This window comes from Anguilla rostrata, chromosome 11, assembly GCF_018555375.3.
Source record: "Anguilla rostrata isolate EN2019 chromosome 11, ASM1855537v3, whole genome shotgun sequence".
Taxonomy (NCBI): Eukaryota; Metazoa; Chordata; class Actinopteri; order Anguilliformes; family Anguillidae; genus Anguilla; species Anguilla rostrata.
In genome coordinates this window covers 27,406,626-27,683,997 of record NC_057943.1, presented here as the reverse complement: position 1 = coordinate 27,683,997, position 277,372 = coordinate 27,406,626, and the positions used below count along the sequence as shown (strand labels likewise).

At 43.3% G+C, this 277,372-nt stretch overlaps 15 protein-coding genes and 1 long non-coding RNA gene across 31 annotated transcripts; 6 read left to right on the top strand and 10 right to left on the bottom strand.

Moving 5' to 3' along the window:
* Positions 1-2,818: 2,818 nt before the first annotated feature.
* On the top strand, positions 2,819-22,732 carry LOC135234494 (transmembrane protein 198-like). 3 transcript variants are annotated; one of them, XM_064299166.1, is made up of 5 exons: positions 2,819-2,914; positions 17,834-18,065; positions 19,926-20,501; positions 20,695-20,843; positions 21,237-22,732. In XM_064299166.1, the coding sequence occupies exons 1-5, from the start codon at positions 2,828-2,830 to the stop codon at positions 21,384-21,386; spliced, it is 1,194 nt and encodes a 397-aa protein (XP_064155236.1). In that variant the 5' UTR covers positions 2,819-2,827; the 3' UTR covers positions 21,387-22,732. The 3 variants fall into 3 exon arrangements, with proteins under 3 accessions (XP_064155236.1, XP_064155239.1, XP_064155237.1); XM_064299169.1 differs by lacking the exon at positions 2,819-2,914 and adding an exon at positions 3,445-4,013; XM_064299167.1 differs by lacking the exon at positions 2,819-2,914 and adding an exon at positions 3,448-4,121.
* Positions 22,733-23,176: 444 nt separating this feature from the next.
* Positions 23,177-32,340, bottom strand: LOC135234491 (matrix metalloproteinase-19-like). Of its 2 annotated transcripts, none has more exons than XM_064299163.1 (10): positions 32,135-32,340; positions 31,770-31,927; positions 30,280-30,368; positions 29,479-29,609; positions 28,771-28,983; positions 27,271-27,516; positions 26,421-26,534; positions 24,925-25,089; positions 24,405-24,529; positions 23,177-23,962 (listed from the first exon to the last, which is right to left on the bottom strand). In XM_064299163.1, the coding sequence occupies exons 2-10, from the start codon at positions 31,857-31,859 to the stop codon at positions 23,729-23,731; spliced, it is 1,407 nt and encodes a 468-aa protein (XP_064155233.1). In that variant the 5' UTR covers positions 31,860-31,927; positions 32,135-32,340; the 3' UTR covers positions 23,177-23,728. The 2 variants fall into 2 exon arrangements, with proteins under 2 accessions (XP_064155233.1, XP_064155234.1); XM_064299164.1 differs by lacking the exon at positions 32,135-32,340 and adding an exon at positions 32,050-32,130.
* Positions 32,341-39,209: 6,869 nt separating this feature from the next.
* On the bottom strand, positions 39,210-41,891 carry pym1 (PYM homolog 1, exon junction complex associated factor). The gene is made up of 3 exons (XM_064299162.1): positions 41,658-41,891; positions 40,424-40,517; positions 39,210-39,789 (listed from the first exon to the last, which is right to left on the bottom strand). The coding sequence occupies exons 1-3, from the start codon at positions 41,686-41,688 to the stop codon at positions 39,264-39,266; spliced, it is 651 nt and encodes a 216-aa protein (XP_064155232.1). The 5' UTR covers positions 41,689-41,891; the 3' UTR covers positions 39,210-39,263.
* Positions 41,892-51,805: 9,914 nt separating this feature from the next.
* spats2 (spermatogenesis associated serine rich 2) lies at positions 51,806-80,908 on the top strand. 2 transcript variants are annotated; one of them, XM_064299154.1, is made up of 14 exons: positions 51,833-51,929; positions 60,828-60,914; positions 61,692-62,304; positions 66,701-66,780; positions 67,993-68,101; positions 69,385-69,434; positions 69,868-70,120; positions 70,528-70,719; positions 72,204-72,339; positions 73,519-73,577; positions 75,496-75,605; positions 76,500-76,602; positions 77,218-77,408; positions 77,719-80,908. In XM_064299154.1, exons 3-14 carry the CDS (start codon positions 62,280-62,282, stop codon positions 78,001-78,003), a joined length of 1,593 nt encoding a protein of 530 aa, XP_064155224.1. In that variant the 5' UTR covers positions 51,833-51,929; positions 60,828-60,914; positions 61,692-62,279; the 3' UTR covers positions 78,004-80,908. The 2 variants fall into 2 exon arrangements, with proteins under 2 accessions (XP_064155223.1, XP_064155224.1); XM_064299153.1 differs by lacking the exon at positions 60,828-60,914 and having other exon boundaries at positions 51,806-51,929.
* Positions 80,909-81,750: 842 nt separating this feature from the next.
* On the bottom strand, positions 81,751-91,576 carry mcrs1 (microspherule protein 1). 4 transcript variants are annotated; one of them, XM_064299155.1, is made up of 15 exons: positions 91,417-91,576; positions 90,819-90,901; positions 90,388-90,553; positions 89,515-89,653; positions 88,742-88,906; positions 87,954-88,063; positions 87,340-87,448; positions 86,759-86,897; positions 86,557-86,632; positions 86,425-86,453; positions 85,151-85,243; positions 84,781-84,863; positions 84,387-84,474; positions 83,325-83,452; positions 81,751-82,887 (listed from the first exon to the last, which is right to left on the bottom strand). In XM_064299155.1, exons 2-15 carry the CDS (start codon positions 90,826-90,828, stop codon positions 82,801-82,803), a joined length of 1,422 nt encoding a protein of 473 aa, XP_064155225.1. In that variant the 5' UTR covers positions 90,829-90,901; positions 91,417-91,576; the 3' UTR covers positions 81,751-82,800. The 4 variants fall into 4 exon arrangements, with proteins under 4 accessions (XP_064155225.1, XP_064155228.1, XP_064155227.1 ...); XM_064299158.1 differs by having other exon boundaries at positions 90,819-90,852; positions 91,417-91,540; XM_064299157.1 differs by lacking the exon at positions 91,417-91,576 and adding an exon at positions 91,203-91,344.
* Positions 91,577-92,187: 611 nt separating this feature from the next.
* Positions 92,188-109,747, bottom strand: pan2 (poly(A) specific ribonuclease subunit PAN2). Of its 2 annotated transcripts, none has more exons than XM_064299160.1 (24): positions 109,460-109,747; positions 109,090-109,259; positions 108,369-108,489; positions 107,338-107,415; positions 106,142-106,412; positions 105,184-105,529; positions 104,352-104,448; positions 103,928-104,047; positions 102,379-102,498; positions 101,422-101,550; positions 100,924-101,123; positions 100,444-100,637; positions 99,939-100,045; positions 99,103-99,201; positions 98,429-98,511; positions 97,367-97,508; positions 96,951-97,088; positions 96,125-96,184; positions 95,356-95,446; positions 94,999-95,156; positions 94,328-94,651; positions 93,996-94,089; positions 93,584-93,787; positions 92,188-92,964 (listed from the first exon to the last, which is right to left on the bottom strand). In XM_064299160.1, exons 1-24 carry the CDS (start codon positions 109,745-109,747, stop codon positions 92,930-92,932), a joined length of 3,669 nt encoding a protein of 1,222 aa, XP_064155230.1. In that variant the 3' UTR covers positions 92,188-92,929. The 2 variants fall into 2 exon arrangements, with proteins under 2 accessions (XP_064155230.1, XP_064155231.1); XM_064299161.1 differs by having other exon boundaries at positions 93,596-93,787.
* A 10,700-nt stretch (positions 109,748-120,447) lies between these two features.
* Positions 120,448-127,123, top strand: ormdl2 (ORMDL sphingolipid biosynthesis regulator 2). 2 transcript variants are annotated; one of them, XM_064299150.1, is made up of 4 exons: positions 120,448-120,563; positions 123,203-123,377; positions 123,588-123,739; positions 125,877-127,123. In XM_064299150.1, the coding sequence occupies exons 1-4, from the start codon at positions 120,463-120,465 to the stop codon at positions 126,010-126,012; spliced, it is 564 nt and encodes a 187-aa protein (XP_064155220.1). In that variant the 5' UTR covers positions 120,448-120,462; the 3' UTR covers positions 126,013-127,123. The 2 variants fall into 2 exon arrangements, with proteins under 2 accessions (XP_064155220.1, XP_064155222.1); XM_064299152.1 differs by lacking the exon at positions 120,448-120,563 and adding an exon at positions 120,570-120,759.
* An 8,228-nt stretch (positions 127,124-135,351) lies between these two features.
* Positions 135,352-147,845, bottom strand: nemp1 (nuclear envelope integral membrane protein 1). Its single transcript, XM_064300271.1, has 10 exons — positions 147,654-147,845; positions 146,476-146,594; positions 144,192-144,411; positions 143,491-143,563; positions 140,490-140,583; positions 139,497-139,611; positions 138,922-139,147; positions 137,938-138,033; positions 137,876-137,893; positions 135,352-137,730 (listed from the first exon to the last, which is right to left on the bottom strand). Exons 1-10 carry the CDS (start codon positions 147,781-147,783, stop codon positions 137,535-137,537), a joined length of 1,287 nt encoding a protein of 428 aa, XP_064156341.1. The 5' UTR covers positions 147,784-147,845; the 3' UTR covers positions 135,352-137,534.
* Positions 147,846-151,630: 3,785 nt separating this feature from the next.
* LOC135234485 (NGFI-A-binding protein 2-like) lies at positions 151,631-168,533 on the top strand. 2 transcript variants are annotated; one of them, XM_064299149.1, is made up of 8 exons: positions 151,631-152,286; positions 157,453-158,337; positions 159,271-159,404; positions 161,141-161,192; positions 162,126-162,264; positions 163,329-163,505; positions 164,711-164,754; positions 166,570-168,533. In XM_064299149.1, the coding sequence occupies exons 2-7, from the start codon at positions 157,459-157,461 to the stop codon at positions 164,737-164,739; spliced, it is 1,410 nt and encodes a 469-aa protein (XP_064155219.1). In that variant the 5' UTR covers positions 151,631-152,286; positions 157,453-157,458; the 3' UTR covers positions 164,740-164,754; positions 166,570-168,533. The 2 variants fall into 2 exon arrangements, with proteins under 2 accessions (XP_064155219.1, XP_064155218.1); XM_064299148.1 differs by lacking the exon at positions 164,711-164,754 and having other exon boundaries at positions 151,635-152,286.
* A 2,519-nt stretch (positions 168,534-171,052) lies between these two features.
* Positions 171,053-171,437, bottom strand: LOC135234484 (uncharacterized). The gene is made up of 2 exons (XR_010324116.1): positions 171,249-171,437; positions 171,053-171,174 (listed from the first exon to the last, which is right to left on the bottom strand). It is a non-coding gene; the product is annotated as an uncharacterized LOC135234484 (long non-coding RNA).
* A 2-nt stretch (positions 171,438-171,439) lies between these two features.
* Positions 171,440-188,957, top strand: cd63 (CD63 molecule). The gene is made up of 8 exons (XM_064299147.1): positions 171,440-171,729; positions 175,559-175,644; positions 185,334-185,522; positions 186,280-186,354; positions 186,697-186,795; positions 187,013-187,156; positions 188,096-188,179; positions 188,435-188,957. Exons 2-8 carry the CDS (start codon positions 175,579-175,581, stop codon positions 188,498-188,500), a joined length of 723 nt encoding a protein of 240 aa, XP_064155217.1. The 5' UTR covers positions 171,440-171,729; positions 175,559-175,578; the 3' UTR covers positions 188,501-188,957.
* Positions 188,958-190,506: 1,549 nt separating this feature from the next.
* Positions 190,507-199,985, bottom strand: letmd1 (LETM1 domain containing 1). Its single transcript, XM_064299146.1, has 9 exons — positions 199,768-199,985; positions 198,687-198,841; positions 198,372-198,487; positions 197,862-197,944; positions 196,227-196,413; positions 195,508-195,609; positions 194,651-194,803; positions 193,466-193,562; positions 190,507-192,716 (listed from the first exon to the last, which is right to left on the bottom strand). The coding sequence occupies exons 1-9, from the start codon at positions 199,884-199,886 to the stop codon at positions 192,643-192,645; spliced, it is 1,086 nt and encodes a 361-aa protein (XP_064155216.1). The 5' UTR covers positions 199,887-199,985; the 3' UTR covers positions 190,507-192,642.
* Positions 199,986-201,825: 1,840 nt separating this feature from the next.
* zgc:56699 (uncharacterized protein LOC405758 homolog) lies at positions 201,826-244,142 on the top strand. 2 transcript variants are annotated; one of them, XM_064299145.1, is made up of 8 exons: positions 201,826-201,983; positions 202,391-202,532; positions 204,217-204,323; positions 205,501-205,627; positions 206,696-206,779; positions 207,087-207,153; positions 207,908-207,978; positions 243,569-244,142. In XM_064299145.1, coding segments are annotated over exons 2-8 (540 nt in total). In that variant the 5' UTR covers positions 201,826-201,983; positions 202,391-202,450; the 3' UTR covers positions 243,571-244,142. The 2 variants fall into 2 exon arrangements, with proteins under 2 accessions (XP_064155215.1, XP_064155214.1); XM_064299144.1 differs by lacking the exon at positions 243,569-244,142 and adding an exon at positions 209,338-209,663.
* rprm3 (reprimo, TP53 dependent G2 arrest mediator homolog 3) lies at positions 221,544-222,901 on the bottom strand. The gene has a single exon (XM_064299137.1). It carries the CDS (start codon positions 222,339-222,341, stop codon positions 222,000-222,002), a length of 342 nt encoding a protein of 113 aa, XP_064155207.1. The 5' UTR covers positions 222,342-222,901; the 3' UTR covers positions 221,544-221,999.
* Positions 239,304-249,093, bottom strand: nr4a1 (nuclear receptor subfamily 4, group A, member 1). Of its 5 annotated transcripts, none has more exons than XM_064299141.1 (8): positions 248,934-249,086; positions 246,377-246,806; positions 245,314-246,101; positions 245,021-245,150; positions 244,658-244,821; positions 243,625-243,827; positions 242,118-242,296; positions 239,304-241,371 (listed from the first exon to the last, which is right to left on the bottom strand). In XM_064299141.1, the coding sequence occupies exons 3-8, from the start codon at positions 246,097-246,099 to the stop codon at positions 241,115-241,117; spliced, it is 1,719 nt and encodes a 572-aa protein (XP_064155211.1). In that variant the 5' UTR covers positions 246,100-246,101; positions 246,377-246,806; positions 248,934-249,086; the 3' UTR covers positions 239,304-241,114. The 5 variants fall into 5 exon arrangements, with proteins under 5 accessions (XP_064155211.1, XP_064155212.1, XP_064155213.1 ...); XM_064299142.1 differs by having other exon boundaries at positions 246,377-246,777; XM_064299143.1 differs by having other exon boundaries at positions 246,377-246,742.
* Positions 249,094-261,584: 12,491 nt separating this feature from the next.
* On the bottom strand, positions 261,585-265,571 carry LOC135234477 (transcription factor Sp5-like). The gene is made up of 2 exons (XM_064299136.1): positions 264,758-265,571; positions 261,585-264,030 (listed from the first exon to the last, which is right to left on the bottom strand). Exons 1-2 carry the CDS (start codon positions 264,809-264,811, stop codon positions 262,999-263,001), a joined length of 1,086 nt encoding a protein of 361 aa, XP_064155206.1. The 5' UTR covers positions 264,812-265,571; the 3' UTR covers positions 261,585-262,998.
* Positions 265,572-277,372: the final 11,801 nt, after the last annotated feature.

Genomic DNA, 277,372 nt, shown 5'->3' with positions numbered 1-277,372 from the left:
ATAGTTTTTTAATATTTCAAGTAACTTAAAGAGATTCTTTTGCATATGAACAATCGGCTTATTTTAAAAAGACCCTATAAACTAATGTCCTATGTGGGAGATTATTGGTTAAAAAAGTAACAAAATACTAATAATAAACACTTGACATGGGTGTATTATCTTTTGCTATGAATTCATTTCTTTTATGCTTGGGGTGTATTGCATTTCCTTGACAAGTGCAAGCATGTTCTCCAATATAAATATATGTAGAGGGTCTGACATAATGCGCTTATGTCACCTAATTATTGAACTGGACCTACACCAAATGAAGACACTGACAATTTATGATTTTGTGTTTAGTCACTGTATACTGTCTAATGTATCTACTTAGGTTTAACCGCCAACTGCCAAACTTTTGAAATACAAGTTGACTCTTAGGAAGTGATACAAAAAAATGTGAAACCTTGAAATCCCGCCCTCAGGAAGCCAGTCACTCCTCTGGGCCCTCCTCTCAAGTTTGTTTGACAGGAACACAGACACAAGAAACTATATGCTCAAAGCGAATTGAATAAAACTAAAAGAAATGCACTGAAAAGGAACTACAATCCTCAGATGTGTTCCCTTACAAATATCCCATCTATCACCACCAGTGGGAGGCCAAGTCCATCTTTTTCGCTGCGTAGTGGATTTCAAATAACACCTTTATTCCCAAGGGCATTACTTCATCACTGCATTACACAGGGACCAAATTACAAGCAACAGTGGGTAAATGAACATAAGATATAGTTAGCTTTTAGAAAAACATGTTGACCTAGTGAAGAAGTGACTAAAATGTGGGGTAGATGGAGGTCCCAGTTTTAATCATGAATACTGTGATATTTCATTTCTGGTTCTGGTTGAGGGTTTGTTTGTTGAAAACCTTAGTGATGGAAGTTTAATTAAAGCAGCTGGCCCAGCTCTCTCCACACCTCTGCCCAGCTGTAGCACGTAGGGGAGTCCCTGTTCCCCACATCTGGACTGCGTTAACCACTTCCTGCCTGTGGCATCCAATCAACTTTCTTTCTCCTTCCCTCTCTCTTTAATGGGTTTGTGTATGTGTCAGAGAGAGAGGGGGAGGGAGGGAGGAAGGGTTTTTTTTTTGGGGGGGGGGGGGTGCTTTAGCGACAAGTTCCCTAATCATGCCAACACTGAAGTATTTTGATCTTGAATTTGAGAGAGACCGAGAGAGTAGGACAGCAAGAAAGTGAGAGAGCAAGAATGAAAGAGAGACCATATTGCATGCATTCTGTAAAACCTCTGGCTATACTGTTCCAGTTGTCTTGCCAATAAAGATTTAAGCTCCTGGGGTCTTTTAAACACAAACAGCAGTGGGAGCCACAGGTTCCTGCGAGCACGCACTGGGGTGGCCACTTCGGTTGCCGAAGATGAGACACGCTGCAGTACAGAACATAAATATTAATGTTTATGTTATGCTTTGTTATCTGCAGCTCCCCTCTGTGAGGCTCAAGGAAAGAGAACAATGTACAGAGCCAGTGTACTGAAGGAACAGCATTACAGTCAAAATGAAACAGCAGGCTCAGCTGAAATGGCTATCCCACAGGGACATAAAAGAGGAGAGATTCTCAGCAGGAACTCTTCACTGCTGGCAGGATCTGACAAACACTGGATTTTATCAGTTAAATACAGAAGTTGTGTTAGTCCCTAGTTTGTCTGAATATTATATCTGGATCTTCTTTGAAGGCAGTAGAAAAGCACGCTACATATCTTGTTTTTGTGGCGCATACTGTTGTAAGGCACAGTTTGTAGGGATGGGATGAAATGAATGTGTGAAACAGTTCCTTAATAGCTGCCCTGGATACTGGCTCCACTGGTTGGGATTCCTGGAGTGGGTGATGCCTGCATATCAGCCATACTCCAGGGTACTAAGTGGGCTAAAGAAAGACCCTGAGACGGGGTCAAGATCGGCTCCATTCCATATGGTGAGACTGTAAGCACCTTAAATGATGATATGCAGTATAAGTACGGGCTGGTGGAGAATTAGACTTTGTGATGTTGGTTCCTTTCTGAATGCTTACACTGCAGAAACCGCAGGTGTCTCACATTCGAATAAGCCAAGATCTGTGCTGGTGAGGAGTCTGAAATCCCAAAGATTGCACTGATTTTCCTTTTGTTGCCCCATGCTTTTAAAGACTGTGGTTATCTCTCTGTGCCATTAGCCTTGGAGTCCGTCCAGATTGCCAATATCCTTTCCTATGCCCTCTCTTAACCCATCGTTTCTGCTGTTTCCTTGTTATGCCTGCTGCATTGTTTGTGTTCAAATCTCCCAATTAGAAAGCCGCTCTGTGAACATGTACAAAGCAACTGGAGAACACATTTCCACAGTTCTTTCACAGTCCTCTCTCTCTCTCTCTCTCTCTCTCACACACACACACACACGCACACACTTTCTCTCTTTCTCTCACACACCCACACACAACCCCCCCCCCCCATACCATTTCAAACTCATATCAGACTAGGAGTTGTCACTTGTTTGCTGTGTGTTGCTGTTGGCCCAATGCTGTTGCTGAGAGCTGGTTAAGTTGATCAAAAATAGGAGCTTTGTGGCATAAACTGTCCTTTTTCTTACACAGGAAAAAAGAGCAGTATCAGTTCTCTTGGTTGTCAGCTTGCTATTATGCCATTTTCACTGATTGCACCCTCCTGCGGCTATAAAAATTATGTGGCATGAATAATGTATGATGGAAACAAAAACTCTTATGTTAGTTTATTCCCCTCAGCCAAATGTAAATTCATTGAACTCCACCATACGCACACACAAAGAAATAACGGCTGGGGCAGGAGGAACGCCATGACCAAATGTACACGTCAGGCATTGAGTTGCCAAATTTGTAATCCCCCTTTTGTGGGGAGCCCTTCTACTCGGGTTGTGATGCAGGTGGGTAAATCAAATGTTGCGATTTAAATTTTTTCTTTCGACTATTGTTAACTTTATCTTGCGGTATAAAGTTAATAATTAAATGTGAATTTCAAATGACAACCGAATACTGTGTTTTGTAAGTCACCCCGCGCAGGAACAGCTCATAAATGGCAGTAAAGTAAAAGTAAAGTTCTTGATCACTCCCTGAACCCGAACATTGCAATATCAGTAGCTTGGTCAGACTGAAATGTTTATAATTTTACTTTTTATAACTTGATTTAACATTTTGGCATCCTGAAATGGTAATGGAAAATTATTACCATGGAAATTCATTGACTGATTGATATCGCAAGTAGCTAGGCTACCAAGGACCTTCCAGTCCAGTGTGAAAGAGGAGGACAGAAAAACATTTCACTGTTCATGTGTAGTTTATTGTAATGCTTCTTAAGACTTTTGTGAATGGGGGCCTAGAAAATGTATAGGTTTACTAGCTTGTCAGGTTGTAGATCTGACATTAAATGGTAAAGCGCCAGAATCTGGCAACCCTATACAGGCATCTTCTGCGTGCGTTTGCTCCAAAATCCCTCTTCGTCCGAGCCGGCACAGATGGTCTCCTATCCGTCTATGATGTCAAACAGTTTCAGCTGTTGCAGAAGAAATAGCCCCGGATAAAAAAAAGTTTCGAATGTGAATACGAGAAGGCAGTGGGATAAGGAACCTCCCAGACTCCGGTCCGAACAAGGCATCATGTAGGGGAGGGGGAAAAGAGACAGATTAAACCGCAAACATTTTGATTGTTCGTGAACTTTTTTACTTCTCTGACACACAAGCTACACACATGTAAAAACGACAATAACACATTTGTATTATTTTATTTTTGCTAATCTACCAACTAGCCTATAGTGCGTTCAGATCATAAAATGAGAGCTGATTGACGATAGGCTACGTTATAGTAAAATACTGGCAGCACTTCTCCGAGCATTTGCGCAAAATGACCTGTGTTTTCAGAAGTGGACTGTTTTAAGATGGGCCAATGGACCAGTTTCTGAAGATAATCACCAGGCACGGCGGCCAAGCATCTCTAAAAATAAAATAATAATAAAAAGTAGCATAATTGGTACGTAGCCCACTTTGCGACTTGCTAAAAGGAACAACTTCATAAGTTTTATAAAGGTTTTATAATTCATCGCTGGAGACCAGCTACGTTGCCACCTAGTCAAGCCTGGTAAGTGTGTCTGACCTTGTGATAGTTGCTACAACGTAATACACGTCTTGTGTTGTAGGTGGAAATATTTCTTCCTCGCAGTAAAGCATTTGTTGCTGCAGGAATGCTATACTTTAAGTGACTGGTGAGTGAGATTGAAGCGCTTCAAGAGATAGTTTACAGTAGGTGAGCTGCAAAACTGCAGGTGAAGCGGATCGTATTTTTGTTTTTGTTTGTTTTGTTTTTAAAGAAATTAAACATTGGTGGATGCGTGATGTTAAATTGTTTGTTCTGCTACTGCATATTATCATTCATCACTTGCCTGACGTTAATTTGTTGTTTTTAATTCAGCGCATTCCAGCACTGTGGTTGCATTGCGTTTTTACAGTGTGCGCGGCTCAGTTGCTAGGCTGTGGTAATTTTCATAAACTAACCATTTTAATTTCTGTGCTTATATTAGTCTAACAAAGTCAGCCAAACTTTCATGAGCTGGCGTATTTCAGATTGTGGCCAAATATTTGCTTTACTGTACAAACTTCATATTCGTTCACATCCGTGTGCTGTTAAAATGAAATGCTGCAGGTCTTCATAACACAAACATTGTAAAGCAATTATTGTTGCATCCCTTGTTATTTTAGAGTTTTCAGAAATTATTTTGTCGAATTAGCCATTTGGAGTTATTTAGTTAGCTATGGTTAACTGTTTCACTTTGATCAGTATAGTTTTGTTCACTGGTACCACGTGAGAAATTTAGAGATATGATGGCATGACAAACATTTCCTCGTTTCTGAAGGTTACCAAACGCCTGTCTATTAGTTTTAGCTGTCCCAAGGAAAAAACAACCAGTCCTTACGTATAAGATGTACAGACTGCCAACCTAGTTGTCCTTCGTCGATATTTGACACAGAAAGACACTCGAGATGCTTCTCGGTGTCAGCACAGATGCATGTAATTGCAGTGTGAAACTTGGACGTATTTATTTTGATGTACTCAACATAGAAAGAACCAGAGATAGGAAATGGCTGTGTGGTTGCTTGCTTACATTATCTTGCTGCAAAGGTCACAATTTGCGGTAGTGGTACAAAATTAAGCTGGTTATTTGGAATATCCACAACATTAAGAATAGTCCACACATTAAACGTAGCCTATTACTTGTGCATAAACATGTTTAAACACTTATTTGTGCATGCATGCAGTGTGACACGAGGTCCCGTGCTTGTGGCATGCACAGTTGGCTAGGCATTGATTGATCAATTAAAATTTCATTTAATACAGAGCAGAGAGGAAAACTGAATTGTCAAAGAGCACATTGCATGGAAACAATGTGACTTGCGTTATGTCTGATGGTAAAAGGGCACTGATATGAAGTTCTAAAAAGGGAAATATTTCAGTTGAACCATGCAATCCTACCATATCAGCACAGTTCTGCTGGGCTGAAGCACTAGAAGGGAATGCATCTGTCCTTATTAACATGCATTTCACAGTTCTTTGGAATAAACAGCTGAATTCATGGATAAGTTCCGCTCTGAGGCAAAATTACTTTTCAGATCATATTGAGACTTTTTCTGTGATGTTTCCGGTCGTCATGACACCACAATTATGTTTGGCTGCAGTGTTTTGAAGTCTTGAAGTGTCTTGAAAACCAATGGAACTGAAACACATGCACGCACATGCACACGCAGACACACACAAAAACACAAGCAGACACACGCAGCCACATACATCTGAATGACTAGCTCTGAATGACTAGATTGTAATTTAACCTTTGATAGCATGGGAAAACAGGGACATCTCCCTCGCACCAGTCTCCCTTTGTATCTACAAATACCTATGAACGGTGTGTCCCGTGGCAAGTGGTCTGGGCCTTTACACTGTTACACTGCATTTGCACAGCAATCTTTATTTTTGCCTAAGAGGTGGGGTAAAACAAACCTGCAGGCAGTTATCCTGGCATGTTATGTCGTTAGCAGTCTCAAAAGATGCTCCAGAATCGGGGGGGGTGCTGGGAGATGTGTGGGCTGGTTTACGGCTCAGCTGCAACCAGCCAACCCTCAAGGCACGTCTGTTCACTGTACAGTTTTTTTGCTCTCCTAGTGTTATGACTGCGGTGTCAGTTTGAAAATCACAGTTGGGTTCTCTCTCATTTTTAACCCCCTCCGTACACCCACGGTAATGGCTACCATACCGCGCCTGACGGACGCCTTTAATCTTTTCCCCCGCATGGTGCCTTCTTCCCCGGGGGTTGTTGAAATGGCGCGGGCTGCTCGAGCCGTAGGAGAAGACCCCTTTCAGTGGGAGCGCCCTCTGCTCGGAGGGGTAATGATAGTCTTCTGCTCCTCTGCCAAAGAGTCACAGCACATCTCTGGTTACCTCCCGGCCAGCCAGCACCAGGTGGCTCCGCCTCTGCCTCCCTGGTGAAGTCTTGTCCTGTTCCTTTCCCATTATGAAGTGCGCTGTTCCTCTCCTGAGGTGAAAATTGAAAGCAGACTTGTTATGAGGCTTGTTGACAGAATTGACGTTTTTCCAAGTTACTTTGGACGCAGATTTCTGGGAAAAATAATCTTGATAATAGGCTGCTTCGGCAAAATGTTGTCAGATGTTAAAACTGCACCAAGAGCACCAGAAAAGTCTGATGAAGTTTTCCCACATTAAATTTTCTCGAAGGGTGTTCAGATTTGTGCACCTTGGTGGGTTAAGGTCTTGAAGTTCGCCGTACGGTGATAAGGTCTAGGAGAGTCCAAGAAGCTCACATAAACGCCGCTCAGCATTGGGGGCGACACAGCACAATGCATCCTTGGACTCCTTTTACTTTTATTCCTAATTCTGTGGATGCAATAGATGGATTCCTTTTTTAATGTAATAGAATTGCTGGAAAAGCAAGACTGACGTGAGTATCAACGTCCAGTTAAGATATTGCCAACAATATTAGCCAGCTGCCTGTGACATGATCAACTGAACCACGATCACAGGTTGAAGCTCTCCAGCTATTAGCAACACCTAACTTGCTGCATCAAATGTATTTTGTATAATACATCAAGGAAAATAATAACCCAAGAAAATGTTTTGTTGGCATTACCAGGCATTTTAAAATCAGCCATACATACATTTGTGTAATACAGGTCAAATAAAGCAAATTGCCTTAAGAACAGAAAACATGCTAGCTATGGAAAATAACATACTAAATTTTTTCCAGTCTTCTTCACTACTTCTAGCTGCTATTGCTTTTGTTCACCAAGCATTTGTTTACTTAAAAATTCATTGTCGGATGGCAAACCCAACTAAGACGCTGCAGAGATGCAATCAAACAATAATGACACACACGCACTTCCGCAATAGGAAACACTGTGGCTTTGTTGTGGCAACAGACCCAAATCAAAACAAGGTGAAGATCGGAAGCACTTTATTTGAAGCCCTTTGTAGTTAATAAGCATTGCATGATAAGAACTTAGTAATTTTTCACTTTGAGGACAAGACTACAGCCTTATGTATGTTTTCCCATTAAATACATTTTTCTAAATAAATATCTTCAAAAGACATTTCCTTGTACCTATTCCACTGAATTGATATTTACATTGCTTTTCATCCATCTTAATAGAAAAATTAGGTTTGAGAGGCTTCCTTGGGCTAGGATTAAAGTTTAGAATTGAGGTTAGGATTAAGAATTTTTGAATCCATTCTTAAAAATGTTTTTAAATGAATGAACATTTACACCTTTTAGAGCCTCTGATTCTTTTTTCTCCATTATGTCCAGCTAAGCACATTCTTCTGGGTTTATCTTCAAACACCTATTGAACTTTTACTAGTAAAGTTAAAATTCTACTCCAGTTAGACACACGTTACATGACAGTTATGAACTACTAGCACAGTTTCAGAGTCTAGCCCTAGGTGGCCGTTCTGTACTTTTGGAAAATGTGATGCATTTTAAAATGGCTTTTATGCAGGCTAAAGGCACAAAACAGATTCTTTTTTCCCCTTTCAGTTCATGAAGACCTAGGCTTGAACTTCCAAGAGTTGTTGGGCCCTAACCCTAATCCTCGACTATGATGTGCTCTCTCTCCCCAGAACCCCTTGCGATCCAGATTATATTATTAGTTGCACCCCAGGTCAGCCACGCTTCAGCCTTGTTCAGATTCCTGCTAAAGTAGCTGTACAGTGACTGGGATTAACGGTCACGCCTGACCAAATCCCCTCTTTTTGGGTTAAATCTCTGTGCTCGCGGGGGGCCCAGGTCCGACAAACACCCTGCCCTCATGCTCGCCAAGAAAATAAATGACCCAGAAATGAAAACAAGTGGGGCATTCTTTCATTGAAAAAAACCCCAAAGATTGTAAATATGGGTCTATTACTGTCCATTGCTTGTTTTCTTGCTGAAGCTATGCTTGTCCAAAGATCTCCACAGGGTCTAGACATTGATTACCAGACAATCCTCCACCTACCGTTGTAAATATTTTAATATTGTTAAATACACATATCCCTTTGAGGGGTATTTAGCATTGGGACACTTAGCATTGGGGTGACACCAGTGCGTCAGAAAGTTAAACAAACGGGAGGACTTTTCCCACACAGCTGTACTGTCATGAGCTTCACTAGTATGCAAGAGAACACTCACGTTTGTGTTGTTTCTCCTCACGTTCGTGTGACAGCGTACCCAATCAAGCAGAGGATTTGCTCTTAAATTCTGTCACTGTAGAGAAATTGTTAGCTTCTTTTCTCACCAACGTGCTTGTTATTATATCAATTATTATAGTTTTTTTATTTAGCCCTCGTGATCTAATAATTTATAGAATCTTTATCATTAAATAAAACATAGTGTATAAATATCTTACTGTAGAGTGTTAAATAGGAAATATAATGTAATCTGTAAAGCACTCTGACATTTTTTTTCTGTATGAAATAAAACTGATTTATATGATTCAGCTGCAAGATAAGCAAAGTCAGTCATGCTACTCAACAGAAACATAGGCTGAACCCTGTAGACCAGATGTTGTAAGTTTGAAACTGAGGTGTCATTACCCTACAGTAACTGAGAGTCCACTGCAGGCTGTTCTGGCTTTGTTCCACAGGGGTATGGTGGGAAGTCAGCCAAGTCTCTGCAGTTATGGCTGCATTTGCACCTCCTAGCTGGCTGAAAGTCTTGGCACTAGCTCTTCTGTACTGGCCTACAGGGTTGAAAGGGTTGAAACTGGGCTGTGTCCGAATTTGTGCAACTTAACTACTGCATCCTCAAAATATGTACTACGAAGCATGTCTTCTAAGCATTCTGCATGCCGTTTAGTGTGAATTTTTAGTACGCGATGGGCAGTATGTGAAAAATATCCTCCACACTGTTTTCCAACCCTTACACCATAAGATGTTTCACCCTTGAGGCCATGATCACATCTCATTGTTGAAGGAAAACGTCATATTTATGGGAGCAAAATGGTCATTTACTTCCTGAAAAGTTTCCTCCAGAATATACTCAGTGAAACCCCAGAAATGAGTATATCATCCTGGGAATTTTTAAGTATACTGCTTTTTGAGAAAATTTCACCTGACCTACTTTTTTATCGAGTGTACTCAGCAACTATACTCAATAGTAGGCTAGTGCGCTGATTCAGACACGGCCCCCAGTCTCTGGCCCTCTTACGTTTGAGGAGCGCCACACTTGAGCTTGAGCGTCTCCTGCAGGGCTTCAGGTGACATAACGGCAATGCCACCAGTTCCAAACTCGGGGGGGGGGGGGGGGATTACACGAGGAGACTGGGAAGAAAACTCCAAATTCCAGGTGTTGTAGGGTCACTTCTTCACTTTTGAATATTGAATTAGTGTAATTCTAAACTATCTTGCCATTTTTACTTGAATTCCTGTGATGGTACACAGAAAGTAGTGTGACCAATGTGGCATCGCATGTATTTATATTGGTGTATTGGGGGAACACAGTCTGGAAACAGCTGCTGGATTCGGGGCGAGGTCAGGGTGTCTCACCAGCTGGCGCAGCCGGGACCGGCCCCACGGCGAGCTCCTTTGGGCCTGACTCTAATCCCGCGTAACAGGACTCCTCTGCGCCCAGCGGACGCTGGTCTTCAGCCTCGCTTAATGCAGCCATAATTCAGTTTGCTGGGTGATGCGGGTGCTGCCGCCAAAATCCCTCCAGCACAAGGCTGCAGAGTTTCCTCCATTTCACGGGATGAGAACATGGCCCACAGGTAGACTGTGGGACCCCTCAAACCCAAACCCAGCACAGGCCCAAGGGTGATCACGCATGCAAGGCATGAGGGGGGAGGTTTTGTTAACCTTGAGCTTCCACCTCATTGATCCCTCTAGAATTCTCCGCTTGCACACCCTCACACACACACCCTCTTGTCTCAGCTCAACCAACCGAGATTGGACCCGCCTCCCCGCGGGCTGAAATCGGTGTGCAGTATGCTTTGATATCGTTGATGAAGTACCGACTCGATGCCCTACAAAGTTAATCAGCCGAAAAGTATGTTTCGCTGAGGCGGAGCTCTTCTGGAGCGTGCCCCAATTGTTGCAGTGGGAAGGGGCAAACTGTGGAGGTTTACTGTGATTGGTGGTTTTCTGCATTTAAAGACCCCACTTATACAGAGAAATGGGGAACTGCCTGTTTTCACATAGTAACTCGGATCTACATTTATGGAACTAATGGAACAATCAATACCAGTAGAAATAGTTAACCATTGCCATTTTTTTGCGAAAGCGTATTTTTTTACTTAACATCCTAAAAGGTTTTTGAATAACCAACAATTCTTTTGACTGGATAAATGCTTTTGTTGATATTATCATGCCATCAGCTGCACCTGCTGAAACAATTGTGGCTGGTGTTAAAAAGAGTTGGGTGTTCCAAATAGGTACAAAAATGGAAAACGTAAACCAAAATACCAATGTTTATGGACTAGTTTCAGTTCTGGCTGTTATAATGGTGTGAGCCAGTACTTGGAAGAGGGGCTGGGGCCAGCTGGGGACTTTCAGAGATACTCAGATTTGATTTCTGAGTTATTTTAACAGTTATTTGTTATTTTACCTCAGAAAAGAAAAGAATTGTTGCATGTTTGCTTAAAAAGTGCAGTCGGTCACATATCAAAGCACACACATGTCTAGGAATGTGTTGTCTCCTGTTGTTTATTAGTACAGCTGTGGCACAGGAATCCTCCACCAGGCACTGCTGTTCCACAGCAGTGAGAAAAGCAGTTATGAGGTGGAATCGCCTAAAGTCTGTTTCAACATGAGGCAAATTAACTTCTCTGCATGCTTCACCTCATAAGTGTTTCACCTAGTATCACTTCCAGATCTGCTCCCAGAACATACACGTCCATACTCCTAGGCATTGTTTAATTCTGCCTCATGCTGTCTCGAATTAAGCTCTTCTTTTAGGAAATGCGCCTGGCGGTAATTCTTGCTTTTCTTTTTTTAATTATCTGGCTGCGACGGATCCTTTTACAGCATGCATTATTAAAAATCAAGGGCCAGGCTGCACTTAAAGCAGTGAAAGTACATTTGGGCCTTTCGGGTTCTCTCTCTCTCTGTCTCTGATATCCCCTTCAAACTAATAGCTTTGTGTTGCGAAAAGGTATTTGCCCCCTTCCTGTCTAATATTTTATATTTTGGCTTAAGGTCTGAAACTGTGCAGTGCAACAAATATGCAATAACAGAGGAAATCAGGAAGGGGCAAATGCTTTTTCACTGCCCTGTATAACTTTATATAACTCATATACTTTGATGAAAGATTACTGCAAGAAACGGTGCATGGAGGTCATTTACATTTATTCGAAACTCATAACTCAAAACTTTATTCGTAACTTGTCATCGGTGTTGTGTGTTGGCATAATGTTTTGTTTTGGTTTTTTTTGCTCACAGCACCATTGCCATTCACACCGTCTCGTTTCTGTTGCACTCCGGATTGGTTCATTGTAAACTATGAACTCCTGCAATCTTAATTCAGTCAGAGTGTCCTACAGTTCTCCTACTTCAAAATTCACAGACAAAATGTCTGAATGAGGTTCCTATCTGCAAGGCCCAGAGCACAATCAAGACTCTTCACAGCCATCTGTGCTGTGTCCAAGTCCCCCTGTTTCTGCCAGCATGGAGGGTTTTTGAGAGTGGGTGGTAAGACGGGGCCTGCTGTAGGGGATTTCCCCCTGTATGAAGTCTAGCAAGCTGCAAAACATTATGGGACTGAGGGGGGCTTGGCGAGCGGGTTTGCAGATGTGCAGAGGAACATCCGTCATAGCAGCCACGTGTAGTATTTGCCCAAAATCAGTCGGAAAGAGTCGCTTTTTCCATTCTGTAATCATGCATCTGGGACAAATGAGCCGGTATCTTCTTGCCTTTGATTGGTTGTTTCAAATACATTTCTACTGGTTGGGGTAACTGTTGGGGGAGAGGGTTAGTCTGTTAGGAGACTGCAGTTTTGCTTAATAGGCTATTTTTGAGAGCAGAGAGGCAACAAAGGGGCAGCCATGATTTAGATATTTCAGAGTAGTAATACTAGTAGTAGTAATAATAAAAAACTACATTATTTCCCTGCAGAGTCTTTTCTAATATGTATTTTTGTGTCCAAGGAGCTGGTATATGTAGTTTTTATAATTGTAATAATGATGACTCTTGGGGAGTTGGGGTGGCATATGAGATGGGGAACAGAGAGGTGAAGGGACTTGGTATGAGTGAGAGGGAAATGGTGAAGCTTTGTCTCATACACCATAGACTTGCTGTGTGACACCCTGACCTGGAGTTACCTCTGTTCCCCACAGTTGAGAGCAAGAGAAACCACTCAAGCCCTGAAAGCCAATATTAATGATGCCCCTGTCATTACAGTTCCATTATATTTCAACCACGGTTTTCATATTGCTCTGTTGTAACCATGGACCTGTTTTCCATGGTTACAAATTATTTTGAAAATGTTTTTTTATTAAAAACCAAAGCAATAATTAGCACTCTGGAATGCACTCTCTTTGGAGCCATGGATACAGAATTCCTCATCATTCTAAATGTACTGTGTTCTCTAAAGACGAAATGGAGAGCAATGTCCTTTTTCTAAGATTTTACTGCTGTCTCCTTTTACCCCTTTGAGCTTTTTCTTAAGAAGCCAAGTCTATGTGATATCAGGTTAATGGGTAATGCAGTGGTATTGTAGCCTTTCTCTTAGATACTGATATGGGACTGTACCACAGCATGGCCAATTTCTGTGCTGTATGTTTTCTTCATTATGAATCTTTGCTGACTGAGCAAGAAAGCCCATTGATTCAACCTCCATATCAAACTCCAGCCCTCCCCCACCATTTCCTGTTCTACTTCCCATGCTGGGGAAGGGCAATGACCTGGAACTGATCTCAGCTTCCTGTTGTGAGCCTGTGCTTCCTGTAGAGTTGTGGGCCAGGGGGTTTGAGGTGAAACGTTAAAGGTCATGGTTTCCAGGTGGAGGTGTTTGGTGTAGGGTGATGTTTCATCCCAAGACAGGATTCACAGTTTGTGTAAATATCACAAAGTGTTTGTGTTAGTGTCACCTTTAATTGATCACTGCAATAATAGAAAAGCTTCCACGTGAAGAATAGAAATGCTGGTCTTGATAGAACATCAATCGAACAAACAAACTGCTGACCTAATATATTTGTACTCCTGTCTCAATACGATTGGAAGAGTCAAGTGTAAACATTTAAGTTACAAAGGACCTTCATCACCCTTAGTCATTGTCTGCTCAAACACAAACACCCATTTTAATTTCCTGCCCTTGCTTAAGTTTTCATGTACCGTGAATGGGTCATCATACTTCCTTGTGAATCAAGATGAGCCCAGGAGTGGCTCAGATCATAGGACACAGTCAGCTTGGGAGTTGCTCATAAGAGACAACACCACAGCGAAACAGTGCAGTCAGCCTGGGAGGGGCTCACAAGAGGCCACAGCACGGTGAAAGCCCACAGTGAGCCTGGAAGTGGTGGAGAAGCAGGGGCTATAGCAGGACAGACAGGCTTCACGCCAGCACAGCCATTGAGAAGGGGGGGGGGTGGCATCCACTTACACACACCCTGGGGTGTCACTGATCCCCTGCAGCAGGAGGGCAGAAAAGCTTAAGACCTCAGCTGTCTCCAGGAATCCCTCTCTCCCTGCCGCCACACCCCGCGTTCATTAGGCACACCCTCACAAGGCACCCAAGAATCCGGGGCGCACGCAGGCCCGGACCGTCAGCTGGGCTCTGCACATTCCACAGGGTGGAGAGAAGTTTCCGGAAACACATGGTCTGTAAAGAAGCTACATGCCTGAGCTTGTGGGTCTATTGTACACTGTGTACAATGGGGTGAGGGTGATTGGACATGTTAATACGTCGTGTTAAAAGTTCCCCACGATGTGGGGGGTGCTGGGATAGAACAGCCTAGAAAGTGCTGAGTAAATCAGGCCAGGGGAGACACAGTGACACGGAATGAGAAAGACCGTCACAAGCACTGGGACGCTTTTTCTGTTTTCCATTCACAGCGACCACTCTGGTCTCAAAGACAAACCCCCCCCCCCCCCTGCTCTCCCATTACTTCTTTCAAGCCAGGGTGGGGGGCGGGGGTTTGAGGTGAGGGAGTTCGTAGCGCAAACAGCTGCCAGCACCTCTTTTTTGTGCAGGATGGGCGCAGATTAACCAGCATGCACTGCAACTCGCCTCAATAGGGGGTCACGGCCTGTCTGCGGAGCCTTTGTGCGGCCGCATAAAGCCTCCATTCTCCAGGGTCCTCAGACACAGCCGGCCGTGTACACCGAGGGGCGGCGGTGGCGTGGGCGGGGAGGTTGGGACTGTGCGGACCCAGGCCCACGGAATGCCAGAGAGCAGGCGCGTCGGGCCAGTGGGGCGCGCAGGGGGAAGCCCTTCATTACCCGCGGCATCGGGGCTATCTGGCTCCAGGGCCGAAAACAGCCAGGCTTTAATGGACCAGCCTGCCTGCGATGGACCAACCTCCCCGATGAGGAACTGACATCCCCAGTGTTCCACTCTCCGCCGCCGCCCCCCCCACCTCCTGCACAGTACAGACTGTTGATTCACTCAGCCGTGCAGTCCCTCGGTCTCCTAATCGCTGAATGATTCTGAAATGGAACTTTCCCTCCTTGCATTTCTTCACTGTGTTCCCAGAACCTTTGCTCAGTGAGGAAGCCCATTAGTGGAGCCCACATCCCTCAGACACTTAAACGCTACACTACTGTGTGTGGGTGCGTCAAACTCTGAATACCCTGTTTGGAAATTTGCAGATAATGCATTGTGTACTGATATTTTTACTTCAGGAAGTTGACTGATTATATTAAGAAGATGAGATGAGTGGGAAACATGAGCAATAAATGGAAAATGAAAAGGTTGTTTGTTTAGATAGTCAATCAAACTCCAGTCCAGGAGGGCTGCAGTGCCAGGCTTAACTCCAGTCCTGGAGGTCCGCAGTGCCAGGCTTAATTCTAGTCCAGGAGGGCTGTGGTGTTTTAGCATTTAAGTGCTGATTTTAAGTCAGTGGCATGTTAAAGGGGCTGCACATCTGGTTTTCATGGCTTAAATTGGCTCTCCGGGACTGGAGTCAAACCTGCAGATGTTGCAGCTGTCCAAGACATGAGTTAAACCTGTTTACACTGGGGTCCTCCAGGACTTCAGTTAAACCTGCAGACACTGGGGTCCTCCTGGACTTCAGTGAAACCTGCAGACCCTGGGGTCCTCCAGGGCTGGAGTTCAACCTGCAGACATTAAAGTATTTTTGGAGAAAAGGCTAGCAAGCATCTAAAGTAATTCAGCAGTATCTTGCCTGTCTTATTTTTCAGTTGGTTTAGGCTTGATCACAATGTAAGAACTGCCTGATTTAATAAAGGCAGGTGTGGATGTTGTGTTCAGAGTATTTCTAGATATGGTGGGTGGCTTTCTTTCCTGACGGAGAACCTCACACAGCTGAAGGCACACCAAAGACACACACAGCAGGGCGAAGCAACACACACAAACTTGTTTCACCTGTTTGATGTTTGGATCACACAAGCGCCATGTCTTGTTCTCAGTGTCGTAAAGCGAATGAGACGGGGGGCCCGCAGGCCTTGGTCTGGCACAGGAAGGAGGGATGGGGGAGGGAACATGAGCAAACGAGTGAGTCAAGCGCAGCTTTCTCTGGGCTCTCGTTCTTTCCAGCTCAGGTCATGGTTAGGACTCCTAGTTCTGTTCTCATTCTGTGGGAAGAAAAGGAGTGAATGAGGCAGCAGGAGGAGGGGCCTGGTTCTGAAGTTTTCTTGTTTTCTTCTTTGCCGAGTCGGATCACGGTCTTGGGCGCGTTCCATTGACAAGTTTGTTCCAGAAACTGAGGAACTATGGAAATTGACACTTCATTCTCTGGCTTTTAATTGGCTCTGAAATATAACCCCTTTCTCTCAATTTTTCTCTCCTATGCCCTCTCTTATCCCGTCATTTCTGTTGTTTTCTTGTTATGCCGGCTGCCTTGTTTGTGTTCAAATTTCCCAATTAGAAAGCAGCTGTGTGAATGTGTACAGAGCAACCAGAGAACACACCGTGCTCTCTCTCTCTTCTCCTCCCCTCCAGTGGGTGTTTGGGAATTTCATATTAACATCATGATGTCATAATTGTAGCGTATTTGGTCATTGGATTGAGCTTCATTCTGACATTTATTGGGAATATGTAGGAATGTGATTTTTAAACTGCAGTTTTTTATTGTTAAAGCTGCATGCAGATAATTTATGTTTAGCCTTTGATTTAAATGGTTTCATATTGGAGTTGCTCCATATCCTGTCAATCATACATTCATTTCAATGAGCCAATAAATCAGACTTTTAACTGGTTAAAATGGATGGGGGGGGGGGAATTTAATCAGAAATGAGAGCATTCATGGTCCCCTTAGGAGTGGAATGAGAGCCTAATATGAGCGATAACACGGGTTTTATTCCCCTGACGTCAATCAGTCTTTATATGTATGTAGCGTCCTTAACAAACATATCACAATGGAAATTCTGCAGAGACTCCCCAGCCCCTTAAAAGATGATCGGGCCTAGCTCCTGGTGTATTATGGGATGCAGAAAAAAATAGCTCAGTAAATACAAACATACTGGTGAAAACAGTCCAGGGCTATTAGAGGTGACAGGGCAACTCTTTGCTTGGTTTGCAGGAATGAGGCTCATGAAGGCTATGAATAAGCAGTCTGTTCAAGTTCCTGACGGGATTCCTCCATACAGTACAAAGCCCTTGAGACCCTTGTGGCTTAAGAAGGCTCTGGAAAGACAGTTCTCTGTAGCCTTATGGCCGAGGCCAGAGTTTGATTTATCCCTTCAAGAAAGAGAGGCGCGATTGAGTGAAAGAGAGAGAGAGAGAGAGAGAGAGACCTTTTTCACAATGAGCTTATTCCTCCCGCATGGTTGCCAGTTTTTTATGGTTTCAATCTGTTCAGCAAAGCTGATTACACATACAGCCAATAACCCCCCACCACACATGCACACACACACAAACAGGTGCTACAACCAGCTGTCAGATTTCACACTCTTTTTCAAAAGACATTGGGAGCCACATGCAGACTCACATGAACCTGATGGGGTTCTTGTGGGTTCTTGGTTTGGTTTTATGGCTCAGAACACTAAAAATCACTCAATGAATTGTGAGTCTTTAAGTATTGTTTCTCTAAGTATTGTTTATAGGGAGTGATAGCCCCTATTAGCTCCTTGCGGTAAAGTATTTGGAAGTAGTGTATGTGTCCGGCAGAAGTGTAATACGGTGATTTTTTTCGTGGTTGCAGATTGAGTACCAGGCGTGTTGCGATGGCGGTGACCTCCCAGTAACCCCGCTTTCTGCGCGACCCGCCGTCTCTCCCAAAATGAGTGACCCCTCTCAGCCGCCTCTGGAGGGGACGCCCCCTGGCGTGGCCGAGGTGGACACGTGCCGACTGGCGATGGACAGGAAGTACGACGTCGTCCCCGCGCTCATCTGCTCCACCTGCTGCTTGTTCGGAATCGTCTATTGCTTCTTTGGTAAGCCTGGACCGCGGAGACCCGCACACGCACACGGATGTGCACTCGTACCTGGGCACTCAGACATGCGTGCGCATGTGCCTGCGCGTCTGTGCGTGTGTATGTGCACATATGGGCGCATATGCATGTATTTGTGCATGTGCACGGTAGTAAGCATATATGTGGTTGTGTCTGTTTGTGTGTGTGTGTGTGTGTGTGCAAGTGTAGGCTGTCCATACCCACATAAACACACACACACACACAGAAAAAATCTGACGCAGAAAAATGATTTTTTTCCTGGGTGTTTCCCTCAGTACAAACATCCCTAGTGCAGAAGTGGGCTCACAAAACTGCAGTTCTTGGTCAATCCACTAGAGGCTCCCTTACAAGGACGGCTATTAGGCTTATTCAGTTTGAAACTCGGGAGGCCTGCCCAGATAAATTAAGCAGATTAGCCATTTCCCCCCCACCTGGTAGAGACAGATGGAACCACATTCCCTTCTGCTGTGCTGTGCAACGATGCGCCGCCTGGATTACCTGGTTTTACAGGTTCAGATCCCATTAACCCCGCAGCTGTGAATGTTTCCGTGGGAACGAGGAAGAGATGGGTGGATTACCGTAATTTACCAGCATAATCTGAGTGCAGGGTCACTGTGTGTAGTCAGACAGAAAGCCTCTAAGGTTTCTAAAGCAAGGCCCTGTTGGGTCACACTGTGGGAGTGCTCTCTCCGACCTCCAAATAAATGTAGCATCTGCTGCCCCTCTGTGGATATAATTGGGTACTGCATTGTTTGTATACTGCCCAGATGTGGTTTAAAGTCTTCCATTGTCTCCCTTCACCGCTTATTTATATTGAAAGAAACTAATTTGTCCCATTTAATTAAATTCACTATTTTTTTTGTTGGCATGTCATACTATTCATCTATATCAGACATGATTAAAATTCTTAAGCAAATGTTTTGCCGACCTTGAACAAGCATCTATGGTCATACATTCTAAAATATAATGAAATATACATATGAATATATGGATAGACACATATATTTTGCATGAATATATGGTGAATTCATTTTTAGCAGAGTGGTTAGTGCAGTGTTCTCTATGCATTTTTGAAATTATTATTTTTGACAAGATATTTGATCAATATATTTTTCATATTTTTTACAATATATGAAGAACAGTAATCTCTTATATATATTTCTATGTATTTTACACTATAATGCTGCAATATATTATAGACGTTCCATATATTGGAAAATATATTCTCGTGTGAGTGAGTTCTGTTGTGCCCAAAAAGTCATTGAGAACAGGAATGCCAATGTACTTTTTCTGGCACAGACAAGAAAAACAAAAGGATTATCATAATGCCTCATATTCATTCTAACAAAACAACCCAGGATTAATTAAAAATTTTAGGCAGGTTGGAAAAGCTGCTTAGAAAAAATGCATCACTTTGACTTATTTCCCTTTAAAAATGATTTGCCCTCTTCCTGATTTTCTCTATTATTGTATATTTGTCACTCTGAATGGTTTCAAATCTTCATTCAGACTATAATATTAGACAAACCTGTGTAAGTACAAAACACATTCATCTGTGCTTAAGCAGATGCACAAGTCTTTCATTTACATTCATATACTGTACATATACAGTATATATTTCATATTAAATAAGAGTACCGTTCTACCACACTGTCATCGGGGTAATTAGTATAATTTAGCATCTCTACTGTATAAAGCAGGGTGCCACATGTATCGTGCTTTGGGTGTTTGTGCTGTTGCCTGCAGGTGGTGAACATGTTTTATTGAAAATGTTTAATTCTTCCTCCTCTCATCTCCTTTATTTTCTGCCCCTCCCTCTCTCCCTCCCTCCCTCTCTCTCAGGGTACCGCTGCTTCAAGGCGGTGATGTTCCTGTCGGGGCTGATGTTCGGCTCGGTGGTCATCTTCCTGCTCTGCTACAAGGAGCGCATCCTGGATGTGCCGCTGAGCGTGGAGGCCAGCGCGGGCATCGGGGTGGGCATCGGGGCGCTGTGCGGCCTGGTCACCATGCTGGTGCGCAGTGTGGGCCTCTTCCTGACCGGCCTGCAGCTGGGCCTGCTGCTCGCCATCGCCGCCCTGCTGGCCGCCAGCCCGTACTACAGCCCGGGCACGGTGTGGGTGCCGCTGGGCACGCTGCTGGGCGCGGGCACCGTGTGCGCCGTCCTGGCGCTGCACTGGCAGCGCCTCTTCACCGTGCTCTCCACCGCCGCCTTCGGGGCGGCCGTCCTGACGGCGTGTGCCGACTACTTTGTGGAGACGCTGGCGCTGGGGGCGCACCTGTACGACCGGCTGCGGATGACACCCACGGCGCCGCTCTGCTGGTACGGCTGGGTCATCGCGGGTGTCTGGCCGGTGCTCGGCCTGATGGGCGTCTTCATACAGTGGAAGCTGACGGGGGAGGGGTACTCCCACACAGAGGGTGAGTCGCCTGCATCTCTTTGGATGGACTGTGCTTTTGTCACAATATGCCTTCCGAACTGCGGCATTTCAAATGTCAAAGTGCAGAATGGACCATGATCGTAGTTCATCATGAATTAAAATGTCTGTGTTTCTGTGTTTCTGTGTGTGTGTGTGTGTGTGTGTATGTGTCTGTGTGTGTGTGTGTGTCTCAGTCATTGTGAGCCGGCGGCAGAAGCGGGTGCAGCTGATGAGGATCCGCCAGAGGGACGCTAAGAAGCGGCAGCAAGCCGGCGGCCAGGAGGGAGTGTACCGCCGCAAGCCGACGCCCATCAAGCGCTACGCGGGAGACGTGCTGGCGCCGGTCGGTCTGCCCGCCTCTCTGAGCCTCCGCACTGCCGCTGCTCTTAAAAACTCTGAGACATTGTGCATCCTGCTGAGTCAAAATGGTGGATCGCATGCTCTGAAAGAAAAACCACCATTTTAAATCAGCAATAAGATGCTTTTTATTATTCTCACATACTGTAATAAAATAAACGTAATTTATTGCTAATTGTAGCATCAGCTTTTCTTTTTGGTGAGTTTACCATGGAGATGTGTGTGTTGCTGAATCACTCCTACCTTCATTAAAGGGAGAGTGAACTCTCTGACCACATTGTCTCCCCCCTCCCTTTGCCTCTGCTCATCCCTCCTTTCTCTTTTCTGATCTTTCCTTTCCCCTCCTCCTCCCCTCCCACCTCCCCTCTCCGCCCCGCAGAGTTACCTGCAAAGTCTGAGAGATCGGCAGATGGGCACAGGCACCTCTCTGAGCAGCCTGGGCACCGCCAACCACACCCTGATCGACTTTGACTTTGAGACGGGCTCCACCGTGCCTCTCACGGCCACCACCCCCGTCATCAGGGTCTGAAAGGGGAATTTCGGTGCACTCACCAAACCCCCCCGCCGCCCAAAACTTCCGGAAACTCCTCTCATTTCATCCCTAGCTACGCTTAAGAACACAGGAATACACAATGACTAGAACAAGTCATTCAGCCCACCTTAACGGCTCATCATTATCACCTACAGGCTACAAGGTAGCCAACCAAGCCTGGACTTGCAGACACCTGCAGGGTCTTTGACCCGAATACGTTCCTCACACCGAGCCATCCTATAGCCCCCCAGCCAATCGGGACAGACCCACAGCGTGTGATCACCCCCCCTCACCCTGGGGCAACGGGAAGACGCTGAGCTCATTCCAAGGGGCCGAAGGGCTGGTGCGTTTCGAAGGAGGGGGGAGAATTCCAAAAATGCGGTGCTCTAGGAAGAGACACGGACATACGCACAAATGCCGCTTCCTGTTTGAGTCTGATGTTTAAGGCGTGTAAAGTTAAACATCCTGCACCTACACTAAGAGGGCAGAGGTGTAAATGCTTCCTGTGTGTGATCTGCTCTGCACGTGGGTAGTGAGGACCCAGAAAATCATTTTTGAATCTGCCCTTCATCTCAGCCCTGATCCACTCCCTAGATCCCTGATCTGTGGAATGCGTGCCCTGTTTCCCGTCAATCAAAGCGGTTTACGGACGCAAAGCAGCATAAAAAACCCACTTCCTTCTCTGCAGGCGAACGCGAGAATTTGGTGCTTTTGGTGGAATCGAGAGACCTGTGATTGGCTCCTGTGCAGTTCAGATGAGCCAGTATTCAAGACGGTACAATGAAGTAGGAGTACAATGAATATGCAAAGACCTGACCACATCGCACTTACAGGGACTTTGAACCGTTAGGAAGATCCGTAATCATCTGAATACTGATGCTATACTTTAGCACTGTGGTCAGGTTTGCATCTGTTTTGTAGGATCTAGTGCCTTTTTACATGTAGTGCTAGGGCTCCATGAAAAAGATAAACGCTCAATGGCTAACAATGGTCAGTGTTAACTGACAGCTCAATCTGATTACACATTAGATGAAAGTTTTTGTTGTTCTTGAGATGTGGGTACGAATGTGTGTTAGGGAGGGGGGTTATCTACATAAAGACTAATTTAATGTGTTTAAAAAATCTCACTGTTTCTGGATCACAAAGACTAATATACAGTAAAGAAAGAAGACAAAGACAAAGACTAATACCCAGCAGAGTATTATTTTGCCTGTGAAATGAGTTAAGGTACAATTGTTCAGTGTTTTTATTGTTTTCTTTTATATACTGAAACTGGTATGACTGAACATAAATGGCACTCTGATAATGTGTATAGATAAACTATTAAAAGACAAAAATTCAAATCTTTTGCGTCCTTCTCTGGAGAAACACGGCAACCTTTACTTGTCCACAGAAAACGAAGACAAACACACTGGCAAAAAAATAGAACCTCCCAGGCGGTGGTGTGAGTTTAGATCCTGTTCTCTTATTGGTCGGTGCCATCAGCAGCCTGTCCTCACCCCAGAGATCCCTCTGCTTGCAGATTCTTCAGACATCTGGAATGCAGGTGATGTCGAGTTTCCACATTAGCGACAGCTCTCTGGGGTTTCGTTACATGAATCAATACTGGAGTAGATACAAAACCCAGAAGCCACACTCGCTGCCCCAGCCGAATGTTTTAACAGCTGATTCTTTCAGTCATTTTCAGATAGCAGTCCTCAAGAAACTCGTCCCAGGAATCTGGTTGTGTTGACCTTATTTTTTATTTATTTTGTCCTTAGTAGAAGCTATTAATTGCCAGGGTCAAAGTTGATTAAAAACATTTTATTGGTGTTTTCTATTGTCACAGGATGCAAATTTAAGGAATTTTACAGAATGACTGTGATTCTGAATGTACATTTCATTTGTTTGTATTGTTATTGCTTGAAAGTAATAGTGATATTACCAGTTATGTATATACAAGGAAACTGTATGAATTAATTTTATCAGAATACACATGCACAGCCCTGCACATTCATTCATAATGTTGATGCTGGTATGTTTCCTTTGGGTGCTAAACCCAGGACTGCAGTAATATCTGGGAGTAGGTAGGGGGCAGTGTTTCAGCATCTGTGGATCTTTGATCCTGAGGATACAGGCAGCCACAACTCTACCTTGAGAATAACTGCACATTTTAATTGTAAGTTCTCTAACATTTATGTCTTGGGGTGTACCATGGTGTCAAAAGCACAATGGTGTTCCAGATGTGTGCAATCCTGCACTTCCTGTCCTCAGTCCAACTGGCGCCTTCATATGAAGTATATGCGTGGAATGTGCCCTGAAGCTGGAAGGCCCTCCAGACGTCGCCCTCTAGTGGTGCTCTAGTCACAGTGCAACCACTGCTCTGTCATACTCAGTGGGTACCCAGACTCCACTTTCAGCTCTTTGTTCATGCGCCAGTACTTGTCTCCCTTGAAGAAGTAGATGTTGCTGTTGGTCCAGGTGAGGGCTGCATCCAGGGAGGCGGGCACTCCAGAGAAGAGCTCGCTGGTGGGTTTAGGGCGCGTGTCGAAAGTGGCAGACGAGAGCTCGTCCCACTGCCAGTAACTAGAGCCCTGAAGGGTTGGAGGAAGAGGGAAAGAAAGAGAGATTGGGATAGATGGACAATTTAGTAAGTTACTACTGTAATGTTCTGTTATACATCACTGCTGTTTGTTGTAGGGCAACAGTCCCACTGGTCATGGTGTCTGTTGGTTTTTGGTGTACTTCTGCTCTTATGTTGTGTGCTTATTGTATGTCATTGATTGGCTAAAGTGTACACACCTTGTTCCAAAGGCTTAAATTATCAGCTGATTAAAAGGAATACAATGATGCTGTGGCCATCCAGGACTGGATTTAAACCTGCAGATTCTTTTGTCCTCCAGGGCTAGAGATAAACCTGCAGACATTGTGGTCCTTGAGGACTGGAGTTAAACCTAAAGGAATTATAGATCTCCAGGACTGGAGTATTTGAGATCACTGTTGTAGGTTCACATGAGGTGAAATGCACCCCCCTACCTTAAAGAAGAGCAGTTTTTTTTTGGGCTCAAAGTAGAGAGCTGCATCAACGTTGGGGGGAATTAGGATTGGTTTAGGGTAGCCGGGGTCCAGACGGTAACCTGTATGCCTCCACAATTTGTCCCCTAAAAGAAGAGACGACCATGAGAAGAAAGCACAGAGCGAGGCTACCAACAAAGATGATGCAGATAACAGTGATCTCCACAGCTACAGTTTACAGTTCAACCCCTATCTGATTATTTGTGGGGAAACTTCAGATTCTTTCAATCTTCCTGAAACTTCCTGAAATAATATTTCATGGCTATTATCATATAAGGCGGTTTTCGACACACAAGCTGTTTGTGTGTTAAAGAGAGGACTTTTTCACCAGAAAGCATTTATTGCAGTTCTTGGCACCTCAATGTTCATGTGAGGGAGGGGGTGCTGAGACAGATTGAGGATCACCCTTTATGTCATAACACACACCATTCCGTGTTCATATGACCACCCAAAACTGATCCCAGGACAGTCTTGTGACTACCTTTTACAAAGTAGGTCTTGCCAGTTCTTGGGGAGTACACAGCGGCGTCGAGATTCCCTGTTAGGTCCTTCCACAGCAGACTGATCCTGATTGGTTTTGTGTAGCCCTTGTCAGACACCGTCCACACGTACTGGTCGCTGAAGGCATATGTCTTCCTGGAAGGACCTGTGACAGGAGAGGGGGGTACATGGGAACAGCCAAACTATAGCAGTATAGTAACTGAACTATAGCAGTATAGTAACTGAACTATAGCAATATAGTAACTAAACTATAGCAGTATAGTAACTAAGCCGTAGCACAGCTGAAAGCGGTGTGATCACTGACCACATTGTCAATGAGCATAGAGCTGGCTCTTTCTATCACACAGTGCAAGGAGGAAGGACATTTTCCTTCCTTCCCCCTCAGCTGTTGTGTGGTGAGTGTTCTGGCACAACATGGCTGCCGTGTATTACTCAGGTGGCTGCTACATATTGGTGGTGGTCAAGGTGAGTTTCCTACCTTCACCCCAAAAGTATAAAATTCTGAGATGAAAGGCATTATATAAATTGTATCCATGTATATTATTTAACCAATAAAATGCAAGCAGTCAATCACTAGAAAGGTGGACTTACACTGTCTATTAGCAATCTGCAAAACATAATTCTTCCTAATGTTGTAACAGCTTATTGTCTGCATGATTCATAAAGGAGAATGTTTCTGGATATGTGCATGGAGTTCACAATACAGTAGTAAATGCGCAAATCTTGTGGGGAATATACAATATCTTAGAGTGTATGTTTAGAATGTGTGCAATACTTTGTGGGAATGTGCAATGTCTTAGAATTTGTATATGGAATATTATTGTGGGGAATATTTTGGAGCGATCTGTGTTTTTTGTCAGTTTTTAAATGCTACAGCAAACAAGTCTAGAATGTCCGAGACAAATTTCCCCTGGAGACATTAAAGGCTTATCCAATGTAATCTAATCAAGAAGTATGAGGGCTATCTTTTAAATAGGGTTCCTTCCTTAGAAAAACCTCCACAGAAAAACTATTGTGCCCAGTATTTCTATTATGCTTAATCACACATTTAAAGTGATAGTTCACTTTCTGGATTAAAAAACATATTTTAGTTTCAGTGTTTTCGATTGGCCCAGACAGTTTTTGCGAGCGATGAAGGATATTTTACATATTTGCATAAGTTTCTGACAACCTCCCAGGACCATCCAGCAGCCACACAACCCAAAAAACCTGCCCTCGTAGGTTTGAAACCCATGCATCTCATAAAGCCCAGTAATTAAGTAATTGGCTGCAGCCGATGTGATTACAATGAACCACAGCTGCAGTCATACCTGTAAGTAGGGCCGGTGCTGCCCTCTGGTGGCCACACCCCAATTCCCTTCCTGGCATCTCAATAATATAGCCTCTGGGGGTATTTTTCAATGGATAGATAGAATTGTAATTAATTTCCTGAAATGAAATGGAATTGAATGCAGCCCTAGTGGGTGAAGACCTTACCAAGCATGACGGCATCCAGCGTGGCACTGCAGGGGTCAATCTTTTTGTCCCCTTTCCCGGGCGAGGGGGCTGCGACTGGGGGGACTAGGTTTGGTGCACTGGCCTTTGGCTTGCCTAAGAGGGAAGATGAGCAGAGCAGAGTACAGATGAGAGTTAGTTTCCCTACATCCCAGAATGGGTGAAGTTATTATGCATTATGAGTGAATCACAGATTTCTAACGATCAAAGTGTTTTGATACAGACCGCAATGTTTTTTGATTTTGATCGGTTCAAACAAGTGGTTGACAACGCTCAGTAGCTCCACTTACTATGGGTTTTGTAAAATGACTAAATACACAGAACTGAGTCTGATTCATCCAACCGAGCTCTCCTTTCTGTGTTCTGGTTAGAATTACATCAGCGAAAGCTAAAGTTTCCTATGATCAATCTCCCGTGGTTTCTCGTACCAAGTATATGCTGATGTTACTCCGCCTTTGCTCTTGTTCACAACTTAGGTCTCACTATGCTTCTCAGCTTGCCTGAAGGACTTCTTGAGACAGTCCTTGGATTATCCTGCTCCTGCCATTTAGCAGCAGTGGGTCAGGCATGCGGATTCTTTGTATATAACATCTGAAGAATCCTCACCAACTACCCAATCCAGCTCCTAGTCCAGGCCCCGATACTTTCACATCCAGACTACTGTAGTTTCCTCCTGGCTGGTCTCCCTGCTTGTCTAAAAAACCTCTTGCCGCTCATCTGTAATGCACCTGCTTGAGTTGTCTACAACCTTCTCAAGCATGCTCACTGTCACACCCCTCCTCTGACATCTCCAACTTATTTTAGCATACTGTCAAGCTCTCTCAGTCCTCACCGTACAGAGCTTGTATCCCTCGCAGGTCGTCGGGATGCAGGCGGAAGTCGGCACGGTATCCGTGGTAGACCGGCCCCATGACAGCGCTGCTGTACTGAGAGTGGCCCAGCCCCAGGGCGTGGCCGATCTCGTGCGCCGCAACGATGCGCAGGTTTGTCCCGTAGTGCGTTCCTTCAGTCCAGTACTCAGCCCCATCAAAATGCACCAAGCCTGACTCTGGGGCATCTGCATGGGCCAGAATGTGACCTGTATTTAAAAAATACAAGTAAAAAAACATTTATTGTACAGTTTGTGGCTCTGTGGTGCTCAAAGCTGGGTCAGATTTGCATTTGAAATAAAGAGAGAAACATCAGACTTCCAAACCTCAGTCTGGCTTATTTACCATTTTATTCAATTTTACAATGATTAGATGCCTTAGGTTTTACTCCGCTAGTCTCATCCTCCTTTGGAGGAGTAGTCTGGGTAAGGAAATGATTCATTAAGTTATAAAATACTTTACGGCACAATGGCTGGAGAACTGGGCTTGCAAATCTCAACTCAATTCCAGGTTGAGCAAGATATTTAACCTGAATTGCTTCAGTAAAATTTTCAGTGTTATAAGTGAATTTCATGTAAAATAATATAAGCTGCTTAAGTCACTCTGGATAAGAGCATCTGTTCAGAAAAAGCCAGTGTGAATGAATTTAGATGCAAAGTACTATGTGAGGTAATTGTGTAATAATTTACTATAATTAATCAATTAAGTGCTGAATTAAAACAAAACCCAGCATTCCAGGACCAGAATTGAGCACCATTACTTAACTCTTTAAATGTCAGTAAAATTTAAAATCATCCTTAGAGATCCGTGAAAATCTTCAATTAATCATGCTACTGACATAAATGCACAAATGCAAGGGCTGCTTGGTGGCTTCTCCTGTTAAGGTACCATGCTAGTGCATGGATGGGCCCCACAGTCTGGGATCTTATCCTGACCATGCCAATATCGACTATTGCTGGTAGCTCCTTTACTTAGGGTTATGGCAGCTAAAATGTCTGTCGTCCTCCTCCTCTGTTTGATCAGGCACCGTGGTCTGCTTGCTAAAGCTGACACATCAAGCATCTTCCTGCCAGCCATGTCTGTGTAAGCTTGGCTTGGGGGCTGTGGTGTGAAAAGAAGGAGCTAGTGATGTCATGTGCTTCAGAGGAGAGTGTGTGTTTATCTACAATCTTATACATTGATAATGCAGAAATTGCAGCATGAGCATGGCCGTATACAGGCATTCTAAATTGGGGAGAAAAAAGCAAAAAAAAAGCATTCAAATCATTTAAATGGAAAAATATAATTACATTAAAAAAATTTCTGAATATTGGTGAAAATAGATGTTCAAAATTGTCAGTCGTCTGCAGGAATTTTACTGGTGCATTAAAGGTTTGAAAAGTATTTCAAGTAGTGATTTTATCAAGCTTCATTGGCCTTTATCCAGTCATGCAGCCAGCAAGTTTACAGAGTTCTTCTCTCACCTCGCCCATCAAATGGGATGGGGCAAGACCCATCTCTCTTATGGAAAGAGATCTTGATGTCTGCCCGCCCTCCAGAAACTTCCCGGAAGGTCAGAGGGGACACGTCACTCCAGTACTTGAAGGCTGAACGAATGGCCAAGCGGGTTTTGGCCTGACCCATGTCAGGGCTGTAGTTATAGATGCGGTAGGACAGGTTCTTTGTGCGCCAGTAGCCTGTAGAAATGTTAATAATAGCAAAATAATAAATATTTATGCAGAGAACTTGAAAAATCTCCTACTGATATCAAGAGCACGTTTTTAGACAGTTGACAGGGTGATGAGCAGCTTGTCAGGTTAGTCGGAGTAGAGATCCTTGGGGCGGTCAAGTCCGGGCTTGATGCAGTGCTGGATACTCTCTAGATTGCTGGTGAATGGCAAGCCTAGATGAGCTGAATGGGCTGTTCTCATTGTTATGTACTCTTATGTTCTAATGAATATGAAGATGCATCCATAAAGCAGCTACAATCAGAGTAAGCTGTCTATGGATAGATTATCAATTGCATTGACTATGCTTCGAAGACTAGCAATAATTAATATTTGCATGATATTTGTTAATACAACCAAGTATTTGTATCTTGTAAAATCACCAAGAGCAAAAATTGAATTTTACTGGCAAAATTGTTGCATGAAAAAATTTTGAAACCACATAAGACACATGCACTAACTCACCCATCACTCGATATTTGAGGGCTTTTTGGTTGAACGGGTCCTCTACGCCACAACGAGGCTGTCTCATCATTGCCAAGGTGGCCTCGTCAACCTTTCCGGTCACAAGCAGGTCAGTCACCTTCTGGAAGACCCTGTTGAGAGGAAGAGGATGGCGTCTCAGATTGTCCTGACAAGGTTGCTATGGTGGTCCTATAGGCCTCCCTCATATTCACACACTGTTGGCTTGGATCATAGACCAGCAGACCAGAGGGTAGATGTGAAAAATCAAAAAAAATCTATCTATGGAACATATACAGTATGTGTCTTGTGTAAAAAGACTAGACGGGGAGACTCTACAAAAAAAACAATTAACTTTGAGGTACTAAATCAGATTTCAGACAAAAAGTGTCATTTAAATGTAAATGTGTTTTTCCATGCTGTTCCACTGGTAACTGGTTTCAGTCTAAACCTAGTACTTATGCTTTTCTGTCCTATCAGGTTTTTATTTTATTTATTTATATCTTAATTTTTGAGGAGGGGCCCTAAAGGCTGTTGTAGCCCCAGGGCCCACATAGTCTTAATCCAACCCTGGGTGTATCTTGTGATGGTAGAGTGAGCTTTTCTGAACTCCATAATGGGTGGATCTACAATGAACTATCAATCACTTGTTTGAACAAATGTTCATGCTTTGCTCTCCATTGCAAAACACAAGGACAGGTTCAACCATGTGGCAGTTCTGCCTATTTCCAGCTCCCTGAAAACTCTCTCTCTCCTATCACTACTCTGTTCAGAGGCCGTGCGTTGAGAGAGCTCCTCTGTTACCTGAGAGCACCGGCAATCTCCTCCTCCCGATACCCTTTCGCTCGCTGATCCAGTGACGGCTGCAGGTAGCCAAACTGCTCCAGGTAATTCTTTTGAGGTCAACGTGCAACAGAGGGGACAAAGAATTTGCAAGTAGGTGAGGTCACATCGACATACACATTCTATTAAAATAGTTTTTTTAATCTTCCCACTATCAGTTGCTGTAGAATAAAAAAATAAAAATAAATGTTCAGAGGACGTAATTGCTTAATTGGTTTTCAAAATACAACAGGATATTCTTCTCGGTTCTCCCCACGAGCATCACGGGAAGTCCAAAATGGAGAAGCATATGATGCTAAAGGCAGAGAGTAATTTATGTGTTATCGAGCCAGCAGAGATAAACAGAATTGTTTTTGTGGTTAACACTGCCAGGCCAGATATGCAGGGAATGCCACTGGTTACTGCCCAGACTTACCCACACAAAACAGTGAGACCTCTTCTGACTGTAAAAAAACAAGCATGAGACAGTCCCAAAGAATACATTGACTTTCATTTATTTATTTATTTTTACTTTTGCTTGTGTTTCCACCTTTATTTAATCTCTCTCATGTTCAGGAGCACCACCATGGTAAACAGGAGCAATTGCTAATATCTCATCAATCAATGAAATGGGACATTTAAAACAAATTTATAATTTGGCCAAGTAACAAGCTTTGTGAATGGCTATTTCAATCATATTTAACATTCATAATAATCCTTTCACTGCCTGTCAACATACTAGTCTGAGGTAAACAACAGTCCCCTGGTGGTGACTGTGGCTTTAAGTATCATTAGTGCTAATGACACTAAATCACTTTCTCTACTAATGGGAAACTCCCTCGGGAAAACTCCAATGCAATTCACTTAAGCACTTCCAAGGAACGATAGGAGATGAAGTACAAACATTACAGGTTTATAAAAGGACAATTTTTACAAAACCTGTAATACAAAAACAAAAGTATTTATTGTCACACCACAACCACCTTTCAAGAGAATCCTACTTCTCTTTCTCCCTTCTTATAAGGTAAGTGACAACTCATCTCATTCCTCTATCCCTCTCAACCCCTGATATTGTTTTTACGCTTCACCCTTTACCTCTCCTATGTTTTCGTTCCATACAAAATTCACTCTCATTCAAATGAATTATCATTCCCTCTCCCATTTGTGGACCCCTACATTATCCAGGAAATGTCCAGTGATTTTAAATTCATAAGTGAGATTTGTTTGTAGATCTGTGCACGTGATCTTATCACAATCTTTCCATATAAAAATATTATATAAAAAAAATTATTTAGAGAACATTATTTACCTGAAGGAAATAAGTTCTATAAATCTACAGCTTTCTGCATTTGTTTCTACTGTTGAACAAGAGCTTGTAGAAGGCTACTGACTTAGTCATGAAACCAATAAGCGCTGTGCTAGAAGTAAAATAACCCAATAACTTGTTTCGGCTGCTTGATCTTGATTCTTACCGTGGCTTTAATGACTCTGTGCCTGTCAATCACAGCAGACAGGGAGCACACCACAGCCGACAGCAGCATTCCGACTGACAGGTAGCCCATGTTCAACGTGCTCCGGGGTCTACAGACAGAGAACCTTCCTTCTTCCCCTTCCGATTCCTTCTGTTTTCCTGGGGGAATAAACGCATCTACGTAACTTTCCCGGCAAAGGAGGCCAAGACAATTGCATATACAGTAAGCTTTCACAAATAAACCAAAATTGCTGTGTGCTTTCGAAATAGATATTCCTCACATATCAATATTAGCTGTTTTTGGATATTTTTGCTTGCTATAGTTATAGTCTTCTTGTCTCAATAACTTTGTTCTCTTTTACTCACTCTCTCCCTCTTTGGTTGAGAGTTATATATACCATCACCACCACCACCCCTCCTCCCCAAAGATGATCCATCCCAAGGGAATGTGAACTACAGCAGATTCACAGTGGAAGACAGCCCCCAGTCATTCAGTCAATCAGTTTGTCCCACCCCCTTCCTGTCTCTCCCTTTCTCCTAGTCATTAGAACACAACATTTGCATCAGCAAAAAAAAAATAACGAACAAGTCAGATTCACGCAGTATATGGTGAAACCAATTAATTTCAGGACGATGTCAAATCTTCCCTACTAATGCCATTACAAGTCAATTTATATGCGGTGCAGAATCAGATGTCTTAGTGCTGGGCTGAAACAAAAATCTGCTTTATATGTATGCTTTTTATACAGCAGTGATACTCAATCCTGGTCCTGGAGAGCCACAGAGTCTGCAGGGTTTTTTTTTTCTTAAGATCAGTGACCGATTCAGACCCAAGAAACCAGGTGACCATAATTAACTGTGTAATCAATTGTTTTTACTGATCAGCTGCTGCGCTACTCAAGTTCTGCCTAACAAGGAAAGCCAGCAGACCCTGCAGCTCTCCAGGACCAAGAGTGAGGACCTCTGGCTCAAAGACATGCTTTTTGTAGCATTTAAACATCAATCCATGTTCCTTCCTGACTCTCCCCATACTAGATGAACATATTTTTTTTATAAATATCTCAATTAGAAACTCAGTTGTACAATTAGTCACTTGACTATGCCGTTGGAGTGCCTATGGGGACTCTTGGAGGATAACTATTGAAATATAAATTTAAATTCCTGCAGGTCACATGGTGGAGACAAACTGGTGCCCCTACTCATGAAATCTCATTAAAAATACTTTTTTGAAGTAATTCCCAGTGTGTTGTTGTTGTTGTTGTTTCCAGTAAAGATTTTTAATCTCCCAACTTGGAGGATGGTGTCTGCTGTCCTCACTTTAATGATTTATGATCTCTTGCTGTTCCGCAGAAATACACATATTTCACAAGCAATTATCCAGCCACATATGCACCCTGAAATAAATTCCAATGCTTGAATCCTTTGCAAACAGAACACAACCACAAATGTGTTATGTGGCTACAATTCCACAAGTATGCAATTAATTTGAAGAATGTTGTTCGTGTTCTTATGTCCTTAAGCACAAAAGCAGGACAGTGTCTTACCTTCCAACTCCAATAATTAGAACTAAACCAACAATACTTGGCCCAATAAGTATGTTCACTTATGTACTTCAAGTTTCTCTGCATAAAGACCTGTTTATAGTCCAGCAACACTCTGTCACTGGACTATAAACTGGCCACAAGCGTGTCTGGTAAATTCATATAAAGTAATGCAATGTATTTTAACTGGGAGAGCAGGACTAGGTTTTAATGTATTTAAATATTAAATTATTTAAATGATTTCAGAGCCACTCTATTATTAGCTTAAATGTCCTTCTCCGCACTGATATGTTTGTACGGCTATCTGATACTGGTTAAATATGCTGTCATAGTGGCAATGAGATGATTGGTAGCCCAGCAGGTCTAAAGAGGCCTGGCAAAGCTAGTGTCAAACAATATCGGTTCTGTATGATTTACCAGTATATATTACTCTGACAGAGAGAACAGGTTTCCTGATCAAGAAAGCAGAAGCAAATACCGAATGTATGTGCAGATAATACACATCACAATATGAGACATCATTTATCTCAGATGATTTCAGTTCTGTAAACACCATGAACATCATTACAGAAGAGAGAGGTTACCCATCGCACACCAAATGTTAGTCCCCAGTCCCCAACAGCGCATATTTGTGGCCATTCCATGCCCTTTCCGGAGAAACACAAGTTTTGAAATAGGGACAGCGAGACAGTGGGTGTGGACGAGGAAGTCTGACAAGGAGAGTGAGGCTTCATAAGGGCAAAATACCCTACCACTCATTTGGGGGGATGGGGGGCGTCAGACAATGTCTAAAAAAGCCTGACATTTCCGCTGCAGGCAAACAGACAGGATGCCCAGGGTTTCTAAATCTGCCATCCCCGTCTGAGAGCACAGTCATTACAACCGCTCTACATGGGAGGCTTGGGTTGTAATCAAATTAAAACTGTGATCCGCCCACTAACCATTCACTTTACATTTTACTGCACCAATCACAGTTTTTTTAAACAAGAAGAAATGTTAAAATGAGTTGTAACATAATCTTGAATGTATAATTCAGTTGATTTAACATCCTCAATGTCAGGCTATGGAAGAAAAGGATGTTTCTCTAATTAATTATGTGGTTAATATTGGTGAATCTGCAGATGCACATACATGGCTTGGCTCTAATGGTCGGCATAGACGCTTCTAGAACCTGAACATGGCCCAGTAGGCAACCAATCTCATGCCAATTCTTCATTAGCACAGTGACACACATCAGAACACCATTTCTGTTGTGCAGGATGCATTTCCACTGCAATTTCCAGTTCAACACTCATGCTGACACCATAACCCAAGGTGCTTTTGATGAGAAAACGTTGGTCAGGTAAGGCGATGTGGTAAAAATCACACAATAAGCAGAGGCAGGAGCTGAGGCAGACCAGCTCCATTTCGGTTGAGTGCAGGCAGGTTAGTGTGAGATTGACTCACTACAGTCAGGTGCAGAATTATTTGCACACTGGATAAAAATGAGGGGAACGGGTTGTATAAATAAATATCACAGATAATGAGCTATTTTATGCTCAAAAAATGCAAATACTATAGACTTTTATTGTAAATCTATTGTAAATATATTGGCATCCCCACAGAGTTCTCATTTCAAATCAAAGTGAAATCTGCAATAAAAGTATATTTAAGTTAATCTCGTGCTTATGGAACTGTAATTGTGGCCTTCCATCACTTCTGGTTTCACTGAGGTATAATGAATTAACGCATATAAAATCCCTTTGTCAAAGGAAAGTCAAAGAACTGTCAAACCAAACGAGGTAATTTACCTACATACTACAGGTAATGAAAATAAAGTACATGGACAGTGAAACATACCACTAAGCACTGTTAGGGTAATAATTAAACAAACAGTTCCAAACATCTAGAACAATTTCAGATTGTGAGGAAGAGGCAGAGAGATGTGTACATTGACCCCATGTGCAGTGAGGACGATGGTGAGAATTCAACATAATTCAATTAAGGCAGAGTTGAGCCGCATGTAGAGGTCATCAAGTCTCAGAATAAACTATATGCCATCTCCATACTAACAGGCTCTTTGGAAGGGCTACACAAGGAAAACCCTTACTGAGAGTAACCATAAAATTCAAGCACCTGTGCTTTGTTCGAACCTCATTGACCAGAACTAAGTGCAATATGGTCAGGTGAGGCCAAAAGTGAACTTTTTGGCAAAGTACAGCTTTGTCAGATTTGGCGTCAAGATGGATGCATACAAGGAAAGGCAGCTCATACTTCCTGTGAAGTATAGTGGTGGATCACTGGTGCTCTTGGCCTTTTTTGTTGCCATTGTTCCAGGGACTCTTATTAAGATCAACACTGGCATTATGAATGTCATATAATTTGTGCAATAATTTATGTATTTTAGTTGATTAGACTGAAAATATAGCAGAATATTTTCTGCTTGGGGGGAAATCACCATACGTCTCAGTAGTGGTTGTATTTATGCTTTCTTTGGTCTTTTTTGTATATACTTATCAGGGGTGCCAATAATTCCCTGACTTTATATGGAGTAGCACAGTGGAGAGTCACCAGACCACCTGAGTTTTGGCTGGCCCCTGCATCTGGACCGCCCCATTCCCATGATTTACAACCACCTGTAACGTAAATCTGTCGCAAACCACTGTCAGCAGATTTGGCCCAGTAGGCGGCTGAGACAACCAGCCAGCGCTTGTGGCTTTGGCGGACACTCAAATGGAATGTCAACCGGGAGCGACAGGAAAACTGAATTAGCGCTGCTTCAGCTCTGCCAAATAGGTTACAGTCGATTCAGTTTATGCTTACCCAACAAAGCTTCGACCAGACCTTACGCCTACACTGGCATGCATGAATGCACGCAGACACACACGGTTCCATCTGATTAAGACATTTATTTCCAAAGCTTGTCTTTCGGATTAAAGGATTTAAATCCTAAAATTTGACTTGACATTGATGTAGAATGGTTAGTTCAAAGCAGTGTGCTAATCCGCTTAAACAGAAAATTAATGCACAATGCACTTGTAAATTACCCTTCATATATCAATCACAGCGCGTCAAGGATTTTCAAACTTTTGTGATGAACATACGTTTTATTATTATTATTATTATTATTATTATTATTGCTAATAAAATACAATACCATTCGGTTCTCTACATATAGCCTAGGCCTAGCCGCCTAGATCTTCATTGTTATTTTAAGCATCCGCTTTTATCCCCTATTTGCAGTCGAGAAAAGACTGCTGAAATACTCTTTGAAAGGTGTGAGCTGACAATGCTGACACCAGTTGCAACATTTTTTCCAGGTGACTGCGCGCGCTGCGCATCTGTTGCGGTCTGTCTGGTCTTGGTAGGAGCAATGTGGGGCAGGTTTGCTGAAGCCGGCGGTCTTCACTTCCATAGTCGCGTTTTGGTTACTATACATCATTCTCACATCGGCCAGCGAATGTGCCCACGATCGCATTAATATTTGGACGTGCTCGGCGGATTTTTTCTTTTTTTGCATTGTCTTTAATATTCAGATGCGGTTGTTGCGCTGAAAATAGACGGCCAACTGCACTCTCAACCGATCATTGGCCTCAACCTGCTTTCATTTTTTTTTCTTTGATGTACAAATGTGCCATCCATTTGAATATCAATCACGTTAGGGACATTAGGCTAAATTCAATGTTGAAAAGCCGTTTTAATCATACTCAACACAAAGAGATGCATCAACGTTGACTACCGCATTCGCGGTATCTGCAGATCTTGCTATGAATATTTTTGTGTGGAGGAGGAACATGAAATGTACAGGCTGCATCCACAATTGTAATAGGTCGATAAAATGTTCATAATTCTGTGATGCAAATAAAAACAACTGCATGACTCGCCTAAATATCCTAATTGGTATTGGGCACTGGAATTGCTTTGTTAATCAAGGAAAATGAATGAAAACAGGTCAAGACCAATGATTAGTTTAAACGGAGGTTTTCCGCACCTATTGATTTCAGCTAAACAACCGCCACAGGTAACAATCCTGAATGTCGCGTTAACTCGCGTTTAGCGGTCGGTAGTGAATCACAGGAAATAGAAAAATGATCAGCTAACAGATAGGTTCTATTGAAACTTGATTCCTATTTTGAACAATGTTGCCCGGGTTATAAGTCTATGCAGTGACACTGCTTCAGCTCTCAACTAGCGCTCTACTGGTCTTTTTATCCATCACAACTGATACCCAATTGCGGTTGTAAGCCTGTGCATTCCAAACATTCTCCATAATTTCTGGATTGCGCAAACTAACAAGTAAATTTTTCCAGTCAAGACTCCTTTTCATTCAACAGCCCACCAGTCTTGGTGTGCAGCCACTGCGCTGGTGAACTCCACTTAATACACAGCTTGTGCATATAGACCACATCTACGAACGAAAATATCTACGCATAGTAATTGATAACAAGGAGAATACTGAAACAAAGAGCTTCAAAAATCATAGATATTCATTACAAAACTGCACCAACGTTTATTGACAGATTCGACCCACCACCCCCCAACCCCAACTCCCAGCTTGACATGTCATTCACTGTACTGTCCAGAATAGAACACGTCTGAAGACTTCAAACACCATGAACTCCAATACTGTGGCTTGCTGACGATTAAGAGAACCAAGGTACCCACCTAGTTTTAAGTGATCTCAAACTTAAGTGCCACAAACAACGGGACACAATGTGATTTGCTGTGGTGTAAGACATCGTTTCTTCCGTGATTAGACTTGAACCACTGCGATTTCTTACGTAGAACCGAAAGTGAAGGGAACGTTTTTAACCGAAACCATCTTTCAAAACATTCTGCCAGCTACACCCTTTCAAAACCTATCATAGATTGCCGAGAAAATATTTATCACACACTGATTCAATGTTTTTTTTCCCCATTGATTAAAAAATGGTAAATATTGCTTCTGAATGCTAGAGCAGATGCAGTACAACTGACAGCGAGGAAAATATTTCTACATTGCTGTTCATCAAGAAGAGAAAGCGACACTTACCTCTAGGTAGTAAAAAAAAACAATGGGTCTTGACCATATGGACAATTTCCCCCAGTAAACATTACATGGTTTGCTCCAACAAAATCTCAAACCTTAGGCCTAAGTGCCAAGAATTTCCATCATTCTGATCAGTCAATCGCCTCACTGAATTTTAAAATGGCTGCAGTGGATAACTGAACCTTGTGTAAAGTTTGTAACAAAGTTATTGTAGTTTTCTACCCAGTCCTCAATGCATTCATGGGACTGTAGGGCTTCCACACAGCAAAGTCCAATAATCATCACTTTAGAAACAGTTAAGTCTGTACAAGCACGAGTCATAAGAAAAAGCCTCACATCAAATATTGTCAATTATACAGCATATTTGATAACACCAGCTTTATCACAGTTATTTTGGGTAAAAAAAAAAAAAAAACCACACAACTCACAACAGCAAATGAGTCTTAAGGAGGGAGAGGGTTGAGCAGCTATGGAGCAACAGCTGGTTTGGAGCCTGTAGGGTATTCTAACACTGGAGTTTGGAGGTTGTTCATATCTCTTAACCCTTGGTAATTGTCACATCTTCAATGAGAAGAGCCCGGTCTGGTTTTTGTTATGAGAAAATGTGGCAGTCACAAATGCGCTAAGTGTGTACAGTGTTACAGAGACGCCGCGGCGGGTGCTCGCTGCGGTGTGATCCGCCGAGCCGTCGCTGGCTGCTGGATGGAACACCTAAAGCTGCACAAACGTGTGGGCGAGTCTTCCTGACGTGGCCGTCCAGGTGAGTTCGTTTTTCTGTTTACACAGATGGGATGTTTATATTCTTGACAGTGCTTTTATAACTCCCCGCCCCTACCACCCGACCCCACCCAACCCAACCAAACCCGACCCAAGCCCCACCAACCCACCCCAACCCACCCCAGGGCTGCCAGCCGATCGCCTTCCCTTTCGTGGGCCGGCTGGCATTTTAGGAACCCTGCTCCAGTTCCTGCAGCTCTTCCTGCAGGGCCTTGCCCCGCCCAAGTTTCTCCAGCTGCTCCTTGGTGGGCTGCTTGATCTCCCCCGAGTCCAGTTTCTGCTGCAGCTCCTCCACCTGCCGCAGCTTCTTCCTGAGGTTTTTGATCTTCTTGGACCGGTCGGCCGTTGTGTCGGCGGGGGTGTCGGCCTGGGGCGGGGCCCCTTCCCGCCGCTCCTCCTCCTCTCCTCCAAGCTCCGCCTTCTCCACGGCGGCGGCCAGCGCCTCCACGCCCCCGTCTTCAGCGGCTCCGCCCCTGTCCTGCCCCTGCCCCTGCTGCTGCCGGCGCTTCTCCTTGCGTTTCATGTTGCGCTTTGCCGTCTTGGAGAGCCCCGCCGTTTCGCTCTCTCTCTCCCCGCCACCGCCCGCCACCACCAACGCCCCCTGCTGCTGGCGAGCCTGTGCGGCCTCTTCAGGATTCATGCCTGGTGGCAGGTCTGGCTTGCTCTTGAAGAATTTGACATACTTGTTCTCGTAGCTGCAAACACAAAGATACATAGATACAGAGAGATAAATGTGTTGTGTCTTAAAGCCCATTAAAAGCCAGAGAATGTAGTGCGGAGTTCCATAGTTCTTAGTTCTAGTTAATGGAACTTGCCCAAAAACATGATACGACACTGCAAAGAAGAAATACTTCAGACCCAGGCCCGCTCCTCCTGCTCTGTCATTCACTCTTTTTCTTCCCACAAAATGAGAACAGAACTAATAGTTCTAACCATGACCATAGCTGGAAAGAACGAGAGCCCAGAGAAAGCTGCACTGATTCGCTCATTTGCTTACAATCCTTCCCCCATCCCTCCTTCCTGTTGTAACATTGATGTTACAAGAATATATATGACAAAACCAGGTCACCCAGTCCGCCAAGACTTACTACCGCAAACGAGAGCATCCAGCACTGCATCAAGCCCGAACTTCAACACCCTGAGGATCACTGCCTCTGGTACATGACCTGATTTCATCACTGCTTTTTGCAGTACGTTTCCTCCACCGTCCTGAAGCTAAATGTTCCACTTTACACATGTACTGCGCAGACACCTGGCACACAAACTGCAGGGTGGGTGAACAGAATAAACACTAATAAAAATGAACTGAAAAAATGAACGAATACTCACACTGGCACCTCCTCCTGGGGCACGTAGCCATCCTTGACTCGCCGTGGCTTCCGCCAGGTTCCATCTGGACGCTGTGTAGCAGCGATGTACTTTCCTGGCAGGAGAAGAGGAAGGGACGGTCGTAACTACTTAATGAAAATAAAGGTTTCAGGTGACATTCCATTATTTAAGAGTGATGTTATTTTTTTGCAACCTGTTCCAGTGTCCATGTACTATTTATTGATACTGTTTTAAAAATTCTAAAACGTAAGTGTAATTAAATATGAATAGAATTTCATTCCATTACGTCCATTTTTACATTATTTCAACCACTCGACCCCTGAAAAGGCGAAGCATACACAACAAAAACACGCTCACACACATCCACTAATATAACCTGCAGAAAAAAACAACACAGAACAGAATCGTCTTGTAAAATTAACATGCACAAGCACGCACAGAAGCGAACAAGTTGACAATTATTCCCTTGCACCAGCTATCTATTGGAGCTAACTTAGCTAAATACAATACCTTGTGACGCATGTTCTCATTATACAATCTGAAGTAAATAACAATGATCCAGTTCAAATAAGTTCCGATAAATAATATTAATCACATTCTACTAGCGTTAAATTTAGTCGCGCATAACGCTAAGGAACAATCAGGCTAATCGTAGCTTCCTGTCACAGTAACTTAGCTAGCTATCGGCAGTTACTGCCCAGCGAGACAGCTCTGCAGGTTGCATGGTCATTTATAAAATGTGCTATAAGTATACATGTGAAGCGAACAGATTTGCGCAAGAAAATGCATTTTCAAAAATGTTTCATGATAACATTGGCTAACGTTAGCTGGTTAGCTTCATCGACCGATGTAGCAAGCTGGAATATAGCTAGCTCAGTCTACACAATATCATTAGTTAGCTAGCTAAATATCCCTGCTAATGAACTACGCTGATTTGCAGATAAGACACCGACAGTCTGGTAGCCCAGGTGTCGCTTTCAAGGACAATTAGCTAGCGAGCGGCTATTTTTCAGAATTCGCTTGCAATCTGGTACAAAAGCAAGCTCGCAAATCGTTTTGGCCATTCAGAACTGTAGCTAAGAAGCTTGCTTGCTACTGTTACATCGATAACTCCTGCAGTTTGTCCCCGTTAACAGCATTATTTCAATACAATTATATTTGAAGACTGTGTTCTATTAAACGCACAGAAATGTTGCACTTGATACGGACCTAGTTAAGCGTTTCTCAGCCTTACCAGATTCATCCGTTACATAGGGGGTCGCCATCTTGAAAAGTGATGCACTTCCGTCTAATGGGCGGAAGCGGCGCTGTTGAGACCACAGAAGTTATGAGGCTGAGACATATCAGAGTGGATTGCCTGTGCTTTTGCGGGTTGCGAAAAGGATGAGCCCGCTTGAGCGGAGGAAAACTCTAAGCGGATAGTAGCACCGCGGGCGCGATCTGACATGGTCAGCGACACAATAATTGTGTGCCTGTGCAAAGCATCATCGGACACTCGACAAAAACCTGGTGGAGTCGTCACACCCTTCAGTTTACTTCTGAATGCAATGGCCCATCCCCACCCCAAACTGAATTCATGGGTAGCCTACTCCACAGTGTGTTCTCTTCATCTATTGGACTTGTTTTTTTTTTCTTACCTATGTGGGCAGGTTCTGAAGGACGATTGGGTGGGAGACACTGCTCCTAGTTTCCCCAAACAAAAATATATAATACACTGTTACTTTGCTAACTGTCAGAGTTGAATAGTGTTATGTACTAGCACTATATGAATTAATTGTCATATTGTACAGAATCTGATGGCTTTAAATAAATGTTCTCATAAGGGATTGTTTGCCTATTTTATCAAATACTTATTCTTTTTTTTCCCCAAAACTACAAACATTTCCCAAGGCCTTACTACCGAAAGAATAGTGAGACAGGGAGCATGCTTTAGTTTCTGTTATTTTATTTAAGACACCAAAAGCACAATACTAAAAAATTAAACCAGTGAGGGTTCATGTTCCTATTTTTAAAAAATCAAAAGTGCTGTGTGATAGCTAGGGGCTGGGTATTTTCAGACGTCTCTTGATACAATGGGGCTACATTTTCTAATATAAAGGGTCACAATATCATTCATATTTCAGTATACATGGGGACCTGAATTTTTATAAATGTTTTAAAACCAAATCAGGTATCAATCCGGAAAACATCATTGAGTACAATAGTTGTTTATTATGAACAGTTCAAATAACTGAAAGGAACCATATAATCCCAGCCTAGAACAAAAAAGACACGTTTTGTGGCATATGCAAAACATTGCATATATTGTCCAGAGCCGCTTTTACCTTCACAACTCTCAAAATGACTATGGCAGAAAGTGGGGCGGACATGTTTTACTGGCAGAATGATTTGTAATTCCTGGCTATGGATTATTACTCTTCTTCCTTTGAGACTGAGAAATCCCCACAGCAAAACATGTAATAAATGGGCTGAAATCCAATCCTATGTAACTGAAGCCCTGCCGTCAAAGGAATGAGGAGGCTGAAAGAGTGAAACAGTAAAGATGTTACTCAAGAAGAACAAAGACACCCCACACTGAGCCCTGTTGGCATACAGGGTTACACTGCAACTGTATGGAACTTCCACTTCAGAGCTCCCCATGGGGAGGAGACTGCACTCTGAGTTGACTCTAGTGTCTAGTGGCCAAACACAAAGGCCTTCTCTGCCAAAGATTGTCTTCTGAAGGACCAGCAGGCTTGTAGCTGTAACAAAATGTTACATATAAAACTTAACCTGAGCTGCACCCAGGCCATCAGGTTTGGATCTCAACCTGAAGGGCATCTGCTGAAAGTTCACAGATGTCTCACTCCTATATCATAGAAATGTGGAGGAACAGGCACACCTGCAGGTACCTCCTGAGCCAGTAAAGAACAACCGAACAACATGGAAAACACCAGAGGGCATGACAGACAAAGGTGGAGATGGCTTTACTTGAAAGAATAATTAGGGCAGAGGCAACTTTATGCCACCAGTGTGGTTGAACTCCAGCAGAGGGTTATGCAATATTTCCTTGTCTGTTTTTTTTTTTGAGGGAGCAGTGTAAAGAAAAAGGACACATAGAAAGACAAATAATACTTTTTGCCACTATTGCACTTTATTACATTATTAAAGCAAAGCTTATGTGTTCTACTAGAGTTCAGATTTTCTTTTTTAGTTTTCCTGGTTGATTGACCTTAGTCAATCAACCTGAGCCTAGTAGTGTTGTAATGATAGTCTGTCAGTGTGTGGATCCCTGATTGGTGTGTACATGTCAGCTAAACTAAAGTAAAAATAAAGTTACTGTGCTTTAAGGCCATGAACAATTTCCAGTTTTAATAGTTCTATATATAGAAGCATGTCAGGTGAGGTACTTTGCTCAAGGATACAATGGCAGTGTCCCACCTGGTAATCAAACTTACAACACTGAGAGTTACAAGCCCAGTCATTATGCTAAATCATTATGCTAAACTGCCACCATGGCAAGTTTATAAACAGCATAATACTTACCAGGTTTGACACTGTTGCTCAAATAAATCAAGTGAATGCACTTATGTTCTCCCACACTGTAGGTTCCTCTGGAGAATAATGTAATAGAATGTAATAACAAAGTCGTCGACTTTGTGGACCCTGCCTTTGTATGTGACCCTCGCCCTCTGATTGGCCACTTTCAGGTCATGTGGGCTTGTTTGCCTTGGCTGCCTGCTCCACCTGGTGAGAGACATACCAATGGGACAGAAATATGGAGTTTGAGGCAGGTAATGAGACCACCTGGGACACAGACTGACAGAGCGGCGCTATGTTCTCATTAATATGTATACAGCAGAGTGTGATGCGTGACTTTACAGTTGTAAGGATAAAGGAGAAAAGCAGAGAAAGAGAAGTATGTGACAGTCTATAACATCTTTTTGGACGTTCATCATGTAGATGCATATGTACATGCGTGCGTGTGTGTGTGTAGTGCATATGCTTGTGTGTGTTTATGTAAGTTTGTTGCAATATCGGAATGTTCATGCATACCCAATTACCCTTCAGTAAAACATTAAACATCAAAGTATAACGCAGCAAATGTCATTTAGAAAGTCCAAAGTTTATAGATGAATATCAGGACAACCAAATGCCTTGAGCCATACAAGGAACAACTGACAATTTTTGAAGTTCTTGAACCCAGTCCAAAAAAAAACATGTCTGCAGATTTGTGCTTTGAAGTGCCAGAATACACTAGATATATCAGCCTCTGCACAATTATGGTATATAACATGCACCTCTGTGCTGTTGTAGGTCAACCTGTCTCTCCATAGTAATGGTCTATGACACACATCAGTCTACGCCCCCCTGTGCCCCATGCATTTTTGCTCCAGTGGGCACAATGTTACTGCCTGGGAAAAGGGTAGTAGGGAAGAAACTACGCCCTGAAGGAGCTCTGACCTGACAGGCAATTCATTGTGCAGCCATCCATCCATCCATTATCTACACCCAACTATTCTGGGTAGGGTTGCAAGGGGGTGCTGGAGCCTATCCTAGCATGCATTGAGCGAGAGGCCATTCACTCACCATTCACTCACACACTCATACCTAGGGGCAGTTTAGACTTTACAATTAGCCTACCTGCATGTCTTTGGACGGCCGGAGGAAACCCATGCAGACATAGGGAGAACATGCAAACTCCACACAGAAGGGCCCAGGCCGGATTCAAATCCAGGACCTTCTTGCTGTGAGGCGACATTGCTATTCATAGCAGACAGTAGAGGAAGCCAGGCTGCCAGATGCAAAGGTTTCCCCTTCTCCCATTCACAGAGACAACCTTGCATATAAATGGAGGGGTCAATGTGTGAGTCCAGGTTAGAGGGTAGATCCCTAGGGAGTCAAAAAGCCCTTGGTGAAAAACAGTCACCGGCCTCATTCCATTCGCTCACTGTAGCCAGCGTGCGGAACTCAACAGCATGGTCTGCCACATTGTGAGTGTGCTGCAGGAGAGAGATTAGCCTTTTGGCTGCCTCCCATCCTCTACCGGGGTGATTAAAGACTGTTCATCTTCTGAGTGAACTACCTAATGTCTGAACGTACTGGAGTTCCCAAAGTACCGTAGCCTAGAAGCAAAATAAAAGATCAAACAACCAAGGGGTAAAAAGATCTAAGAACTGGCGACCTCTAGTGGTCAGAGAAAGGGATCGTGACATTAAGGCATTTTAAATGGTGTATATTTAATGAATATATTTGTTTAATAAGTAAATAAAATCAATTGCATTTAGTTTTTAAGACTTATTACTCATTAACGTGCTTGACTTAAATGTGTTCAACTACTTTGCATGCTGCATTGACATCGCTTCATCTTCTGTGTGATCCAAGTGGGTATGGTGTATCAGTAGGCTGTATGTTTTGTCAAAGTTTACCTGGGTGTTAAGAAACAAACAAAAGCAACCTTCCTCATTGATTTGGATGTTACCGCAATTCACTTCATGATAAGGTACAAAGTTGCTTGTGCTTCATTGTTTAAGCACAGTCTTTTTCATGAATAAAACCCCATGTTTCATAATCTGAAAATGTGGCTGGTCTCATGTTACCGTTAAGAATGTGTTTCCATGATTAACATTAGTATGTGCATAAAAAATCAGTGTAAGCCATTTTTATTTACAGCTACAATTCCACACCTCGGTTACAGTCATACGACTATGTGGTATCAATGTAACATCAGACTGTGTTCTGCAGAGAAGTTCTTCAGAGAAGAGTTGGCTAAAAGTCCTCCACAGCAATATGAACAACTGATATCAAATTATAGTGTTTGGGTGCAGATACTTCTGATAAAGGTGGTGCAATCAGTTATTAAGTTTACGAAAGTATATCAAATAGGCAACGTATTTTAAAGCAGGTCTGGTTGACAGTTCACTAAGGTACTATTGCCTTATAGCATTCTACTGCATCTGTATTCTTAGAAGGGAATCTTCCTGTAAAAACAAAGGCACAGGCAATTCTAGACAACATGGCTAGTTTATTTTTAAAAGCATACCAATTTACAGTTATTTTAATGTGTGGATATTTTTTATTAAGTAGTTTCGACATTTTGGACAGGCCTAGTCAAATCTAGAAAGGGGCAGCCCCTTTTAAAATCACAAAAACTACAAAGACTCCTTAATTTACAGAAAACATATGTCCAGTATATATGGTAGAAGGCAAGAACCAAAACGAAATCAACATTAGTGGTTTTTGTATTTAAGGGGTAAATATTTGCTTTAAAGCAGATCACTGGGAATGCAGATTTTTGCCACTCTGTGGGAAGCAATTATGGTTAGTCTTGCAGTGCTACCTGTATCAAACCACTGTCATTACTTAGCCGAATATCAGTCAAGAGATATATAATTAATTCTGGCAGAATTCATGTAGGCTACGTTTTTCAGATGGCTTTTCGTGAAAAATAAAGTACTGAACTTTTGATCAATCTCAATACTATACTATACTATACACTATATACTATAATAATAAGTTATTTTTAAAATGTTGTACTTCTAAATATTCTTGTCAATATTTGATTTAATGTAGGTTACCTCCCAATCTCGCAGTGATTTGTCATATGAGTCTCCACCAGGTACTTCGAACTACAAGAGGAAAATTTTTCATGAGCGCCACACGAAACTACTCAGCGCACAGTGCCTTTCGTACACTCCACGTGACTTGCGCAGCGCAACTACTCGTTCGTTATAGGGGTGTGAGCCTGTATCTGGAGCCCGTCTCTTCAGCCAACAAAAAGAGCTGTGGGCTGTATCCGTATTCGGAATGGGAGTGGGTGCGATAAAACGAGCGATTTATTGCGCGAAACAAATTATCGTTTGTAGGCTATTAAAACGTAGGCTAACTCTTGTCAATTTTCATCTTCCACATACCCTAACATTACATTCCCGAGCAGGCTCTACTAAGTGAATGTAATGTATCAACGGTTTTTGTATGATGAATGTCCAGTTTATTAAACCCATTCCTGAGAACAATGAACATTGCGTGTTAGCCACTGGCCACATTTGTTTAATGGTGATCCGAGAAAATGCGTTCTTTTACTGTTGTTTTCGCGTAGTCATTGAAGCATTTCATTGTACATACTTGAAATCTTTATTTGCGTTGTAAATTTGGAGGACTTAATTGTTACAATACAAAAGGCAGGTGTTTATCAGTGTATCATTTTAACCCTCCAATAAACATCAATTCAAAATCGTCAATTGTTACACACGTGCATGATAAATTATTTATGTTTTATTTTGTTTTCAAGTTTGGCGTTAGGTGGCGTACTAGCACAAAAGGTTGAGAATTAGAAAGTCAAACATCAGCACATTATAATTGCAACGTCAGTATGTTGTAAAGACACGGGATTCAGATACACAGTCGGCCTACAAGTTTACAGATTAACACATGGTAGGATAAACCGCATAGTGCTGAAAATAATATTCTATTCAAAAATAATATTTTAAATATTGAGTTTGTAAATTTTTTTGCATTTCTGATACAATTTACTACCTAAAGTCATTGCACTTCAGCTTTTAAAATGTCACTCCCACTAGTTGTGACTCAGCAGATAGGCACACCTGCAGCAGACTGAATAGGATGAGTTCAACGACCAAACCTCAGTGAGTGTTGAGCAATGGTACTGATGGAAGTTGAAGTCCATGGTTGAGAGCTGTAAGTGAACTGTAGGATTTACATCAGAACCCCAGACAGGTTGTGCAACATTTTGCCTGCTGAGCTCACCACAAAGATGAGGGCAATAGACACATGCTAAGCAATGGTTTGCTATCATGCTAATGTCAAATAGGTTTACAGTTACAGATTACAAGTACTTTAAAGATATCTGTGTTTGTCTTCCCATCAGCACATCTGTGAAATATGTAAATTATTTGCCTTGGACCATTTCCAACCTCAGGTGTTTGAAATGGTGTGAGACATAATTCTAAAGCTCAGTTTAAACTTTAAATCCTTAAACAAACAGGTGATAACTTTATCTTTTGCCTCCTGAAACCTGGTCTTTGTTTGAATGCGTCCTAGTTACTTTCAATTCGATTTAGTAATTTACCTGCATGTTAAAAGCTTATATTCATGCATTTACTTTCCAAAATGCATGTTATACTTCACTATTTCCTGGAATAATTTAGTTACATTTACCAATGGCTTACTTACGGCTGCAGCTGTTGTTGATCTCATGTAATTCACACATGTTGCATTACATTACATTGTAATCACTTGGCAGAAACTCTTATGCAGGGTGATGTATGGTGGAGAATGTCAGTGTTACTGTCAGGGATACAAAAATGCTGCATCACAGATGCCCATTTATAATCATTAAGTGTAGCGTTACCCTAACAAAAAATAATATATTGGTATAGTACCAAAAGGTTCCAGATAACGTATTTCTCCACTGCTATACCTACAGTCCCCTCCAAAAGTATTGGAAGAGCAAGGCCAATTCCTTTGTTTTTGCAATACACTGAATACATTTGAGGTTGAGATAAAAAGATGAACATGAGACAAGAGTTCAGAATTTCAGCTTTTATTTCCTGGTATTTACACCTAGATGAGTTAAACTACTTAGAACATAGCACCTTTGGTATCAGCCCACCCAATTTTTAGGTGAGCAAAAGTATTGGAACAGAGAGCATTTAAGTAAATGAAAGCAAATAACACTTAATATTTGGTAGCATATCTCTTGCTTGCAATAACTGCATCAAGCCTGCGACCCATTGACATCACCAAACTGTTGCATTCTTCTTTTGTGATGCTTTTCCAGGCTTTTACTGTAGCCTCTTTCAGTTGTTGTTTGTTTCGGGGGGGTTTTCCCTTCAATCTCCTCTTCAGGAGGTGAAATGCATGCTCAATTGGGTTAAGGTCTGGTGATTGACTTTGTTGTGTTGGCAGTGTGTTTTTGGTCGTTGTCTTGCTGCATGATGAAGTTCCTCCCAATTAGTTTGGATGCATTTCTCCGTAAGTTGGCAGACAAAATGTTTTTGTAGACTTCTGAATTCATCCTGCTGCTACCATCATGAGTTACATCATCAATAACGATTAGTGAGCTCACTCCAGAAGCAGCCATGCAAGCCCAAGCCATGATACTTCCTCCACCGTGCTTCACAGATGAGCTTATATGTTTTGGATCATGAGCAGATTCCTTCTTTCTCCACACTTTGGCCTTTCCATCACTTTGGTAGAGGTTAATCCTGGTCTCATCAGTCCATAAAACTTTGTTCCAGAACTTTTGTGGCTCATCTCTGTACTTCTTTGCAAATTGTAATCTCGGCTTTCGATTCTTACTACTGATGAATGGTTTGTATCTTGTGGTATAGCCTCTATATTGCTGCTCTCTAAGTCTTCTTCGAACCGTTGATTGAGATACCTTCACCCCTGTCCTGTGGAGATTGTTTGTGATGTCACTGACTGATGTTTTGAGGTGTTTCTTCACAGCTTTCACAATGTTTCTGTCATCAATTGCTGTTGTTTTCCTTGATCGACCTGTTCGATATCTGTTGCTCAGTACGCCAGCGGTTTCTTTCTTTTTCAGGACATTCCAGGTTGTCGTACAAGCTATCCCCAATGCTTGTGCAATGGCTCTGATCGATTTCCCCTCTTTTCTAAGCTTGCTTTTCTCCCAAAGACAGCTCTCTGGTCTTCATGTTAGTTTATCTTTTATAACACAAATGCAGTTTTCACAGGCAAAACCCAAGGCTAAAACCAAGAGTAGACATTCAGAACTATTTATTGTTTAACCAATCAATCTAACAGGACACATCTGGGCAACAAGTCACATGTTCAAATACTTTTGCTCACCTAAAAATTGGGTTATCTGATACAAAAGGTGATATGTTCTAAGTTGTTTAACAAATCTAGATAAAAATACCAGGAAATAAAATCTGAAATTCGGATCTGTCACCTCATGTACATCTTTTGACCTCAAACTCAATTGTCTTCAGTGTATAGCAAAAACAAAGGAATTGACCTTGCTGTTCCAATACTTTTGGAGGGGACTGTACAACATTATCTAAAAGAAAATTCAGAGAAAGTAAGAGAAAAAGAAAGTATATCTAAAGGGGGCCAGAAGAGCCATGTTGCAATCTGAAGAGCTGAGTCCATAGTCTTCTTCGGAAGAAGGGCAGGGTTTCCGCTGTCATGATTGCAGTGGGAGGCTCATTCCACCAGCAGAGGGTGGGAATAGACAAGAGACGTGACATGGATATGCAAGTGAAGGGGGTGGGGGGCGGGGGGGTGGGTGGGTGTATTGGACACCAGACAAAGGTATATGGTCTAATGAGATTCTGAAGATATAACAGTGCCGTTTTGTTTTTTTGTTTGTTTTTTTGCTGTCCAATAGGTTAACACCAAGGTTTTTTAACTTGACATGAGCTGAAAGCCATGTCAAGTTGATGAAAGACATGCAGCATTCTGGATGAGCTGCTGAGGTCTGATGGCACAGGCAGGGAGGCCAGAAGTGTGGGAGTTGTAGTAGTCCAGAAGGGAGATTATGAGAGCCTGGATTAACATCTGATTACACTTCCAGTTGTGTGACCTCTGTGAAATGGGTATTTTACTTAGTTTAATATGCCACACGTTTAAAGCAGGTGTTCCCACACAAAGTAGGCTACTCATATTTTGCTGTTTAGTGCAATTATTTTAGAATTAGTGATAGCAATATTACCAAGGGCATGTGAATCACATGTAGTGGGTGAAATGGAAAAAGCTGAGTTAAAACTAATTAAAAGTGGAAAATATATTTCTGCTTTTCATGGGACCCCCAGAAATCCTTGACTGAATCCAGTTTAGGAACCCATGTTTTAAGATCAGTTTGATCTTTATTGATTTTGTATCTGTATAAAAATGCATAAATCACAAAGAGATGTTTCTCATATGGTGATGTGCCAAGGTGTATCATAATCACAGGTTCAGTCGATGAAATAAACAGAATCTCTGACCCACCTTCAATATATTCTCAAAAGTTAATATCGACTATGTACCACAGGCCAAATTCTCAGTGTGCATTCATTTTATATGGCTCGTAATATGGAGTAGGCTAGTTTTCGCAAAATAGTTCGCAGATTTTTCCCTTAATTAATCTATTCCCATGTTTATCTACTGGTTTTATCATTAAGGCTTTGCAGTCAAGACTTGTGTAGACGTCGCACCAAGCACAAGGTTTAAAAACGTTCACGGGTCTGAATCAATTTTAGATAGGCGACAATAATTGATCGAGTAATCCGGCCATACCACCCCAGCCATCGAAGGACAGCCGTACACAGTCGCGCCCAACGAACTGTATGTGGTCCAGTAGTCTCGACACACCGTGGCAGCGCACGAAATAGTAAGGAGGCGTGTCGCTGGGAGGAGAGAAAGTAGGAGGGGATACGGGACCGAGTTAAGAATGAGCTCGGAAGTGACGCGCTCGTTGCCGGCAGAGGGGGGATAGAGACAGAAAGATCGACACGGGTGTAAGGACAGTCGGTTTGTTAACTTCTGCAAAGCAACGGAGGTGAGAGTTTTAAGCATTTCCATTAATCTGTTTGCATAATGAAATCTAATAGCTGGCTGAGCCAACCCCATTATGCGGGCTTTTGCTTAATAGATTGGTAGCCAGCTAGCTATTGCTCAAAAACAATTGAATGCTACAGGGTCCGAGAAGGGAAATGATCTGCGCATTTTAGAGCAGCATAGCGGTGAGCATACAGGTCGCTAATTAGCAAAGTAGCTAGCTGGCTAGAAGAATGAATTGAATAATACCGATTACGTTTTACTCGCACTAGCCAGCTATTTGATCCCGGGTTGAGAATCGTTCAAAAATAACTAGCAAGTTGAAACCCTTAGCTTTAGCAGTTGACTCTTTTCATATGCATGGATTGCTGTTATCTGTGGTAGTCGAATAGAGTCTTTGTAGACTAAGTTAGACAAATCAGATGACGTTAACTAGCTAGATAGCTAGCTGGTTGCCAGGCGCGATTAGGTTTTAGTCGATGGGATGCTATTGGAGACTAGCTTGCAAGCTAAATTGTAATAGCTACACGATAGCTACTAGTTGTAATAATCACACGCTCTCGTATTCTGACTCAAACGCAGTTAACATGTATAAATCGCTAATGTAACTAAAAAGCCAAGCGAGCTTTCCGTAATCGACATCATAACGGTACTACTGCGTTTAGTCAAGGGGCTAGCTAGCCATCTGGCCAGTATAAGCGCTAGGCATTAGAATGGATATATGCAGCTATATTTGCTTATTCGTGTTGTTTATCAGAATAAATTCACGGCTGGCCGAGTTTCAGCCAGCTAAGTGATTCAGTTGTCAATTTTTATGTTGGTGATTGTATGCGCGCAGACAACAATATCATTCAATTAACGTTATGCAACACGGCCTCAATTGACTGGGCTCATACTAGTGCTACACAAGCTGCTAGCTAGACTAGCTTTGTCAGGCCAAAGCCCCGCAATGTTAGAGCGTAAAATTAAATGTAAAACCTGCACAATTCCATGCTCGAATCGGTATCAAATTATGGTGCTTGTACATCGCTTATATGAAAGGCTATGCCCAATGTAAACTAGTTAGCCAATGCAAATGTAACGAAATGTATAAACTAGCTAACTGGATGGCTAATATAATGTAACTAACGTCATAGTTGGCTGGCTGTATAAAAGGAAGTTGTATAACGTCAGTATGCTGGATTTTTTTGTTTCTAGCTATTTTGTATATCTAGGTAGCTGCTCCAAGTATGCTCGTTAACTTCAAATGTGGTTACATTGCCTTTTTTGCCAGAGAGATGGAATTTGAACGCAAGTTAATTATTTGCTAAGTACAATCCTGGTGTATGCAGTTAACAGCAAACATCATATTTATGTTATTCACAGTTAAACGTAGCTGTGCGTTCGTTAATCTAAACGTTGGTTCAGATGGTGGTCGTTATCAGAATGCAAAACGAAATGACGCCAAGAAGCCCTGAGTCTATACTTTTCATTCCTTCGATGCGAACTTACAAGGTGCGGATAGATGCCTGTGTCGTGTGTGTGATTTAACCGTGATCCTTGACTTTTTTTCTGTCTCAAATGGTATTTTACTGTTACTTATCCCGAATCCTTTCGCATAAACCGCCCTCTCCTTAAGGTAATCGGTTCAAATGATTCCGCTTCAGTTTATGTTATTATGGGGCTTCGGCTGCGGGCGCATTCTTGCGGACAGTGTTGTCATAGGCCACAGGTTTCGTACCTGGGCGTTTCTCCAATGACAGGCACTTTTATTCGCTCCCATGGGTACATTTTTATAAATTAAAAATATCCAGGGATTTTCACATCAAGTAATGATTATTACTGTTATCATTTGTCTTAAAAAATAAATGGCGGAATTATCTGATATGTAATATGCTGTATGTTATGGGTCAAAGCATGGTTTGCTACTTGCTTGTCACATACCAGAGCTTGTCAGTTTTCCATGCATATTTAAAATTCAATAAATTACATAATCGCATTCATCAAAATGAAATTACTTTCCAGGAAAATTAAAAATAAAACAAAAGAAATGTTGTGGTAGGTTAACACATTTTTATTTAAAAAAATTAATAAAAATGTTTGTCCTGTACCTCTGGGTCCTTACTGTGACAATGATGATATTCCTTTAAAATTCAGTGCCACAGTGCATTCAGATGCCAGCTTACTGTATTGAATTGATTGTAATACGTTCACTCAATGAATGCTTGCACCATTGTTATTCCTTTGGTGTTACTTGTACCCTAAGCAACATTAAATGCTTTTCAGAATTTTATTTCTCAATTAATCTGCACAGATTAAAAAGCAGTGTAATACAGTAGAATCCACTTAATCCCGTTATGCTATTATCGCATTATTTGGATATTTGAGTAGAATTGCCAAATCTCGAACCGTTTTCCATTCATTCTGTTTTAAAGAGATTTCATATTTGCCAGACCTTTCACGCATACTTAGGATATTTTCATTAGGTTATGTTGTGTAGTGGTATAATTAGGCTACATCGCATACTTATCCAGTAAAAGTTACTTTGATAAGTAACACCGCCAATAACTTAATGTACAACTTTTTTCATGAATAAAGCGTGTTTCAGTCTGGGAATTTGGCTGGTCTTGCGTTACTATTGGAAATGTTTCCTTGATTAACATTAGTATATGCAGGAAAAAAAACCTGTGTACGCACATTATAGGGCATTTTAATTCACTGTTCATCTCCTGTTACAATCATACTGAGTAGGTGGTATGAATGTAACATCGGACTGACTGTATTTTGGTGTTAATTGTATCTGACTCGATTAAGTTATGTAATTGAAGCCGATAATGATTGCTGACGTTTCAGCAGCTGTCGGAAGTAAAATTTCATAGTACTAGGTGCTAGTAGGCTATTTACTGTGTCAATGAGCAAAATCCGAAGACGGTTACATTTGACGACTCTCCCCTAAGTCTTTAAAGTCAGCGAATGACTTCAATTAAACCGCATTTGAATAAAGAAACTAAACCACAAACATGCCTGAGTGGCACGCAAGGTCGTCGGCACTCCTTTTCATTCTTATTTGCAATTAAGAGGGTTATGCTGTCATTAATTTAGCTTGTTTAAGGTTGCATGTAAACCTGAAAGCAGTCGAAACTTTAAAAACTTGAAATGCAGAATCATGCGCAATGAAATTGTTCCAATAAATTCACGGACCATTTCTAGTGGCTTGACGAGTTTTTTTTGTTTTGTTTGCTCGCTCAATTTCTCTTATAGGCGGCTTGAAAACACTTAGGCGGCTCGCCTAAGACATTTCAATGTGGGGTAAAACCCTGCATTACTAGCTAGCTGTCAAAGCTAAGACCTTGCAACCTGCCAATTATTTGAAAAAATGTCCTGACTGCAACAACTTGTACTCTCGCAGTAAAGACTTCATGTTGTGTAAAGGACAAATTTAGCTTTGAACATGAGGAAGTGGAAATACTAGAACTTGTTGACTATTCTAATGGAGGTGAATGGGGTCTGATAGCATGTTTGAAATTATTCTGAGCCAATGTGAGATCAAACAGGATTTAAATAGGTCAGCTTTCCCTTCATAGACATTCTTGTTTAGTTTGTAACGTTTAGTGAGAGGAGCTCAACATTGTTCAGTCTGGTTCCAAATTGAACTGGTTCTGTGTAACAAGGATCCATTTCTGGGAATCATCCAAAATGTTGATGGAGAACTCTGCTCTGGTTAGGACAATAAACAGGGTGGGGGCCTATATATATATATATATATATATATATATAATATATATATATATATATATATATATATAATATATATATATATATATATATATATATATATATATATATATATATATATATATATATATATATATATATATATATATATATATATATATTTTTTTTTTGGCCAGTGAGAAATGATGATGTTTGGTATGCACAAGACGATATAATTCGTCTGGTGCCAGGGTCCTAGCCTGTAACTTCAAGGCACACCATGCTTACCAACATGGTGTGGGAGGAACTTTGCTCATGTTCTGGTTAAGCAACATTGCACTTAGGCCTATATTTCTGTTAGAGTTGTACCACATTCATATTGCCCCAAGCCTGTGTCACACAATGCTTACAGTAAAGCATCAGTGAAATTTTGACTTTCTTTTAAACTTGGCACGTGTGCTTTTCAATTTCATTCTATGTGTAGGAAATGTACCATTTACTTAGACCTAGTTTGTTTGACAGCTACTATTTGTAGCATTTCTTTCTTTATTTGGCTTAAACTCCCTGGAGCACAGGTTCTGTTATTATAAGAATACTCCTAGATACCTCGTTTCACTCAGTTTTATGTTTTGTTGTTTTAAATTACTTAGTTTTTTTTTAATGGAATAAGATTTCTCATTGCTGAGAGAAAATGCATAGATTAATGAAATAATGCACACTTAATGAATATTAGCAGAAAATACTCAGATTAAAACTTCCCTAGAATAAAAATGTGAAATGAAGTTGTACTTAATTGCAGTAAGGACATTTTTAGAGGAGCATGATGAACATTTCTGAAAAAAATCTAATTAGAACATCTTTGAGATTACTTGTGATTTAGTATGTCTTATTATTTGCATTAAGGACATGAACAAAATTCAATTTCAAAGCCATTCTTTTTCCAAAAATTTGCAAAGGCGGAAGTGTGTATAGTTGTGGAAGCACCCACCCAAGTTTGATCAGTGATATAATTTGTTTGTTGTGGCAACCTCAAAAACTTGAAGGTGAGCCTCTTGGCTGTTTGTGTCCACACAAAAGCATGTCAAATCTTAAAAGCTCAAGTGGATACTTGTAGCCTGGAGTACAGGTTTCCAGGAATTTCGCGTGTTTAATTTGGCATAATTACCCAAGACCATTTAACCTAAGCTGATTGAAAGCAAATGAGAGTATTTGTTTCAGTAGTTTTCTTTGCTGGCAGAGCTTCCTGTGTTGTTAATCTGATGTGATGAAAGTGCAGACCTCTTATCTTTCCGACTGCCTCCAGGAGTCTGCGTCATTCCAAATGTAAAGACAACAAAGTTCCATACGAGATGTTGCTGAATGTCACCGCGCGAAGCCTGAGAGGTCTAACAAGGGCTAATCAGTAGCCCGTACCGCTCCAGTTAGCGCTCAGCATCAGCAAGTCTTACAGCCTCTCGCACGCAGTCTGGGCTGTCCTTGAGCAGACAGAGAACGGTCTGCTCGCAGAATGGAAGTGACCGTAGGAATCCCTGACCCTGAGTGCTGTGTTGAGACTTCTAGTTTGCACAATGTAGAGTTCAGTGGATCTAATGGTGTACATTCAAGACATTTAAAAAAATCTGTATAGTGGCCAGACAAGTGTGGAAGTCCTGAAGTAAAACGTGCTAAATGACAACTTGTTAAACTGCCTTACATTTTCAGGTGGGCCACATACTTTGGTCCGATATGATGCAGTCCCAAATAGTGATATTGGTCTAGAGATGAACAGTGGACATTTCCAAATGTCTCCAGTCTGTGACCCCCCTGGCATCGCTCGCGCATTAAAGCCCTCTACAGACTGTCAGTAAGATTTCCTTGATGTAGGGTCTTTAAGAGAACAGAACATGAATATATAATTGAATACCATTTAATGTTGAATCAACACATTTTTGTTTACTTCACACTAAAGTAAAATTGAAATGTCCTGCCAGTTCATGTGTAAAATAATGCCTTCTAATTGGCAGTTTTGTCGAGGTGAATCGCCCACTTGGAGAGCCGTTGGAAGCTCTTTAACGTCGAGTAAGATTTAAATTTTTTAACTTTTAAGAGTGTGGGGTTTTAAAAAGGAGAAATCCCAAGCAGAGTGCCTTGTGGGTATCCTGTTTAACCTGGTCATGTACCCAGTCCTGGAGATAAGATAAATGCACAGCGTTTCAACAACTGTTCGCAGCGGGGAATCTGCACGAAAACCGTAATCTGGGAGCTGTGCCTCCGTCGATAATGGGTCGATCGTCCTGGGCTTGCAGTCCAAGGAGAAGTGCAGAGAGTTTCTGGTGCACATCTGTTATCTGTTCTCCGCACCGTTCCCTTGGCATTATGGGTCAATCAGGCGGCGAAGGAACCCGGTCTGAGCTCACTGCTGAAAAGTCCGATAAGACAGGAGTTTGGCCCCTGTGTACCACTGTGCCATATGGCGTGATCTGTTCCGAATGCAAATGGCACGGGAGGAAGGGTTTTTGAACGTATTCCAAATTTTACTGTGGTTCGCAAAAGAATGCATGTCAGTTATGGATGGTCTGTCCATATTTGTTAAATCAACATGAGCAACAACCAGTAATACCTTTCGGCTATTGTGAAGAGTTGTGCTGTGACACATTGCTTGGCCATATTGCTCAAAGGAGCAGCTACAAATGTTCGAGCGTGTCAGGTCCGTCTGTTATTTTAAGAAAAGAAAACCTGCATCGGTTTCTCAGAATGAGTCTACTTTCGGGCAGATGTTGTTCTCATAGCTTAGCAGCAAAGTTTCAGGTTGGGTAGTCCTTCCCCTTCGCTGTGTGAAATTCTGTATTCAAATGGCTGGCAATGCATCGGTCACAAGTGTTTAACTGCCAGTCAGCCTCTCGGTCAAAGTACAGTATTGGTGTCCCTCGGTGAAATGGCATGCAGTTTTGTGACCGGGCCAAATTTGGGGGTGTCCTTAGCAGAGGTGGGGCGGAAGCTTCCGCAGAGCGTAGCGTGAGGTCGTGCGCAAGTGCGGTCAGAGCACAGAAACTGTGGGGTCAACTTCAGTGACCGATATTTAACTGCCCGCATTGGCTGATACTACTGCTGATGCCTCCCCTTTGTTTACAGTGTTGCACAAATGCAGACTGCAGCCGAGTTTCCTAGTTCATAGAAGTAAAATGTAACATTTTATTTGTATGGAAAAATATTTCAACTTGCATAAGAGGACATGAGTCTAGTGAGCTATTAATCTCTGTATAGGTTTGCTTGTGAGTGATAAATAAAAGGGTTTCAGTTGACTATGATTAGGCTGTATTTGCACATGATATTTTCACTCTGTTTACAGCATCAGTGTATCGCCTCTCTGGCACATTCGTTTCATCATATTGGCCGTAATCCTGACAGATTGGCAAATAGTAATGGCTTCTTTTTAACCTGCTTTCAGCCCGTGATGAAACGGCCCCAGTGTTATCATGCGTCTTTTCATATCTCTCTGCCGCGGTGGTTTTCGATGAGCAGAAAAGCGTGATTGATTAAAAGGAAAGGCCTATCTGATGGCGGTCAGATGACGGCCGTAGGCTGCGGTGGCGGAGAGCCGTTGGAGACAGGGACCCAGCTTGGCTTGTGGTGATGTGGCGGCACCTGTTGTGGCTGCCCCAGGCTTTTGAGAAGGATGTGGCTTTACAACTGCGCGTAGAGGTAGGGTGTGTGTGCGTGTGCGTGTGCGAGAACTACAGAACCAGTCAAGCAGCAGAGCATTTGTTTGGGTGTGGGTGGAGGGGGGGGGGGGAGGGGGTTGGGGTTGTCAAGCCAAGAGGGACCGGATCCTATCCGAAACGCACTGGATCCTGGACCGCCCGTCGGGCTGAGTAGGCAGAGAGGCGTGGGCTGGGTCTTTAGGTTAAATTGACAGAGTGAGTCAGTAGGTGTTTGTTAGCGATACGCTGTTCCGGACCATGGGATGCCGACGTGATGGTGAGGTGCTCCGCAGCCTATGAGGGTGTCAACAATCTGGTTGCCATGGAGACGGTCCTGGCAAGTGCTTCTCAGTGAGCTATGACACAAGACTTATGGCTTGAGTTGGTCAGGTAGAGATCACAGGGTAGAACCGGTACTTAGGCTATATAAAGTCTCAGAAAGATACTATCAGAAAAAATGTTTTTAATTGCTTTATCTCTTCGTAAGGCTGGTGTATTTTCAGAGAAATGAAAAGTGTTGAAGTATTTTCTGAAGCTCAAGGCTGTGTGTATGCGGTGCTAAATTCTTTTTAGCTTGGAAACTTCTAGACTTCCTGTCCTATGCAAAACCGAAAAAGAGCTTTAAATGAAAAAAGCGCACTTCAGAAATTTCAGAGTTTAAAAGGTTGTCTTATAGAAGATCTTTCTTCTGTCAGTGAAGAAAAGGGAAATGTACTGATTCATTTTCTGTCCAGCTGACATTAATTGAATTTACACTTGGAAATGAAGTCTTATTATTTCAGTTATGTCAAGATGTAGCCTAAAACCTTGTTTAAAAACTGCTGTCTGTGTTCCTACCTTCCATTCAAGTTAAACTTCATAAAGTGAGGTCATGTCTTTCTTTTTGTTAGGAATCTAAGAAAGGGACCACATAACTAATTTTGCACGTACGTGGGTTTTTTCTTTTTTTACTTTGGCAAAAAAAAAAATGGAAAAAAACCAAAGAAAGCTTTGCACAGTTGGGACATACCACCCATTTGATCAACACTGTAGACACCCCGCTCAAGGCTAGTCTGACGTGTGCAAACCTTTGCTAACAGTGCCAGGGTGTCCAGGCGAGACGGCATGCGGCGCGCAGCTCTGACGCACGCCGGCTAAGCATGTCAGAGGGGCGTGCCTTCATCTGCTTTTAAGTTTCGTTTCCAGAGTCGGCATGCGGGAAAACGGAAACGATCCATCAGGAGCTTTGCTTACGAAGCCAACCCCGTTCCAGCGAGAAGCGCCGGCCTCGACTGCCGTGAACGGAATTGCAGCGATTTTAAGCTGGGCGGTTCTCTGAGCGTCCGCTTGCCGCCCGGTGGCGTCGTTCGTCGCGCGTATACAGACATCTCGCGAAACAGCGGTACTATTATAGCGTAGCTCATGGCCAGGTGCAATTAGGGTTTCCGTAACGCTGCTCCTGTTTGCGCTGGCTCAGCAGCGGTTATATTGCTTTACCGCCCTGATAAGGAGGTGCCTCTCAGCAGATTTTTTTTTCCTCTCCTCAGATACTCAGCTGCTAGACTGTCAAACTGTAACAAGCTGACGAATGCAAGCGCGATTTGCGTGCTGGACGTAACAGTCGGTCTTTAAAAGTGAGTCAGCCCGCTTTTTGATGTCTGCTTGTTTGGTGCTGACAAGCCTTTTACTGTGGGCACAAAAATTGTAACGTTAGGGATAGGAAGTGGTCATTGTGGAAGAAAAAAGTTTGTGAATACTGGAGGGGAAAAGTCTTGATTTTTGTATTTAAATTTAAAGCGTTAATTTGTTAGTCCATCGATAATCTTCAGTTTGAAAAGTAAAGTTATAGGTTGTGTATGATTTGGATGGTATTGTGTGAGCTTCAAATTTTTTTTGGATTCATGTAAAATCCAATAAAACTCAAAACGGCTCTAAAAGCATTTGCTCAAGCCAAATTGGAACCATGCTATGGCCAAAGACAACACTGAATGCAGATTCTGTGCAACTGTTCGCCAGACGGACAGCGATTCATTGAAATCTGTTTTTCATGACCGATTTTACGTGCTTAGGAAACGAGTTTAGGGATTTGGGGAGGGGGGCAGTCCTGAAGTACACTGTTTTTTAAAGTCCTGGACTGCTGTAAGTGTCCAACAGGGGCTTTGGCTGCCAAACAACTTTCAGGCTCTCTGGTTTTGAATGCTTTTAGCAGACTCTTCTTTGTCCTTGGTGTTGGTTTCAGTATTTGGTAGCAATCTGAGCCCGATCCAGTTTGGTTAAACTTGTCCTGGTCTTCCCTCTCTCCCGACGCATTCTACTCCTGATCTCACAGAACAGTTCATCAGTGTGTCTGGAAAAAATGATTCAAACTGCTTTTTTCCCCCTCCCCCTCCCCCCTTCTTTCTCCTCCTCAGATTTTTTTTTCTTTGGCTTTTCCTTTTTTTCGTGGAGAGGTCTGCTGCAGGAAGAGGAAGCGGCGGCGTCCAAGCTGCGAGCGTTTGGACGGTGGGTTTAGCCTCCGGAGGACTCCGTGACCCCATCTGCCTCGGCCCCCCCCCCACCCGCCCCCTCGCCTCCCCGCCTCCCTCTCCTCCCGTCCCGCTCCAGCTCACGGCGTCTGTAATGTGAGCCTTTGCTGGCATCTTGCGGGAGAGCGAAAAAGTGAGGAGGAAGGGGGGAGAAACGGACAGCTCGCGCGCGGAGGCAGCGCAGAGCAGAACCGGACTCGTTAGGCCGGCGGTCGAGCGATCTGCCGCGCGCGGCCCACGGTGACCGGAGGGCGACCACAGAGACCGTCGCAGGCCGTAGACTTTACTGCCGTCACTCTGTGGAGGAGAGAAGGTGGAAGAGGCCTTCAGGAATCCCACTGGTGAAGAGCAAAAAAATCTTTGGAGCAGGGCTTTTTTTTTTTGTTGTTGTTCCTGTTCAGTTTTTGTTTTTTTTCCTTCTCAAGCGAAACACTCACTTCTGACTGACCAGCAGTGTCTTCTGGGATTTTCAGAATGGCCAAAAAGAACAGTCACAAAGGTAAGTCCTTATCTGGTTTTTGGCCTCTCGAAAATAATTTTGTGACCCATATAATATCACTGAAAACTTGTCAGTGTTCCGCAGTGCTTTTAAATACCTCCATGGTAACTTCCACCAGGTAACTTATGGCAGCTTAATTCTAGGCACAGTTTAGCCTCCGCCCTTCTAGGGGGACTAGTGTGTATTGCACCCATTAATATTTGGCCCAGAGGGAAAGGACTCCACAGCAGATAGTCAAAGGACATGCTAAGTGCTCCTAGCCTGGGGAGTGTGGCTGCTCCCTGGAGCATGTTAGAAGGTTCTAGATTCTTCTCTTGATGTACACAGAGCAGGCTTGCAGAAGAGAAGCTCGGTTTGATTCTGTGAGAGAGCGCACGCGCGCGTGAATGTGTGTGTGTGTGCGGCCAGGCTGCCACATCACTCATATTTACAGAGCCATCAGCTACACGCTAGGATAGCTGGTGGCTGTTGAGGTTCCCGTGAAGGGAACGGGGCCATGCAAACGCAATGCTGCTAGCACCGTGGTACGTCCCGAGGAACCGACATCTGCATGTTGCAGAGAGACACACCGCTACCTTGCTGTCCTGTGCTCCTCTGTTAACTCTGTTAACGCCCCCCACCTCCCCCCCCCCCAAACTCCTTAAATCCTGAAATAATTGGTTTTAAAAGGATCCTTGAAATACAATAGCTCTGTGGTCAGCCCAGAAACGGGCAGCGATAATGAATGAAATCTGAAACCCACGTGACCAAACGGGGACAGGCACACGCCACATTCTCACAAACACGTTTAAACGCACAACCTCGCACATGAGTGCACAGACTGCCACACAAACGTTCTAATGCGCACGTGCGCACACACACACACACACACACACACACAGACTCGTGCTGTTTAGCACGGTACCTGTAATTGTGCTAAACTGTTTTTTGGTGTCCTTGTTGGGACCTGAAGCTCGTTTCATTGGGGCCTTGTTTAGCCCGCTCAGTTCCTGAGCTGGTGCCTCCTTCCCCTGACCTCTCTGGCTCTCTGGGAGTCCTAGGTTGTGCACGGAGGCACGGGGGCCCCACGCTCCTGCTGACCCACGACTCCTCTTTCTGCTCGGCCCCGCCCTTCTGCAGCCCCCGCTCTCTCTCTTTCTCCCAACAACTCACTTCTTTAACTGGAGAGGGAGGGAGGGAGGGAGAGGGGGAGAAACACCAAAACGGGTTGCAGACTGTTAATTTGGCAGCGGTTTTCACTAAGTGCTGAAGCAGTTATGGGGCCACTGGCCGCTGTTTGTGAATAGACGTGTGTGTGTGTGTGTGCGCGCGACAGAAATCGCAGTAAGCGCAGCCTTGGGAGGGAGTTTTATGTTTTTGAAACCATCCTGAAAAAACATTAATCTTGTCCGATGCCACCAAGCCAAATGAAGCCAGGTCCTCTGACAAGTGTCAGATTTAATTAATTTTTCCACACTGCAGCACGTGTTAAGTCCTGTGTTTGATGTCTAGAGCCACACGTCTGACTCCAGCCTCGTTTGAGGGAGTCCAGTATTGGCCAGGCCCCCCGAAGCACGCCGCTTCTGATTCGCTTCCAATACGACGGTTGCAGTGCCGTCTGTATCCATGGCAACACGCAAGGCGACGGCCAAGCAGATTTCGTTATCTGATTGGACAGGTGTTGTTCAGCGGGGCCACTAAAATCCAAGCCAGCGAATTTGTCGAAGCGGGGTCCTGGGTAAATTCAAGTGTTACGGACTTATCCCGTTTCATTCCTTTTGGTTGATGTGGATTTCTTTTTTCTTTTTTTTTTTGTTTTGTTTTGTTTTGAGAGCGACCCAATTGTTTTTTCGTTTGACTTGGCTGGGGAGCAGCAGGCCGACGTGGCAGCTCGCTCGCTGGGACCAGCGCATTGTTTTGACAAATGGAACGAGCCGCGGACCGAGCGGAAATGCAGATGAGATTTGGCCGTGAGAGGCTAGCGATGGCGTGTCGTTCAGTAGCGGCTGTCCTTATCGGAAAGACGGTCTCTTTGCCCTCGGTCTTGCTGTGTCTTTCCTGCCAAAGCTTTATTTATTTAGGATCCCCCCCCCCCCCCCCCCCCCCCCCCAAAAAAATCTTCTTTAAACCAGTTTAATGGGCAGAATAGACAGAATTCAGGCCAGGTTTGTGCTTTTTGTGAAAGTAATGTATTTAATGGTGGTAATAGTTAATATTTATTTATTTTTAATCAGTTTGCTTTCAGTGGTAATCTGTTGAGCAGACATTTACTGTAGAGTCTTGTCTAACCAAGTTGACTGAGCTTTCTAGAGTCTGCCGTTGGTGCAATGAAACACTCAAGACATTTGAAATGATGTGACACTTCTCCAACGGTCTAATTCTGTTTCCAGGGTAAGAGCAGTTTAAGATGGCTAGCTCTTTTTGAAATTTCTGTTTTTATTTTTTAATCTGTTTTTTGGAGGGGGGGGGGGCATCTGCTGTGAAAGACGATAAATATTTGTTTGTTTTGGCAGTATAACCAAGACCGTTCTAACCGGCATGGTCATGCCATCCCAGCACTTGGCAGCCAGGAAGTTTTGATGTCACCCATCACTGAACAACACAGCACACCAATTTTACACAGATTTCACTCTGAGATCTTTCCTTCTCGGTGGTTCATGGTTGAAATTGTTTATCCAATTTTCTGAAAGAGGACATGCCAACACCTCGTGGAAGAAATGTCCTGAAATACGTGATTTTGTATATTGGATAAACGTCGCTTCGGATGATTGTTGGTTGGAACTGGCTCCTCCGGCAACAAAGGATTTGTTTGACAAAGTTCATTAAGTCCATAGTTCATTGAAATATTTTGCAAATTCTTTTTTTTTTTACCCTTTTTTTTTAACCATGAACCTTGAAGCATGTGCTGGGGGGGGTAGAGGGTTGCTTTGAGGGGCAGGTCTGGAGCTGGAGGCCCTGAATGTACCATAGTGGGGGTGGAGTTTTGGTTAGTTTGTCCTTACCTATGAATGATGTTAAATCTGTGTGCATGCCTGTCTGCGTGCGTGGGGCATTTTCTCCCTGGCTGAACCAGCTGCAGGGTCTCCTGGCTGCTTTGGCTCTGTATATGCCAGTTCAGACTGAGCTGGAGTGGAGGGGAGGGGAGGGAACTGTTTGGGGCACTGCTGTGTTTTTCAGTGAAGTGTCTCCAGGGGTTTTTTTTTTTTTTTTAAACAATAACTAGTCTGTTTCCAGTGTTTTCCTCCCATATTCCTCCGCTGTGGTGTAATTCCAGACCGCTGTCTGGTGTTCTGGAGTCTCAGGCTCTTGCAGTTTCCCCCCCTCTACTGTAGCTATCCAAACTCTTCCCTCCCCCCGTACTGTAGCTATCCAAACTCTTCCCTCCCCCCGTACTGTAGCTATCCAAACTCTTCCCTCCCCCCGTACTGTAGCTATCCAAACTCTTCTCTCCCCCATACTGTAACTCCCCAAACTGTCTTGCACCTCTGCTGTAACTCCACAAACTGTCCTGCCCCTCTACAGTATCTTCTCCCCCAAAACCCTTCTCCTTCTCCACCCCCCCCCACAGTATCTACCCCCTGAACTCTTTTCCTTCCCCTGTCTACTGTAGCTCTCAAACTGTTCTGTCCCTCTACAATATCTCCCCCAAACTCTTCTCTTTCCTCCCTCTAATGTAGCTCCCAGACTGTTCTCCCCCTCTGCTGTTACTCCCCCAGTGGTTCTCCTTCCTCCGCTCTGCTGCAGCGCTCCAAACTTTTCTCCCCCTCAGCTGTAGCTCCAGCTGTTCGCCTGTGTCAGTCAGCAGCTGGCTGGGTGGAGGCTGAATGTGGGGGCTGGAGCTTGATCCGGCATAGGTCTGTGCACCCGGACGTGTGCTGGTTGGGTAAACAGGGCAAATCTCGCTCTCTTGCTCTCACGCTCTCTCTGCTTCTTTTTGTCTCTCTCTTTGTTTCTTTTTGTCTCTCTTTCTGTCTCTCTTTCTCCCTCTATCTGAAGTTTCCTGGAAAGTGTTTACAGTCCTGCTGACTCAGGGGCTCAAGCTTTGCATTTTTTTTTTGGAACGTCTTTGCATACATACAGTGATAGGTCTGTTGGCTGCTGGTTAATGAGTTACTGCTGCATACAGAGCTATTGAGCATTTCCCATACTAATATGCCCAATATAGTATGGTACACACTGCTCCGACAGGACCGACTTTCCTGATAGTTTTGCCACTGACAGGGCACAGGGGGTGGGGTTGGGGGTCAGCTACAGGCTGGAGGGACGTGATGGTAACTAAACTGTTCGAATTGGGATTTATTGTTGGGCTGTTCTGCATTGTGGACAGTCCTGGAACTGCACACACAAAAAAATGTTGTTAATTTTTATTTTTCCCTGGACAAACTGCCTGTTTTGTTTTGTCTCTCTCCTTAACCAGACACTTCGGGCGTGGTGTTCGACACGCACTCTAAAATGGTGATGTCCCAGGGAGGGACGTACGAGAGGATGAAGGAGAAGGTAAGCGGCAGGGATGGTGTTTCTCCCAATCTGCTCTGATTCGTTGGGAAATACTGATATTTCTGGCCCTAGGTCTCTCCGGGGCATTTGGCTGCGTCTCTGAACGTTCCCCTCCGCTATCAGCCTCCCGATCTTTGTGCTTGCGTCATGTCCCATGTTCAGTTCCTCTGGTTGAGTCATTCATGGGTCTGAGAATCAGTACTGATTAGTCCGTAAAAGTCGTGTGCATGTGGGGGAGGTAGGCTTTTAGAACAAGGTTTCCCCATACTCCTTTGGGAAGGGGTGGGGGGAGGGTTAAGGGGTTTCACTGTGTGCTGATCTGTTGCAGCCAAACCTGCACTTGGTTAAGGTAATTGAGAACATGCTTTTACACGCTTTTAAGTGATTTCTGTGCTGTGAACACAGATTTGGCTCAGTTCCATTTTGCGTGTTGCGTGTTGTTTTTCTGACAGCCAGATGCTTGGCTTAAGTAAACAAGTGTTCCCACCAGCGTGATTTTACCCGTCGATCAGTCTGTCGCTAATTGGCCAATCAAAAGGCTCCTTGATGGTCCACAGTTAAGTTAACTCTGTTAGTTGCCAGATACCGACCTAGCTATTTCAGATGGGTATTAGCTAGCACATACATGGGGTCTCCAGGACCACATTTGGCAAATTTACAAATACGCAGCGTAAGGAGATGAATGAACCATTTTTAAACTTTGGTCACAGTTCAGATGATCTGTCACGCCTGGCTGAGTACTACCTCAGTTCCCATTCCTCCCATAGATGGGCAAGTGCAGAGCCTAAAGCCATTCTACACAAATGGGTGTTTGCTAAATCAAAATTCCCAAATTTAAAAAATGAGCTAAAATTTCTGAAATGCTCAGCAATTAGGGGAAAAGGCATTTTCATGTGACTTTTCTTTATTAATTTTACTAATGCAAATTTATGCATTTTAGCAGCATTTGAATTTTTTAGATGTAGTGGTAATTCATTGCACGTTTGTTGGCTTTATAGTAACAATGAAACATTATTCAAAAGAACAATGCGCATAAGTCATACACCTCTGCTTTGCATTTTGTTTTATTTTCCGGGACAATAAAGCTTTCAAAGTGTTTGCAGTTGCATTTGCTTACAAGACATAGGCAAACATATATAATCCTACATTCTCTCTCTCTCTCTCTCTCTCTCTCTCTCTCACTCCCTCCCTCTCTCTCCCTCTCCCCTACAGATTAGTGCCGTCCGAGCCGTGGTGCCCAACAAAAGCAACAACGAGATAGTCCTGGTGCTGCAGCACTTTGAGAACTGCGTGGACCGGGCCGTCCAGGCCTTTGTGGAAGGTAGGCTTTTCAGCACGCGGCTTCTCCCCGGTTCCCCTCTGCCGCTGGTCTAGCGGTGGAGACTCAGGAAGGTGTGACGGTCTTCGGTCAGGGGCATAAATGGAGGAATGTGTGAGGGGGAAGGGGGGCGAGGGGCGTGGGGGGAAGCTTGCAGCTGTGAGCTTTACAGACTTGTTTCTTCGGGGGGGCCAGGGGAAGCGAGGACACCGTTAACTTAACTAGGTTTCAAAATGCTTTTCTGCTTTGGCATTTTGGGCCTGCACACTGCCGAGTTGCTCGGTTACAGACAGACCATAAATAAACAACAACAACATCAAAAAAGTGATGTGTTTTGGACGAAGGTAACTTTAAGCGACTTACAGACCGCTTAGGCCGCCGGTTGCCCAGCCGAAATCCGAGGTCTCTGAAACGGAGAGGCATAGCAAGCGCCTGCAGAACCCAAACGCCCTGGAATGTTTATTTCATTTTTTTCAAAAAATTTTTTTTAAAAGGCGGCGTTGTAGGCCAGGCTCTCCCAGCTCGGCGGAGTCGGTCCGACGTGGCAGCGCTGGACGCGGCTCTGACTCCGGGCCCGGGAGCGGACGACCCCCCGGCCCGTCTCCAGAGCAACGCGGCGGTGGCCCGTTCCCAGACCCCCCCTCACAGAGAGGCTCCTTAATTCCTTCCCGCGCTGCGAGCCTCCGTCAGCCTGCCGGGAAGGCGACCCCGCTAACCTGCCATCGTTCTCCAGTAAATCAGCGCTGTCGTTCCTCCGCTTCCTGAAGCGCTTTGATGTGCGCACTGTCCCGGCCCGGGGGGGAAGGCCCCCGCAGGCCCGCACGGTTTCGTTCTTAGCGTGCCTTCGTCAGTCACCGCGCAGGGCGTCGCCGCGGTTCCAGACCCGGCGCGCGTCACACGCTGACGACCGAGTTATCGCCTTCACCTCTCCCACGGAGAACAAAAGGAGGGGAAAAAGCATGAAAGGAATTCCTCGTGGGCTGGCCCAGTTCTGGCAAAGAGAAACAAACTGCGTCGGAGCCAGTTAAACGTCTAAAAATAAGTTTCTATTTCCACAACAAGGAAGTCGATGAGCAAAAGTGTTCCGTCATAGCTGTCATAGCAGTATTTGCCATCTGACAGGAATTCTTGTTCGACATCTTTTTTGCATATTCACGTTCCTCCTTCGCTTGAAAGGAAAGCATTTGCGTCACTCATCCACAGTGATGGAACGTGTACATTATTTGGTTGTTTAGTTACTGACAATGTGTATCAAACATTGAGGTTGTCTTTCATTTTATCTGCAGGCAGTGCCACTGAAATCTTGAAGGAGTGGAATGTAACCGGTAAAAAGAAGGTACGTTTCTTAAAAGTTTAACGCCCAATTTTTTCATTCATTTTTCTTTAATGAAACTTAGCATTTGCCCCAGTCCACTATGCTGTGAATGCTGTACATGTGCATCACTGCTTACGTAGCTAGCGATGTAGCGTATGCGTGGCAGATTCTGGCAGAAGACTAAACTTCTTTGCATTTCAAACCTTATGAACGTTTTCAGGATTTAATAAGCGGGTTCAAGAAACATGTTTCTTAAGGAATTCTTCAAGGAAAGTTGGAAACCGTTCAAATTCAGAACCGGAATCCCAGCTCGTTCTGAAGTGGTTGCATCTCCTGCATTACTTGCACCGTGGTGCAGCATTTGAAAAAGACTGAATGAACAGGCTGGTGGCTCCAGTAGCTTATGATATGAATAGATGGCTGTTCTTATGTTTCCCTGTCCTTGGGTGATCAGCCCAAGAAGAAGAAACCCAAACCCAAACCTCAGCCGGAAGTCCCGGCAGAGCCGGAGCAGGCCGAGCCGGACCCAGCCAAGGCCACGCCTCCCTCTGATGGCAAGGATGAGGTCAACGGTTTCCACGCCAACGGATCCGTGCTGGATGGGGATTCGCTGGACTCCCTGAGCGAGCAACTGGACTCTGCCTCCCTGGATGCGGCCGAGCTCGACTCGGAACCCGCCACGCCCGAGCTCTCCGACGCCACCTCAGGTATCCTAGGGGAACCGTGCCCAGAAACCCAAATCCAGCCCCCATTTCCACCCAGCTGTTTATTAAGGGACTTACTTTAAGCACAGGCAGGGTGGACTTCACCATGTGAACCATGGATGAGAGTTCAGCAGATACATGGATTCTAGTGCATTCTCCAGCAGACAGGCGCTAAATGGTTGTTACGTAACAGTTAATGGCTCGGTTGGTTGTTCATCGCCAGAACGGGCTTTTGATTTGTTGTGTGCTACGACAGTGAAACTGTAATCCCAGAGAACACTTTTATTGGCAGCATGGCGAATGGCGGTAATCGTATGACGCTGCCGTCCCGTAACCTTCCCGCCAGCGACCGTTTCATCCTCCTGCGGAGGGAAAAAAAACTAACATTTTCTGTTGACCTTCCCGACCAGGTGTGGAGGTGGACTCCAAACCCAGGCCCCCGAGCCAGGCCTCCCACTTCAGCCAGGGAGGGCGGAGCCAGCAGGGCCAACGCGGCGGCAAGCCCCGCCCCCGACTCGCCTCCGGCTCCCAGCCTGGCCCCGCCCACTCCTCGTTCCTCCCCGACGACGGCCAGCACGGGGCGGCCGGCAATAAGAAGATCGGTAAGAAGGAGGCTTAGCCGGCTTGTTGAGCTGTGATTTTTAGCGTGCTCGTTTACTCTTGGTGTACGCCACACGGTTGCATTCCCTGGCATTCGTTTTGCCAGTCTGAGGACTGCAAGAGCTTTGCTGCTCCACTGGTTTTTCTGCTGGTGCGTAAGCTGGGGAACAATGGGGCAGGCGACAGTCTTGTAATCCGCTGTACGCCGCCTTCTTTATTAATTATGAAACCTCGATAGTCAGATCCTACATTTCTCTGGAGGCACTAGTGTAATTGCTCAACATGTTTTCAGGTAATCGGAGGACAAAAGCTGTGCGTGCGAATACTTAGGCCGTTCCCAACTCCTTCTGGTAGAAACTTGGCATTTGGCAATTGATCATAAAAATCATTATTTCCCAGTTTTATTCATGTGAATCAGTATTTCATGATTATTTGTGAAAATCTGTATTTGTTGATTAATCAACATCCGGAAATTCAGTTCATAGTTTAGGTAAAGGAACATTCTGGAACCCAGGGAGCTTTATGGAGAATATAAGGTTTGTGTTGACTGAGGGAGGGTAGAGGGGGTTCCACAAACTCCCAAAAGAAAATTGAGGCATGAGAAACCTTTATAACCTTATTATTAAAAAAGGTTTTAGGTGTGTGGTTTTGTAATCTGTCAGATTTGTTTAACTTTGAATTTAAAAAATAAAATATATTATTCATGCATTTATTTTAAATGATGCCAGTGATTTATAACAGGGGTGTCAAACTCAGACCTTGAAGTGTCTGCAGATTCTCAGATTCTTGTGGTTTCTTTTCAATAAGCATCCGATTAAGACCTTGAGAATGACGTGTGTGGGTTCTTCATCCAATCAACAGCTGAAGTGACTCACTGTTGCTGAAATGCACAGAATATCAGCAGACACTGTGGCTGTCCAGGATTGAATGTTGCCACCCTTTATCTAGAATGTTTTGGGATGTTTTTTGAGAATGCTCTCAGATAAATACTTTAAAAATAAAGATAAAATGGAAAAAAAATGAAAACTTCACTTGAGTATTTTAGTATTTTGTGTGCGGTATTTGGCATGCTGTATTTTCCAATGCGTTTGACTTCAGAGGTCTATATGAAGACACATTCTCGAACAAGAATGCAAACAAAGTAGATCTTAAAAATAAATAAATAAAATCTCTAATGTTGATTTATGATTAGATATATCTGTATGTAGCAATGAAAATCAATATTGTCAATTTTTTTTCCCCTATAATTTGTGCCCCACACATGGTACAAATGACATGCGTGAAACCAGAAAGGATAGCATAACTTACAAGCAATAAACAATATGATCAGCAATTAAATAATAAAATGAATAATAAAACAAACAATAAAACAACTGAACAGAGTTAATTGCCACAGGTCGAGAGTGTATTGCCTTCAATGCAGACTGAATGTTGTTTGCAGATTGGCCTTTCACTCCCTAATCTCTCTCTCCCCCCTCCCCCCCAGCGCCGAACATCGACCGGTCGGTGAAGGACCTGCAGCGCTGCACGGCCTCGCTCTCGCGCTACCGGGTGGTGGTGAAGGACGAGATGGACTCCTCCATCAAGCGCATGAAGCAGACCTTCGCCGAGCTCCAGAGCTGGTGTGTGTCCGAGCTCCTCCGACCGCCCTGCCTGCCGACCCCTACCGCCCCACCCACTGACACCGATCGCCCCACCCTATGACCCCATTTCTCCCCAATCGCCCCGGCTGACCCCGCTCTCCCCGACCCTGGTCTTCCAGCACCACAGGGTCAGCCGCGTCTGGCTGTTCCCTGCTTAATTTACCAGCTGCTTTAATCGATCGACTGTTTTCACTTCATCGGTCAATTAAAGCCACTGATTACACTCGACTCATGTTGCCTGGTTACTTAGATCTGGGGAGAAACAGACAGTGGAGCCTGCAGATGTCCAGAAACGGGGTCGGGGGACTCTGATGGATGCTTCCCACGCGTCCCGTAGCAGGGATACAAAAATAGGCGTTCGATCAGTGATTTGAACCCGTGACCCTCGGGCGGAGAGTCCACTTCTCTCTGTCGCGCCGTAGCGGATGCATCAGCAGAATTTTCTCCACCTGCTATGCAAATCGTCTGGAGTATCTCTCTCCCAGTCACCATTTTGGCTCTCGGGGTCATCGGGAACATGTGACTTACACGTGCAGTACGATTGCAGTTTTGTCTGCTAAAGCTGTTCTACTTCAGTTAATTTGCGTAACCCGTGAATCACCAGGTGTGGGTGGGAGGGGGCGGCGGGAGGGCGGCATGCTCTGCTGATACCGTGCAGGTGACCAGACCCCAGAATAAACAGGGCCAACGCGACATGAACTTTGTGTGCCTGTAGTACGCCGCGTAAGTCTGTCTGCAGTCTGAACCCGGGGAAAAACAGCCGGCTGTGCGGAGAGCCGCGGCAGCTTCTGCCAGCCGGGTCAAAGGTCAACGGGCTTTCCGGAAGGATCCGCAAAAGTGTGGCTGGACTCGAGACAGGCTTCACCAATTAACACCAGGCCCCCTACTCCTGTAGACTTTCCCTCTTTCGGGCTCTCTTTTTTTTTCCTCTTTCTCTCCCTTTTTCTCTGTCTCTTACTTGCTCTCACTCTTTCTTTCTCTCTCTTTCAGTCTCCCTCTGAAAAATAGAGACTCTTCCTGGTTACTGCAAGCAAACAACATGTTTGGCCAAAACAAAGTGCAGGTTATATCTTATCTGTGTCGGGCAAACTGGGTTATCATTGCACGTACTGGAATTCATTTCCTCCGTGTGTGTTTGTGTGTCTCTCTCTCTTTCAGTCTAATGGACCGGGAGGTTGCCCTGTTGGCTGAAATGGACAAAGTCAAAGCGGAAGCCAGTAAGTCTCACCCCCCACCCCCACCCCCACCCCCACTTGGCACCATTGCCAAATGCTGACGCGGAGTTTAAAGAGAAATAAAATGTCATTTAGGTTAGTGGAGCACCGGGGTCACCTTTCCAGGTTCTGGTTTCAGGCTGCGAGGAGCCGCCCGGCCCAGCCGGAGGCCCGAATCCGTCCGCTGCTCCGCCCTCCGCCGATAAGAAGGCTGCTCTTTTCATACCAGGCAGCATCGTTTTCATTTCCAACAGGAAAAAGAAGACCGGGAGGGAAACCTGAAGAACATTTTTTTTCTTCAGCTGTGCACACAGATGTAAGGGATAATGTTCTCGTTCTGTGGGACTGCAAGGGGGGACAGTTGATACCTAGAACAGCCAAATAAACTCCTTCCTTGCCCCCTCTGTCCTGTAGTTACCTGTGCTCTACTTTTTGATCTTTCAATTTTTTTTAAAATGGATTTAAACTGTTCAAAAAAATTGATAATTGATATTGGTATTGCTAACATGCTGCATGTGGAATATGTTTACATAAGAATGGCAACTGAAGGAATCTGGAGCACTTCCAAATCTTATTTGTTATGTTTTCCACGAGTCGTGCAGTGTGAAGATGGGTTCTGTGTGTACACAACGTTACCCTTTACACAGGCAGTGTGTTTTTCGGATAATTGCTGTCCGTAAATCCGCACCAAAAGCAAACATTCCGACTTTCCAAACCACAGTCCTTTCAGACAGGCGTGCTGCGCAGTTTCCAGTCCCCTCTAGACCAAGAGAGCTTTTCTCTTTCTGGCTGGCGGCTGGAGTTTCCACAGGCGAAGAGCTCCAGCCTTCAGCTCCAGCTCACTTTGAAATGGCGGAGGAAAGGGTTTTCCAAAAACCAGCCGCTGCATGCGAAAATGGCCAGTTTTTGAGGCAGAAGTCGGAGGAGTTGTGCTTTGCGTCGAGTGTGCCGGGGGAACCAGGGGAGAGCAGAAAGTACAGTGTAGCAGTGGTCTGAGTCTCTGAGTCTGAGTCTCTCTGAGTCTGAGTCTCTCTGAGTCTGAGTCTGAGTCTCTGAGTCCAAATGAGCAACCATTGTGCGCTCCAAAAAAGGCACATGTTTGCTGGTGTCCCGGATGCATCCAAACGCGTGACTGTGCAAGAATGCGTATTTGTACAAGTAGGCCACCCTGGCCATTCTTTCCTCTCAGTGCTGGCCCTCTTCTGGGCTGTGTGTGAGAGCAGGCTCTGGAAAGACTGAATGCTGCTAGTCTCAGGTGTCAGGGCAGAGTGAATGGTGTCTTTGTGTGTGTGTGTGCGCCCACTAATCCCTCTTACAGCTTCTGAAACCACATTCCTAAACACTGACCACACCCCTCTTTTGCCCATCTCTGCCCTACTGTTCTCCCCTTCTATCTCTTCCCCTCTCCTCATCCTCTGTCTCTCCTCTCCTCCCTTCTTTCTCTACCCAGAGAATATCTTTTTTGTCTCCTCCCCCTCTTGTCCATCCCCAAAAGATTTCAGCTGGTGCTGATATCTCCATAGCAACTGAAATGTGTGACGTCCTCCACAATATGGCTGTATATCAATGTAGATACTCCTGCTTGTCTGAACCCTCTGCTTTTCCCCGGATCTCTCTCCCTGTGGAGTTAAAATAAATAAAACCCATTCCGTTCTCCCTTTGCCTCGCCCTTGGCAAGTTAACGCTTAGTCAAGTGCGTGTGTGTGCTCGTGTGGGCATGTGTGAGTGCACGTGCGTGTGTGTGTGCGCACATATGTTTGCGTGTGCATGTGTGAACACACAGCTGCATTTGTTTGCATGTGCAGTTGCTGTAGTTAGGTTAGCGGGTCTTACTGGACCATTGCTGTGGCAGACATTATAACACACAGCCGTTAGCCCTGTACCCCAACCATGAGGTGACGAGTCTCCGCTCGTTCCCTAGTGGCCATCCTGGACGGGCGTCAGAAGAAGGCAGAGGAGCTTCGGCGGCTGACCGACCAATCCGCATCCATGTCCGAGGACCAGCTGAGCGAGCTCCGCGCAGACATCAAGGTGAGCGCGCCAGGCCCCGCCCACCCTTTCCGCATGCTCTGGAACCTTTCCGCCGCGGCCTCAAACACGGGCGGGGACGCGGATGTGTGTGCATCCGTGCGTGAGAGAGCAAGGGCAAGCCAGCGCACACGCGTGCTCGCGTACGCAATTACCTGCGCTATTTTTGGGGACTTGCGTATTCGAAGGAATGCGAAAGCCACTCAGAACTCCAGACGCCGTGTAAACAGATTTTTTTTTTTTTTTGAAAACCCTGAAGTGAACACTCTGTTTCCACGGAGACCGGACAGTGAAAACAGGCTGGTCATGCGGAGGTTCATAGTCTAAAGCCGGGGGTGTCAAATTATGTTTCCAGGGCCCAGGGGGCTACGAGTGTCTCTGGCTTTTTCTGGTTCCCCCCCCCCCCCCAAGGGCCCATCATGGTAGCAATGATTTACATAATGATATTTAATGTGGTGGACTGATACTCTTCTAGTTTCATAGTAAAATTTTGCATTTCTCAATGCCCCAGGCCTTTCTGAGTTGCACAATTTGGCTCATTTCCTGTGGGAATCTTAAGCGGGTTATGCAGGATTAGTACCGCCTTTGTCAAATGGAAGATATTTATATTTCTGCTTCATACAAGTGTTTAAATGTCAGGGAATATATGTGGGACTGCAAAACTTCTGATTTTGCTCCAAGACCATCTGTACCCTGTGAGATAAAAACACTGTCACACAAAGTCCTGGAAATTGGGGGAGAATGATTTAAATACCCATGTCTGAAAAATGTTTAGAGAAGATATTTTCATGACCTTGAAAGGGGAAATGTGCTAACCATGAGCGCCTCTCTCCCTTTAGCACTTTGTGAGCCAGCAGCTAGCATTGATGCTAACACTGAGCGCCTCTCTTCCTGTAGCACTTTGTGAGCGAGCGCAAATATGACGAGGACCTGGGGAGGGCCGTCAAGTTCACCTATGAGCTGGAGCCGCTGAAGAAGAGCGTCATGGGATTCGGACAAGGTAGGCTCCCCTCCATAGAGAGACGTGCATGCGTGTGCACACTATACACGCGTGCAGACAAGTCACTCGCTCCTCGAGAAAAACACACTAAAATGAATCGGGTATTAATGCTGCTTGGTGTGTCCCTTGGATGTGAGCAGTGTGACTCAGCTGATGTTGTTTATTTGTGGCATATTGTTAATTACAATTGTCAAGATTCATTGTTGGCGTAGTTACCGGTATTAATAATTTAGCAATATTTCACTTGCATTCTGTGGTTTGCGAGCGCTTTTGGCCTGGTCACTTTTGCCAATTTAACTCGCGTGAATGTGCTTGCGTTATTTTGCACAGTTTTTTATATATTGCAATACAAAAGATTTTCTGGAAATGTATTTGAAATCATATTCCTTACCCATCCCTATACACACAGATTTAACCTTTACACTGCCATGATTGTTCAACTATAGAGTAAATTATAAGTTCAACCATGTGAAAGGGGGGGGGGGAGGATATGTTCTTTTTTTTCGTGCATTGCAAGTCATTTTTGTACACTGAATTAGAGCTATATTAAAGTACTTATGCTAAATAATGCTAGTGAATATAAATGAATGTATTTAACCTCTGTCTCTCTCTCAGTGTACCACCCTCAGACTGGCTACTCCAGCCGCTCCCGCTGCAGCTCCGCCGCCTCCTCCATCACTGGCCCTGGCGCCCTGGAGGCGTTGGCCCCGCCCCAGTCGCAAGCCCCGCCTCCAGCCCAGGCCCCGCCCCAGGGACCCCCCCAGGCCTCGGGATACGGCGGCCGCCCCGCCCAGCCACACAGACAGGTTAGCCCCCCGCCTCTCAGCGGCACAGGGCGGACGCAGCAGTGCCGCAGCCCGTCGTGCTTTGCATTGTAGAACAGAAAATTTAGCTACGGAAGCAGTATAGTTAGCGTGCGACCGCAGGGTACAGATTTAAATCCTAGGTGTGGCAATGATGTACCTTTCAGAAAGGTACAACAGCACAATTCCTGAATTTCTAAAGTAAAATATCCAACTATAGGAATGGATAGTGTGTTTGTTGAATTAAAAGAAAAAAACAAAACCAGCATGAATCAAGTACTTTGTTGCGCTTTCTCTTGTGGTCATGTCTCAGGGTTACCAGGGCAACCACCGTCATAACTATCACCCCGGAGGTCAACGGTATAACAGCGGCCCGCACCAAGATCGGAACCCCAACCGGACCTATCGTTACCAAGGCAACCGTGGGCAGGGGGCAGCCGCCGGCAATGCCTATCCATCCTCCCAGCCAAGCTCCACCTCCAGCTCCGCTTCTGTCACCGTCAACGGCTCTGCCCAGCCCAACCCGCTCCCGCCCCGTCAAGACCGCCCCGCTACCAACGGGCTGCCCCAGAGGACCCCCCGGACACACTGCCCCTGACACCTCGCCCCCCACTCTCAATGACCCGTCCACCACTCGCCCACCGACCCACCCACCCACCCACCTCCCAGCAATGAAGAATAGAACTGAAGTTTACATCTCATTTACTGAACTGTAGTGCCACCTATAGGTAGCCCACCCTGTATTCTAAAATTCCGAAACGATTCCAGTATCTTCTGCTCCCTGCCCGCAACCGCTGTCTCTTCGCTTGTTTTCTCCCTCACGTGAATCTCTCATCTTTGCTATCTCAAATCCGATCAGATTCCTGACAGCAGATTGCTGTGCTTTCCATATTCTGTCCTCTCTTTGGCCCCTGTTGGTAGACTGGGATTTACCTCTTCTTTTTCCTTTTTTTTCACCTTTGGAGAAGAGTTGTCAAGTTTGTTTGTTTTTTTTGGTCTGTCGTGTTTGCAGGGCTGTTCAAGACTACACCTGCCCTTTATTTTTGAGTCTTAATTTGTATGCAGTTGACATTAGGGCAACTTATAGGTATTTTTCCAATTTTTCTTTAATTAGATTATTTCAGTTATTAAATGGACCTTTTGTTCATTTCCACGTCTTAATTGCGGTCCACGGGCGAATTCTGTGTGGTTTTTGCGGTGAGGAAGTCTTCTGGAAAGTTTCCCCCGCTTTCTGTCTGCTTAAACGAGGATTGGGGTACCTGGGAGGTGCGCTGAATCCTCCTGTTTATTAACGAAGGGAGGGGACTCACGGGCGTGGTTTTCACTAGAACTGTCGAAGGTCGGCTGCTATAGAGGACACTACATGGCCTGCTGTTGAAGCTATACCGTTTTCTCAGCGGAAGAATGTCTGACTGGCCAGAATCATCCCCACCATTGCACCAGTGTCTTGCTTTAATTTCAATACTGAATCCGCAGTTACTGTACGATTTTCAACGTTTTTTTATCATTTGCATATGATGACAAAACAACCTCAATTTTACCTTCTAATTATGTAGAACATGTGATGTAAGAACACAAAGCAGTAGGTCACGCAACAGGTTTGTCATTGCCCCCCCCCCCCTTTTTTTTCCCCCACACTGAGCTGTCAACAATATCCATGCCCATGCCAAAAAAAAAGAAGAAAAAAAAAAGATTATGGTTATGAATGGTTTAAAGTTGGCCTTTGAATTCTCATTAGAAACTCTGCCAGACCGTAGCGCTAACCTTGGCTATTGATGCTGTATATACACATTTGTTTTAATAGAGGTGCTAAGGTAACGATCATGTTTCTTTTCTCGATCAAGCATGTGTTCAGTAACCGTCGAATAAAAACTGGAGATATACCTCATTTTAGACGTGATACACCCTCCTGGTAGCAAGTGTGTTACGGTTTCGCCGTTCTCGCGTTCTAGGACCATGGTGCAATGCATTTCTGGGTCGTTTTGAAGTGTTTTCCAATATGTAGGAAAGCAAACCAAAGGTTGCGCGGTGTCAGCAAGCAGCACGTTATATGAAGTGGGGATAACAACCCAAAGTAGTTTAATGAAGTTTAACTGTCCTTTTGTTCTGAATGCGTTTCAGCATGTTCAGTGCCTGATGAAGCCCCGACCGTCTTTGTAGGCGTAAAACATTGAAGTACCCGGTTTCATCACGAACTGTGGTAGCAAGATCCCGCAGTGTAGGCTTGCCTACAGGAAGACAGACATTTCTGTCGTTTCGTTACTGGTGAAGTTTTTCGGGTTTGAACGCCACCGGGAATGGCACGTCGGTAAGAGAAGTGTGCAGCACGAGGTGCGGATGCGCATGTCGGCTGGAGTTGTACGGTCGTGTTGCGTGGCGAAAGGTCCGGTGGGCAGGTGGTAACATTTTGTAACATTAGCTGTATACATTCTCAGGCAAATAGGCAGAGCATCTGCATCCTACCTTCAGTACTTTGTTACCTGGGAGACTACTTCCGGTCTGCACCGCTTGCACAGCCTTAGCAGCACTTTGGACACCTACATCCCACAACCACCTCCCTTCCCCACACAGGGTTTTTGAATGGCGTGGATGTCAGCCCGACTAGCAGCTCTGCCAAATTTCTGTTAGCCTTGCTTTGCAGTCGGCGTCGCTCACCCCTCACCCACTTTTTCAACGTGTAATTATCGCATTCCTCACTCTCTTCAGCCGGTACGCATTTCTGGGCCAGATTGAGTCTGGACTCCCTTCAGTACTGGAAATGTACTTTTGGGGTGGGGTTAATTTTGTTTTTGGGGCTCCGCACAGCCACTTCACACGTTCCTCCTTGGTCGCAAAGCCTCGCGGATAGGCTACTGGCCTTCGCCTTCGCTATTTTTTACTTTATTTTTTCTTTAATACAATGTAGTAATCTCCAAAGAAACTGTCCACTGATCAGTGCAGGTTGCTGCCTCTCTTTCTCCCCTTCTCTCCATTTTTGAAAATGCATTTTCGCTTCATATTTTTACTGAGCGGTAAAAACAGAAGGGAAAAAGACGCTTCCTACTTAATCCTATGCGCTTTATGATTTAATAATCGATTGAAATGATAGTATGCTTTCTTTGGAATGCCTTCTGTATGTACGTGCGGTATGTCGGTATGTATGCAACTACATATACGCGTGAGCGCCCGCACAAAGGGCTTTGGCTATGTATGTATGTGTGTGTGTTTTCTGTGTGCCCAAGGGGCTCCTCTGGGCAGAAAACAGCAGAATTTAGCGCTGTCCCGTTTCCTGTGTATGAACCTCTTCCGCCCTTTTCCTTCTCCTCTGAGACAACTGTAAACTAGTAAAGTGCCTTTTGTCATCTCTCATTTCTTCTATTATCTCTCATTCCACCAATTATGGACCAAAGACATTCACCCCCCCCCCCCCTTTATGTTCCAGTATACAGAGCACTTGGACACCATCATCTTCACTGATTGGCACACTTCTTCTCCTTTACTATTAATAAAATTGTTAGCAAATACACCTGTGTCCTGGTTCTCCTGTTGGGAATGTAGTCGTTTTGACCCTCCGTGGTTTCGGTTTCACTGTGTCAGTAGTGGGGTGGGAGTCCTTGAAACGACCCGCTAAATCGGTGGTGGACAGTGCCCCAAAGCAAGGTCTGTAAAGAAATGGTTTGCTGAATTTGGTTGGGAAGAATTTGACTGGCCTGCACAGAGCTCTGACCTCTGCCCCATCAAACACCTTTGGGATGAATTCGAATGCTGACTGCGAGCCAGGCCTTATGCCCAACCTCACTAATGCTCTTGTGTCTGAATGGAAGTGAATTCCCACAGGAAGTTTCCACAATCTAGTGGAAAGCCTTCCCAGAAGAATGGAGGCTGTTACAGCAGCAAAGTGGGTTCAACTCCATATTATGGGTGTGATGTTCAGGTGTCCACAGACTATTGGAAATGTAGTGCAAGTTAAGCAAATTTGTCGCTTCATATTATCAGTTATTGTTTCCCAATGTTCAGTGTTGACACTGAAAAACAATTATTTCCCACTAACATTTGAAATCAAATTTGTTGGCAATATGTCCTTTGGAAACAGCTAGTTTAAAAAATTAATTCAACACAGTGTGTATTAATAAAATTAATTCAAAACATGTACAAGCAAATAAACAAACCTGCTTCCCCGTCTTAAGTTGCCAAATTTGTAAATAACCACAAAAATGTCTAGCCTTCGGGACAGACAACTGAATAAGCAGCATGGACAAGATTGAGCACTCCAATGTAAAGTATACTCTTTACCACAAAAGGCTTTGATGTTTAGAGTAAGAGTTTTTCACACCTGTGCTGTAAATAACCAGTACAAAAAGGACACAAATTCACATAAAAGCAATTTAATGAGTATTTTCTAAAATACAGAGTTTAAAGGTGAACTGAGAGGAACGATATCCTGAACGTCTGGGGGCTAGCGGGCTGTGGCCGCGTTCCCTTTCAGCCCTGCAGGCCACGCCGACAGGGCGGCGTTACCATGCCGACTTGAGATTCTGCATGTCATCGCTATCAATCACAAGGGGGCCGGTCTAATGGAAGCCGCCGAAAGGAAAAAAAGAAACGCCTCTTCGACTGAACTCGAAGCTGCCAGTTGAATCTGGTGTCGTGCACTCGGTCGATATCAACACCCTTCAGGACTTTGGGAAATGTGTTTTGTACTGTACAGGCATACGGCTGTTTGCCTAAAACTAGGATAGCTAGTCACTGAGCCGGTTTGTGTCCCAGTATGGTGGGTATGATGCAGCAGCTGCTGGAAGCACCTCCAGCGCTGATCATTGAATTCCTTTGACCAGTTTGAGTAAAAAAAAAAAAAAAAATCTATTTACTGGAATTTTGCTAATTGTGTAGATAGCCAGAATCTTTTCTTATATTAGGTTACAAGTCAATATCTGCACTTCGTTTTCTATTCCATAAGCTCGGCTGCAAAGGGTTCCTGAGGCCATCTGCCTGAGGGCGCATTTTACCACGAGCGCACCCGCTGACTCAACAGAACCTCAAACAAAAAGCTAAAGATGTATGAATTTCTGAGGTGTGTTCAAGCATCCAATGGTTGAAAGGGGGTGTGGGGGGGGACAGTCAGGAACAACAGCACAAAAAAGTTCAGGGTCAGTTTTAAGACGTGTTGAGAGTGAAGAAGGAATGTGGTCATTCCTGGATCGCGTGTAGAGGCTGAAGTTCATCCAAGATGGCCGCGGGGCATCGGAAAGGAAAGTCCCTCCCGCTCACTCCCTGCCACTGAAGTCCGGATCCTCGGGTCACCGCGGCGACCCATGTGAGGCGGCCCCGCTCCACTGCCGTGTCTGGGCCCTGGCTGAGCGTCGGCCCGCAATCCCGCGCCGCCCCGCGGTTCGGCTCCTCCTTCCTGCCCCGCCCCTCACTGCTGGCTCATCTTGGCAGCCTCGGCTTTGATGAGGGCGATCAGCTCCTGGTTGATGAGGAAGACGAAGCGGAGGCCTGCGATCTGGGTGGGGGAAGAGAGGAGGTGCCGTTGAACACAGATTACCTACAAACTAGAATGTATCTAACACCGTATCGAGACTAGGGGATTTTCAAGACTAGGCTTGATACAGGGTTAGATACTAGTCTGTAGGTAATCGGAGGACTAATTTAGTCAGGAAAATGGCGAGCACTGTTGGGCTGAATGACCTGTTCTCCTCATTATGTTATGTTAACACCTTCCCAAGGGCCATCAGTGTGCTAGCCCCACCCACTCTCGCTCCATTCAGGTTTACCAGCTGTGCCCGCTCACCTGCCTAATGTTTACACATGCACCTCACGTTGCTAGCTCTGCCCACTCACCCACCCTAGCTCTGCCAGCCCCTGTCCACTCACCCTCACTCCCTCCAGTTAGCCCGACCCCCGACTCCCCTCAAGCTTACTAGCCCCGCCCCTTCTCACCTCCACCACCGAGTTGTTGTTGAGTTTCCACTTGTTCCCCGACAGCACCGGTCTCCCGTCGATGTAGATGGGCCTGCGGCCCTCGTTGGCGATGAAGAAGTCCCCGTTGTTCTTCAGCTTGATGATCCCTGCGGGGATGGAGACGACGACGAAAACATCAGTCATCGCCTCCGCCCATTCAGCACAGCCCAGAGCGCAGTTCGACAGCCTGCGCCAACCCGTCTACGCAACGCATCACGGCGCCCATTTTCACGGGAAATAATAAAACTGTTAAAACCGAGAACACGCCCGGCCAATTACCAGCCCAACAAATCTTGGAGATCAAATTCAAACAGGGGAATCGAGGGGCTGGAAGCCAGATACTGATTAAACAAACCTTCTCCCAGTAATGTACGAATCCCATGCATTTCTGCAGGGTACCTGCGGTCACTAAATGCCTTTTGTTTTTCTTCTCGTCAGAACGAGCGACAATACACAGAGGAGAGAGTCCCTGTTTAAACACATAAATGAGAAACTGCTAATCACGGAAGCCTCGGGAGAGAGCGACCGATTCGCCGCGCTCCTCCCCTTTTATTGTCCCATAGAGCGCGGGGCGCGCACGCGTCTGTAGACGCGTCTGTGAAGCCGCGTCTAGCGCGCGTGGCCGCGCTGAGCATTTAGCAGCGTCTGAGCGTCTGTGCGCGTCGTGAAGCACGCGTCTGAAGGCGTCTGAAGCCGGTCGTAGAGGTCGTGAGGCTGGCGGTGCCGCAGAGCGCTGCGCGTGCATTTCTTTGTGTAGGATGAGTTCAGCGGGAGCCGGCGTATGAGAGTGGAGGGAGCGGGCCAGGGTACACAAGAGCTGGTGTGTGTGTTGAGGGGGGGGGGGGTAAGTCAAGGTAAATGAGAGCTGGTGTGTGTGTGCGTGTGTGTCTGCGTATGTGCATATGTGTGTGTGTGTGTGAGAAAGAGGGGTAGAAGCCAAGATACATGAGAGCTGGTGCGTGTGTGTGTGTGTACACACACGAGTGCGTGAGAGATGGGCAGGAGCCAGGGTACACTGGAGAGGCGCAGAGCCCAGGGCACCTTGTTTCCTGGAGATCTTCCAAGCGGGCCCCTCCAGAGACAGGTCCACGTCTATCTGCTTGTCCTTGGTGGCCCGGCCCAATGTGATCTGCAGGCAGGGGGGGAATTAGATCCCAAATCAACACCTGGGTCCTGTTTTTCAGCCTCCGCACTCAAAATCACACAATAATAATAATAATGTAGACTCCACCTTCTGGAAATCTTCCTCTCCCCAAATGACACGAACAAACACTACAGTCATGACACCGACAGAAACACAGTGTGGACATACAGCCTGTACATTCAGCTGCACAGGAGCATTCTGGTTTATTTTGTATAGAATTATGCAGGAAAAAGACCGACGCACGTGGAAGAGAGGGTGTCAGAAATGGCCGCGGGAAAAGAAAGCGCTCACCTCTCTGGACCTCATGAGGTAGCGCACCATCCGCCCGCGTAACGCCGCCAGAGTCTGGTTGTCAAAGTCGGGGGAGTTCATTCCTGACAGCGGGCAAGGGAGAAAGACACACGGAGGGGTTTCATCTGCTGCTCCTTCTACTCACACGGCAGACGAGTTGGGTAATCCTACAGATGAGCAGCTAAAATAGGACAAGCTGGCATCTGTGCACGCGTGTACACATGGTGTGTGCCTTGTGTGTTTATATAATGCGCGCGTTTAGACATATAGTGTGAACGTGTGTAAATATTATGCCTGTGTGTATGTATGTATACACAGTGGGTGCCTGCGAATGAGCCTATATTGTGCGTGTACCGGTCTCTGTGCTCACCTGTGATGCTGTCCACCAGAACCTGCCAGCGTGGAAGCTCCTGTTCCAGCTGTCTGATCTCTCTCTTCTGGTGCCGGTCAGCGATCATCAGCTCTGCAGGGACAAACAGAACACACGTCTCCATCACACACATACCACCGAGGTCCTCACAAACACGATACACATCCCTAACACACATACCACTGAGGTCCTCACAAACACGATACATATCTCCAACACACACATATCACCACGGTCCTTACAAACATGATACACGTCTCCAACACACACACACCACCAAGGTCCTCACAAGCCCAATACACATCCCTAACACACATACCACCTAGGTCCTCACAAACACGATATACGTCTCCAACACACACAAACCACCCTGGTCCTCACAAACCCGATACACGTCTCCAACACACAAATACCACCAAGGTCCTCACAAACCCAATACACATCCCTAACACACACATACCACCAAGGTCCTCACAAACCCAATACACATCCCTAACACACATACCACCACGGTCCTCACAAACACGATACACGTCTCCAACACACACAAACCACCGAGGTCCTCACAAACACGATACACGTCTCCAACACACACATACCACCGAGGTCCTCACAAACAGGACACAGGTCTCCAACACACACAAACCACCGAGGTCCTCACAAACAGGACACATCTCCAACACACACAAACCACCATGGTCCTCACAAACACGATACACGTCTCCAACACACACATACCACCGAGGTCCTCACAAACAGGACACAGGTCTCCAACACACACAAACCACCGAGGTCCTCACAAACAGGACACATCTCCAACACACACAAACCACCGCGGTCCTCACAAACACGTTACACGTCTCCAACACACACAAACCACCATGGTCCTCACAAACAGGGGACATACGTCTCCAACACTCATACCACTGTGGTCTTCACAAATAGGAGACATCTCACAAACAAGATACACATCTTCAACACACACACACTGCCATGGTCCTCGCAAACAGGATATACGTACATCTTGAACACCTAGGCTACACATACCGCCATGATTCACACACACAGGATGCATATTTCCCATGCTTACACCCATCGCCATCCTCACAAACAGGACACACACCTCCAGCACATACACATACTAGCGTGCGGTACTTAAAGGGACACGCCCAAACCTCAAACGCCGGTCGATCCAGAATCCTCACCAACCCTTGCGCACTGTGCTGTAATCGCTTATGCCGAAGCAGCGTTCTCACTCGAACGGACACACTTACCGTGCTCCAGCACCTCGTCCCTGCTCTCCCTGTGGGGGGAAAATAAAACAGGACAGGCCGGGGTCAGGCTGCGGGTCGTACGGCAGGGACAGGCGAGCGCACGTGTGCGGTCGGCCGTCGGCGCCCACTCACTTGAGCTTGGCCTCGTCCACCAGCTGCTCCGCGTCCGAGAAATTGAGCACCTGGTCTCCTTTAGGGAGGGGCTGAACTGCGGGGGTGAGACGGGCGGGGAAAGGGTTAACCCAGGAGGACCAGCAGGGGGAGACGGTGCTAAAATAAAAATCTGGAACTGAGCTCAGGCCCCAGAGGAGAGCTGCAGGGGGGACACACTCACCGCTCTGGTCATCCAGCAGGTAGTACTGTTTGAGCAGCTGCCAGTGCACCAGGAGGCTCTTGGGAGTGCGGGAGGGGTAGAACACGCCCGGGTGCTTGTTCAGCAGGTCCTGGAACACCTCCAGCTTGGGCTGGCTCGACTGAGATGCAGCAGCACATGAAAGACGAGTCCGGGTGTCAGTGCGTGCCGAAGGAACCGAACCATAACCAAGGCTAGCTCTTGTCCACGCGGGACACATTCAAAATCATTCATTGTACCCTTTGTCTACGATAATTGGAAAATGGATAACGGTAACTGAACAGATGATAGCTGGGTTGACTGTGGAGCACCCTAGTTTGTCACGTACGCACAAACAGTCTATTTGCTCGTTCTGTGACTCTACTGTTTGCGTTTGTGTCCAGGCTGGGAAGCCAAAACACAACCTGCATAAAACAGACTCAACATTTAAATTTGGCATAAGGAATATGCTGTAAATTTTCAAGGATTCTGGTTTATAGACGCATTGTTTTTGGGGGTGTTATTAGTGTTCTTCCATACATCCCAGCATGCAGTGTGTCCGAGCCCTTCGCACGGTCACTCACTGAGCCGATCTTGGCCAGCAGGGCCTCCTCAGCCTGGCTGAAGAGGGCTTTGCACTGGATGGCGGCGATGGCTTCTGGGTGGAGCTGTCGCATGGCCTGCCACGCTAACCTGTGCAGGCGCACACACACACACACACACAGGCAAGAGAGCAGCATTAGGAAGGCTAAGAGCTAGCCTGCAGGTCTGCAGGAGGAGAAAGATAACAGCTAACCTTCATGCTTATGGGGAAAAAGTTAACAGCTAACCCACACACACACATAGGGAGATCACCATTACAGCTCAAGACAGAGGGGAGTAGCAGATTTATTCATTTCAGAGCTGATCAGTGCTCCACAGAGATTTAAAATTAGTTACTGAGCACAATAAAATGTGCTTACATGACTGAAAATCCACCAAGCAAATAAGATTTACTAAATCACTTTGCATATGTCGACTGTGAAATCTTGAGTGCAAACTCCCTCCCAAAAAAAAAAAAGAAAAAAGATATAACGTGGTGAAGCATCACCCTGAGCACTGAACCATGCAAACTGACACACCCACAGAACTCTTTCATCTGTGGAGCTGTGAAAAACAGGAAGAGCCTGAGAGAAAAGGGTCAGAGGGCGGGGCTTACTTTGAGATGACCGGGTCGTACAGCAGGGCGTACCACCGCTCCTGGATCTCCCGTAAGGTGAACCGGCAGCTGAACTTCACCCCGAGGTGGACTGCGGTCAGGTCTGTGGTCTGAACAGTGAGAGGCACCCCGGGTCAGGACTGGATTTCAGTTCAGCTCAGGACTCTGATTCATACATAATCTGAGAGGGAGCACTGATCTAGGATCAGGGTTCCTCCTGTCCATATCATAACCTTACAAACAATGAGCTAAAAGGCTAAAGTGACCCTGGATCAGGGCTCGTACTCGTACAGCTCCAGAACAGGAGTGCTGACCCAGGACTACATTTCCCCTATGCGAACCTTACCCATAATGACCTAAATTTCTGTTCCATAGCCATACTGCTAAACCTTTCTTCAGCACGTACAATTTACAGGTTACTCCAATGATGTATTCAAAAATCCTTTAACCCGAGCTCTACTCGATAGTGAACATTTACAAGCAGGTGCGCGAGATACACAAAGTAAGAGATATTCAAAGTTACAATTACATAAGCGCCGCAGTCAAAGTGCATGTCTCAAGACTGACAAGATAAAGGGAGAGAAGGGTTTTTAAAAATTAAATTAAGTCCTCAGAAAAGCTGAGATTGTAGATGTGTACAGAAGACAGTGAGTGAATCTGGCTTCCTGGCTGACTGGGGAAGGCTCTTTGACCACAAGGGGATGAGGGAAAAAAAAAAAAAAGAGGCAGGACCGCGTGCAGCGGCTGCCATGAGTTGGCGGACTGCGCGGTAAAGCGGCACCGCTGACCTGCAGCACGGCGTTGATGAGCAGCAGGTCGTCCACGGGCTTCCACCGGCCCAGGTCCTTGGTGATCTGCAGCGGCTGCCGGCTCTTCTTCACCCGCTTGGTGATGGGCAGCGGCGTCACCACGGCGGCCATAGGGGGCGCCGGCAGCATGCTGGACTTGGACACCTGGAGCAACGGGACGAGAGCAGGGCGTTCAGCCCCACGTTTGCCTAAAAACCAGAGTGTATCCGGCACCGCGTGAAGCCTGGACTTGAGCACCCCAAGAGTCTCTGCCTCTATGACATGGCTTGGCAAGCCGTTCCACACATTATCTCTCCGTGTTCCTGATACCAGTGTGGAATTTACCCTCAACTCATTTCCACCATTGCCCCCCTGTTCCTCAGTCTGAGACGTTCTTTTGTGCTTTGTGGTTTTAATCAATTTCACAAATTTAACAACCTCCATCAAATGGGCCTCCTTTTGATAAGTGAAAAGTTTTTTCCTTGTAACTTTTACATTTCATGCAAGGCAATAATTTATTTGCCATTTTCTATACCTTATCCAATAGCTTCTACATTTTTCTTGTAGTGTGGTACCCAAAACTATACAAAATGCTGTAAATATGGTATGATAAAGTCACTCTACAACATCTATATATCCTCTATTTATGCACAGTACTTTTTTTGCTACAAATCCCAGCATCCCACAGGAATGTCTCTGTGGTGGTATTGTTTTTCTCCTGCTCTCTTGCTCTACGCCTCCCTGTCCCTCTCTCTCTCATCCCCAGGGGGTACCTTCTTCTTTTCAGCCGAGGAGGTCTCGCTCCCGGAGAAGCGGGCGGGCTCCATCACGGGCGGGCCTTTGACCCGGCTGGACGACTTCACCAGGCTGCTCTCCACCAGCTCGTCATCAAACTTCTTCCGCTTGATGGACCTGTGGGACGGCGAGCGAGAGCCCGTTTGGCACTGCAGACAGACGGCACCCGGCCCACTTCTGTGTCTGTCAAGGGGGGCTGAAACCCCGCCCCTGGAGGGCTGCAGCGTCAGCTGGTGCGTTTCAGCGCTCATTGATCGTAAATGACCAGTCATTAATCGGCGTCAGAGTTCAGGCGCCCGGCTTCCAAGGCCTAAGTTGGCTACTGATGGAACGTTATTCGCAAAAACCAAAAAAAAATGCAGACGCCATGGCCCTCCAGAACTGGCGTTGAACCTGGAGACACTACAGCCCTCCAGGACTGGAGTTAAACCTGGAGACACTGCAGCCCTCCAGGACAGGAGTTAAACCTGCAGACACTGCAGCCCTCCGGGACAGGAGCTAAACCTGACATGTTGTACCCCTCAGGACTGGAAATTGTGAGCAGTATTTATGACATATTGTAAGAATAATGATACATAAACTTTAACACAACACAGACACGACAAGCCTATTCTCTCTTCAATTATCTATTCAGAAGAGGTTAATGATAGTGTCTGCAACATTTACTGTGTAATTAACATTCCATGTTGAATAGTACAAGTGCTGAATGCTGACCTTTACCCTTGCTGGATTCACTAATAATGCTAGTATTAGTGCAAGTTTAGACGCTGCCTTTAAAGGAAAAGAGCAATTGTTTGTTCCGAATGTGAGTATTGCCTAAGGATGCAATGTGTGAAAATACGAAGACAGACCTAGAGGAGCTCCTGCGTTTAGGGACCACCCCACTGAATGCTTGCGTTGCGGTCCTTTTGACGTCTTTGCCACCTGCCGACTCCTCGTCCTCCGAACGACTCAGTACAGTGGCGCTCCCTGCTGTTGCCCCGGCCACCATCGGATCCGCAACCCCTCCTAGCATCTCTACAGCCACAAAACAACAAACCGTGATCGCTCTTTAACAAAAGTACTGTCAGTAGGTCAATACGTGTATTTACTGCTTTAGTTAGCATTGTCCAGATGTCAGACACATTGTGTTTCTGCGCATTCTTGCATTACTTTCAGCGGGCTATGAAAAGGCAAGCAAATACGCACATAACTACCGTCCTACAACTTTGCTATTAAATTAAACTTGCTAGTAAGTGAAGTTGTGAATCCGAAAACACTACAATATCTCAAATAATCATACCCTTATCCATGGCCTCGTGCGAGATCCACCGCTTCTAAATGGGCGAACAGGTCATTTATTCAGGACTTTTCCAGTGATCAGCTCTGTATAATAAAAATCGAAATGAAACAGAACACTGGTGCTCATTGTAGCTAGCTAACTAGCAAAGTTCCATGACTGCGGTTATATCAAGATACATTCATTTACACGCCTTTTTACTTGTTACGTTAAGCTAGCTAATTAGAAAAGCGAAAGGCGCTGAATTAGCTGGCTAACAAGACAAGTAGCTAGCTTTGTTGGCAATAACTTGCTCATAACTTAGCTACGGCGATAGTCTAGTTTGGTTATCGGTGAGCTAGGTAGTCATTCATACAAAGATTAAACAATAAAGATAGGCTAGCTTACTATCCATTTGATTTGAAAAAGGCTTCATTTGTGACTGATCTAAATGTTAGCTTAGGTAGATTAGCTAGCTAACGTAAACCCACACAGCGTTACGGCCCACGTAGCTAGTACGAGCTAGCTAGCTAATACCACCTTGCATTACGCCCCTTTATGAACCTATAACAACCAATTCACTGTTTTGTAAGCAGCTTTTCGGGTCTCTTGCAAAAGATACCTTTAAATATTTGACCTCGGGATATTGTCTGTATTGTTGATAGCACAATTTTGACAATAGTTCCGCCGCCACTACAAACAATCCATCGCCCCCATCTCAACTTCCGGAAACCCGCGGAAATTACGTAATCTCAAGCGCCATAACATATCACGTGACAGCATTGAATTAAGCTTTATTTTGGACCACCACAGAATAGCATTTTACCACTATATTGAAAGCTTTTCCTGCGTTATTTCCCCGTCTGTATAAAGAATAAATAAATGAACGAATTGACAAATAAATGCAACACGATTACATGCAATAATACACAATTTGCAAAATAAATGTTAGATATATTTTCATTCTTTCAACTATTTAGACTTTTAGGACAGCCTTTTGTTTTACCAGAGCAGGTTGATCAGCAGTTGCATGATTCTGACTAGTACTTGAGCAGGGAGGTATGGCTTTTGTAAATGTGTGCCAGTTCAGTGCATTTTCAACGCAAGCAAAAGTAACCCTTTATTTTCAACAGGAAAAGAACACCATAGCTCTTCTGTAATTAAATACAATGACCCTAAGTTCCTAACATTAGCAAGGACATATAGATCAGACAAGGTCTATAGCATCAGTCTAATATTTGTAATAATGAAATATGACACTACACAAACTATTCTGAAAAAGAAAAATCTTATGCATTTAGCATTTTCCATTCCAAAAAAAAAACTCACTCAGCTCCTTAATCAAACCTGGCAGCAAACACTACCACCCCTCCTGATCATTAAAAACCAAAGCTTGACTTCAACAGTTTTATTATTTTAATCCTTTTATTATACAATGTGTTTTTACCTTATCCAATCAATAACATTCTCAACACACATGCGGCAGACACTTCAAATACAATTGACACTTTAATTTTTCTTTTCGAAAGCTAAATTCATACTGTACAAATCCAGTCAGACAATGTACACATTTCTCATTTAAAAACACTTTTAAGTGCATCACAAATCATGGGGAAAACTATGTCAGTCAATACTGGTCTGGGACATGCCCAGTGGGTACCGCCCTCTGTGCAGAGGGTGAACAATTCATTCAGTAACATCCAACATATAAACCCCTGCGAAAGCAAACTCCGGAACAAGGCTGTGTCCATTTCATGAGATCATAAGGATCCAGTCAGGATCAATTTCATTTCAGCTCAGTTTAGAAAATGTATGAAAATTCATTCAATTAACAGAAAAGTCCTCACAGAATTAAATGGGCATTTTCAATTCATTCACTGGATTTCAGTTCTCTCAATCTCCAAAATAATGTGAAATTCAGTGAATGAATTGAAAATGGCCATAATATTCTGACCACATTTCAGTGGATGTAATCAGGAATTGACCATGTTCCTGGTTAGATCTGAACCTTACTGCATGTACATCATCCATTGGCTATAACGCTGAGCAAAAATAAAAGGGGTGGAGTTGGAGATTATGGTTGAACCTAAATCAGCTGCCAGGAATGTCTTCTTCAGTGTCTCCCCTCGCCCTGTTCACAGACCCATGACAGAAGGAAACACAGCAGCACCTGTGGGGAAAAAACAGCAGTTAGCTTTCACGGACCAGTACTTGTGTCAAGATCAATTAGCAAAGGCCTTGCACCTTTGTGACTACCAGGGCTGGCTAGGCAATGAATATAAATTAAAATTTCCAGAATGTTCTATGATGAATTCGATTTCGCCGGCCAGGAAATCGCCTTGGGGTGATGGGTTATACCCTCCCAGTGTGGAATGAACTTCCCGCTGTGGCCAGTGCAGCACAATCATTGGCCACTATAGAGCTGGCCAGCAGAACTGTCAATTCATACTCCATCTTGGCTCATTTTTCAGCCCCAGCCCCTCCACTACAATCCTCTGTATTAATTCTGATTATGTTATCTTGTTTAGTTTTACGTTTTTCTTTTTAGGGATTGTTATGGATGTAATCTGTATGTATTCATAATTTGTGCTTCCTAACCTCGGTCCTGGGGACTCCCTGTGTATGCTGGTTTTTGCTCCACCCACAGTTGCAGTCCCCAGGACTGAGGTTGGAAACCAATGTTCTAAATTAATGTTATAAATTAATTTATTTCATGTAATGGAACTGACCTAGTCTGGGGACTTTCCTCAGCTTCTGTCAGACACAAGGCCGTTTTAAAAATGTCGTACTTTTGGGGCTACCTTGACCCTCTCCGCCATCGCAGTCCGGAACCTTCCAGTCGAGCTTGCGGCCCTTCTCGTACAGCACCTTCAGGGCCTTGCGCACCTCGTCGGTCCCGCCCCCTCGGCTCAGCTCCAGGTACTTCCTGTAGAGCTGAAGGGCCGTGCGCGCGTCCTCAATGCTGTCGTGGGTCTCGCTCTGGATCTTCAGGTCTAGGAAAAGGGGCGATTATATAAGCACCGTAAGTGCGAGAGAAGAAGTCCTGTTTAAATGTGAAAAAAGGGGAATGCTGGCCTCACAAGTCAAGACCTGTGTCAAATTAACACTAGGAGCAGGTTCACAGAATCTCATAACATAAAGGGTGGATATGTAGTATTTAGCTGGTTAACTTCCTGACATTTTGAGCAGGAAATTACTGACCAAGAAAGTACCAGGCCAGGAAACGCAATGAGATCATCCTCTTCCGGGGCATGTGGAACAGGTACACAGTGTCAATCACCTGGTCCTTCAGTACCTAAGCCAATCAGACAGAACACTGACCCTGGTTAGGCCCACCCACTCTAATTAAAGTACGAGTGGGGTCAGAGATTCACAAAATGACATTACATCCAATATGTACACATCAATATGTGTAAGAGTGACTCATAAAGTGGAGAACATTTGTGTAATACAAATCAAAAATACAAATGCTCAGAAGGTGCCATTGCGACCTTACTGTGCTTTTAACTGTCGGGAGCTGCCTCCCCGCTCACCAGCAGGTTGATGACCCGGAAGTCCTTCTGCAGCCCATGGCCCACGAAGCGCACGCCAGTGTCGATGAGGAAACGCAGCTTCAGGTAGGTGGACTTGAGCGTGGTCAGGTGCTTGGAGGAGATCTTGGCGTCCAGGTCCCCGGGCTTGATGCCCGAGTACTGGGTCAGGTAGTCCACCACCTGCTCCTGGGTGGAGATGTAGTCGTCGATGAAGGGCACGCCCTCGTTGGGGCCCTGGCCGCGCACGCACGTGATCCGCGCCACCGACATCTGGCTGGGCTTGATGGTGGACTTGGTGCCGTCGCTCCGGAGCTCCGCCTCTTCCTGTCCACGCGCGCAGGGGCGAGAGACCGAGGAAATGGGGTCACATGGGCAAATTTGGTAACGGCATGTGCTCACACACTTTTATACACAACAGGCACGTTAAGAAAGACACGCGTGTGCAAATATGCGCACACGCTCACTGACGCACACTCATGTGTGCACACAGGCTTATGACCATGCGTACACATGCCCACTCTCAGACACATGTGCATACACGCACGCACACACACACAAACACACACACACACACACACACACACACACACACACACACACACACACACACACACACACACACACACACACAGGGCAGTAAACAGACACGCACACATGCTGCTCCCACAGACCTGGTTAAGCGTGACAAACTCCGCATCCAGGCCCACCAGTTCCCCCGCCTGAGGCATCTCGCTGACCATGAGGGGGATGAAGGTGGCGTGAGTCTTCCTCTGTTTCCGGGCCAGTGAAGCCTCCGCCAGCAGCACACTAGCCTCGATCGGATTCTTAACTGCGAGGGGAAACAGGCACGTGGATGAGGGCCTCACAAAGCAGCTGGAGTCAGTAGGTCCTCTTCAATAACATTTAATTGACACGCACACACGCTCTACACTAAAGCCATAAATTATCTGGAACTCCTTACACAACAGACACAAATTTTCACATTTTCCTAGTGCATTCCACAGTGATGTAAGAGCGGTGTGCCTTACTGCGCAGGTCATATTTGGAGTGGTAGTTCCTCTTGGCATAATACAGGATGGCTGGAACCTTCCAGCTCACATCAAACTGAGCCGACTCAGCCTGAGAGACGAGACACAAGAGAGCAGTCACCAGGGCTCAGCGCTCACAGCACACTTTCACCCTGAACACAGTTCTACCAGCGCTCACAGCACACTCCCTAACACAGTTCTACCAGCGCTCACAGCACACTTTCACCCTGAACACAGTTCCACCAGTGCTCACAGCACACTTTCACCCTGAACACAGTTCCACCAGCGCTCACAGCACACTTTCACCCTGAACAGTTCTACCAGCGCTCACAGCACACTTTCACCCTGAACACAGTTCCACCAGTGCTCACAGCACACTTTCACCCTGAACACAGTTCCACCAGCGCTCACAGCACACTTTCACCCTGAACACAGTTCTACCAGCGCTCACAGCACACTTTCACCCTGAACACAGTTCTACCAGCGCTCACAGCACACTTTCACCCTGAACACAGTTCTACCAGCGCTCACAGCACACTTTCACCCTGAACACAGTTCTACCAGCGCTCACAGCACACTTTAAAATGTGTATGTTTCTATAACAAACACATTTTTGGTAGAAAATACGGAACTAAGGGGAAAAAAAGCTAATCAATACAAATATAATTGTGTTATGTATGAGCTAGTATGTAGCTGTCAACACACGTCACCACACATTTTTAAATTCATGTTTTCTCCTTTTTCAGGCGGTGCAGTGAATCAACATTACCTTATCAATAGGTTCAATCAGGAAGTCGTTGAACAGATACCACTGCTGATGCGTCACACCCTGAAGAAGAAAGACTCCGTTGAATGGACGAGGTACAGATTTTATTATAGCTAGTTGCAATTATACTGTATTACTATACACTATAATCATATAAAATATATATACAGTGAGCTACATAATGTTTGGGACAAAGTTTTTTTTTTTTTGGCTCTGTACTCCATAATTCTAGATTTGTAATCAAACAATTCACATGTGGTTAAAGTTCTCATTCTCAACTTTTGTGCAAGGGTATTTATATACACTGGTCTCACCATGTTGCAATTACAGCACTGTTTGTACATTGTGCTGTGATTATTCAAGTGTGTTCAATTGCTTCCTTAGTGCAGGTATAAGAGAGCTTTCAGTATCTAGTATGCCACCGAAGCAATGGCCATTAGTCAAGCATGGTGGATGATCCGAGCAAGTTTGAGGTTGTGTAACAAAACCTGAAGTATGTGATTTGGTTTTGATCACAATCAACATATCATGCAATACCCACTGAACGTTTGATTGGAAAAAATTCATTCTACAGCAAGACAATGAACGGTGCCTGCCCGCGGCAGATTGGTTCCCCCTCTGAGTCCGGTTCTGCTCAAGATTTCTTCCTGTTATCAGTCAGGGAGTTTTTCCTTGCCACTGTTGCCCTAGGCTTACTCTTTGGGGGCCGGTTCTCTGTAAAGCTGCTTTGTGACGTAGCTCCTTTGTTAAAAGAGCCATACAAATAAAATTGATTGATTGACCCCAAGCGCACTGCTAAGGAGATCAAGTTGGCTCCATTCTGGCTCACCTCTTTCCTTTGGTGGTAGGTCTCTCCCACTTTGATGTGTGCCACCAGGCTGCCCCCAGTGCGAGCATCCAGCACGTGGGACACGGTCACCACCAGGTCATAGATCGCAGTCCCCTCCGCTTCCTCCGCAGCGCTCAGCTGCAAGGCATCACAGAGAAGGAGGATCGGTTAGCCCCCAAATGCACCCCTTCCCCAGTCACACCCACAGTCCTCTACACAAAATAGAGATCTCAGAGGATCCATATTTGGCCAGTTGCTGTGATATTCATAATTGATCCATTTGCTTCCTGAATAAACAGGAAAAAATTTCACTCTCTGCCCCGTCCACAACCTTCTCAGCCGCCCCCCCCCTACATTCTCAGGCCTGCTTCCCACCTCCTCCACACCACCCCCCACCTCCTCAGCCCCGCCCCCACCTCTTCGGTCTGGCCCCAGCAGCTGATCTCCAGGCCCTGGCTCTTGCTGATTGACATTTTCAGGCTAAGCGGGATCCACACGTGCCGCAGGTCCTCCGCCCGCGTGTCGAAGGTCAGGCCCTCTGCGCTGCCCAGGTCCTCCCTGCAGAGGGCGCCGTTAATGCCACAGGGTAAACACACAAACACCTACATCCAGACCAACACCCACAACCAGACAGCAACACTCCCACCATTACATTCATTGAGCAGATGCTCTTATCCAAAGCGACATACCCTGAAGGAGAAACTTAAGTGCATTCACCTGGTCAATACGAGTAACAGGTACAACTTTGGCTAACAACATTCCCAGACCAGCGAGTACAGATACTCCATAACTAATGTACTACTGCAAGTTAACTATGCTAACTAAGGATCAAAATACAAATTCTGTACATTCCTCCAAAACAAGCCCTAAAAAGAAAAAAATTAAACTGTAAAAATATAACCTAAAATCATAAATACACAATAACTTGCATTAGTACAAAAGGCAGGGGTGCTAAGGGTGTGGATTTCAGGGGAACCAAGATGCAGCCTGGGCCTTCAGTCTGCGTCAGAAGATGGCCGATAATTCTGGAAAGTTCCTTCCACCACTGGGAGGCCAGGACAGGCAGGTATTGTGACATTGTGACTGGGATACCAACACCAACAGGCACACTAATGACACACACAGAGCTGCTAATACATATATACACTCCACACACACACACACACTCACACACACATACATTTCACATACACACACACACATACATTTTTTACAGGAACACATACATATACATTTCACACACACACACACACACATATATATACATTTCACATACACACACACATACATTTTTTACAGGAACACATACATATACATTTCACACACACACACACACATATACATTTAACATACACACACACATACATTTTTTACAGGAACACATACGTATACATTTCACACACACACACATATATTTCTCTCACACACGGACACACAGACACATACAGACACACGTATATATGTTTAAAGGTCCTTACTCCACACACCACTCGGTGGGAATGGGCTCCCTGGGTTTCGGGGGCTCCATCTCCTCCTTTTTGACGGCCTTGCTGAAAGCGTACTGCAGAGACGGCACAGAGGACCGGGATCACGCTCGCACGACGCCACACCACCACACACTTCAACTATTTAATGCTTCACACAAACAAACGCTATGAATCACAAGCAGTGCTAGGGAGGAAGTTCTGTTGGACCTACAGGATGTGCGCCACTTACACAGCCTTCACAAGGCAGATTCACTCATTCTTGGCATGTCCAATCAAATGCTTTCCCTGGGTTTTTTCAGAATAGGGAAAACATTCAAACATAAGGCTCTGACCTTTACATATCTCCTCCCTGGCCAGCAACAGTCACTAATCTTAGTTGAGACTGTCATATGTGCTTCGCTTGCCATTAGCCTTAGCCTTAGCACCAGACCTTTCATAACACAATATCGGCATACATCTACTTTTCAGTCAGGGCAGGGGATTGGATGATCTGCCTCTTCGGTTACGGCAGGGGACTGGCTGTTCTGTCTTTTAGTTACAGCAGGGGATTGGCTGATCTGCCCTTTTGGTCAGGGCAGGGGATTGGATGCTCTGCCTCTTGGTCAGGGCAGGGGATTGGATGCTCTGCCTCTTGGTCAGGACAGGCGATTGGCTGAGGAGCTCACCTCAGCCTGGGCCTTCCAGAACTCCACCTCTTTAACACTGTTCACCTCGCAGTTTATCACGAACACATCCGGCAGGCAACGGATATTACGGGTCTGCACCTGAAAAACAACCACACAACGGGCTTAATCCCCCCTCCCCACAGAGAGCAGAATCAACAAAGGTACGGCTATTCATGGGCCATAATGAGGTAAACAGGCCCTGAAAAACAATACCGCCTATTTCTACTGATCAAAGTCTTAGCTCTGTATGCTGGTAAGACCTTTAAAGAATATCAGACTGTATTTTTTTACAGGGCTCAAAGGATAACAGTGGTATTTGGTCATTAAAACGGGATGGTGACATGCAGCTGCATAACCAAACAACCAGGCGGAAAAGGATATTTTTCTTCACATTTTCACATTCTGTAAGCAGTAGGTATAGTTCCTACAGCAGCGTCTTCCATAGCTTCAGCAGTGTGCTGCTAGCTCTCGTCAGATTTTAATTTTATATTAATTTAAAGGAAATTAACGTTCGGATAAGCCTTTGAGTGAAGTACTCTAAATTTGGCATGAAGTGCCACACAGGTGTTTGCTGGCACAGTGCATGAGTTCGCCACAAGTTATCAATGAGTTGTCTAGAGTTAGCCAGGGTTGCCACAAGTTAGCGACAAGCTAGCCCGAGTTAGCCACAAGTTAGCGATGAGTTGACTTGAGTTTGCGAGGATTAGCCATAAGTTAGCAACAAGCTAGCCCGAGTTAGCCACAAGTTAGCGATGAGTTGACTTGAGTTTGCCAGGGTTAGCCACAAGTTAGCAACAAGCTAGCCAAAGTTAGCCACGCGCGGCCAGGGGACTCACTGTGGGCTGGTACTTCTCGCAGTTGTCACACCAGGCCTGAGTGCTCTGCTCCAGACAGATGCTCCTCTTCAGGATCTCCACAAAGTCATACTCCTTTATGGACTTGTCTGCGGGGTGAGAACAGCAGACGCTGGTTCCGTTCACCAATGGAGAGTTGAAACACACCAGGGTTATGCGTTCCCCATCATGTGATACTGGAATATTCTATGGACAATACGATTTAACATTTGAATCAGGGTTTGTTTTTTTGTTTTTGTTTTTACCCACAAGCACTAAATGTTGCATCCACAAAAAGATCTGTATTAACTGAGACAGGAAAACGATCACAACTGATCATTTTTGTCATAATTATATGTATATTATTACTGAGTTTTCTTCATTTTTCTGTTAGTTAAGAGTACCCAGTGAGCTCTGCTCAGGGTAGTGCATGGTGAAGAGCAGGCTGTGACTCACCCAGTGAGCTCTGCTCAGGGTAGTGCATGGTGAAGAGCAGGCTGTGACTCACCCAGTGAGCTCTGCTCAGGGTAGTGCATGGTGAAGAGCAGGCTGGAACACCCAGAGCTCTGCTCAGTTCCGCATGGTGAGAGCAGGCTGAGAGACGACCGCACCGTCTCCTTCCCGCAGCGGCACAGGCTGCTGTTCTCCACCTCGCACCCGAACAGCCGGCCAATCACAGACTCCCCCGACGAGCCCAGCCCACTGAGGATGACAGCAGAACACAGCGAGCTTTCAGACTCAGCCAGAACAGCAAAGCATGGCAGAGAAGGTTGAAAAGGTTTGTGATCTTGGCGGGGTTGTGTGTGGAGGGGCAGTGGGGAGGGGCCAAGTTGTTTGGGGTGGGGCACTGGAGAGGGGCAGTGTACAGACAAGCAGGGGTGAGGGGCAGGTGTGTGGGGGAGGGCCTGAGGTGCGTGGGGAGGGGCAGTAGTGGGAGGGGCAGTAAGGGGAGGATTTGCGGTGTGTGGGGAGGGGCAGCGGCCCTCACCTGTTGCTGACCCCTCTGTAGGCCTGGGGCCCCTCCTGCTCCTGGGTCTCCTGATGCAGCTGGGTCAGGATGAAGCGGTTCCAGCTCTGTATCAGCCGGCCTAGCCTGGCCTTCCCCGTCTGCTCGTCCGAGTCCGCCAGGATCAGCCCCAGCGCCGACGCCTCCGGGATCGTCCGGAACGCTCGGAGGAAGTTGCTGGCCTTGAGAAAGGGAAGTAAGAAAGAAAACATCACTGGCCGAGTAGTGACATCAGATTAGTCAGGCTCAGACATGCTTACAGAAAGAGAAGTAAAGAGGAGGAGAGGTAGGGGTGAGCAAATGGTGAACTAACAGAACGCTGAAAACTGAAGAAAAAACAAACAGGAATCGAGACAGAAAATTGGAAAGCAGAACTAGGAGATGGGAAATTTGAAACCCAAACAGGAATTGAGACAGGAAACAGAAAACGAAACGGAAGCGAGACAGGAAGTTGAAGAGCCGAAACCGGGCGCAGCTCACCTGGCAGGGGTCCCCTCGGGACAGGTCCAGCATGTGGAAGAGGAAGCCCAGCTCGCAGGCCAGGCAGAACTCTTTTTGGCACAGGTGATTCTGCACCAGGCAGCGAATGGGCTCCAGGAAATACAGCACCTGGCATAGGGGCACGTCCACATTCAACAGTCAAAAAAGCTCCTGCGCTACCGCTCCAAATACCTGCCATCACTGCCTTCAAAGGATAACCATTCAGAATGCAGGTATTCTGGGTAATAAAGCGGGCTTGTAAGGCTGCAATTTCAATTCCCTGCTGGAGCACTACTGTTGTACTTTTGGTATTACCATCTTCAGCAAAACATCCAGCTGTAGAAATTGAATGTTATAAACCATGTAAACCTGTGCAAGTCCCCCTGGGTAAGACTGTCTGCGAAAAGATATGAGACAACGCAAGCCCCCCAAAAAAATACCTCAACTGACTATGAATTTTCTAAGGCCCAATCCTTTTCCTGGAGATCTACCAACCTGTAGGTATTCATTTCAACCCTAATTTTGCACGCCTGATTCTACTAATTAGCAGCTCAATAAGATCTCTGGCTGTTGAATGAGGTGTGCTTTGTTTGGGTTGAGGTGAAAACCTACAGGACGGTAGATCTCTAGGAACAGGACTGGGCACCCCTGGTCTAAGGGATATTTCATATTGTCAATGTACAGTAATGTACAAACAAAATGACCCATTAGGCCCAGTCTAAGGGCTGTATTGTAGTGAACTAATCAGCTTTGCCAGTACAATGGAAACATGTCCTCCACTTTGTCATTTCAGCAGTAAAACATAACCGATGAGTCAAAACACACAAAAAGCACAATGCCTTGATAAGGGGTGACAGAACTTCCTTTTGTGGATTGCTAAAATCAACAGTGAATTCAGCCAAATGACGGACACATTTGGCCTTTACGGTCAGGCACGTTTGTGGCCTAACGCATCACCTGGATCATGCAGTTGCAGTAGGCATTGGGGATGTGCGGCTCCAGGCCAGCGAACAGGGTCCTGTTGTAATGCTTGAAGTCAAAGTCTTCCAAGCCCAGTTTTGAGTACTTGATGGTGACCTGGCGGGACAGTGAGTCAGCAGTGAGGCAAGACCATTTCCTGAATGTTGCAACACGGAAATATGATTGGTATTTCTATGTTTCTATGGTGGTTTATATTTTTCATTGTAGCACGTGAGATCTATTCTGGCCGATTTCCACACACACACACACACACACACACACACCACACGCACAGGGAGAGCTGAAAGACACAAACTTTGGGTGGAGGCTGATCTTCATGACAGTTCATGACATGCTTTGTACAGGTGTGTAGGTTTAACCGTACCGCACCCACAAGGTGCACGTGCATGGAAATTACCACATAGTTACTGCCCAAGCTGTGAGCCAACTGGCAGATGGCTTAAGTATGGAGATGGAGATCATATCAGAAAACCACACAGCTCTGTACTGTTTATACTCAGAGGCCAATCATGAACAATGCAAATGCATAATATTAACCACAAATGAATCAGGCTCCTTGTATACGTAAGTATTCCTTCAGTAAGTAAATGTTCCTTCCATTACGATGTGGCAATGCATCTGTTTATAATGCTTAAGCAGCTTTAAACCAGAAGAGGTGCCTGAAACAAACAAAAAAAAACGGGTGCTATGAGGACGCTGCAGTCCGTGGGGCTGTTGACCCGTTGCCATGGCGTTTTCTCAGCCGTGATCCCTTTCTCTCATGCTACCCTCTGTGCTTTCTACACTCCTCAATAGAGGAGAGGAGGGAGGGCTCCTGGCTCTCCTGTTCGCCTTTTTAAAAAAAAGCCCTTCGTTTGATCTCTGCAGTGATGTCATTTGTATGAACAGATCAAAGCCATGCAAAGCCATTTGTATAAACAGATCCCTCACTCGTTTCAAATGCGACCGACAGCGACGCATGTAAAAAACGTTGCTTTACAGACATTTTTGAACACTCAGATGAGTCCGTATCTTCCGTAGTTTTGTATAGGGAAAAAGGTAGCAAGAAAAAAACTTGCTAGGTTAGAATTAAAACTGCTATAGGCCTGAATTCATTTCGCGCAACACATTTGAGATTTCAGAATAAAATTGAGAGTATATCAGAATACTCTGATCTTCCGTAGTTTTGTATAGGGAAAAAGGTAGCAATAAAAAACTTGCTAGGTAAGTGTGAAAACTGCTATAGGCCTGAATTCACATCACTCAGCACATTTGATTTCAGAACAAGGACTAAATAACAAAAGATGAAAACACGCACTGCGCTACTCACACGCGTGAATGCTGTTTACACAGTGCTATTAACCCTTTGAAGAGTAGGGGGTTTTTTCCTCCAAAATTTTTAGGCAGTGTTCTACAACCCCATTCCTTTCAGTTACCTGTAGTGATTATTACATCAGCATTACAATGGTCAGTTAAGCACATACAGTACTTGTGGTCTTACACTTCATAGGGTTAAACAGTCAGGCCACTGGGCCCTGTACTCTACCTTCCTGTACTTCTTGGGCACCATATAGAGATGTGGCTCCTCGTCTCGGCCAATGGGAGACTCCGGAACCTGGTTGTAACTGTCGTACTCCAGCTCCACCTCTTTGGTCTTGTAAGGGACCTGGAACACATATGAGGAAGAGCAATGAGCAGAGAAGAACATGAACTTGAGTTAAACCTGCAGACACTGCAACCCTCCAGCACTGGAGTTAAACCTGCAGACACTGTGGCCCTCCAGCACTGGAGTTAAACCTGCAGACACTGCAGTCCTCCAGCACTGGAGTTAAACCTGCAGACACTGTGGCCCTCCAGCACTGGAGTTAAACCTGCAGACACTGTGGCCCTCCAGCACTGGAATTAAACCTGCAAACCTGTAACCGACGGATGTGCGCGACCCGGTTTTGGGGCGAAGGCGACGAGCTTGCCTGGTTTCGGGGCCGGGTACGGGGGTTGGGGGCGTACCCAATGAACCCCACTGTCTTCATGGTGCGCAGGATCTCCGGGTCCACAGGGGGCGCTCTCCTGGCAAAAGCGGAGAGAGAGACAGAGACAAATTCACCCTGTGATTCCCCGGCCAGGACAAAGTGCCAGAGGAAGCAGAGGACAGTAACGGATGACTGTGAGCGTGCGACTAACCACTCCTGCACGGGTTAGAGCGGGGCGGGGTGCAGCGCGGAACACCAAGACCCAGAGCTGGGCCTTGAGAGAGGGACTGAGGTGGGTCCAAATTAAACACAAACACTCGTATGTGATAGACATTTCACTGCCACCCACACCAGTCAAATTAAACTCTAATTAAACACTGCACTATAGTTGCATGCAAAGCAGTTGTTTTGAGGTTCGGGGTCCCCTAGTCTACGATGTCGATGACCTGTTGGAGAAACTCTTAACCTGAATTGCATTACACGAGCAAATCCGAAGACTAGTTTTTCAGAGCATACCTGAAATGTAAAACTTTTGGAATCAAAGCCAAAAACAAATCTATATTTTGCAATTATATTGCTACCGCAACAGCATGTGCATTTAACAAAATTGAACCAAATCCCCCTTTAACCCCCTAACCGTGTGATTAGTATTTTATTAACTGAACATTATAATGCTGATGTAAAAAAACACTATGAGTAAGTGAAAACATCACTGTACTAGAACACTGACCTTGGAAAACATTCCAAAAACCTACTCTTCAAAGGGCTAAGTGGGTTCTGGAGCTCGGGAACCTTAGCCAGCGGTGTGGCGGCGGTGTGTGCAGCGGGCTACCTGGGGCTGGGCGTGGCCAGGGCGCTGGCCCAGTCGGACAGCAGGGGCTCGGCGCTGGTCAGGGGCATGGGGATGAGGGAGAGGGGCAGCAGGTCGTGGCTCCAGTCCAGGTGGGGCAGGGAGTCCACCAGGCAGGGCAGGGCAAAGTCCGTCTCGCGCGAGTAGCCGTTGAAGGAGACCTCGGGCGCGTCCGACCACAGGTGCACGCAGCCGCCGGAGTCGCCGAACGCCAGCGCCTGCTTGCTGGACGACACGTCGAAGCTCATCAGCAGCTGGCCCACCGTGTTCACGTGGAAGACGTCGGCCAGGTTGGCCAGGCCCGTGGGCTCACAGAACTGGCACTGCCCTGGGGGGCGAGGAGACGGGCGAGAGGAAGGACCATTACAGCACAGTACATTACACTGTTCAATACATTACCATACAATACATTCCATGCACCTATATGTTATACATTACATTAAAATACACTGTACAATACATTACATACAACACGAGGCTCGTATGCCCATCTCTTAAAGGCGTACACTCCATCACGCACCCTTAGGTCCACTACAAAAAACCTCCTCACTGTCCCTGCTGCAAATTCCAACAGTAGAGGGTACAAAGGCAGAAACACACAGACAAACCTAGAAACAGAAATACACAGCCAGAAACACACACACACAAAAACACACAGACCACACCCACACACAGCAACATGCTGACAAACCCACACACACAGTCAGAAATACACACAGACACATAGAAACACACACACACACACACATAATACACACACACAGCCAGAAACACACACATACACACACACAGACACACATGCACACACACACACACACAGCCAGAAACACATACACACACACACACACACACGCAGTCAGAAACACACACATACACACACACACACACACGCAGTCAGAAACACACACAGACACACAGACACACACAGACACAGCTGTACCTGTCTGCGAGATGATGGCCAGGCGGGACGTGTAGGTGGGGATGAAGCGCAGGAAGAGGGGGTCCACGTGCACCTGCAGCGGGGTGACGGCCCGCATCATGCGCAGGTCGTACACCATGAGGAAGCGGTCGCAGGCCAGCCCGTTCAGCCCGCGGCTGGAGAACCCGCACGCCGCCAGCAGGTTCCCGTGCACGTCGAAGTCCGACAGGCTTCCCGAAAAGGCATCGAACTCCTGCTCCGGCTTGAAGCTCCGCAGGTCACGCAGTGACACCTAGAGGACAGGAGACGCCATGGCATCTGCACTCGCTATTTTGAAAGTATTACAGAGCCTGTTGGTCGTAGTTTTAATTTAAGCCTTATACTCAATACTATATAAAAAACTGAAAAGTAGCTCATGTTCTCCTCATACTGAAGGGAGGGGACACTTCATATTTGGATGATGACTGACCTATTTAGAACTTCCAATCCTTGCCAAGGTCCTACAGCCCCAAGTTAAATGTCACCTGAAGCAATTATTGCTTCAAAATGGCACTTTAATTGAGTCTTGAGCAAGTCATAGCACTGTATCAATGAAAATGGTTGTGATAAATGTGCTTCATTGGCCCGACAAGGTTACACTCACATTGAGAAAGCTTGTGAAAATAAAAGCTAACTCTTGCTCTCTGCCAAATGAAGATGTCAGCATTTTCACATTAGAAGGTTCAGTAACGGAAATAGTCATTATTACTACGTGGGTATATCGTTAAATTACACGCTTCGGTGTCCCTATTGATTATCCTTTGAGGAAGTGAAAATTGAAACCAAGCCTTAAAAACAAATCTTGTTTTTCCTTGAAGGCCAAAAAAACTGATTCAAGAAACTTTTCTGTACATCATTCATTATGGAGAAACGTTTTATTAATGTTGCAAGCTTTCTGACCCACCACTGTGTTCTTTATCAACTGGTGGACTGGACCTCAATGATCATTCTTAAGGTACAAGTGTACCCTCTCACAGCTCAATTTAAAATATAATCATTTTGTAGGAGTACAGGTCATTTTGGAAAACATTGAACAGCATCACACACGCATACGCGCACACACACACACACACACACAGATGAGGTTACAATACTGGGGCACAGTTAATCTGCTCTGGTCTGTGAACCAAAGGCCTAACACATTTAAGCCAGCAAGCCGAGATCTCTCTCTCACTCACCTTCCCAGACGTGTGACCACAGAAGAAGAAACGGTTGGACTGGCGCATGATTGCCACTCCAGGGACCTCCACTGTGAACTGGAGAAGCACAGGTACTGGTAAGCAGGTTGGGCAGGTGTGTCAGGTGTACAAGCCACAGGGACACACCCGAAAAAGACCACCGGTAGTGCCAGGGTGCGTAAATGTGGCCCACTTCCAGTCAGAAACACTGGGGGGGGGGCTATTGCATGGCATTCCCACCTAAAACACTGGTCCGTATAAAAGGTTGTGACAAATGATCACACAAACACAGGTATGTGAAAGTTATGATAAAAGTTATCATATATGTTTGTGCATGGGAAACAGTGCCAGATATGAGAACACAGAGGTATTGCACTCTTGTGTATACACAGCACACTGTGATGTTCCAGTGTTGTGTCCCCACAAAGCGCTGTGGTGTTGCAGTGTTGTGTCCCCACAAAGCGCTGTGGTGTTGCAGTGTTGTGTCCCCACAAAGTGCTGTGGTGTTGCAGTGTTGTGTCCCCACAAAGCGCTGTGGTGTTGCAGTGTTGTGTCCCCACAAAGCGCTGTGGTGTTGCAGTGTTGTGTCCCCACAAAGCGCTGTGGTGTTGCAGTGTTGTGTCCCCACAAAGCGCTGTGGTGTTGCAGTGTTGTGTCCCCACAAAGCGCTGTGGTGTTGCAGTGTTGTGTCCCCACAAAGCGCTGTGGTGTTGCAGTGTTGTGTCCCCACAAAGCGCTGTGGTGTTACAGTGTTGTGTCCCCATAAAGCATTGTGGTGTTGCAGTGTTGTGTTCCAATAGAGCACTGTGGCATTGCAGTCTTGGGTCCCCATAGAGCACTGTGATGTTGCAGTGTTGTGTTCCAATAGAGCACTGTGATGTTGCAGTATTAAGTCCACAAAGAGCATTGTGGCATTGCAGTCTTGGGTCCCCATAGAGCACTGTGGTGTTACAGTGTTATGTCACCATAGAGCACTGTAGTGTTACAATACAGTGTTTCCAGAGAGCAGTGTGGTGTTTCTCTGTCCCTACCTTCTGTGTCTCCTGCACGGTATTGAGGTCGATCTCAGAGACGTAGTTCTGTAGCCCACCCATTAGCACTGTGTTGTTGTCAGTCAACAGCAGACTGTGCTGGTCTGCTCCCTCCTCCATCCTGGAACACACACAGGTACCTGCTCAATGAACCAATCACAATGCACTGTCAAAAGCACCATTTTGATTGGTTCATAGGACCCATGTTTGACAGAATGGCATAGCTCCTCTCGTTATGTGGTTCATGAAGTGCTAGTCTCATCACTGTACCTCTCCCTAGCCATTCATCTTTTACTAAACCAGGTAGGTCTGTTGAGTTCTTTCAGGGATGGTAAGGCCAAGAAGCTGGCAAAACATCAAATGGCTGCAATACAGAGTAAACACTCAAATGAAATGGCCTACAATAACTTAGCAGCAAATGAAAGAGAACACATCCCTTTAATTGTAGAACACCAAGGGTACACAAGGGGTAGAAACAACAGACTATCTGAAGGAGGCATAAACCAGTGGATAAGGTGTATGGAGAGGAAGGATATTTATATTCATGCGAGAACCTTATTTTAGCATATTTTAATGATTCCAGCAAGGATCTACGACAGGACATTTGATAACTCGGTATGCCTTGTCACTGTGATTTCCACACACAGATTATCAGTATGTTTGCGAGAACAGACTTTTAGCACACTTAAATAAATGTGAGTAACTAGTCCCGGTAACTCACGGGTAGTCGAACATAATTAGGCCGCCACGAGTCAGGCACTTGAGGTTGTTCTTGGACAGGAAGAGGACGCCCGTCTCCAGGCTCTGTATGTTCCGGATGTCATCCGTAGCGTGGACCTGAAAGGAGGAGTAGCGGCCCATAGTGGAGCCGAAGAAGGAGCTCGCGTGGCCCTGTAGAGGGTCACAACAGGAAATTGATCATAAATACGATTGGTCCGTGTAAAAACAACAAATCAGGTGGACTTATGCTGCGTTTCTCGGACACGTGTATCGGTTTCTAATACAGCACTGAAAGGGTAATTGCTTATTATGACTAGGAATAACAGTTGTTGCACACGCTATTGTTTGGAATAGGAAATTAAGTCTCATACCCGGTGGTTCCCCATCCATAGCAGCTCTTCCTGCAGGTCGAAGTGAGCTGCGGTGACTGGTATGCCCACCTCGGCGACAGCGCTGTGCAGCTCGGAGAACATGCCCTCCAACAGGTGCACAGAATCGGGCACGGACACAGCCAACCCCTCGGGGTCGAGCTCGACTCCCTGCAGCAGCGCTGGGTCGAGCCGCGGGTCCAGAGGAGGCTCCAGTCCGGGCTCCATTGTGCCGTGAAGGGAGGGTGAGAAGTCGCCCATCCCTGGGTCCAGCCCCTCATAGTTCATCATGAGGGCAACTCAATGAGACATGCAATTTAATTTCTACAAATTTTAAACGACACATAAAAAGAATTAGCTTGATTGTAGCTAGCGCCCTTACCAACACGTAAGACTAACTAACTATGTTTCCTCATACAAAATAATTTAGCAAACGTTAGTCTAGTCTGTTACCTAGTTAGATCGTTAACTAGCTAATGTTAGCTAGATATTTACTATCTATTGATCAGTTAGAAAGTGTGTTAAAAAGAATATCCACTTCTCCATCAAACGTATAACAGACGAGTTTCTATGGTATTCAGAATCCCAAGTGCAAAAGCTCCATTAACGGCAATAAAAATGGTAGGTAACAGTTAACTAATTTAAATTACAGCTAACTTCAACTGCCTAGCTAGTGGAAAATTAGCAAGCAGCTAGCAAAAAAAGTGTTAAACACATTTTCGCGAAACAACTATGCTCACTAGCAACAGAAAATAGAAACACATATGTACAGAATAGTTTTACTATAAACTATGCTCACCGGCAGCAAAACAATAGAAACACGTGCACAAAATAGTTTTCCTATCATTATAAAAATCCTAATTATTCAGAACATGATTTCATTCACAACAATAACATTGTTTTACTTCCGGTACAATTCGTTTGCGTTAAGTCCTGGGTGGCAGGCTAGCGATTTCTTCATCCAATAATCACTGAAACGTAAGTTGATTGTCAGCTATGTCTACCAATGTGGATATAAGAGAAATTAGTTCAGTGTGTGGATAACCAATCATATTAGTGGAATGGGGTACTAAGAACCAATGTACATTTTGCAATGAATGTCATGTACCAGCAGAGGGCACATAGTGTATCAAGCACTATGATCAAGCATCGAGATACAAAAGAACGGTATTAAGCGCAAGTTCAGTGCTCAAGTGTTTCGAAGTCTTGAAGAGGAAGAGGTCATTCTCAACAGTAGTCGCGCATCCTAAGGGCGCATCTCTTAATATCATAAGTTCATTTGAACAAGTGCAGCTGCTGTGTTTAAGACGTCAGTGAGCCTTCACGTTCATAATACTCACAAAATGGTCGGACAATAGCTTTTCGAAAGTAGGCAAATAAAAGCTGTCATGCTTCCATTCGGGAAATTGACGTCATATCAAAGTGCTTAGAAAAAATATTGTAATTAGAAAAACAGTAATTTAGATGTAAATTATTTTACTTACATTTCTGAGGAAAATTTTTCTCGGTTTATGCCCAAACTTCAATCGACGCCATATTTTACCCTTTTTACCTGGTTTCCATTTTAGAACATGCCATTCATGTGAGAAAGCGCCAATAGACGACCTCGTGTCACAGCGGAGAGCTAGCACAGGTCAAACCATCGGAACTCCGAGTGACAACAGGAGCCTAAACGTTGGAATGAACGTGTAATATTGCAGTATGTATATTTAAAAACCTGTACGATTTTTATTATTTTTATTGAAGGGCTGAAAGAATTCAGTTCAGACACATATATAGGTCCCTGCTAGTCCATGCTGAAACTAGATTTTGGAAGCAAAGAAAGTCAACATTTAACCAATCATGTACAAGCATGGCTACAGCGCTAGCCAGAATTAAAATAGTTATCTGAACCACCTTTGACACAACTGCATCCACGTATTAATATGTATTCTTACATTGCTGTGCTGTTGTGTGGAAAATTTGAAAATTGTATTCAAACCATAGTGTTATGTTCAGTTGTACACACTATTGCCTTTCAAGAGTAATGGGATTTTGTTCAGTCAATTTATTTTGGGATTGGAGCCATCAAAGACACGGCAGGCAGTTGAACTCGAATGATTCTGTAAAACTCCACAGTTAAACATACAGATTTCATAATTATGACTACAATGTCCTTTCAAAAAAATTTTTTAAAAAGGCAATGTCTAAAACTTACACTACATAATTAATTGGGTGTTTTCATCGGAGTGCTTCTTTAAAAAAAAAACTTAACTTCATTGAAAAAACAGTAGAAAAATTATGAATTTGGCAAGATAAGCAAGGTAAGTTGCAAAAGGAATGTTTAGTCTACGCACTCAAAGCCACCACAAAGCCACTGATCTTGTAGTCTCACAGCGCCTTGATCCATTCATCCTTGAAGTGGCCATTTAGACACAGAGAACAATTGTTCTCTCTCTGCTCTGCTGAAATACATGGCTACCACTTCCTCAGTTGTGGATATGCATCTCTGACCACATAAATATTTGTCCAACTTTCAGAAGAGGAAATCTGGCCTTTAGCCTGTGTCTGTATGTGTACAGTGTGTGCTTGTGAGTGTGTGTACCTCTGCGTGTGCATGCACGTAATGGGAATCTTGCAATACAAAGACCATCAGAGGCTGTTGTCATTAGCGGAAATTCTTCAGTAAGCACCTTTGCTTAAATGTGGGGAAAAACATTGGAGACATCTGTTTGTCATTGGCATATATTGTGCATTGATTTGTGTGTTGGGGCAACGTTACATTACATCACATTACGGTCACTCAGCAGAAGATCTTGTCCAGAATGACTCGCACAAGTGGTGAACATGAGAGTTGGTCTCAGGAATACAAAAATATGATATCATCAAGAAGGCACAGAGGGCGCATTTATAATAAGCAAGTATAAAGTTACCCAAACAAACCAGCAACTGGTATTGTAAACACAAGTAAACACCATAATACAACTGACCTACCTTTATACGGCTGTACCTTTAACGTTATTATTCTGACAGGAAATCCAAAAATCAAGAAAATAATAGGGAGATGCCATTATGGAGATACATTATTGAATTAAGGTGACGCTAACTATTGTATGATTAGATCATTGGGATGTATTCACTCTGAGTCATGCTCTTCTGTGACCGACATGCAAATCAGGTACAATGTTTTAAATGATTAATATCACCAACAAAAGCACCTGCATATGAATCGTCAAGAATGGCTTGTGGCACAGAAACAAATTCCTCTTTCAGTTCATCTTACAATGACTCCCAGGGGTAATTAAAATAGTGATTATAATTGTATTACAATAGGCCACCACATTTCCATGCTGCCAAACTGAGCATTGCACACGCTGTTATAGATGCACATATATGCGGATACCTTTTTAGCACTTTAGATTTCTGAAAACATTTAAAACTCAAATAACATCCTCAGTTCATCCTCAGAATAATACCCCTTTGTCTGAATAAACCTTTTGAATGCTGTCTATTTTTCAGACTGTGCCCCTCAGATATGAACACACAGAGTGGAAATGTAGAATACTATTAATCACATTCCTTTGATTGTTTCTGCACAGTAAATGTTCAGTGTTGAAGCAATTCTAATAGAGTACATGTTACTCTGATAGAGTATGTATTATTGCAAATGGACTTCACCGTTTAATTAACACTAAACATTTTATTGTGTTGTTTTGCATGATTTTCATTTGAGAGGCATGTCAAAGAACACAAAATGGCTGGCTTCCCTTAACTTCTTCAGTCACAATGCAAACCCCATCCATGAATCAAAAAGCTAAACTCAATGCATGTACAGTCTTATCTCTTGTTTATGCTTTTTACAGTTTTATTTTGCAATCAGTTCTAATGACACAACTCTCTCAAGTAAATAATTCAACAGCAGCTTCAGAACTGAATAAAGACTGAGGTCTTTAACCTACATTAAGGTTTTCAAACTTGGTGCTGAGGTCAAGATAAAATTGTTCACAAAAAAAGTTGGTGCTGGGGGACACCTTTTATGCTGGTTTACATTCCAGCTGTAATTGCAACCAGTGAGTAGTAGCAATCATTGTATTGTTCTTAATTAGATGTTCAATGTCTTTTGAAGAATTATTTAGCCCCCTGAAGTCAGATTATATAAAACATAATTATGCATGTCTTGAAGAATGAATGCCCCAAATGTATATCCTTCTAAGTAATCAGCCATAATAATAATAATAACAATACTGTTGCTGTTGTTGTTGTTATTATTGGTGTTGTTTGTTCAGCAATGAAAGATATATAAATAAAAAAATAAGAATAATTAGAAGGATGAGAAAAATAAAACCTGTTTGTTGTGGAGAAAGTACACAGCAGAAAATAATACCAAAATTTACAATAAAAGACTTAGAAAATGCATTCATGAATGATATAAGCAATTCTATTGATCAATTTTTTTTTCAATGATCAATGGTAGGCTTTATAAAAACACAAATATCTACAAAACATTTCTCAGCAGAATGCTGAAACTACATCATCATCGTGTCTCCCCACAATTTTATGAGAATACATGCGCGTTTAAGCAATATAACTGGTAAACCAAGAGCCAAATTGCTTAAGCCTGAACTAAAACAAACAAAACAAAAATAAGTTCTACAATAATGGGTTCAGATTTAAGAGTCATAGCCTACAAAATGAAATAGTTTTCTAAAGCGTTGCATTTACTCTTTATTTCGGTTTTATTGACTAATGGGTTCTATCATTTAAATTCAGACGCTTCAGGTAATTATAATCTGTTTCCCTGCTAATGAGAAAATGTAACACGTGTAAATTATATTTCCTGCTCCTATTCCTTGTATTTCTTCAGATTAATTACTGATTTTGCATATGAATTCGATACATTATTGAATTATTTCTTAATTAAAATAAATTTTACCGTTAGGCATGAAGTCAACTAAGAGAAATTAAAGCGAAAGAGACCCAAGTCAATACCATATAAATTGCATGTATCTGTGTCAACCGTATTTGTCAAGAAAGCTACCTGCAACGGTGATTAATTCAAAATTTTGATATTTCCCTGTACAGGGTTTTATTGATTTTTATCAGGTAAACTACAAAAAAATATTTGGCGAACTTTTTGTTCTTTTCTTTGCATAATGACAACATGCTTTCGTGAAAGCGAAACTCCGGGCCATTGACACAAGTTAGTTACCTGTTGGACAGTCAATGGGGAAAGTCCTCGTATGACTCATCGTGCTGTATAAATATGAGTCTAGATGTGGAATCAAAACGAACTTCTGATCTGCTTCAAAGCGAAAAATTAGAAGGCGTGAACGGGTGTACCGCAATCCAGAGATATGCAATCGTTATCGCTCACTGTAGTTGTTCTTGCCCTCGTTTTGGCGCTGACTGGGGTTCGGGAAGCAAACGGAGCTCCAATCATCAACTGGGATCGCTGCACCGAGATCTCCGTCAGACTCAATCAATTAGCAAAGCATCTTGCAAAAGAAGTAAGTCATTTTTTTTATTGTGATCTTACAAGATGTAGGAACTGTTCTTATTCTATAAATTGCCCAAAACATAAGAAAGCTTTAATTCCACATAGTGGCCTTATCAGACCTGCTATGAAGATGGATTACCAGGAGCAACTCGAAATATAGAATAAGTGAAATAATAATAATAATAATAATTATTATTATTGTTGTTGTTATTATTACTGTTGTTGTTGTGTTACAATGCCCTTTACAATACTACAGCATATCACTACTGTTTTCTGTGCAACATTAATTTCTCTTTTTAACGCAGGTTCTGGATGGTTCTCGGGGGCTGATTCACGATATCAGTGAACAGGTTGTGCTGGTGGAGCCCAGTGACATGTGCGATCCCGCAGGCTTGAAAATTGACTCTAAGGTATGCTCATTATTTTCCCATTCTTTTGCCATCGTGGAAATATGATTAGGATTTCATTCTGTTTAGCTCAGTGGGCAGCATATTATCTTACTAATAGTTATTTTAATGGGCGTCTTGATTTCTGTGCTTTTGAAAACTTTTTTTGACTGTAGATGACCTAAAATCTTTAACAGTGAATTGCAAAATGGCTGTTATTTGTATATTTAAAGATTGTAACTGAACACATCTGCTCTGTAAGCAAAACAAACACAAAGCCAAAATGCACAGGAGCATGTCTAAATGTCAACGTAAATTCCCCACACTTCCTGTAGTTTTTGCAATGTGCTGTTAATCCTTCAAACATTAGTTTTGCAACCCAGAACCCAACTGAAATATTATTCCTACCTGCCACAGCAACAGACCCAAAGCTGCTGATGTAATTTTGCCTCTTTTCCTTCCATCGCCACAGCCCTGCCTTCAGAAGATTATCACTGCCCTGGGAAACTACTCCAGGATTTTCCGGAAGGAGGAGCTGTTCTTGGGATCCAACAGGGAGATGGCATGGAAGGTGTCGGTCACGGTGTCCGACTTCCTCGGTCAGCTGGGGGTGAGTCCAGCGCCCATGGCATTCGCTCCGGCTCTTGGATCGATTCATTGATTCATTGAATCAGCACACTTCACCAGGCTTATTGGGTCTGAACTAGTTGTTGATTTTCATGTGAGAACAAAAGCCTGAACACAGCTGTAATGAATTTCATGGCTGTTGCTACAGCTACTCAAAAAAGAAATATATAGGGCATTAAACAATTCTTCCCATCAAAAATATCTATTGAATTGATACATGTCTCTTATGACACACACTTCACATCACCTCCCCAGGAAATAGCCAAAGAAAGGGTAAAGATGATATTATTTCTGGCTATACTCTACCACACAGAAACAGAGTAAAGTAGCAATTACTCTGGCTGGAATAAGCAAGAAACAGTTATAACAGAACGGAATAGCAAGGTGTTTTTTTGGTGAGGTTGTGAATACTTACTTGGCTGGAGTCACTGCTGGCACAGCAGAGAGGGTGCTGAACACAGCAGTCAGTGTCTGTCCCCTGGTTCCTCATTTTTCTCAGAGGTGCCAGGGCCCAACACTGTGCTCGCTGGGAATAGGTGCAGCCCCCAAATCTGTTTGCCCTTCTGTGACATCACATTTCCCGGCATACAAAATCTAAGAAACAAAAAAACATTGGTGGGGAATTTTTTAAAATATATTTCTGCCGTTCTGAGAATGAACTCCAGATGAACTTTAACGTGATATTCAATTTGATGCAGGAAATGAGATCCTGTGAAAGATTCAATTCCTCAGATTTGCCCAAGTGCAGCAGCTCAATATCACGCTCACTTCTTCCTCTTCCTTTCTTTTCTTTTGCCATGTGGTTGTCATGTGACTTAAGGAGGTATACAATCTGCATTCAGTCTAATAGAACTTGTGAACATATACAAAGTGAACAGATATAGAACCCGTTCATCACAGTGATGTTTCGCTAAGGCAATTTCAGTGTCTTTTGCCATGTTCCAGTGGGCTTTTATTAGACTGTGTAACATTGTCTCAATGCAACAGTAACTTCATCGACCTGTATGTTTCACAGGCGCAGGAGCCTGAAGGTCTGGGCAGCGACATACACGCCTGGATGCAGGACGACCTGGCGCAGTACAGTGTAGAGAGGCTGCTCTCCTTCTCCATCCTTGTGGCCCGCGTCTTCGCCGCTGGCAACCCCGCAGCCCACGACGACGCCCCTCCCACATACTGCCACCAGAGCTAAAAGCACAGCCGGGATTGGATGACGACTGTTCAATATTAGCATCCTAGTAATGGCAGACCAGCAACATAGAGTAAAGGCTTTATCTCACACAGCCTGAAAACCTCATGCAATCATTGATGGGAAGGAAATGCACCAACAAAAAGAAATTACCTCTTGTTCTAGGATGCTGACAAAAAAATGCTAATAACTGTATGCATTATTTTGCTAATTTATTTGTATCCATTGCAGCAAGGATGTTTATTCCTTGAGCAGCCTATTGCAACTGTTTAGAGTTTATTGTATTTAAAGGTAAATATTTATTGAGTTATTTATTTGACGTATATTTATATTAACATCTATTTATTTACCATCGTATTTATTAAATGTGTTCAATATGCAAAACCAAGCACACTTTTATTACAAAACCTGTTTTAAGTTCATAAATAAACACTTACAAACTAAACACTGTTTCTTGTGAGCTAACTGGTATAACCATTCTTTTTTATTTTAATTAACCCTTATTTAACCAGAAAGTCTCAGAGATAAGGGATCTCTTTTTCATGAAGACCTGGCCAAGAAAGCAGCAAAGATTTAAAATCATGTTACATCTCAGAGATATAAAACAAGTGACAGATATAGGCTGAAAAAAACACAAAAACAATACAATAATGAAAGGAACAATCAAAAGGGTTTACCAGCATGGACTATAAACTGAAATACATGTAGCAGACTTTACATTTTGATGTTTAAGATTATAAAATGTTGACACTGTGATTTGGAATGGAGACCTTATAAGACTCAAGCTTCTGGTACAGTATGCAGTGGTGAGTTCTCATTTGTCTCACTTTAAATTATTCCACTTTAGTCTTACATATTACTGGAATATTAGGAATGACAACACAATGATTTATCAATTAAAAGCTTTGCTGGCCTTTAGTAGACAATCTAATCCAGAGCAATTTTACAATGCAACCACATAACATGTAACAAAGACAAAGGAAGAAACTCCAGGGGCACTGCCAAAGAAGTTCCTGAACTTCCTGAATGTTGAGACCGGCATTCTAAGAGAGAAGGAAGCTGTGCTTTCCATAAAGTTCAAATCCGTTTGTGTGGATGGTGCACAACTTCCTTAATGTGTGTCATAACCACCCAGCCCTGATTGGATCCTGTTTGCTTAGGGGGTGGAGCTATGACTATTTTTGGTCAGAAGAAGATGACATATTTCTTAATTTCTTGATTGTCCAGGCTGAACAGTATTCTGTGTCGTCAGAAATGTCTTCCTCCTAAAAAAGGAACTAGTGCTCCCAGGATCAATGTAAACCACAGAAGGAAGTAAAGCAGATGACTCACTCTGCACTGATGACCTCATGCACCAAACAACCTGTCAGGAAAGCTTTTGTCTAAAATCACTGTACATAATAATAAAATGTACTTAAATAAACAAATACTACTATATTCTAATGTGTACTGTTGTATACGTACAGTTGTTTACCTTTTGATTGGTTGGAGCATGTAAAATAAACCACCATCAGGTCAAGACCATGAAGACCATTGTTCTGGAGTCTTTGGTATAGCTGTATGCTGTAAACATAAATCAACAGTGCCATAGACAAGTACTTTCTTCCTGATTTCCTTTATTACTGTATGCTTGTCACACTGAATAGTTACAGATCTTTAGATGAAATGTAATATTAAAGGAAAACTGAGTAAACACAAAAAATATTTTTTAAATTATTATTTCATTTAATGAAAAAAGTGATCAAAAACCCATATCACCCTTGTGAAAAGGTAATTGCCCACCATTAGCAACTACTGCTTGCACCACTAGCAGCAATAACAGCAACCAAACGCTTCCTCTATTTTGATATCAGTCTTTCACATTGCTGTGGAGAAATCTTGGCCCACTCTTCTTCACAGAACTGCTTTAATTCAGACAAATCGATAGGTTTTCAAGCATGATAGGTTTTCGAGCATTTCAGGCCATCACCACCTCATTTGACTGTTGGTATGTTTTTTTACGCCAGAACTGAGACCCATGTTGTCCAAAAAGTTCCACTTTTGAGAGTCACTTTTAAATCTGCCCATGGAATATTATCCCAAAGGGCTTGGGGATCATCTAAGTGTGTTTATTTTATTTTTATCTTTTTTTTGCAAATGTGAGATGAGCATTGATGTTTCTCTTGGTTAGCAGTGGTCTCCGCCTTGCTATTCTCCCATGAATGTCTCTAAAGGCCCTTTTTTTTTGTGGAGTCGTGAACAATTGCATTAGCTGTGGCTAGAGAGGCTTGTTCTTTGGATGTTCTTCTGAGATCTTTTGTGACTTCCTGGATAGGGGTGGGTATCAAGAGCCTGCACCGAACTGGAACCTGTTACAAATTTCCAAGAACCGGAAATTCCTTAAGAAAGAATCCTGAAAATGTATTTTCAATCTCATCCGTGATGAGTGAAATGCAAAGAATTATAATCGATCAAACCAGGACTTTCTGCGCATGTGTCTACGTCACTGGTTACGTAAGATAATTGCATCAAAGGGCCGCACCCTCACGAGGGGGGGAAACAATCAGTTGTGCTCTATAATATTAGTATTAGCAGTCAGTGGATTATCAAGACGATACAAATGCCGAAACGTTGTATGGTGGGCTGAACAAATAACAAAACCAAGAACAAAGATTTTTTTTAAATGTCCTCTCGTGCAAAAACACCAACACAATGCAGTGAACAAAGTTTATTCAGGCCATTAGACGTGAGAGGAAAGCCGGAAAACTCTGGGATCCTGAATAAACCCACATCTTTATTTGTAGTAAATTAGCCATTTTGTCCCTGGTGAATACTTCGAATTTAATTAGCTGTAGCTAAGAGGCTGTGTCAGGAATGGTCATTTGTATGTTTGTTTGCTTTGTCGGTAGCTATTTGTGAGTGAACTGCGGCGCAGGAACAGCAAGAGGAAAGTCTCAAAATAAAAAAGGAAACTCACAAACTTACGTCACCTAATGCACACCTGTCACTTGATCCGTAAATGCAGACGCAACACTTCACAAGCCAATTTTACATTTGAGAACGTCTTATTGTATACACGCAAAAATTGGAAAAAAGTATTTCATATGCAAAGTATGCGGCATTTGTGCAAAAGGGAAAGTATGTATTCACAAATGCATTTGTAAAAATCAGTGCGCATTCATTTAAAAGAAAATTAACAGATTGAGAAATATTTGTAGATAGTAAAACATTTGTGACTTATTTATGGATCATGATACACGCATTTGTCAAAAATACTGAAACTAATCCCTCTCCATAGACAACGCAGCTTCTTCGAGCCAATCAGAAACAAGATACTGAAAGATTGACACTTATGTTAATCAATCAACAGAAATTTCCAATTTTGTTAGGCCAATCCAAGCAGACAAGGGCGGGATTAATAATCACGGGATTTCCTGGTTACAGCGGCGGAAGGTAAACGTCGAATCGATGCAGCCATGCGCCTAGCTAACAAATAAATGACATCTAGCAAGTATTAAGTTATCGGTCTTTTACAGATAATATTTGACCACATGTAAAATAGTACTTTAATATTTATAAAGTGTCTGTTTTAATTGTGTTAACTGAAGACTTACAGATAGGCTATCGCCGAGGGTTGGAGCGGAAGCAGGTTTGAAAATATTCCTTGCTAAGTATTAGTGTTAGCGAGCAAGCTGTAATGTTAGATCACTGTTGAGTATGCTTTCTTTCTCGTCGCTGGTACCTGTGTTGATAAATACGATACACACTTTGGTAGACGTCAATGAATTGTTGATAATACGCACACCATGACAAAACGCGTTTGTAGGCTATGCAATTAAAGCAGTCTTCGCTAACTTGGCAACTCCGAACGCTGCAGGGAAAGGTAGCCTAATATTAACTGTTAGCTACGTTAGTTAGAGTGGGGATTGCAGCGATTGTCGTTGTTTGTAAATTATAGGTGTCGCTAAGGAATAACCTGAACCTGTTTTGTCTTGGCGAAAGAGGTATTTAAAACTGTTGGCTAACTTCCTTGCTCAAATGTCTCGACTGAGCCGACATAAGGAACTGAAGAGGGTGGGAGGGGCCAGGCAGTGAAGCACTCGGAAGTAACGGGAAACAACGGCTCCGAAATTGCTTATTGCGTACTACATACTATGTATGTATACTATCATTTAGCGCACTTAGTATGTCAATTAAAAAGTTATATGGCTGTGTTTCAAACTGTATATTTGTGTTGTGTTATCGTGTTCCTGTAAGAACATATCTCTAGGTCCACTTGCAAGAATACACTTATTGAAGTGTACTTTCACATCACCACTACTGACCTCTCATCTTAGCAGGAAACATATCCACACTATAAAAATCAGTAAGTGAAATATACTTACTTTTTTACGCGAAATACTCCGGCCTTCTTTCGTCCATTTTTGCGGGTGAGTAAAAAATTATTATTAGCCTTCAAATACAGATCAGGAAAAAAAAGCAGTGGCTCCTGGGAAGGGCAAGCATGGAAAAGTCTGCTTCGAAGCATACTTTGTTTTTTAGCCCTGCCAGGAACATGGAGAACATTATTGCCTTGTTGCAAGTTTGGAACACGCTTGATCACATGACCGTTTTACTTCAATATCTGCTATATGCTTGAAATCAGTGGTAACACCCTTTCTGGAGACCTACCGTCCTGTAAATTTTCATTTCAACCCTAATTTTTGCACACCTGACTGTACTAATTAGCAGTTCAATGAGATCTCTAGCAATTGAATGAGCTGTGCTATGTTAGGGTTGGAATGAAAACCTATGGGACGGTAGATCTCCAGGAACAGGGTTGATTACCACTGTTCTAGATGGACCACAAGTATAGAGTTTGAAACACAGCTGATGGCTTTTCGGACATACTGCCTTACGCTACTTCTGCACTTGTGACGTGTTTCAGCACTTTGCATGTTGATTATGGTCATAGACCTGTTGGCTGCATGCAAGTGGCTCCTACTGGAATAACTTAATAAAAGCGTAATATAAATAAACATGATCCCATATCCCTTTGTCATTTAATGAAACCATTAACGTTTGCAACAGATTTAATCTGGCAGCTAGCTAACAAGCTAGTTGATGTGACTTTGTGTAAGGAAAATAAAAAAAGATTTAAAACCTAAGTATAACCATTAGTTTTAACTAAACTCTGCTAAGCATAGTGAGAGGTAATACATATAAATAGTTCAACTCTTCCACCGCTTTGACTTAAGCCGTCCTATGCCATTATTAGTTGATGTTTGGTTGCTTAGGTCATGAACTTTGCAATGCATTGTGGGATACTCATGCCAACGTAGTGTGCCATGTTTGCATACTATGATACATTCACTGGATGTAGTGAATCTGGGAATTGTTTTGCATAATTTGGTTTCAGACATTCTAAAAACGTCTGCATAATATTTTGGCGTAGTAAATTGTATGCTAGTATGTAATTTCAGATGAAGTCACCGTTACTTGCCAAGTGCCTCTCTACACATTGAATTCAGTTTTGAAAACCAAGCTTCTTTCACAACCAAAGAAAACCTAATTTTCTTCCAGTTCTTTCTTATGGGAAGTCTGGTGTTCTATCCGTGAGATAGATTGTTTTGTGTAGTTGTACGCCTCACACAGGCATTTCTATTAGCTGGCTGGCTCACTCTTCCTTCTTTCTCACACAGTGACTTGGAATGCAATGAAATGTGGTGCGAAGGGGGATATTTCATTTTATTCACAGCCAACCTTGATCAGTTCAGCTGATTGATTTCGGTCAGTGGGATGTTTGCTGCAAAACAATTAGGCCCCATTCTGGGCAGTGCAATTTCTAGGCCTTGGCACTCCAGATACTTTATATGGGGCAGAAGGTATAGAATTATTTACTGTACTGTAGGTAGGAAGTTTTATTTTGCATTCAGAAGCCTGATATTCCCTGTTCACTTACATCGGAAGGATTCACTTACATCACTCACAGCAGAGGCATGCACCACATAGGCCTACTTCCGGCTGTTTTGCAGCTTAGACAGGCAGAGGGCGCACTTTTCTGTTTCGTTAAACGCGCACATCCGCGTCCCATCTCGCCTTTTCGCTGGCAGGATGAATGTGGGCGTGGCTCACAGCGAGGTGAACCCCAACACGCGGGTGATGAACAGCCGCGGGATCTGGCTGGCCTACCTGCTGCTGGTTGCCGTGCTGCACGTGGTCCTGCTCAGCATCCCCTTCTTCAGCGTGCCCCTGGTCTGGACCCTGACGAACGTCATCCACAACCTGGTCAGTCCGCCACCGGCAGCGCCTTTTCCACTTTTCGAATGGGTGTAGGCAACTATAAGGCAAGGCCTTTAAGCTGATGTTACCATGTCCTAGGCATTCCTTTACATTACTGCTATATTATCATATTATCAGTAAAATGGTGTATCTTTGGCTTGCTTAAAAAAGCCGGTGTCAGTGTTCTAACTCTTCGCGTACGCTTGTGCCCCGCAGGTGATGTACCTGTTTTTGCACACGGTTAAGGGGACCCCTTTCGAGACCCCTGACCAGGGCAAGGCACGTCTGCTTACGCACTGGGAGCAGATTGACTACGGCATCCAGTTCACGTCATCGCGCAAGTTCCTCACCATCTCCCCCATCGTGCTGTAAGAGTAGTGTCGCTTTGGCCTTTCTCTTCCTGATTTCCGATACGGTACAGAATGTGAGAAGCGGTCACCGTTGTCTGCGTTCATCATCAGTCACAGCCACAGTAGGGCTGCAGAGAGTCATGGGACCTATGACAGACAACACAGTAAAGAAGGACACACTATAGCCGCGTTTCCACCGCAGGAACTATACCCCGGAACTAGGAACCTTTTGAGGAACTCAGTGCGTTTCCACCGCAGGAACTAGGGTCTAAATTTAGTTCTGGGGACTTTGTTTTACCCCCCAAAAGGTTCCTGCTCGGGGGGTAGTACTTTCCGAAAGTACAGGAACCTTTTGGGTTGAGCTTGCAGCGCTGAACATTTCTGATTGGTCGAGTACTCACTGGATTTTTTTGTGTCTATTTTCAGGCGCCATGTTTGAAAATATGCAGGCGCAAACCAATTTATTTTCATAATAACTTCAAATCAAACTTGTATGTTATGCGGCGCAGTAGCCTACTTTTGGTTATAGCCTGCCAAAGTCTTGGAATTATAACGTGTGCTCTTCTGTTCTTTTCTTGCTTTAGTATTCGTTTTATAAAATGCTAAGCATTCATGCTGGGACAGCATATTACGTACTAAAACATTCAAACGGATTAATTCGGTTGCTGAATATTTTCTTCCGGGTTTTCTTAGCCCGTCGTAATTGACTCAAAACGTTTGATACAGTTATGTGAGGTATGCGGCAGTTCTGCGTAATTCACATTGGTGATACAGCAAAAGCAAACTGGAAATCACCTTCCGCACTTTTTGTCAGGGTAAAATAACAGGTTAATTCTAGTAATCGTACCTTTAGCTTTTTCAGACTGCCGTAATTTTACTCTGCCATTCTTCAATTCCACAAAAAGACCAGGAAGACTATGGACTAATTTATGGTGCATGGTTCGCATCTGGAGGGCACACTTCGCTGCTCGGCTAGCAGTAACTTCGAAGGAAAACAAACGGTGGCTGTACCACTACTAATTTACATTTTCACGCAAGTCTGAGTTTTCGTTCTATTCTTGTCATTTTGCGATTAGCCTATGTGGAATTGACGATGAGAAAGTAATCAACCAGCAAATTGTTTACAACGTGTGCATGTTTTCTGCTGTTGTTGCCAGTTAGCCTATATTGGAAATGTGAATGCATTCTGTCGCTTCGGATGTCAAGACATGAAAGCGAATGTTCGCATAAAAACATAATGAATGTGTTTGAGAGGATATATAAAACAGTTACAATCTGACTATTGGTCTGTTATATCCTATTTGTTGCATAACGGTCCAAGTTCAACTACCAACGACAGTTTTGCTTGACAGCGGCAAAATATGCCCAAACGGCTGCAGAAGAATATTTCAATTCCATGTGATTAAATCGATAAAAATCAATAAATACAAAAGTAACCATATATAGTCATTGTTGGTAACCCGTTGTATATAAGTGGAATAAACCCCTCCGGGCTGTCCCGGTTATTAGAAAATAATGTAGGCTACTTCGGTGATAGTATGGGGTTACAGAAGAAATCATATGAAAGATGGACCGACGACAACGTCGCTTTTTCATACGTCAGTGGGCTAATTTGCCTAATCTTCGCGGGACTTTAGACCCCGGTGGAAACGCAGACAACCATTGGCTGAAGGAACCTTTTAGTTCCTGGTAAAGTAGTTCCTGGGACTGAAAGTTCTGGGTAATTTTGGTGGAAACGCGGCTTATCTGTACTACTGTGGCAACAAGGAACCATGTCTGTATACCATTTGCAAAGCCTTAGCCACACACACACACATATATATGTTTTATATATATATATATATATATATATATATACATACATACATACAGGGAGCTCCATAATGTTTGGGACAAAAGCATATTTTTACTTGATTTGCCTATGTAATCCACAATTATAGATTTGTAATTTTAAAAATCCCATTGTTAAAGTGCAGATTCTCAGCATTTAGAAAGTACAGCACTTTTTATACACAGCCCCTCATTTCAGGGCACCATAATATTTGGGACAAATGGCTTCACAGGTGTTTCTGATTGGTGAAGCGCATTAGTGTAGGTATAAAAGGGCTTTCAGTATCTAATCTTGATTCCAGGCTTTTGCCTTTCTCTTCTCCAGTTACATCCTGGCCAGCTTCTACACCAAGTACGATGCCACGCATTTCCTGATCAACACGGGCTCCCTCCTCAGCGTCCTCCTTCCCAAGCTCCCTCAGTTCCACGGGGTGCGCATATTCGGGATCAACAAATACTAACGGGACCGCACCATGCGGGAGCAGGGGACCTCAGGCTCTGAGCGGGCGAGGTGGGGTCACCGGCGTGACCCCGAGAGAGAATGGAAAGAGAAACGCACTGAACTGCACAGGGCATCAAGATACACTGTTCAACTACACTTCGCACACAACTGGTTTTTATACTCCATTTTAGTATTCCTTTGATCTGCTTTCAAATTGTTTCTGAACATTCGTCCGCGCGTGTACTATGCGCAAGTTTGTACATCTTTTTTTTGTTTTGAACACACTTTTATGTTTTGCGAACCTAAGGCGAAAAAGTCCTGTTCATTTTAAGAGTTTAGCACCCTTGACTGACGGCTTGCACTCCATGCGCGTTTGAAAAGTACAGGTGTTCAGAAGTCCCATGATGCAATGTAAAAGCTAGAGAAGGAACTCTATCTGCATGTTGAGACGGGCTTTTGCTGTTTTGTACATTCCTGCATGTCTTGGTATATTGGGTTGTAGATTGGTAAAGGGGAGAAGGTCTGGTTATGTAAGAAAGCCAAAAAACTGTCTTCTGCCAAAGTGGGGAGGGGAGAGGGGGGGTAGATAGTATGGTCTAAATTGTGCTTTTGTACAATTGCTTTATTATTTATTTATTTATGTGATATATTTAAGTTTTTCACTTATTCCTTGTTGTTCTGTTGTGCATCTGAAAGTCTGTCTGACGTTGTCTGCTGATGTCACAGCTAATTGTTCTGATGTCACAGCAAATTGTTTTGTGAGGAAACTTGAAGCTGTGCATATGTTTTGGTTTGTTTTTTTTTTTATTACCAGTGTCCTTTGATGCACATATTGGCTATAAACATTCAGTCAATATAAAGGAGGTGCAAAGGTATTTATTAACAGCAAAAACCCACGTGGAGTTGTGTCTTTTCAGTTCAGATTTGCGCCACATCTGTATGTGGAAATAAATTGCATACATAGCCATGCCACTTGCATGTCAATGCTCAGATCAGCATTGTTTAGTTCATGAATGTGTTCAGTACCCTGCAGGAAACTGTAGTTGCCCCTTACGGAAATTGAATGCACTGCAATGTTTTGTAATTATGTGGCCTTTTAAAAGAATATAATAAAAATATATTTAACAGCATGGTATTGATAATATAATAATAATTATTATATATATATATACACACATATATATATATATCAAATCTTGATTTAGCTCTGTATTTCACATTTTTTGATTTGTAATCAAAAAATTCACATGTGCATAAATTCTCAGCTTTTCATTTAAGTGTACGTTCATACACATTGGTTTCACCGTGTAGAAATTACAGCATGTTTTATACAAAGTCCCCCATTATGTCTGTGTCCCAAACATTATGGAGGTCACTATGTGTGCACGTATTCTCACTTTCCCACTCAGCAGCCACTTGATTAGGTACACCACCTCATTAATGCAAATGGTCTGCTCTTCCAAACACCGAATCATGGTATAGCTGTTGGCGCCAGACGTGATGGTTTCAGCATCTCAGAAACAACTGATCTCCAGGGATTTTCACGCACTACATTCCCTAGAGTTTACTGAGAATGGTGTGAAGAAAAACATCCAGTGAGCAGCAGGTCTGCGGGTGAAAACTCCATGTTAATGGGAGAGGTCAGAGAACGGGCAGATTCATTCAAGCTAACAGAAAGGCCACACATTCTCAACATCTGTTTACAACAGTGGTATGCAGAAGGGTATCTCTGAATGCAAAATGTTTCAAGCCTTGACGTTGATTGGCTGCAACACTGTTTACTTGGGTCCGCACATATAAGCCTAACTCCTCCTTATTTGCCATAATTCTTGCAACTTTAGTGCCTATTTTACTTAAACTACAGGCTAATGGTATTAGGCTACCTGCGGTATTTTTGAAAAATTACGATTCATAAGATTTCAGTCAATTTACCTACCCCTTCATAATGCTGTTTCCAGCAATAAATCCATTACTGATATGTATCACGAAAAAGCTACATTTTGGTGTATGACCAAAACACCCAGTTCCAACTGAATTTCCAGTGTAGTTTAGCAAACTATTGAGTGTTGATTGGTATTTTCCCTGAGATGGTGACATATGGTAGATTTCAAGACATCCCCCCCCCTCCCGTGATGGCTGACGTGGACTTCACACGTATCTTACCTAATTTTTATGCCCCAGTAAAATAAGCCATTCAATGCCACGATACAGTTCCCCTTGATTGTTGAACTCACAAATAAAAAACGTTAAATCATGCAAATGAATATTTATTTTTGTTGAATTCTATTGAAAACAAGTACTAAGGGCCTTGGTTTTTTTTTTTTTTTAATTTTATAAAAATAATTACTTGTTGAACAGAATGTTTTTCTCTGAGCAATTGTGTTAGTTTAAAATAGGCTACACGTTTTTTTAATTTGACGTTTTTTTAGCTTAGGATACAGCTCATTACGTGTATTGTTTATTATACAGCCTTCTTTGCTACTGTTTATCAAGGGTGCGAGACCTTCTGGAGAGCACTGTCGCTGGAATAGCAATGCACTTGTTTGACATTTAATGTTTACCTTCGAACGTATTTCACATGGAAACACAATGACACGTCAGTTCTCCGGGAACTGCGCAAAAAAAGCTGTTGTGGCCCAGCCAAATGGGAAACCTGCACGTGCTGTGGGGGAATAGTTGCATGAACACATGTGTTCATACAGACCTAGGGGGAGCGCACCGGGATTTGCTGCTTGTGCAACGCAGGCAGGCTGCCAAGCCGGTGGGAAATCCAGACACTTTGCATACGGCTGGGGATGGGGCTATCCCAGGTTTAGCGATAAACTGATAAGACAAAGGGAATCCCCCTTTCCCCAGGGATTTAATCGTATTGCAACACAGTGACAAGGACAGGGCGTGAGAAGCGTAGCCCATCAGCACATGAAAATCATCTTACGATGTCCCACAGGCCTGACGGAAACGCTTCGTTATACATGACGAAACAATGCACGGATTCAGCACTTGGGTTTGGTCTAAATGCAGAACAAGCAACTAGGAAGCGCGCGCCTCGTCTGACGCTCGAAATTCAACATAGGTGATGCAAAACTGAAAATCCTGAAAATGAAATGCAAAACTGGGATCGAATTTAAGACTGATGCTCTGGCGGCCTCTTTAACAATTATTTGTGGCTGTGCGTTTACGTACTTGGAAGGTCACTTCCCCACAGGATTTGCATTAATCGCAGAAGTTAACCAAAAAAATGTATTAAGGACATTTTCGCTTCATTTTGTGATTCAGTTCAAGGTGGCCTCTGAGCCTGGGTTTTTAAAAACATTTAAATTTGTTAATAAACATGGCACAGCTTATATTCAGAATATGTCAATGATCTGCAGGTCCGTCATATGCTCACACAATTTCACTCTTATTGAGTTCTAAGGTTCTTAACTGGATCCTTGAGGAGAAACGTATCTAGTTATGGATGTAATGTTAAACCGGAAGAGTCCTCGGCAAGAATGATTTTTATTATGACAGCGCTATGTATTTCAAATTGAAGTAACTGAGAAACAGTGGAAATGTACGAGAACAAGATGAAATCAGTAAATTGGAAAACAAGTCTATCAGAGCCAACACTTTTGAATTTGTAGTGATAACACCCCATTACAAAGACAGTATCTAAATATTTTCAGAATTGTTTAAAACCCAAACACAGATGCCTCACATACTTCTCAAAGGTTGCTTCCAGATTCTGGTTAACCCTAATGTATGATTTAACAAACAAGACTTTCTGTGATAAATTCTGGAACAAAATACCCCCCATCGCAAACCCAGAACCCAGCAACTGATTTTAATTTCGCAAGCTATTATCTGATTTGTCATCTTACCTATTCCAAGAGTGCTTACCTTGCACAGCAACCAAGGATGCTGGGCAATATTTCAGCACCGCAACTAAATATCACAAATGTCTTGACAGAAATTAATATTCACATGCCAAAAATATCCCTAGAGGCTGTTAGGATGAGCCTTTTATTTATTGCTGTTGTTGTTAATTCTGTTAATTATCTGTATAGAGCAAAAGCTGAAACATTACGGAAAAAACAGGAACACTTGAGTGCAGAGGCTTGCATATTGGTTATAATGTAATTCAGAAAAAAGATACAGTGATAACAGATTAAATGCTGTCACTATGTAATGTTTAAGAAGACAAAGAGGATATAATGTGTCAGAACTGACAAGCCAAAGGTCCACGGGGACATGGAATCTTAGGAAGACTCAAAATTACTTTGGGTATTTTGAGGCACAATGATAAGGCTGAAATATCAGTGGATGAGACCGGCACGATCCGGTGTGTACATTTTACTTTGGATACATGACTCCCAGGCAGACTTGACTGAACCAGAACTAATTACAATTTAGAGCCTGCTTAACAAACTTCCTCCTTGTTCCAACGACCCCTTCTTTACCATCTCTCTCCATCTCATTCTCTGTGCACTCCTGAGGAAAGCAGATGTGACAGTCCTGGCCTGCTTCGCACTGGCTTTAGATGGAAGTCCTGTGGCCACCATTCCGTGTCAGGTAAAAAAACAAGAGCCAGAGAAAAACCAAAAAAATAAGATTGAGCAAAACAAAAAAACACCCTCTGCATTGACTCCTCCTCTGCCCCAGGACTCCCAGCCAATCAGTGCTGTACTCGATGGTTGAGGGGGGTGGATGGCCAAAATGAGCCGCTCCTTGAATAAGGCTGGAGGAGCGAGAGGGGTAGGCCGGGGGCCAGCCGGAGGGTTCCAGGGAGAGGCCCGGGCCGGCTCGGGACAGGCTGGCGGGGCGTCGTGCCCTGGCACGCGAGCTTCGGCTCCTCCTCCTGGACACCGGAACCGTCCACGTGGGGCTCACCGGGGCCTGAGGCTGCGGTAGGAGGGCCTCCTGCTGCAGCCGCCGGGTCTGGGCACGCGTAGAGGAAGCTTGCTGCCCCGCCCTGGAAAGCACAGTGGGAGGAGTCCTGCCTGTCTGCCGGAGGGGTGGGGCCCGGCGTGGAACCGGGTGGGGCCCTGGGGAGGAGCAGAAGAGAAGATAGTTGACACCACAAAATAATGTTCACTGAGAGTGTCCCCATAGTGACAGGAATGTCACTCCTGAATAATCAAGCAAGTCTTAGAAGGGATCTGACTTTTGTTGGGTCTGAAATTATTCTCTCGCTAAAGTCGAGGGAGGTCCCCATAGCAACAGAGGTGTCCGAGATGGGACAAGCAATCTGTAAGGTCTAAAGAATGAGCAAAGGGCTTGACAGTGATCTTATTTAATGCATAAAGGCCAGTTCAGACCAAAGATTAACTATGCATCAAAACCATTTAGGAATGTTAGAGAGGAATCGCAGGAGCGTGCGCTGCCTCGTCTCAGAACGTCTAGTCGCAGGTAACGAGTTTTCGAAGGCAACATACATCAGTGCTATAGTTATGTTTTTCTAGCCAAACAGCATGCAGTTTACAAATGCAGTTATTTTGTTTAACAAATCAAAGTTTTGGTACAGCATCTGTGCAGTGGCAAAAAATAGCATAGGTCAGGTGAGGGAGAATTTATTTTGATATTGTTAAATGGGGCATCCATCTTACTCCAGCTTCCTCTACTGCCCAAGTGCGATTACAACAGTGTTTCTTAAAAATAAAAATAAAACATTAGCATAGGCAACTATGCAGAAATGACTGTGAGTCACAAGAGTGCAACAAACGTTGGATACCTTCTAGACAAGCCTGAATAATCGCCAAATACGAATTTTCAAACCCTAAAAACCCTACCAGAAGCAGAGGACTTTGGGTATGTCTTAAGCAAAAAAAGAGCTTTCTCACTCTTACAGCTCATGGCAAGAAAGAATATTCAGCAATAAATCCACATACTAGTGACATGTAGTCTGAAAAGTACTTCCGGGTTAAACCACAAAAAATCATCTCATGAGACAGTTGGGCTCTCACCTGTGACAATCAGCCCACTCTGCAAAGACGAATTTACCATAATTTACCATTTACTGAACTGAATAAAAACACAGTGAACTGTGTTTTTATTCAGTTCAGCTCAGGCACAGAGGAGAGCCTGTGATGTCATAGAACACCTGTGATGTCACAGAACTTCCCATCTATGAAAGCAAAGTATGTCAGCCGTAAACTCGGCATGTTGGATTCAGCGAAAAGCACATCATTTTCATTAAAAAATAACATTTAACACACACAATAACATTTAAAGTAAGATTTTAAAAATCATTGTTCACCTCCTGGTAAGGTTCAGGTAAAGGTTTTTCCCCACCTACAATGTCACCTGCTGGTGACTGTGGGCCACTCAACTAACACAAGTCAATATTTACACATTGATTTCCGTTGATCTGACTAACCCCTTAAGCTGCAAGGGGTGCACAATCTCAACAAAAAAACATATTCAATGTACAAAAATGCCAGCATACTCATGCATGCAAAGCACTGTTTATAAGGCATTAATACTGGATAAATCTAGGTCTGTTGTTAAAAGTATTGATATCAAAATGAGGCCAAGTTACAACAAACAATATTGTCTCTTGCTGAGATTGTCATTGTTACGTCCCCACGCATGTGTACGTGTTTGTTTTGTTGTTTCTCCGTCTCTGTGTTTTTTCATTCTCCTCCTCATCGCATCCCTTCATCCAGGTGTTCCTCCTCCTGCCAGTCCTTCATCTAGGTGTCCGTCTGCTATTGGCTCTCTGCACGCCATTCACCATTCGAGCCCCGTTCCAGCACCCAACCCGAGACTGTGCGATGATTCAAAACCCTTCCATTCTCTGTTGCTTCATGCCATACATCTGCAAATTGCTCGCTGTATTCTGTTGTAATCCGCTTGTCATTTGTTGTATTTGTATATTCCTTTGTGTGTGCTGGCAACCTTATTGTTTCACGTGTCCTCTACCCCTTGTTATCATTTGTTACTTAGTGTATTTGTCTGGGGAGAAGTGAACAGGTAAGACATACAGTTCATGTTCCACTGACACATCTGTTTGCACGTAGGTAAATTACTGTATGGACACACTAGGTTAGGGGCAGGTGCTACTCCCTGTACTTTGTTTGATAGATAGAAATAGCGTAGAACAGTCAGTTAGGTTTTGGTTTTCGTATGTATTTTTAATAGTTAGGTTAGAGAGTATTATCCGATTAGGTTAGGCAGAGTTGAGTGTTTTGATTTTTATTCTGTTCGTTCCTTTTCCCCCTTATTATGTGTTACGTCTGTGCCCTTACTTGTAAATATTGTAAATAGCTCTCCCTCACCTGTAAATAAAGGCACACCAGTTTTGCACAATTTATTGTTGTTTTGTTCTGTCCCCTTTCACCCAACCCACACCCAGACCTTATGTTACCTCCCTATATACCCCTAGACACACTGGGGTCGTAACAGTCATGCTGGACATGAGTGTGGGGGGAGAGGTCACATGTACTTACCGTTTTTCAGGTCTCATCTTCCTAGCACAGAACCTAGCAGTTTAAAATTGACTCGTTTACAAATTAGGTTGATAAGGATAAGACGTGCTCTTACTGCCCTCTAGTGTCCTTTGACTGCATAGCAAGGCCATCAAAGGAAGAGTTCTGAGGAGGGGTTTCCCCTTTGTATCCAGTGGATAATCAGCACTGCTCGCAGCGCCAGTCTCCACCCCACAGCACGGAAAGCAGATCCAGGGCCTCTTCAGGGAACTGTGTCAGGGCCAGCAGCCTGTTCAGCTCTTGTTCTGGGTAAAACCCACCGGTGCCACTGGGAGACCTGTGTCTTGAACGTCCCCCAAACGGCCACCGCAGGCCCCAAAACCACGGAGTCGCTTCACTGCCTGTCCCCTCCTACCCTCTCCACTTCTTATGTACACTCCATAGCCACTGTCCCCTTCATTTCCCAGTCCCCTGCTTTCACGTTCATCATTTCTCCCTTGCTCAACCTTTTCCCGGCCGTCTTGTCCTGCACTGGGCAATTTCCTCTTTCCTCTCCATCCCTCCATCCTCCTCAGCACCCTCTTGCTGACTGACAGGGGGCTCTGAATTCTGGGTGGGCTACTGAGCTCTTCAGCACTGCCCCACAGAGAAACAAATGTAGAGCACAGGCAAACCATAATATAGCTGGGTAATTCAGAAAACAGCACAGTCAACCCTGCATTTGCATTCGTTCACATCATATTCACATAGCTAGGGTTCATTGTGCAATGCCTAGTAATGAAGGCACTAATCAATTGGGGCTATGGTAACAACAGGAGAAATTTTTTCAGGAAAAGAAAAATCACAACAAAACGCACTAACAAAATAATACGTTGATGAATTGAAAACGTTATTAAAATGTGGTTAGTTTTTTAAAACGGACATTATGTAGCTAGACTACCTTGCTAATGAAAAATGCGATAAGAGCGGTCTCCTCTTAAAACTGTGGTAAAATTGCCGACTGGCTGATGAAGGGCAGCTTCGTTCTGCGGTGGTGCAACTAGCCAGAGACAGTTCTATCACATCAAAGTCTCGGAGCAAGCCAATTCAGCTGAACTGCAAGAACAAGCTAGCGAACCTTCACTACTGTAGCTAAGCCGACGGGTAACATTCCATAAAATGCACAGCATGCGTCACAGACCTACGACCGCGCCTGACATTCTCATGATACAAGGCTAGAGATTATAATATACTTCGCAATGTTATCATCATTGTAACTAGTTGCCATCTCACTACTAATGCTTTTTTACCCGTTTCTATTTTCTACTACCGTTCTACTTCTGTCCTTGACTCAGATCAATGACTAGCTTTTCTGCCCGTCCAATCTCCTCAACCATTTAGTTTTTCTGTTATCGTGGTCCAGGACCAGCTTGTTGTAAAGTGCGACACTTAAACAACTCAACCAGGGGCAGTTATTTTATGATAGATAATATGAAGTTACGTCCATATAAGGTTATACTTAAAATATATTTCATGATCAATTTAAACGCATTTACACAAAACTGAAACCTAATTTAGACCAGCATTTTAGAGTAGCATCTTAACAGTAGAGAAGACACCATTAGTGTGTAATTACCTGTGTATATTAAGTTCTTAATTTGGACCATTAACCGCTGATGCGACATTTTCTAAGACCTAAAAATAGGCCAAAGTGCAAAGAGCCTGAAATGCTCCTCTTTGAATATCACATGAACAAGAGGGCACACTAGAGAGCCACACCTGCTGTGAACATTTCGTATTTCAGCATAACCATTTGTGGTCTACCAAAAAAATAATGTGGTTAATGAGTTTGATTTTTTTTTCTTTTTTCTGAGAAAAATCTAATTCAATTCAAACTGTTAACTAGCCACTTACAAAACTTCACAAAAAGTGTACCTAATGCACAAAATCACATTTTCCAATGTACCCACAAATTAAATCTGAACACATTTATTTTATTTGTCTTTTTTTCACAAAAAGATAACCTAGAAGACACTGTAAACACTTAGAAATTATGTTTTTTGATTCATGGGCACCATATAAAATCTGACAACAAAAAACAAATCACTGTCCACATCCATCATATTCCAACAAAGAGAAGAAATGGTTACTATTTGACCCAATTTTACATAAGGACAAATCCCATATCTGACCCACAAAAAAAAAAAAGTTACACAAGACAATAATCAAAACGTGTTGTACATTATGTAAAAACATACTAAAGAAAATCTTAAGTGATAAAAATGACTAATGTGTCCACACAATCCCTGCAATCACATGCTTCCACCAACAAACATCCATTCAGTGTGCAAATTCTCATATGTAATGGAATATGAAATCTAAGCATCCAAGTTCCACCAGAGTGACTATTTTAATACTGCAGATTGTTCTGGAATTTTTCTTTTTTTTTTAATGCCCCCAGTTGTAATCTTGGTTAGAATTGGTGGCCATTTCACATTTTATGAGGTACAAATCGCTAGAATGCTAATTCTGCCAGTCTAGTTTCTGTCAACCAATTGGGTCAAAGTATACAGTGGATCTGGCCATATGGTATGGACTGAACAATAATACTCAGCTTCTAACCACAGGTGCAGGATATCTGGGTCGTAACAGCATCGATCAATAAATTAAGATGAAAACCAATATGCCCCAGAGAGGCTCTGCATTTGATGCACCAAAGATGGCTACAAATTAAGCAGAAGTCATGCTCATAAAGTAGCCCAATCAAAGTAATCTGAACCTCTTTTATATATTTTTAAAGAATAATGTTTACCAGCCAAAAACCAAAAGCAAAGCTTCCACCATCCCTCCCTAGGACTTCCGTATTAGACATCCCTAGTTATAGCTGTAATACTGTGATTTACAAAAGGAGTGTTCTAGCATGCTGCACTCCCAGGCATCTGATAAGACACCTTCCTTAAAGATAATGGCAGATTAAGACACCTTCCTTAAAGATAATGGCAGATATCTATGGAAATATCAGCCTACATCATACCAACTATCCATGTTGAGCACTTTGGTTCGTCAGTTACAAAACATTAAAAACAATACAATTTAAAATACAACCGAAATAACTAGCACGCAAGCCTATTATAAAATGCGCATAACCGATGAAGAATATCACTGCCTAAAGCACACAAAGTGAAAAAAGCAAAAATGGGATTTTTGGCAGAATGGAACAAGGTTAGCGTCTAAATGTGGAATCTGAATCGTTTTATGTATGGTCCATATCTTGTTATCAGCGCACTGACTGTAATGGTTTTGCTGTAGGAAGAAGTTGTGAATAACAGGTGGATCATAAGACCGGTGGTTTTAGACCGGGCTTCAGAATCAGTTCACAGCATCGGTACAGTATTTGGTTTAAAGGCACTACACTTCAAGTCAGGTTACCAGTGATGTCACCATATTGTGTGCTTCACCGTAGAGTGGGGCTAATTGGCTGGATAAAAATGATCTTTACTGATGGGTAAAGGTTTTCAAAATTAGACCAGCATTTGGACCATTAATACTGAGCAGAGCTAGAAGTCCTCTAGCTGAAAGATTTACTTTGCTATGGCTTTTATCCCGAGTGTTAGCACCAGAACTGCATTATTAATACACGATTAATGGAAACATCACAGCTGACTTAACTTGAGCTGAACATTTTTTTTTTTTTGGATTTCACACTCCCTTCTAGTACAACAAGCAAACATTTACCAGTCAATGGCTGTAATCGAAGCATCCCAGCATGCACAAAATGGAAAATAAAGTGTAAGACCACTTAAATAAAAATGATCAGTCCACTATCATTCTAGAATTTTCCTCTTGAACCATTACATACACAGGGAAAGATATGGCACAATGAATACTGCTTGTGCTTTTCCGAAACGCAGTGAAACAAAAAAGTATGCATGGGTTCATTTTTAATGGTTGTACGATTATATTTTATCCTGCTGTCAAAAACCTTGTCTGGGTCCTGTCCCGAGTTGGACTCCAGCTTACTCCTCTGCCAAAATCTGAAGACAGACAGGGCTGTAGCCACGCCCACTACGCTCAACCCAACCGAGCTCTGGGGGTGTGAAAGTAGGGCGAATTTTAGGCCTTGTCGTGTGCCTGCCTCCAATGACCCCACTCCCCCTCACATGTCTTTGTGGTTCCTGGACCACTCTTTAGGCTTCTCCCTCTGCTCCTCCTCGTCCTCCTCGTCCTCCTCATCCTCGTCTGTGGCGAAGAGCTCGTCCTCGAAGAAGGACCCCCCCAGCCCGTATTCCTGCGCATGAATTGACACTTCATTCCCCATTAAGTGGGGTGAGCCTTCCATGAAGTCTGCGAACCTGGGAGGAAGCGGGAAAATGCCGTCGGTCGAAAAGCATCGATGGGCACCAAGCCCAACGTTACTCAGCTATGCAACTTTCAACTATGAGAATACAAGTTCATTTAGTCACGTTAGCCAGCTCCTGCTAACTGCATTCAACCAACCTCTTAGGAGACTGCAGCCTGAGAGTCTCCAGTGAATTGGCTGCTGACCCAGCTCCAGGCACGCTGTTCCTTCCGCCTCTGTTCCCTGTGAGCGGAGCTCGCTCGGCACCATTGGTCTCAGCCTGCTGTGGTACAGAGCAATGTTAGCACTGAGCCTTCTATAATACAGAACAGTGTTAGCATGGCTCGAGCAGCTTACATAGCTCTGTAGTACAGAGCAGTGTTAGCACTGACCTTCATATACAGACAGTGTTAGCACAGAGCCTTCTGTAGTACAGAGCAGTGTTAGCATACAGACTTCTATAATACAGAGCAATGTTAGCATACAGACTTCTATAATACAGAGCAATGTTAGCATACAGACTCCTATAATACAGAACAGTGTTAGCATAGAGCCTTCTATAGTACAGAGCAGTGTTAGCACTGAGCCTTCTATAATACAGAACAGTGTTAGCACAGAGCCTTCTGTAGTACAGAGCAATGTTAGCATACAGACTTCTATAATACAGAGCAATGTTAGCATACAGACTCCTATAATACAGAACAGTGTTAGCATAGAGCCTTCTATAGTACAGAGCAGTGTTAGCATAGAGCTTTCTATAGTACAGAGCAGTGTTCGCATAGAGCCTTCTGTAGTACAGAGCAGTGTTAGCATAGAGCCTTCTGTAGTACAAAGCAGTGTTAGCATAGAGCTTCTGTAGTACAGAGCAGTGTTAGCATAGAGCCTTCTGTATACAGAGCATGTTCACAGAGCCTTCTGTAGTACAGAGCAGTGTTAGCACAGAGCCTTCTGTAGTACAGAGCAGTGTTAGCATAGAGCCTTCTGTAGTACAGAGCAGTGTTAGCATAGAGCCTTCTGTAGTACAGAGCAGTGTTAGCACAGAGCCTTCTGTAGTACAGAGCAGTGTTAATCTCATTGGATTAAAAGTATTCATCCCAATAAGATAACCATGTACATAGAACTGCTGCAGAAACAAGCATTTGATGATTCAACCCATACTTTATCTTCTGGTCTCTCTCACTCCCAGCCCCATCCACACACTCACCTGTACGCAGTCAGGCCCAGCTGGACGGGATACTCCAGATTCTTGGCGCAGAAGGCCGCCACGATGACAGCCAGCGCCACCTGCTGGACCTGGATGCCGGCATACACCAGCAGCAGGCCAAATATCTGCAGCGTCCAGGACAGGATGTTAATGCTGCGCTCCTCCACCAGGGGGCCGTGGCGGTAGCACACCGCAAAGCTAATGAAGCCCACCACCGCTGTGTAGCCTGCAGTCAGACAGGGGCATTAGAAACCTGCGCATTAGATGGGCCACGACTCCCTTTAGAGAACACACACAAGATTTATATGTGCACAACAGCACCCTTTACTCTTACAAAGAAAGCATTGCAGGATGATACATGATCCAAAAAAACCAATGACTGATTCACAAAGGGTAATTTCTGAAGAGAGAGGATAAAATGGGACGTGGACCACTTGAGACCATATTGGAAATAAGTTAAAAACGTTTTAAAAAAAGTTAATAAAAGCATTAGAAACACTTGAGTCCAAGGATGCAAGTGGGCTTTTATCCAAAAATAAAAATCAATCAATCAATAAACCAATCAGTGACCCCACCTATGGCCAGGTGCCAGTGCTCCTTCAGAATGATCTGCAGGTTTCGGAACACCAGCTGGATGAGGTAGACCGAGAAGGACCAGCCCCCGACTATCAGCACGTAGAACGGGCTTCTCTGTGGAGGAAACGGTACATTTGTTTATTTATTTAATGTTTATTTGATAGGTAAAGATGCATTTAAACATAATATTGTACAACAAAAGTCCAGTGCAGTGCATCACAGCATTCATAGCATTAGCTATTTTAAAGGTTAGCCAACGTTCACTGATTCTTTGCCCATAGCTACGAATCAGTACGCTAAAGCACTTGCTCCTACAGACCAGCAGATCGATACTACGAATATTAATGTTTTATTTGGAAGCCTTAGACATATCAATAGCCATTTGGTGACAATTTAGGTTTTTTGAACAAAGTATTCAAATGATGGAAAATATGTAGAAATAAACCAAGGACAACAAGGCAGGGAAAATACCAGGGGTATGCAGTGTTTGTGTCTTTATACATTGCCAGATTATCCAACAGTAACATAACTGTTCTCTTATCACATGATCAGTGATCTCTATGATGCCAATGCAGAGGCGCAAATTAGACTTCCTGAGAAACCAGTCTCTGTAATCTGTCAACCACTTCAATCTACAGGAAGGTTTAAAGAGTCTTAAAAACAAACTGGCAATGGAAAAAAATGAGAAAAAACATCATACAACAGAACTAAGTCTGATCTGACTTTATAAACCTCAGACTTTCTGTAGGATTTTATCTAACACTTGGTGCCGGATTTTGACTAAGCTAACAGTGACTGTAGGATTTTAGTCACAACAGATGTTCATCCAAAAATAACCCCACGTCTGCACCACTGTGCCGCCCCAACACGTGTCCCAAAACACATAAGAGTTAGCTTCTGTTACTGTACAAATAGCGGTAAGTCATGGATAGCACACATAGGGGCTGCGGCTGACTGGTGGAGGTAGGTTACCGTGTGAATGAGCCTCTCACCTTGGGCAGCAAGCGAGCCATGATGAAGATGAGGATGATGAGGGAGGCGATCATGCCCGTGCTCATTCCAGCTGAGTAATAGAACAGCTGACTCCTGTGGGAGGGTAGGAGAGCAGTGTCAGCTGAGTGTCCAAAACAAAATGTCCCTTTCCTAACAGCCCAGCCATGCATCTGAAACCAAGTGCCTGTTTGCCAACAGCCCAGCTGTGTGGCCAAAGCTAAGTGCCTGTTTGCCAACAGCCCAGCTGTGTGGCCAAAGCTAAGTGCCTGTTTGCCAACAGCCCAGCTGTGTGGCCAAAGCTAAGTGCCTGTTTGCCAACAGCCCAGCTGTGTGGCCAAAGCTAAGTGCCTGTTTGCCAACAGCCCAGCTGTGTGGCCAAAGCTAAGTGCCTGTTTGCCAACAGCCCAGCTGTGTGGCCAAAGCTAAGTGCCTGTTTGCCAACAGCCCAGCTGTGTGGCCAAAGCTAAGTGCCTGTTTGCCAACAGCCCAGCTGTGTGGCCAAAGCTAAGTGCCTGTTTGCCAACAGCCCAGCTGTGTGGCCAAAGCTAAGTGCCTGTTTGCCAACAGCCCAGCTGTGTGGCCAAAGCTAAGTGCCTGTTTGCCAACAGCCCAGCTGTGTGGCCAAAGCTAAGTGCCTGTTTGCCAACAGCCCAGCTGTGTGGCCAAAGCTAAGTGCCTGTTTGCCAACAGCCCAGCTGTGTGGCCAAAGCTAAGTGCCTGTTTGCCAACAGCCCAGCTGTGTGGCCAAAGCTAAGTGCCTGTTTGCCAACAGCCCAGCTGTGTGGCCAAAGCTAAGTGCCTGTTTACCAACAGCCCAGCTGTGTGGCCAAAGCTAAGTGCCTGTTTACCAACAGCCCAGCTGTGTGGCCAAAGCTAAGTGCCTGTTTGCCAACAGCCCAGCTGTGTGGCCAAAGCTAAGTGCCTGTTTGCCAACAGCCCAGCTGTGTGGCCAAAGCTAAGTGCCTGTTTGCCAACAGCCCAGCTGTGTGGCCAAAGCTAAGTGCCTGTTTGCCAACAGCCCAGCTGTGTGGCCAAAGCTAAGTGCCTGTTTGCCAACAGCCCAGCTGTGTGGCCAAAGCTAAGTGCCTGTTTGCCAACAGCACAACTGTGTGGCCAAAGCTAAGTGCCTGTTTGCCAACAGCCCAGCTGTGTGGCCAAAGCTAAGTGCCTGTTTGCCAACAGCCCAGCTGTGTGGCCAAAGCTAAGTGCCTGTTTGCCAACAGCCCAGCTGTGTGGCCAAAGCTAAGTGCCTGTTTACCAACAGCCCAGCTGTGTGGCCAAAGCTAAGTGCCTGTTTGCCAACAGCCCAGCTGTGTGGCCAAAGCTAAGTGACTGTTTACCAACAGCCCAGCTGTGTGGCCAAAGCTAAGTGCCTGTTTGCCAACAGCCCAGCTGTGTGGCCAAAGCTAAGTGCCTGTTTGCCAACAGCCCAGCTGTGTGGCCAAAGCTAAGTGCCTGTTTGCCAACAGCCCAGCTGTGTGGCCAAAGCTAAGTGCCTGTTTGCCAACAGCCCAGCTGTGTGGCCAAAGCTAAGTGCCTGTTTACCAACAGCCCAGCTGTGTGGCCAAAGCTAAGTGCCTGTTTACCAACAGCCCAGCTGTGTGGCCAAAGCTAAGTGCCTGTTTGCCAACAGCCCAGCTGTGTGGCCAAAGCTAAGTGCCTGTTTGCCAACAGCCCAGCTGTGTGGCCAAAGCTAAGTGCCTGTTTGCCAACAGCCCAGCTGTGTGGCCAAAGCTAAGTGCCTGTTTGCCAACAGCCCAGCTGTGTGGCCAAAGCTAAGTGCCTGTTTGCCAACAGCCCAGCTGTGTGGCCAAAGCTAAGTGCCTGTTTGCCAACAGCCCAGCTGTGTGGCCAAAGCTAAGTGCCTGTTTGCCAACAGCACAACTGTGTGGCCAAAGCTAAGTGCCTGTTTGCCAACAGCCCAGCTGTGTGGCCAAAGCTAAGTGCCTGTTTGCCAACAGCCCAGCTGTGTGGCCAAAGCTAAGTGCCTGTTTGCCAACAGCCCAGCTGTGTGGCCAAAGCTAAGTGCCTGTTTACCAACAGCCCAGCTGTGTGGCCAAAGCTAAGTGCCTGTTTGCCAACAGCCCAGCTGTGTGGCCAAAGCTAAGTGCCTGTTTACCAACAGCCCAGCTGTGTGGCCAAAGCTAAGTGCCTGTTTACCAACAGCCCAGCTGTGTGGCCAAAGCTAAGTGCCTGTTTGCCAACAGCACAACTGTGTGGCCAAAGCTAAGTGCCTGTTTGCCAACAGCACAACTGTGTGGCCAAAGCTAAGTGCCTGTTTGCCAACAGCACAACTGTGTGGCCAAAGCTAAGTGCCTGTTTGCCAACAGCACAACTGTGTGGCCAAAGCTAAGTGCCTGTTTGCCAACAGCACAACTGTGTGGCCAAAGCTAAGTGTCCGTTTGCAAACAAAACAGTTATAAATACAACTTAGGGAAATAGCATTATTCATCTCCTCTAAGGGTTTTGGCGTAAATTATCCAAAATGACTTTGTACTGAACTGCTAGAAAAAGGTCCATACACAAATCCAGGGCAGTACCAGGATTTCTGCCCTTTCATTACTTAATTCAACTGCTATGTGAGATTTTACTGCCGGCTTTAAATGGAGGTGTTGCTCCACACGTTATCATGACGCAACAGCAGGTCATACATGGTGAATCAAACTACTAATGGTTAGTGACGCCAATGGCATTTTACAAACTTTGCCTTGTGAATGTAACAATTAGTAATAATCTCCCATACAAGATAATGCCAATGCCCCACACAGAAAAAATGGCAGGACAATAAATATTTGGATAAACCTCTCCCAACATCAGAAGAAAATATGAAAATTTCTCAAACCCTTCTATATTTAAGGAGAAGCATGCCTTTGTACATACTCTGGTGTGTGACTAGCTCCAAAAAATTCAAATTCAAAGGAATAAAACAGTCCAAAAGATCGGGCTATAGGACGGTAACACAAGACAACATGGACTCAAAACACTTAGACGCTCCATTACCTGCTAAGTGTGTCAGCATAGAGGAACAGCAGCAATCCAGACGCAAACACCAGGAACAGGTAAATGTCGAAATCTTAGGAAGAAAATATCATTAATAACAGCTGAATAAGGCGTAATCAGAAAGAATGCACATTCAAATGTGACAGAGTATGCCATCGCTCTCAAGACGAGATGTGAGTAATCAGACAACTGATCAGTGTGAATGGCTTTCATATTCTTCTTGGAACTGTTTTCGGAAGCACTAAAGCCACTTACAAGCTCACACTTAAAACAGCCAGCAGCTCTCAAAGGGCCTTGGGGACCCCTGTGTATGCTGGCTTTTGTTACAGCCAATCCCTTGCTCAATTAAGACAACACATGCAATTAGGTTCTTTCATAATTTCCTTTCCTTAAAACTTATTAACGCAATGCAGGTTTGGCTCGTTATCATTTGCTTTGCCTTTGAATTCTTCATTATCTACTAAATGGTTCGTTTTAGTGGCCACTGGCCAGGTGGCCACGCTAACCAATTAGGAGCCAATTCATTCACCTCCACCTTTAATTCAACCAGTTAATTTCTTTTAACCTCTTCACGTAATCTCTTGCATCACACTACAATAAGCACAAGGTGAACGTGGAACTGTTATTCTTCATGACATGCATAGCAAAAATGAATAGTGTGTGTGTGGGGGGGGTCTAAAAAATCCCACTCGCTCACTCACGGTGCGCGAGCCTGACGGTGTACTTGGCCCTGGAGTCGGCCGGGTCGACCCGGAAGCAGGTCTTCGTGCTGAACAGGCCCACGTCCACGACGGTCTCGTTGGAGTGCTCCCGCATGAAGTACTGCACCAGGGTCCACATGCTGAAGTGCTCCAGCTCCTGCAGCTCCTCCTCGTCCTGCACCACCGTCACCTTCAGCTCCCTGGAGCTGTGCACCTGGATCTGCGCCCGGGGAGCGAGGGAGACCCCTCAGTCAGACTCACTGCCCACTACGTGCATCCAGAGATGCCTATCCACGTCAGACCTGGGTCAAAGACCTATTTGTTCCGGATTCAAATACTTTTCTGCACTTTACTGACCTTGTCTGGTGTATTGGATCCAATGAAATACTCTCAAAGTGTTCAAACCCCGCCTTCTGGTCGTATTGTCAGGCACAATTACATCAGGCAAGATCAACAGAATACAGAAAAGCATTTGAATCCAAAACAAATATGTATTTGACCCAGGTTTGGTTCGTGTCTAACGTCTTCATAGGGAGGGGGTGGACAAATCGGTAGCCCGGACGCCAGGCGCCGTCGCATTTCTGCCCGTAACTGCCAAACTGCGTCGTGCAAAAAGCCCGCGGGACTCCCGCTAATCTCTCTCGGCTCGAGACGAACGCCGTATCGGCTGAGATTGCCATCAGTTCCTGTCGGGTGACCTTCAGCCGGTTCTGCCTTGATTAGATGTGTAGGCGGGAGCTGCTGACTGCGCAAAGTGCTTATTAGCTTTTCGACAGCAGGCCAGACCTAGAAGCTCCAGAGCTCCCAGTCTTAATTAATGTTAGCTCAAGACACGCCAGCAGTAGTTTGTGCCCGTGGTGCGAGGATTTCCCTCGGTGAAGCCAAGAAAATGATTATAATTAGCATTAAGGCAAGAGACAACATATTAGGGAAATACGTCACTGCATTAACATTTTTAAACTGTGCCAATCGCCTGAACTAATATCTCTCAGCCAATTCATTCCCGATATGGCGCTAGCTAGTGTTTTTTAAAAAATCAAATGGAATGTTTTTTAGGCAGTTCTCCAAACCAGACCTGGGCCAAATACGTTTTTGTTTCAAATTCAAATACTTTTCTATGCTTTACTGATCTTGTCTGGTGTGTTGGAACCAATGAAATACTCTCAAAAGGTGCAAACCCCGCCTTCTGGTCATATTGGCAGGTTCAATTGCACCAGGAAAGATCAAAAGAGCACAGAAAATAATTTGAATCCAAAACAAATCCATATTTGACCCAGGTCTGCTCCGAACCTTTACTTTAGATAACGTCATCTAGCTAATTTGTCTATCTTACAATGTAGGCCTACCTTGACAAGTGGAATCGCTCTTGTAGGAACAATGTTTGTTCTTTTAATTTGATGGAAATTCTTGCAAAGGAATTTGCAAACCAGCTGGCTTCTCACTAACCCAGGGAGAGACCCCAACAGTGCACTGTGAACAATGCAGTGCAGCATAGCAGCAAGAAAGCTAAAATGATTAAAATTGTATTTAGTTTTCAATACCAAGAGACTAGCAGATTATATTTGTGTCTTCTTTCATTGTGCATCTTCATCTGCGTTTATTATGTATTAAAATCATGTCCAAAATCAAATACATCTCTGTCATGTTTGTTAGCTACTGAAAAAGCTTATTTTGAAGAAGTTCCTATGTATTCTCATCCTCATCATTTATTGAACATTCATTCCAATCTAGTGAAAATATATCAGACAGGAAGCTCCATTCTGTCTAAGGGTAAGTGCCGTTAAGTAAACCCAGGCGTGATCTGCACGTGTACAATCTAGAAGGAGACGGTGCTCCCCACTCTGTAGCTGTATCCCCTAAACGTAAAAGGAGCATGAAGGAGGACGATTCATTCGCTCCTGCACATAGAGCCTCGATAATAAGCCAAATGTTACTGAACAACAAGCAGATGAAGAAGAACCTTCCAAGACTCCATGTGGCATCATCACTAATGATCCGTACAAAAAAATCTCTCTTGGAATGCGGCTTCAAGTCTTCAAGTCACATGACAACTAAGTCTTAGATAAGTCTTCAGAGGCCATAGGGTTTGAACTGTAGCGCAAAGATCCATTACACCTTACCGTGAGCCAAACTCACATGATGCAAAGGGTCTTTCAGAGTTTTTCATTTCTTCAGTTTTTGTGTGGGGGTGGCTTTTGCTTTGTGGTTAGCGAATAATTGTTTAAAATGGGTTACATACATTCTCTATGCGTGCTGCCGTTTTTCAATATTCATTCTCTTCTACCTGAATCCGTGTCCAGGTCTCCCTCCATCCTGGCACCAGGTGATTGTGGTAACAGAAGTGCTGTGGTCCGGACTCCTGGTATTCCTTCCCTTCTTTTATGGGGGTTATAGGCAATATAGCTGCAAAATACCGAGCAAAATCAGATGGCTGCATAAGATAAATTGAAATTGGTAAAAACAAATGGTAGACTGTTGACAAACTGACTTTACGCTGGTGGCCACACAGACATACAAGCACCAGATTTTTCCAGTGAAGAAACTGTTTGGGGAGTTTGTTTGGTGATCATTCAAAAAATGAGCTGCATGTGATGCATTCACTGTGGGCAGCACCAAATAAAAGCTTAATTTAAACATAACCTAAACGTGCACATTTATTCAGTCAAAAACCATGGTCTATGGGGTCTCTCAAAACGTAATAGATAGCTATGACAGGGCCAGAACTCATTTTTAAAAAGTAAACGACAGGAATTTAACGACCACACATGGTTGTAAGCGAACTACCTTGTACACAACTAAGGTAGCTCAGGAAATCGGGCACGTTAGCTCGGGGGGTCTCAAGGCTAATAAGATGGAAGGAATCAGAGGACAAAAAGGTAAACGGAAGAAATAATATTTAGTGTAGCTATATATTCACACGTTCCATAAATTATACTATATATATATATATATTATACTTTCAGATAAAAACAAGTTTCAGGTTTACACATCATTATTGTGATCACTCGAGTAATTAGCCTAACAGTTACATGTTTATATTGTTCACACTAGCTACACTACATCACGTCTTCGACAGATTGCGTTAACGTAAGATTATGTAGTGACAGCACAACTGTAGGTTGGGTCGTGGGTCGAAAAGGTAATAACCATTATTGAACAGGGTTCTGGCCATAGACTGTAGGTTCTGACAGCCACGTGATGGTCTCTCACTTGAGATTGAAGTTTAGGTACCACTGAGGTAGCTAGGTAGCAAGCTAACGAGATAAAGCGTGGCTCGACACATTTAGCCACCCGTAACTTTATTGTTAGTAACAGAAGTTATACTAGTAAACAAGAATTAGGTATGGTTCACTGGCTAGACTGGACATGCTGGCTAGCGGGCTTGCTAAATAGGCTAGCTAACATGTCATTACATCGTAGCCTAACATCATAATTACTAGTATTTGAAAGCGTATTTCATACCTGAGGTTTGTTCTATTAGTAGAAGTAAATGCAACACAAAAGACAGTATAATTACTGTCGTTCTTGAATTTTTGCAATTAAATCCAATTCTTCGTTTCATGTGTCGCGCCATGACAGTAGTAATGCACATTCTAACTCCTGCTTATTTCGCTTAGCAACCGAATGAGTGACAGATCAGTAGCGTATCACAGATGAGCGTCTCCCACGGCTCTATAAAAGTTTAGTCCAATGAAAGATCAGCCTTAGATAATTAACCAATCGTTGAAATGTTTATTCGTATTACAACATTCGATTGGTGAAAATACTGTGAAGTTATACAAACCTATGTAGAAATGTACCAATTACATTATTCAAAGTAAAAATTTGAAATATCCTTTTGAGAGGGTTTCGATTCACACTAACTTGCAACAGTTTCTACCTTGCACCAAAAGCACAGTTTGCCGTTGTGCGTGACCTTTTGTAGCAGCATCTGCAACGACAAATTGCAATTTAGGCCATGCGCTGCCACCAGTTTAACTGCGTCGTTTAGGCCGAAATTCAATATGACTGGCTGTTGGTTTTAAGTTAACTTCTCTCACCTGTAAGCGTTACTCAGGACAATTTTCTTTCACGTATTGTGTCAGCGGCGATCAGTTCTGTTAATATTTCTAGCTGAAATAACTAACAGGCGTAACAGAAAAAGCAAATATCTAGTTGACGTCTATTCTTCATATGCATAGGTAGCAAAAATATTTGACGAACCACCAGCCCTGCTTTTGTAAGTTTCTGGAACGGCGTATGTGATCGAAAATTCACGAATGCTATCGGGCAAACGTCAGAATAGCACAATACAATATGAATGTCTGCTTTCTGTGCAACTCTTAATGCAACTGTTCTGCATCTCTTTTGAGACTGTGCGTAAAGATTTTCTCAAATGATTTAATCTTACTTGTTAACTGCACTTTTTTTCACTTCCCTTGTTTAAATTGTAAATTGCAATCCTTTTGCCTTGTGTCTGTAACGCTCTTGTTTTTTTCTTTATATTTATTATTTCTCCACTGATTGTATCTCTATTGTTAATAAACTTTTTGCATAAATAAATAAATGATCAAGCCTGATATATTAAATGCATTAACAAATAGAAGTAACAAGCCAGATAATCAGATAAAAGTACTGTCTGAATTCAGGTTATGGTCGATTTAACTATCAGCTCATTAATATTCTACTGAGCATTTATATTATTATTCATTGTTGTTCATGTTAGTCCCGAGTATCCTTGCCAAATTACAAATCAGCCTCAAATTAAGTGATTTGTTCAGTACTTAGAGCTATCGTGTTTAGACCTATTGGTTCATTTAGCCAGGGTAATTATTTAGTGGAAATAAAAACCGGCATACACACCAGCCACTTGACACATTTTTCTATCCCTCCCATTGATTGTGATAGCTGCAGTACCTCATTCCACCACAAGGTGGCTGAGTAATGCTACTGTTACAGATTTGGCATAATGTCAGTTAAGTTCCTGCAACTTCAACAGTTTTTAGTGAACTAATATCAGCATAATCTATTTGTTCTGTTTTAAAGTCTGATGCATGCCTTACTGCTTGTAATACAGTAACTGGAGCTATAAAATTGAAGCAAAAGTAGAAGCCTAAGATTATAACCTAATATCACGTCACATTTTACACACTCCATCTGAGCTCACCAGTGTTCTTAGATGAAGTTTCAAAAATATGAAACTATGTGGTCTGAAAAAAGTTCAGAAGTGATGAGTAAAAATGCAACTCACTTGTTAAAGCACTCACTTGTTAAAACCAACCAAAAGAGTTTTTTTGCCTCACAACAAAACACTGATTTGTTCAGACCAATGAAATATTAGTAGCATATGGTAGCCACTAATATTTGGTGTCATGACGCTTCATTCTAACATCCCTAGTGATTACACAGTGTGTGAATCTATCACATCTGCTTGTCAGTCCATATTCAATACTTAAAGGACCAAGAAAGTCAGCACACAGAATTATTTGAGAGCTTGTTGAAACGCTAAGATTTTTTTTTTCTACAGGCCAGATGTTTGCTGCCAGACAAGATGTTTTGAAGCATGACCCCCATGAATGCAGCCTTTATAGTAGCCCCCGCAAACATGGCAGCAGAGCAGATTTGTTCCTCAGCCAGCAAGTCCTAACTTCTGCACAGCACCATGCCCAGCAGTAGGTCTCATGGCTCCCACACAAGAGGAAATAAGGGATCTTTTCTTGCCACACATTTAACGGGGCCATCTATGTTAAAGTTTAGGCCTAAGACTAATAAATATCCACGTCAAACATTAAAAAGCTCTGGCCGCACTGGTCTCAGCTCCAAATTTATAGCAAAGTCTCAGCCAATGTAAATTTCTAAATGTTTTTTTTAATGAAATGCCACCCCCCCTCCTTCCCCCCGACCCCACCCCACCCCACCCCACCCCATTCCCGCACCCCCACCCAGCTCCAGTAGGCCTGTGTGTCGCGCCACCATCTCTCATTGTCTACATCCCTCCTACACTCCCGGACGTGTGGTTTTCTATTTCTGCCCATTCCGGATGCCTTGCTAATGTGCTCCTTGAGGAATTGCTGTAGTCTGTGGGTGGCTGAGAGATGAGCGCTACAGGGACGGGGATAAGCAGTCTCCGTGTGGGGGCGGGAGGATGTACGTCAATCACCGAGGGAGCGCGAGAGCGAGGGAAAGAGAAGGAGGGGAAAAAACAAGTGGATGAACGGCTGTGGAAGGACATAAATAGAGAAGGGCTGGCTTCGTTCACCTATACTTCGTCTTTGCTTGTAATCATCTTTGAATCTCAGTGGGACCAGCTGTGTTTTCTCTTCCGAGGCACTCGAAACTTTGATCAGGAATTTGTGATCCTGTTGCGTATTGCATTTGATTGAACTGAATTTGCATTGATTACATTTCAGTGGATAATAGCTATCAATGAAACATACATGGCTTTCATTTATTCCATTTCCCGTTTATTGCAATGCAACTCTTACTGACTTAAATATTATTTAATTAGATATTGTATTCCATAAGACTTCATCAACACTTTGTTCAAACTTTTATAAAGTATCCAACAGCATTTTAGTCTTCAATCAAAAAATGGAAATTTGCAAAGTTTTGTCAAATCCTCATCGCGTACACAAGAAACTACTCTCGGTTTTCCAATATGTTGGCTCAGCATCGATTGGGGATGTAGTCTGTCCTTAACTTTGCCGCTTGATCATTCACTTATTGGACGTTTTATTACATACCATCTGAACGGCAGTACTCAGCGTGCGAGTCATCACCAAGGAATTCCCCTTTTTCAACTCTGTCGGATGGACATGGCGTCACACATAGAGAATCCATCAAGCCCAATCGGAAACAACCCACGCGCCTCCCACGGGCAGCCGTCCGCTGCTACCAGGCACACATGCACAGTTGATGTCACATCATATATGTGTGCGTGCGTTGGCGTATGTGTGTCTATTAGACTACTAACAACAGTTTGAAAATGAAATATATGACAAAATGTTGAATAATATTTAAAACATAACACGTGGTGATGATGACTAGGCTATTATTACCCATCATTAGGCAATAGCCTAATCATCATTACTGTCATCAACAAATTTCCTCCATTCTTTGGTAAAACAGCGTTAAGCTGACATCTTCCATTTGTCTGAGACAGCGATAGTAGGCTAGTCTACAAATGCAAGTAGGAATTCTATGAAAACGTTGCTTTTGTCACAATGTCACACGCTCTTGAAAGGTAAGCGTCCAGGATTCGATCGAGATGTCGAATTGTCGGTATGACAGGCGCCCCGTGAATTGGTCGGTGTTCTTGCATTTCTACGACCACCGCTCAGCAAGAAGAAAAGCGTTCGAACAGAACAGGTATTTTTTTCTAGTATGAAATTTAAAAAAACAAAACTGTAAATCCCCTTCCACCGCCCCCCTCCTTGCCCGCCCCCACTTAGAAAGCCTTCTCTCCATCCGGGAGAGGAAGGCTCTTTTTCGGTCAGATGGCGTGCTGCAATCCGCCCCCAGGTCTCTCGCACCCACACACCCAGCAAAAGGCTGTCATTAACAATGCGGTCTGAGGAGGAAGAACAGTAGCCAGTGTAATTCAGACACTGAGTTTAGATTAGCCTATAGCCAGAAAAATAACAAATAAAACGTAGGCAAATTTAGCAGCTGCAAAATAGAAAACTTATTTCGACTTCACAGGGTCAAAAGGATAGCCTCAAATAGCAACGAAAAAAATCAGGCGTTGTTTAAACGAAACTTTTCACAAGTTTCATCTCAGGACAGACTACTCGTCATCTGGTTTTTATGTCCATGGAGAGGGAGGGGGAGCAAGTGACAGTTTCGTTGAGGGAGATAGCAAGCTAACAAGTTAGGATTCCGAAACACGGAGAAAACCTGAAAAGGGAGATTACTTAACACGGAAAGGGGAAAAGAGTGGTACAGCCCTCTTCGCTTTCTCTCAGATTTCTGCAGCTTCAACGGAGCGACAAAGCGTGTGTAGACGAAAGCGGGGCTGCACGCTAGCGCGGCAAAAGTGGGTCGGTAATTTTGTCATTGAAGATTCATTGCCCGCAGATCTCCCCTGACACCTCCAGACCTGTCGGTTTCGGACGAGGTAAGAAAACAGGCGAATGTGAAATTAGGGTGTGTTTATAATTGTTGTAGTAATGTGTTTGCAGAAATACTTTGAATTCGATAAGAGTCAGTGGTTCCTGTAGCCTTGTGTGAATAATGTGGACTTTTGACTTCGTAGTAATCATGCCCCCGAGTGCCCGATGGCATACACCCTGTTGTTGACTCCGTCCACCGAAATATCAATTGGACATGCAAACGATAATAATTCGTGTTTTTGACTATCTCTCTGGCTTAGGTAAGAGCTTGTGGTTTACATCTGCTAAAATGTTTACTACAGAGAGAAAATGGCCATGCATTCTTAGACTTGGTTGCATCTGAGAGACCTAAGAGCCAAATTGTGCTCTAGCTACACCAAAGAACCTTCCAAGTGCCTTCCATAACGATGATACACATCCAATCAGATCTGGATGTAATATATCCTAACCGATGGTATTATTGCCCTTTTAAAAATTACGATACGTTTTTGGACGCAATCAAGGCGACTCGTTGAACTGGTTTTGCATTTTTAGTCCCAAAGATCAAGATGAATTTCTTTTCATCCATGCTTTATCCAGCCTACCTTATATGAAATGACACCACGTGCCACTTACCGAGTTCTGTGTTAGATGGATTTCTTTCGGATGCCCCATTTCTTCCTGCATAATAGTAGAATCGAGTGATTAAATCTGTAGTTTAATTGTGGAATATATATATATATATATATATATATATATATATATATATATATATATATATAAAATCTGTCCAAAGATCAGTTTACAAAATATTGCAATTTTAGAGTGTCACTCTTATCCCTATCAATAACGCGTATTTTCTTTTTGCGTTATCTAGGCTACTGTCTCATAACAGAACAAAAAAAAGAGGCGGTACATTGGTATATTTGTGGAAACCCACATGCTTAAAATGAGGATTTTTTTGGGATCGCCTCAGAATTACCAAGATTGAAAATTGATCCATTGAAACAGAACATTACCTGGAACTGATTTAGCCAACTACCTACACTACTGCTATTACGACTGAACCAATGGCAATTTGATAATTGCGTTGCTCAGTGATTCTTTGTTGTAGATAGGTACAATGCAGTCCGTATGTATTTGGACAGTGACGGAATTTAGAGATGGTAATAAACAGAAACTTAATGGCATTGGGAGGCGTTGCCAGACAGCCTTTTGGGGTATTAGTTTCATTCTTTGTCAGTGAGCTTCAAATCAAATATACAGTTTATATGAACACATCCATATTTCTCTGTCATCACCCTGGCAAACCCCCTGCTATTCTTAAAGCTGGTCTCACTGGTAACATCATAATTAAATGATCGTACAGTGCAGTCCATAAGTATTTGGACAGTGACGCAATTTGTTTTGTTTTGGCTCTCCACCAGCTCACTGGATTTTAAATGAAACAATGAATACGAGATATGAGATCCATTTTAGATGAACTGTGTAGGAATTACTGCCATTTGTATACATAGCTCCCCCATTTTCAGGGACTAAAAATAATTTAGCAGTTACATTACATTATATTTATTTGGCAGACACTTTTTCAATCGGCTGAAAAGCTATTTCTTGGTCAGCTGTGTGTCTTTGCATCATTAGTTCATTCAGAAGAAAGCTAACAAAAGGTCTAGAGTTGATTCTAGGTGTGGCATTTGGACTGTTTTCTTTGGCTGTTTTTTCTCAACATGTAGAAATGTAAACGCCAGTAAAGCAGGCCATCATGGGGTGGACAAAAAAGAACAGATCAATCAGAGCCATAGCCAAAACATTGGCTGTATCAAAACCAACTGTCTGATACATTGTTAGGAAGCAAGAGTGCACTGGTGAGCTCAGCAATAGCAAGCAACCTGGTCAACTGTGGAAGACCAGTGTAGTGGATGACAGAAGAATATATACAAGTTTGAAGAAAAACCCCCTTTCAACTGTTGAGCAGATCAAGAACACTCTCCAAGATGTGGGTATTAATATGTAAAAGACTACTATCAAGACAAGACTACACAAGCATAACCTTAGAGGGTTCCCCGGAAGATGCAAACTCCTGGTGATCCTCAAAAACAGAACTGCCAGGTTAGAGTTTGCTTTAAAAAAAAAGTACATTAAAAAGAATAGTTCTGGAAGTATTATGGACAGATGAGAAAAGTATTAGTCTTATGAACAGATGAGATGAGTATTAACTTGTACCAAAGTTAGGGAAAGAGGATAGTGTGAAGAAAGGAACTGCTCATGATCTAAAGCACCCCCCACCCCATCTGTGAAACATGGTAGAGGTTGTGTTATGGCTGCCACTGTAACTGGCTCACATGGGAGCATAATTAATTCTAGTGTACGTAAGCATCTTATCTGCTTAGATCCAACCAAATGCCTCAAAACCCATTGGAGTGCACTTTGCCTTGCAGCTGTACAATGACCCCAAACATACTGCTAAACCAACCAAGGAGTTTTAGGGCAAAAAAGTAGAATATCCTCGACTGGCCAAGTCAATTACCCGCAGACACTTGGTGAAGTCATGCCTGAATGGCAAAAAGCTCCTGAAATGAACAGGAACTAAAGATGGCTGCAGTTCAGGCCTGGCAAAGTATCACCAGGGAATATTCCCAGCATCTTGTGATGTCTGTGGGTCGCAGACTTCAGGCAGTCATTAAATGCAAGGGATTTATGGCCCAGTTCTCAATAAGACAATTTATTAAGATTATGTTAATTTGTCCAATTACTTTTGGTCCCCTAAAATGGGGGAACAATATATAAAAAGGCTATAATTCCTACATGGATCACCAGATATAGATGTAAATACCCCCAATGCTGACAGTTTGTACTTTAACCTCAACTTCATTGTTCCATTTCAAATCCATTGTGCTGGAGAACAGAGCCAAAACAACAAAAATTGTGCCACTGTCCAAATACATACAGACTCTACTGTATGATTATTTAATTATGATGTTACCAGTGAGACCAGAGAGATATGGATGTGTTCATAGAAACAGTATATTTTATTTGAATCATAAAACATACATCATATTTAAATGCCCAAAGAGACAACCGCTAATGAATTATTTCACCTAGCGACATTATGTGTTGATATTATACTCAAACATTCAGACTAATCAAGCATGCAATCATGCATTTAGACAAATTTGTGTGTGAATAAACGAAAATCATGAATCATTTACCAAAGATGTCTTTATTCATTAACACCAGAATATTGATAATCATAATGAGAGCTCTGCAAAGCATAGTCTAGCCTACTATTTGCAGTTTTGTGGCCTACAGTGAGTACTATACATCTTTTCATTTGATGAAATGTACTTCATGTTCCGTTTGTAAATTGAATTATAACATGTTTCTGTCCCAATATTAATGTTATACCATCGATAACTAACTCGTAGAATAAGAGTGACTGCCAGACCAAAATGGTACAACATGAATCCAATTCAAGCTAAATATTACAGATTTTCCAAAAGAAACATAGCCAGTTCAGCATCATTTTTGATGCGTTTGTCAACACACTTTCTTGTTTGCCATATAGGAGCTAGCTAGCTAGCGATACGTTCAATACGTAGAGATGCGTTCGTTACCTTATCGATAACTGGCTAGGTATACGAGAGTGAACATACTGTATGTGAATGAAGTTTGTGCCCACCTTGTGCAAGTGTTGTAAATATGCACATAGTTGATGCTGTGGGCATAACAGGGACAGGATCCGACCGTCTCGATACTTTCCTCCTGTGTCAGCAGGTAATTTGCATCACAGATTAGCTGAATGTTAATGGAGTGGGCCCTCTTTTGATTCACATAGGTGAGTGGCTGGGTGGAAGGAGCACACAAATGCGCATGTCTATAATCGATAGTCATCAAAATAAAAGTATGACCAAAGAAATCACAGAAATGCTTTTTTCTGTCTTACCAAACAGACTAATCCTTTTCCTAAGCGATTTGTCAAAACTTCCACAAATTCGCAGTAGCATCATGCACAAAGCACTTAATCATAGGCAATTTTATATTAGGCCTGATACTGATACATATGTAGGTATAACCAGTCCAGTTAATCAATTGTTAAGCCTTATATGAAGATATCTTTTTTGAAAATATTTACGTGAATGTTGTTCTTGGTGCATCGTGGCAACATTAATTTTAACTACAGGCACATAATTAAAATTGTTTTTAAGTTCAAGTTGCGTTTATTGTTATTCTTCTTATTACAGATGAATGTAAGAAAACGAAGGGAGTACAGTACCTCTGGGACTACAGTTCAGTATAAGAACAGCCATAAACTATTAAAAATAGAAAGAAATACAGGAATTCAAATTATAAAAAAGGAAAAAAGATAATGAACAATAAAAGCAAAGTATGCATTTTTCCTACTTGTGGGATTTATATCACAGTCAAATTGGACAGCATATGATCCACGAAAACCGTTGATTGACTTTTGAATAGGCTGTGATCATGTGCGCATTGCATGGGAAAGCCCCAAAATGAGCAATCTGCCCTACGCTGGGCTGTGACTTACAGTACGCTGTAGACCTGGTCTGAGCAGGTGGGTGGCGAGGGCGCAGATTGCAGACCAGACCACCCGGAAAATTGCAATGAGCTACACCAAAACCGCAGTCCGCTTCTTGATCTTAACTGACACACTCCCAGCAGTGACTCTACTCCCACTTCACTGAACGGAGAGTCAGGAAATTACTGTACCAAAGGGGTCAGGCATGTCAAAATCCGTGAGGATTGCACCGGCTGGAAAATAGCTCAGTCTCCTACCTGGAGACAATAATTATTTCTTCTGGCTGTCATGGGAACAAAATATCCAAATGTAATCTTTCTAGAAGTGTGACCATAACTTCAGGTGTCTCCCGGGTGCCATAGGTTCTGTAATTTTCCATTGTTGATTAGCCATTAATTGATCGATTAAAGCAAATGATCGTACAATTAACTGATGTAACTTGGTTCCTTGGTCTGAATTGGTTGCTGATTTTAAGATGAAATTGAAACCTAGCGGATCCTTTAGTTCTCCAGGACCAGGGTTTTGGGACTCCTGCTGTACGTTATTTTAGAATTGTGTGGATTGAGCCAGCCTGTGTTTTTAGTGTGATCCACGGAGCTGGTACAAATGGAAGCATCAGTCTCTGACCATTGCCACGGTTTCCCTTCCCTCACAGTCAGCCATGTCGCTGCCACGCACGCTGGGGGAGCTGCAGCTTTACCGCGTGCTGCAGCGCGCCAACCTTCTGGCCTACTACGACACCTTCATCCAGCAGGGCGGCGACGACGTGCAGCAGCTGTGCGAGGCCGGCGAGGAGGAGTTCCTGGAGATCATGGCGCTGGTGGGCATGGCGACCAAGCCGCTGCACGTACGGCGGCTGCAGAAGGCCCTGCGCGACTGGGCCGCCAACCCCGCCCTCTTCAACCAGCCGCTAGCCAGCGTGCCGCTCAACAGCATCCCACTGTTCAAGATCGACGCGTCCAGCGGAGCGACGGGGGCGGGGTCCAGGAAGTCCCTCAGCAACGGGCAGCCGGGGTCCCCCTGCGAGAGGGAGGAGCGGGCCTCCCTCACCCCCCTGCGGAGTGCCAGCCCCAAAAGCCCATGCTCCCAGGCCTCCCCGCAACCTCCCGACCCCTTCTACCGGGACAAGCTCTCCCCCATGGACCCGCACTGGATGAGCCCAGATCCAGACCGGACCGGCGCCGGAGGGTCGGGGGCTGACGAGGACCAGCCCAGCCCCCCGCTCCCTCCCCCGACCCCCTCCCCTTCCGCGTCCTCGTCCATGCCCGCGTCGGCCTGGCCCATTGGCCGGCTAGACAGTGACACGGCCAGGGCGGTGAGCGAGAGTGTGGGGCGCCTGTTGCGCACGGTGCCCCGGGCCGACCTGGGGGAGGTGAGGGCCCTGCTGAAGCTCAACAAGAAGCTGGCCAAGACAGTCGGACACATCTACAAGCTGGACCCCCAGGACCCGACCAAAGAGGAGGAGATCCGCAAGTACAGCCTCATCTACGGACGCTTCGACTCCAAGAGGAGGGAGGGGAAGCAACTCACACACCACGAGGTAGGCGGGGGCGGGGGGTTTCAGGGGGGTATGGGGCTCAGATCTCAAGAGGCTTTGTCTCGGAACAGTGATTACAGTAGCAGCGATAGTCCAAACCGGTGATATGAAACTTAGATGAGACACTGGTCAGATTCTCAGACGGCGGAAGTGTGGTGAATTTGAGACACACCTCTTGGCATTCAACCGCGTGTCCGAAATGCTGCCTTAAGCTGAGGCCCACATTCGCCGTATTGACGCGGTTAGTTAAAGAACGCTGGCTGCGTCCCAAAAAGCGGCCATCTTTGCCTCTCGTAAGTGCTCTGCTTTTGCCAGGGTTATAGCAGAGCGGTATAAGCCCAGCGTGTGAAGCTGTCCGGGGGGGGTTAGGTACGGGGGTGTGCATGTTAGTTTGTGCTGATACGCTTTCATGTTCCAACGCACACCAGCACAATTACATTCACTAAAAGCGCTAAGGCTCAGGCAGGTGCAGAAACACCTACTCTCGTGGCGTGCGGCGCTGCTATTCACAGTGGACACAAAGCGGCTTGTTCCAAGTAAATGTACAATGCACAAAGAACAAGCAGTCATTTAAGAAACAAAGAAGGGTGTGTGTGTGTGTGTGCATGTTTGTGGCCGTGAGTCTGTGTGTGTGTGTGTGTGAAACGCATCCATCGAATTTAGTGTTTAGTGTTGATTTTATGCCCATACACCAGCCTGATAGGCAGCATTTAAATATTTAGATATTTATGCATTTAACTAAATTTGATACTGATGTTTTATACACGCTCTGTGTTGGTATACATGTAGGTTCTGAAATATTTTGAATGCAGGATGTGCTCCATGAATTTCAGAATCAAATTTTGTGCGTCTTACAAAAAGGGAAATGTCATTTAAACCAATGACGTTTATCTTCCGCAATAGCTACGCGCCCTGATTCTCCTTTTTTGTGCACAGATGATAATCAATGAGGCGGCGGCCCAGTTCTGTATCCGGGACAATGCCCTGCTGTTGAGGCGGGTTGAGCTGTTCTCATTGGCCAGACAGGTTGCCCGGGAGTGCGCCTACACCTCCACGCTCAAGAACGCCAGGTCAGCGTTTGACCTTGCACGTCATGAGACTCCCTGTCTTCCGTCTTTCTGTTGATGTCATAAGGTCTCAATTCAACTTAACCGCAATGCGCTTTGTCCATAACTCTGGCTAAAATACACAAGCTCTTGCTTGAACTTCTTCCTCAAAGTAAAGGGCTAAACTTGCTGTCATTGGAAATGAATCAAGGCCTTAATGTCCTTGTGTCTTTCAAGTTTTTAGTCAAGTTTTTTAGTTTTTCCCTTTTACACCTGCTGCTGCCATATTGTAAATAATGGATCGCCACAAATCAAACAAAGTCTTTACAAAAAAACGGGATCATTTAAAGAAGTTGTGGAAAGGGTGTGCTCCAAAGTAGCTCCAAAACAACTCTTTCCCACATAGACAGTAATTTCAGAGAGTTTTACAGAAAACTTTACTGGAACTAAAATAAAATGCATTTTTCTCCAGCCTATTTTAGACTTTTGTCTAGACTGTATCTGTGGGAAACATAGCTCTCTGTGTTTATTGTATTGTCTGTGTGTGATTATGCTCCTGCAGGCCTCTGGAGACATAATGAGTGTAGCACAGCACACTTTTTTCAATGTGAAAAGCACATTCATTGAGATGTGAACAGCATATTTATTGAGATGTGAACAGCACATTTATTGAGAAGTGAACAGCACATTCATTGAGATGTGAACAGCGCATTTATTGAGAAGTGAACAGCACTTTCATTGAGATGTGAACAGGACATTTATTGTGATGTTAACAGCACATCTTTTTCAATGTGAAAAGCACATTCATTGAGATTTGAACAGCACATTTATTTCAATGTGAAAAGCACATTTATTGAGATGTGAACAGCACATTTATTGAGAAGTGAACAGCATGTTTATTGAGATGTGAACAGCACGTTTATTGTGATGTGAACAGCACGTTTATTGAGATGTGAACAGCATGTTTATTGTGATGTGAACAGCACATTTATTGTGATGTGAACAGCACGTTTATTGTGATGTGAGCAGCACGTTTATTGTGATGTGAACAGCACGTTTATTGAGATGTGAACAGCATGTTTATTGAGATGTGAACAGCATGTTTATTGAGATGTGAACAGCATGTTTATTGAGATGTGAACAGCACGTTTATTGAGATGTGAACAGCATGTTTATTGAGATGTGAACAGCATGTTTATTGAGATGTGAACAGCATGTTTATTGAGATGTGAACAGCATGTTTATTGAGATGTGAACAGCATGTTTATTGAGATGTGAACAGCACACAGGTTCTGGACTGTGTGCCCCAGAGCAGGCGTCAGTCAGATCTGTCAGCAACACCAGCACTGCTCTGGTCTGGCTGCAGATGAAACCTTTCAACATACGCTTAGAATCACACACTTCAGAGCCACTGCACATTTAAAAATAACAGAGAAAACAATCTTTTAATATTAATTACCTTCTGAGAGGTTGACCGATGAAACATGAATACTGCATTGAGAAATATTTTATATTGATGAAAATCCCATCCTGAATGTTGAAATTTACTAATTAAGCCAAATGATTAATTGTGCCAGCATACAGCATACACTCCGTTTTGTACAGATTGTGTGATTGTGAATTTCTGCTCAGTTAAAATAAACAACAACTGCTTTCATTCTGTTAGTGCTCATATTTACAACTGATGCTTTTTTTGAATATCTTGCCATGTATTGTAAATCTGGGCATTTACTTAAAAATCATTCTTTCTCTTTTTATAGAGCGAACACAGATGACAGCACTGTGCCACCACAGAAAAGAATCAAACAAGAGGTGGGTCCATCCTTTTCAGTGTCAATAAGCAGATTGAGAGTTAGGCAGGACTGTATTTTCATATTAATTCAATCAGCCCTTTTATGTAGAAAAGAAAAATGGAATAAAATCTGAAGTCATAGTGATAGTTGGTGTGACAGAGCAAAGTAATGTAGATGCAAGAATATAGGCTGTGGTTGATGGTGTATGTGATGCCCCTGTTTGTAAGTGTGTTTGGGCTGTGGATGATAGTGTATGTGGTGTCCCTGTTTGTAACTGTATGGGCTGTGGATGATGGTGTATCTGGTGTCCCTGTGTATAAGTGTAAATGGCTGTGGATGATAGTGCATGTGTTGTCCCTGTGTATGATGTATGGGCTGTGGATTATAGTGCATGTGTTGTCCCTGTGTATGATGTATGGGCTGTGGATTATAGTGCATGTGTTGTCCCTGTGTATGATGTATGGGCTGTGGATGATAATGTATGTGTTGTCCCTGTGTATGGTGTATGCGCTCTGGATGATGGTGTATGTGTTGTCCTTGTGTATGGTGTATGCGCTGTGGATTATAGTGCATGTGGTGTCCGTGTGTGTAGTGCATGTGCTGTGGATTATAGTGCATGTGGTGTCCCTGTGTGTAGTGTATGTGCTGTGGATTATAGTGCATGTGGTGTCCCTGTCTGTAGTGTATGTGCTGTTGATTATAGTGCATGTGTTGTCCCTGTGTATGATGTATGGGCTGTGGATGATAGTGCATGTGTTGTCCCTGTGTATGATGTATGGGCTGTGGATGATGGTGTATGTGTTGTCCTTGTGTATGGTGTATGAGCTGTGGATTATAGTGCATGTGGTGTCCCTGTGTGTAGTGTATGTGCTGTGGATGATGGTGTATGTGGTGTCTCTGTGTATGATGTAAGCGCTGTGGATGATGGTGTATGATGATGGCCATGCTGCAGGTAATTGCGTCAGAGTGTGTTTCCTCGTCCCATGACATTGCGGAAGGGTTGGCCGCGGGGTCCGAGGGAGGCCCTCCGGAGAGGTCAGGGGGGGACGAAGACAGCCTGTCTGGAGAGAGCCTGGATGGCTTGACTCAAGGTGACCTGAGTCTGGTGCAAATTGTGCCACAAGCTTTGCGTAGTTCTTTACTATTTGTGAAATTTAAAGTCATTATCTTCAATTAATTTCTCATTCAGAACACTGTTCTCTGTCATCAAGTGCCTCTCTTTTGTTGTTGTTTGGCAAGCCCCTGTTCGGTTCAGTGAAGACAGAGATGAGACAGAGACCGTTCAAAGTGGAAATTTGTCATGCCAATTTGCTGCTTTCAATGGGAGCGTATTGACCCAAATACCAAGACTTAGTCACCTGGGCTTGGAGCCAGGAGATAGCGAGGGGAACAGAAATGTAGCAGCAACACCACTAAATATGTCAGTCATGCACCATTTGGCTTGCTGTATCATCAGTGATGAATGAGTATAATGTACAGTTTCTTTTCATCCTGGAAAAATGGCCACAAATCGTTATTTACTGACACAAACATGATTCTACAAACACAAACATGATTCTACAAACACAAACATGATTCTACAAACACGAGCACGATTCTGTAAACGCAATTCATATACAATAAAAAAAATCAACAGGTTAATTTACAAATAGGCACGCTGTTGTAAACGCTGCTTAACAGCTTCATAAACATTTCTGAGAATGTACCGAGTGACATCACACATCGTTAGTCACGTTAACATTGCACATCAGACACGTCATTCCCGAGGACGATCTGTTCTGTTCTTCATGAATGTTTATACGGTGCTCATGAATGTCTTATGAAAGCTGTAATTGTGCTTCATTCACACTGTTACCATGTTTTTACGTGCTGTAACACTTTCTTCTGGGTGCAGTAATGGATGTTTTGTATACTTACCAAATATGTTTAATCCAGTATTCTTATGTGGCTTTGACTGTGATTGCAAGAAAGGTTGTACATATAAATATGTATTATTATTATTATTATTATTATTGTTGTGCAGGTCTGTATTAACAGGTGTGTGTCTGCTGGTCTGTATTAACAGGTGTGTGTCTGTGCTGGTCTGTATTAACAGGTGTGTGTCTGTGCTGGTCTGTATTAACAGGTGTGTGTCTGTGCTGGTCTGTATTAACAGGTGTAGGTTCACAGTCCAGCCATTCTTCCTCCCCATGTCCCACTACTGAGGCCTCTGCCCCGCCCACCTGGAGTCGTAACCTCATGCAGCAGACGCTAATGGATGAAGGGCTGCGATTGGCTAGGCTGGTGTCACATGACCACATGGGCAAGCCCAGTCCAAGAGCTCAGTCTGCAGGTAAAATGATGGACGTTTATAATACTTTTATTATCGAGCCATTTAGTGGCAGCACACATTTAGAGTGCAGAAATTTTACTTAGCATGATGAAAGTAATATGTACATCAAACAATACCTAAAAGAAGCTGTTGCAGTTTTAATGATAGTATGATCTAATGCCATGTAAACCTACAATTGAAATCAATGAGGTCCTAAATGTTGAATGTGTGGAGACCTGGTCATAGAAACAAAACCATTTGTGTAAAATAAAGTTAAAAAACAAAGCAAGCAAGCCAAACCTGCGCTATATTAAAAGTGTTAGACGCAAAACTTTGGAACTTAAAGAAATTGACCTTTCAGTAAATTTAATCGATCAGCCAGTTTACACCGGGTACTCCAGGACCATGGCTGTGAAGCATGGTCTAAGGGAACTATGTGCCTGCGTGCGATTATTATATTGTCAGTCAATGCGCCACTTAAGAGCTATATTGGAGAGCTAAAGCGAAAGAATGGGCGCTAGGAGTTAGTCAGCCTGTAGAACATGATTGCTAGAGGTGAGAAGGAGTGGGAGTGAGTGAGAGTGAGAAGAAAGAAACCATAGACTGGAGATAAGACAGACCAGAGCGGTTAACACAGCGGTAAGCAGGAACAAGTTACGAAAGAAACGAACGGCAAGAAGGAGCCGACGAAGGGTGAAGAGCGACTAGGCAGCATGAGAGAGACAAGAAAGAGAAGGAAAAAAAGGCAGAATTCTGTTTAATAAAATCTGTCAGAGTAATGAGGTGAGAAGTGATCAGAGCTCGCGCAAATTATGTAAAATGCAAAGACACATTTGATAAATATATTTCTATTATTATAATTTTTTTTTTTTTACATAAGTGAGCACATGTTAGCCAAGGACTGTGAGCGATACCTAGATTTTTAAAATATTGATAAGAGGTCTGGATATGACCTTATCAGAATGTCACAACCTAACTGATACCTGAGAAACAGAATGTTGTGATATAACCGTATCAGGTTGTCACCACATAAAGGACGTCTGAGAATCAGAATATTGCGATATAACCTTATCAGAGTGGCAGTGGGTGAGCTGGAAAAGGGGAGGCTGTAAAGCATCAGTTTTGCGATGCATACATTAAGCTATCACAAAATAAAACTGGAAATAGTTAGCTATTCCTACTGGTATTGATTGTTCCATTAATTAACCGCTTGATTGTTGATCCAGGTTACTACGTGGAAACAAGGTGCAAGTAAAATTTCAATTTAAAGGTACGTTCTCTGCCTCCCCTGTTCCAGTGTCCCAACCACCATTGGTGGTCATCAGTAATGCTGCTAAGTCAATTGTAGGTGTGTCCGCATGGGGTTGACAGACAAAAATGTTTGATCGCAAAAATGTTTGTTCGAGATAGTGGTGGAAACAAGATAACAGTAATATTATATCTGTCAGCACTGTAACATAATTATGTCATACACTGCCATACCTGTACTGAACTATAGTTATACCTGTACAGCACTGCGGTGTCATTAGACCTGTATAGCATTGCAACATTATCATATGCGCATAGGCCTGCTGCAGTATCATAACACTGTGCACATCATTAATACTATATCACCACCACAGTGGCATTATACCTGTACACTGCAATCATTATATCTGAACATCTGTAAATTAGCCTAGGAAATGTTTGTCATCAAGATAGTAAATACAGAAATAGCTTGGTAGCTATTTTTTTATTTTTTTATTTTATCGTAGTAGTAGTAATGGTATATTACTAGTGGGTATTCAGCTTAGAATGGTTACCAATGTTCTCAGTTACTGTTACTCATTTTGGATTTCTGAAGCACACACACTTGTTCCACTAAAGTTACATTTTTAAATAGTTTATAAAGTTATAAATAGTATGTGTTAACAAAATGTAAGCAACATGTGCGTAATGGGAGCAGGGATGTTTATTGTCGTGAAATTGGGCAGCTGTGTCTAAAAACTATAGCACGATTTTGGTCTGCAAGGACTGTGAAAGTAGGCCAATAATAACAAACTTGAAGTAAAGCCTCTTTAGAAGAACTGTGTTTTGGTTCTTTGGCAAACAAATCAATTAATAAAGCTGCTAAGATTAGCTTGTTATTTTTCTCGTTGCTGGAGAGAGCGATTGCTCCATTTGGTGTTGTAGGAGGAAGTGGAATGCCCTTATAAGGCGTGTGTGTATTTTCCCTTCCCCGTCATCAGTGTGAGCTCATTCAGACCTACCGCGCAGGGAGCCGAGAGAGAGAGAGCGGGAGAGAAAAGAGAGAGGCAGAGGGCCAGACGGGTGGTGAAGGGGCGTTCAATTACCCCCCACCCATGTACGTCAGTGTGTGATAAGGAGTGGGAGGGTGGAACCGAGGAAGGGAGGAGATTGGTGTGTGGGAGGTGGTGGGAGGGGAGTCGCATTGACTTGAGCGAAGCAGAACAAAAATAAAATGTGTGGGCCGACAGCCTGTGCCATTTCATTTTTTTTTTTTTGTTCTTTCGCCAGAAAAAAAAAATTTGCATATGACGTCTCTCCCTCCCTCTCTCTTTTCCTTTGGTTGTTTTCTTTTTCCTTTTCTGTCATTGCCAGTCCTCTGTTTTAGTCTCTTACTTCCTCCTGCTGTATATGTATGTGTGCGTATGTGTGTGCGTCTGTGTGTGTGTGTGTGTGTGTGTGTGCCTGTGTTTGACCTTTGAAAGTGTCCACTACCTTCACATTGGGTGGCAGTGTAGTATAATGGTTAGGGAACTGGGCTTGTTAAAAGTTAGGATCCCAGTTAGGATGCTACCATTGTACCCTTGAGCACGCTATCTCACCTGAATTGCTTCAGTATATATCTAGCTGTATAAATGGATACTATGTTGAAAAAAATGCAAAAATCAGTGTAAGTCACTCTGGATGCATCACGCTGTAATGCGATGTTATGAAAGTATACTGCTTTTTAGAGGACTGGGTTGTCTGAGAGTCAGCGAGTACAGATATTAGGTTACTTAGTAGAGGCAACCCTGTGAGCTCATGTCAAGTGCCTCTCTGGGTCGCAGGTTAAAGGTCTGCTCTGCCCGTTTCTTCACAGAGAATGAAGAGAAGACTTCAGCCAGGCCCCGAAGACGAAGCAGCTCATGCAGCACCAAAGACGATTCGGATAACAGTGGAAAATAAAAGCCATCCTGTCACAAGACGTTTGTCTAAGCCCATACACCCCTCACATCCCTCCCCCATCACCTTTAACGTTCCACCCCATGTGCAGCGTACTTTCCCCCAATACCCCCTAACATATTTACCCCTTTTACTCCTCACATCCTACCCCATCCGCAACATATTTACCCCTTTTACCCCTCGCATCTCACCCCATCAGCAGCATACTTAACCCTAATACCCCTCACATACCCTCCCCTCAATAAGCCCCCATCCAGCAATAACATGTCAACTCTTCCCGCCAAAACCCATAAACGAACCCATAACAGACAGGCAGTATCACTGATCAGGGCGTGTGAGTCTGCCTCAGTGGAGTTTTACCAGTCATAATTCTTTATCTTTTTATTTGGTGCTATTTATTTGTCTGTGTTTAGTGTCTAATGTGGAATGTAATTTCTCTGTGGGGCTCTGGAGGAAACTGTAATGAAAATTAAAGAGAGGGGGGGTAAGTGATAAAATAATCCAGGGAAACGACTACACCTGCGTGCTCAGATCTCTATGGGTACAGAGAAAGAAGTCACTCAGTAGTTTCGACAGCAATGTACTGGGATTGGACCTGAATTCAGGACATCTGTATTTTTTACTGTTTGTTTTTTTGTCGTACTGATGTAGAAATTATGCAACTGATTTAGAGTCTGACCTGTGGTAGTTGTAGCCCTGTGGGCTAGTCTAGGCCTTTTTACTCAGTTTGTCTGTGGGTGGACTGAATGTCTGACTGCATTCCATTGAATCTTCAGGCCTGAGCCTTCAGCTGCTGAGTCGTGTATTCTCGCTTCTGTATCGCATCTCTTTGGTTAAGACCACCAAGGACAGAAAAGATGGAATTCTCATTGATATTTTTGTTGTTGTCGAGAATTTCACTTTGACCTCCTGGCCATCAGATATAAATAATTGAAATAATGAAATAATTTGCGATTAAAATGTCTCAATGTAATTTGGAGGAGAGGCGAGGGGTATCCTTGTAAGAGCATTTCGTCCACAGAATAATGACTACACGTAACAGCGTGCCTACTTTTCCACTTAGCTGGTGAGCTACCAAAATCTCAAAAGCCATAGGAAGCATTTCCGTGGTCTATCTAATAACTAAAGCTAATGCTTACTTGTAATGATGCGGAGATATAGGTTGTCAACCTGTGATGGCTTACAGACAGTAATACAGTTCAAATCCTATCATATCCGAGGACAGCAGGGGTGGCCAGTGACTAAAAGAGGAAAGAGGGAGGGGGAGGGGGAGGTAATAAGGGTGGCTGGCACAGCGGCCCGTGCATGTCAGAGCAGCCCCATACCCTTCTCAGGTTCTCGTTTTTGTTTCGTGTGTCTTTTTTTAACACTACGCCAATGGGTTTGTTTTTACAGTCCGAATGTAGCCTGTCGTAGGCTTGTTCTGATGGAATCGTGCCTCGAAGGGCGCATTAATGTTACGTTTAATGTTTTTATGCTGATGCTCTATGTGCATGCTGTAATTCTTTCACCGTTAACCTTTGAGATGCATTTTTTGCGACGCTTTGAGATAACTTTACACAGGAACAGTTAATGCTTCTCCAAATACCTCTTAAATATAGTACGGAAGTGTGACTGAGAATATACAAACGATGTGTTTAGGACGAAGTCAGTGGTAATACCTTGTCCTGCACAGACATGAAAACAATCGAAGATAAGAAATGGCTGATACATCTGTACCACAGCGCCACATTGTGGCCAAGACTTGTAATCCCATGTCCATGTCTAGACCTAGTTCTTTCTTGCTCGCAAGTTTTAGATGACTTCTTGATTTTCTGTTGTACAGTAGATTATTTATTTTGTTAATTTTTAATTTTCAATAAAGGTTTATTTTATTGTTTACACGATTGTTGTGACTTGTTTATATATCACAAAGTTGACATGCAGATCTCACAGTCCTCAAATTCAAAAGTACAAACATTGCACTTTTAGACAGTTCTGAGAAATGTATCGTTCCTCTCACCCTTAGCTATCAGCAAGCCTAACTGAAGTTAAACATTCCCCTTTTTCTTCTATCATCGTTTGACAAGCTTTGGCATTATTTTGCAAGTGGATGTGACTAAAATGTGTGTCTGTGTGTGTGTGTGTTCCGTGTGCGTGTGTGTGTGTGTGTGTGCATGTGCATGTGCGTGTGCATGTGTGTGTGTGTGTGGCTGTGTGCACGTGTGTGCACGCGCGTGCGTGTTGTATCTCATCAACCTGATATGCCATTGAGGAAAAAACAGAATGCTTAAAGAGGATCAGAAATATCTTAATTACCCCCCCCCCCCCCCCCAAGAAAAACCCAAAAAACATGTTTTGTTACTCTCTCTTTTATACGCTGGTAATCCCTGCGAGAGGCAGTCTGAGTCACAGTGACTCACTCCTCCTGACGTCGTTTACACCCACCCACACTCCCACTCTGCCTGGGGCTACACAGACGCTCAGACCCTCCCTTCCCTCAGCCCCGGAGGCTAAATATAGAGAGCGCTGCTGACTGGGCTCTGGATTGCGGAAGCGCATCACAGACAGAGCACAAACAGCTTTCTTCATCCTCAGTATTTTTCACAAGTGGTTTAAAAAAGGAATGAAAGAGGTTGTTGATATGACAGCAGTGACTGAATATCAGAATAAAGCTACAGAGTGCGTGATGGCAACATGTAGTAGAAGCATGTTCATAATTCTGTATGAGCACGCTGTTACTGCTATTGGAATGACCTGTTGCTAATGTATGAGCATGTTAATAATGGCATTTACAATTTATAATACTACATAAGCATGCTGGTCATACTATACCAACATTACTGGAACTGTATGGTTATATAGTTGGTATTAAATTTGTTACTGGTAATATATGTAATTATCATTGGTAGTGAGAGAGTGCTGTTGGTACTGTATAACCATGCTTTTAGTACTATATGAGTATGTTGTTAGTACTGTATGGGTATGTTGTTTTCTCTAAATGAGTATGTTGTTGATATTGTATGGGCATGTTGTTGGTACTATATGGGTGTGTTGTTGGCACTATGGGCATGTTGGCATTATATGGGCATGTTGGTACTGTATGAGTTTGTTGTTGGCACGATACGGGTATATTTTTGGTACCGTATGAGCATATTGTTACTATTTCAGCATATTGTTGATGTTGTATATTGTGAGCATATCTGTGACATAAAAAGCTAAATATTTCTGAAGAAATTAAACATTTTGACTATCCTGCCCTAATTTGCTGGCCTGCCGCTAACTTGTCCACGTAGCCATCTTAATGTTGCTGGTTCTCTCCTACCTTCTTCTCCACTTTTTCCACTCTGACCATATTTTATTTTTCACGTTGTTGCCCATGTTATACACATTTGTGACACTGAGGGGGCTTTGAGGATCAGATATTGTGAAATAATGGTTTGGGGGTAGGATAAATTGGTGGGCGGGGGGCGTAGGGGGGTTGCTTGGATTACAGTGCAATTTGAATGTGGGTATTTGCTAGTGGGTGTCAATCGTTAATATGCATATTCTGCTGTTCCTCAGTGTGGGTGTGTTGTTTTGTTGTGTGTTGTGAGATATGAGTGATTATGAGTTAATTAGAGGCAAACCGTTTGCCTTTTCTTATCATGAAGGGTGGGTAAGCTTTGACTCATCTAAAAACCACCGTGAGCTGCACAGGCCAAGTTTAAAATACATTTGGGGCTGGATTGAGAGCTGAAATATGTAAGGGCTGGCAGCTGCAATCAGCTTAGCCTGATTCAGTCCTCCCGCACAACAGATTGGTTTTAATCCTAATTACAAATTTTAAGGTTGTGGTACTTTTGTCATTACTTCACAAAAGGTGTACGTGTGAATTTGTCACTGGAGCTATCCATAAGTTTGCAAGTGCAATTTGTGTTTGTGTGTAAAATAACATGATATTGTAAATTCAGGGAAAGCTGCTTTGTAGAAATATTCGTGACCTTTACGAAAGCATGGGTAATCAACTACAAATCATGAAAAACACTTTCACAGAATCAATTCTACAACTTTCTACAGGCACATCTTAAGTAGTTTCCTCTAACAAAGTCACTTCTATTGAAAACCACTAGAGGGCATTACAACTTTGTTTTTTCCACAGAAGTTGCTCAGCGATTGGTCAAGCCTCCAAGGGCAAGCTTTGTAAAGACGTGTTGTCTCGTCACATAATTTTTACTTTAGTCATAACCGATATTGCGGCATATACATGGTTTAAACTCATTTTGTGGTTTCTGTTCAAGTAATCTGTGTAAGTCGTTCTGGATAAGAGTGTCTGTAAAATGCCGAAATGTAATGTAATCCACCTAACTTAGATAAAGTATAATTAAAGTAGGATTAGTTACACCAACTGTTAACGAGCTAGGAACCCAGTGGTATATTAAAAATTAGACACATTAATTTACCAGAAACTGCGGATGCACTTCGAGCAAGGAGTAATGTTGAGCATTGATGAGTAATATTTGCAAAAACAAATAAATGAAAAGTGGATAAATTAGAAAGTAGACTACATTCCTTGTCTGAATGCAGCTGCCTTTACCTATGTTTAATCTAAAATTAAAATAAAAAAGTCCCGTAGACAGACATTCCAGAGTCCAAGAGACCGATTTTAATGAAGATTGGCAACATTTTACACAATATTATGTTGTAAGAGAACACATTGTAATTTGCCTTTGAAATGCAATTGTTCATGCAATGCAAATGCTGTGCTAGTACGGTAGAAGAACTGCCAGACAAATTAAGTGGAGCGTTCTTTTCCCTTGAGCCTACAAGATGTCAAAACAATGTCTCAATCGAGACCACGCATAGCAGAAATGATTTCGCTTCGAAAGTGTGAATTACAACCTGTAACGCAGCTGGAGATCTGTTGAATTCTAAACAACACATTGCAAGGTGCATCTGGGGGGTGGACCGCTAAGGAATGTTGGCTACCGTAAAGAGAAACGATGACGTAGATTTCCATCCCATTGCTAAACAGTGTTCTCATCATTAACGTTTAATCCGCATCTTTGGGCAGAGCTCAAAGTCAAAGAAAAGATTTATTGTAAATACTGAGTTAAAGGTAAGTGTTATTTCGCACTTTTGGCTAGAATGTCAATTAGATACTTGCCTTTGATTGTATAACTGGTTATAGCCGACAGTTAGATCACCTGCTGAAAGACAAGTTTGTCTACCTATTCATAACGTTAGTTGAAGTTAGCTACGCAGGCTATTATTCGGAAAGGGAAAACAACTAACTTAGTATTGCAATGTACGCTTCCTATTCACAGATGTTACCAAGCGAGTTAACTTATCAAGTGGTTTAATTTTTACTAATCGTTGATCTCGGTGGTTAAGATTGTTACAAATGCAATTAGTGAACACGAATAGAATACTTAGAACAGCTACTGTTCTAATTTTACTGGCACTTCAAGTTCGTATACAAACAATGCAATAAAGACTATTGACAGCAGTTAGATGTTTCATGTGACTCCATCGTGAAGCAAGTACGGTATGGTTAGCTAACATCGTGTTTGCACATGAATTAGCTATATTAACCAATTTCCTGAGTTGTAGACAGAACCTCATTCGCATTAACATTAGGGTGGCGATGGAGGACGGCTATAGTCTCTCTGGCCTTCAGTTATCTGGCTCCGTGAGAGGAAGATTAACCAAGTTGACTTTACAAAAGTTTATCACAGTTTGCTTGTTAATGACGGTTGTTGCTGGCTGGTTAACCTAAATATTTTCAACCCAATGTGATGCCAAATATGATCAAATGTAAATTGAGATCTTAGCTAAACTGAAGTGAATCTATGACGGCTAACGTTAGACCAGCTATTTTCATCAGTAATTACATATACTTTAGACATATAATTATCACAAAAACCCGATAACGACAGTCGTCTAGCTGAGTGCAAAACTTGAAAAATCGTTTTCATTTGGCTACCCTTCATTGGTTTTGGTTCTTTCATGGTAGCCTATTGGTGATTCTTTCCAAATTAATGTCCAATTCCTGAAGTATAAAGAGCTGTCTTTTGTTTTAATTAGAAATTTTAATCTTTCATTAAAAAGACATTCTCTCATAATCCTATATTATGTTAGAAATACATATAGAATATGCCAAATTTTCAGCAAGGTGCTGTGGCAAATTGTTCCTTCTGTACATTTTCTGAATTTGTGTAGGCCTGCATACTGCTGAAATCAATGAACAACCTAAATGCTAAAAATTGGTTATTCGTTTGTTGGAAAAAAAAAAAAACTGTGGGTAATACATTTTAAATAAAGATTGATTGGAACGAAAAGCAGCGTTAGAAACTCCTGGGCTTGCTATTTATATTTACGCCTATATTGTTGTGCGATAATAAACTGTCAAGATAGCGAAATCGTATCAAATTAGGAATTGTTCGGATAGGGATCGAGTGTCTCAGAATTAGTTTGCTAGATAACTAACAAACCAACTTTCAATATTTTGCAAGTGTATGGCATTGTAACGCTGGAGGAAGCTGCAGAATTGGACACGTGGTTGCCTCAGTTCGGTTGCGTTCATGCCTAATTTCTGTACCCTTGCCTAGGCCTATGTTCTGTCAAACCTTATTTGCATGTTACTGGCCTGCTGTTTCCGCATATGTTTTGTGGCAGGGTTTCCTGGTTTTGTTCGTGGGATAGTGAAAAGAGAAATGCTTTCTATACCTGCTTTCTTCAAGATAAAGTCAATTACATTACATTACAGACATTTGGTAGACGCTCTTATCCAGAGCGACGTACAACAAAGTGTATAACCAAAACCAGGAACAGGTGTGTTGAAAACCCTAGAGGGAAGTACAGCTCCAAGTGCAGGGAACGACCACGTAGTTTAACCTGGACCCTTTAGGTTAATCTGATTAACACAACAAAAACAGCAACAAATCAGTCTATGCAAATGAAACAAGCAATATTTGAGGAGGCACAAGTGCAATAACTAAGTCAACTAAAACAAACAGCTTACCTACCTAAAACCCTAAGATTATATAGTCAATTAGGGACTACAGGGAGGTAGGGAGGAATGGGGAGAGGTGCAGCCTGAAGAGGTGAGTCTTCAGTCGCCGTTTGAAGGTGGTCAGGGTCTTAGCTGTTCTGACTTCCACGGGAAGGTCATTCCACCATCGTGGAGCCAAAACAGACAGGAGACGTGATCGGGAAGCACAAGTGCGAAGAGGGGGAGGTGCCAGGCGTCCTGAGGTAGCGGAACGGAGGGGTCTGGCTGGCATGTAGGGTTTGAAGATCTTGTGGAGGTATGCTGGGGCTGATCCCTTGACTGCCTGGTATGCTAGGACCAAAGTTTTGAATTTGATGCAAGCCATAACGGGCAGCCAGTGGAGGGTAGTGAGCAGGGGCGTGACGTTGGAGTGTCTGGGAAGGTTGAAGACCAGACGAGCTGCAGCATTCTGAATGAGTTGCAGAGGTCTGATGGCAGATGCCGGTAGGCCAGCCGCTTGATTTAGTTATTAACTTTGGACAACTCGCATTAATTAGACAGGGTTTGACAGTTACTTGAATCTGTTTTCTGATGTTCTAGGCTGAGGAAAAGGTACAATTTCTTATTGTTAAAGATATGCCATAACTGGATAGTGTTTACATATTAGGCGTGGTTGGTTTGGCTACAGACTTGGATGCAGCTGTTGTTTGCACATATCTACTGGCCTGATGAATGTGCCATATCATATGTGACATTAATTTTCATGTCAAAATGATATTGCATTATAATTCTTACCAAAATCTGACGGTTGTATGAGCACTGAATTAAAGAATTAAAAAGAAAAAAGAATATTGTATATTTATGTTTACCATTACTTCATTCCCCCGCCCTGGGCATGTCAAAGTGTCCCTGAGCAAGACACCTAACCCCTAACTGCTCTGGTGAATGAGAGGCATCAATTGTAAAGTGCTTTGGATAAAAGCGCTATATAGGCCTAAATGCAGTCCATTTACCATTTACCATTCCCTATCACTCACTGTATCTGTTCACCATATCACTGTATCTGTTCATCATTACTTAAAGTGAGACTGAAGATCAGTGGAGACTTGGGTGCCACTTCATGTTTCATGTTAAGACAATAATGCAACAGGTGAAGTAGCCTAAGTCATGGACCCCCTTGTACTTTATTTTATATAACCTAACATACTGTATAAATACATAAATTATGTTGGATGTAACAAAGAACAGTGATGTGTTGATCCAAAGATTTAAAAAAGTGAATTTTGGGTTATAGGAAAATTGGGATAATTTGAAACAATTAAGGAATAGGGACAAATTCAACCATCATAAGCTTGTTCAATTCATTAATATAATCACAAGTTAACTAATTAATCTAATGAATATTCATTGAAAATTGCTTGTTTATTATGCCAAACAAACTCATGCATACAATTTCTGGTACTGTGGATCACTTTCACACCTTAGCTTCCACACCCTATGAGATAGTATTGACTGGTCAAGCAGAAATGCAACCTTAGGATGGTCAAGCGAAGCCGTGAGTTTTGCACAGGAGTCATTTGTACAACATGCCACTTTCAGAAGTTTCTGGGAAAGAATCCCTGTCGGGTGAAGAACATGAGCTATGTTTGTTATTTTTAGAGTACAGATATTTTCAGGATGAATCGTGGTGGCTGCCCTGCACAACAAAAAATAGGACTGGACTGTGGAGCTAAAGACCAGGGTCCACAGCCAAGTGAACTAATCATGCTTTTATTGCTTCCCAAGAGGTGACGTCGCATTCTGTTAGCGGACATTCATGTGCTAATGTGACGTCTCTCAGCTCTGCTACATGAGCTTTGCACTAAGAGTGTCTCAGCTCGAGAGAGACTTTAATCAACGTAAGAATTATTCATTTGTTTCTTGTCTGTATTTTTTTTTTTTTTGGCTAACACAGGCACTTAATCACTGAACAACATGGCCGTAGCAGGAGGTTTGAAGTGTGTGAAGTTCCTTCTGTTCTTCTTCAACTTTATCTTTTGGGTGAGTATCAGGTAAGGGGCACGATGTCCCCAGAGCATCTGTTAATTGCGCAGGGCTGTGTTGAAAATGGCTGACTTGTGGTGCAGTGCACGTTGTGTAAGGCCTCGCTCATTCCATTGACTGAGATCACATGTCTGTCCTGTACCATGTTGTGCTGAACAAACATGGTGGACTTCATAGGTCTTGACATGCAAGGACGGCTGTGGGAGCAATTCTGTCCGACTCACCGCACATTCCATTTTCAATTCAGTCAATTAAGGAAATGATTTGAAATACAATCAATGTATTGGAAAAATGGCCATAAGGTACTATGAGGATTTTTAAATGAATTGAATTGACCCCAACCCATTTACTGTCTAATCTGTTTACTGGAACGGTTTGCTTGGCCACCATTGTATTTTAATAGAGAGGCAGTCCATTCAGGAAAACACTTGACCCATTATATGGGTCATTATTTCTGTAGAAAGAGCATACCTGCTGACAAAGTACTAACAGAAAAAGCATTTTTTACAGTGGTGCTTTATCCCCTCTAAGAGAGACTGTGCAAAAGTGTGTGTCATACCAAGGACAACCACTTAATCAGGTAGAAAAGTAAAAGTTAGCTTCCCACCGCACCAGATGCATACTCCCTTTTTCCTCTTTGCTCGAGGCCTGATGATTCTGGCCTGTGTTATTATTGGTGCCTTACTCCTGTGGGTACTCAGCCAGAACTTATCGGATGTAAGATAAGCAATGGTGAATAGGACAGATCATTGTATATGACCTGTAAAATAAAATATAGCAATAATAATATGGATAAAAACATGTTAACCCTTCAGAATTTTCATGTGTCATTAATACGTGTTCAGAAATGTGGCTCACTTTGAGGTGTTATATTTCCATCTTAGTGCTGTGTATACCATCATTACATTACTGTCATTTGGCAGATGTTCTTATCCAGAGCGACTTACAAGAAGAAGGCTAGTGCATAAATCTGGGTTAAGAGCGACAGTAAGACTAGCATTTGGAGGTAAATACTCCACAAAAACCGCTAATATGAAGACCTAGGATTGATTGTAAACTAGTTAAGTCTGTTAGACCATCAGAGGGAACCTTCATGTAGGGAGCAAGGCTAGTCCAAGTGATCGTGACTGATTTACCTCTGAGAACCCACCAATTTGGAAAGCATTTTCATGTTTCATTGAAACAATTAAAGGTACCTCGCTGCTACAGACTGGAGCTTGGTTGGCATGGAAACAAAATGGAGAAAGGTCTGATTTTTGGAGTATGGCCATAAAAGATAGTCACTGGGACCTTCCCAGTTGTCACGTTTATTGATATATGGAAGAACTGTTGCTTCTGAGACATTGGCAAGAAAAGTGTGTGAGGTTTATCTTCGTGACAAGGGATTGCCATGTGTTTAGAGCGGGTTACATTACTGTTAACAGGGCAAGTTTATGCTTTGAAAAGGGACTGTATTTAAGCACATTTTCGCACCAACGTTAAATAGTCAGAAACCCTTTCGAAAGTGAGTTCACCTGTCTGTGGCAATAAGAAGTTTCACCTCCTCTGTAAACACAGCTTTGCAATGCAAAGCATTGTGTTTTCTCTTTTGTGGCAGGCGTACATGAGCATGATTAATTCATGGGCGGCTTTGGTAACGACTTTGTTCTCCCACACATGCTGCACTCACAGCTGCCGACAGGAAGAGAGGGGAGGTGACACATGTCACCAGCGAGGGTTCATGGGTTCAGGCTCAGGGAGTGAACCAAGTTAGTTTTGTGCAATCCATCCAAAGTGAACATGAGGACGGGGGCAGTGGGGTAGATGGCAGGCATTCCCCACGTTAGCTGTTAAGGAAGGTTAAGGAAACGCAGGCTTGCATCTTTGCTCATGCTTTAGACGTGATTTAGCGGTGTGCATAGCTTAAAGATTCAGTTTTCAGTCTGTGCACAATGTGTGTAACAGTCGCAGGGTCAATTCCCAGGTGGGGCACAGCTGTTGCACCCGGGAGCAAGCTACATAACCTGAATTGCTTTCCTATATATCCAGCTGCATGGATGTTATGTAAAGAAAAAAATGCAAAAAGCTATGTAAGCCCCTCGGGATAAGAACGCCTGCTAAATGCCCGTAATGTAATACAGTGTGTGTGTGTGTGTGTGTGTGTGTGTGTGTGTGTGTGTGTGTGTGTGTGTGTGTGTGTGTGTTGGTGTGTGTGTGTGTGTGTGTGTGTGTGTGTAGTCCTGAGTCTTTAGACACTTGTAAGCTGAAACCGTAAAGCTTAATTTAAAAAAGAAAAAAAAAAAAGTATTTCACTCCTCTCTCCTCTTTCTTGCTGTTTGCATCACTCTTAACGCTGCCGACAAGCCACGAGTTGGACTTCCGCTTTCAGCAGACCACAGCTCTCTCCCCGCGCCCTGTCACTGTCTGTGGTTGAGTTTCACACCCCCTGTCTAACCACCCTGCTGTCAGAGCTTCCTCTCTCTGTTCCTGTGCTTCAGTATATACCAGCCCTGGCACATGTAAGCAGTCCCTGAGAGAACGCGATTCAAACGGCAGTGTCTGACCGGCCGGCTCCGCGGCACGTTTAAGCGCCGCTCTGTCATTGGGCAGGCGTCCCTTCACGAGAGCGCCGCTTTCACACGTTTCCATCGCTGTTATCTTTGACCGTTGGGCGAACTTCAGGTCAAACAAACGTTTTACTCATAAGTGGGCACGGGCCTTACACTTTCATGCTGCTCGGCTGGATTTGGCTGCCCCTGGATGTGGGTATAGGGCTTTTTAGCGCAGTTCCTGTTATTGCTGAGGGCACCCCGTGCGTCTGTCCAGCCAGGGTTCACCCACGTCAGTTTGTTTTTGATCATCGCCGCGCTACGCTTCCATGCCTCAGGCGTAGCGTCTGTCTTTTTGCAGGTAGTCGTGTGTAGTCCTGTGGGCTGCTGAGGTAGGGTGACCAGGTTTTCTGTAGGGCCGTGTGCATAATGTAATGAGATAATGCAATAATGGTATTACAGTCAGAAAACCCATTTAAATGTGGTACGACTGAAATGTGAGACAAATCACGATTTTCTCAGTATAAGTCAAGACATGATATACTGAAATATGGGGCTATCTTGGGAAAAACAAGATGTCTGGTCACCCTAGTGGAGCAGTTCCTGCTCTGGTAAACTTAGGTCAGTGGCATCAGATGCGTTAGACTGTGAGATCAGATGCTGTGGTACACTGTGAGATCAGATGCTGTGTTACACTGTGAGATCAGATATTAGGGCCTATGTTACACTGTGAGATCAGATGCTGTGTTACACTGTGAGATCAGATGCTGTGTTACACTGTGAGATCAGATGCTGTGTTACACTGTGAGATCAGATGCTGTGCTACACTATGAGATCAGATTCTGTGTTACGCTGTGAGTTTCAGTGGACTCACAGTGGAGCTCAGTCTGACCTTCAGAGGTGAGGCCCCGTTGGACTAAAGAAGGAATTACTGCGTCATAGTGTTGGGTACTTGGACTCCAAAGTGCTCCGCTCTTATTTAACCACACTGTTTAATTTAAAAATGAAGAACCAAAAGCAGGATGTCGTCGTCTACTTTTTCCACTTCGTTAATTTTCTCTGCGTTTGGTGCGAACGCTTGAACACCCACAGGCAAAAAAGAAACTGAGAAATCTTGGTCGTGTGATCTGAGTTCAACAAGGTTCAACATTGTGCGGCCATCTTGTTTGGGTTGGGGGGGAGCGGCTGAGGCGAGGCCCCCAGTTTGAGGTGTCGCTTTCTCCGGCCTCAGTTCCATGTGGTCGTAGAGTGAGGGCACATAGAGTGCTGTGAAAAATGATTTGTCCCCTCCCTGATTTCCTCTATTATTGCATATTTGCCCAACACTAAATGGTTTCAGATCTTTTGAGAAAATTGTAATTAGATAAAGGGAACCTGAGTGAACACAAAACACATTTTTCAAATTATTATTTCATTTATTTAATGGAAAAAGTTATCAAACACTCATTATCACCCATATGAAAAAGTAATTGTCCCCTTAAACTTTATAACTGGTTGCACTACCTTTAGCAGCAATAACTGCAACCAAATGATTCCTATAATTTAATATCGATGTGGAGATATTTTAGCCTACTCTTCTTTGCAGAACTGCTTTATTTAAGACAAATTGGAGGTTTTTGGGCATCAATCAATCAATCAATCAATGTTATTTGTATAGCGCTTTCAACAAAGGAGCTTTGTCACAAAGCAGCTTTACAGAGCCCCCAAACCGGCCCCCAAAGAGTAAGCCTAGGGCAATAGTGGCAAGGAAAAACTCCCTGACTGATAACAGGAAGAAACCTTGAGCAGAACCGGACTCAGAGGGGGAACCCATCTGCCGCGGGCAGGCACCGGTTTGTTATACTGCACGTTTCATGTCCTGTCACAGCACCTATATTGGGTTCAATTCAGTACTTTGACTTTTCAGCCATTTTATTTGTGGACTCGCATTTGTGTTTTGGATCATTTGCTTTATGCTAAACATAATATGACCCCTGTCGTCCAAAGAGTTCCAATTTTCACTTATCTTTCGACAGAGCATTATCCCAAAAGGCTTTGGGATCATCTGGGTGCTTTTTTTTGTTGCAAATGTGAGGCAAGCTTTGATGTTTCTCTTGGTTTGCAGTGGCAGTCTTTAATTTGATCAGTTAAAAAATAATGTACCTCTTTTTCTGTAATTCTGGAATTTTATTCTTCATGGCATGTTGTGTAAGTCGCTCTGGATAAGAGCGTCTGCTAAATGCCTGTAATGTAATGTAATGTAATGCATGTATAGCTAATTCTGACATAATGTGGTTTAAGAGGGTAAATACTCCCTCTAAACATGAAAAGCACATAATTAAGAAAAGTTCACAGCTTGTTAGAATTCTGGGATTGAATTTGTGGTTGGAATAAAAGCCAGCATACAGAAGGGGGCCCCAGGGCAGAGTTTGGGAACCACTGCTCTCTTGTTCTTTGTTTAGTGCAGTGGTTCCCAACATGGAGAATTACCATCCCTAATTTGGCACACTGGATTCTACTAATTAGCATGCTTGATGATATCTCTTGCTGTTGAATGAGGTGTGATTTGTTGGGGCTAGAGTGAAAACCTACAGGACGGTAGATCTCCAGGAACAGGGTCGGAACCACTGGTTTAGTGTAAAGCATTTTGTAACTTTTGTTTAGATAAATGCTGTATAAATAACTTTATTATTATTATTATTATTATTATTATTATTATTATTATTATTATTAATAATAATAATAATAATAATAATAATAATAATAATAATAATAATAATAATTCTATTATTTAGAAGCCAGACAATACTGCATGTATTTGTGGCCCATTAAAATGTGCTTCATACAGACGCCTACCTCTTCGCGCCTGTAGAGTCACAGTAGCAGAACTACGGTGTGGCTGCGTTTAGTACGGGCTTGGCGACCATGTTGTTGGGGTTGGGAAAAGTGATCAGCACCTACAGCCAAGTTCTCTCCCTGCTCTCTCTCTCTCTCCTCTCTCCTCTCTCTCTCTTTTTCCCTCTCTCTTTCCTCCTTCACTCTGTCTGTATGTACCTACTCCTGTAGTAATTCTAATAATCAGCTGCAAATATTTACACTGGTGTAACCACCAATAAAAAAGGGTGTGGAGGGGGCAGTTGGACTGCATCACATTTATTTCTGTGCTATCACTTCGGGGATCAGGGGGCGGGGGTGCATGTGGTTTTCCTGATGATATATTGTGCATTAAAAAGACAACGTTTTGTCTTTTAAGGCTTATTTTCCATATACAGCGAGCTCTATATCAAGGTTAGGACAAATACATTTAGGACTTTTTTTGTTTCTATACCATTTATTTAAACTTTACTTACTTGCATTTTTTTAAAATTGCAGAACATATATACACACATTACAAACAATGGACATGTATACAAAGCAAGGTTTAAACAGTCAGGAAAAAAATAATTATAATATTTATAATAAATTCTTAATTAGGCTTTTTTTCTTGATTTGGCTCTGCACTCCACAATATTAGATTTGTAATCAAACAATTCACACAGCCTATATTTAAAGTGCAGATTCTCGGGGTATTTGTACATTTTGGCTTCACCATGTAGAAATTACAGAACTTTTTATACATAGACCCGCAAAATAATGTTTTGGACTGATGGCTTCACAGGTATTTCTGATGAGTCCGGTGTGTTCAATTTCTTCCTTAGTGCTGGTATAAGACAGCTTTCGTTATCTAGTCTTGAATGTCTTTGGAGTCTGTTATTGACATATATCAGCATGAGGATCAGAGTTTTGCAAATGAAAGTCAAGGTGGCCACTGATGAATAGAAAAAAATAAACAGCCAGGGACATAGGCTAAACCTTTGGCTTACTGTTTGGAACATCATTAAGAAGAAAGAGAGCACTGGTGAGCTCATTAATTGCAAAGGGCCATGTAGGCTGAGGAAGGCAGTTTAGTTAATGATCGAAGAATTCTCACCATAATGAAGAAAAACCTGCAAACAGCTTTCCAACAGATCAGAAACACTGTTCAGGAGGTAGGCGTGGATGCGTCAGGTTACAATTTGCTAAGAAGTACCTAAAAGAGCCTGCAGAGCTCTGGAAAAAGGTCTTGTGGACAGATGAGACCAAGATTCGCTTGTATCAGAGTGATGGCAAGAGCAAAGTGGAGGCCAAAAGGAACTTCCCAAGATCCATACAACCACGCCCCCCCCATTTGTGAAACGTTGTGGGGGTGTTATGGTTTGGGCATGTATGTCATTCATGATGACGTAACTGCTGATAGCAGCAGTGGAGTGAATTTGGAAGTATACAGAAGCACCTGACCTCCACAAGTTCAAGAAAATGCCTCCAAACTCTTTGGATGGTGCTTCATCCTACAGCAAGACAATAGATCCCAAACATACTGCTACAGCAACAAAGGAACTTTTCAAAGACAAAATCTGTAAAATTCTTGTGAGTCATGCTTATCATATGCCAATGAGAAAACTGAAGTCAACTAGCCCCCAAAACAAGTAGGAGCTGAAGATGGCTGCAGTAGAGGCCTGGCAGAGCATCACCAGAGACGATACTCAGCAGCTGGTGATGTCTGTGGGTCACAGACTTCAAGCAGTCATTGTATGCAAAGGACATGCGACAAAGTTATAAACCTGACTTTTCATTTTCATAGCGTTAGTACGTCCCAAACATTATGGTGCCCTGAAATGGGGGAGGGGGCTATGTATAAAAAGAGCTTTCATTTCTGAAAGCAAAGTGTATAAAAAATACCCTTAAACAAAAACTGAGTATGTGCACTCTAACCATATGTGAATTGTTTGATTACAAAACTAAAATTGTGGAGTACATAGCCAAATCAAGAAAAAAAAAAAGTGTTTGTCCCCAAGATTACTCACTGTATTTGTGCATTAGCTGGTCCGTACACAGTGTCCTCAGTTTGCACATGTGGATTTATGTCATCAGACAATGGTGTGTCTTTCATAGGAACAAATTGTCTGCTTGCAGCGGTGTTTGTTGTCACGCGTATGACAAGCGAACGAGGAACCATGTCCATTTGCTAGGTTTTTCCACATGAGATCGCCTCTATGCCCCGCCCATGTCAAAGCCCGCCCGTTTTCTTTTAACACAGAACGTACCTGAGAAGTATGCTGAGGTGAATTTATGGCCCATACGTTTTAAAAATGTATTTTACCATTTTACCATCTTTTTATCTCTAGTGTAAATCACTTTGAGCTACAGTACATGTTCCTTTGTATAAGTGGTGCTTATGAAGTTCATTATTGTAACTATTAATACTACTATTTTATCATTATTTACCAGTGTGGTTTGTCATTTATTCTCTTTGTCTTTAACTGTAACAGAAAGAGCTGACAGCCACCGTTTGTCCTTATACTTATGTAAGTTATTCTTTCCCTGCTCAGGTACTCTTATAACAGAAAGACAGTGTATCTAGTACTGTGTGAGAATCATCTCCATTGTCCTCTCCAGAGTCGGTTCAATTGAAAAGGTGTACAGACTAGTTTTCGGGATAAAGCTGCTTAGGAGGACATTTTGTGTAACTGATGTGGTGTTTCCACCCGAGATGTTGACAAATGTGGGTGTTTACATTTTTCAGTTGTGCCGTGTTTTTGTTAGCTCCTACGACAGTGTGCTGTGGAATTCAATGTGTAAATATTAGAAGAAAAAAAAAAGTGTACGTTTCTATAGATTCACAGCTCAAGTGAAAAATGAGGACAGAACTTGCGTAGTGGATTCCTGACTTGGTGGAATCAGAGGTCATCAGTCTTTAAAAGAAATTTGACCCAAATATTCTAGAACCTAAATAGAATCCTATGACTCATCAAAAATGTGTAGATAAATGTGTACATATACACTGAGTAATTAAGCCCTGTGGATGTGTACAGAGGTGTTCCCACACAACTTCTCTTTTTGCTCAAGTGGTAGCCTACCGCTCGAGGTCCTGTTTGCACTGAGGTGGAGAGATATTTGAACGCCATTTGCAAATAGAGTCAGGTGTTTACAGTAAGCATGCGGTGTACGTGGTTCCCTACCCCACCCTCCTTCCCACTGCCACAGTCAGAAAGTTGGTGGTTGCAAGCTTTCATTGGCTAGTGTTTCAGGTGTTATGTATTCAGAATTGTGGCAGTTTCAAATGGTTGGAAAACAAGAATGTGTTGTTTCTTTAAAAAAAAAAAAAATTAAATACAGACAAAATGCTGTTGGAGGTTATTACTACCTTAAGTGTAAGTTATTTGCATTGCAGAATAAGATTCCCATAGGACAGGACACAGAATGCCAAATCACCATTGTAGCCCGTTATAGATACCATTGATGGTCGTTCTATCTGAAATGACAGGGGTCCAATCCTTATGAAGAGAGATTCATTTTGTGCTTAATTTTAATACGATGTAAAATTGGCTTGTGAAGTGTTGAATCTGCATTTGCGGATCAAGTGACACGCGTACATTCAGTGATGTAAGTTTGTGAGTTTCATATTTTAATTTTAATTTTTATTTTGAGACTTTAATAAAAAATGATTTATGGGTCGTGATGCATGCGTTTGTCAATAATGTTGAAAGTAATTTCTCTCCATAAACCCTGGTTTTTGAGGCCCACAGAATGTGTGCTGGGATCGGTCAGTACTGAAGCTAAGCAGGGCTGGGCTTGGTACAGAAACTAAGCAGGTCTAGGCTTGGTACTGAGGCTGGGCATGGCTGGGCTTGGTACTGAAGCTAAGCAAGGCTGGGTTTGGTACTGAAGCTGGGCATGGCTGGGCTTGGTACTGAAGCTAAGCAGGGCTGCACTTGGTACTGAAGATAAGCAGGTCTGGGCTTGGTACTGATGCTAAACTGGGCTAGGCTTGGTACTGATGCTAAGCAGGGCTGGGCTGGGCTTAGTACTGATGCTAAGCAGGGCTGGGCTTGGTTTATTTGACCAGAGGGAAGATTGCCCCCTGCTGGCCCACCAACACCACTTCCAGCAGCAACTCAGTATTCCCTGGTGGTCTCCCATCCAAGTACTAACCAAGCCCACACCTGCTTAGCTTCAGCCAGTCGGTAGGAGCAGAGTGCGTGGTGGTATGGCTGCTGGATGCTGCACCATTTAAAGTGCTATAGTGGTGGACTAACAGAGGTGGACTACCTGTCTTCTTATTTTGAGTGAATAATGCTCCTCTATCTCTGGTCCCCCCAGCTGTGTGGCCTGGCTCTGATCGTGGTGGGCGTCCTGGTGCAGGTGGTTATGCACAAGACGCCGGTGATCAGCAATGCCGCCGGCTCGACCGCGCCCCTGGCCGTGATCGGGGTGGGGGTCATCATCTTCTTCGTCGCCTTCTTCGGTTGCTGTGGGGCCTGGAAAGAGAACTACTGCATGGTCACCACGGTAACAAATCTATTTGTCCCGCGCATGCACTCACACACACGCTCACACACACACACACATTCTACTCGTGTCACACACATTGAGCTTGCTCGTCTCATCAGAGGTTAAGTCAGAGGGTAATTTCTGGGTCTGCTTGTTGGCTCACCCCCTTAAGGTGCTGTTGAGAGTGTGTGGATTGGCTCCCCCCCTGTCTGTTACCTGTTGAGGCACTGTTGCATGGCCCCCACCATCTGGTCTCTATTAAGGCATTGCCCTGGTGAGGATGGGCCCCACTGTCCAGTTTCAAATCTGGACCACATCAGTACCAACTGTGGCCTTACAGGGCAACACGTAATTGGCCGCAGCATTGGCCAGGGAGGGAGGGAATCGGTCATCCAGGGTGTTGGTGTCTCATTGCTCACCGGTGACCCCCTCTGGTCAGTGGGTGCCCACAGTCTGCTGATGAAGCATTTTTTTCTGGCAAGTTTAACTCACGGGCTGCGAAGCGAATAGCCGGAGAATACATTTAGGGTTATCCAGACTGGGAGAAGAAAAGGGGAAAAGCGTAAAATGAGCTATGGTGTTCAGAAACGCCTGGGCAGCTGCAGCATTAGCACGTTAGCAGCAATTAAGACTATATGGGCCCCGGGGCTGCGACAGCCTCTAGGTCACCCACCAGAAAAAAAAAAATGACAGCACAATGCTACACATCATAAGTGCTAGGTTTAGGCCTGCTGCCTTTGTGTTCATTTCCTTTCTGTTCTTCCGCTCCATTAAGTTCGCCATTCTGGTCTCCGTCATCATCATCATTGAGATCGCCGCTGCCATCGCCGGTTACATCTTCCGGGGCAAGGTAAGCACCATGGATCCTGGCGGCCCGTGCCGGTTCCGGGCGGCCCGTACCGGTGAGGCACTGTTCACCCGTGCGAACGCCCAGGTGAGGAGGGATTCCGTCCGTGGGGTCGTCCGGGTCTAGTTGAGAATGCTGAGCACCCGCCCGTCTCTGGACCAACGGAGGACCCTGTGGCGGTGCCACGGGCATACAGACACGATCCCCAAAACTGGGGTTCCCAAGAATTGGCTGAAAATATTTAAAGGGGAAAACGCAGGCCTCCCGCGACTGCATTCTGCCCCACCCGTGCTTTTAATTTTGTGTTGTCCTTTGCTCTCAATTTTGTATTTCCTCTCCCTCCAGCTGAACGGCATTCTTAACACCGGGCTCAAAGACATGATCTCTAAATACAAGAACGGCACGGCCGAGATCCGGAAAGGCATGGACGACCTGCAGCAGTGCGTGAGTACCGGAAACCGGATCTGCGGGTCCACGGCGGTGACAGCTAGCGGCCAGGCACAGAGTGCTCCCGTGCCCCGCCCAACCCCCGTCTTGTGCCAGCCACCTGCTCTATCGCTGTTTGAGCGGCTGGCGCCGCGCCCCGCATCCTGTTTCCCGATTGGTCCGCTTCTGGCAGAGGTCCAATGGGATTGCTGTCTCTCTCTCTCTCTCTCTGCAGCTGAAGTGCTGTGGGGCGAACTCGACAGCGGACTGGATTAGCTTTAACCCGAATGGGAATTCCGTGCCCGACTCCTGCTGCAAGAACATCACCAAAAACTGTGGGCTTAAAAACATGCACAACAAGACCAAAGTGTACCAGCTGGTGAGACAGACGGACGTAACACGTAGCAGTACTACTACTACCACTACCATCATCAATGCTAATGCTAACAGTAGCCTCACCACTTTTACTGCTACTCCTATTGCCCCCACTACCGCTTCACCATTACAAGTTCTGCTACTCATCAGGGTTTGGGTCAGTTCAGGAAATTAGTTTACAGTAAATTTGTGATTGAGTTTCCAATTCAATCCACTCCTTGATAAATCTTTATGGAATGTTACAGGTACTTTTCAATTAATTCATTCATTGACTGAATTTAAATGGAATTGACCCCACCCATTACATTACAGGCATTTAGCAGACGCTCTTATCCAGAGTTACACAACTTTTTGCATCATTTACATCCATTTATACAGCTGGATATATACTGAAACAATGCAGGTTAGGTACTTTGCTCAAGGGTACAATAGCAGTGTCTGACACTGGAATTGAGCCTGTTACCTTCCGGTTGCAAGGCCAGCTTCTTACTCATTATGCTACACTACCACCACTGTATCTACTACACAGTATCATCACAATCATCATAACAATGCTAACCATCGTAATAACAGTCATTTAAATCACAAGAACTGTTATACAACAATCAGAAAAATCATACTACGATTGAGTGCTAGTATACTTTATTGAACAGATTTTATTTTGCTCAATAAAGTGTAATTCTTTAAAATTGTTGCACCCTTTGATTTACATCTTATGTTGAGAGTTTGGGATTCATCTCTCTTAGGCAGCACCTATAACTGAGTGGTGTGCGACAAGGACTGAAACAAAACACACTACTAATAGTAGAAATGTGTATTTTTGAGCACCTAATCCACCATACTGCGCAGAATTAAATACAAAGGCGTTTTGAACTGTTCATATTTTACATCTGCCCACCACTTTCTGAGCTAAGCAGTATTTCTCGTGATGATTGCGATTCAGGGCTGCCGTGTTGCCTTGGAAGAAGCCTTGAAGAAGAACTTGCTGTGGGTGACCGTTGCTGCCCTGGTGATCGCTTTCTTGCAGGTAGGTGCACAAACTCCTTTGAAACAAACATGCGCACACACAACAAGCAAACACGTACACACACACGCATACACACACACACACCTGAGAAACGGACAGAACGCTACACGCACACACCCACACTCACAAAACCACACACCCACGCGCACGTGCGCACATACGCACACGCGCACACACACGCACATGCACACACACACGCATACACACACACACCTGAGAAATGGACAGAATGCTACAGTGACCGTTCTCTTTCAGATCATGGGAGTTGTTTTCGCCTGTCTGCTCATGAGGGGGATCCGCAGTGGCTATGAGGTCATGTGAGGACTGTCTGATGTCACAGGAAATCTGAAGAAAACTGGTCTAATCTTTTAGTTCGTTTTCACCAGGGTAATTTTAACGGCAGACTTTTTGCATGTTATTTGAATTTTTCCCTTTTATTTTTCTTCGCACATTTTTGTTGTGATATTGTAAAAGATTTATCACTTTTAGCTCTGTATAGTGGGGGTTAATTTAAGAAAATGAATTTATGACCGATGAGAAAATGAAGGTTTTAGATTTTAGTAAAATTTGCCTTTTGCTAAAAGAATTCTTAAAAACTAAAGAGAAATGTGCATTATGCTAATAGCCATAATCTCCGCTGCTTTTTTTAAATCATAATTGTAGTCCTTTGGAATCAGTACCTTTCTCCACGCTTATAAATCAAATCTGTACAGGACTGTTGTTTGGTTCCTTTGTGATGTTTGTTTTATTAAATATTTTAACCTTGTACCTCCCCAAAGCTTTGTATATATATATTTTGTAATACATTGTAATGATATGGATGTTTGAAGGGGACGCTGTAGAAACTGAATACATTGTTGAGCAGGGGGGTATTTTCACAAAGCAGGATTACCGAGTTAGCTGGATAACTGCTGAAGAAAACGCAGAACAGCTATTTTTTACTTCATGTTCCAGATTTGGGAGGGTTCCGGGTTTTACTGAGCACAGTTATCCAGCTACATGATTTTCAGGGCCCATTATCTGTCCATCATGTCACACAGAACCCACCCCTTTTAAGGAATGATCTTTGTGACTGAACTTCAGGCCATCTACCGGATTATCCCACCCCCTCATTTTAATGCTAATGTCAATTTCTATTCAAGATTGACAATCCCAAGAAGTTTTACATGAGTGTATGTGGTCCATCCATACTTGCACTCTTGGTGCAAGCCAAGGCCATACTGGACTTCCGCCTACGTGCAATGAATTATCTACGTTCAGTGCACTTCAGAAACAAGAAAAAAAATGGGATCAAAACACTTTGTTGAACAAATCCATTTTTGCATAGTCACATTTTTATCTAGTGTCAGCCGAGACGCTACTTTAAATTTTTACCAGTTTATCTGACTTTTCTAGTATTTGCCCTCCTCTGGTCATATTGAGGTTGCTTATGCCGGAAGTTTACTGTGTGCGTGCAACATTAATGCCACCTAGTGTTGAATTTGTAGCCTCTTGCCAACTAGACTATATAACAATCAATATAGTGACAGAGTATATACTCAAGATATTCCTGAAAGAGTTAAAACACTTTATTTGTTACTCATACCCGTGTCTAAAAATGTAAAAAAAAAGAAACTTTATGAATTGGCCCTTTCCAAGCACAAAATAACTGCCTGTCAGTCTGTACATGTATATAGCAGGATTGTCCAATCTTATCCTAAAAGGGCTGGTGTGGGTACAGGTTTTTGTTCTAGACGTGCAGCCCTACTGAAAAGTGTGTTGGTGTAGGCCCTTTACTCAAAACCAGGTTCTCAAGGGCTGAGAACTGTTGGTTTTCCATCCCCCCTTAACTGGGAGTCAGCTGTTCAAAATAGTCTGGCCAATCAGTAGCGCTAATTGTTCCGTAAATTACCTGGGAGAAAAGAAAAACAGGGCTGGATTTGGATTCGGGGACCAGATTTGAGTATCCATGGTGTAAGCCAGTATAGGAAGAAACCCACCACCTGCAGAATTCTCTAAAGATCAGGACTGATAATACGGGACTGACCGACTGCGCTGCATTTTTTCTTTGCTGAAAAACTGGAACTACGCAGCCCTATTCAGCCCTGTACATTTTTCCAAGAAGCCATGCTCCTGATTTGAAAAAATTAGGCAGACACTAAAGCATCCCAATTAGTAAATGTGCTCCTAAATTTCCACACATCAATTTTCAGGAGCAAATTCCAGTAAAATGAGAGCACTGTAGACGCCTGTTGTTTGTTTACATGGTTTAGTTTACTTCTGGTTTTTGTGAGTAGCCATTTTGTAACACTGGGCAAGATCAGAAAAAACAGGTAAGAGCAAGAACATAGGGGAAAAAACAATCATTTTATTTTGATACTTTGCCAAACTCTGGGGAGAGTTTTTTTCAGTGCAGGTAACATGAGATTGTGATGCCATAGGTCAAAACAACAAATGGGGTTCAATGTAATGTTTTAATTTAAAATTAAAACAATATTGGTTTTAGTCACTGGTCACAACATACAACACTCATGCTAATACTTCAAATTGCAAACGTCTTCCTATGTAAAGTCTACTTCCCTATATGCAAGGCACTGGGATTTACAGCCAAACCTATCTAGCTACAGAAACTGCAAATACAAACACAGGCACATTTTTGGCATGGCCTTTATAAGTAATGTGTTTAATTGTTTCCAGAATTTAATGTAAATGTCTAAACTATGACAAACGGTACAACCGTACATTGGTCAGCTCTATATATCCTGAAAGTGCTTATAAGAGGACTGAAAATATCCCAAGTCACGTAGATATGACGAAGCAACAACTCCACATCTAATTTACAGTTCCGATATGAGCACGGGAATTTCGTAGTTCGTCTATTTGAGCGGGATTGGACTCAATCTTGATCCATGGCAAAGTGAATTAAAGGCTACTGGAAAAAAGTTGTATGAAAACGTATCTATTCTACCGCGTTGGACCAGTACGCCGGCTGTTTAGCGCGTCAAAGTAACGTTTCATTTCGAATGTCTGCAAACTACGTGGAATGGCGAAAACACAAAGTGCACAAAAAGCGTTTCGAAAATAGGAGCGAAAGACAAGGACACTACAGCGCCATTGCTTTTCCAATCCACTCCGTGTGCATTTGCGCCATGCAGTCCGTTACTTCTTTCACAAACACCCGGAGGCTGACTACACAAGAAATGCCACCAAATTAAGACAGCCATGTCTTTAAGTCCAGGTATCCGTCCACACACAAACACAAACGTTTTCCGGAATAGTTATCCAGTTTAACGTTAACAGGAGGTGATAAGTTATCAGTGCATCCAATGTGGATAAAAGGAACTCAACCAGCTTGAAAATTCCTAATTATTCTAGAGCGGTCGTTGTGACACCGGCAGAAGACTAAATCTGGACCAATGTTCTGTCCAGAAATTAAGGTCGCTAAGACTTCACAAACCGAATCACTGTACGCTTGAGTATTTAACGGTTCGCAGTCTTCTGAAAGGAATATATAATATATGCGTATACTTGCACTTAAGTGCATTTTAACTTCAATTTTGCAGATACGTTATAAAAATTGACAATAATAAAAAACACAAAAGTCCATCTGCCAATCAAAGTCAAACAAAATTAAGGTATGATAAAGTGTAAAGCCTTGACTTCAATTTCAGATGCAACAGCAGTCGGACAGTGAGAAGTAAACTACCGCCAGTAGTACAGTGCTCTGGTTGGGACCTCTGTTCCTGGCTGCCTATGGACGGCTCCAGTCGCTTTTGATTGTGTAATTAACTGTTTATATTATTGGCCAAATCCTTTACTTCTGCTGACGTCTGCGAATGATAAAACAAAGATAACGTTTGTTCTTTGGGTCCTGAAGTCAAAACTTTTTTTTAAAGTACTTTGGCAGATGCAAGGGTTTTAAATGCAAAGAATGCAATCATGCCGGGGGAAACAACACGCACCCACCCAACCACCAACCACCACGCACATGCATGCACACACGCACGCCCGGAAAGGCGTCTGAAATCCCAGAGTTAAAGAGCCCGTTTTACCGCCTTAAAACATGTGAAGCTCGTTAGACTAAAACTGGCATCTCGGGCTCCCAGACCCCAGCAGAGGCGGCACTGTAGACCCTCAGGGTAAATCCTCCAAACGTGCACATCCTAGAACAACGGGGTCAGGCGGTTGCGGGCGCAATACTGTTCACCTGGCTTTTCCTGCTGAGCGTCAAACATTCTTAAACCCCCTATTCCCCCTGTCCCTACTGTACAACCAGGCCCCTCCCCCTTCACACAGATATAAGCGGGAAAGTCCTAAGCCCGAGAAGCGTAAAAAAAGCCACTTTCTTTCCCTTCATTTTTCTTTCTTTAGTCAGCTGACCCAAATGAGGAAGCGCGTTTGGGTTCGCCGTTCCTGAGCGGAGCGTTGGGAGGGTGCATCGAGTGCGCGGCTAGGCGGGAAGGAAAGGCGGGCTGCCACAGCGGTCAGTGGCGGAAGGACTTGTGGTAGTTCACAGACAGCAGGACCATGCTGTGCAGGAGCAGAGACGTTTCTGACTCTGAGAAACAGATAAAAGGGAGGGGGAAAGGAGGAGAAGAAGCCACGTGTCATGACAGTACTGCATAATACCAAGGCAACCACTTTATGACTGGATAAACCATATGGGAGTGCTCTATAAAAATACCAACAGGTCATGTGATTTTTGTCATAAAGAAAATAACAGTTTTTATACCTACACAGAATGTCTAAAAAAGGCTGTACTAGAACAGAGACCAAAATGACATTTACCAAATGTAATTTCAGTGAATTCTGTCACTAATTATATTTTTATTTAACCAAAAGGACAGTTTTCTTAGTATGTAACACTGCTCCAGCTGTGGGATGTGTACTACACTGCTCCAGCAGTGTGATGTGTGCTACACTGTTCCCGTTGTGAGATGTGTGATACACTGTTCCAGTTGTGTGATGTGTGCTACACTGTTCCAGTTGTGAGATGTGTGATACACTGTTCCAGTTGTGAGATGTGTGCTACACTGTTCCAGCAGTGTGATGTGTGCTACACTGTTCCAGCATGTGTGTAGTGCAATGTGTACTACACTGTTCCAGCAGTGTGATGTGTGCTACACTGTTCCAGCATGTGTGTAGTGCAATGTGTACTACACTGTTCCAGTTGTGAGATGTGTGATACACTGTTCCAGTTGAGATGTGTGCTACACTGTTCCAGAAGTGTGATGTGTGCTACACTGTTCCAGCTGTGTACTACACTGTTCCAGCTGTGTGCAGTGTGATGATTGGGAGAGGACTGACCTTTGAGGCGAGAGGTCAGTTGGAGCCACTGCATCAGCCAATCCCTGCACTGTTTAGCACTCAGACTGGGGGCGTGCAGACCTCTCAAGTAGCAGGCCTGGGAGAGACACCCAGAGAAAGCATATGTGTACTGCAGCCAACACACACACACACACACACACACACCCAACACACAGTGCTTGTCGATGCTCCGTGGCGAGTCTCCCTTTGCGCATCGTAATAAAACCTTTTCAACTGGAAATCAGTCGTCAGCGTGTTACTTTGCCGGGCCCAACTTGGTTCCACAAAGGGAGAAGATTCCCAACACTGATATGCAAACTTGTTCATGATCCATACAATATCACATTAGTTAGAAATCCTTTAGTCTTTTGGTACTTCAATCATTCGTTAGTAGTCTAGTAGTTAGTAGTAGTAACGTTAATATTTCATAGATGTTCGTTGTCAAGATTTAGGTAGTTAGACTAGTTTTTATAATTGTACGTAGCATTTCCATAAGTCTTTTCGAATTGCAGTATTTTCCTATTTTAGCCAGGTCTGGCTGTTTTCTCATTTTAGGAGAGAGAGCTTGCTTGGGGTTCACTTGTTGGGTCTGTGGCTGTCAGAGTCAACAACGTCTTCTCAAATAGATATTACGATTGCTTCTCAGCTGGTCAGTTGGTTAATGTTAGTCTACTTTTCATGGTGGATCAAGACAGGCCAAAAGCTGGTGTTGTTGTACATTGTAATGAATGCATGATTTCAGTTCATTATTCAAACTGACCTATCCTGTGTTCATTTATTATTTAATCTTAAGACCTAATATAGAGTTGATTTTGACTTGTTGGTTGATTCTACCAGGTTACGGTTTGACTAACCTATCAACAAATTTGGTGATTTCATTGACTGTCATTTCCTATAATAATTATTAATTAAATCACATAAAATATATTTTAAATGCAGGGTAAGTGAGGCGTTTTAGTACACAATAGTGCTTGTGTTCAGTTTCAGTGATCATCTAAACAAGTGAAAAGATGGATTCAGAAAATAAAATTTTGACTTAATCCTTACTTCCCCGACAACTCATATATACAAGCACACATTCACACACGCACCCAAAACACACACGCACGCACAATACACACACACACACACCCACATTCACACTCGACACACACACACACAGGTGGGATGAAGGCACTTTCTGACCTGCCGGAGCTCTGTGTCACTCAGCTGGAGCACGCCCAGACTGTTCAGCGCACGGTCCAACTGCAGAAGCTCTATGGCGTGGCCGTTCAGCCGATGGCGAATCAGGAAGGCTGGGAGGCGGGGCGTCAGGAAGAGCTGGGTGCTCAGCAGCCTCTGAGAGGGAGAGTACGGGAGGAAAAGGGAAGGGGAAAAGGGAGAAAGAGAGAGAGAGAGGGAGAAAGAGAGGGCAAGGAAATGGTCATTTGGAGTACTAGATCTTCTGTTGAGTTGAAAAGACGTCAATATTACATTTTTAGATGCATCTGAGCATTAAATATGCCTCATATAAACAAACTGGTTTGTTAGACAGCTCCTGTAACAGTTATAGGATCCAGTCCTAAAAGAACTATGAGATCCAGTCAATTAACAGCTTTAGTGGTCGAGCAAAGATGGTGTCAGCTGTAATGTTCACGCTGTAATGGTACTTTTATGAAAACAAAAGGCAGTTTGGGTTTTTATATAAATGAATAATGTAATTCCAGACACCAGTCAGCATAGACATTGAAAACACACCCTTGCACTGTAACATCTACAATTAAATTGTGCACTTGATGAATCTAAGTAATGTTGAGCCACAGTCATGGTAATGTCAGTGTTTAATGCAACACCACTAGCTCACAGACCGTTCCTCGTTCGTGTGGAATTTCCATTTACAATATTCCTGTTCCTGGTGATAACCTGACCAATCGATTACTGTAGTGTACAGTTATGAGTGTGAACTGTTGCTTGGCTGCTAAAGGCTTTTCACGAGAAACGGTACAGATGGAGCTGCGAGGGAAACCACGCCTCCCCCCCCACCCCATTGGTTGCTGGCTGACCATGTGATTCGCTCCAAGCCTCTTCATTCCCAGGGGCGGTCCGGAGAAGAGGGGGCGCACCGCTTGCATGTCCATCACGCTGGGGTGTGCACCATTCTGTACCTGCGGGAAACCACGATTACCAGGGGACATTATTTGGGCTGAACCAAAATTACATTACCCCATCTGTGGTTAGTTCAACCTTCAGCTGACGAGCTGCTCACCAAAATAAATGACCGTTGTTTGCTTCCGGCATACTATTTGTTGTCGTCTTCGGTTCTTTATGCATAATTACAAAAAAATGATGATCTTGACTGCAGAGAGTCTTTAAGGATGACCACAGTTATACAAATATTAAAGGGGCCCTAGCTGGCCTGACTACCTCCTTAATGCCCAGGTCTACGTCTACCACCTTAATGCACAGGTCCAAGGCTACCACCTTAATGCACAGGTCTACGTCTACCACCTTAACGCACAGGTCTAAGTCTACCACCTTAATGCACAGGTATAACTGACTCTGCAAACTTATGCAGTGGTCTATGTGAGTCTACCTCCTTATTGCACAGGTCTAGTTGACTCTGCAAGCTTACTGCACTGGTGTAGTTGACTCTACAAGCTTACAGCAGTGGTCTAGCCGACTCTACAAGCTTACGGCAGTGGTCAGTGTTAGTCTACCTCCTTATTGAACAGGTCTAGATGAATTGACAAGCTGACTGCCGTGGTCCAGCTGAGTCCATCACCTTATTGCACAGGTCCAGGAGCTGGCTCTGCTGGCGCTGGTTTTGGATACGTGGCACTGTCCTGACCAGCCCGTTTAGGACCCCTGCGTGGTGCTGGCACCTCTGGTCGTGGTACACTCCCTGGAACTCAACCTGCTTCTGGGGGGTCCAGAACTGGCGAATAAGGACCTGTCGTGGGAAAAAGTACCTGAGAGAGAGAGAGAGAGATAGAGAGAGCCTTGTACTGTCTTACACACAAAGAACACAATGTGTAACACAACCTGACAGTTTCCCTAACCAGGAATATCAGTATTAAGCTTAAACATGTATTAAGCCAAGAGGACCTGCACTTTGTATTTATGTTATTTTAAATGCATGCGTGATAAAACCAGTCTGCTACTTTATGAAACCTGATGAGAAAATAATTCACTTGATCCACATTTGGTACAAAGAGAAAGAACTGTGGTGTCCTGACCCAAGCTATTAATTTCTCTTGGCTTTAATATTTATGATTAAAGTTGCATTTGCTGTGGTAAAACTGATAGTGTACATTTTATTGCATTAAATATTACATATTTCTATACAAATATTGCATAACAAATTTTTTTCACCTTGTTTCTGTCATTTTAAACCATAGTTTCACTGTTAAAAGGAAGGCAACTATGGAGCACTGTGGGCTGAAATATAGGAATCAATCCACCAAAACTATTTAAGCCTTACGGTATGGGACATCTGTATGTTTGTCTATGTCCTGTATGAATTCGTATTTTGTAGCAAAGACAAATGTAGCGTAGTATAATGTGTAAGGAACTGGTTTTGTAACCTAAAGGTCACAGGTTCGATTTCCGGGTTGAACACTGCCGTTGTACCCTTGAACAAGGTAATTAACCTGCATTGCATCAGTATATATCCAGCAGTATAAATGCATGCAACGTAAATGCTAGGTTAAAAAAAGTTGTGCAAGTCGCTCTGGATAAGAGAATCTGCTAAATGCCTGTAATGTAATGTCACATAAATTACAGCATCTAACTTAAACAGTGGAAACCACTTTCTGGGGGAAAATCTGGGAAGTACAGGAGACAGCTGAGTGACATATCAATACCTGTGGCACTGTCTATGGTCTCTGGGGAAAAGAGCACTTTACAATTGAAAAGATGCCATATGACAAGCAAACCACTTTCTGTATATCATGGAGGCGGTGGCAAAACATACAAGATAAGGACAGTTATGCAAATTATGTAACTGACTGCTACATGACCATATAAAATGTTAAATATGCAGACTGAAGTCTGATGTTGAACTATCCTGCCATATGCTTGTCATGAGGTTGGACAGGGACACTGACAAAGACTGAAATATGCAGGAAATTAAATCAAACAAACATAGCCCTCCAAAATTTTGTTCGTAACCTCAATAACGATTAACTGTATAAACGGCACAGGTAATAAGCAATATTGTGATGTTATAGGGTAGTTTCATATCTATAGATTCTGGGGCCCTTGGAGTCTCTTGGACTCATAAATTCCGGCAAGCACCAAAATACCGTGGCCAAAAACTCCCCACTCAACACACATACAGGAAGCTAAAACATGGACACAAATGGATCTTTCTGCAAGACAATGATATCCACTACTCACTGCTTGTAACACTACTCACATGAGGACAAAGACCAGGTAGTTTGCAAAGGGAGGGATGGAGATCAGCATCAGAGGAATGGCTTTGATCAGGTCTCTGCGAAACTGGAAAGAACGAGAATTTGGTTTTGCTTTTCCTGTACATTATGTTGGGGTTGAATGTATGTATTGAATGTATTGCATAGACAGGTTCAATTCCCAGGTTGGACACTGTCATTGTACTCTTGACCAAGGTACTTAACCTGCATTGCTTAAGTATATATCCAGCTGTATAAATGGTTGCAAAGTAAATGCTACGTAAAAGTTGTGTAAGTCGCTCTGGATAAGAGTGTCTGCTAAATTCCTGTAATGTAATGTAACTTTCAGTACTCCTGGACTCCACCTGCTCTTGTAACAAATAAGCCACTCAAGAATGTAGAGACAGTGTAGTGTAGCGACTGAGGAACAGTGCTGGTAACTCAGAGGTTGCAGGTTTGATTCCTGGGTGGGGTGCTGCCTAAGTACCCTGAGCAAGTTACGCAGACGGACTGACCTCTCTGAGCTTCTCCATGTCACGGTAGGGCAGCTCATGGACTTTCAAGTTGGCTTGGTGCATCTTTAGCTTAATGTTCTTGACCTCCGAGGCATCGCGGAGGAGGAATTGAATCCCTAATACGGGGAGGGTTAGGGTCAAAGATCAGCCTCCATTAATATACAAAACAGAAATGCTGCAAACGCTACAGCACTGCACCTTGCCACCCCCACACACCCAAAAAACAGCACAGCATCTCACAGTATCACAGTAGCAGTTCATATCCTTGAGGTAATGGCATAGTGGACAGGTAATAGACAGGGGCCAGCTTCTCACCTGTCGTAAAAGTATGGTACAGAATGTAAAAGCGAGGGAACCGTCGCTTCAAGAAGCTCTCATATTTCTCATTGGCCCACTTCAGCCGGGAAACCACTCGACTCCCAAGCCCTAGCCTGGCCTTGGAGGGGGAGTACAGTCTACAGACGGTCAGGCTGTAAATATGAGAAAAACCGAGAAAGCAACATTACAACAGTCATTCGGCCATATTGATGTTTTTATTACAAACCTTGTTGTCACCTGCCAAATCACTTCTGTGGAATGTATGGCCAGTGAATAGCAATAGCTTAGGGTCAGGTAATCACTTTTTCAGATGAATAGTCTTCACTTACTTTGCACTGGCACTTGAAAAATGAAAACACTAGGTCTGGATGGGCTCACCGCCACACATCTTGCTTCAAACAAAAATAACGTCCATATGTAATTGTAATTGAAATGTAATTGTAGTCATGTAATTGTGGCGGACATGTTGGTTGGCAAAGCGAAATAACTTTAGAACCCGGCATTTGCATTCCAGAATGGCTTTCACATTACAACCAATCTATCTGACCTTGAATGAAACCGCCAAATGAACCTAAAACACATATGATAATTACCTACGTCTTTATATGAATCTCTAAGTCTATAACAACATTTAAAAATGCCAAAGTTACTTTCGTTATCTCGTTTAATTTAGCAACTAACTTCGTAGGTAGCTACCGTAGGTGAAGTTAGGTCACAAGCTAACTTATGGCTATAGATAGCAATCGATCCTTGAGTACAGTCGCTAGCTAATGTTCAGACTTCAACATCAACATCACTGGAAGGTAACGGTAACTCACTGTCTAACGTTTAGTCGATGCTGTTCGAACGAAGAGCAGCAATTTCTTACTGCCCTAGGTACTTATTTATTGACACGATACTGGCTAGCTAAAGTACTAACGTTAGTTATTAACTCAGCTAATTTAAATGACATGGGTAGCTAGCTGCAACGTTACTGCTCGTGTTGATCGTAAGCAAGCGTTAGCTAAATGTAAAGCTATCTGCAACCGGACGCAGAAATAAAATGTGTCCAAAGCTTTGCAATGTCAGGGTTTAATACCTTATTCGTGACGATGCCAGCATTGGGGTGCATAGCCTAGCAGTGACCCCATTAGATCGCCTTTGGCACAAAAACACCAGCGCCGAACCTCGGCACACTCCGGGCCAGGACAGCGCCATTTTTATACGGTTCGTCCGCTCCGCTGCCGATGCAGCTGTGGAGGGGCACAACTCTGTTCCGTGATCACGAGCAACTGTCACTGCGCCTTCTTCTTCTTCTTCTTTGCAGTTTTTTGGCGATTATTTTGGTGCATTTCCGCCACCTACTGACCTGGAGTGTGACCCAATGACAGCTGTGACTACTCCCCCCATAAAAATAATAATAGGAATAATAATAATAATAATAATAATAATAATAAATAAATAAATACATATATAAATAAACAAATAAATAAACTGAAGTTTAAAAAATCTGAATATATAAAAAAATAAAATAAACTGTCACTGCTCTTCTTCGATTGTGTTTATTTGGGCCTCATAATCAGCAAGAAATATGCATTACTACCACCTGCTGTGCTGGAGTGTAGAGCAGATTGGGTCTGTTGTCCAATCCCCAAACCAGTTTCTAATAGGAATTGCAATACAGCCCTATAAACCAAGCTTGAGCCTCCCCCCTCACTCTATGAGGGGTGGAAGTAACAAAATTAAATTGAATGCAGAATAAATTAAATTGAAATTCAACATTTATTAAAGAAACTGCAATCAAATAAAATATTGCATCAAATATAATGCAATTAAATAATGTATTACAATACTCTCAAATTAAATCCTCAGTGATAAAATAAAATTGACGGTGCACTGCAATTCCAATTGTCACCACTTTTATTAGTTCGCTGCTGCTTTCACAACCTTGTTTATCTGCTGCTGAACTAATTTAACTAATACCCATGTGTCAGCTATGACAGATATGGGATCAGAGGTTCTTTCACTAACATATGAACCTCTATTTGGGTGTGAAAAAACACACAGGATTCCTGGATATTTCTGCAAAATGTTGATCATTTTCTTCCTTTCTCACCCACAAACTTCCAAATGTATACAAATGGCTCAATGCTCCAAAATTTGTGGGTTTACATCAGAGGAGAGAGACATTTGAGAGTGAATTCGAGATTTTTGTTGATAAATAGACTCTTTGATTTCTGAGCTCACCAATGCTCTCTTCTTAATAATGTTTCGAACAGTTGATTTTGGTTAGCCTAAGGTTTGGCCTCTCTGTCTCTGTCTCAGCCTCACAATGACTTCCTTGACTTTCAGTGGCAAAACTCATGCTGACAAATGGCGATAACAGACTTAAAAAGCAATCAAAAGGCTAGAATCGAAACTAAACCCCTCAAAAAATGTTGGGAAATTTGTGTTTGGTCGATCATATCTCTGTTGTCACTGTATTATTACCATTGTATGTTATATCATTGGAAAGCCTGTTCATTTCCCTTTCAAATGATGTCCCATTTGTAAGGATCATGCATTTGTGGGATGAACAGCACAGCTGATTATGTGGGTGGGGTCCCAAGTGAAATGTGGCAAATTTCCCTGCCAATGTCAGTGTATTCTCCTGTTGGTATTGACTCTATTGTTTTGAGTAGTTTGGGGGATTTGATGATTTAACTCTCTATCAGCAACAAGGAACAAACAAGACATACTGGTAATTTTACGCTTTATTCATTGAACAAACAATCAGGAGCCTCAGTAGCGGGTAGAAAAACCATATGCAGCTACAACAGCCTGGCACCACCTCCTCATGCTGGTCACCAGCCTGGTCATGTGTTGCTGTGGGATGATATTCCATTCCTCAACCAGGATTCATCACAGGTCAGCCAACGTGGTTGCGTTGATCACTCTAGCACGTACAGCACGCCTGAGTTGCTCCCACAAGTGTTCAATTGGGTTGAGGTCTGGGCTGTTGGCAAGCCATTCCATTCAACCACGCTGGCTGACCTGCAACGAATCCAAGCATAGTTTCTCCTGAACATTTTTTCCATTGAGTTCAACAGGAAAATTAATCAGGAGAAACAATGCAACCAGGTCGCAGCTCTCTCTTTCAACGGGTTTGATACAAACTATTTAACTCCTCTACCGGCAGCCAATTACATATTTAAAAGAAGTCACGTGATTAAGAGGCCACTCATCTATAAAACGACCACCACTCCAAGGTCGTTTTTTTCGTTGCTTTGTCCCAGATTGAAGGTGGTCGGGTATATTTGTGGCCTTGTGGAAAAGGTATTCTTTTTTATGTATCTATGGATAGATGGTCAGCTAACCATCATAGCAATGTCGTTCATGAGGCTAGGGTCAAAGTTTATAAGTTGTGCATGAGCAAGTATTCTAGACACATGGCAGTTGAAAGGCGCAGTTGGCTAACAGTTTAATGAAACGGGTCACTGAAACCGCTAGCCAGCCGGGTGGCTAACTTGTAGTCCAAAATAGCGATAAGCGCAGAAGAACTAAACGGCGTTCAATCATTTTGGATAGTAACACAGTCGTTTTAGTTTCATGCGAGAGCGAGTTGTTTCTCACACACCGGAGTGTGTTCACAATCAGATGGGCTGCGGGACTTGTAATTTATTTATTGGCATTCGGAAAAGTTCTGTTAAGTACTGAAATGTAATATTTTCTTCCGTTGCCAGCTATCCCAGCGACAGGAAATCTAGCTGGCCCACGAGTGAGTGTGCGATTTTCCTACAGAGATGACTACATTTAAACTGGGATCCAGCTGTTCTCCAGCAAAATGCACCAGTGTTTCCGTGCGCCGCGTCGAAGAGGAAGATGGTGAGAATTTAAACTTTTTAATAATTTGCTGCATCCAATAAGTTTGTGCACCCCTTATTTTGTGCAAGTCATTTTCTAGCATACATAATTTGAATGGGTTTAAGTAATTGTTATATTGTGAATAAATACTAATGTTTATGTACAGATTCTGGAAACGTAACCTTGTACAAACTGTTTTGTAATTGAAGTGTATTACTGTTATTTTTTGAAACCATGGAACCGTTGTAAAGCCTGAAAATTACCTGAGATTTCTGTCTAAAATAACCTTAATTGTGCACACAATCTGTATGGGTCAGGAAAAAACGGACTTACTGAAAAGTCTAAAACTCCACCAAATTAACCAATAAACACTTTAACCAAATTTCCCCAGCGAGTTTTGAACGTTGCGGTGTGAGTGAACATTTTCCCCCCCCGAATCACAATGACTGCTGGCACACCCAGTAGTGATTTGGGTGAATTTTTTGACTTTCTGTATAATCAGACTATTTCATAAACTTTGATGGCCAATTTCAAAATCCAAAATCATTAGTATTGTACCGATTTCAATAATGATTGAATAGAGCAATCCGTCTGCTGTGTCTACTTCCCACTCTCCGTAGATACCTGTTAAACGTATTCGCATTCCCATATTTGTTTGATGCCACTACTGTTTGTTAACCTGTAGTCTCACAGCATTCTTAATGCCACTTGTCAGTAGGATGTTTCTGATAACACTTAGTCAGAAAACATTTTGTTTTAGGAAAGGGATATAAAGCTGGTGCTGTAATTGTAATTGACCTGCCATGCTTTACCTGTTATGTGTCTGTGGAACTACAAGTTTTACTTTGCAAAGAACAAAATTCCTACACTGAGTATTTTAATAAATTGGACTGATGTCTTGTCAATAGTGTATAGCCCACAAGATAGTTTAATGGGAAGAAGGCATTTGGTTTTGAAGGAATTTAGTCATTTGTAAAATATTGACCTAAACTTTGGAACCATAAGTTAAGTTTATTAACAAAGCAAATGCTTTATAGTATGAAACATGCCAAGTAAAGTCATAATGCAGTGTTCAGGCGTCCGCTTCATACCCCTTTCCCAGAACAAAATTTAACGAGGTGGCAGATGACAAAATGGTCACTGTTACTTCTGTTGGCATGTCTGCTCCCTTTGCTAGACTTTGATGGTCTTTGCTGGCCCGTTGTACCTCCACATCCCCAGCAGGTCTGTCCTACATCAACATTCATGCATAACAGCTGACTACATCGACCCAACGGTCGTCACTGTGTTTTGGCCGCTTCCCTTTAGCTCCTGGTAGGCCGTCAACCACCCCCCCCCCCCCTTAGATCAATTCACAGCTCCCACAGAGTCTGTCCCAGTTCAGGTCAACATCCAGACATGCTCAGGCAGATTAACCAAAATTCCTTCGTTTCCATTCTCAAATTCCTACATCTTGGCTGGAAAGAAATGCAATACAGTTGCATTACAATATATTGAATGTTTGCCACCTCCCCAAAAGATCTTATTGAAAAGGTGACGACTAACTGATCAAGGTGTGCTTGGTTCAGTTTTGCCAAGGTATGACCCAGCTAAGTCGTTTAAAAATTTTTTTTTTTTTTTTAACTGAACTGTGGTTGGAGAATCAATGAACTGTGTTCATTCCAGTGGAATGGAGTAAACTGACTCGCCTCGTCCATCTCCCCAGATGTCGAAGATGACACTGATCCGGACAGACTGGTTCCGTGCCCGTTTGACAAGAACCATCAGATCCGTGCTTGTCGCTTTCCCTACCACTACATCAAGTGTCAGAAGGTTGGCATCCAGGGGTGGGGTGGTGCGGTGCAGGGCTGGGCTGGGCGGTGGGTCACTTATCAGCACAGGCTGAATTCCAGACTCTTCAGCCTGCATCTAAACTCTCTGAACAGTCGGGCAGAGCTAGGACAATGCGAGTTTCAGCTAGCACAACATGGCACTTTGAAGTTGCAGTCTCTTCACATTGGCCTTGTTTTAATTAGCCCTTTCATTTTATTTATGTTTGTTAGGGACAATACACTTTGATCAACATTGCTATTCTTTAATGTCAATGTACCAGATTTAGCCAACTGGGTAATTTCCATCGGCTATCCCTGGGCAGGCTGATGTTAACACATTGGTAAGAACACATTCCAGATAAGAAGTCCAAAACCACATTAAAAGCACATGAGAACAGCCTCACAGATTGTAATTGGGCATTACACAGCAGCATAAACACAGCAGCCGACTCATTTAAAGAACCAAATGGTGCACATAAGGCAGCCAAATACAGCACCAAACTGGTGCATGTTGAGGGTACTAAAGCATGAAAATCTTCAAAGCAGCACAATACTATGCATCATGTTTAGATGCGAAGACTCCACAATAATGCACAACACGTGTGCTGTTTAGCACTGACTTGACAGATGTAAGACATTAGCCAATACCGACAGCATGTATAGACGTCATGTTGACACTTAATTATCCAATAACCACATTCTTAAACTTCTGGTGAATGCTCATGTTTTTCAGGTCCCTCAGGGCTGCTGGCAGTGTTCCCAATAAGTGATGCCCTAAAAGAACGCCGATTGGCTAAAAGCACTTTTCCTTTATGGTGTTTTGCAGTTGCCTCTTGTGGAAGCCCTAGCGTACTCGTTTTACTCACTGCCAGCAGTCGGAGCAAAGCCATTAAGGGTTTTAAACTGAACCTGTATCTGCAGATGTTAGAATTTTAATTGATTCCAGAAAGTAATTAATCAAAGTTCTGTTATACACTTAATCTTGCTTGCACTTGATAAGAGTGCCTGTTAAATTGGTGTTCATGGGGATATAGCTTGTTTGAATGGTGAACTTGTTACTGTTTAATTGTTTTGTGGGGTGGGGGAGGTCTTATTTCCAGTCTGAAGAGTACTGTAATGTACAGAATCAGGATTTCATGCATCTGAGAGTTCTCCTCTTTCCTTGCCTTTTTCCTCAGAACCACCCGAAATTGGCTCAGGAGCTCAAGACGTGCCCGTTCAACGCACGCCACCTGATGCCCGCGGCAGAACTGTCGCGCCACATTGCCAACTGCGCAAACAGAAGCTCTGTCAACACCGAAGACTGTGAGAGACAGGCCTGGGGAATGAATGAGCGACCAGGGGAATGAATGAGCGACCAAGCGAGTGAATTGCAGGCTTCTTTGGCCCTTTTGTCTTGACCCCCTGCCAGAAACCCCCCCGCCCCTTCTCCTTAAAGAAAAAGCAGAAAATGTTCTGATCACGTAAACCATGCAGGTTTAACCCTGCTCTTAAACAAACATTTGCTGGCCTTAGAGGTGACTAACTCTAAAGGAATCCCAGACTAAGGCATTTAGAATATGCCTGTAATGCTTTGCATTGTGCTCTTTGACCTCAGCGCCCCTAATAGCTAGTAGCTCACCCACCCACTCAGAACTTCCACAAGATTGAATGGGTGGATATTCCATCCATCACTCAGAATGTTGAGCAATGCCATCTTAACTGTCAGAACAACTTGGAAAATACTAGTTATTGTCGTGATTTATCTTGCTGCTCAGTCTTCCTTCTTGACCAGGGGCAGACACCCAGAGGTAGTAGAATGGCGAGGTCTGGTTTGCTTGTAGGGTCTGGTCTTGTAAATGTAACCAGATTTGTCCTTTTAGTTGCCTGATAGGCTAGGCCCAAGGTTTTGAATTTAATGTGAGTTTGTTCATGTTTGCAGCCAGTGGAGGGAGATGAGGGGAGTTGATAGAGCAGCTATTCAGTTTCTCATGTAGTTCTGTGTTCTGGTAGCTTAACCTCCCTCTGAACACTGTGTTCAATCCTGCTAGGCTGAGAGCATGCTTAACGTGCTACATGGTCTCATTCGCTGAGGTATGGCTCTGGTATGGGAGGGCTTTCTGTCACTTGGGATGAGTGCTTCATTGAGTTGTCTTAATTATGAAATATATTTAAAGTCTGCACGAGGCCAACTTACAACATACACTGTCTGTGATGAGAACTGGCAGCTGACAACACATACTTGTCTGCACTCTACAGAAGTGACAATGGAGGATGCTTGTGTACCCCAAATTGAATAAAAAAGGGGAAGATTAGAAGACTGCATTTCCCACAGTCTTGTTTGCCTGTCATACAGGATCTGTGTACTTGTCTGATTTTTAACTCTGTTGGCAGTGGGCAGCAGTGAGGTCCAGAGCAAGTGGCATGTTCCAGTGAGCACCTGGGAAAACTCAGAGTGCAGTGAAGACTGGGATAAAGGTGAGGACCGATTTCAGACTGGTAATGGTGAGCACAGTTTCACCAGGTACTCTGTGCCATCCTCTCCTTTTCTCAATGACTGCTGGTTCTGGGTGGGAACAAGTTTCTGATGCTTCCAAATGTCCGTGGCACTGGATTTCTTTCTCAGGTCATGTAGCTTAGTTCAGTGAAATGTCTTGACTTCAGTGTTCGGCAGAACTGCAAGCGCTAAGAATGTAGAAGATTCATGAAGTGACATCACATGAAGCCAACGAGTATTCCAGTCTTTGAACCGTGGCTGAAGTGCCTGTTGGTCTTTTTCCTGCAGAGATTGAAGCAAGTCCTACTGCCCCCTTCATCTGGGGGACGTCCACCTCTGCGCTCAACCAGGACAGGTAACAGCTCTTTGTTGCTGTAGACAAAGACTGGAGAAAATTCAGGAATTGACTGTAAACTCATTTAAAAAATGGAGACGACAGTGATGACAATCACGTTTTGATGAAAAAACGACGAAAGTGGCCCCTAAATTAGCTTGTGAGAAAGATAAGGTTCGCTTATTTGTTTTATTGTGGTTCAGGGGTTTCTGATTCAAACCAGGTCTGGCCTCTTACCTTTTTCCAGTGCAGTGTTGTCAGGGTGGTGTATGATATTCGTGTGCAATGTGCTTAAGTTGAGCATGTCTGTCTGCTAGATCAGTGGTTCTCAACCTCGGTCCTGGGGGCCCACTGTTAATGCTGGTTTTTGTTCCAACCACAATTGCAATCTCAGAATTTTCTATTCTTAATTAGTTGTTTGTGTTATTGTGTTGCTTTTTAAGTGATCGCGAACAATCACTTAAAGATGCAACTTTTTTAACAGATCAAATTAACAAGGGGAATTAATAGGCTCCTAATTAGGTTGCTGAACACATGAATTCCCCTTGTTAGTTTGATCTGTTAAAAAAGTTGCATATTTAAGTGATTGTTCGCGATCACTTAAAAAGCAACACAATAACACCAACTAATTAAGAAAAATGAACCGCTTGTTAAAATTCTGAGATTGCAATTGTGGTTGGAATGAAAACCAGCATACGCAGTGGGCCCCCAGGACCGAGGTTGAGAACCACTGTGCTAGATATCGCCTAATTTTATGATTGTTTTCCAACTTCAGGACGGAGACCAGGACCACAAACAGTCTCCCCCCTGGCCTGCGTGCTCCTACCACACTGCCGTGGAAGAACTGTGAGTACCATTTCTCTGTAAAGTGTCTTTGTGGCAGTTCTCCATGAAACGCTATATAAAATGAATTGAATTGAGCTGAAAATACGCTGGTTTGTGTGCTCGTGAGACAGTAGGGAGGGGAGAGTGGGGCAGTCCTGGCTGGCCCTTGTGATTGGTCCTGTGTTCACTAAAGCTCCTCATTTTCAAACAAATTCAAATGGAACTTTATATTTAAAAAAAAAAAAAAATAGACCAGAGTTTACACATTTCAACACTGGTATTTTTTTTTTTTTTTCATACGATGGATATCGGTGGACATCACCGTGTGGGTAGCCTTAAAGGCTACCCAAAAATGAGAACAAATATGCCTAGAACACATTTCAAACAGGCTTCAAACTAAATTTTGCTGGATTAGTGTAGATGTACACTCTTTAAAACAAATTGTACTTGCACTAATAAGATTAGTGCCAAGTCAACCTTGTGTGTAAGCTTTAGGACTGCTTGTGCCAGGCAACATTTCTAAAATCCAGGATTTAATCAAACTTTTTTGAGTGAAGCCACATTAAGGCAAAGACCTGAATCGTTGCACCTCTGCAAGGCTCCCATCACTGTCTGATACATGACACTGGCCATTAGATGGCAGTAATGCAGTGCATCTTTCTCATTGAAGAATGCCCAGCATTCAACATTAGAGATCACAAAGAATAATTCTGTTTTCGTACCAGGAGTTTTTATTTTTATAGCGACCATGTGCCTCAGGGTCTAGTTTTGCGGCAGCTGTCCTTACAGTGGGAAAACAAGTGTGGCTTCAAGTAGGACTACTGTGTAGGTCGCCTGGGCATTGGGGATTGTAGGATAGTGTTTCTAGTCCACAAATATAAACATACTTGGGTTGCAACGATGAGTTGCATCCCTCATTTTATATTGTTTTTTTTTTTTTTAAACCTTGTGGAAATTTTGGGTGGGTTTCGTATGAAAAGGCCAACCGTTACATACAGGGGGAAGGAAGCAGTTGCAACAACTCAAACGGGAATAGGTGGCGCTTCATGAATCCATAATTCAAATATCCCAGGATTTTAGCTCTTGTGTATATTGTTAAATCTGTAGTGATAAATCGTAAGAATGACATTGTGAATAAAGGCATCGGTTGCGCTGCTTTCCGAAGGCTCCCCGTGTTCTCACTCCTGCTTCGTGCTCCACAGACTAGCATGCCACGCCTTCCTTTCGGCCCGAGGTGGCGGAGGCGACCGTGACCGGTTGCAATTTTAACTCGTTCGTCTCTGGGGGCGGTCTGCTCTGATGGAACCCCTCTGGTGTGATGTTGATCTCATTCTCCACACAGGAAGGGCTATATTGTTTTTCCTTTTTTTCTTCCTGCAGAAAGCAAGACGTCACTCCGTTTTTGTGTCGAAGCGCGGGCACGCCCGCGAGAACATCACATGGCATTCCTGGAGCGCATTTTGAGGCGGAAGACCACGGTTTTTTTAAACGTACACAAGCATTCACATTGTTAAATTTTAGCGATGCTAGTTTAGGGTTTAGCGTTTGTTTTAAAGTTGTGCTTCCAATCTTTCTTTTAAATTGCCTAGATTAGTTGTGGTATTGGTTTCTTTGTGGTATTAGTCACCAATTCCATTCTCTTGCCTCATTGATTTAAGCGAATTGAATTTGTGATTTAAATAAAGAGAGGTGATTTTGGGAATTTATACAGCTTGGTGTAGAATTGAGCACTTCTGTGGCGTAAGTATTTTTCCATAATTTTGTCCCTCATTTTGGCGCATTTTTGTGAATGTAGTGGATTTTGTGAAGCACAGATGGATATGCTGTAGACAAGTACAGAGCTTAAATACAGGTGTTGTGATGGGATTTCGTGCTTTAGCCTTACCCCTGGAAGGGGTATCTTCACAATAGCATTGGATAAATGGGGACACCAAGGGGCAATACTGCTTGTGCACAAAAGAAATGAATATGAACCCCCCCCCCCCCTTCTTATTAGTCAGGAAATGCAGATTAAGACCTGAAATGTCAACCAGAGGCAGAGATCTTGGAAATGACAAACACTCTCATCCAGATCTGTAGCACTGATAGCTAATGCATCAACAGAAACTAGGGTCCACAGAGACCCTATTTCAAGAAATTTAACCATTTCATTGCATCTGTGAAGGCTCACTGGACACCCCAAGTGTGCACAGATGTTGATGTGTGACTTCTGTCCCTTTCTAAAAGAACAAGCCAGTAGTTAGTGTTCATATCAATTGATGGCGAAAGGGCCAGAATTTCTTTCTTATCGAGCTTAAGTTTTGACCGGCAAGGCTGAAATTGTTATGTAGTTGCTATGTATCAGATGGAGGTTGCTGTCAGGGAATCTATTCACATCCGGTGCCTGGCTTACTACAGTGTCTTGTAGTTTCCATAATTACACTGACTGTCTGCTAGTCAGTGTCTTTCCAATCAAGGGAGTGCTAAGTGGCAGAAAGTCAAATTGATGGGTCTGAAGCGTAATGGTGCCTAACAGTTCTTCCTGGGGGATGTTGGTCAGAACTTAAGATTAAAAAAAAAAAAAAAAAAAAAATTTAATTTATTTTAGAAATGTCACTGAAATGCCAAATGAATCCCTTCATGCTATCGCTATATAATCGTGCTGTTGAATTTATTGCTTTTACTAGTGAATCTTGTTTCCAAATTTGCTCTGGATGAGGGCATCTGATAAATGGATGGAATGCAAGGTTGCCCGCTCCCGTTACGCCCCCTAATTGGGAGCGGCACCCACAACCTCCCGGTTACAAGAGGGCTAGTTGCATAACCGCAGTACTGTCGCCTGGCATGGCTTTTGGCAGCCAATCCGGTGCAGACCTGCGTCTCCTAGCGATGGGAGCGGAGTGGGCGGGGAAAGTGACGGAGCCCGCCGCAGCTAAGCACTGCTGTCGATATGAGTCGGGCGTCACGCGGTGCCGGAGAGCTGGGCGAAGCTACGAGCGGGGCCTTCCAGGCACATGTCTGCTGCTCGGCTTAACCTCCTCTGGCAGGTGGGCACACCAGCTCTGAGCGAAAGCTATCTGACAAGAGCTCTGTGTGTGCGCACTGCTGTGAATGTGCCCTGCGCTTCTGGGTGACTGTCCTTCACAGTAACGCTTACCTTTAGTTTCAAGAGCATTAAATTCTGCAATTTTTATTTTTAGATGTAGTTTATACTCAACAGCAGGCCAAAAGAATTGGAAAGATTGGTCGGCAGCCATAAAAAAAAAAAAACTATTGACCTTGATTAGTAGAATCAACTGTAGTATACAGTGAGCTCCATAACATTTGGGACTAAAACATTTTGTCTTGATTTAGCTGTGTCCTCCACAATTTTATATTTCTAATCAAACAATGTGTGGCTAAAGTATATTCCCATATTTTATTTAATGGTATCTTTATATATTTTTGTGTCACCATGTAGAAATTGCAGCAATTTTTATGCATAGCCCCCCATTTCTGTGCACTGTAATGTTTGGGACAAATCGCTTCACAGGTATTTTCAATTGCTTCCTTAGTAGCTAGTCTTAATTCTAGGTGTTTGATTGCTGTTGGAGTCTTATTGACGTTTGTCAACTTGAGGACCAGAGTTGTGCCAATGATAGTCAAGGAAGCCGTTATAAGGTTGTGGGGAAAAAAAAAAAAAGACATGGGCCAAACCTTAGGCTTACCAAAACCAGCTGTTTGGAAGTATGTTCACTTTGAGCACATGTGAATTGTTTAATTGTACATCTAAGATTGTGGATCAATAATAGCCTCCCCCCAGTGTATATCTAGCTGGATAAATGGATGGAATGTAAGTTAGTAAATGCTATGTAAAAAGTTGTGTAAGTTTCTCTGGATAAGAGCATCTGCAAAATGCCTTGATGTAATTGGACAAATTAACATAATTTGAAATTAAGTCTTCATTGGTTGCATTGCATCCTGACTGAAGTCTGCGATCCATTGATATCACCAAATGCTGGGTAGACCTATCTTCCCTGGTGGTGCTCTTCCAGGCCTGTACTGCAGCCATCTTCAGTTCCTGTTTGTTTCTGGTGGTTCTGCATTCTCTCTTCTTCAGCAAGTGAAACGCATGTTAAATTGGATTCAGGACGGGTGATTTACTTGACGAGTCAAGAACATTCAGTTTGTTGGCCCTGAAAAACTTGCAGTAGGACCCAGTATGTCTGGGTCCTACTGCAAGGTCAGGCACTGTACAGTGTGCTGTGAGGCATTTGGTTGAATCTGAGCAGATAAGATGTTTCTGCACACTTTAGAATGAACTGTGCTGCCGTCAGCAGTCACCTCATCAATGAGGAGCCTGTTCCAGTGGAAGCCACACTGTGTTTACACTTTCCTCTTTCCATCACTTTGGTACAAATTAATACTCATCTCATCTGTCCATAAGATCTGTTTCAGAACATACATGCAAGAGTGAATGCTGACCCTGATCACAACCCTTCCCCCCCCCCCCCCCAAAAAAAACAAAAACAAAATCCAAATGCTTTTTCTGTGGTGTCTTTGCTTTGACAGGGTGTTGGGGAAAGTGGTTTGGCTTAGAACACATCAGTACTGCCCTAGTTTAGGTGTAAAGGGGATAAAATGGAGGAATTATTAATGTAAAGATTGCTTTGGCTGCAACTGTTGACGCTTGCAGAAGTACAGACCTCCCTGTAAGGCCTGCAGGTTTGATGCGGATTAGCGGAGCAGATCCCCCTAAATAAGACTTATAATCCCTGCTGGGGGACAGGAATGATTGATCGCCTTCAGGGGATAGCTTCCTTTTTCATGGAAGTGACAAATTCAGTATTCCTGGCTACGGAAATTCCGTAATGATTTTGATGACTGATATTTTATTTCAAACCACAAATCAGATTAGTGTATCAAAAGGACATTATTTCAGAATTGTTTTGCAACTGTTAGTAGATGGGGTGAACAAAAAAACACAATTTTGTTAATGTAGTTACACAGAATAAGCAGGTAGCAATAAATTGGCAATTAATTATTAATTTAGTGAAAACTGGATAAGAACCCACTAGGATTTTTTCTCTCCACGATTAGACAAAACAAGGAGAAAATTGAAGAAACCACCAGGAGATTGTTACAAACAAAAAAAACTTGAGGTTCCACTTTGCACCATGAGGTCAATTACAAAGACACAAAGATTTAGAAGCACATGACCAGGGTAACCTCCCGGACAGATGCCACAATCCATGCCTCTAGGCATATTGGAAGGGTTTGTAGAAAGCAGGGTCAAAGTACTTTTGAAAACAGGGACATGAATATTTAGACATGTGTCAGGGGGAAGTAAATTTATAATTTGAAAAAAGTGGTAGATTGCATTGAAGCATTAAAGTGGAATGTTTTCTGTTTCTGAATGTATCAGTACTGATGTATTTCATGCAGTCTTAATCTTGCATGTGGGTGTGAATAATGCAAGGGTCCCACCTGTTCTTGGAGGCTTTTAAAGTGCGTGATATTTGAGTGAGGAAAATGCAAGGTTATGAACGTGCCTGGATACTGCAGACAGTGCTTGGAGGTACTTGACTTCCTGGTGATTTAAACACGTCAGTCCTTTTGTTTATTGTCTTTCATGCTTCACAGAGCAGTCATTGCCTAATGGGGCAAATGGGGAGGGGAGGGAGGAAATGTGGGTATTGAGCATCATGTCAAAGCATTTGCTTATCTACTCCATGTCAACTGACGTTTCAGTCAGATAAAAATCTTAACTTCATTTTCGATCATTTAAATCTTACCCTGGCCTTGCAGTCCTTGAGTTTTGCATTTGATAATACTGTAACTACCCTGTGTTTTACAACCCAATTACCATATACATTTTGATGTTTTCAATCTTAATTAACCCTTTAAAGGGCTATTTCACATTGATACAGTGTAAGTAATTTTGTGGCGGTTACCCCATTGTATTTGCACTGCATGAATACTAGCAACATCAGCTGCCCCTGCTGACTGATGACAGCATTGCCATTCCTCTAAATATTTATTTTTTAGATTTAACATTGAAGTTACATATTTAGCCTGTATATTTTGCGATTTTGTCCATGAAAGCTAACAATATGAACTAAAAGGTTTATTTAGAATCTTGGTTAAATCTGAAACAAAAGATGAGTATTTACCATAAATCTTTGGTGACTGCTTTCAATTAACAAACAGACCTTTTAAAATGGTCATTTTTCATTATAATGTTTTAGTATAAAAAATATTCATCTGTAATGTTTTCAATCGAATGTGGCCATTTCTGTAAAGAGCATTTCTTAAAACATTGTTGTGGCATGAGATCCTGCAGTCAGGTTTCTACATGTATGGGTAAACTTAATTTGATTATTGTCATCTCTATAGATTCCACCGATTTGCAGATTGGTGCTATGATATCAAAGTGGCAAATTCCTATCATGGGCGGGGGTATTGCACTCCTCGAAGAGGGGGGGTGCAATATTGTCATTTTTAGTGTGTTTTCTGCCTGGAAATAACAGGCTGTCCACTGGGGCTGTCTGTCTGACGGCTGTGCTCAGCGGTCCATGAATGTGATATGAATCAGGTCGCCGTGTGCTCCAGAGACATGGTTCACAGCGGCACGGAGCCTCGTCTGTCCCCGAGAGATTAACGCACCCACTGGGGGTGGGGGGGGGGGAGTAATGATTAGGTGTGAGGAAAGCTGGAAAGAGGGAGGAACTCTCCTCCATGCCTTGATGTGCAATTGATTTGCTTTCTGTGGCCGGAGCTCTTGCCGCTGGTAGGCATGTGCGTCATCTGTGGGCCTTGAGAGAGTGACGCCAAACGTCCATCATATGGTGATGTTTTGTGTCAGTGTCCTGTGTGATTCCCTGTGGCCTTAATTTGCTTCACCAAAATATCTCTGAAGCTGAGCAAGGGGCCTAGGTACCATGTACTGTACTCTGGGATGGACCTATTGGTGGCAAATTGGGCTGCTGCTCAAGGCTTCTGATTGATTCACTTCCCCTCCAATCAGGGACTGATGTAGACCTGGGGCACCAGTTGAGTGGGATCACTGGCCAATCAGTGACATTAATCAATCAGTTTACTATTAAGGATAAAATAAATCCAGAAGTACTACTGACTTCATGGGAGAGATTTCAGTATTAAGGAGTTCTAGGAGTCCACAGGCCTTGGTACTTGAATGACAGATGGAGACTGGAATGAAGCTGAATTGACTCAGGACTGTAAACTGTTGTAATGGGGATGTCTTTGTCCCTTTTACTCCAGTGTAAGTTTATCATTTATTCTGGCTGCTCTGGCGGGGTTCATTTGTAGCCACTGGGTAGGACGCCACCCATCACAGTAAAAACCCCACACACTAAAACACTGCTGTGTTTAGAGTTCTATTGTTCTCTGTTTGTTTTGGTATCTGAAATGATCTGAGTTGGGGAACAGAACCACCTAGCTGTACTCTATCCAAGTACCATGCAGATCAGAACAAAGGGCTGAGAATTATATAGGCTACTTTCTGCATCTTTTTATCATCAAGTTCTGTTTGCCCACCCAAAGTGTTCATTTGGCTGCAGCAGAACAACAAATCTTCGCCAGGGAAAATCTTTTAGGAAACGTGTCCGCTTGCCGCTTTGCATTCCATATAAGGCCTTGCGCAGCGCCCCGGTTTCCCCAGGAGGGGGCCTGTCCCTCGCGGTGATGGAGCGGTGCCACAGCTGTCGCCTGCTGCAGTGGGCGGCGTTCCAGGTGAAGCCTCTGCGGGCGCAGCTGGCTCCGGTGCGCCGAGAGAGCGCTTCCGTCGGCCCGCGCAACGCAGCAGACCGGCAGCAATCGCCCCAGAACGCAGAGGGAGCCGTCTGAAAAGCCAGCATTAAAATTTCAGTCCTGTCTGGGGAAAAGGACCCCCTGCATTATGGGGCCTCAGGCTAGTCTGGTGCACTGGCGTCTGGAAAAACACTTTTAGAATTATTACTGGGGGGTGGGGGTGGGGGTGGGGGAAGAAAGCACTTTTTGGAGTAGACATTTTTGGATCAGGAAGGCGAAGAGGAACTGTTTGTTTTGTCGTGATGTGAATTTGAAATGATACAGCATTGTCATTGTTTTTGAGGGGTCAGATGATGGGGCAGTAGTGTTGATCTCGTCCTGAGAAACAACTATTAATCAAACATAGGAGCTATCTAAATGTCCCAATTTCTCCAGCCATGACTCCCTGAAATAAAGTATTTGTATACATTTAGGACAGGTTTTCATTATATCTAATGCAGAGACAAGCCTTTACTTTGACATTATTTTGAGGACACCGTAGTCCCAAAAGAAGATGAGCGATGGTTCTACAGAGATTTTATAGAAATTACAGAATGGTGAATGCCAACAAAAATGTCCATAAATGTTTTAGCACCTCAGTTGGAGAAAGAACAAGTTACGGCTTGGTGGGGCAGCGTGCCCCATACCTATACAACACCATGGGTTTGGCACATTTCAGGGCATACCTGCCATCCCAATATTTGTCTGCTATCATCCCCACCTTCTGTATCTCAAAATGGTGAGCAGCCATCTCTGCTTTAGGCTGGCTGACAGGGAGCTTAAGTCCCGCACCTCGCTGATTAAAATGAAGGGTTTCATTCCTATAGGGGACTTTATAATCTCTCCCGAGTGAGGAAGAGAGAGGGGTGATGCGAGTGCCATCAAGAGCCGTGTCCCTCTATGACCTGTAGGCAGCTTGAGTCTTAAGTCGAAACACACAAACGTGTCAGTGTATGCGCTCATGTATAACACAGTATGAAATGTATTTTTCAACACAAGCACAATAATATTGTCATATTGGCTGTTAAGAGCTGAAAACAAATGTATCGGTGTCGGCCCAATGCCACGAATATGGCCAAAACGATGAAGCAGCATAGACATGCTTGCAGGGCGTTGCTGTATATTAACTGAAAATGTCAAAAGTAAACTAATCATAGTCATCTGTGTTATGTATTTTTAATTTTTAATATGTCCACCCAGGACCTGCGTCCGTGGAATAACAAATTCCAGCGTACACAGGGGGTCCCAGGACCACGTTTACAGAACCCTGCTTTAAAAGAATGAAGTAAGAGGAGGGCGGCAGTTGTAAATGTCAGCCTGACGTTCTGCTGCATGGTGATCGGGCCCACACACAAAGGCTTTATACAAACCTCTCGTCGCTATAGTGTCACCCTTAACACAGCGAGCGGCAGGGCTTGAATGGCGCTGGCATTTCCACCTCGCCGCCCGCGCTCCCGCCGCGGCGCCTCCTCGCGCCGCCTCGTCCCTCACCGCGCTGCCGATTGCGGCTTTCCGACAGCCGGCGCTGGCGGGGGCGACCTTTCCCCGCCCCTTTTCAGCTCTTTCTCCTCTTTTTTTTTTTTTTTTTTTTTTTTTTTTTTTCAGAGAAATACGCAATTCACAACAACAGGGGAGCTCAGAGGCAGCTTATCCAAACCCACAAAGGCTTCTGAGGTTTTGTGCCTCAAAAGGACACGATGCTGGGCGTATTGTGTGTAACCTCTCGCGTGAAAGGGCACCTTTGGCATAAGAATCTAAAATTGTAGCCCTTAGAGAGAGCAGGCTATCTACCGGTTCTGAACAGCAGGCGTCTTGTTTTATAGCAGGGAAATGTTCCACTTTCTTACAGAAGGCAAATATAAACGGACATGCAATTTCTATTTTTTTATTGCCCATAAATATAGTATTCCTAACTGTTCTGTGAGCCTGAAGTGAACTAGAGATCTAGGCTTCTCTTTAAATTCTGAGTGGCTTGTGCAGTGTTCTCGCTGGTTAGAGAGAGAAGCTTACATGTAAATGCAGACAGGTTTCCGTTCTGGTATCCACACGCTAATATTAAAGTTATCTTTCCTTCATGTGACTGAGAGTAATTATATTTGTGGTTTGAAATGTAGAATAACAGTAAGCAGACATTTAGCTCACAGTATGTGTGGCATAGGCAAACATGACTTATACTAGGTGTTATACAGCACAGACCGCAATATAAATGACACATTACACATTAACACATGAACATAAAGTGCTGTACCCCAGATAGCGAGTGACCCTCGCTGCAACGCTTGACACTGCAGCTCGCCCTTGCATTGGGTTAAGAATTTCAGGTGACACATTTTAGAATGCAACAATGCATGAAATCGATTTTACATACACAGGGTATGTTTTGGGCTTTATTCACGTGATACATTCGCACGTGAAATATCCATATTGCACCATAAAAAAAATTCTTATACCATGCTGTTTGCGTTAGGCTAGCACATGGATTGAAATACATTAACGGGGATTCTGGGCATTGTCTAGAGAATTAAGAAATGTGATCTAGTTTGTGAAATAAGAGGATTAGTTCTTGCAATTTAATAGGAACTTAATTTAGGATCCATTGAGTGTGGGGTATCCCTCTGAACCATCCTTTTATTTTTAAAATGAAAGTTCACTTTAACTGTGACCCTGCCACTAGGGCTGATACACAAATAATGCTCTGTCTCTTTCACTTCTCTTCCCCTGCCCTTTAGAGTAAGCAAATCCTCATAATCTGATGGTTTCTGTCTACGTACAGCCCCTGTAATCCTACCCTCAATGTTATGTATGATACAGTATGTAAGTGCAGTGACACAAGAGGCTAGCTGTGGGCTAGCTTGGTGGGATTGAGGGCATCCATATAGTATGCCATTCTAATCTTTAATTTGGATTATTGCCTGACTGCCCCTTCCCCCCCCCCCCCATTAAATTCATGTCACCATCTGCTTTGGTCACTTGCTGTGAAGAATGCACTAGGCACGTTTTCAGCAAGTCACATGCGTGAGAGCGTGAGAGACGCTCTGCTGACCTTTGACCTTCTCATGCTCGCTGTGGGGTTGTATGTCAGCCAGATTTTTAAAAAAAAAAACACTTGGAAAATCAATAGGAAAATGCTGACTAACCTTTAACTAAACTGGTGCCTAAATAGGTTTTAAGCTATTTATTTATTGAGGCTGTGGTAGCCAACCCCTTTTTTGGAGAGCCACACGTCCTGTTGTTTTCATGTTCAGAATAAAACTGGTGACTTTTTCAGACTTAATAAACCAGATGAGGTGAAAACTCTTCTGACTCAAGAAATCAGGTGAGGTAACTGTCAGTAGCTTTAATTGATCAACTAAGTGCTGACTAACAGCAAATTAAAATTGTAATTTTTTAAAATTTTTACATTTAACAAAATGTCAGTGGTTGTTCAGTGAACTGGGGTTATGGGCTCTCTTACATGGGCCACTTTTAAATTTTAATGGTTCGTCCTCTAGAAAACATGCAGAAGTCTTTCAAAGCACTAAAATTGTGCCACTGTCCAAATACTTTGATAAGCATAGGGGAGAGTCGCCATACATGTAACAGTTTTTGGATTTTTCATTTAATCAGAAAATATATAGCCTAGCACTATGAAATTTTGCTTCAACAGCTTTGAGTATATTCATTTGTCATTTAGCCGTTTTAATTACATAAATGTTACATTTGTAAAGATGGGGACATGTTTTTGGTAACCAAGCACCAATTCCCGTTAGAATACACTACGAAATCCATACTAACCTTTCAAAGACAGATCACCTTTTAAAATGATGTATGGTTTCATTCATTGTGAATGGAAGTAACCCCTAATGCCCGAAATCACTTCCGGAACAGATTTTTACTTAGCACGTTAAAAAAGGTTTTTAAGACGTATTTCCCGCAAATGTTTTATTACATTGTTCCATTTCTTTGGTAGGTGGAAGAGGACTGAATTGCACGTATGCAAACCTGAAATGGCTACGATAGTCGCATTATATTCGTATATTCAGTTATTGACCGTGTTACATGTATCAAGCGGTAACATTATGGCGACTGTCGCTGACATTGGAATGGCAAGCATTGGTCACAAAATAAAGATGGTCAGGAAAAAGCCGATTTGCTGGACAGCAGGGAAATGTTATTTTCCGAAGAGTCTGAAGTGATCATCTAAAATATGTATTACACCGGAAGATTTGAGAGTAAAAGCCTTTGCACGACAGGGTTTGGCACGTTTTCCTCACGTGCGTCAGGAGAAAATATACGAAGAGCAAGACTGAAACATAAACCTCAATAAAAACATAAGAGCCTGGATTACAGGTAACCTTTGACCTGTCCACTACGAAATTGTAGACTACACAAATGCTTCGAAGTCGGATTAAAACAGCACTTTTGAAACCACGTTTGTGATGTATGTTTCGGCTGGGATGCCTATTTGGATTAAAATATTGTTTGCTATTTTTTGCTCACATTTTAGACTGTTGGATGTTTATAAGGTTACATTGTATAAATATTTGCTAAAAGTTCTTATTTGCTAAACGTTACCAATTTATGTTGCAGTCTCCGTTTTACTTCATGTTTTTTTTCTTTCTGTTCCATTCTTGGATCGGAAAATAGTCTTGTTTAAGTAGCATGTTGTTTATATTATTGCAATTGTAATAATGCATTATCGTCATTAGTGTTCGGGCCTTAATTCATTTATTATCGCTGGCGACCTCAGCGGCGCTTGTATTTATTGTACCTTGTAATTATTGCACTTGTGGTAGAACAGAATTTCAGGCCACAGCCTCGTTATTTCCATTATGAAGAGCGCATTGTGCACGGGCTGATTGGCGTGGCCTGTATGAAACGCAATTAACAGAACTAAGTGGCCGCGCCGACGTAAGGACTGACTGATGCTGATTGTGCGCATGGATGTTGGTGCGTGGAGCAATGGGTCAGTTTTGTTTGTATTTCATATTTACTCAAGAGCAAGTGCTGTGATCCATATCACGTTGGTAGGTGCGAGGCCCGTAAGTCTGCACCCCACGAGAAGATTTCACCACCACTGAACGAAGTTAAACTAGGTCTAAACTGGAGGCTATTTTTGTGACCCCTCCAGACTTTTGGCATCTACAATTATTACCACCTTTCTCCGCACTAAAACGGCGCTGCCTGTCGATCTTTACACGCGATGAGTAAATCCTGCAGGTTGTAACTTTAGTAGCCGCAACCTGGCGCGTCTTATATAGGCAATGCTACTGGGGTGAAACACAGAAATCTTTGAATGGGCTTGAGTCTTGCAATGATCTTCGTCTTAGAATGCGCGAGCACGCTCAGGCCGACGTGCTCGTCCAATTTCCCATTCTGTTACGTTTTCCCACGCGCTTTTCGTTGGGAGATAATCCACATTTTATCACAGTACACTAATTCACATTTCGCTGTTGGCACAACCATAAATCAATACAGCTGTTTTCTTTTTAATATACTCGTATTTAAGATGATCAGACTGGTTAAAATGTAGTCTAAATGCTTGTAATAGTATGATCCCTTAATTTAATATTATTCAGGGCAAAATTACAAATGTCTTTCCGGTGAAGTGTTGGCCGTGCAATTCGTTTAAAATAAATTCTTGAAAACATGGCATGCATTGATCTTACACCCTGAAAAAAAACACAGCCCTGAAATCTGTCAGCTGATTTAAGAAGGTAGTGTACCTTACGGTTTGCATGTGTACGCCAACAAAACTGGTTGCCAAAAACTTTAAAATTCGCCAATAGGCTAGTTAAGGTCTGCTTTTGCCAATGTAGTAAAAAGAAACCCACTTTCGGCTACATTTTATTCATGTTTCAAAACACAAAGTGTGATACGTTTTTTTCTTCTAATTCATAATAGTTTGCACGTTCAGAAACACTATACGCGTAGGCTGGATCAGACAGTGAGTTTCAAAGTGAGTAAATACATAGTAACCTTTGCGTAGTTTCACAATCATTGTTACCAACACGTTCATATATTTTTGTTCTACCAAAGAATAGTCGACCAGTTGGGCAGCCCAGTGTGCTCTGCCGTTTTACGAGGTTGTTATACAATAACATGCTTGCAATTATTAGTGGATTATTTTGTTTGCGCATTAACATTGTTTTATATGGATGCAGTCTGAACCACTTTTCAATCGTAACAATAGAATAAACAGTTAACAAGTCATTTACCCATAGGGTATAATGAAAATCCACTTTATGTTAAATGTCACAGCATGTCCTCCGACTCTTCTGTGCTCTGTCCCCGACTTAGGACGCGACCATTATAACTTCCACTTCCTTTGACGGTCTGCGGTCTTCCACGAGCAGGTTGATCATGCTTTCCGACTTTATGAGAAGATTGCAGCCCAGGAAGAAGATGCCAAAAATCACGGTCAACGACAATACGCACAGCACAGCAATCTGCACTAGGCGCATGATGAAGAGATCTTGCTCGGTCGGTAGGGACAGACCAAACCGACCATCCGTAATGACCGAGGCGGCGGCGGCAGCAGATAAGTTGCAGCACTGGCGCACGTTGTCAATTCCCGCACTGTCCGTGTACTCTTCCACGGTCAGCGTCGGGTTCAGGAGTCCCGTAGTGCCATTCATGCTGGTTTGTCTGATAATCCTTTGCGAATTATGTTTTCTTAATCCGATTCAAAAAAGTTTAAATCTCCTACCCTCCCCTGGTTAATTTCGCATCAGAACTGTGTCTCTTGTGCATAACCAAAGAAGGTTTGGTAGCAAATGACTTTGAACTGAAGACACATCTGATCAGCGTCACAGCATCCCACTTTTGGATTTTTCGATGTGCGTTCAAATTGGGTATGATGTCAGTCGAAGCGCAGCTAACAAAAATTAGTTGACACTGTCTTTTAAAAATTTTTGGGTTCAGGCGTAAACAAGCACCAATTAGTTTCCTCCAGAAATCGGAGAGTCAAAAATTAATAACCGGAATTACTTTACTGACCGCAATTTCGCCATTTAAGAAGTGATATTCCATAAGCTTCCATGGCTTCGTATAGGACGTAGGTTATTGTACCGAAGTGTTCTCTATTCGAGTTAATTATAGCATTCAGTCAAATTCATATTCGTGCAGAAGCTTCCAGGCTGACAACCTCACAATGGCAGCCACGAGAGAGTTGTAGGTGTCATGCGCTCGCTGTCTTTGTAGCCCGGCTCTGGTTGTTGCGAGGCGATGGACTTTATATAATGGGGTGGGCGGGGCGCATAGCCATTCACACGATTCCATCCTAGCTGCTTTTATGTCGCGATAGATACTTCTTCCTCACAAGTTATCACATCTCATTTTAGCAGTATCTATGCTATTACAGAATGTAGACTATTTAAAAATATTTTAAGCCACTAAATAGCCTCCTGGAGTGCATTCGGATGTAATTTCTGGTGTAAGGCTTTATATTTATTTAAAATAAACCATAAATCACGATTTTTCCAGCTGGTGATGGGGGTAAACTTAGCATTACCTTGTGTTAATTGCATAGGTCCATATCACGACAACGTAAGTACACCTTAAATCCTTCACGCAGATGCCAAATCTGGCCAATCCTCGCCCATTTAGGGGTGTTCTGTTTAAGGCTTTATAACCACAGATGTGCGCATCACAGATAAATTGGTTTAAATGAACCAAGATACTTGTAACATTATAATACTCATTTAGATTAGTTTATTTCTTCCTAAATTATGAATATTAAGTTCCACAAATGCAATCACCTCGATAAAAATGAAAAAATGAAGTTGTAAAAAATGATCGCATTGTATACATTGTATATTTCCCATTCAACACATGCTCATAATGTTATCATCATTTTGCACGTGATCTGGATTTGGCTTGATCACGTTTTCGCAACCAGCCATATTACATATGGCAAATTTTAACCTGTGCCCTCAACCATTTATCCATACCTGACATATTACCTTCAAATATATATTTTTTTAAATCATAATGTGACATAAATAATAAACAAAATTGTCAAGTTGGTTGGGTTAAATTCCCTGGTTGCCATATTTCATATGGGGAAGGTTTTGATTGTGAATACAACTTGAACTGTTGCTCATATGATCTTGAAATCTCATGTAAATTCTTCATAATGTGACTTCCCTTTGATACAGCAGCTCAAATAAAAACAGTTTTAATCATTCATAGGTTAATCTACTGCCGAATTTAAATATTTCATCAGCCTAAAATGTTTTGGCTTTGTATCAGCAGTCATATTACATTACACTGAACCTTCTCTTGCCAAACTGCTGAAGCAAAGTGAGGCTGAGACTGGTTAGGTCTTGGTTGGGAAGCTCGCTGGGAAAATGGCGTTCATGCTTGAAGCGATGTTTACTTGGCCTGTAGATACCTCGCTGTCACCAAGACCTTGATGGCGATGTTGTGTTTTAGATCCACCGTTGTGTTTGATGATACATATTGACAGCTAAATTACTGTCATATCTACTGCATGCATGCATGCAGTGAGCTCCATAACCTTTGGGACAAAGACATTTTTTTATTTGTCTCTGCACTCTACAATTTTAGATTTATAAGCAAACAATTCACAAGTGGTTAAAGTGAAGCTTTTCTTAAAGGGTATTTTTAATCATTTTTGTCTCACCGTGTAAAAAATATACCACTTTTCATACATAGCCCCTCCATTTCAGGGCACCATAATATTTGAGATGTATTAATGTTATGTAAATGAAAGTAGTCATGTTTGGTACTTTGCAGGTGTAGTCTCTGTTGTTCTGTTCATTAAGTGATTTGCGGACAGTAGTCACTGACACATCCATGCCTCCCTCCTGAAGAGTGTTTCTGATCTGTCGGACTGCTGTTTGGGGGTTTTTCTTCATTATGGTGCAATTTCATTGGTCATCAGCAAGTCTTCTTAGGCCTACCAAGCCCTTTTCCTTCTTAACAATGTTCCAAATACTTGATTGTATAAGCCTAAGGTTTGACATATGCTTCTGTTATTTCTTATTTCTCGGCCTCATAATGGCTTCCTTGATTTTCATTGGTACAACTCTGGTTTTCATTATGAAAAACACCAATAACAGACTCCAAAGGCAACCAAGAGCCTAGATTCAAGACTAGATTCTGAAAGTGCTCTTATACCTGCACTAAGGAAGCAATTGAACACACTACACTACACTAATCAGAAACACCTATGAAACCATTTGTCCCCAACATCATTGTACCCTGAAATGGGGGGACTATGTATAAAACAGTTCTGTAATTTCTACATGGTGAAACCAGAATGTATAAAAATACCATTTGAAAAAAGTTAAGCATATGCATTATAACTTTAATTGTGGGTACAGAGCCCAAAAAAAACTAAACAAAAAAAAAAACCCATTGTCCCATACATTATAAATCTCACCGTATATATGTATCCATTTCTTAAAAGTTATGTGCAATATTTGTAGTGTTTGAATCGAGACTCCCCATTTTGCACAAAAACAGTAAGATTCTTGAAAGGGATAAAAGATATGATGTTTAAAATAATAGTAACACATTTCAAATTTCAATTTATTATTATTATTCAGATAATGGCCTTAGAAGACCAATGTCAGATTGGAACAAAGTCGCTGATAATTGCCTTGGAATGAGTAACTGTAGCACACTCGTCAGCCAGCTGATGGCGACATTGTTCAACAAATGCTTCCGTCTTTGAAGCTTGCATTTCAGCGCGTGTTCTTTAAGGCTGCTCCAAAGCGGTAAGTGTTGAAAGACGACTGTCACGTGATGGAAGGAAGTAACCTTAATGACAGGTGCAATCACTTAAGAGACGCCCCGACCGTGCACTTTTACAGTTAGAGTGTTAAGGAGAAAGCCAATATGTTTGCATGTTACTATGTATCATTAAGGGTTGTCATTTTGAGCCCTTGACTTGGAGTATGAATGTCCTGAACTTAATCTGAGGTGGACTATCTGAGGAAGTTGTCTGTTTCATGTACAGCTTGACACTATATCCATTTAAAAAAATGGGGATTCTTTTTCGGAAATTGTAACAAGGTGATTAGATCAGTTCTGATGGTTAATGTAATCCTGGAAAAGATAGCATTTGGTACAACCTGCATTCTCAATACTCAGTTTTTTGCACCACCAGTCATGTCTGAAACACCCAGTTATTCATACAAAGTATTGATGCTGCTCTCAAGATACTTTGGCCAATTGGATAATAATAAATATTACTGCTAGAGTCCCTCTGTGTACTGTACACCATTGCAGTTTAAGGTTTATTTTTAAATTTGTGATACATTTAATACAAGTTCAATGAAGTTTCACACAATTATTAAATGTATTATTAATAGAATATTTCATACATCCAGCTGAATATCTGATACATTTAACAGATATTGAATACATTTAATAAATGTTTTCATTCTTAAATGTTCCTTAACATTTGCAGAATTTTGGATAAGTTTCGTGGATTTATACAAGTGTGAAACATATGTTAATGAGCTCCGTCTATCCAGCATAAATCAGAGACTGAGATAGAGAAATGGGCGTGTTTGGGATCTTTTCATTTTGCATCTGATGTATAGCTAGCCCCTATTAAGACATCAAGCACCATTCTTTTAAAGTCTTTGAAAACAACAACATATAAACCTTAGATTTTCTGAGTACAAAATACACACACTTTCAAAGGAAGTGATTAACAAGTGGCAATGACAAACTCTCATAGACTGGGATACAGTTATGACGTGCTGTGAAAATATAGTCCAGCTATGTTTAGAATGTGAACTGGAATCCTTTGAGCAAGTTATTGGTATTTCACATAGCCTTTCTCACGCGACCTTCACTGTTCTTAACAACTCACACTACATACAAATAAAAATGTGTGCTTCTACAGTAACAGTAACAGTAGCTTTCTTGTCCGAGGATCTGCCTTCATGACAATTTGTTCTGTTATTTCTGTTGAAAAAAATTGCATTGTCCATCTAGCTCTGACTAGCAGCCTATGCTGCACAACGGTTGGTTATGTTCGTGCATTAATTTATCGTTTTGGCAGGTTGAAGTGACGCACAGAGGAAATTCTATCATTAATGAGAACATGGTACAGTATTTAAGAAATAAACATTTTTCAACCTGGCAAACTCTATTCTTATATTTACATTAACCGACTAAAATTACAGTTAAACTTTTGCTTCCATTTATGCAATGATCAGAACGCACACCAGATGGCAACAAAGGGAATGAGAAGCTCAATTGTGTAATCAATGGTAAAGTGCGTGTGAATACACGTGTTTTTATACATTGCTTAGCCACACTCCACTCTCTTATCACATCTCCATTTCATTCCCTTAATGTTGTATATCAGTTCAGATGTCAAACTGTGTGTGTGTGTCTGCACATGTGCCCATGTCTATAATTAAGCCTGTTGTATAATATGAATATTGATATCATATGTAAAACAGAAAATGTGCTGACAATTACAATGTCCTAAGTATGATGTTTATCTGTTATATTAATGTCCATCAGAAAGAACGTGGACAGGAAACAGGATTCAGTGCAACGGAATTATGCTGAAAAGGTACCAACCCATGTTCACTAAATAAATAAATAATATATGGCTACACACTCACATGCCAACATTTTTCATCCAGTTAATGTGGTAGGTCAGTTGGACAAAGCTAGAAAGGGTTTCAGACAAAGGCAGAGGTGCAAGTTTTCCTGATTGATCAAGAAATACCCGTTTTTTTCAGACCCTAAACAGTTCAGAGACAGAGGACTGGGGTATGTCATTAGTGCACTCAAAAATATGTTGCACTTTGATTTTCCAGCTGATTGCAGGAGGGACTGTACGGCAATAGAGCCAAATCCTGTTTGGCTCAGATGCATTTAGGGTCTGAAAATCAGTATTTCTGCGTCAATCAATGCGCTGAGCTTTCAGGCTACTGTAAGTCAGGCTTGTACTGTAAGTAAGTAGGCTGCTGTAATCTGTATATGCAAACCCCGCCTCCCTGCATCCCTTTAATTAGTCATTAGGGATGTTACAATACCAAAATTTTGGTAGATACCAGTACCAGTGAAATTCCATAAATTTTGATACCTAATTTGATACCGTGGTAAAAAAAAATAAAATAAAAAAAGAAATCCCATGTATTTTAAACCCATGTTTGACAGGGCTATTGCTGCAGGAGCACTAGGCTACTTTTCACCATTTCACTTATTGTTATTCGATCGTATTGGTAGTCATTCCCAAGTTCCTCAGCTTCCCTAGATGTCTCCCTCTGCTTGCACTAGCATGCAGACAGACATACACACACATGTATGTGAGCAGCCAGTGCTCTCTACAGTAGCAATTGATTTGACTATGCTGACCTCTCACCTCAGGCCTGTCCATTGTGGTAAAAACCTGCCATGAGTTTCCTCCCACTGGCATAGCTCACGGTGTCAAAGAGGTGCACAGGCCTCCTGATCACAATGGGGTGGGGGCCCACAAGAAGGGACATTTTTACAAGTTACAAAAATATAAAATCAAATCATAAATGTACAATAATATAATATAATATAATATAGTGAACTCAATAATATAGTGTTGTGGTATTATCTATCCAAGCATACTAAATCGTATGTTATGTTGACTTGCATGTTGTTTGTATGCACATATTAAGCTGAAATTGATGGGAGTTGCCCCCAGCCCAGCCCCCACCCCTAGTCAGGCCTGCGGCCACGTATCAATTTACAAAAGGCAGCGGCTTGTTATCACCACTAATCCAAGAATGCCCGGTTCTCTCGAACACACAGGCCGTCACGTCTAACTGCCATTATTAATTTCATGTGATGGCTTCTTATTTTAAAACTGCAGCCTATTTTTAGTGTTGCACACTGATGGAAAATTGGCTTTACAATGCCAACCACTTAAAGAGCTGCAACGGTATAAAATCGACTCAAATAGCATCATGCTGTTATATGCTGATCATAGAAACTACTTGCATTCACTACCAAATGTACTTCAGAGTTAGAAAGTTTTAACTTTAAATGTCCAGTGATATGTACTCATGCATTTGCTATATTTTAAGGCACACACTGCATTTAGAAGTCTTGCATGAGCCCAAAACTGGTTACTAGAACTTTATGATTTTTGTTATATAGTCTACATTTCGAACAGTGACATTCTTGTATATGTAAAATAGGAAAGTGTAATGAAGATATTTTTCTTGCTTTCTATTTATTCCTCTAGTTTATCTTCTTTTTTTATTTTATGCCTTTCTCCTCTCCTCTTGCTATGGTTTTCTAAAATCTCCTCATCTCTTCTCCTCTCCTGATATTTACTGCTAGGTTTGTTGTCGTTGTTGTTGTCATTGTCGTTGTTGTTGTTCTTCTTCTTCCTTCTCCTCCTCCTCCTCCACATTTTCACTCCTTTCCCATGCTGAAAAACTCAAAAATTATATTTATTACGGCCATCCCGTTCCCCCCCCACATTTCTAATGCCACTTTCTGAATAAATGACGTCCTAGAACCTATAGTGTCTGCCAATTTCAAATTATGAAGGAAATTTTGACGTGTCAAAAAATGCCCACTGGACTGTCATTTCAAAATGGCTGACCACATCCATAATATGTGTATGGTGACAAATTTATGCAGATTTAAGAACAAGTGTTATTGACCTTCTCTCAAAATCACTTGGCAGGGCTCAAAAACATATGTGACCTAACTTCAAATTGTGTGACCCGGAAGGACAATTCCACAGGCCCTAACTGACAGGTACCATTCAATATATTACAACATAGGATTTTATGATGTGATGGGGCCCAATGTGAGATCTTTTCATGGTGCCCAAAATCCCTGGTGTCCACTATCGGAGAAGGCAGACTGTGTCCACAGCATAGTGACAAGGAGATTTTCAAACTTTACAAATGTGCTTTCAGATGCTGGACAAGTGAAAATTGATCAATTGATTTTGAGTCAAACTAAATTCATTCGGCCCTTCTAATGGACAACCTTTCATTTTCTTTCACTCCCACCAAGAGATAGGTTATGGTATTAATTTTGGGTAGATGCTTTGCCGGTGGTTAGTAAAATGCCTGACCAATGAGGGTCCCTGCCCTCAGCTCACTCTGTGTCACGGGACTGCTCAAGTTATACCACAGTTTTGAAGGACACCTGCCAAACAGTTGGCACCTGTATAATTTTAAAATTAACACTGTCATTCTGCCAGTAATGCGTGCTTTACTGGAATAGGATTTAGACAACAGCGTTGACCTTTGGGCTAAAAATAGGGTGAAATGTCATTAATATGTTAATAAACATGCCAATTTTCGCTAGTAAAGCTCATCTTCAAGTACCTAATATGGTTGATTATAACTGCATTTGGCTTGTAACTATCAGATTAAATTGCACTGTAGATTTCATCCAATGGATTCAGCCAGCATTGGTGGGCTTCCCTGTAAATCATTTAGTTGTTTTTGTTTCAATCTGGCACGGGTTTTCTACGGACTCGCCAATCAGAATCGTTCAGCTGAGGACAGCAATGATGTCTTGAGTGGAATTGTGGGAAACCTGGTGGGTGGGCATGACATCGCTGTGGTTGTATTCTAGTGACTCCCACATACGCAACCAGGATGACAAAAAAATGTGCATCCAGGTAAACTGTGTCCCTCCACGAACCGCTCCCTCATTGCCCATCTTTTGCCGTGGTCTGGAGACTCATTTCTTCAGACTATACCTGGACAAACTAACTATCACCACTCTGCAGGGCACTCCCAATCTGGGATCATTTTTTATCACTTAAATCCCCCTCTTTCATGCTACACATGCACCATCTGTGCCACTTTCATGTTACGTGTACCTCCATTGTAACATTTTTTTTCTTTGTGACATTATCTTGATGTTGTAGCTTGTCATGCCTCCTAAATTGACTTAGATTAGGTCAGAAAGTAATGTTTACTGTGTGAATTGGACTTAATGTGTTCATGGCTATGAATAACCGTTACAAAATCAGTATTGTACCTTATCGGACCTGTGTTTTGTAGTTGTTCCAATGACCTTCGGGGTGTACTTATTGTATGTCGCAAGTCAGACTGGAGTCCAAGTCCTGGACTTGAGTCCTGCAAGACTGTCACATGACCCCACAGCATTAACCACAGAAGAAACTGTTCCGAGCAGCAGTGTCCCCAAAATAAAGGTGCAACTCTGACTCCTGTGGTCAATCTGGCACCTACAGTCTGCCTGCATCACCTGCATCAGGTGCAGTCCTACTGCACATCTGCTGTGATTGCTCGGCTAACAGATTGAGAAGCAAGAAGGAAGGAGGGTCAGCTGATTTTGTTGGTTTAGGAGGATGTGTGCAATAGTCTTTCCCCTTTCATACCCTCAGCAGTGGGACCTACCAACTGTTGCAGTTGGGCATTCCACACTGTGGAGGAAGATTTGGCTTCCTCCTGGGACTTCAGAGATCATGAGTATTCCATAAAATTCTGTTATGCACTGATGCTCACTTCCCATTCATTACATAAATGTGTTCTATTTCAGTAGCTCATAAATGGGCGGTAAACACTCAGATGGTTCGCTCGCTGTTTGATGTTATATTAGGGCTTCCTGTCAGTCCCAGCTGCACGGTTGACAGTGTTGCTGATTAAGCCTGTTTTTGACTTGTTTTCATCCTGCTTCGTGCCACAGGGCAGATTTTTGCTCGAGTGGGTATTGGTTCCGTTCCACAGCAAGCTGAATAGAGGGACAAAGGGAATTGTGGGAAAGTGCATGAAAACATTCAAGAAGGGAGGAGAAAAAGCCAGTTAGAAACATTTCAAACATTTCCTGAGTGTCTTGATTCACCGCTCCCTACCATCAGAGCTGCCTTCAGACAGGGGGCCTTGTTCGCCTCTTGGATTTTTTTCTCTGTAAGGAACTATTTGTTCCAGAAAAACAGTGTAACAGAATCAGAATTCTCCTTAAATGAAGTTTTTCTAACTGTATGATTCAGGATTTCCTTTGCCCACGCATTTAGAAATGCCTCCAAAGCTCCAAAAGAGGGGGTGAAAAGAAAAAAGGAGGAAAAAAGAGAAACAGAATGAGATTCCAGTGTCTGGTTTTACGTCAGGACAGAACTGGAGCCACCACGGATTTCTAAAGAGGGCTGTTGTGGAGCTCAAGGGCTCTTCTGTTGCGCCCTAGTGTGTTGGTGACCCTAGAGGATACTGGGTTCTCCCAGCAGTCAATAGGCTTGTTGTCTCAGTACTTTTAGGTGGCAGTTCCTTGCCAGCGATGAAAAAGCCGAGTTCCTCCATCCTCTCGGTCTCTCTCTCTCTCTCTCTCTTTCTCTTACACTCTCGTTCTCTCTCTCTCTCTCTCTCTCTCTCTCTCTTATACTCTCGTTCTCTTTCTCTCTCTCTCGTTGAAACCTGAAAGCTGAAATATGAAGAATGGAGAGAAACTGTTGGTTAAGAAGCCTGCATTTGTGCGCCTCGAAGGATGTTGGAGGGGCTAGGAATCACGCTTGGTTTGCGCAAACCAGTGATCCAAGAGAAGCATTTGAATGCTGGCTTTTGAGAGAGCACAAGCAATGAGAAGGTTGGACAGATCTGCTAGCCACACAGCACAGGCTGTTGCTGTTTCAGTAGAACTTCTTATTATTTGTTTGCTTAGTTGCATTTTATGTACAGTTTGAGTCTTCAGAGGACCCATGAACAGCTGTCCCATTATGTGACCTTATTCACTTGACACCTGTAATCCACACAGCTATATTATATATCAAATACACAGGCATATGCATGTTCCTGGGTACATTTTATACAGGTTCATATTCCATACCACATATTTTCCATGCAGCTTTTTTCATACTGTATAATTGTGATCAATTCAATCAGGTATCCTTGACTGAGCAGGGCTCCATCTGGTGGGTTGCCAGATCATCCCGCACGTCTAATTTTAAATATATGCCGAATCCCTGCAGGAGGCTGCTTGAAATAGCTCAGTACTCCCTGTTCTGGGACAGGCATTCTACAGGCATTCTACAGGCCCCCCCCCCCCCCCCCGCGGAGAAAGATTTCGCCCTAAAGAGTTGCATCTGAGCGCGTGCCAGCACTGGTTTTTCCTGCTGTCCCAGCAGCGCTGATGTAACAGAATGGGGGAGTTCCGGTATGCGTGCCCCTGATGTTGGGCTGTGCTGGCATGCTGAAATGTGCCAGGACCTGCTTGTGACTGTGTGTGGCTGCAGGACAAGTCAGCTAGCTGAGATTGTGTATTTTCTTATTTTTGTAACTTGCTCTGTTCAGCTGAGTAAAATAAAATTGAACATTTCTATCAGTTCAGGAAAATAAGCGCTTTTGTGTTGGTGGTTCATCACTGAATAATGGTCTTGCCTTCCATAAGCTTAAGGTAATGTGAAAATTGTATCAATTACCGTCTACATTTTTTGTGTGTTGGGTGCGTGCTCTGCCACGTTTTGGGCGGGATGCATTTAAATGACTGAAACCTGCTTGAACCCATGCTCAAGATGAACAGTTTGAAATTGCTCTTGAGCATGGCCCCTTCTGGCTATTCAAGATCAGAGAGTCAGAGTGGAGATTACCCCTCTGCGCCCGCCCCCCCCCCCCCAGTTCCCCCAATCTGGCCCCCCGCGTCCCATCCGTCTGTGTTCCTTTTGCCCTTGGTTATCAGGGGAATCGCTGCCAACAGCTCCTAGACCCTGATCCAAGACTTGTCATCTGCGGACGAAACCGGAGCCCCCCTGTCACTCTTATTTTATAATCGTAACGTTCTCGTGTTCGCGGCGCGGGTTTCCAGCGCGGCCCTCCTGTGTGCCGCGGGTCCAGTTCGCCGAGGAACTGCAGGCGTCGTAGGGGGCGTGTAATATCATCCCTTTGAAGGTTATAAATCTCTTTTTCATGACTGGACTGAAATGCGGTGGTCTTTTCAGGTTGCTCGGTAGTGTTGAGGAGTCTGTGGTCCTGTTTTCACAGTGAAGGTTGCCTTTGTGTTGGGTTGTTGTAACAGTCAGTGGATTAAATAATCGGTGTGTCAGGTGGACAGGAGAATGACAGTGTGACATGTTACACCTGTTTTCACTCCCTACATCATGTAAATACAAATGCACACACACTTTTCTGTCTTTTTGTCTCTTTCCATGTTTTGCACACGCAAACTCTATTCTCTCCTTCTCTCTCTCTCTCAAACTGTAATTCTCTCTCTCAGACACCAATTATCTCTCTCACACACCATTTATGTGTCTTTATCTCTCTCTCTCTCTCTCAAGCACACATACACACACACGTCTTCCTCCTTTATTTCAGTCTACTCTCTGATTTACAGGTTGAATGGCAGTGTCCTGGCACAGAAGGTTTCTGCGTACATGCTATACATTCTACAAAATGACAAACTACCTGCATTACAGGGACATTTCCAGCAACGCCGCATTTGCTCATCCACTAGTTCTTTTCTTGCCACTTTTTACCTCACTTGCTGGTTTTTTGGGAGGTCTTGCTTCATCTTGCCCAATTTTCCTATTTCCTGTTTTTCTGTAAGGCGTCTTTGTGACAGTGTCTGTAAAAAGCAGTATACACAAAAATGTATGGAGTAGAATTAGGATGGATTGGAAAATTTCTTTCTGGAAGTCTTGCACAGTAATACTAAACCAAATCTGTGATTTCCCCAGCTGTCTGATGATTGTAAATTTGCTGGCTTGTGTGATTCTTGAAGGTGTTCTGTTATCATGTTCTGTGCCTCCATGCTACATGCTAACATCTGTAGGTCATATACTAATGAGGAATGACATTGAGGACGAGTTCGCCCATGGAACTAAAACAACTGCTGCCTGGAGCCTGGGCCTTCAGTTTGGCAGGATGTGGGGTCACATTGTAAAGTATCTTTTTAATGACATCAACTTGAGAGCCAAGCATTGCAGTTTAATTATACACACGTTGGATGCAATATTGCTGTGCTACGATCAGCAGTATTCCAATCATGTACAACCTTGGTAGAGTAATACAGTGGTTAGAGAACCGGATTTGTGAGGCTGTGAGTTGAGTTTCAACGTGCCACTGCTGTTGAGCAAAATACTTAGCCAGGATTTCTTCTGTGGAACATCCAGCAGTATAAAACTGTTGCTCTGGATAAGAGCATCGGCTAAATGCCTGACAGTTTTTTGTTACATAAACCTTTGGTATCCTTAGATCAGGACTAAAAAATAAGAGATTGTATTCATTACAGCATCTTTCAAAGTGCTTCTGTGAGAGGGGTTTTGACCCAACCTCCACCGATGTACAGCGCCCGCCAGGGCATGGCAGCCATTTTGTGCCGGAAAACTCGCCACGCTCATTCAACCAGTTTCACTATGGGGGTTACCAGGGCAACAGATTGGAGGGGAACCAGGCTGGCGGTTTGGCCCGTGTGGCGTCCCGGTCATTCTGACGGATCAATCCATCAGGTGCATAAGCTGTGACCACTTCCCTGCCAAGTCATTTGTCACCAGGCCTGCGCGAGGGATGGATCCGGTTACGCCAGGCCGCGGCGCCCAACAATGGCGGGCTAAAAATACCCGTCTCTGGGTCTCCACTTTCACACCATCTGTCTCTGTGCGGATCCAACAAAAGCAACGGAGCTTTAAGCTTCTGAGCGGACGGGGCTGGGGCAAGGCCGGGGCGTAGGAAAGGGGCAGGTGTCTGTTTTTTAAAAACTTTCACAGGCGGGTATTTGTAAATTAAACTGGATTTAGTGACAAGTCCTGAGTGAGTTTCATTTACCCGGCTTCGACTCACAGCCAGAGTCCTGAAATGTATTAATATGTAACTGGTAATAATTATGTGCCCATACATTCCCCCACAAAAAGCAGATGTTTTGATTCGTTAGAAGCTAGTTTTGTTCAGAATTTTTTCAGAAAATTAACACTCAATCATTAATCTTTCAGTCACTTAAGTGTCAGTGAACCTTCTTTCCTATTCTTGTGACCCTTCCTTACCTACAATGTAAAATGTAACACAGTACCCAGTAATTTGCCAATGTGGTAGCTATATTTTCAAAAGATTTGGATATATGTAAGCTACAATATTTTTATATAGCTCTGTGACACCACCATAATATGTTCATGCATTCTTTGCATAGTCAACATTTGAAATTATTGCCACAAATTTTTTTATTGCCTGCTTTGCAGCAAGGATTTGGCAATCACCAAAAAGAGGTTTTTTCCTATGTGAAGCATCACACTGATCACTGATGGCAGTGCTGAAGCTAAGCAAGTGTAAGGCCGTGCCAAACCAGAAGATATGCTTTGTGTAGGCGTACAGATGTGTTGTTTGTTCACAGTGAAGACTTCACTGTTTACATGTGTTTCGTTCGGCTCATCTATAACCCCTCTTTCATATGTCATTGGTAACAGGAAGTTTAACAAGGTTGACTAGCTTAAAGGCATTCTTGCTGATTATGCTTGTTTTATGAATATTACTCGACAGAGGTGGAAGGTCCAGGGGTCAGAAAGTAAAATAGGACAACGTGTTTCTTTTACTCATGAAGTCAGCCAGCCGATTTCACTAATTAGTTCTACCTTCTGGCTGAAGAATTGTGCTAATTAGCAAATCTAGGTGATTGGAACAAAATACTGGGGAGAACTTTTACTTTCTGAACCTGGATTTTCTACCTCCAATTAAATGGAAAATTTTGTCCGGGGGACAAAACATATTTTAAAAAAAAAAAAATTAATTGAATTCATTAAGTTTTACAAAAAGAATTGTCACAACTGGGTTCGTAGTATGGCCCAGCCTTAATTCCCCCACAAAGCAATCCCAGAGTGCCAGCGCAAGGAGAAACTCCCTAAATAGCTCACAGTAAGAAACCTTGGGAAGGATCAGACTCAAGGAGGGAGCCCATCCTCCTATGGCCGGCTCAGGGTGACCTCCGCAGTCAAACAGGTTTCCTAAAATGGTCTAAATCAGTGCATGGCGACTTGCGTGCAGGTCCTGGGATTGGCTGGTGCACAGATTCAGGAAGTGGCTCTGGTCTCAGGACCGGTGGGAGGCGGAGACAGGAAGAAGGACAAACCCCAATGAAAACGCAACATCTCATCAGGGGTTTTGTCACCAGATCCACCAGAGAGAGCGACGTGGGCGCGGCCGCGGCTGCAACCCGGGACCTTGTTAAAATGATTGATCTCCTCCTGTTGGAGGAGCGGTTTCCTCGCCGATCAGGTGCTGGGCCTGGCATCCCCGGCTACGCATAGCGAAGTCAGGTGGAATGCCACGGCACAAATCACACTGACTGATTTAGGCCGCAGAACGCCGTGCCCCCGGAGTATGTCCCCTCCGGGCCCGGGTCTTTCAGAACTGGGGGGCCCTCGGTGACCCCCGGGGGTCCGGTGCAGGCTGCGAGAGCTGACAGAACAGAAGCCGACCCGAGCCTTCTGGCAGCTGCTGTTTCAGCGGCCCGCTGCCCGCCGCACCTGCAGCGCATAAATTGTGAGCTCGCCGCTGCTCCACGCCGACTCGCGTGCGCCTAGAGTTACATGGAGTCAGGACTAGAAAAGAGGTAAACACCTGCAAGCGGCAGGCTAAGCTAACACAAGATACTTTCCACTCAAGGGTACAGTCCTATCGCCCCTTCTTGGATTAGAACCTGTAACCTCCCAGTTACAAGCCCATAAGTTCCCAGTTCCATAACCACCCCACCAGCACTCGTACTGACACAGTTATAATGGTGTTTTAGCTTTAAAATTGTATAAATCTGTGGTGCATAACGTGGTTGATGTTCAAAAATAGATCATGGGTAGGGGGAGGGACAGACCCCTATCTCTTTCCTCTCAGTGATCACCCCATTCTGCTCGTCCTATGGCGTCATTTTTTCAATGATGCAAGACGAAGGCCCGGCTTTCACGCGGCCATCTGTTTAGCCCCTCCCTCCGTGCCACTTTCCAGTCCACCTGCCAGCCTCAGCTTGCATTACGTCCAGCCGGGTTGGGTGTCCATACCGCGCTTGCAGAACTTCGCGTACTTCCCCTCCTGCCACACCGTTGCGTCTACCGGCGTGCCCTGCCAATGGTGACACCTTGCGCCACAAGTTGCCTGGATTAGCCCAAAGCCAAATAAAGCTTTATTTTTATTCCTTTCCTAAAAAGGAAATCAACATCAAGCCCCCCCCCCCCACCCCACCCTAGCACTTTGTTTAGTGTTTATTACCAAAATTGCAGGACTGCAGTTCAATATCAAATGATACCTCAAATAATAGGGACTGGTAGTGAACTCCAAATGCTGTTGGAATGCATGGGGGCAGTGATGGCTGTTGAAGTTCAGCACTTGCTTGAGTAAATGGGTGACTGTGCACTTGGTAAATGGTAAATGGACTGCATTTATATAGCGCTTTTATCCAAAGCGCTTTACAATTGATGCCTCTCATTCGCCAGAGCAGTTGGGGGTTAGGGGTTAGGTGTCTTGCTCAAGGACACTTCGACACGTCCAGGGCGGGATTTGAACCGGCAACCCTCCGACTACCAGACAATCGGTCTTACCTCCTGAGCTATGTCGCCCCTACACTTAATCACTTAATCTCAAGACCTGTGCCAGACTACAACAAGTGAATTGAATGAAAGAATGAAACATTGCATAAATATAGCATTTTCCAGACTCTCTAAGTGCTTTACAATGATGTGGGGGAACTCACCTCAACCACCACCAATGTGTAGCACCCATCTGAGTAATGCATGGCATTCATTTAGCACCAGAACACTCAGCACACATCAGCTGAGGTGATGAGAGAGAGAGACCCATATTTAGGCAATTAAATCAGGGGATGACTAGGTGACAGGCTGACAGAGCCAGGTTGGGAATTTAGCCAGGACACCAGGGAACCCCCTACGCTTTGTAGTGAGTATCATGGGGGTTTTAATGTCCACAGTGAGTCAAGACCTCAATGTAACATCTCATCTGAAAGACGGCATCTCCTACAGCACAGTATCCCCATCACTGCCCTTTATTCAACCAGTGGGAAGATTTCCCCCTGCTGGCCCACCAACACCTCTTGCAGCAGCAACTTAGTTTTCTGAGATCTCGCACCCAAGGATTAACCAAGCCCACACTTGCTCAGCTTCAGCTATTCAGCAGAAGCAGGGTGCATGGTGGTATGGCTGCTGGCGAAGTGTGCATGCTTTCATCATAACTGAAATGGTCCACTGGTTCCCTATATAGTGAACTAATTAGAGTCTCAGCCAATTTCTAGCCATTTATGGTGTACGGTCATAAATATGTGATTCGAATGTTCTTAACTGAACATTTTAATGCTGATGTAACAATCACTATTGGCAATTGAAAGCAATGCAGTTCTAGAACTCTGACTTAGGATGTTCAAAAAGCATTCCAAAAAACCTACTCTTCAAACGGTTAATAAAGTGGCTGAGACCCGAGTTAGTCCACTTTTAAAGGAAGTAATGTACCATTTGAGACATAGCCCGCCACTTTTATTATTTTATTGCTTTTCAATTATGTTTTATTGCAAAGCATGTTGCATTGCAGGGCCGTGTACAAAATGTGCTGTATAAATGAAGGTCGATCGACTGATTAAGCAAACCCTGGCATGACTTTTAGGGAAAAAAATCCTGAGTGACAGGTTTAGGAAGATGTACAATACTGAGGCAACACAGCAAAAACATTTATGCTTTTTAATATTAAATTTTTGTGTAAATATATTTGTCTTTTGTGTGTACCACATAACCATTAAAATTAAAAGCTCTCACACGTCATGACAAAACCCAGCATCTCAAAAGCAACGTTTTCAACAACAAAATAACATTTGCACTAATGCAGCGGTACCACAATCCAGATTTCATTGTGATCAGTGGCTGTTTGAACCAGTTTCATTTTTCTGTTCAGTTATGAGAAAATACAAAAATGTTTAATAAAAATTCCCCTAGATTCACTTAGGTTTTGTCAAAAGGACAAGAAAAGATAAAGTATATTTACCTGTTTAGCCTACATACAAATAAATGCCTGTTTTGCACACATGTAGTAAGCATACGTAGAAAACATGTTATACTATTCATAAAGGCTGTTAAAAATGCTGTACAAAGTGCTCATAGCTGCTTGTGTTCCTGTCACATTTTGTCACTTTAAAAAACAAACAAGTGAAAATATTCTCCGTAAGAAGGGTATATAAGGCAACACTTGTAAGGTTAACAGTAGTTTTTTTCCCACTGTCTTTCTCTCAGTTTATCTAGGCGAGTGATTGACAGAACCGTCAAAGTTCTGGGAAATTCTCGAAACTTCTGGCGGGAGACTCGAGAAATCAGGACACGTGACCCTTTACACTCAGTAATTGGCTGAAACAAACTGCAGCTGTCATGTGTTTTACCGTCATTTTTCTCATCATTCTCACTGAATGACATTCAAGACTCTAAGGCACTGTACAGGGATGAACCAGAATCCTTGTAGAACAATAGCCATTCAGGGTTTTCTCTAACCGAAATGCAGGCTAATGTTTGCGTTGGGGGTAGATAAGGATCGACTCCTAATGCTGATAATCCCACCAGAATTAAGAGCCAGAAACCTTTGCTCTGAACCTGCACCCTTCTTTTGGTCCAAGGCCTCTCCCGTACTCAATATGACATAAACTTGCATTGAAAGCACGTTCCCGGTGTGCAAAGAAGAACGCTTGTATATAATGTAGTTCATATTGGAAACAAGCAAGGCTCCGTTTGAAAAACACTCCCACTAAAATACAAAAAATGGGCAGGACCTCCCAGCTGATGAAAATACACCCTGTTTAAATTGTGCTTTTGGGGTATCCCCTTTTTGCCAGCAATGCCCTCTCTAGCTGTACGTTGCAGTGCGGCCTGTATTTTCAGATGGTCCTCTCTGGCCCTTGGCGATGTGCGTATGCCACGTGTCTTAGTTCCTGTCCATAACCGTTCCACCCTCCCCCAATCCCCCCAACCCCGACCCTCCCAAAAACAAAAAATCCCTTGGTTTGTACAGATGGTTACAGGGTTTGCGCAGTCAAAGCCATAAAAACACACAAAGATGCAAACAAACAAAATGCACATGGTATTACATAAATGCACTGCGCCATTTCTTATCTCTCTTTTCACTAACAATCCAAATAATCCAATCTTTGCGACTGAGAACAGAGGAAGGAGAGCTCCAGTCCTCTTGAAAGTGGTTTCGTGTGGATAGGCGGCATCGGGCAGCTATGTGCCTCCCCTGGCACTCAGTGTGCTCCAATGAGACGGGACCAGAAAGGAAGTTGTCCATTCCAGAACAATTATAATAATATTACAAGGCTGTGAAAGTCTCAAAGGCAGTTAGGAACCTGGTAGGTTGTCCAACTTTGAAAAAAAAACCCATTCAGTGCATTTACATCTTCTACAGTCTCTTTCCCCACCCCACCCCACCCCTTCAGTCCCAGCACCATTTTAGAACCAGCTCCTGTCCCCGTCCTCCCCCCTCCCTGGCCCCTCCCCTCAGAAGGGCAGGGTGTCCATGAAGATTTTGTCCACGATGGGGGGCGGGGGCACCAGGTCCTCCAGCTTCAGGTAGAAGATGCGCTGGAGGCCCTGGGTGCAGAGGGTACGCAGTTCCGGAAGTTTCCCCAGGAGGCGGGACAGGTAGCTGGACCGCCCGCTCTCCGACGCGTCGCCCGTCACGTGGTCCCTCAGGCAGGCGATCAGCCGGTTTTGGAACTCCTCCACCCGCTTCGGCTCCTTCAGGCCGTGCCGATCTGGAGAGGCAGCGAAACGGAAGGACTGTGACTCCTCTATTTTATTTCTCTCGTGCTCTCAGCAGGGATGCTGCCTTTGAACCTCTTGGTCATGTGACTATAACCACCAATAAGATCCCAGCAGCTGAGTATGGTACTAGGCTACATTTACTGTCAAGAACACAAACAAGTATGTCAGGTGCCTAGTTTTGTGTGCGCACATGAGCACTGTTTAGCCACGTATGTTTACACAAGATTTTCATGCATTTACACAGGCACTGAAAGAGGGCCTTTCCTTTCCTGTCCAATGTCGTCACTAATTTACTTCATATCCTCGGTCAGCAGCAGGTATTTTACTGATATTTTTTAGATTACCACTGAGATTAAAATCTCTTTCAAGAGTGAACTGGTGAGATTAACAGCAGTACAGTTCACACAGCATAAAAGAAGAGTTTACAGACCAACACAATACATATAGTAATACATATAATACAATAGTCATTCACAACATTAAACATATTTAATTTGGGGAATAACTGGGGGGTTTGTGGAGCAGAACCAAGGCCAATTCTACAGAATTTTATGCTAGAGCAGCTGTTGTGCGCATCAGAAATGAGGCCCTTCACGGCGTGCTTCGGTGAATATTCAGTGGTGTATGCGTACATCACGGCAGAAGTAATTATCGCAAGGCTTGTAAAAGTCGCTCAGGATAAGGGAACCTGCCAGGTGGATAATGGCGGTCATAAATCAGGTGGTGGGGGACTCACCTGTGATGATGACGAGGGCGGACAGGCAGGAGAAGGAGGAGACGTCCAGGTTCATGCGGTGTAAGCTCTGGGAGAAGTCCATGATGGAGTCGATCCAGTCGCCGAAGCCCCGGATGCACTGCATTCTGTGCAGCACCACGCCGTTGCAGAAGATCAGCTTGTCCTTCTCTGGGCTCGACCTGCAGGGGGCGGCAGAGAGGGGAGCAGAAAGGGAGAAAAGGACTATTGTTAAAATTTGGTCTCCAGGAGAAGGACAGAAGAGTGTAAGAAACTGAATACACACACACTGTCAAGAGACTGTGTGTGTGTGTGCGTGTGTGTTTGTGTGAGGACCAAGGTGGTTTTATATATCTTGTACTGTGCCAACGCTTCTTACCAAGTAACATATGGATGTGCATATTCAACATCTTAATAAAGCAGAGTAGCATCACTAAAGACTGGTTACACTCTGTCAGAGGCTTTGAACAAATTATCAGTTGTGTGATGGGCTTGCAGTGTGTAATGATTATCATTTAAATAATATACAATATACCAGTAAGACACATGAACATCTTTGGTGATTCTAAAGTAAAACAAATTTCAGGCCCACACTGGCAGATACCGTGCTTGCATTCTGGTCACCTGCCAGTAGGAGGCAGAAAAATGCTGAACTGATTTCTCAGTCTGTTACCCATTTTCCTTGCAAAACTAGAACCAGGCTAGCATGAATTAGAACCAATGATGACTAAATGCACTAAGACTGCATGCACACTGCAAACAGAGCCACAGCACGAGACATTGCACCGATTGGCGATGGTACTGCGGTTCTTTCTCATTGTTCCTCTCCTCTGTTTTCTCAAGCAACACGGAAACACAGCGTGCAGACTCTGACCACAGTTTGCGTCTAAGTAGGCCAGCAACGGTAACACTAGCAGGCTGAGGTGACATGAGCCAGTGCCCCAGAAAGTATTGGGGAAACCCCCCCAAAATCCCCTACTCGGGAACCTGCACCCGAGCCAGCAGGCCCGGTTCACATCATGTAGCAGAACAGCAGGAGAGGTGATCAATGTTTGAAGAAACCCTTGTGCAAAATTAGTCCTATAAACTGGTTTCAAATCCTGTTCCCTAGATATGTCATGTTAAAGCAATTAAAATGGAACAAAAATACACCAGTAAGTCTTCTTTTTTAATTAAATAACAGCTGGAGCTCTGAACCATCATAGCAGTGTTGAGCAGAAGTAGAAAATCCAGGTTCAAAAAGTACAAGTCCTTCCCAGTATTTCGACCCAATCACCTGGATTGGCTAATTAGCACAATTCTTCAGCCAGGAGGTAAAACTAATTAATGAAATTAGCAGGCTGAGTTCTAATGTGGAAGAAACACACAGCAGGATGTTTACTTTCTGAGCCCTGGACTTCCCACCTCTGGTATTGAGTAAGTGAATGTGCCTTTGTCTCTTTAGAGAGAGAGAGAGAGAGAGAGAGAGATGTTGAACGGAAGCAGGAGCAGCTAACGGCGTGCGGCCTACCTGTACGCCAGCCGCAGGATGAAGAGCTCCACGAAGGCCGACTCCAGCAGCAGCTCTTGGTCCTCGGCGCAGAAGGCGGAGAACCCGGGGATGCTCTCCGCCCACTTGCGGATCACGTCCATGGACCCCGTCAGCAGGTCATAGAACTGCCGTATGTCATCTGCGTCCTCCTTCTCCGACAGGCTGGCCACCGTCTCCTGGTACTGGACAGAAGATCCGGAAAAGGTTTTGTTATTTTAAATAATTTATGCATCCTTGCGCACAATAACATGTTCACATGGGCGCAGGCATGAAAATGATCAAACTACACCTTGCTGTGTTTCTATGCAGTAGCCATTCTGAAAATGGCTCCTCTATTTATAGCTAATCTAAACCTGAAAACAATTCATCAGCTCAAAAAAACAGACAACTTTTGATCTTAGTACTCTCTTTTATCGATCTTTAAAACTTGGTAGCTAGTTTGTGCAAGCTTTGTTTGAGGCAATAAAACTTCAAAATCAGATATTGAAAAAAACAGACCATTTGACATTAGTGATCTCTTTAATTGAACTATTAGCCTCAGTAGTTAGTTTAGACATTAAAACTATTAATTTGGGCAAGGTCCCAAAAATGATTGGGAGTAATTTGGAAGCTGGACAACCAGGAACAGTGATATCATTAGCGGTCAGCAGGGATGGCTGATGTTACAAGTATTCACGCTATGCAAATACAGTGGGGTAAGCTCCACAAAATCACTTGTGTTATACCAAAGTGAAATATCCCTTTTAGGTTCCAGAGTTGGGAAATTCTGTAGGAACGCCACAGAAAGGCTCTGCATGAAAACGCTTTGCTGCTGCCCCTTCACTGTGACAGTTTCAAACACTACCAGCCTGTGTGTTCCAGGGCACTCAGTACAGTAGTTAAGATAAAAGGAACAAGGAGCCTGAATGGGCTGAATGGCCTGTTCTCATCATAATGTATTCCTATGTTCTTGCATTACCCGGCTGTAACTATGGCATCGGGCCACCTGTGCGGGCTTGATCGCGGCCCTCACCTTGGAGTAGTCCAGCTTCCCGATGGGCGGGTTGGAGTCAATGTGCGCCCGGACGAGGGCGGCCATGACGCTGACCGGGGTCGCCGCGGAAACAGGGTCCTGCACGTTCTTGGGCTTGGAGGGCAGGCGACCCCTGCGGCCTTTCAGGCTGTCTGTTCGGACGACTGCGGGAAAGGGAGGGAGAGAGAGAGCGTGATGTAACCGTGAACAAAGTCACTGTGGGTGTGAGGGCAGTCTCCCTTAGCAGGGAGCACATTAGCCAAAGTAGATTTAGTCCAAATTTGATATCCTTTGTGTGTAAGGCAGTGGACAGAGGCCAGCTGGGAGGGCGGACGCGGTTAGCCTCACCGCAGTTAGCCTTACCTTCCTTCACCATCCCCACGGTCAGGCACTTCTGGAAGCGGCAGAACTGGCAGCGGTTCCTCCGTCGCTTGTCCACCAGGCAGTCCTTGTTAGCCAGGCACACGTACTTGGCATTTTTCTGAACAGTCCTCTGTGTAATACGGAAGATAGAAAGTTCATAGCATCAGAAACTCTAACCTCTTAATAAATATGGCAGTTCGTCATATGCTTGGACAGAATTAGAGAATGGACAGTGAGGCTTCATAAACCGCGTAAAGTGGTGTGTGAATAGGGCATTGGGGGGGACCCCTCACCTTGAAGAAGCCCTTGCAGCCCTCGCAGGTGCGCACCCCATAGTGCTGACAAGATGCGCTGTCCCCACAAACCGCGCAGCGGCCCTCGTTCCCCGTGGGGCTCTGGTTCTTCGGTGAGAGCGCCCCCTCCATTAGAGCCGCCCCCTCCGCGGGGCCGTGGTGATCCAGGCCCAGGGGGCCGTAGGGGAGGGGAGGGGTGTGCTGCTGCTGCTGGGGCGGGGCGAAGGGGTCCTGTCGCTGCTGGGGGGAGAGCTGCTCCGCCGAGGGGGGGCTGAAGGTGAAGAAGGCGGGGGGCTGGGGCTGGGCCGGCTTTTCAGGCCCCCAGCAGCTGGGCCCCGGGGAGTAGGCGCCGAAGGGGGAGTCCCAGGCGGAGACGGGCTGCGCCTGGTAGCCGGGCGTGGAGGGCGAGGGGGCGGAGACGGGGCTGCCGTAGCAGTCGGAGCCGCACGAGGACAGCGCCTCGTCCAGGTAGCCGAGCGCGAAGGTGCCCGGGTAGCAGCCGTACACCTGGAAGTCGTCCAGCTTGAAGGGCGACTGCGTTCCCGCGGCGACGCCCCCCGCGGAGCCCGAGCCCGCGGCGGCGATCTGGCACGAGTACGCGTCGAACTCGCCGGCGTAGCCGCCCACCAGGGAGTTGATGCTGGGCAGGGAGGGGGTGGGCAGTTGGTCCCGCTGGCCGCTGTAATCCATGGCCAGCTTGGCGGTTAAGTCAGAAGTCAGGAACTCGGAAGTGTAGTAGTTATTCTCGTAGGGCTGGGTTCCATACTGGCTGTGAACACAGGTCATTTCTGTAGGACAAGGGGGAAACAAAACAAAAAAATATAAATAAAAATATAGTTTTCCCATTTAGAAATTACACAGTTACATGAACTTCAAAAGGTACGAACCCAACATCAGCTAACTCTTGAAGGAAGCGATATTGGTTTTGCTTCTACCACGTGGGGCACTTTTAATTAGGGCCATCTAATTCTAGGAACTAAATAGGTTCTGACAGATAAGTGGGGGAAAATATTTTTCTTTTGCCCTGGGAATGGGAAACCGAAAGAGCATAAGAGTCAACAACCTATTTCTGCCTTTTGAAGGCCACCGCGGAGAACACTTGAAGGAGCAGATTGATGGTCCTCATATTTAAGCGAAGGCCTCTGCAACTCCCAGGATAGGAGATCTGTTGCTCCGGCACCGCTCTCTCCTTGACTCGTGACTGCCCCCCAGGAGAAGGGACGGGGGGTGGAACGCCAAACGTTGCACGGCGGTTAGCCCAGCTGCTCCTCCTTAATCCTCAGTCAACAGCGACACGGGAATCCCGCAAATAGACGGACCACTTTCGACACCTCCCCGCAGCCCTCCTGCAGGGGGCGTCGCTGCCGGAGCCCGCCTTGTCTGTTCTTCCCTGGACTCTGATCCTTTGCCCCTCTGTGATTCTGGAAAACTTGGAAAGTTGGGACTGTCTGTTGGGTCTGCCACCTAGGTATTGCATTACCAGACCATAATACCTGGAAAGCCCCACCGATATAAACATGCAGTAAAGCTCCTGGAGGACTGACAAAACTAAGGGGTGCAAAAGGGGTGGGCGGGGTCGGCTTTCAGAAAAAGACTGACTGCCGGATTAAGGGAACACCGTTGAGAAGCCTTGGGTGGTGCTCATGTCATTTTTTTATTTATTTTTATGTTCATTAATGTTCATGCTGCTGTCACCGTTCCTGCGCTGAGGCCTACCTTCAAAATATAAATTGTTTTGGTTCAAATAGGCATACAACTTAAGCGTGGTTAATTTATTTTTGGAGTAAAGAAATATATTGTCTTTACTAGGCCCGCACACAAGCATAAGCTCAAAATACCCTTGACCTACGACCGACGAGCTAACATAAAAGAGCTAAGATTTCACCTGTGAACTTAACTACGCACGCACGAACACACACACACACTAACACGTGCCATGTTCTGTAAACCTCCACACCTGCGCTTTGCGCACATCCTAGTGCAGATGTTCCTTTCCTCCGCTTGAGGTGTGATCACAGCAAAGCGCAGACAAATCAACATTTTATTATTAAAGTGTGTAGCCTTTATATTTTGACCAGTTAACTATGAATCGTTAAAGGAAGTCAAAATATATTTAGTTTCAGAACTACATACATTTTGTTCGGCTGATTCCCATTGCAATAATTATAAAATGTGCAAAATAAATAAATAAATAAATAACACCACCAAACAGAAAAACAATAGTTTTATCAATCATACCTGCACATTTCGATGCGTTACAGTTCTCGCGAAAACGCTGAGGATTTTATAGTTTAAGTAAATAGGCTGTGGTCACTTTAGGCTCGGACCGCAGGCGAGTGATGCCATACAGAGCGCTGAACAACCAGGAAGTTAGATGGACTAGCCTCCGTGTAGTGCAAAGCCCGAAGACAGCGATATGGACAGCAGGTGCAAAAATATTCGTTATTTAAACTGAAAGTTAATATACTTAAAATCCAGCAGTGAAAAACACCAATGCCGTAAACTGTACATTTGGCTGCATACACGACCAAAAACGTAAACTGATATCTCTTGCTGCATTGCATGAAAACGCGCTAATTTAGTATTATTCTTGTCGATGGTTCTCGGGTTATTTTACCCAGTTGGAGCGTTAACTTGGCGAACGGTGCACACTCGGCGCTCTGTGTGAGCCACTCACCGAGTTGTGCTGTAATTTAACGCGTCTAAAGATGGTTTACCCTTCAGATATACGCACCTGTTGCCATATCCTGTAAAATGAAATAACTCGTGTACAAGCAAACCTTTACACTAGCTGAGATTTTGTACATACGCATGTAAGTTTGCAACTGGGTTCCAAAAGAAAATGTAGACTCCAATTATTATATTACTACTATTAATATTGGTTTGCATTATGTGTTTGGAATTGGAACTATTGTGAAATGGCCACAATTTTTTGGAACCGCTGCTACTAAAATTGTTACGTTAATGCCTCCTGTCGAAGTAGTTAACAAGCTAGTCATGGAGATTCAAAATACACCGTTCTGCTTTCCTCCTTTAGCGAATAGTGCGCGTTACGTAGTAGCCTAACATTGCTATGTTGCAGAAGGCTAATGACAAGACTGCTTCAAACCCAGTCATCGACCTCCTTTGTAAATATATGTACCGACTTGTAAAACATAAAACAATGTTTTCTTTGCAAAGAAGTGGGTTAACATTAAAAGTGTTTTTCGTATATGAGAACAAAAGCAACAGCAGCAGCAACACGAATAATAATAATAATAATAATAATAATCATGATCATCATCATCATCTGTTGTACCTTAACTATCGACATGCTTTCGCAACTTGGGAAAATATTTTCCACGGTCATTCAACATGTTGCAGCTCCCACTGTTTAGCTGTAGCCTCGCAAATATATAGGCAATGAGAACCAATCGACTAGAACTATTAGCCGTTCCATATTCCTACCGACAAATAATCACGCAAGGCTTCTTGCATATTCTGTTCAGCCTGCAGTAAAGTACTTTTTGTAGTTATCTACACGCCCCCCTCGAATGACTTATGACTTACATTGGGTTATAGATATTCAACAATTTACATGTTAAACTAGCAAGCTACACAGACATAAAACAATGACTTACCGACTAACTTTATCCTCTGTTGTCAGGATTTCAAGTGAATTGTATTCCAAATGACGGACCAACATCCACAGACATCTGTCACATCTTACGCGGAGCGGTGGAGTTCCCTGGTCAAAAGCTTCGGTAACATTTATACAGTCAACGTATTGTGCCGTTACGTCAAGGCGTCCCAGCCATACAAGGCATTCCCGGGGCGGAGAACTTTCCGGCTGTGAGCCAATGGTGTAGCACTCTGTCAGACGTGCCTGTATCTGACGCACACGCGGGATTCCATTGACGCAAACGCACCACGAATTGATTGTTCTAAAAATAGCCAAGAACAACGAGGCTATACTCACCGACAGTAGCCGCCTGGTATGTGCTAAAAATAGGCGCACGATGTCCCAAAAAACTAAAATAGCAAAGGAAAAGAAATGGGCAATAGTCAAATGAATAACCAGGAAGACATTTTTGGCCAAGTTAAAAGATATACCGCGGAGAAAGTCCTCGTTTCTGCAGTGTTCTTTAACTAAGAAGTGGCACAGTGCGTTGTCAACATTGGGTGATAATGGGAAATTGCTCATTTCATCTGACATTGTTTTCATAAACAGTCGAAAAAACGCGTATTCTGTAAACCCAATAACTTGCGATCCGTGATTGCAAAAACTTCTTGCAGAAGGCACAATACAGGCAAAAGTTACTTCAATTGGCCATTAATTATGAAACAACGCATGTAGGTACGAGGAACAAAATGTCGCTTCTGGCAGTTAGACTACATATGTGACATAGAATAAAGCAAACTATATCTACAGTAATGCAAATGAGAAACTGAATGGAGCGTGGCATAGTCCGGATGCCGTGTGGCTACACACCTAGTTTTCTAACGTGCTTGGGCAACCTCTCACATTCGCGAACTATATACAAAACTCAATTGCGCAATATGCAGCGTGGGATTGGTCGACGTTGAACGCAGGCTAAAGACCCGCCTCAGTTGCTCATCACATCTTTTGCGTTTCTCTTTGTCAGAGGGTCTTACTAGGGAGTGATGGTCCAACGAGCAAAACGAGACGGCAGTTAAACAAATACAATAGTTTACGACACACGAGATCATATTTCAATTGATATAGCAATTCGTGCATTTATGTAGTGCTGGGGCATTTTAGCAAACTTATAATGGATAATTTAGCATTTGAAAAAATCAGATATAGAGGTTTCCCAGCTGATTAAAAAAAACAAAAAGCTGCCCTAAGAGGCATAAATCGCAGAAAGTGACTTGTCGTCTTGGAATTATGTCATCATCGATGATACATAAGTAAGCCAGAAGTAAGTAAGGATTTTGTGGAGGTGGAGGGGGTGTCCTGTATAAAACTGACTTAGGTCGAACAACAGTGAAACAGAACTTTTAAGATTGTGCTTCCAGTAACAGTGATGTATCAATGCACAATACAGTGAATTCTATTAGCATCTCTCTCTCTCTCTCTCTCTCTCCCTCTCTCTCCCCCCCCCTCTCTCTCTCTCTCTCTCTCTCCCTCTCTCTCTCTCACACACATACACACAGGCTCATTGCTTGATACTTGCTACCATTTCCTTGTAGCCATTGCACATAAACAGATGTGCTTATTAGATCTGTAAGTCACCTAATTTTTGTGGGCTGTCTGAGTTTACAGCGAGTACAATCTTGGCAGTGGCTTGAAGGAGATGGTAGGGGTTAAAGAGGGGCTAATTGCTGACCACCTGCTCTTCATAGTATTGCATCAATCTCCTCCGTCTCACCACTCCCCCCCCCCCCACCTTGTGCCCACGGTAAAGGGCTGCTGTCATGCCAACGGGGTTAGTGTTATCCGAGCCTGGCCATCACAGACGGGAGGCCAGGTGCTTGGCAGCATGCAGCAGCTCCCCAAATCAAAACCACATCTTGTACTGTTTCTACACACACGGCACCAGCCTTTTCGCAAGGTCAGTCTCGGCACAAATCTGTCCTAAGCACACCTCTCCACTGACCACAGCACGTCTTTGGTTCCTTCATTCGAGTGGACATTTGTGCTAAGGACTGTTGCTGGCTCAAGGTTCCTTGCCTATTCTGCTGTGGAGAGCAGCGCTTTCTCCAGCTCTGTATAATATGATTACATATGATTACAATTTCCTGAAATTAAAGCTTTTGTTTTGAACAAATCATGTTGGGTCATAAACAAAAATAGTGGTAGTATAGTAGTATTACAGCGATATTACTGTTTCAATAATATAACTTATATTGGACAATTAAGCTGTATATGTTCAATTAATATTATAATAAAACAATTAATTGTTTATAACGTTACATCATTAATATCAGGGGATGTAAGTTATGACAAGAAGTATGGGAGATGTCAAGATATGAAGTTTTTTTTTAATTATGGTTGACTAATGAAGTTTTGGTATCTAGAGTGTTTATGCTAATAGAAAGGGCAATGACATCACAATGATCTAAGAACAGTCTGCGTACCGTAATGCATCATGAACATCAGCAGTGCTAGGAAGGTTTGTTGACCAATCAGCATCCAGGATCAGATCTTACCATTTAATAATAACATCACAGATATTACTGCCGTCCATAAATATGTTTGGATTATTCATTATAATCGTCTGCCACATCCTCAGTCACATAAATCAAAACTACATTTCGTTGAATTAAAGTACTAATTACTTAAGGAACGATATCCAAATGGTTTAGCGGTGGCTTGAGTTAACCCCCCCTGGGTAAACTACAGTGGTGATGACTTCATGTTACTGCTGCGAATTTACACGGCTGGGCCTCTGTGCTAATGGGATTCCACCCATCAACACAACACTCTACACCGCGGGCCACATGACCCACACAGCCAAATGGATCCACTCAGTCCATTTGCCTACTTTACACTTCATCCTAAAATATAAAAGTATGTTTATTTTTAGTGTTGTGTAAAATGCTCTAAAGCAGCAGTCTGTGTCCAGGTTGGAGGCTCAGTAAGTTCATTTATCTAGTATGTGCAGCACAGGTCTATTTTCGCAAATGTATATGGTTACATGTTAGCTAGGTAGGGCGGCACAGTGGTGCAGTGGGTAACACTGTCACCTCACAGCAAGAAGGTCCTGCGTTCGAAACCTTTCTGTGTTAGCGAGTTCTCCCTGTGTCTGTGTGGGTTTCTGGTTTCCTCCCACCATCAAAAGACATGCAAGTAGGCTAACTGAAGTCTCTAAATTGCCCATAGGTATGAGTGTGTGAGTGAATGGTGAGCCCTGCAATTGATTAGCGGCCTGTCCGGGATGTATTCCTGCCTCTTGCCCAATGCACGCTGGGATAGGCTCCAGCACCCCTCATGACCCTGCCCAGGATAAGCGGGTATAGATAATGGATGGATGAATGTTAGCTTTGTAAACCTAGCAGCAGTTCCAAACCCATTTAAGGCCATTGATTCTATTTCCTATAGAAACAATGTTTACACAGCTACTTGTGTGGCACATACATCTAGTACTTTGGTAGTATGGTCTGCATAGATATTCACGTAATATTAACTTTAAAAATAACTTTATTTACAAGACACCATTGATGCAGTTTGCTCTAAGTGCTTTTCCAAAAAAAGAAAAAAGAGAGCAGCAGAAAAGGCATTGTAACATACAAATAAAGATGGCATAAAGTATGATAAACTTATACTATATTTGGTCGAATATTACAGTACAAAATATTGATAGGGCTACGTGTGCAAACTGATATAATTGATCCAATATGGCACCTCCTCCCCCCATACTGTAGCCTATTAGACAGAGGTCACTCTCTAATGAGGCTCTTGCACTTTTACAACAAGGCTCTTATAACAACATGGGAGTGGGTAGTTTCCTAGAAATGACCGCTGGCGCTGGATTTCCTTTCACCCATGTTGCATATTAACCTTTCTTCTCTGTAACAGTTAGGGCACAGTGGTCAGATGCACGCGGCTCTCGTTATTCCCTCGCCGCGCGCATGCCGTTCGGAAGAGATGCAATAAGAGGGGTGATGAAAGCGAGACTGCTAAAAACGGAGTGTTGGCGGGGGGACGGGCGGATCGCCACTTTCCCCCCGCGCCGTGTGTTCACAGCGGCTATCCACGAGTGCGCGAACTACCGAGTGAAAGAGACCGTAGCAGAGTCGCATTCTCCGGAGTGTTCCGGACTCCATTTTCTCCTCACCGGTTTATCATCGCTCTCGGTAACCCACTGACCTTCTTACCTAGTGCAGGCCTACTGTACGTTCATCGCATGCGCTGTAACTGTCCAGGTTTTCAGCTCCATAATGACAGTCATGTGTCTGCCTCTTTGAAACGCAAAGCTTTCTGATTTGATGGACCTTTGTGAATATTCATAAGAGATATAGTTCAAGACAGAAAACCCATATTTATGGTAGGAATACAGATCACACCCGAATTTTCTGTTCCCAAGAGGAATCTCTTACTTTAAAGTGTACAGAATGAAACAGTTGGATACTGTAACAGTTGGATATCTTGTTACTATATTGAATCTTGTGTATTTTTAATCATTCTGCTTGGTGAAGGTCGAGGTGATGACATGCATGGGAACTCTAAAGCTCTTGTGCATTAGAGCTGCACCCACTCTGTTCACACACACCTGACAGTGAGCAATTCCAACACCATGAATGGAATCTAAACCTTAAGGGGATTTTAAAAATATATAATTTTAAATATTTTAAAACCCAAAAAGTTAACGTCACTAAGGAAGAAGTGAAGGTAATTCAAGGTCTACAAGAACATCCCTAATAAACCGGTCTAGGAAAACAAAACTAAAAAAACAAAACAAAGAGCATCACCTTGAAATCTGAGTAAGGGACAGAACCTGTCCTGGGCTGCCATGACATTTTACAGACAGACATCCCAGGGTTGTAGGTGCCTGTAAGTAACGCCAAGCTGTCACTCTTAATTGTGAATGGGTAAAACTGCCAGTACCACACACAGGGTCATTCACCACCCAGGGGTGAAGCACAGGTTGTTCTGTGTGTGAAAATACAGACTGTATGCTGCCATGCTGGACGAGGATATTGGATTTCTGTGTCTGCACCTCTAGGTCACGAGACTGCAATGCCGCTCATGTTACTTCCTATGTTTGTGCGGCTCTGCCGACCAGGACAAACGCCTCTGCTGTGTATTGTGTCTAAGAGTAGCCCTTTGTTTAGTGTGCAGTACACTGGTGCATTACTAAGCTTAAACATCCCACCCACTCCGTCAGCAATATCCACGTAAGACCTGGAAACTCATTCTTCTACCCCAATAGGGCACATGAGTCTCTGGTCTTAATCTCAAAAACCATATATTCTACCATGCTGGAACCTACACTATAAAAAGATATTCAATAAAAAAAACAAATAAAAATGAAAATACATGAGTTTATGAACATTGAAAATGACATTGAAAATACTTATTTTGATGAAGAGCATACATGTAAATATTAATTGGTGCTGTTAAAAAATCAATGGAGCTTGATATTGTGAGAAGAACTTGTGAGAAGCTAAAACACAACCAAAACAGCGTTTTCTGTGATAAATATAACTAATTCTAAAGAATTATGCACAATAAACAAAAGACAGGTATGCAGCTAAACTTGCCTGTACAGCAGCATGCGTATTTAGAAGGTTTACAGTTCAGCGAGCCACGTTGCTGCTGCCGTCATTACGCCCATCGCCTTGGGTAGCCTTCTTCCGCTTTTTCCTTTGAGGGCTCATATTACACACGTTTTCAGTCGGTCTTTTAACTGTTTTGTTCAAATTCCAGGTCATTGCGATTCGAATGAATGGGATCTCTGAGGGCCAGTCGAGGCACAATACTTCACTTCTCACGTACATTGGTGCCAGCACCCGGGCGGGTTTCCAGTAGCAATGTGTTGCTTTTTTCTCGCGCGCGCTTAGGCAGCCTTCCTCATTTGCTAGCTAGAAAATGATCAGATGCTTGTCTCGCGCAGAACAACGGGGGAAGTCTCTCCGATGACGTAAATCTGGGACCTCGCTGACGTTGTTGGAATCCCAGTCAGTGATACATTCCTTGGCTGCGGGGAAGCCTGTTGAACAAAGAGAAAGTTCTCTTTAAATAGCTACCACAAGAGCACACACGCTTTATTTAATTTAATTTTTAATTTTTATTTTTTTACATAACGTCAATATTCATTCATTAATTCATTCACTCACGTGTTTAGGTATTCATTTGACTGTTTCCCCCACTGCATTTAGTTTGTGAACGGAAACTATTCTATATTTAGAGGCAGGTTTTCATTCGTACTCTCGATCTGCCCACAACAATAGATTTGGTGTTTAAAAAGTGAAGCAGGTTTAGGGTTTCCTCAATTATACTTCCTGCTGGAGCACACAGTTTTAGTGTTTTATTTCTCACAGAACAAAGGGATGTGAAACAATTATATATTGCAAGGTGCATTGTTAACCTCTTTTGGAAAAAAAACCGTTAAAACGGTTCTTTCAGAGTGAAGTATTTTATGTACTGATCTCTCCACATTTCTGTTTGCTCTTGTTGCAGTGGCAGTCAACTACTGTACCGGGGTTGTTTGATAATGTAATCAGCTTTGAGAGAACTTGATAATTAGGTGGTTTCTTTTGAATACCTATATCTTAACAAGCAAAATACAACTTTCAAAAAAATAAACTGAAACTATGCCGTGTGTGTAATATGTTCCCTGAGGTAATATTATATAATATTAAAGTTAAATATTTTCTCTTTCTACCTCAAATCACATGACGGAAAACAAAGCATAGTTGAAAATAGTTAACAAGACCCTGAATTAATCAGATGCAAATTTATTAATTGCATGCATATTTATGTTTGACATAATATGGCCTTGGAGGGCTAATCGTGAGTGTCTAATTCAGATAAGTTAGCAGCTTGGTATTCTTGGGGCATGACAGTGGTGGTGGCAGGTTTGCAGGGGATGGATAGCTTCTTGGCCATAAATCAGTTAAATTAAGTCATAACATTATGTTCAGTTGCTGAGTTTGGCAGGATACAGCTTCTACTTTTGGATTATTGAGGCAACAGTGCTCATTGAGTTAGCCAAACAATTTGTTATTCATTTCTACCTTTCTTTTAATCTGTGCATTGTAATATAGTTGAGTGTCTGCATATATTTTTTCAGTTCTTATTGTTTGTAAATGCATGGTGTAGATTGTATTTATAAGTAAATTGCATATAATAATTTCTAAATTAAAGTGAAATATGAAAGCTTGAAAGAATCAAAATCTGAAATGTCTGCATACTTTTTCAAAGCACTATGCAAACAATGAGCTCCATAATGTTTGGGACAAGGACATTTTTTCCCCCTTAATTTGGCTCCGTACTCCCAAATTTTAGATTTGTATCAGACAATTCACACATGGTTAAACTGCAGATTCTTAGCTTTTATGAAACAGTATTTTTATACATTTTGGTTTCACCTTGTAGAAATTACTGCAGTTTTTATAAATAGTTTGGAATCTGTTAATCAGTTAAACTACACTGCAAGGTGACAATCACTAGTTAGTGGCAAAAACAGGGTAGCCAGGTTACAGTTTGCTAAGAAGTACCTAGAAGAGCCTGCAGAGTTCTGGATAAAGGACTTGTGGACAGATAAGACCAAGATTCACTTGTATCAGAGTGATGGTGAGAGCAAAGTGTGGAGGCCAAAAGGAACTGCCCAAGATCCAAAGAACCAATTTCTACAGGTGTGACACCAAAGTGCATAAAAATACCCTTAAATAATAGCTGAAAATGTGCACTTTAACCTTCAGGTTTTGCATGTTTGTTTTGCAGCATGTAATGCTCATGCATGGGCAGTTCTGTTAATCTTGTGCTAGTTCCAAAGCACGGGAAATCGCTACCACATATACAGTGTATTTATATATATATATATATATATATATATTATATATACTGTATATATATATATATACACACACACACACACACACACACTTCAAGCAGGTACTGTACACTTACAAGTACATATGTTTCCAGCACATAGAATGAAACATAGACACTGTGACGCAAGTACATGCGCTTTCAGATTACACATGTCACATGCACGGGACCCAGCCTCCGCCACCTGTTGGTTCATCACAGTTATTTACTGGACTGGAACAGCTGTGGGTCTCTGCTCCCTGGCGGCTGGTTAAAAGGCCCCCTGCGAGGGCCCGTCTTTATAGAGCCTCACTTTGGTCCTCTGCGTCCGGAGACTTCCGATAATGAGTGCGTAAAGCTGAAATGCCTGCAATCTGTGTGGCACTCCAGTAACATTCTACAGCAGGTGAACGGGTCACATGCGGGGTGGGCGAGTGAGTGTGTATCTGGAATGACAGTAAACCGTGGTTCAGCTATCTACGTTTCCAATGACGGGAAGTTTAGCGAAGAAAGAGATGTAGGCGGTTTTCAGATTAGCTCGTGCCAATGCCAAAATCATGAAAATCTTGGCCTACGGACCAACTAATGCCACTAGAGAGATGAGCGAAGACTCCTTCCTACTCAACAGAAATAAAAAATAATCACACAATAAAGCAAGAAAGATTGAGCCGGGAACCTCAGTATGATGCTCTGTTATATGATTTATTATAGAAAAAAAGAGAAAAAACCATGAAAAATTACAAATAAACACAATAAAATTACAAATAAACAGAAATGAGCCCCTATGGATTAAACTGCTACTTTTAAGAGTTGTACACTATTTCATAACCATTTCATTATTATTTCATAATGGTAGATTTATGTAAATTACGTATTTATAACAAAAACAAGAGACATTTTCATTGTCAAATGTGACCTAGGTGGAGTGAATGGAAACCATTAACTGCATATATATATTGCATTAATTTTATATCTGTATAGCTTGAAAATCTGAACAATGTCCTGGGTGTATTCAACCCAGGCTAACAGTTTGAGGGGTGCTAATAAGTAAACAGAACTCAAAAGTTAAATTCTAATTTAACGGATAGGAGAAAGGTTAGGAAGTATCAGTCATATATTTTATTTACATATTTAAAAAATTCCAGGCCAGAGTTGGAGGGGAACACGAGAACACAAACCTAAATCCTCCATAAGGCTTGAGTTGTACCTCCTTAACAGGACATACAGTCCTAGCGTGCATAACTATGGATGGCAGAAAACAAGCTGAATAAAATATAGCGAGTTAGATGCTGCCCTCAGATGTGACAAGACATGAAGCCATTTATTTTTCATAAAGAAACACCACATAGAGGAGCATAGCTGGAAGTTTCTACACTACATCTTAGTGAACCAACCAGCCAGGCCCACAAACTGAAACATACTCCTAGTCCTAGTCCGAGTTGAAGCCTTGCATTGACACTCAGATTACTGAACAGCTGTGGCCAGCTGTGGCTTTCTGTAGTGTAAGTGCGTGAGACTGAGACTCAGCAGAAAGGCCTCTCTCGCATGTCGGAGCGCTCTCGTGTGGTCTCCCAGACATCCTGGCAAACGTGAGCGCTGGTCAGCTGGTGGGCTCGGCCCGACACACGAGCTGTTGTTGAAATGCTTCCCGGAGCGCTGGCGTGCCTCTGGGGCTTCAGACACCGCTGTCCTTATCACGTTTCACTTTCGGTGCTCAAATTAAAAAACACACACGAGGTGCACAGAGAGGTGCCGCTCTCAAGTTTAAAGGCGTAAATTATCGGGACTTTATTACAGCCAGGACGGGCTTCTCTGCCGGCCTCAATCTCGCTGGCCACCCGGGCTGATCCACGTCTCCCGAGCTTTCAGCTGAGCTTCATGCTCTTATTCTCGGCACTTTTCCCCATTCCTAAACTTCTCAATCCAGAGCTCCTGATTTTGGTACAAATACAAATCTAGTAGCATGTCTGTGGCCTCATATAATCTGTTTTCTCCTCATATAATTTCTGACAGCTAATAATTGCGTTGTACAAGGAACACAAAAAAGAAGGGTGACCGTGTAGCATGTGCAGTTGCATTCCCTTCAGGGTAACTTTAGACAATCTACATCTAAATAGATGTTAAAAGGGATAGTTCCATCTTTAAGTGGCCCAGGCAGTTTTGGTGCCTTGAAGAAGGATATTTTATTGTAGGTATTTACAGAAATTTCTGAAGACCAATGAAAATGGTGGGTATCAGGGTATTCCAAGGTTTGTGGTCTAAAGCAAGAATATACAGTTCAAGCACCTCCAAAGCAGCTCGTGCAGTGTCGTTATGTCAGGATGGGTTGTTACGTATACTGTATTATTATTTATTTTTTAAATTATATCTTATTTTTATAGGCCTTATTTCATTTTGCTAATTGACGTTTATAACATGGTCAAATGTCATCCCTTATGCATTTATGTAGCCTACTGAAGGCCGATTGCATGTCCAAGGTGAAATGACTTTGTTGAACTCCGCCATGTACGTATATGCTTGAACGCCTTTGCAACTTTTTTCACGCACTGTGCTTATGCGCCCTCTAGTGGAAAAACAGAGAATTGTAGTTAAATTAAACCTATACAACTGGAGCGTCCGATCTTATCCAAAAAGGCCCGATGTGGTTGCAGGTTTTTGATTTAGCCCCGTGCTACACACCTTCTATAAAACATGCTGTATAAAAAGTACATAACGGAAGTTTTGTTGTATTTTAGCTTTGGTACTTACCTTACAGACATTTTTTTTTTAGATTACAAAATATGAAAGACACAATATGTTCAAATGACACATCCAGTTATGTATAAGATTTTCATATCAGGGACCAACAACTGATTTTGAAGTTATTCCATGCGTTCTTTAGAACTAATAGTCAATAACATTAATTGTGTAAGTAATGATCATATTGACCAGTTTACTAAATTACTAAATTTACTAAACTGAAATACACAGACATAGCCACTAATTTCTTGAAAATGAATTATTCAATATTGTTTCAATATGTGTGCATGCCAGGAGTACAATTTTTAAAAATAAGATCATCATCACTTGCATCATTAACCTCATATGTATTGACCGGAAGGAGCAATATGCACGTGCAATATGAAAAAATGATTTTACTTCGATAGAATATCTACCTGTGTAGCCTACGTATCAATACATATACGCATTGAATAAATACACAAGGAAATAATGACATTTTATCTTAATTTTCTTCCAAAACAACTTGAAATGAATTGTTGAGCAGAATGAGATTCGATTTCGAGAAAAAAGTTTAGAATTATGATTGTATGAATTATATGTAGCCCTGGGAACCTGAAGCAACGTACCATTTTGGAAAGCATCAGAAAACATATATTTTGTGTAATTTAATAATTTTTGTAAGGGTTTCCCAATCAGAAATCCCTTATTTATCTTGTCTAAAATCGTGTTTAACCTTGAAATACCCAAGACGGAAAAAATGACTCATCCAATTTGGTTACCTAATCCTACCCTTGAATGTTCTGGAATGACTCCGAGCAGCTGTTATTCAGGCAAGCCAACGGCAGCCCCTTAGCGGTATCGCGCTGGGCTAATGGCTACAAATACGTTCACAGTATCTTTTGCGATTTGGTGTTGCCCATTTGAGATGGCTGGGCTTAGGCACCACAACATGTGAACATAACCCTCTCACAGTGAATTTGTACCTACATGACTCTGATTTACCTGATGTGAACTGGGGCTACCTGGAGACCCTTAAAGTATTCCTCTGTAGCCATTTAATGTAGCCTGCAGATTCACATATCTCTTAGGTCATACCAAGGGCGTAGGTGTGATTTTGAACCAGTGGGGACACCTAAATAATCAAGTGTTAATTATTTGATATCTAAAATGATTCTTTTATATGTTAGAAACATTTCTTAAATTATGCCAGGAGTTTTCATGTCTTTTTAAAAATGATTTTGTACATTTTACAATGGTTTTTTTTGTTTAATTTTTAGTTTGGACATTCAGTTACTGAATGACATTTTAACACTTCAAGACTGTAAAATTAACCAAAAAGTTACCAAATGTAATTGTTTAACATAGCAATTACATTGTTTAATGAAGAAGTTGGGCTTAATCAAATTAATGTCACATTTCCATAACATTAATTATATTGGTTAAAATTTATTGCTCAAATTCACATGGCAAGTCATTGACCCGATTACATATGACTCAACTAAGAATTGACTTCGTAACCCACAATACTCAGTGCTTTAACGACTGCTACAGCAACTCAGTGATCACCTTTATCCTATGATGTAACATTTCTATCCTGATGGGAGTGGTCTGGCAGTTGGAATAAAAATACAATGTATTTTTACTAAACAAGCACAAATTTAAAGAGTAATTGCATTCGCTATTTCAGCCTGGCACTGCCAACTTCACAATTCCTAGGGTGGGTGGAGTTGGTGTGTCCATTTCATTTGCATGATTGGGGTGGGGCTAGAGTGGAATGCAGAAAGAAAATTTCAAATAATAGAGGTCAGTAAAAAGACGCTTTTCTCCTGGTTTTAAATGATATGCCAAACAATATTGCTTCAGAAATGTTTAACTAACAAAATAATGGCATGGAGTAAAATGTTTCATTATTTAGACATGCAAACACATTTACAGCAAAAAAAAAAAAAGAAGATCTTTAGTGCAATGACTTTTTAAGGAGTTGTAGAGAGTAGTGGGTGTAGAGAGTCAGGTGTAGTGCACACAGGACGGCTGATTCACACAATGAGGTCAAAAAGCCATGGACATTAGATGGCAGTGTTTCTTTTTGTGTTTATTTCATGCTGTCCTGGGTCCCTCGGGTCATGCACATACAGTATGTACATTATTTACAGTTCAAATGGATCTTTTGGTTTTATTTTCAGTATTTGCAGTATCATGTGCAGAGGACATTCACACAGCTTGTACAAAAAATACATATTGCGTCAGTTAACAGTTTTATAGACAACTTATAGGCCGCTGTTTTGACTCGGCGTGGAAACTAGCCTAACTGCCGTGTTAAGCATTTGAATTGAGGTTAGGTTTTATGAAATACTTCAAAACTCCCTTTAAAAATTTTCTATAATAATCATGTTCACCTCACATTAAAAATGTGCTTATATCCATGGTCATGTTTGTGAAAAAATATTAACCACTTGAAGAGTAAATAAAATTTTTAGTCTAAGTCAGCGTTCTAAAACTCCTTGTTTCCATGACCAGTAGTGATTGTTACATCAGCATTACAAGGTTCAGGTAATAGATTTTTTATCACATATTTGAGAGCTTACACCTTAAAGGGTTAAGGAGAGCCTTTAAATGTGGTTTTCATTTAAACTGCAAATTATTATTTGTCAAGACGGTTCAGACACAAAGTGGTTTTGCTGACAATCTATCAAAGAAATAACAAAAGATTTTACAACCACAGGAAGGCTAATTTTGTGCCTGAAAAATGTGAAAATGTAAATATCTGTGACCAGGGGCAACTGGAGGTTATCTTATCAAGGTAGGCAGAAATAAATCAAGTAACCATAACTGTAGCATAGACACTGCCTCACCCATTAAACAGATTTCAATTCTTAGACGTTGATACGCAGCCTTTTTATGTAGACAGCTGGATTAAACTTTTTGTACTATAGCTGAAGTATGCAATGTGTGTATTCTATGCCGTTTGTGACTGGTCTCACAGCAGTGGAAACCCCTGACCCACACTTCACAAAATACACATAGCAGGTTTGCCTAAACCACAAGTCAGTCACAAGGAATTTGACCTGGTTATCCTGCAAAGCTCCACAGCCCAGCTGGGGAGCACTGCCAGTGTCCCTGACAGACAAGACTACTTCAGTGGAAAATGAGGACACCTTTCCCTCCAGAGAATTCCCAGCATCACCCTCACATGCTTTGATCTTTTCCTGTTGCCATCTCTCCAAAATTGGAAGCCAAAAAGCAGGCGAATCTGTTTGGGTTCCTCAGTCCCGGAGAGGAAACGAAAAGCATTTCAGAGGCCTCGGCCTGTTCCTTCACAAGACACCATGAGCAGTGTCCAAGCAGCAGGTGCAACTCCACCGGGTGGAACCCCAACCGCCGCGTCACAACATGTCTGGAACGTGCCCAGCAACATGGGGTCTGTGGTTATGCAGCTTGTGGGTGAATGGTACGAGCCCCCCTCCCGATGTTCCTCCCCCACGCCGTCACTCCTTCACGTCCCTGGGGAGGGCGTCGGCGCCCCCGCCCCGCTGGCTGGCCGGCCTCTGCCTGTCCCGGTGCGTTTTGGCGTGCTTGGCCAGGTGGTCGCTCCTCATGAACCTCTTGCCGCAGTGCTGGCAGCCGAAGCGCTTCTCGCCCGTGTGCGTCCGCAGGTGGCGCTGCAGCTCGTCGGAGCGCGTGAAGCTCTTCCCGCAGAAGGGCCAGCCGCAGACGAAGGGCCGCTCGCCCGCGTGCCAGCGCAGGTGCGCCTTCAGGTGCGACGTCTTCTTGTACACCTTGGCGCACTCGGGCAAGTGGCAGACGTGGAGCCTCCTCTTGCCCGGCTCGCCGCTGCCCACGGTGGCCTGGCAGTTCGGGCATTTGCACCTTCGGCAGCGTCTCGCAGCATTCAGGAGGCCCTTGTGGGGCCCCTGGAGGAGGGCGGCGATCGGGGGCTGGCGGCCCAGGACCATTTGCCTCCCCAGAGGGAAGGGGTGGTTAGCGGGAGGTGTGGCCATCTGGGGAAGGCCCCACCACTCCTCCGCGCGGTGATGCAGTTGGGCGGAGGAGCTCTGGAGGAAGCCGCTGAGGTTCTGACTGATGCCCACGCCCTGGTGGGGGTAGTAGGGGCCGTGTCCCTGCCCCTGGGTGTGCAGAGCCTTAGCCGGGGAGAGCTCAAGGGCATAAGTTGAGGTGGGGTCGGCAGGTGGCGTGAGGGGGACCTCGTGGTGTCGTCGGTGGTGGTGATGGGGGTGAGCATCCACTCCAGTCTGGATGGGTCCTGGGGGGAACTGGATCTTGGGAAGGGTGAACGCCCCCTGGTGGCCTGCTATGGTAGCGCCAGCAGCAGTTGCCACCTCCCTGCTCCACAGGAACATTCTGGGGGCAGGGCCAACCGACCCATCGTATTGAAACTGCAGGGCCTCTGATGAGGTGCTGCCGCTCATCTGCTGAACCTGGCCACAGGTGGGGGCCAAGAGACCAAATGGGATTGGGCCCCCAGGGCCACCATCAGGGGAAGTGCTGGGAGTTCGGTCCTGCAGGGGTGCAAGGAGGCATTATTTATTTGTATTTATTTAGCTACAGGATATCCAGGGAGACAAACGTTGATGTATTATACCCATTTTATTTAATATGTGTGCCCAATTTTACAAATTCATACAAATTTTTGTCTGCATCCCCACATTTAGTTTTCTTTATTTCCAAATGTATTATTCTCTGTGCTATGTGTTGGCACGTCTCACAACGGCGATTAGAAAGTCGACTGACTCAGTCTACCACTCGCTCTCTTCCGGGAGCAGCGCGTGCTGTCAGTCCACTTCTGTTCATTCGTGTATTTAAATGACACCGGTGTAGCAGTTCTCACTGCACACCGAACGCCAATTATAACGCCCTGGACAAGAGCGCCTGCTAAGTGACTGTAATAGTTATAGTTAAGTAAAGACTGAAGGGAAATTAAGTTTTAAATGCTACGTTATTTTGTGCTGGACTGATGGATGCATCCATAGCTGGTTCTATTCCTCGGAAATTTTCCAAAAAAGCAATTCCATATAACCATATCAGACCACTTCTGATTTTCACTTTTTATCACTTTCATCAAACGCTTTTAACTTATTAGTGAACTTTAAAATTAGTGAACTTTAAAATGTAGTTCTGGACGAGGCAAGCCGCGTATTAATGTAGCTGCACGAGATTACAGATATAACAAACAATACAAAAAAAAAAAAAAAAAAAAACAACTTAAAGAAAATAAGAATTACAAACCTGTAGGAAGGCTTGTAGAAAATGTTCATTCGTGGTTAAGGTTAATGCAGCCATCTTTCTATTTGATTACTCTTCATGCATCAAAATAGCGGTGGAGGACAGCTTGGGCAGGGAACAGCGAGTAACAGTGTGGTCATTACTCAGACGAATCTCACTTCTGAAACGTACAACCCTCCCAGGTCCAAACGCACTTATTATAAGCGAAGAACGCAAAGTAATCTTGATTCATTTTGTACTTCGTACATCCAAGTTGCTTCAGGGTGCGTATTTTAAAAAGAAGACACGAATAAACAAAATGACTATTCCACATTCCTTTTGTGAGCAAACTTGTCCGTGGCTTCTGTCGGATTATCAATGCCAGTTGCGGCGGAGACCGAAGTCTCTGTTCTGAAGTACATGGACAACCAGTCGCTGCAAATCCGCGGTTTCATTTCAAAGGCAGACGGATTGCATCCTCCCTTTATGCAGTAAAGCCCCGGCTCTCGGTGGGGTTCTTTCAGAATCAGTAGCCTATGTACTTTTGAGAGACCGGTGGCCGGAGAGGCGTGGGTGTGGGCGGGGAGCGGGGCGGGGTGGGGTGTCAATAAACAGCAGCAATAAAAATAATACACATAAGTTAGTGAACCCTTACCTGATTGTTTAATTTGCATAGATTTTGAATAATTCAGCAAAACAAACAAAAAAATAGTTTTTTTCTACCGTTTTTCCTCTTAGTTAAAGAGGAGGGGTCTCTGTTCGTTGTAGGGTACTCTGGGCTAATTATCTTATGTCTTAGCCTACATATTAAACGACCAGACTAGCTGAAAACGTGCCTTTACAGCAGTGGTGTCAAACTCGTTGCCATGGAGGGCCGTGTGTATGCAGGTTTTCATTCCAACCAATTAATGCTGCTAATTGAGTCCAATTACTCATTCAGCCATATGCGTTTAACTGCATTGAAGCACAGAATATAAGAAATTTTTATTTAGACATGCGGTCACCATGAGTCGGGTCACCATTGTGCACAAACCTGCATCCCTAATTCAGCAAATAATTTAACTAATTATATAATCAAGATCTGAGGCTGGAATGAAAACCTGCATACACACGGCCCTCCATGGCAACGAGTTTGACACCACTGCTTTACAGAGACTGCAACCAACGTGAAAACATTTTTTGAGATGGGGGGAGACGCCCCAGAAGGATATGCTCCCCCCCTCAGTTTTCTTCATGACCAACAGATTGCTTCTCAACACGTTTTTTGAATGTCTGCTATTTTGATTTTCCGAATTTCATTTTGCTAACTGTCATGGTTTTGGCTGATGCCACCATTTATTTTCCTTCCTGTGCCTTTTCTTCAGTTATTACGGCCATTGAGTTGATTGAATTATACACGTGCAAATTTTCTTTTTACAATTTGCACCTGTTGGCGTTCTATTTAAACCCCAAGCAAGCTGATAAGCTTTGCTTCAGTGTCACTTATGTTGCACGAGAGCCGGTATTTTGTCAAGCGAGGTAAAAAAGGTAAAAAAGGTAAAAAAGGTAAAAAAGGTAAAAAAGGTAAAAAAGGTAAAAAAGGTAAAAAAGGTAAAAAAGGTAAAAAAGGTAAAAAAGGTAAAAAAGGTAAAAAAGGTAAAAGAATTGGCACAACAGTCTTTAGCTTTTTTAGATTGTTGGCAACAAGTTGGTGCCACAATCTAAGCTCAGTATTCTTTCTTTAGGGTGTTACTTTTTCAACCTCGGTTCGAGGTCTCTTCTTTGAGTTGCCCCGTTTTCATACTCCTTAGTTTAGTTTATTTCATACTCCATAATAATTTTTTTTTTAAACCCAGTACGTGGGTTGTATAGAGCTTTTCTTTGGGATACTCTCCCTAACGAGTATTGTTTTCCTTTCCCTTATTTTTCCGCTGTCCTTGTCTCTTGAGACTTTGTGGCTATTTTACCAGACTTTGTGGCTGGTGAATAGCTTAAAGAACCCCCTGTTCAGTCGCGGTTGGTCTCCCAAAACCCCCACTCCCTCACAGCTAACCATATTTGGCAAATTTATTGCACTGGAAACTTTCTGATTTAAACATATCTACTGTATTTTAAGATGTAAATTAATATTCAAATAATTTTTCAAAACATTAACATACAAATTCATTCTCTTCTATTATGATATCATATTCGCTTATGGTTTCAAATGACCCGGCCACTGCGTTTAAATTTAAAAGATTATTTAATGTTGTAAGTGTAACGCCAATTTTGAAAGATGCAGCTGTTTTAAAAGTAATTAAATTAAAAGTCTGAACAAATCAGATGGCAGTTGGAACAAGCTGCTCTCCGGGGGGCTAGCCCCAGGAAATGGGACAAGATGCCCCTTCACATGATTTGCTTTTGTGCAACAAATTGTTTTAATTTAGAACTTAATCGGCATTAAAAAAAAAAAAGAACTAACGCCTTAAATGTGCGATGAAAACATTAACTACGAATATTAATTTCGAAAACTTTTATTGAAAAATTGGCTTTATTACGTAGAGCTATGCCAACATGCTGCAGAGTTATGCTATTTAGCAGCGAACCTTTACATTTAACCTGTGTGCCAAATTTGGTGAATGACATCTTCACCCATCTGGCTGTTGTTTTTTCTTCCCCGCATGCAAAGCTAATTGAATAGTCGGCCTATACCAGATCAAAGCATTGTACCTCTCTGGTAGCTGACACGTCAAATCATTGGACCTACGTGACGTCCTCACACCTCCGGGTTCAAGTGAAGGCCGTTATCTGATCTTAACGCATTAGAATCAGATTGAAAAGGAACGCTTTACTTCTCTTCTTAACTGTATGCCTATTGTCCATTCTTCGGAGTTTCAAAGGGATTTGCAGAAAAGTAGCAATGTCAATTCTCATTTAAATCTGAGAATAACTAACCCCCGGGCGCTCCGACTTCATGCATTTAAAGACACACGGGATTGTCTTTCAAACCCTAAAGTCACTTGTGGTGTCATTCATAATCAACTTCTGTTGTGTTAGCTACTCGCATTGAAATATCTTATCAGTCTTTTAAGTAGCCTACGAGTAATATTATTGGACTACGTCTGTTCAAAGTTCCATTAGATTCTCAAACCATTGAAAATGGAAAACAACTGGAAAAGAAAAACACAATTTTACGAGTTTATGAAATTCATTATGCTCCGTCTTTTATGGTGTAGGCTAATGGTAAAGTCTAAAAGGTTCAGTTCAGATAGGAATGAAACCTGTAATTTCCTTGGGACTGAACCAATAAGCACTCAGAAATTAGAGGACAGGATATTAAAAGATGCAGGGTGAAAGAAAGAATCTATCTACCACCTGCAAGTTTGACGTTTTAGTTTTATCAAATGGGATGGTACGATATATACTCATAACCTACCAAGGAACCATACTCATGACATAATCAGGCACTTTATCGTGGAGATGCAACAGAACCCACACGCATGTCGGTTATGGACAAAAAACACCTTTCCGTACATAGAAAAACATCCTTCTCCGGTTTTTACACTACAGCCTACATGCAAAATTATTCAAAATAATTCAAACAAGATTGATGGACGAGAGGCTTGAGTGCGGTTAGAAACGACACGGGGGAAAAACAAAACAAAAACAAAATCCCACATGTCTTCAGATGACCTTCCATTTCTTCCTCTTTCCCCAGAAGTTGTTAATTACCCTCGTTCTCATTTCCTGTCTCTGCAATGCCCCTCCACCACCCACCATATTGACTTCTTCCCAGCTGAGGCTCTTTGAAGTGCTAATGGATCTCTCGCCTCACTTTGAACAGGAGAGACAATGCCCCAGCGGCCCTGATCACCTTCTCCTCTCTACCTCATTTAAAAAGACCCATATCTTGGATCTCGCGACGGCACGGTTCCCATAGAAAGGGACCATTTAAAAAGTGCCGATCGCTACGTCAACATGATAAGAGAAAACCTTAATGTTTAGATACTAATGTCTTTGGCTACTGCTGTGTAAGGGCCTTCACTAATTCATATTTATAAGTGAGAGATGTAAAATATATACAGGTAAATTGAAATGCCAAAATGAAAATTGTATTGAAAAATGGACTGACATGCTGGTATGTATTGTGAAATGTATACCGGTGATTGCCAAAGTTAATAATCGTTCGTCTTGTGTTTTTTTAATGATAAAAATAATAAAAATATTTGTTTAAAAAAGTACTGATCAACAAGCACCTGTGCACCAAGGGCATCAAGCCTGCAACCCCCATGCGAAAGCACACACATTCTCTTTATGGCTGGGACATTGAGGTACAGATAACGAACGCTGCTCCACACAACTATGGGTGATGGCAGTTTCTCCTTTATTTTGTCATTACTGGTCAAAATCTTCAATACAAGATGTGAACTAACAGAGTAGTATCCAGCCTGGAAACACTCTTTAAAAATGTATATCATGTTTCCTCTTCAGTCACATGCTGCCTTGCGAGGCTGCTGGGCACAGTCAGCACTGGCATGTTCCGAACGGGTTACAAAACAAATTGGGGGGGGGGGGGGGGGGAATTTGAGCTTCGTGTTCAGCTGCAGGTCGCGTGAAGAAAGTTGTTCCCTTAATCTTCTTTCATTTTTATTTCTCGCCAGCGGCTCGTGGATTTCTCCACAAATGACTCACTCCGATAAGAGCGTCTCAGATTTGGGAGAAATGCATTGATAAAACAATTTGTGGTGAAAACATTTTAAATAGTGCTGGCTGGGGGCCCAGGGGCAGGGGTGGAGATTGGGATTTAAACACACAGAATGTCGGATTGTCCCCAGTTGACGTCTGCACTCTAAAACGGAATGTGGAGAAATGGAGTCTCCTTCACCCAGCTGTCGTAAAGTTAATTTCACAGCTGCGGTTCCTCAAACGCACAGTCCAGAAACTGCCCCAAAGCAGAACTGTCCCGTTCTCATCGTGCCTCTCTGCTCTGCCCTGTCCTTACCCTATCGTGTGACAGTGGGGTCAAGCACGGGGGGGGCACAGGCCCTAAGAGGACCTGCTGGTCTCCACGTGCCAGTGTCTCCACGTGCAGAATGCTGAGATGCAGAATGGTGCTCATGATCGCATGTCCTTTAATCAGTGCTGATTTCAGTGCAGCGATGATTCCAGTGAGTCATGCTGAGTTCCGCACAAAGCGCTGATTTCAGTAAGATGTGCTGATTTTACTGAGACACGTTCATTTCAGTGAGAAACAATCAATGTAGGTTTTTGTAATAACGTATGGTTCTAGCTGGATCCAACTATAGTGTTAGTGCTGAAGCGCTGATTGGGAATTGTTGATTTGAGAAAGGTGACATTACTGTGTTTAATAATTAGAAATTGCATGCGCGCGTGTGTGAACATACGCGTTTGTATTTCTAAGCATCCTCAGACTCCTGCACGACCAATAAAAACAGGACAATGAATAACAGCTCTTCAATAAATAAATAGTCTTAACTAATTCAGAGTCAGAATAGAAATGAAAAACAAATTTGGGATGTAGTTGAGACACTGATGTAACGCTGTGAGAGACATGCACACGCAGACCGGGAAAGCCTGCGAGCTTCAGCTCACAGCCCGTGCTCAGGGCGTGAGCGGGCTTTAACATCTGCCCCAACCTGCTGCCCTGTCAAGATAAACTCTTTGTTGACAGCTGAAATGCTTGAAGTATGTTTGAATTTGTCAGGATGAGGAATAGTGTTTCTCCTGCTATCAAAGGGAGCTCAAATCTTTGGAGGCACTCTTGAGGGTTTCTACATAATTCAGCCATAACCACCCCCCAGTGTTGGGCAGGAATATTCAAGGCAATATTCATCAGCTCCTTAGCATAATGTACCCACAACATTGTACTGATTTGATACCCTTACATTTACACAGAGAGACCAAAGACACCACTGCATTAATTGTTTTCAGACAATCTATTTAATCAACACAGTGGTTCAACACAGGTTTTTTTTTTGGGGGGGGGGGGGGGGGGGGGTTCTTATTCAGGGCACAGTGTGTGTTTTACAGATTACAGAAGATTATTTAATCCTTTTTCTGCTACAGTGTGTATTATAAGGAGTGTGGTCCATAAGTATTTGGACAGTGACAACTCTTTTGCTCATCCACACCCAGACAAATTAGCCTAAAGCGATATTAAATCTAAACCTCCCCTTTTCTGTCAAATCCCACCAGGACTTACCTTTACCTGATCACGCCCCATATTGTCTGAACACACACTGACTGATTTCTCTTTGCAGAACTGGAAACTCTACTGCCATCTACTGGATTTGCAGCTTACTACGTAATACAGCATTGTATAATATCATCATGGGGACCTCAAAGACCAAACATGGAGTGACACTTCTTTTGGTTGCTTCGCAGCAGTTGTGATGTCCTATAGACAGTCGGACGTACTCTGTATGTGATAGTCTTATCACCAGGGCTGGTCTTATCAACAGGACCTGCTGGGCTTCCAGGTACTCTATCCGAACACAGTGTAGGTCATCCTCACCACTGTGCACTTCAGTTCTGGTGGGAAACAGTCAGGCAGTTGCTCTTTGTTTCTTGGGTTTACCTTTATGACCTTCTGATGCTGTTTTACATTTTTTCCCAATCTAGGCAGCAGAGACTCAGGAGCTCTGCTGGCGTTTTTTCGGGGTCAAGCGAGAGTGAGGACGGGGGTGAGACAGAGCTGGCAGAGCTGCTGCGTGTCTCAGAGAGCCCGGGCAGTCGAGCTCCGCTCGGGTATCACAACAAATTAAACTTTATTGGGCGCTCTTCAGACGTCGTCAGAAGTCAGATCACAGGAGCGTCTGATCAAAGCGCCTCTCACTTAGCTGTGGAAACGCTGGGGTGAAGCTCTCTGCTTTGATACTCTGCATCAATATTTAAATTTGACAACTGTTTGACATACACTATCTCTCTGAGCTGAAGAGAGGGCACTGAGGTGGGGGGGCAAGGGGTGGGGGGGTCAAGTGGACCAGTTTTTGCTTCTCTCATCCTCCCAGTAGCAGCTCACCACTAGGGGGTGCTAGGGCATGGCCCCCAAGCAAATGCAAGAACATTTTATACATATCTGACCAAATTAATTAATTCTTGTTTGCTCATGTGATGGAAACAATTTCATATAAGGAGAGATGTGCAAAAACCCAGTATCAACGGCTGCCTAAAATGATAAGGCAGTACTGCACTGCTAGATGAGAGTACATTTATCAAAGGTCAATACTCTCTAAGAATATAAATGTTTTTGTGTGTCATCAATAATAGTGTTATTTTATATTGTGTATATTGTTGTTTGTTTTCACTTTCAAAGGACATATTCATGGCAGGCCTATTGGCTAGAGTAGCAAGCATACTTCTACTTTCAGATTTACTCAAGTCAAAGAATAGTGCTCTTTTATATTGTGTTTATTGTTCTTTGCACTTTTCAAAAGCATGTGCAGGGGAACCGAATACCTAAATGAACCAATCATAATAATTTGTTACAAATAAATCTCAGTCTGCTTTAAAGTATGGTTGCTTTTAAGTAAGTGTTGCTTTTGTAATTATAATCTGTCTTAAAAGGATCTCCCTTCAGAAGTGATCAAGTAATCAAAACTGACTATTTAAAAGTTTTTATAATTTTCACCTGCCGCCACAAAATTTATGAGTCAATTTTAAGATATTGACTCAGAATGCATTAAATTAATTTAAATAGCTCTCAGATCCACCAGCCAGTTTTAGTTTGCAACTCTACATTCTGTCATGCAGTCTAAACAGAAGTGTGGCACTTTCCAGTTCTTCTGATGAACCAAAACATGGTGGTCACTGATCTCTTCTATATAAGATTCTGTATTCTGTATAACACCTTTTAAGATAATTTTTAACAGAGGTGTTACATGAAAGCCACATAATATTAATAATAGAAGAAGTGGGAAATAAACAATGCATTTATCTGCCGTGAATGTGGGATGTGGGGATGTGCACAGACAAGCTCATGTGCAAAAGATAATGAGCTCAGATGATGTTCATTGTGATTTTACAAACACAGAGCTTGTCTGTGTGTGCTGGGGGGATTGGGCTTGTGTGAGCTTGTGCTTCGCCATCCTCCAGAGGCTGACAGTGATGTTAAAATCACACACAGCGGGGCTGAAGTAGTAACTGAAATCACTGCACACACTTCATAGGCCAAGCATGTTATCAAACCATGCTCAATAGAGCTTGACACATGTACAGACATGTGGTCTCTCACACGTGGACATGTGCACAAACACACAGATGTATGGATGTGCAGAAATACTCTGAAGCTTTTACAGGTTGAATGGGACTTTTTGTGTGTGTGTGGTGAACACAGCACCCGTTTTGTGATGTAGTGACCAGATCATGTCACAGCCATCCCCTGCCAAACCACCAAGGGGCACTATGTCACACACCAAGAGCACTTTCTGTTTGGGTATTTAAGTGCATGCGTGTGTGTGTGTGTGTGTTTAGGTGTGTGTGTGTGTGTGTGTGTGTGTTTAGGTGTGTGTGTGTGTGTGTGTGTGTGGAATCTGGGCATGTTGTGGTTGGGAAGGCCTTTGAGGACGATGTGATTCCGTACTTCAGCGTATTTAAGCTGATGACAGTTCATCAAATGCTATCATTTACAAGTTGGTATTTTTAACACCTGCCCCCCACACACACCTGTCCCTTTTTATTTTATGGAGGCAGTCAGTGTTTCATGTTCAGAAGCATACTTACAAAAATAAATCATAACAGCAAACATAACAGCATAACCTTTAAAAATGTTAACAGTATCATCTTTAATCTTCATCTAATGATTACTTTGTCAATTTTTCCAGCTGTGGATTAAACATTTGAAATACCACTTTATCATTCTTCCCAAATCTATGTGAATAGAAAAAACTCACAAAATTAAAACCATAAAACTAAACATACAAACCAATAAACCAATAAAAATAACTTAATGTGTCTGGGTTTTTTCAAACTTATTTGTTCTACTACTGGTAAATAATGTTTTTAATTTAGAATTTGATTTCATTTTTAATTTGGACTTTGGAAACTGCTACAAACCAAAATTAGTTTCATATTTTGATATAAAAAAAGAGGAACCAAGCTTGTGTTGCGCAATGCCAAGCAGACAGTAAATCACATCACAGCTGATTCCCTCAGGCTTTGTCTCGTACTGGTGTTGCCTCTGTACAGCGTCGTGTTTTCACATCGCCCCCTCAGAATGTCAGAATTGTACTCGGTGTCACTCTCACTCAAGGTTACAGACAAACAAGGCTCACAACTGGCACTTCCACACGTCCCTTTAGCACTCAGGATCAGTATTCCCACAGTGGAACAGGAAGCTGTTTTCCAGAACACAAACTAACAACCAGGAGCCAGATCTGAGAGAGTAAACAGCAGCTTGAGCACATACCCTGCAGCCAAGAACACAGAAAGTAGGTTACCTTTGCTGTCTTATCGCAGTGTACACACCCATGTTCCTCATCTCAGCTGAATTCATTAATGGCATTAACAAATTCATTAAAAACATGTCACACCAGCTAACTATGTAACTATGAGGTAATATATTGTAACAACTTTAAAAGCTTTAAAATAAAGACATCGTTTTCCACACCATCACCAAAAAGAAAAATAAGAGCTTTAAATTAATCCACAAAAAAAGAAAATGAAAGAAAGTGGCTCCATTGATGTTGCCTTGCTAATTGCACTGTGCTACCCTCAGAAGGTAAATGGCGAGTTTCAAAGCAGTGGTGTTTTCTGAGAGTATAGGTTGTGATTTATGCAAAAAAATATATAAAAAATTTATGTGCTGCTTCAAAGCGCTGATTGCAACTTCAAAACAAATTGAACAAGTGGAATGTTATTCACAGAGGACTGTCTGCAGACCGGGCATGCTTAGATCAGAGACTGCCTCTAATACCCCCAATGTCTGTTTGGGTCTTGGGGGGATGTAGTGGGGCCAGCTTTTGGGGGGGGGGGGGAGGGGGGCAGACGGGCCTCTGCATGAATGTCAGGCTGGGGGTTTTGAGGTTCATTCATTCCTTAATGCAACACCTGTGGGGCAAATTTAAAAACTCTATAATACAGGTAGGTCAGGGATGTCCAGCCCTATTCCTGGAGATCTACAGCCCTGTAGGTTTTCAATCCGACCCTAACAAAACATGCTTCATTCAACAGCTAGAGATCTCGTTGAGCTGCTAATTAGTAGAATCAGGTTTGCCAAATTAAGGTTAAAATGAAAATGCACAAGATCTTGTTGGCCAGCCCCAAGTGTTTGAGTGTGTATGTGTGGACGAGCATGCATGCATGCATGTGTTTCTAGATTCAATACTGACTCACCACTGTCTCGCAATAACTAACTGGTTTGAGACAAATTTAGAAAAAACTGAAATGATTGACCTTGTTTCTTGCTACAGACTCACACCCTAAACTTTCATAATAAGGGCTCCCCCCTTTGAGTTTGTTTCCTCCTCCCTAGTTTCCTTCTCTTCCACCGAGTTTTCATTCCCAAGCCGTCCAATGTATTAATCTCAATTGCTCTGAAAATGCTGACAAGGGAGGAATCCTTCGAGTAGCTTACTAAAAATGGTGCAAAGAATGATATGTTATTTACGTTCTGTCAAAAAGGGAAAGAAAAGGGTTTTAGGGAAAGTCTTACTCCAAAGTAAATACTCTCCATTGTATTCAATTTATTTTCAATAGTGAACATACATGAGTCAAATATTACATTTAAGGAGGAAATAAAATGTTCAATGTGCACCAATGTCTTTGAACAATTTATCTATTGTTTAATGTGTTCCAGGACAGGGTTGCTTAAAGTAGGATCTAGCATTTACTGATGATTTTGTTGGGAGGTGAAACAGTTTTGGTATTGATAAGGTTTGGTGCCAGGGCCCAGGTGTGACAGTACGTCTGCAGCACAACCCTGTCATCAGTGTGGAGCAAGAATTTTAATATCTGTGTGGTGTATAAAGAAGGCTACAGACTGCAGATTGCTTAAGCAACAAACATTATTCATGGATAATAATAATAGGATTTAATAGCTTTCCCATGCAGCCCTGTCTCACTTTGCACATTCACGTTTCTCACAAAGTAAAAAGAAAAATAAAAACTCACAAATTCATAAAAAAAACATTTGGCAAATGATTCATTTATCAAGTAATAATGTAATGCACTTAAAAAGCTGAAACAGTCCAATTAGTGGACAGCATACTGACTGTTCATAGTTGGTATTGTCCTGATTTAATGGGAACTTCTGGTCACCCTATAACAGAAGGATACTCACATTCTGGCAGTACGTTTTTGTGTGGATGGCCATTTGTGTGTTAGGATTTTGCAGTATGCCTTTCTCCACCAGGTGCTGCTAAAGCCACAGTGTTTACAGTGTAGGACGAGAAATGCACTATATTTCAGTCACGGAAGGACATCCGCAACTGTAACCTAACACCAGAAACATTGCTATGCATTTATTTTTGAATTAGATTAGACACTTCTTCCTAGTGCAAAACATGTAAAAAATGTTTACATGTGAATAACAATTGGAGTAGAATCAAGCTAATGTTTTTTTTTATTTTTAATTTACCTGTAGTAAGGTTAGACACAGGAAAGGTAAGAGTCTGGATCACCCCCGCCCTCTCCCCCTCCCCCGAAGGCTCCACCCCCATCCCAGGCATCTGCAGACTCGGTCTGATGCTAATGATAACAGCAGGGAAATACCACCTCAACAAGTCGCCCTTTGACAGCCGAATAACAATGGCGTCTCTATGAAACATCTGCCTGGCCACTGAAGGAGTTTCTGGAGGACTCAAAATGGCTGAAATGTTGTCACGGGATTACACTGTGGCTATAGGTGAAGACTCCAAGCTGTAGTAGACACAACTGCTATTTTAGTAGTGAGTCAGAACTTTCAACAAAGGGGAGTGGGGGTCTAACAGAAGCTAAAGAACACCGTGCTCCTCTTCCTCTGCCCCTTCACCGGGGAACACCGCCCAGCTGAGGTCTTGACGGCGTCCGCTCCACGTCCCTTCCTCGCTCGAGTGTCACGCGCGCGAGCACCTCTCTCCTGTTCCGCCGTGCACACGCACAAAGCCTGCGCTCTGGTGCAGGGAGGCAAAGATGACAAGTCAAAGACACTGTTATAACTGGCTGAGCTTTCACCCTCTAGCACCTCTAGTGGTCACATGTTGTTATTACGAGCACTGCTCTCTTGTTCAGCCAGTCAGCTGGCGAGGAAGAGACACTGCTGTTGATTGGGTGGACTTGCTTCAGTAATAGCCAAGGAATCTAAAAGATAAAGAGTCATCCCAGGGTCCAGAATCTAATGCTCAATATAATGCCACAGCTGACAGTTCCCAGGATGGAGAGAGGGTTATAATCCACGTTGTGATGCATTTCAGGACAGCTGGAGGAAGTCATCTCTTATGGCCTATGATTAGCCTCAAAGCAACTGCATCACCTGCACAGGAATACTGCTGATCATATTAGAATGTTTTTACTTTTTTACATGCGGTGCTAGCCACTGTAGCTCTGGGTAAAATCACGCTGACTGGATGAAGAAGCACGCGTCATACACCCGAGCTGGACATTCTGTCTTCTTCCTTATTCTAGAGTTGCTATTCGGGTTATTGGATTTAAATGTGTGCACATTATTCACAAGAGCAACAAGAG

Excerpts from the sequence above, each read along its gene's own strand:
- LOC135234494 (XM_064299166.1), top strand. The coding sequence starts at position 2,828 with ATGACCAAATGTACACGTCAGGCATTGAGTTGCCAAATTTGTAATCCC. Across the intron at positions 20,502-20,694 it reads GGGGTACTCCCACACAGAGG|TCATTGTGAGCCGGCGGCAG; the intron begins GTGAGTCGCCTG and ends TGTGTGTCTCAG. Across the intron at positions 20,844-21,236 it reads CGGGAGACGTGCTGGCGCCG|AGTTACCTGCAAAGTCTGAG; the intron begins GTCGGTCTGCCC and ends TCCGCCCCGCAG.
- LOC135234491 (XM_064299163.1), bottom strand. The coding sequence starts at position 31,859 with ATGGGCTACCTGTCAGTCGGAATGCTGCTGTCGGCTGTGGTGTGCTCC. Across the intron at positions 26,535-27,270 it reads AGGGATACAAGCTCTGTACG|GCAAGCCAAAGGCCAGTGCA; the intron begins GTGAGGACTGAG and ends CTTCCCTCTTAG. Across the intron at positions 25,090-26,420 it reads GCTGGATGCCGTCATGCTTG|GTCCTTCCAGGAAGACATAT; the intron begins GTAAGGTCTTCA and ends CTCCTGTCACAG.
- pym1 (XM_064299162.1), bottom strand. The coding sequence starts at position 41,688 with ATGGCGACCCCCTATGTAACGGATGAATCTG. Across the intron at positions 40,518-41,657 it reads CTATGTAACGGATGAATCTG|GAAAGTACATCGCTGCTACA; the intron begins GTAAGGCTGAGA and ends TTCTCCTGCCAG. Across the intron at positions 39,790-40,423 it reads CCCCAGGAGGAGGTGCCAGT|CTACGAGAACAAGTATGTCA; the intron begins GTGAGTATTCGT and ends TTGTGTTTGCAG.
- spats2 (XM_064299153.1), top strand. The coding sequence starts at position 62,280 with ATGGCCAAAAAGAACAGTCACAAAG. Across the intron at positions 70,720-72,203 it reads GGCCGGCAATAAGAAGATCG|CGCCGAACATCGACCGGTCG; the intron begins GTAAGAAGGAGG and ends CCTCCCCCCCAG. Across the intron at positions 72,340-73,518 it reads TTCGCCGAGCTCCAGAGCTG|TCTAATGGACCGGGAGGTTG; the intron begins GTGTGTGTCCGA and ends TCTCTCTTTCAG.
- mcrs1 (XM_064299155.1), bottom strand. Across the intron at positions 84,864-85,150 it reads TCTGGTGGACAGCATCACAG|GAATGAACTCCCCCGACTTT; the intron begins GTGAGCACAGAG and ends GCCCGCTGTCAG. Across the intron at positions 83,453-84,386 it reads GAAGATCTCCAGGAAACAAG|GGATCATCAAGCTGAAGAAC; the intron begins GTGCCCTGGGCT and ends CCATCCCCGCAG.
- pan2 (XM_064299160.1), bottom strand. The coding sequence starts at position 109,747 with ATGATGAACTATGAGGGGCTGGACCCAGGGATGGGCGACTTCTCACCC. Across the intron at positions 101,124-101,421 it reads CCCGAGGGGACCCCTGCCAG|GCCAGCAACTTCCTCCGAGC; the intron begins GTGAGCTGCGCC and ends CCCTTTCTCAAG. Across the intron at positions 97,509-98,428 it reads CCCACCGAGTGGTGTGTGGA|GGAGGACCTGGGCAGCGCAG; the intron begins GTAAGGACCTTT and ends CGCCCTCTGCAG.
- ormdl2 (XM_064299150.1), top strand. The coding sequence starts at position 120,463 with ATGTTAATCAATCAACAGAAATTTCCAATTTTGTTAGGCCAATCCAAG. Across the intron at positions 120,564-123,202 it reads CCTGGTTACAGCGGCGGAAG|GATGAATGTGGGCGTGGCTC; the intron begins GTAAACGTCGAA and ends TTTCGCTGGCAG. Across the intron at positions 123,378-123,587 it reads CGAACGTCATCCACAACCTG|GTGATGTACCTGTTTTTGCA; the intron begins GTCAGTCCGCCA and ends TGTGCCCCGCAG.
- nemp1 (XM_064300271.1), bottom strand. The coding sequence starts at position 147,783 with ATGTGCATTACTACTGTCATGGCGCGACACATGAAACGAAGAATTGGA. Across the intron at positions 139,148-139,496 it reads GCACTGGCACCTGGCCATAG|GCTACACAGCGGTGGTGGGC; the intron begins GTGGGGTCACTG and ends GTCTGACTGCAG. Across the intron at positions 138,034-138,921 it reads CTGGGCCTGACTGCGTACAG|AAGGCTCAGTGCTAACATTG; the intron begins GTGAGTGTGTGG and ends TCTGTATTATAG.
- LOC135234485 (XM_064299148.1), top strand. The coding sequence starts at position 157,459 with ATGTCGCTGCCACGCACGCTGGGGGAGCTGCAGCTTTACCGCGTGCTG. Across the intron at positions 158,338-159,270 it reads AGCAACTCACACACCACGAG|ATGATAATCAATGAGGCGGC; the intron begins GTAGGCGGGGGC and ends TTTTGTGCACAG. Across the intron at positions 159,405-161,140 it reads TCCACGCTCAAGAACGCCAG|AGCGAACACAGATGACAGCA; the intron begins GTCAGCGTTTGA and ends CTCTTTTTATAG.
- cd63 (XM_064299147.1), top strand. The coding sequence starts at position 175,579 with ATGGCCGTAGCAGGAGGTTTGAAGTGTGTGAAGTTCCTTCTGTTCTTC. Across the intron at positions 186,355-186,696 it reads GTTACATCTTCCGGGGCAAG|CTGAACGGCATTCTTAACAC; the intron begins GTAAGCACCATG and ends CTCTCCCTCCAG. Across the intron at positions 187,157-188,095 it reads AGACCAAAGTGTACCAGCTG|GGCTGCCGTGTTGCCTTGGA; the intron begins GTGAGACAGACG and ends ATTGCGATTCAG.
- letmd1 (XM_064299146.1), bottom strand. The coding sequence starts at position 199,886 with ATGGCGCTGTCCTGGCCCGGAGTGTGCCGAGGTTCGGCGCTGGTGTTT. Across the intron at positions 196,414-197,861 it reads TACCTGGTCTTTGTCCTCAT|GTACTTTTTCCCACGACAGG; the intron begins GTGAGTAGTGTT and ends TCTCTCTCTCAG. Across the intron at positions 195,610-196,226 it reads TCCTGGACCTGTGCAATAAG|GTACAGAATGGTGCACACCC; the intron begins GTGATGGACTCA and ends GGTTTCCCGCAG.
- zgc:56699 (XM_064299145.1), top strand. The coding sequence starts at position 202,451 with ATGACTACATTTAAACTGGGATCCAGCTGTTCTCCAGCAAAATGCACC. Across the intron at positions 202,533-204,216 it reads CCGCGTCGAAGAGGAAGATG|ATGTCGAAGATGACACTGAT; the intron begins GTGAGAATTTAA and ends CCATCTCCCCAG. Across the intron at positions 207,154-207,907 it reads TCTGCGCTCAACCAGGACAG|GACGGAGACCAGGACCACAA; the intron begins GTAACAGCTCTT and ends TTCCAACTTCAG.
- rprm3 (XM_064299137.1), bottom strand. The coding sequence starts at position 222,341 with ATGAATGGCACTACGGGACTCCTGAACCCGACGCTGACCGTGGAAGAG.
- nr4a1 (XM_064299139.1), bottom strand. The coding sequence starts at position 246,099 with ATGACCTGTGTTCACAGCCAGTATGGAACCCAGCCCTACGAGAATAAC. Across the intron at positions 244,822-245,020 it reads CGTGGGGATGGTGAAGGAAG|TCGTCCGAACAGACAGCCTG; the intron begins GTAAGGCTAACT and ends CCTTTCCCGCAG. Across the intron at positions 241,372-242,117 it reads CGCCCTCGTCATCATCACAG|ATCGGCACGGCCTGAAGGAG; the intron begins GTGAGTCCCCCA and ends CTGCCTCTCCAG.
- LOC135234477 (XM_064299136.1), bottom strand. The coding sequence starts at position 264,811 with ATGGCTGCATTAACCTTAACCACGAATGAACATTTTCTACAAGCCTTC. Across the intron at positions 264,031-264,757 it reads TTCTACAAGCCTTCCTACAG|GACCGAACTCCCAGCACTTC; the intron begins GTTTGTAATTCT and ends GCACCCCTGCAG.